At 40.0% G+C, this 249,593-nt stretch overlaps 3 protein-coding genes across 3 annotated transcripts; 1 reads left to right on the top strand and 2 right to left on the bottom strand.

Annotated features, from left to right (window-relative positions):
- Positions 1-708: 708 nt before the first annotated feature.
- Positions 709-64,380, bottom strand: grb2b (growth factor receptor-bound protein 2b). The gene is made up of 6 exons (XM_041778258.1): positions 64,208-64,380; positions 60,393-60,651; positions 19,779-19,876; positions 8,925-9,047; positions 6,823-6,991; positions 709-2,812 (listed from the first exon to the last, which is right to left on the bottom strand). The coding sequence occupies exons 2-6, from the start codon at positions 60,468-60,470 to the stop codon at positions 2,627-2,629; spliced, it is 654 nt and encodes a 217-aa protein (XP_041634192.1). The 5' UTR covers positions 60,471-60,651; positions 64,208-64,380; the 3' UTR covers positions 709-2,626.
- Positions 64,381-67,883: 3,503 nt separating this feature from the next.
- Positions 67,884-72,363, top strand: mchr1b (melanin-concentrating hormone receptor 1b). Its single transcript, XM_041778494.1, has 2 exons — positions 67,884-67,944; positions 71,330-72,363. The coding sequence occupies exons 1-2, from the start codon at positions 67,884-67,886 to the stop codon at positions 72,361-72,363; spliced, it is 1,095 nt and encodes a 364-aa protein (XP_041634428.1).
- A 39,326-nt stretch (positions 72,364-111,689) lies between these two features.
- usp43b (ubiquitin specific peptidase 43b) lies at positions 111,690-247,401 on the bottom strand. Its single transcript, XM_041778623.1, has 16 exons — positions 246,512-247,401; positions 227,298-227,444; positions 185,839-185,942; positions 169,406-169,498; positions 162,725-162,860; positions 161,051-161,195; positions 153,695-153,857; positions 148,443-148,554; positions 134,316-134,419; positions 129,281-129,358; positions 129,053-129,182; positions 125,130-125,472; positions 118,171-118,329; positions 117,291-117,464; positions 115,969-117,066; positions 111,690-113,160 (listed from the first exon to the last, which is right to left on the bottom strand). The coding sequence occupies exons 1-16, from the start codon at positions 247,139-247,141 to the stop codon at positions 113,150-113,152; spliced, it is 3,627 nt and encodes a 1,208-aa protein (XP_041634557.1). The 5' UTR covers positions 247,142-247,401; the 3' UTR covers positions 111,690-113,149.
- Between the last annotated feature and the right edge of the window lie 2,192 nt (positions 247,402-249,593).

Raw genomic sequence — 249,593 nt, 5'->3', positions numbered from 1 at the left:
GTTAGGCACCTAAACCCTAAAGATTAGGTTCAGGGTAAGGGGTAGTGGGCTAAAAGTAAAAAAAAAAAAAAAACACACCACAGACTAAGGAAAACCCAAAGAAAGGTTACGGTTAGGCACCTGAACCCTAAAGGTTAGGGCCAGGGTTAAGGGAAGGGGAGAAAATTAGAAATAACGCCACAAACTAAGGAAAAACCTAACAAGGGTTAGTACATCATGTCCCACCTCTCAGTCGAGGTCACCTCATTGTAGAGATCTGCAACAAATGAGCCCAAATACCCTCCATAGAGGTCTGCAGCCAGATCCACTAAGACAAACAAATGGCAGAAGTTAAAAAATAGTGGAGATCCTAAAAGAGAGAAGCTGGATTATTATGACTCCCACTTCGATGTTGCTAGGAGAGCAGGCTATGAATGGACCATCGGATTTTGTTTTCAGGCATTGAAGGACTGGGTTGGCTTTTTGTTTTCACATGTTGTGGGTCAATAGATACTCAAGATACCCAAGTTCATGTGCAAAAATACTGTAAAGTGGGATTTCCATGACGTCCCGTTTAATTCCATTTCAAGTTAATGAGCTAAAGTCTCCACTACAAAACACACAACAAAAAAATGATTCTCGTTTTTTAATAATTGCATTTTATTAATTGAAAAAACAAAAAAACAAATGCAAATAAAAAAGAGCAAAAACAAAACAGTATCATTAGGTAAGACAAGGCAAGAGACACTTAAATAAGAAGAGTTCCATGTTGGTGAGGATAAAGGTGAAGGCGGGTGGATGTAGGGAGGTTGGTTGGGTGGGTGGGGGGGCATTGTTGGATGGGACAGGTTGGATTATGTACACTGTTTCTCACTGCAGGACTGGCAGGCCCCGTTAAAGGGAGGGGGGCTCAAAGTAGCAGGTCGGAGACACTGAAACACCAGAGAGAAAGGCACTATCCAGAGAGAACAAGAAAACACAAACTGGAAAAAAAAAAAAAAAAAAACACAAACACGGTAAACAAACACACACGCACATCGACTGACTGGACCAGAAATCAAAATGTCTGACAAAAAAAAAGTGCTTGACCACACGCCACGTTGGACACAAACAGAAGGAAAACAAAAACTCAACATTATTAACGCTGATCTCTCGACTTTTAGCATAAAAGACAATCTCTCAGTTTTCTGAACTGTTAATCTGTGCCAGCTGCTGATCTGCACCGGTGATTACACAACGTGATTATCCAAACTCAGCCTCTTTGCTACGTGCAGGTATAACAAGGAGGAGAGCGTCTGCGTATGCATGCATGTAATGACTGTTTGTGAATATGCATGTTAACTACCTGTACATGTCCTCATACATCATTCTCTTTATAAATGAATATTGACAACATTACTTTTTTTTTCAGCATGTCTGTTTTTAAAAATCCCTTGCATGGTTTATGTAGTTCAGTTCTCCGACCTTGCTTCCCTCATGTTAATGTCTGGACTCAGTCAGCTACATTCACTGCCCCAGGAAAATGGCTGCAATAAATACATTGGCTTTGAAAAGGTGGCTGACCTTTACGCAGGGCTTCTTAATACAACAGCTCTTGCAGCATTCATGGCTCGACTTGCTGGTCAATTTTATCTTCTTTAGTTTCTTCTCAGAGAACTAACTACTCTCCTTGCATTGTAGACAAGAGAAACCTCTTCAAATGGAACTTATGACCCCTTAAATTTCATGCTGTGTTTATCTGAGAGCCCTCAGATAGATTCAGAAGAAAAAAAAATAACTCGACTGACAATTCAGCACATTCTAGAGCTACTAGGTCTTATCCAGACTAACAAAAGATTGAACATAATTTACAAATGGAAAAAAATACAATTTGTGATGAGAGGTAAAACAGACAAACACATACAAATATATAATATATATTCTTAAAAATGGATTCTCTCTATAGTTGATTTATTTATACAGCCAACGGCTGAAGTACACTGCTCACGTGCCAATGATCTCAGACATGGAAACTTGCTTTTCGGTAGATTGCATCATTTTTTCTCTTCTTTTTTGTACATTTTTTAAAACCATTTCTTCTTTTTTTTATATTTTAACATTTTTTTCTTTAAAACAGAGTTAGGATTTATCGGTAGGCATTTCATTTAGGTGATTAAAACAACATGCGGCAAAGAAAGAGAAAGAAACACAAAAGAAAGGCAGAATGTTAAGAAGTTAAGGAGACGACAGAAGCAGCTGTGGGAGCGGTAGAATCATTTGGTTATCTTCACGGTTGGTGCACTACTCTTTAGTTTCTCTGCATTTAGATTTCCCTCAAAGACGGTTCAATCCTCGCCAAGGCGTTCACTGGGGAGGTGAACGTTCTCAGCGCAAGTAAAAGTTGATTTTGCTCAGCTGCCACCCACACAGCGACGCCTACGACAGCACTACTCCTGTTTTATCTCTTTCGGTTGTTTGCCTTCTTCCTGTCTGCTCCTGTTATTGCGGGATGGCGAGGAGGGTTGGAGGGGCGTATTTTTTTTTTTTTTTGGAGGGTTGGATGAGGGGCTGATGAGATCAAGAACGATGATGATGATGATGATGGTGGTGGTGGTGGTGGTGATGGTTGCTGTTGTGGTGGTTGTTGTTGTTTAAATGGTCTGACTGTTTACATGTTCCGATTGACAGGCGTGACGTAGTTGCGGGGGAACATGCCCGTTTGGCCGTGGCAGCCTCCTTTCCACCAGTTGGGGTCAGAGTTATCCAAAACTTGGATGAAGTCGCCGCGTCGGAAACCCAGCTCTCCTTCCTCCTGGGGGTCGAAGTCAAAGAGCGCCTGCACGTATGTGGGATGCTGTGAAGACAGAACAAGAGAGACATTAGCAAGGATGCTATTCGATTAAGACAGAATATAAACACTTCATCATTCATAGGAACAAGGTTTTTAGAACACTTTTTGATATCACACACTCACTGACTGCTTCATTAGCTATACCTGTCTAACTTCTCATTAATGAAAACATCTAATTGGCCAATCACATGGCAGTAACCAAGACATTGAGGCATGTAGACATGGTCAAGACAATCAGCTGAAGTTTAAATCAAGCATCAGAATGAGGGAGAAAATGATTTACAAGAATTTCCTGCCATGGTTGTTTGTGGTCTGGCAGCAGATATTGAGACTAAGCAGATCAGGCAACTTTTTTCCAATCCTCTCCAGTCTAATTTTGGTGTGCCTGTTTATACTGTAGTTGGTGTTGGATTATATTGATTGTTTTTAGGATAAGTGGTGGGCAGTAAACTGGTATCAATACCGCAAAAAGTAGAATTTCTGCCATTGTTTTGTAGATTTATGCAACATTTTTCTCACCGGTGTTGAGGTGCACACGGTGCACAGACAACACTTTTAGAGCAGCGAAATTTTTGACAGATAGCAGTTCAGTCTGAGTCAGTCATCAGCATGTTTTGCTTTAACACTAAAGAGCAGCCAGATAACGAGCCAAATATCACCCATTTACATCGGTGCGATTAATGTAAAGCACAGTGATAAGGAAAAAATATATGTGTAATATATATATGTATATATGTATATGTAATATATATGTAAAATATGTGTTCTCTCCTTCTGAAGATTCATATCTCTATTAACTGCAACATGAAGCGAGTCTGTGCTTTGCAGAGCATCTCTGTCTGGGTCTTCATAATGGTTTGCCTTTAGCTCAGCGCTGCCAAAGATCTTAGGTGGGGTGCAAGTCTTGGTCTGGTCTGAAGCTGCCATAAATAGATTTGCAAATGCTAACTAAAACCATGATAAAACAGTTAAGTAGTTTATACAAAGGACTTCTGATAAGAAAAGCATGCTTGGGCCTTTTTTAGGGTTTTATCAGTGAAACTATTCAAATCTATGTTGATTTTGATGGCAGTGTGTCACTTTCTCTTCTCTGTTGGGTCCTGGGGAGGCTCAACTCTTCTTATGTACATGTAGGGGGGGCTCCAAGGAAAAATGTTTGGTAAACACTGTTTTAAACTGATGATTTGCTTGTTTGAGGTACATGATGATTCAAAGCTGTGGGCTGTGGGGATAAACGAGGTCAGAGATGCAGCTGCCGACTATGTCACGTAAATTAGCTGGTACCGCTGCTAAAGCCGAGTTAAACCAATGATTAACATAGAACCTCTGACAATTCCTTCACGTTAAAAATGTATAGTAGTGCTTTTATTGTAAAGGCCTATATCTGGAAATGTTTCCAGTAGCAGCTTGACACACCTCAGCAAACAAGTCTTGTTGACGGCAAAGGTTAGAGCTGAATGACTTTTCTTGTTGCCCTTTCTATCAAATGAAGACAATTTGAAAAAGTGTTGTTTCTTTAATGAGAGAATCTGCAACAACAGAACTTCTGTTTCATGTGACTGTATTTGTTTGACAGCTGAATTTAACCTTGTTTTTAGTTTGTTTCATTAAGTACATGCTACCTTGTTGCTTCAATTGTAAGGAGGTCAGTTCTAGTTTTGTTTTTAAACATTAATTTTAATTTGTCAGAAATAAAAAAAAAAAAACTCAAATAAACATCGTTAAAGCTGAGGTATGTAGAGGAGCATCTTTGAACATGCACATCAAACCCACAAGGGTTGCTACAAAGGTGTTGGTGATATTTTCTTGGCACACTTTGTGCCCCTTAATTCCATCTAAGCGTGGTTTAAACCAGTGTTTCCCAACCATTTTTCCCTGGACGCGCCCCCCCTGCATGTATCTAAGAAAAGCGGAGCCCCCCCCAGGACTCAAGAGCGAAGAAAAAGTGTCACACTGCCGCCAAAAATCAACATAGATTTGAATAGTTTCACTGATAGAACCCTAAAAAGGCCTATGCATGCTTTTCTTATAAAAAGACCTTCGTTTAAACTACTTAATAACTGCTTTATCAGGGTTTTAGTCAATATGTTCAAATCTAATTTTGGCAGCCTCACAGCAAGCAAAGCCTCCGGCCCCCCCAAGATCTTTGGCACCTCCCTGGGGGGTCCCAGGCCCCAGGTTGGGAGCCAATGGTTTAATAGCTACAGCTTACCTAAATACTGTTACCATTTTCCTGATGGCTACTGCCATTTTCACATCAGATCATCTCAAACTGGTTCCTTGAATGTGGTATTAAGCTTGCTGTATTTAAGAGACCTGCATAGTCCCCAGATCTAAATCCAACTGAGCACCTTTGGGATTTAGTGGAAGGGGAGATTGATATCATGGATGTGCAGCCGACAATTCTGCATAAACTATGTGATGCTATCAGGTCAATACGGAACAAAATCCCTGAGGAATGTTTCCAGGAACTTGTTGAATCCACGCTATGAAGAATAAAGGCAGTTGAGAAGAATAAAATGGGACCAATGCAGTACTGGCAAAGTGTACTTAATAAAGTGGTCAATGAGTGTGCTAACTTAGATTAGAGGCTTACTTTCTTGTCAGTAAATCTGCAATCTAAATACTCCAGGGAATATGTTTCACATATACCATAAACCTCCTGTTATTCATTTCAATACTGGCTCTTTCTGCTTCACTTGCTATCTGACACAGACATTTTTACTCTCTTTATCTCTCCTACTCTTTATCTGTCTTACCTGCATGCTCTCCTCTCTTTTCACATTCTGGATGGATTCACACTTTCCCTCTTCTGTCCCTGCAGCTGCAGCTTCACTATACCTCTCTCTCCTTGACGTCTGAACTCGCACAAATATCCTTTAACTTGTACAAGAAATCTGAACGATTCTTACTGAAAGAGAAGTATTTTTACACAAATAATACCAGCTCCACATTCTCACTGTTACTGTCTTATTAACAGCCTTTAGAATTGTGCTGTAATGCTGAGATCTGCAGTGATGCAATAGCATTGATAATATAAAGGCGATGATGTAAATGGGTGTAAAGGATCTAGAGAGACATTTCTGACATTTTGCATCATCCTACTGGCCAACAGTCTGATTTGAACTGAGAGAAGACCATGTGGATTTTCATCACAGTCCCTTTTAATCACAGAAAAAACATCAATATGCATTTTCTTGTGGTTTTATGGTTGGAGTGCACTTAAAGTTAAATTTATGTATATTCAAATTAATTCTCAGAAGAGTACAGATGATTTCACACATAACCCCACTTTGCAAAACCCACAAAACCAGAGTGAGGCCCCTTCCTTCCACCCACATGAATCACACCTACTGTACACAACATGTTTTTTTTTTTTTTTTTTGCTTTTTATATGTTTTTAACTATGAGGAATCATTAAACTCAACAAAAGCGGTGAAAAAAACAGACAGCATACACTTAATGTTTCCCAAATCTTTAAAATCTTTCAGCAGACGTCGTGGTTGTGGTTCGTTCACATCTGTGCAGATTGATGATAACTAAAAGGCTCCTTCTGCCTCAGTAGCATTTAAAATTTCCCCTCAAGTGACCTATATTCATGGTTTAGAGTTTCACACAGAATGGCAGTGATGACAGGGTGATAGTAAAGCCTTCGGCTTTGAATGCTTCTAAAATAATGTGAAATCAGCCAAGGATCTATCTGTGAGAACATAAATAATGACTCAAAAGTCAGTACTTTTCTACTGAATTAAAGCCGATTACTGCTAACTTCCTTCTGATGTCTGTCATCAGTTCATGCTTTCTGCCACTCACAGGGTGATACTGCAGACTCCTGCCTACTGTGACATCACATGCATGCCCTCTATTGTACAATTTTTAATCATATTGTAATGTACTTTATTATATTGCAGGTTATCTGAATCAGAACGCATGTTATTATGAAAAAGTTGTTGGGATTTTAGTTTGGGGGCCTGAATCTGGGAGTCTTTTCTCTTAGGTGTGTCGGTTCTTACCTGGGGGACTTGCTCGATGTCTCGCAGGAAGATCTGCTGATTGCGAGAGACTGAGGTGGAGCGGTGATAGTCCACGAGCTCATTGAGAGAGTTAAACTTCACCACCCATAGGAAATACTTTCCGGCTCCGTCACGAAGAACTTTGAAGTGCTGAACGTCGTTCCCAAACCTGGACAGAGTCACGAAGAGAAAAGGTGTGAGAATGCCATCGCTAGCTTAAGCTCAACAGAACCTGTCTTATGATAATTTTTTTTTTTACATATTTTTACCATCATTACTGAGGTTATAGACATATCACAGAAAAGAAGCTTAAGATGATTAATAGTCAGGACTGTCGTGAATTTATCTTATTCACTGTTTTGTTAGACAAAGGTTAAATACAGGACAAGTTCAGTCTAAACCGCACAAAAACACTGGCAATCTTTTGGAAATATTACCAACAATTCTGTGCAATTTAAACATTGTGCAGGAGTTTAGCTGCATTTTCTGACAACTCATATCAAGAGTTTTCCCAATATTTAGTGCTTAGATGTCTTTCTTTTTTGCTGTGGTATGCCAGGTGTCATCATAGAGATGGTTATAATTACCATAACAAGGTTTAAAGATTCAGGTAACATATAGGGATGCACTATTCATGTTAAAAGTCTGATTATGGTCATTTTAACTTAAGAAACAACCTTTTAGACAGTGTTTTGGAACAAAATCGATTGTGAGAATTGGTCAGTTACCTATTGAAATTCATTAAAAAGTACCATCATCATATCATTCATTAGAGATGCAAAGTTAGATGATTAACATCTCTAAAGTCTGTATTCCTTTGTTAAGTGATGTCCAAGGACAATAAAACAACCCAAAAACAGTCAGTATTGAGCACTTTTATTCAAGAGAGGTCATAGACAGCATGTAGTTGGTCTACATTAAGTAGCTAGCATTAGCAGCGCTAGCATCACCCGTCTTCACTCCTCACTGTAGGTACATTCCTGTGCTTAATATTGTCACTAAGTTTTATGGACATATGCGAGAAAACCTGGCATAAAGAGCATTACAGCAGCCTGATAGTAGCCATTAAGTGGAATTACAGTGGCTACTAGTTGCGGGTGGCTGTTTTACCGTTTCGACAGGGCATTAGACCAGGGCCATGGGCCTGAAATTATGAAATAACAATAATAATAATTCACTCAACCAACTAGTAATTCTGGTGCCGAATATGAAGTTATCTGATTTGATCCAGCTTAATCAACGCATGCCTAAACTTAAGTCACCAAACACTGACTCTTTCTTGTTGTTTGTTATCTAATGATGGAGAGAAAACAGCGTTTAGTTGTGCAACAGTGCCTGGTGTCAGTGCTGCAATACAACAAGTTATTGGTTAAGAAAAATAGGAAAGTAAACTTTTACGATCAGATAAAAGTCAGATGAACATACAACCTTTTAAAATTAATGTCTACTGGAGCGTTCCAATATCACAGCACATCTCCAGTATTATGAAAGCCCTAACTGCAATGCTGTGGAAAATATCACTTTCAGCTATTTATGTTCTTTCTCTAAAATAAAAGACAACAAAGACATGTTTCTAAAGAAAGCTTATTTTGTGGGCAGATCTAATAACCAAAGATGAAAACTCAGACAATAAACCCACTTACCAAGTGTATGAGGCATGTGTGTGTCAGGCTGAGTGTTAGTCATCTTATACTGACTGTCAGTTTGTTATCTGCAGACTGATTCATTTGACTGAGATAAATCAGGACAGTCCAGACAGTAATTAAGATCACTGTCTGTACTGTAACTTTACATGTAAACTGCTGCGGGCTGAAACTTTTGGGAGAGTCGGTAAGAGGAAATGAGTCCTGTGCGTGTCAGCTTAAACAGGAAGAGCAGAGATAGCAGCAGCAGAAACAGCAGAGGGCAGCAGTGAGACTTTACAGGAATAAGGAAGAGGCTGCGATGACTCAGACACAGTGAGTATGGAAACTTATGAACCTGCTCAGCTGTGGGGGAGCTGTGCTCTGATATAAGGATAATGTTAAACTGTATTTATAGACAACAGTGTGAGGCTGAATCATGCTTTGCTCTGAGTGGTGGATTGGTGCACTGCTGCTTACTTCACAGAGAGGGAGAAGTCTCCTGGTGCACTCTCGCTCTCTCTGATGAGGAAGGCTCCGTCGTGCCTCTGTTTGTTGAGCATCTCCTCTGCTTTGGCCCGAGGAATCTTCCCGAAGAACCACCTGCAGGAGGCAGAAAACAAGTATGAGTTAGCAAAAGCCTGGAGGTCCCAAGGCAACCTTTTTCTATCAGCACAGGCTGGATTCATCAAGTCCACGGCCCAATCCTCATCTTCATGCTCACGGATATCGAGGCTTCTCCTGTTTAATGCACAAAGGATCATTCTTTTTTTCTGCAGCGGAATAGAGGCAGACTTTAATGTACCCTTTTAATAAGCCCCTTTATCTAAAAGCACTCCTGTGGAACAGACCTTTACTTTGTCATGCGAAACAAAGTTTCTATCCCCATCTTCCTCAAAAAATTCTCCACGAAGCTACCCAAGTAAGCAAAATTTTATGCAAGTTAATGCAGCAGGCCACTTGCTTCTGTTTTTCAAAGTGGATAAGAAAAGAATATTACAGTATCTGCAGTGTTAGCCACAGAGTGACGCTGTACTTGGGTGATATTGATGCCCATATGCAGATTATTTACAAATAAAAAAGAGGAAAATTAGAGATAAATGTACTCTGGTGGCTGTAAAAATCCCTGGGTTTCCTACTCCAGTATAGCCTAAGAGTGAGGAATGCTGATCCAGCTTTTTTGGCAATACTACACCAATACAAAACCAAAAACAACATTTATGTTAAGGTCTGCACATTATTATCAGAATGATATTGGAATCAACAGATATAAAAGTGTCTGCCAATAATTACAGTTGATAATTTACCACTGGAGTATTTCACTATAAATATCAGCAAAATGAACCACTGTACCATCAACATTTTGAATGAAGCCCCAAACGTAACACTAACCCCTAAAATACACCAGATACGTCTATAAGAGCTTCCACCAGCTCCGCTGCTCTGCATCTCTCCTCTGGCAGAGCTCCGGCAGTCCGGAGCCCTCTGTAGCAGATAGGTTGGACCCCAATTTCTGCCAGACGCCGAAGCCCTGCGCATAAACTCAGCACAGAGCAGATCAAACAGGCAGGAAGTGTCACCGAAACCAAATTAAAATATCCAGTTAAATTTCAAAATAAAATATTCTGTTGACACCAGACTTATGCCAGACTGTTTTTCCTTTCACTACATTGACAAAAAGTCTTAATGGGGAAGAGCAGAGCCCGCAATCAACATGTCAGAGGAGCATAAATAAGCGAATTTGTTTATAAAGCGTTACTGACCTGCAGAAAAATCTATATGAAAGGAAAAAACAGACAGAAATCAAGTTCATCCTACTCCTGCATTTCAGAACAATGGCTTCACATGTGTTTAGTATGTTTTATGGCACTTCAGTAGTTTCAACTGGCACAGCCAGGTGTGATTCTGTAACTACTGCAAAACTACTCAGTCTCACAAGTCTAGCAGTCCAGTGGTGCTGCTCCATGCTGCACTGCAAATGCAGTCAAGTGGGAGTTAACGGATGGCGGGGGACGCAGTCAAACTGCAGCGCAGCCGTGCTGGAGCGGAGATGTATCTGGTGTATTTTAGGGGTAAGAGTAAACAACTGCCAGCCTGTCTACTTCCCGCTCCTTTCTCAGTTCTGTTCGACTCAGCCTCTCTTTGCACTGGAGACATTTGTTTTTTATCAATGAAAAAGGTGTGAATCGGTATTGGCCAAAATGAGTGTGGAAATAATGAACGGGCAAAACAGACAAAATCAAATATCGTGCATCCTTATTGATGTTAGACATTGTATAAGTCCCTTTAAAAATAAACAAAATTAAATCACATTGACAAAAAATCCTTTACCCCTTAATCCTTTTTGACTTTTTGTCTCACTGTGAAGCATGCTGCTTCATATTTAAAGCTGATATAGTTCCATGTCTTGCAAAAGTACTGCTACTCTAAGTGTTGTCTGATCTATGATGATTTTGATTTGTAGTTGTGAAGACTATGCCTTTTTAAGTGTTTTTATATTTTCAGAATAACAAGATAGACAAAACATAGTAAAGAATTTATACAGGTTAAAGCTTTTCTGACTCTGTTTAGTTTCTAGAATTATAATTATAATGTAATTCATCACACAAAATGAAACAATGAATGCATAATACAAGCAAAGGATAGATTCTATTACTATAATAGACCTATGTCGTTTCCAGGGCAACACTCTGTCACACTTCAATGTCTCATTTCCCCTTCGACCACATGAAGTCACACAGTCATGCGCAACAACACAGACATCAGCGGTGTCTTCGTGGGTTTAATGGTCAGGCTTTAGTGTAGAGATTGGGATCAGGCTTATCAAGAGCTCGACAGCAGACTTATGTGACTACTCATACAGGAGCGGAAGTAAAAAAACAGAAACAGACATGCACCTTGTCTTTATTTGCTAATTTCTGAAGTTTGGATGGTTGTTTTTAACAATACAGCTTTTTCATCATGTTGTTTTTATGTATCATTGCCCTCTGATCACCTGCATTGCTAAAAGGCTTCGTTTTTCATTTACACTGTTAATTATGCTGAGGAGCCTTCCTTCCACCTTACACTTCCACAGAGACATTTTATTCACACCCTGTAACATTTTAGGGTTTCTATTCAGCTAAACTGGGGGACGGTGGGCTGAGGGAGGAAGTGGCTGAGGACAGTGTGTGAACATGCAAACATCACACCTCTTCTTCAGCCTTCAGCCAGCAAAGGTGAGGAGACCGTGATAACGACTAATCCAGGGGTCCAGTGCTGACAGTCAATGGGCTCCATCATACCAAGAATTCAAAGCTGTCAAAACAGCACATTCAAAACTTGAACAATTTAGTCGAGGAAAAATGAAATAATAAGAATATTTGTTTTGATACCAAAGCAACAAAAAGACAAGACTGACAGCATCTGCCAGATATCGCTGTGTTTAATTCACTTTTGTGTTTCCCTGCATAAAACAGCCTGACATGCAGTGCTTTTATTATTAATGGGTGTGGGGCTTTGTATTGATAAACCTTTGATGGCTGTAAACTGAATTGTTTGCCTCCATGTTGACACATATTGGATTGTAACATTTAAAACATAGATATGGATATTATTGATGGCCCCCTATTTCCACTTTGTAAAACAAGCCAACAAGCTCTGATGAATGGGAGAAAGAAAATCAAGAAAATATTCTGTAAGGCTCTACCAGCACCTTGCTGATCTCCCTTGTTCCTTGATTATATTTGGCCGGGCACACACTACAAGATAATCATGCTGATTTTCAGCCTGATTCCTCCCCTTCCACCCAAAGTTAGCAAGACCCGATTAGTGGATGGTTCTAAAGATTTTCTTGCCAGAGTATCCTGTAGTGTTTGGTTTGTTAAGAGTGGCTTTCCGTCTTCAATGTGCGAGGAAGATGATGTCAAAAATGCTCAGATTTCACAATCATAAATCCTGTTGTGTGGGGGCGACACAGAGAACAACTGTGCAGGCATGAATAGAACTATTAACCCTTTATTAAAATGCTTTCTCGGGTCAAATTCAGATTACAAGGTGAAGCTGAGGCAGATCTAAAGCCTCTAGACTAACAGCTAAAACCTTCTGGCTTGCAGTCATATCAATCACATCTCTGATCAATCAAAACTTGTGTTTGTATTAACACTAAAACTGGCTAGTTACTGGCTAGTACCAACTGTACTTTGTGTGCCCATAAGGAAAATTAAGTCTTGTGACCATTTTTAACCAGGATGTAATCATATCTATTAGTGCTATAAAAGTCTGCAGTTTAACTGAGATGTACAACATTATTGGTATGACATCGGTATCAGCACAAATAAGATTAAAAATTGAATTTATCAGTACTGGCAGATATGAACAATTCTGCTGATATTTACAACATCTCTAAAAATCTATCAGCTTTAAATACTGGCCATGCAAACTAATACATTAGTGGAGTTTTAAACTGGACCAACAGACCTATATCAGCTGAAGTCTTTTTCTTCATTCATCATCATTCCTTGCACAAATTGTGTTTCAAGGATTGAAATTTGTGGATTTGTTCATCCTCAAACTCCAGATTATGTGTTAAGGACTTAAGTTTTAGGGAAAAAAGGTACTGATGTTCACACCAGGAAGTGAGGACAAAGTTAAACAAGGAAGTAGATTAATAATTATCTAATTATAAGGACAAAGCCTTCACACGAAAATAAGCATTTGTTCCGTCTAATGCTAAACTGACTCTGTTTATCATTCCTAATCCAAAAGCGAGACAAGATGTTACTTCAAATGCTGTTTAAAGGGCATGAATGTATTTTTAGCAGCATAGATGTTACTAATATATGAATATGAGAAACTCGTGACAGAGGGGATAAGTGAGAGCCATAAAGATAGATTGAGAGAGGGAGAGACAAAGGGAGCAAACGCTTTTTACTGGTGTAAATAATTAAAAAGTACAGTCAGCCAAAAGATGACATCTTGGCTCCTTTACACGAAGGTGAAAATCAATAATGAAATGGCTAACTCTTGATCCACTTAGTGTCTGTGGCAGCAGAACAAGCAGGCGTGCTGAATTCTGTTCCCCGTTTGATAAAAGTGATGGCAGAGGGATGAATGGAGCTGATGAAAAGACACGACGATGACTGGCATTACTGTGCTGAGCACACAAACGCAGGCTACACCTCGGCCAGTGAGGGGCTCCAACATTCATGGCACTGTTATTTATAAAAGTCCCACAAAGCTGTGTTAGCCACATCAACAATAAGACTTTACTGTGGGGGAAGATGTGTTAACGAAGAGGAAGGACTGTGACTCTTTGTGTTCTGTTGTAGAGCACAGCTGTGGTTTCATGTCTGCTGTACTGTTTGGCTGCATGCTGCTTTCAGGTGGCACTTCATTGTCACCACAATGGGGGGACTCAAACAAACACCAGCAGCTTCATCGTCCAGTCTCTGCTCTTTTGGTTCTCTATTGACCTGTTTAGTTAAATGTTAAAAAAGATCACGATTCTTTCTGTTACATCTAGTCTATACAATACAATACAATAACTTTATTTATCCCCGCAGGGAAATTCAATTGTCTGGAGTCGCTCTCATCTGTTTACGGTAGAATTATAAAGTCTAATTGCTGATGGAATGAAAGATTTTCTAAATCTTTCTGTCCTGCAGCGCAGGGATAGGAGCCGTCCACCACCGTTGTTTCTTTGGTCATTTCGGGAGATATGAAGTGGAAGGGGTAACTGGATTTTTACCAGTATCTGATATGCTGATATTTCCAAACATATTTCAGCCAATGCATACACATGTTCTACTTGTTGCAAAGATCACCAAGTGTCTCTAGTGCACACAGAGGCTGAAAGCTAAGAGCAGGTAAGATGACAGTTTGGTAGCTGATTCACATTTGAGGTTTCATACAAAACGTTCAGGGCTCACAGAGGGCGTCCTTGAGTGTGTGGCACCCTAGACCTGAGGTTCTTAAACTTTTCAGCCAATGACCCCCAAAATAAGGGTGCCAGAGATTGGGGACCCCACTCTACCTTGGGGTGTGCTGAAGCATAGCTGAACAAAGCCATGCATATTCATAAAAGTCATATGTAGACTTGCATTTTAAGGATTTTTTTTAAACATTACTTTGATTAGAGAAGAAATCTCACCAAGTAACAGCGTTTTTATTTTAAATCTAATTCATTGTATGCATATATTTTTACAAAAATGGCCAAAGAATAATATATGAAATCATTTAGAAATAGGCTTGAGTTTTTGGAAGGCATCTTCTGACCCCCTCTCCTTGACCCCAGGAGGAGCACCACTGTCCCAGATCAGTGGTTCCCAACCTTTTTTCCTTTGAGCGCCCCCTTACTTATATCGTAGAAGAGCTGAGACCCCCTAGGGCTAGGGCTGAATGATTCGGGAAAATAATCTAATTGCAAATTTTTCCCTCAGTATTGCAATTGCAAATGATATGTGAATATTTCTTAAGTTCCTTATATTACTTTTTTTTTTTTACCAACAAACACAAGCAATAAATCATTCTATATTACAACCAACACAATATTAGATAAAATTTGACCTGAATAATTTTGAAAAATATCCAATTGTGATGATTTTGACTCATACTGCAAATTGGATAAAAACTGATGTATTGAAGGGAATTATAATTTTTATGTCATTCTCCTATTTCATAAGAAACTTTTACAAAAAAGTAGGATTATTGTAGACTATTCTAAAAAAATGTCTGTGACATTGCAATGCCATTGCCTGGTTGACATGTAATGCATAACATCTCTGCAAGAAAGTTTTAAACAGGTATTTTGACAAAAAATCCAGGTTAAAGAAATACTGCACCTTCTGCAATTTGAAAATAGCAGCAGGCCAAATTACGATTTAATCTAATTTCGATTAATTGTCCACCCCTACCCAGGACCCCATGAAAAGGTAATACACGGATATAAAAAAACAAATGTAATAGTTTTATTGTTCCAATGTAAACAAAATAACCCCACACAAAGGCCTGTTACTAAGCTACTCATAAGTGTTTTATGATGATTTTAGTTAGTATAAGCAAATCTTATTTTGACATCCTGAAAGCAGATGAAGCCTCACACCTCACCTGAAAACTCTGCCACCGCCCAAGGGGGTCCCAGACTCCAGGTTGGGAACCACTGCCCTAGACAACCAACTAAACCTGATGGCACAGTTGTACATCTTGCTAATATTTAGTGCTGATATATATTTACACTGCCAATACCTTCTTCTCATATATCAGCTGTAAATATTGGAAGAAATTCTATCTACCGATACTGATATCATGCATCCGTACTATTTTATATTGCTGAATAAAAAAAAAAAAAAAAACGCAAATTTTCCAAAGTCTTTTTGTAAGCTTTTCATCAAAAACTTGATTTTTCTTCCTCTTGTCCTTCCTCTCTCAAACCCAAACACAGTTTCAGCAGACGGCTCAACGTGAGTCTGGTTTTTCTTGAGATTTGTACCTGGTCAAGGGTTTTTTTCCTGACCACTGTACTTTACTAAATGATGCTTAGCGCTAGGCTCTTGGTGGATTAGTGTCAGGGTTGAACCATGTAGGGTTTTGCAATCTAATATGCTGATATTCCCAAACTCATTTAAACCAGTGCCAACCAGTGTATACATGGTTCTGATGAAGAATCCATAAACTTAATGCTTCCCCAAACAGGGTACATGAGTAGATTCTGCTGATATGTACGGCAGGTATCCTGGCTGGAAATATCAGCAGAAATTCTGAATCTGCAGCTACAGAAAATTAACATCTAAGTGATTATCTGGCAGTACAGACATACTGAAAATATCTTGAATCCCTCTTCAATGAGTGCTGGATCTTTGCTGGGTCTTTTGCACAATACAAAGCATTGATTCAATGTCAAGCACACTTTGTCGGCCTGTGTGTGAAATGTGTTTTATAAATAAAGTGTGACTTGATTACTGTTTTACTGTTTTATTTTCTTTAAAGGTAAAAGGTTTAAACAAAAGAAAAAGCCCAGTGTTATTCAAAATGTTTATGTTGTTTTATCTCTCTGTGTGTAAAATCATTAGACTTTGCAATGTTTTATATAAAACTTTTTTAACACCCCAGGGCCTTCATTATAGAGATAATCAAAGGAGGTTCAGAGTTGCATATGCATAATGTGCAGATAAATATTGATTCTCCATGGCCATAAAAGGCTCCACACTCTTGACTATTGCTGCTACCAACACTGTGACCTCCCTCCTGAAAAAAACAGGAACATCTGATAGCAGCCCTGCAATGATGCAGTAAGGTCAATATTCAATTAAATGTAAGAGGCCTGGAGGACGCTAATAAAGAGAGAGCTAATCTGGCACTGAACGCAGCTCCAAAGGTAATGTCCTCCAAGGATCCTGTCTAGTGTTCTCTAAAGTGGTTTCAACCCACACACACTTCAGCATCACGTACAATCAAGTCTCAGAAGAGTGAGCAGGACACTACAGACCTCTTCAACCTGAGCCGCAGCTGACAGTTCAAATCCCTCAGAATAGATACAGAGGTGAGGGGGAATCGGAACAGATGAAACTCGAGGAACAGCGCCGAGCCATGAAATAAAACTGATGTTATGTTGTTTTTCTTCCTGCTATCAAGAGTGCAATTCTTCAAATAAAAAAGAAAATCATACAGGACAAATGAAGCGTATTTTCATATATATATATCAATTAAAATTTCACTAAAAAAATGTCCTTTTTTATCCACTGAAAATTTTCGGCCGAAAATGGCCCAAATGTGCATTTTCAGTTTTCTGCTGAAAGACTTTTATCACTGAAACAACAAGGCCGAAACACGATGTTGTGATGACGGAAGCAAAAACCGCGGCCAACACGCGCTTGGATCAGTGGTTCTCAGATAGAGGTACGTATACGTGAAGGCACTCCAGGGGGTACGCGAGATTTTAAAATACATGCCGGCTATTTAAGAAAAATAGCGCCTTTCTTTGCACGTCAGGAGTGACACGTTTTTGCAAGTATATTACTACATTCTAAAATCACATTCATGCTGCGAATGCCTGTGGTGTGTTTTCTCTGTCCTCTGACAAAAAATGATATTTTTTGAAGCCGAAGATAAAATGAGGTTTGTCCCTCTCTGTCCTTCACTCCGTGCATAACGCGGCACTTTTATGCACAGCCAGGACGTCAGTGCCGTTTTTTTTTTCACGGTTTCATTCACTGTGCCAGCCAAGTTTGTAAGAGGAGGGACTGACTTTTCATTCATTTTATGTCAAATATGATCAACAAGAGTTATAATATTGCACAGCTGAGGCTCGTGGTGAGAGGAGTTAACTCTCTCCACAGCGCACAGACTGGCTCACCTGTTTCTGTTCCAGACTGTTCAGAGGAGTCATTTAGCTGGTTGATCTGGAGCTTTTATAAGTCGTATGTCTGAGGTCAGAGGAGACTGTGTTGTTAAATATTTCACTAAAGTCCCGTTAGTTTAGAAACAGCTCCAGTTGTGTGAGTTTCGCTCCAACGAGCGCACATAGTGGTGGTGGTTCAGATTTTTAAGGTAGACAGAGGAACAAAAACCTCCTCATCTCCAACACCACCTGATGTTTGATATCTCCTCATATCTGTCTGTATCAGTGCTTGTGTTTTTGCCTCTTTTTTTTAGCCTGGTAGAGAGGAAGACAGGCAGCAGGCAGCCCGACATGTCCACATGAGCGCAAATGCGCTACTTAAATATCCGCAGTAATGTCGCGCTGCGAAATGATGTTGCAGGTGAGGATGCTTGCTTTGACTCACTACAGGTTCTAAATGTAAATATTTTGTGTAAATAATTTGCATAAAAAACTTGCGTATAGAGTGTAAGGACCTTAAGTTTCTAAACTGGAGTTAATATTTTGTATGCTCTTAAATTTAATCACCCTAAAACCCCCTGAGTCTCCCCCATGGCAGGATGGTTTGACCCACACTGGCACATGCCTGTCAATCACTGTATTCACAATCACTCCATTCATAAAAAGGTTTCTGATTTATTTTTTGTGAAGAAATGCTGATTTATAACTAAGTTCATGATTTCAGTTTGGGAAGAGAGAAGTCTTTTTTATAATTTGGTTATTATTTACAGGTTTTTAGTTCTTTCTAACTGTGTTTTTATTTCCAAATTGTTCCAGAGAGATCACTGCAGCCGAGCAGAGTTAAGCCTTTCCAGTCACTCTTTTCATTTGCTACATTAATTTGAATTCCCACATTTAGAGATGAGAAGATGTGCCATGACTTTAGTCATGCATTTTTAATATTTAAAATGTATGAAAAAAAATCTAATATTTGTAATTTGAAAGTGTTTATCAGTTACAAAGTTTGATTAATCAGACGGCTGTCACAGTACACTTTAATGTCTTTCTTTTTGGCCAAAAAGCTTTGCGCTGTTTAGGGGGTACTTGGCTGAAAAAATACTTTACAGGGGGTACATGACTGAAAAAAGGTTGAGAACCACTGATTTAATATATACATGATTGCAGTCAAGTTAAACATTTTATTTTGTAATTTATTTATTTTATATTGTGTATTGTTGAAATGAAGTGCTTAATAAATATTTTACATAATTTTGTAATTGATTTATTCTTTGAAGCATTAATATTAATTTTTGCCATTACAATTGATTTTAGTGAGGTTAGTACACAGTCATAGCCATAAGTGCAATGGTACTAATAATTGGCATAATAATTTTTTTCGGTGTTTCAGTTTTCGGCCTTGGTTTCCTCATTTTCGGGTTTCGGTTTCGGCCAAGAATTTTGCACCCCTAGAAAAAAATGCAAGAACAGTGCTTAAAACCATCAGTCAGAGAGGTGGAGGCAGCGTGATGGTCTGGGGTGTTTTGGAGGTGGAAGGAGCGGAGATTTGTGAAGATTGGAAGGGAACTTGGGAAAGGAAATCTATCACAAGATTTTGCAATGCCATGCCATACCCTGTGGACAGCACTTGCTTGGGGCCAATTTCATCCTACAACAGGATAATGAACCAAAACACACCTCCAAAAGTCTACAAAATATTTAAAGAACAAGCAGCCAACCAGAATTCTGACTGTAATGGAGTGGCCAGCACATTCTTCAAATTAGAACCCTATTGAGCTGTTGTGAGGGCAGCTGCTGTATTTCCTATTCAGACTAATTTCATGAGTTTTTCCATGGAAAACAGGAAAAATTCCAAGTGACCCCAAACTTTTGAGCGACTAAAATCAAAATGCTGGTAGTTCATTTATTTCAGGAATTATCTCAAGAACCCCTGCGGCTTCTACCAGGGCCAAATCTAAGAAACAGCATGAAGTAAACACACATGCTATTACGTAAGAAAAAAATGAAATCCAAATACTTACGGATGGGCCTTCATCTCTATGTAATTCTTGGGGATGAAACCGTCTTTTCCATTTAGCTCTGCCTTGTACCAGTTCTGATCACACTCTTCATTTAATACCTGGTGTAGAGAGAGAAAGAAAAGAAAGAGAGGAATTTTGTTTAGGTTGGTGCCACTTAAAATATAAACAATGGAAAGCAACTGCCTAAATTTAGCCTTAAGCCATTTCCTTTAATTTCCTGTGACTGAGGACGGCGCATGCTCTGCATGTTAGATAAGTGCTCAGTAAATATTGTGACACAGCAGAGATGAGCTGCAGGCAAATACATTTTAACATTTAAAACACTTTTATGAGGTTGAGTGTAATGAGTACAGAGTAAATGTGAATGTGCCACTGAGGTGTTCCACTAAATAATGCAGGTCACATGGCAGGCAGATGGGTGGGTGTTTATGCCTCACAGAACATGATGCACCACCTGCAACAATAAATGTCAGATAGGGTCACCAAGACACCAGAATTCTGATGGTATTTTAATTCATGATTTTACTGATGCTTGTTGGATAAGAGACCAACAAAAAGGACATCCTAGAGTCTAAGAACTGTTTCATTTAGTTATTTTTTCATTTAAAAACTGCACATGAGAAGGAAACACTGAGCAGATATCAACATTTGACATACTGTGAAAAGTAAAAACTAGCAAAAGTAATATTTCTACTTGTTTGGACAACTAAAATGCTCTTAATATCAGTGTTAATCAGGCTCATTCTTGCATGCTTACAGTTGATAAAATTGGCAACATTTCAGAAACATTTCCAGTGCTTGGTCTGTCACCTTTATAACTTAAGGTTGTCAAAATATTCAGTACTTAATTAGATCAAAAAGTAAAACATTGTAGATTTTGCTTTAAAATATGGCTTTAGACCCATTCTTTTTAAACTTTGGTACTTTCTGACACCATGAATAATTCAAGCAAAAGAGACAGCATCATTTTGAGGTATCACGGATATCTAAAGTATCTGAGTACCTAAGACTTTGGAAACCAAAGAGCATATTGGAGATAGATCCAGAAAGAAATTAACCTTCATGCTGCAGCAGCTGGTTCATTTTGAAATTAAGATACCCACGAGTGTTGTTCCATTCATTATTCATTTAAATGTTGGATTTAAAAATAGTCCTCTCCAGCAAATGCCATGGCTCTTAAAACTTGCAGATTATTTGAAAATTAATGAGGAAAAGTGTTTCACAATATCCTTCTTACATTACAGAGAAATTCTGTTGCACTTCTTTGTTTCGCCATCTTTACGTGTATTTCTGAGGAAGAACTGAGCAACAGCCTTCAGTTATGTCATCTCCATTTAAATATAGTTGTATAAAGAAGTCAAAGCTTCTTTGAGCTTCTCAGAGGAAAAGGATGCAACAAAAGTTTCAGAGTACAAGCTGTCACTTCTTGGAGGAGCTTAAAGTAAAGCATGGGGACAAGCATTAGTCTTGCCCGTCTGATGCTGGATCCTGTACTGAGGAATGACTCAGTTTAACTCTGAAATTTTACATGAGTCAACTCTGCTAAAGGCAATTTATTTTACTGTCTTTGATCACTGCTCATCTGAATAATTCATAGAAAGAAAGAAAAAAAAGAATTTTGGCTGAGGCAGACCGGCAATCCTTAATGGAGCATCACCGGGGAGATAACATCAAACAAAAACACTGCTCGGACGCCTCCATGCATATTAGATTCTAACATTTCTCTCCATCCCTCTACTTTCCGGATCACAACTCTGTCTTCCTCACCACTTAATGCATAATTTCCCACAGACCCAGCCCACAACAGCTGTCCAATTGGCCCCCATGTAGTGTGACTGACCTGGGTCTACTTGCTCCAGTGAGCCTGCAGAATGCCAGCTGTCACTGACCTTCCCCAGCTGCTAACCCCACACAAGACCGGCATTACAGGATCAGGGAGTGGCCTTGGACCGCAAACATGAGGTGGTTATAATCAGGAGTGGGGGAGTAGCCGCGAATACATGTGCATGTGTGTAACAAAGTGGACTTAGAGACACTGCTGGCCATGGGAGGAACCATACAGGGTGACTGTGTTTATGCCAGTCAATGTGGCGTTTTTCTGTGCCAAGACACAAACAAAGGGCCCCAGCCTTCAGGCTGCATGTTGACACACCAAACTGACCTTTATGAGCCCCTGCCTACAAAAGCAGACTGACCCAGCTGAGTGCCCACATGCAGCTCTACTCACATTTACACCAGCATCATAACCTTGAGGTGTACAGAGTCTACAGTAATGCTAGCAGCTATGTGCAAGTAGTTCCACCGGTGGCTGGGCTGAACGTCAGCATGCAGCATACTCAAAACTGTTTCTTTAATGATGATCAGCAGTTTTGGCATAGATCAGCGTGGTCAGAACAGTTGGTAAACTCTATTTACCACAGTGTTTCCAACAAATAGACAATACTCAGACGGATGTCCCATGCATATTCAACATCCTTATTTATCTATCTATGATAGATGTAATGCTACAGAAATAAAGAGAGAGAGAGAAGGACCTCTTCTGGTACGCCACTCTAGTAAAAGCAGACACTATAGTAGGACATCTCAGCATAAAACTAAAGCTTCTTATGCTCAGTTTATATGTTGTTCTGCAGCTGCTTGCTGGCAATGCTGTCTGACACTCTTGCTTTAGGATCATTACCTTCTTCAATAAGCCTCAACACTTACAGATCACCTGTTGTCATGACAGAATGTCAAGTCATGCATTTTAGAACGTGGGTAATGTCATTTCAGACTCTTCATAAAATAAACTGCTCAGTCAGGGCCTAGTTTAGTTCAGTGGTAGAACAAGCGCCCCATATACAGAGGCTGCAGTCCTGGGTACTGGTGGCGTGATTTGGTCCTGATCCTAGCCCTGTTTGGTTCATATCTTCCCCACTTCTTTCCCTCCATTAACACTGTTGGTTTTCGGTCCTCTCTGCAAATTAACATCCAAATTCCTGTGCCAAATTCATCACTCAGTGCTTCAGTTATATCAAACTGTTTGACCAGCATTGTGTGCCTGAAATGCTAAAAATATTAAAGGAGTAATCAGTTCTAATTGCCAGTAGTAATTCTGCTGCTGTCTAAGGGATCTGTCTTGAACCAAGTAATGGCTTGCATCCCTATTAAAACTTACTAGAAGAGAGAAAAAAAAACCACAATATAAATGAGGTGAGGGGGAACAATCCGCTGTGACAGAACACAGAATCGTCAACACCATTCCCCCAACACCTACACCACTGTTAAATGTGTCAACTAAAACTATGACTAAAACGTTCATCGACAGGCTTTGTTTCCATGACAAAAACCAGACTAAGACTAACAAAAATAGATCTGTGGTGACTAAAACTGACAAAAACCAAGTTTAGTTTTTGTCAAAATGACTAAAACTACACTATAATGTAATGTAGTTTTTGTCAGACATTCAAATCCATGATATTTCTCCACTGGTAGTAAATCTGTCAAAGCAAAACAATGCATCTGTAGCTATTCTGCCTCTCAGATGTAGAAAGCAGGGATCCCATGTTTGGCAGGGTACATAGAACACACTACCATGACTTGGTACCAGATTTAGGCAAGAAAATGAATGCTAGGACTTACCGTAAAGACTAATTCTGCCTCATTCCTTAAACTTTGAAATGTGTTAATTTGTCCAACCTCAAACTTCAAAGATTTTTGAGGACTGAAGGTTTAAGACAGAAATACATTCAAATATCAGTACTGATATAAGTATCAGCTAAAATTTTATGGTAAATATAAAAATAATATAAATCCAATAATATGCATTCCCAATTTGTATCATACTCGCAAAATTTTGGTTAGGTTCACATCTCCCCTAGATTACACTCAATACCACCTCTTGGAGTGGATTTGGCACATTCCCTGAGCATAGTACACTTTAGGGCTGAATGATTTGCAAAAATAATCTAATTGCAATTTTTCCCCCTATATTGTGATTGTGATTTAATATGCGATTATTGTAAGGTTCCTCATCTTATGTATTTTTCAACAACTTTAAGCAATACATAATTCTATATCATAACCTATATTCAGTCAGGAACACTCATCATACATTTGACCATTTTATTGCAAAATACAGTTTTACTTGAAGAAGAATCTGCTCAAAAGAAGCTCACTGGGTTTGTCAAGCAAATACATTTATGACAATGGATACTGAAAACAATGAAATAATTTTTGAAGCATCTAATCCATAGTAGCCTGAATGTGAGGGTGCAACAAGCTTTACCTTATAAAGGAGGCAGCTGGGGTGGAGGAGGTTAGGCTTTGCCAAGAGCAAGAGAGCTGTGATGGCTGTGGGTGCAGGGAGGCAATAATTGGGATCCGTTGGCTATAAAAAAAATATCTGATTGCAGTTATTTTTGCTCATATTGCAAATTTGTTATCCATTGCTTTACTGAACGGGAATATAATTTTTATGTCTCTTGTTTTGATTAAGAGAAACATACATTAAACACAAAAAGGAAGATTTTTGCAAACCATTCTGTGCATAAAATCTCTGCTGCTGCAAAAAATGAAAGTATTGAACTGGAATTTTGACACCTTCTAAGTTAAAGAAATACTGCAACTTCTGCAATTTGTAAATAACAGCAGGCCGTATTGCGATTTAATCCAATTTGTGATTAATTGCCCAGCACTAGTACACTTGTGTTCATACTGATATCATAAGACAGACTCTGGGGGCAAGTGTACTCTGATCCAGTCTTGAGTCCCTAAAGTGAGCCACACTAAGCCCATCTTAGCGATGGCAAACAGTGAGGCATGTTCTTTTAGAGCCACATGATCTTTTAAATGTTAAAGATAGATTTTCTAAACTTATTAGAAAGTAACTGCAAGTGGAGATTTGAAAAAAGGAGTTCTTGTTCAACACATTGTATGTAAAAATATTCTTTTTATAATATAAAAGCCTGGTGAAAATGCCTGTTTTCTACAAGCTTTTGAAGTGACACTTGACCTAAATGTAAAATGGTCTGTGTGGTGGCTAAAAACTGAGAGTGGCAGACGATGAGAAAAAGCAGAAATAAAATATTCGCTTGGCTTGCAGTTTTGTTAAACCATACAGAGGAGAGACAACCACAGCATTGTGACTGACTGAGCTCTGTGTCTGTGTTCAAAGCAGGGCCAACATTGTGCTTTCCCCCTCTCTCTTTCTTTCTCCTGCTCTCTCTCTGAAGATTTTTTTTTGTCTTTTTAATCTGATTGAGCCACAATAGTTGTAGGAGTTTTCCATTTGAGAGGCTCAGGTCCGGGCCGGGGATTATCTCCCCCACAGCTGCCACAGTAGACTCCCTCTTCCCCCGTCCTCCCCCTCTGTCACACACTAAAATATTATTTTAACTCCACCCACGGACCCATGTGTGACACTGAGCACGGGTAGCCGTCATTCATAAGAGCCATGTCCTTAACATCTAATCCAGTGCGTGTCTGTAAAACCATTATACAATATCATGTTTAAATCCATCTGATAAACAGGGATGATGAACTCCAGTGTTATTCATCATTGTTGAGGATATGGGGTTTTTACAGTACTGATTTATTTAAGAGGATATGGAGAAAGTTTAGCGGCAAACTAGTGTTTAATGGAGAAATGAAAACTTAAAACAGCCTCAAAACTGTAGAAGTGTATCAGCTATACATTTAATAAAAACACTCATGCTCATTCCTTAGTTTTTGTTCAACCATGTTCACAGATTGTCCGTTTAATTTAGCAGTGTTTCAAGTAATGACCAGAAGATTAAACTGTAATTCCTCATTTTCTTTTCGAGCCGGCAAAAACTGATTGTCACAAAGAAAATCCTTTGTTTAACCCAAAGTATGTGCATACAAAAGATGAGTTGTTATTACATAAGGTTCACAAAGAAGAAACCTTTCATTGTCTGACAAAAGATGAAGGTAGAGAGTGAAAGTGACCGTGGGGGCAGAGAAAACCAGATGCTAAATAAACCTCACGTCTGCACAGTCAACACGAGATTGCAGTAAATCAGGAGCAGGGATTACCCCGTAGTGTGAGTTAATCTGAGCATGTAGCCTGATAGAAAGATAGACAAGCCAAAGCTTCATCACAACCTTGGAACCCAGAGCTTGTTTGGTCTGCTGCTGAGTTTAATGAAACTGATAGAGCCCCTTCTGCCGTCTGTTTACAGCGACTGTGACACTGCCAAAAACAGTTTGGTATTCAAATCAGATTACACAAATAATCAGTTACAACTGTGTGGCATGTAAGTGCAAAGTTAGACTGATGAAAAAAGCCAGCTTAGAGGAAACTACTACAACTCGTGACAACAGATAGTCCATCAGTTCCAAAGCATTGCTCTCAAAAAGTTCACATGAAAAAGCTGAATTTAGAAAATAAAATGGAATTATAAAGTGCTGGTTTCCCCTCTCTTCTTCTAGTGTATTATAAATTAGTATATAAAGAATGTTGGTTTTAATACATCCATGGGAAGAATTACCATATAACTTGATTAAACCTCATTTTTTGGTTGTCATCTTTTTTTTATTTCAAAGTTCAGCATCGCTACTCTTCGCTAACTCATTTTCTCCCCCATGTTTCTGAGTTTTCCTGACTTATCTTTGGGTCCCTGAAGCTGTAGGCTGCCCAAACATCCACTGTCTTCACCGGCAGTGCCACATCTTAGGCTACGTTCACACTGCAGTTAAAAGTGATCTGAATCTGATTTTTTGAGACAGTGTGAACAGCGCAAGTCACATTGAATCTGACCTTTTCGCATCAATTCAGGTCACTTTCGTATGTGGTTCTAATTTTTTTTGTACCTAAATGGTTTAGATTATATTTAGGAAAAACCTCGCTGCAGACTGATCGGTGCATCTCATTTGATTGACAAATAGCCCAACAGGCAGAAGCTACGTTTCTGTCAAACAGAATGCTAGCTAGCAAGCTGGCAAGAAGTCTGGCTTAGTGGGTGGGGTGTTAGGTTGATCCAATGTTTGGTTGAGCGCGATTTCAATATGGAAGCCGGCATGGCTTGGCAGTTTGAGTCCGCCTATTGTAAGCAGATCTGCTGTCACACAGGATTTGTCCAATTCTTTCTACAGTCTATTGGTGTAACATCCAACAATGCCATAGTTTTTGCTCATACTTGACCATGAAATCATATCAGAGATTGTTCGAATCGGCCTGAGGCCCTTCACCACGTCTCTCCCCCACTCTTATCCCTGTTTCCGACTCTATCCACTATCCTCCTCTATCAAATAAAGGCACAAAAATGCCCAAAATAAACATAAGAAAAAAAATCTTCTGATAAAACATCTCTTCAGTACTTCAGCGGTTAGGTGTGCTGAATGCCAAAATTAAACTGATAAGCATCTGTAACTGATATGTGGTCATGCCCATATAATTTGAGACTTTGAGGCATCTAATTTTGATGCCTCCTGGGCGACTTCCTGTGGAGGTCTTCCAGGCATGTCCAACTGAGAAGAGACCTCGAAACAGACCCAGAACTCACTGGAGGGATTATATATCCCATCTGGCCTGGGAGCACCTTGGAATCCCTCAGGAGGAACAGGAAAATTTGCAGGGAGAGGAACTTCTTGGTTGACGTGCTTCGCCTGCTGCCATCACGACCCGACCTCGGATAAGCGGAGGAAGATGGATGGCAAGAGTTTGTCAAAAAGGGCCAGTTTCAGCCAATATGGATGTGAAACTAATGCATCTGTGCATCCCTATCAAATATTTTATTCTCTACCATGGAAAATTCAGTTTCTCCATTCAACATTATGACATCTAGGGCTATTCATCTGAATGCAGGGAAACAAGTGTGGTGCTTCGTATTGACAAGTATCTGATGGCAGGGGGTTAAACAGTGCTGCTTCTGTGTTACAAGTTGGAGCATAATCAAGAAAAATTAATATAAGAAACCCTGGTTCCTCTTTCTTTTTCCGTATTGATGCAAGTGATAGGAAAGGAAAACAGAAACAGGGTGTCAGGGCACATTGCTTTATCAGTCACATACAGTTATGACACTACTATAGGAAACTACTGAATTAAGCTGCACCTTGCAAGATCAACTTAACCTTGCACGATCACTTGCTGTTAGGACAAGCTGTTGATTAAGTCTTATTATAATAATGAAAACCTTATGCCTAAATGTACACAGTAAATTACAGTGTTATTTTTTCAGCCAAAGATCATTTTAATGAAAGAGTGCAAGAGTGATTTCATTTGAGTTTCACCTGCAGAGGACCTCTTTATCCATTATGCTGTCATTTCTTGGAGCCTCTTCAAATGCTTGGATCTCCTAAAAAGGTTACGTAACATTTTAAGTTACGCTCTTACTGATATGGTTTCTTGTTTTAGTTGAATTCAGACAGGATTATGCAAACAACTGTTTCCTGTGCCATAATGTGGCCACCCACTGCTGCTCACTCCTTTTCCCTACATCCCACATAATATAATATTAACATCATAAACCTGCAGATCAGGCGCAGCACACACTGAAAAATCAATTTTACTGACAAAATACGGGACCACAGTGAAAAAGGAAGAGTATGAATAATCTCCCTTGTTTATGTGCAGGAACAAATGGAGCAATATGAGAAAACTGACTACAAAAAATTCAATCAAATGTTACAAATCAAGCAATTCTAAATGCTTCAGCAAATCTACGTGCTTGTTTGTGTGCCAACTGTTTTTTGTGTCCTGCAGGACTGGAATCTGATGTCTGGTATTTTTACATCCTGGCAGTAGGAGTGACCCCTGTGGTGGCACCAGATCTCACACGGGGGATGAACTGAATCACCTCTGAGCGGTGCAGTATCTAGGACAGTGTGCATCAAGGTCTATGAGATCAAGCCTCATGAAAAGGCAAGGATGTGTATTAGTGTAATAAGTTTTTCTAATGCTGCACTACACTGACAGATACAGAGATAAATGGAAAATCCTGTGGGTGTGAAAGGGTGGGCTGTGCGACATTAAGACCCAGACAGATCCACTTTTGCTTTGTTTGTCATAACAGCTCTAAAATCTGTCAAAATGAGTTTGACCTCTTTTGCACCCAGCAGGGAGGCTGCAGGCTTGGATCAGCGAGACAGTAAGAGTGATACAGAAAGAAAACAGTGAAAGAGATTACATTGGATTCCAGGAAATTAATGCTGGTAACACTCTTGTAATTAAAATAATGCTTGAGGATGTTACAACACGGGGAGAATCGCTCATAGAGCAGAAACTGTAGTGCTAAACACGCATGACACCACAGACCCAGGGGTATAAACTGAATTTAAACACCAAGATGAAGAGGAGGCTTAACTGTGGCTACACTTCTCTGACTTGAGAGGATAAAGGAACAACACCACCTCTGTTGTAGGCGTTAACACCCTCCATGTTGATTTTTATGTTTCCTGGATCTATAATATGCTCTTATCAAAATAGCTAGAGTACATAACCTGAGCAATATGTTTATATAAGAAGGCGGAAAGGGGAAACAAGGCAGAAAGCTGAGGTGCGAAAGCAAATTAGTGAAGCTAGAGCAAAAACTATATCTTGATATTTTTCAGCTGGTAGACGATAAAATAAACTGTTTCTTTCCTGTTAATGAATAACAAATGGTTGTCACAATAGGTTGTTTGTAGTCATGTGATCCCAATAACAAATGATCACCATATGGGGGGAGGAAGTAAGGGACAGCTGTGAGGAATGAAGACAGTTTATTAAAGCTCTAAATGGGCATGTGTGCTGCAATATTGTCAGAATAGTTCTACATACATTGAGAACGATCCCTACACTTCACAAAAACGTGATTTTCCCCCCAATGTACCGCAGGCAAGAAGCCCAAACACTAATGCTAAAATAATAAATGAATAAAGAAATACACAGTCTTGGCTTCAAGCATCTAGTGTCATCTAGCCAGATGAGGGTACTGAGCTGAGAGTCTAGCTGCACCCTTGCACAAAACGGCTCTTAAATGTGAACCCCTGTGGCTAGCTTCTGCTTGGGTGCTTTCAGACAGACATGGTTCAGAGTGGGAGGACGTTAATCCATGTTACTCAGGCAGAAGTAAACAAAGCATTAGAATAACGGCAGATAAAACTGATTATTTGCAAGCATTTGTTCTGTTACTTCTGAATTCTATCGATACCCGGATTGCAACCAAACATTCTGCCTCCTCAGCAGACCACTTTTTCTCCATTTTCCTCTCATATTCACAACCGTGAATATGACACGCCAACTGATGATGATCTATTTTCTTAGTTCCAGCTGAGTTAGACAAGACAGTTTGAGTCAGAGTTAGACAAGATAAACTGTGTGTAAGCACTGATAGCTTATTTAGTACAGCAGGAGTTAGTTTAAACATTTTTGAATAGACCTGAATGTGTTGCAATTATGACTTTCAGTTGTATAAAGGACATATTATCCACCACCAAACCACCAAAGAAGTGTAAAATCTTGTCTTGTCTCTTGAGATAAATGTCTCGTCACACCCCTACTACTGAACCAAGCCAAAGTGCTTTGTAGGAACAGACCTCACAGGAGAGTTGTCCAACTATGATATAATAATAATAATAATAATAATAATAATGATAATAATAATAATAATAATAATAATAATATCTTGAATTTATATAGCACCTTTCAAGAAACCCAAGGACGCTTTACAGGAACACACAGACATGGACAAACTATGCGAGGGGTAGGATGAGTGTAAGGGGTGGTTTAGTGAAGACTGTAGGCTGTGGTGAACAGGTGGTGCTTGAGACGTTTTCTGAAAATGTCCAGAGATGGAGCGCTATGAATGTCTGCAGGAAGAGTGTTCCAGAGGGTGGGAGTTGCAGTACTGAAGGCTCTGTCTCCATAGGTTCAGAGTTTCGGATATAGTTTCAAACAGATGCCTGCATGATTCGCAGCGCTCATTTTGTGTCTGCAGACTTCAGGGAATTTCATAAACTTCTCCGGTTGACCCGACAGCTTTACAGAACACCGTCAGGCTTCACGATTCAAGTCCTGTTTGGGTGCCCCCCCCCCCCCCCCCCCGCTCTCTCTTTCTTTCTCTGTCTCTCTCTCTTCTGCATGCACGCGTTACACATTGAAATATAAATTATCTAAAATTCAGTGCACTGACGTCTTGATTGCATTGTATTTTTCAAAATGTTTCTCATCCCGAATGATTTGATAAGACTTACATTGACTTGGAATTGACATCAATTAAACAGAAACACCTTATTGCCACAGACAGTGACAGAGACGAAGTAGGTTAAAGTTCATCATCATATTGTCAGGATTCAACAGGTCATAGAAGTAGCTTTATCCCTTAAAATGTGTTCTCCATGTCTGTGGATGGTCTCAAAAGGTCATATTTTTATGGTGGATGAACTCACAAAAAAATGTGCAAAAAAAGCTTCATTTTTACAATGAGATGTGACCTTGCACCTAAATAGGTGCATTTACAGGAGGGAAAAAAGTAAAAAAGGTGATTATATTTGAATTTGATGGGGGGAAAAAGGGGGAAAATGCTCAGCAAATACAGCTAGGTGGCCCACCCAAGTCGATCAGTGGGAAATAATGGAATTCATTCAACACTGCACTCACTATACACACACAACAGCTAGATGAATATAACTATATTTTAATGCAAAATAAACTTATGACAGCCATGGCAGAGACAACAGGAAATCAAACAGGTAAAGGCCAAAGAAGACCGAGAAACAAGTCATTTCCTGAAAAGATAACAAACCCAAACCCACACAGCCAATCCAGATGAGTGTTAAAGTCTAATGAGCAGTCAAAGCGTGATAACTGATGTGGAAGGATAACTCTGGCGTAGCTCCACTCCCCCACTTTCAGCATCGATATGACTCAGGCTGCTCACTGGAGGATCATCTCTACATGAAGATACTGTTTGTCATGGCTTGAAGTCTCAGTGCCATTTATTTGGCAGATCCCTTAATGATCACTGAGTGGAGGAAAAGCAACCAAATGTGTCGTGCAGTAAACAGATGTGACAGCTCTGACAAGTGTGTGCATTCAAGAACAACGGTTGCAGCTACACAACAATAAGAATGCTTCTGTCTGAGGCCAACCCCAGTTATACATGCCAATGTTAAGAAACACACAGAACTACATGAGTAGCACCCTTCCAAATATGTTAACGTCAACTCTGGTATAACTGGGGCTTGGTGTTAAAACTACTGCTAAAAACACTGCACAGCAGACATTACAACAACAGGAACAAGTCTCACATATGAAATAAACACTGGACTATACGCCCACCTCCCACTGCAAATTATTGATTGAGCTGGGAGTTAAAAAAGGGATGCTTAAAAACATTTAACAGAGTGGGCAGCAGAGTGAAGGTGTTAACTAGCCTCCATCATCCTGTAAGGATGATAAAATTGACAAAAATTAGCAACATGACGTCAGTTATATGGGCGTTAAAGGGCAGCTCAGCTAGCAGCCCTCTCACTGAACATCCTGTATTTGCTAAACAAGGTCTGATGGTACTGATTTTTATTCTGAAGCTGCTTTACTTTTTAAAGGTTTTAATGAGCTCGTCAGTTTGATTTCAACAGCCAGAGGCATTTAGTTGATTGTGCCTCACTTAGAGGTGGGGAATAAGACCAGATTATGAAATCGTGGTTCTTTTATTGCTTTGCGGTAAGGGGTCTGCACAGTTCACGTAAGTGCTACAACCCTACACCCCCAAATACAAACCTTTGATGCAACACTCCACCCCTGTCTGTGCAGAACTGAAAGCGCTGCAGATGACGGGAAAGTAGAAAAGACTTGTGGCTCGTATGTTAACTGAATCTGTGGTTTCAAGTTCCATTTCCCTCCTGATTAGTTGTCTCTACCTACTGAAAACTACATACTTTCTAATATGGCTATTTCATAAAGGCATTTATCAGCATGATAAATGGGGACTATTATTGTGGAAATCTTTATCATTGATAAAACCCTTTGAGACCAATGTTGTAGTATACCACATGAGGAGGCACAGGTTATAAAAAGTTAAATAACTTTTAAACCATAGATCATAGCCACTGACTTTTTTGCCTTCTAAAAGCTTGACTTTTTGCTTGTAATTTGATGACACCATCCATGCCTTCATAACCTTTACAGAGGCTTCTCAAGCCAGCCTGGAATTTGGGTGACTTTCCAGAGTCTTTAAAGATTAAATCCATGCCAGTAACTCTTATATTAAACATCTTTAACCATTTTTAATCAATTTTTCGAATGTATCTACCGCTAGTAGGGATGTTACTATAACTGGTATCACTATAAACCGTGGTAAAATTCGAGACGGTTAGTATTACCGTTTCAAATTTTAATTGCCGTTAAAACCTTGTTTGATTACCACACTTTGAAAACACATGGTGATACTGCTCAATTCCTGGAGAAGCCGCAGCGCTCTGTGGCAGTAATGCAACTTCGTGGATGCCAGCTGATGTTAAACACCATAGAAGAAGAAGGAGCAGTGCTTTCTGAGACTCTGGTATGCGTGCGCAGTTTGAAAACATGGCGAGAGAGAGCGCAAGAGAGAGAGCGAGAGAGAGAGAGAGAGAGAGAGATTGTACACAAAGGTACATGAAACAGTGAAAGTGTTCTTTCTGTACCAGTTTTTCTTAGATCTGTAAGACTAGATCTAGTCTTGAGCACTGAATGTAAAGAAAAGTATTCTTGGATCTTATCTACAATTTGCACAAAGTGCAGCTACCTCTTATAGCCATAAAGTGCCATCATTAATGCACATTTGTATGTTTGATGTTAATATTTTATGTTCTGCCAACAAAGTACATTGTGTGTGTTATTTTATTTTATTTTAAAAAAACTTGGTTAAAAGATTTCAGTGTGTGTATAAGTACTTTTTGAACATTTGAGCACATTTCAATAATATCGTGATAATAATGATAACAGTGATAATTTTGGTCACATAACCATTATATGAAATTTTCATATTGTTAGATCCCTAACCGCTAGCAGCTTTTGCTGTCTGCCATACTGTTCTTTTTGTATCCCACAATGCATCAAGACCGGGCTGTTACAACCAATGGCAGGCTGTTCTGTCGTCACGTCATACGTTCTCAAACTGCACATGTATATCCAAGAGGAGATGGCCTAAATAGCTTAGAATGGAGAGAAAAAGACACAGGGAGGCCTTGATGTAGCCCTCTGTGTCTCTGCAGACGGGAACTTCTTCAACTACAGGCTGAAATAAAGCTACACAAAGATGGCCAAGGACTTTTTGTAAGTATTTCACTATTTTGATGACTTTTTGTCGCAGAATGATCATGTTTTTCACTTTTTGGTCTCCAAAAGATGGAAAACGTTTCTGGAAAGAAAATGTCTTAGTCAAAATTTTGAAAATTACTGCAGCTCACATATTCTTAAGCCCAATTTTTCCTGAAAAAAAGAATCTTTAGAGGTTGGCTGTGCACCAGAGGGTTGGTGTTTTAGAAGCTTTATGAGACAATAAGTCCAGTCAAGACAAAATGGTTAAAAATAGCTTAGGGCTCTGAGGGTTATCCAATCTTTGGCAGAATGAAAACCAACCAGCAGCAAGTTACAATTTGTAAGTTACAGTGTTTACAGCAGCACCTTTTAAACTTATTTTGTACTTGAAACAAGCCAATCATCCGATTAAAACCTACCTTCAAGCAGTTGCTTTAGCTCAGATAGTGATGCTAATCACTGTTGTGTTGGGCTCAAGACAAATTGAGTCAATCCATTCCAGCAAACAGCATGTGTCAACCCCAGATGGACTTGAAGTGACAATCTGCAAAGTTTTTCCTGATTGCTGTGCTTTCCTTCACTTTCAATGTAAACACTGACACATACTCTGTCATAAGAAGGAGGTGTGCTGTTTGGTTGGCGAGATATAGGTCCGCCATGCTCCGCACTTAAAAGTCTGAGCAAAACAAGCAGAAGACCAAGGGACTCTTTCCAAGCTGTAGTCTGTCATGCATCACTCTGTTTTTCCTGCCACCGTGGCCGGCAGGTTGAGTTACTGCAGTCATCGTGCCTCGTGTGTGCAGCACAACCACACGTGTTTAAACGGGTAGTGGTGGTATTGCAAAAATCTGTGTTTCAACATGAGTAATACCAATTCACCATCAATATCTATCTTCACCAATGATCGACTTAGGCAGCTAGAAAATAAAGCACAGCTAAAAATTGTAGTTTGACTTCTAGCCCTCCCAGAGGTCCTGTATCTCTTCAAAGAGCATTTCTGGGACCCGAATATAAAAACTGTCAACAGACTGTATCTCTGATCAAAGCTGAGTTAAGAAAAAGAAGAAAGTGAAAGTAAACTTTGGTTTAAATACAGCTGTCAGTGACTTTATGGCACACCAGCAGGGAGTGGTGTGGAGATGAGAAGGAGTGAGACCTAATTACAGCTCAGTGACTCAACACTCTGAGGAAGAGCGGTGAGAAAAGATGCAGACGGAGCAGGAGAAGGAGAGCAAAGAAACAAGGCACAAAGCATGACGGAAGCCAGGGTCGAGAGAGATGAATAGCAAAAGCATGAGAGAGCGGCAGAGGGAGCAAAGGAAGAAGACAGAGGAGCACTTTGAAGAATCACACTCCTTGTGATCAGCTTAGGAAAACTCCTCGGGGCAAATTACACTAAATGAGGGCATTTCTTTTTTCAGGGCAGCCAAACTAGCTATGTTTTATTCTGTGGAGTGCGCTTTCCTCCATCTGCTGTAGCAGGCTAGCTAGATGTCTTTATGTGTGATATATCAACAGTTAACTGAAAGGGAAGCTTGTTTTTTTATTTCCTTAGAGGCCACATCTAACCTGCTCTCAAACAGTCTTCTTCCTCTTTGTTATTTCTCTGAGGATTTCAGGATGGACGTAGAAGATAAACTGAGAATATCAGTGCAGTCACACAAAAGGAAAAGCTTTGGCATCATGCGTTCTGAAAGTGAAATCCTTTGTCAAATTGGTGGTTTATGCACACGTGGGAAAGACGCATGACATTGAGTTAGTCAAAATGACCTCTATTTCGGATGTTTGTGTCCAGCGGTGGTGATGAAAAAGACCCGAGCCGTCCTAATTCCTGCTTTAGAAGGCTGACCTAATGAGCCACACATCTTGCTTCTGCTGGATTACAGAATTAGAGTTTGCCCATGGTGCCTGCTGCCTTAAGGCAAATGAACACGAGTCATCTTTTAATGATAAGAAAGAGAAAAGCACTCAGAGGCTCCATCATAACAGCTCTTAAAGTGCTGATCTGTTTATAGGGAAACTGTTAGAGTAGATAGTAACAAATAAGAAGACAGTTTAAAAACATTGTCATGATTAAAACCAGACTAGTGCTGACTGAATTATTGAGGAATCACTATAAGAAACAACTTGATTGGTACAAGGATGTTGACTATGGTTTCATATCGCAGGGGCAGGGGTGTCCAAACTATGACCCAGAGGCCAAATTCAGCCTGCAGTCCATTTTTGATTGGCCCTTAGCAAATTCTTGATATAACATCAAACACGGCCCACATTTGAACATGAACATTGTGCTTTACTGTATTGAACTTTGTAGTTTCAGCACATGCTGGTGCCACCATGTTAATTCTGTAAACAAACATTTTGACAAACAATTATGATTTCTTTGTAACTAAATTAGGGCAAAACAGTAAATAGTGAACACATTTTCAATGAAAAAAAAATAAATAAATAAAAAAAATCTTGATTTACACCTCCATGATGGATTACAGTAGCTGATAGCATTACCAGTTCCATTTTAGGGGCAGAAGCGGTGGTAGCCAGGGCTTAACAGGCCCCCTAAATTCTGATTGACCTCCCCAAAATCCTGAAAATGATTTGCTTTGTCCATTGTTAACTAGCCATTTAGACATACTTAGTAACTTTGCACATCTTAATCTACATTGGTTTTATGGTTTTAAATAACCTCAAAGGGATGAACATGAAATTGGTCCCACCATCCTTGTACATTTCTGCATGTGGCCCCCAGGGAAGAAGTACAGACACCCCTGCTCTAGGGCATAATGGTCTGAAACCCCCATACAATCCTCCCATACAATCTCCCCTCTCCTCTCCTCTTTAATGTGCCCTTGAAATTTCAAGTGGATTTTTTTCCACAAGAGCCTTACAATTCCAACATCTCTCTCATACTTTCCATGAAATAGATTGGAGTTCATCTATCAGGCAACTTCGTCCATCCGACTTTAAAAAATCTTTTCCAAGTGTACAACATGCCATGATTAAATTGATACGGCACATCAGCAGCTACTGACATCAATTAGTGCCTCATTATTTGCTGATGAGCCACAGTCTGTCAGCAGGGCTGATATCAGCAGATAATGATGTATGCCTGATGCATCAGTGTGCCCCTACTCATCATCATTACATCATTATACATTAGTCTCATGATCACCAGTGTTGTAGGTTTCATAAAACTTGGGACAAAGATTTCTGGGGCGCTACAGGCGAACTGCACCGCTTTAAAGTCAACATGTGGCTCCTTTCCCACATGTCATTTCCAACTCACTTCATCCTTGATTTCCTACTCCATCCACTATCCTATCTAATGCTTACATGCTTCAAACGATCCATATTCTATGGAATGTACTGGATAAATAAGCAAAAAGACTCCCTATAAAATTCATATATCATACCATAATTGCAATTGCACTACTGCCAGTATAATTACAGTGATGTTATGATCAAATCATGCAGCACTTGTACACCCCTACTGCTTTTTTAATCAGGCTGAAAAATAGACCTGTTGGACAAACCCAACTGTTTCTGTGGTCAAACAAATGAAATGCAGGCTCTCACTATGAGTCTTACACCAAAATAAGTAATAAAGAAACTTGGCATTGGTATCCGGACTCGACTAAAATGTTAATTTAAACATAGAGGCTGGTATCAGCCTTCATTTTCACAATCGGTACATCTCTCATTGTTGTGAAAACTAGGGCTGGAAAGTAAATTGCAGATGTTATGCATTACATATCATGCAATCATTCAAGTGCCATGTTTAAGAATAGTCTAGAAAAAAATCATACTTTCTTCATTTTTATAGGATTTTCTTATTGAATATGATACTTTAAAATTATCACTCCCTTCAATACAAGAATCCATGCCCAATTTGCAAGAGTCAAATTCATCACAATTATTTATTATATATTATTATTATTATTTTTTCCAAACATTTAGCCTTTGTTTAATCTAATACTGTTTTGGTTATAATATAGAATGATTATTTGTTTGTGTTTGTCGGAAAATACATGAGATGAGGAACTTCGGAAATAACTGCATAACAAATCGCAATTACAAAACTGGGTAAAAGAATTGCAATGAGATTATTTCCCCTGTAAAAAGTCTATGTAAGTTCAAAAGTCTGCTATCGTGACAATCCTAATTCAAACTTCTCTCTGCAAGAAGTCCCATTCAATCACAGCAAGCTTTTCGAATTTAAAGCACAGAAATGGAATGAGAAGGGAACATGATTAGACACACAGCAGTATGTCAGCAGCAGACACGTTGATGACACACTCATGCATCTATATACCAGCTGTTCTTTGCCTAAGGTCCCCAGGTCGTCTCTAACAAGCTATGACTGGGAAAGGCCACATAAACAGAGAACGAGATTGTCAGTTTAGGAGAGTGTGTTCCAACTTCAGCGTCAGCAGCAGGCATGAGTGCTGCCGACATATTAAACCATGCTCTGTTGGGCAGCTATTGGGCCACAGCAAGTGATGTCAACCTGCTGGGTCCCTGCTGTATGTTGACTTGGAGCAGATGCTTCAAATACACATAAAAGCACAACTCGGAAAAGAGATACCGGCAGGAAGCGTTCATGCAAACACACTTTCTTCCATTACTATGCTAAAGCAATATTTGCAGTTTCAACATGTCTCTATTGGCCGTGTGAACAACAGCGAGCGTGTACTGGCCTTACTGGAAGAAAAGGTTGCTTTTGCTGCTATTTTAAAGTGGACCACATGTTTACCTCCAAGCTCTCGTCTTTTTTGCCAGCAAGTGTTATTTTAATAAAGATCTTTTCACTAATACAGGCTTTTAAACAAAAAACACTCTGCTGTGAGCACGAGCTGTTCCTGTGGTTAAAAATACTCACTATGGCGACCTACTTCATCCTAGTTTTGGGTCTTTTAAACTAATATCAATGTGTTGAACATGTACAGGGTTGTGAAAAAGTATCTGCACCTTCCTGATTTTTTTTTGCATTCTTGTCACACTTGAAAAGCAACACGAAAGAAATTTAAGAACAGATGAGAAACAAAGTCATTGACATCTATTAGTCTGGAAAGGGTTACCAAGCCATTTTAAGGCTTCAGATCTCCAGCAGACCACGCTGAGAGCCATAACCCACAAATGTAGAAAACTTCTAACAGTGGTGACCCTTCCCAGGAGAAGCTCGCCTACAAAAACTACACCAAGAGAGCATCAACGATTCTTCCAGGAGGGCCAAAAGAACCCAATACATCATCTAAAGCACTGGTTCCCAACCTGGGGTCCAGGACGCCCCAGTGGGGCACCAAAGATCTTAGGGAGGGGCGAGGCTTTGTCTGCTCTGAGGCTGCCAAAATTAGATTTGCAAGTATTGAATAAAACCATGATAAAGCAGTTAAGTAGTTTATACAAAGGTCTTTTGCTTGGAAAAGCATGCATAGGCCTCTTTTTAGGGTTTTATCAGTAAAACAGTTAAAATCTATTTTGATTTTTGGTATCAGTGTGCCAGTTTTTCTTCTCTCTTGGGGGGGGGGGGGGCATGTACTGATCTAAAGCCCCGGAAGAGTTCAAAGGCCAAACCAATGCTGACCAAAAACAACACAAAGGCCCGTCTCACATTTGACAAAAAACTTCAGGAACTGGACCACTTGCCCTAATTGATGGAACCATGAGTTCTGCTCTCTACCAGAAAATCCTGAAGGAGTATGTCCAGCCAACAGTCCAGGACCTCAAGCTCAAGCACACTTGAGTTATGCAGCAGGGGAGAATGATCCCAAACACACCAGCGGGTCCACCTCTGACTGGCTTTCAAAAAAACAAAATGAAGGTTTTGGAGTGGTCTAGTCAAAGTATGATCTTAAATCTGATTGATGCTGTGGCATGATCTTAAACAGGCTGTTTATGCTGGAAAACCCTACAATGTGGCCGAATTAAAACAATTCTGCAAAGAAGAGTGGGCCAAAATTCCTCTACAGTGATCCAAAAGACTCATTAGCTTCATCACAAATGCTTACTTGCAGTTGTTGCCACCAAAAAAACCCACAAACAACTGCATTTTGTCTTTACTCAGGCTAACATTGTCTATTTTTGAAATTTTATTGATGATCTGAAACATTTAAGACTGGCAAATTCGCAAGAAAAAAAATAAGAAATCAAAAGGGAGCAATTACTTTTTCACAGCACTGCATATGATGGGATGTACATCAGCTATATTTCACAGTAAGGTCTCCAGAAAACTTTTCAGCATTAGTAAGGTCAAAATGGTAAAAGAAACAAGTGAGAAAGAACTGAGTGTGTACTGTACTCATTGGAGCTTTCTCTCCAGAGATTTAGCGCTTAATTAGAAAATTGTCTGCTCTTATGCAAATGTAAAGTGAACACACACAGTCTCTGTTGGACTCAGATCCTACGAGGCCTCTGGCACTGTACGTGGGGTAATTTCAGCTGTAACAAAAACTGCACAACGAGCAACACAGCAGCGATTTATTGACCCTTCAGTTCCACATAAGTCAACTGCACGGCCAAGAAATCTGCAGAAAACCGCTGCCAACTTGAACTTTAAGCGTTTGGAACCGAACAGAAAAATCAAACAGTCGGATTTGGATCTGGGATTTGAGATCAGACTCTAATGACGGCTTATGAGTCTTACAAGTGAGGTTTGGATTTCCAAGACATTCAGGCATCACAAGGCAGCACTGATAGTCTCTGCCTTTTTGTCTCTTTAGTGTTAAAATGGACAGTGAGGGGAAATCAATATTCTGAGCAGTTATTGGCAGTGAGGGAAGGATTAATCAGTGGATGGGTGTGTGGCCTTTTGTTTAAAGTCTCTCAAAGTTTCAATTAGAATATTGGAAATTACAGTATAACAGTCAAGAGTATTATTTTGCATTTCCAAAGTATCTGAGTGAAAACAAATGGCATTTCTCTGATTCTGCTAGGAACAAAGAATTGGTGTGACACACAGTCAGCACAGTAAAGACTGGATGTCCTATGGATTAAAGGGATCAGATGAGGACACAGAGGCGCTGCTGTCTAAATATTAGTTTCAGTTGGTCACCAAGAGCTGGGTTACAAAACTCTTTACTGTCCAAAGCACTGCACAGTTTAACAGCAAGCAGAAATGTGTTACATTAGCTGAGATGCCCCGGTTTGTACTCAAAGGCCATTAAATGCAGTGTCAAAGATTCTAGTGTTAGCTGATTCAATCTAAGTAAGAATCTAAGATACCTCCAGAAACCACAAATTGCATGCACATAACTCCTTCAGCCAAAAACCCTAAAACCAGAACCATTTTCATCAAAATCACCCCTGGACAAAGCTAATGCTGAATGACTGCCATGTGGCTATGTCTTTGTTTGGTTTGTTGGGTCAGTCTTATAATTACTACAATAAATTTCAAGAGTGAAACCTGACCCAAGTCAAACCCCAAATCAAGATATTTTGGAAGAATTCAAACATCAGAACGTAATATGTGGATAGAAACTAATCTATCATGGTTTGTAGACACTTTTAAGCCCTATTAAACACTGAGTTTAAATTCTACAGTATATAAAAAGTTGTTCTTTGTGGGGATGAAAAAAAACAAACAAACATTGAGATGTGTCTTCCTGTGTGACGATTTCTGTTGTGTTCAGCATCGTCCACAGCATGCAGTTTCTGTGCTCCTTTAGTACTTTCTGTTCAAACCACGTTGAGTTTGTAATCCTGCGGTACAATAGCAAGTTTTCAACCTATAACTGGGTAGCTTGTAGTTGTGAAGCACAGATCCACAATCAATGAGTCGCTCTGCCAACCTTTTCTAGTCGCTGGGGGTACTTTTTAACAGCAGGAACCAGTGCTGCATGATGAACTGCAATGCAATGGCAATGTCAGGCATATTTGCATAAAACTGTATTCAGTAGTACTTTACAAAAATCCCTGCAGAGAAGCCTTTATTTTTACTACACTTTTATTTTTGGACAATATTAAGTTATTCTAAAAGCTTATGCTACTTAATATTTGTATGTTTACAGTTGAGAATTGCATACTTTATAACTATCATTATTCTCTACATTGTCCTTGATAACCAAGCAAGTAGACTCATGATACTCTTTATTTAACATATTGTTATTGCTATCACAAACTGTCCAGTATAATCGCAATCGCACATAATTACCAAATGGTGTAGCACTAGCAGGAACCAAGAACCTTTTGAGGAGCTTTGTGCTTTCTGACCACAGGAACCAGGGTCTAAATTTAGTAGTGGAGTAACCCCAGAACTTAACGGGTCTACTCCTTGAATAGTCACTGCTCAGAATAGGGCTGGGCGGTTATGGCAAAAATCAAAACCACGATTAATTGAAGTCTTTATCTCAATTATGATTAAAGAATGATTATTCCACCCCCAACCTCCTACTCTGTTTGTTCTGAAATTTTTTTTGTAGAAGTCAAATTTTCCAAGAAAAGTAGAAAACAAACAACTTGTATTTCTTGTTAAGAAAATAAATATTTTTCATACTATTGTATAAAAAGTAGAAAATAAATTAGCTGCTCACACTGGATAGTCAGCTCCGTGTTTGAGTTTTAGTGGACGGGATGGGAATGAGCGCATGACTAGTACTTCTTCTCTTAGGTTTATAGCAGGCTACATGCCTTGCAACACCTGGCTACTTATCATGTGACTACACAGCCAGTAGTTTGTTTAAAGGAGGTGGTATATTAGTAAAAAGAGAATTTCAATGGAAAAATGGAAATAATTGACACAGCAGGTTTATGTCGGTTATAGGCTCTAAATGTCGGTTTCGATTATTTTTCGATTAATTGTCCAGCTCTAGCTCAGAGGGTAGTAATTTCCAAAGGGTCAGGAACTAGGAGGGTTGGGGCTGTAGTGCTCAACCTCTCTAACTGACTCAGTCTAAGACTCTCCGATGACCACCCAGATCGTTAGCATTCTAACTGTCGTCAAAGACTTACATTTCTCTCTGGCTCCAGTCAGTTAAGAACTGTAAAGCCTTTCAGAGGAGATACGACACTTCAACAGCCCTAACAGAATCCAGCTGCACCCTTTGGACCAAGCTTTGGATAAACATGATCTGGATGACTGAGCACACACTGACATTTGATAAGATCATAGTTATATATAATAGAGACTGTCTGTCCCCCAACCCAGACCCCTCATTTCAATATATCAATACATAAATACGATCTAATCAAAGAAATCTGACAATACATTGTTAAATATTACATCTATTAGATCTTTTGCCACTTAATCTTTATAGGTTATTATGTGAGACCAGATAATCATATAGATTTACTGTATCTTCCTGAAACCTGGCTGTGTCAGGATGCCTGATTTGTATAATCTTTCAGGGATTTGGGCCTTTGGTGGAAAAGCAGACCAAACTGGCCTCAAAAACCATTTAGTTCCTTGATGGAAGTTCCTGGAACTATGGGTGCACTCACACCAGGCAATCTGTACTCATCTCGTACCGTGCTAAAACCATAAAGATCGTTAAATGTGCCTTGTTGAAATAATTTATTCCATCATAATAACCTTCTCCTTTGCTTTGATTACAAATAGTAAATAAACCAAGGGCGAAAATGTGTATTAGAGATATTTTAATTCGTAAATAGTCTATTGGAAATCAGTATTTTCTCAAATTATCTCCCTTTTCCCAAAGCCTCTCTTGTATATTTGAGATCCACATCACATTATGTCAAATCCCTGTGCTCATCCTCCTTCATTTGCACTTGTGCTGTGCTTTGGCCCACTTTGTCATTTGGTGCCGGGACCAGGGAAGCATGCCATGCCTAAGCACGGAGGGGTGCTCTCACACTGGTGAAATATACTGGACTTTAGGCTTGAACACTCCCATACATGGTACAGAATTACTTTACTTCCTAGTGTAAGTGTGCCCCACAAGTTGCTGGGACTTTTGGTGAACAAGCAATTTTGGTGTCATTTATTGAGGAGTATTTAAAATCAAACTAGGACTCCTACAAGTTTATTTCCTTGACAGTATACCACTATTTTCTTTATAGTCATGTTTATCACCTCTTAAGGGAAAAGGGTGGAAAAACTGACACCCCTACCTGGTCCACATCCCTGTGCATCACAGCAGCTTTTGATCAGTAAAGTCATTCTAAATTAATTTTTTAGTGGGGGTGAATTTGTAATGGCTGCATTCGTGGTCATGACAAAGCATTTCTTAGCATTTTTACTCAGTCACATTGGTTGCCACACTATCAAAGAAGGCACAATCAACTTAATAGACAACAAAAAGATCTATTAAAAGTGTGGAATTAACTGGATTTTATGATAATTTCTAAAAGTTTTCTAATGTTTAATATTACATTATGTTAAAAAGAAATCCAAAAGCAGTATCACTGCTATTCTGGATCTTGTAATAAGACTAGGTTAAGTATATGCTGACTGCAACTACCTGGGATGCATATTGAAATGGTGGAAAGGGGAGGGGAGTAGCTTCGCCGAACAACAGACAAGTATACTGACAGTACAGTCAGTCAGTCAGTCAGGCAGGCAGGCACATACAGACCCATGTGTAAGGCTGATACTCATGGTCAGCCAAAGAGCAGTAAAATACCTCAACCTCCATCCTTCTCGATTACAATACAAGTAAAGAGGCACATGAGATTCAAAAAAGGGAATTTCTTGGTGCTGCATCTGATATTGCAGTTATCCTTCTGTGAGTAAATCTGACGCTGAACTTTCATGGTTGCACACGTGGGGCTGCTGAAGTTCGCAGTGGAGACACAGGAAGTCACTGAGGGTTGAAAGACACACTAAACAGGAAGTGAAAACAGCTACACTGCCACATAAAGCACACAGACACATGCATGAGGACACACTAATCTTGGGACAGACAGCTTTACCGCAGATTGTCAGCCCAGTTTGACTCTGATCTCGAGAGGGTCTGTGGGAGCATAGTATATGCTACAACCCTATTTGTCTACAGAAAAGGTCTATTCATATATTTTTTAATTAGGCCTATACATTGCAACTGAAACTGGGTCAGTGTTACGCTGTAATGTGATGCAAAATACCCTAAAAACATAGATTCCTTAAGTAGAAAATCACTGAAGAAGAGAAAATACTGAACTAATTAAGCCTGACAAGCATAAAAAATGGTTAGGTCATTTGGGAAAATACTGTATAAACTTATGAAAATGCTGTTGTGCTGCTGCAAGTTGATACCAGGATACTTTTCAATTCTATGTGTATGATATCTAAGTTTAAACACCGGATACTCTGACAGCATCAGTACTGAGTGTTTTCCTGGTCCACAAAGGCCTCCGCTCTACTTGTGATCTATCATCCCATTCATTTCCTGGGCTGACTTCATTTCAGATTTATATAGCACACTACTTCATAAGTGTCTCCTACATTGTATTGACAGAGAAGCTTGCCTTAAACAGAGTTTAAATCTAAAAATCTCTGAATGTGTGGTTTGCAGAAGCAGCGTGGGGGGAAAAGGCAGATCTTTGGTCTTGCTACGTGGGCAGAGTTCAAAGCTCTGTTGATGAGAGTTAATTCTGTAAGCTAGCAGCACGGCTGTTAATCTTTATTTATTTAAGGAGGAAATGAGAACAAGTGTACAGTGCTCAGGGCAATGGCCAGGCTCAAACATGGCCTCCTCTTTGCTGCCTGCTTTCCCTTTAGATCTGCTTTCTAACACAGAAAAATAAAGAATATGACAAGGCTAAGCTTTGGAAATAGTTGACTAGATTGACATCGCTGTTAGTGAGAGGATGTGTAGCAGTATCAGGTTGATGTAATAAATTTACTGATGTGAAGAGACAGCTGTTAATATGACGCATGATCACTAACTTCTCGTTGATTTCAGTGTCAAACTCCTCTGTTGAAATGCAGTGACCATATCCACATTAACCTGAAACTAGCAGTGGGCTATACGGACCAAAACCATGTCTCAACAATTTTTCCAGCTGTAAGGCCATACATGATGTATATACATGTTGGTATTTTTTTCTGCAAAGAAATAAATGACTGCCACAACACCTGAGTTTTGATATCATTCTACCAAAAATCAAACAATACTGAAATTATTTTTCAACCACGGTCATGAGAATTAGAAATCCTCAGGTAAATTTCATTTTGTGGTTGAGGTATATAAAAGGAAAAGGCTCAGATATGCAAATTAAGGAGCAGAAGCTGAACAGTGTGGATGGAAAGCCCGGGCCATGGTTTAGACACCCCTGCTATAAATGCTCCTAGAATAAAATCCAACATATAACATTTTCATTCCTCAATTTATTCAGAATTTCTTGTGTTCAAAAAGACTACTACTGTTGGTGGTTCGTACTGTAAATAACTATTTTACTAACCCTGCAAAGCAGATGGATACGCCTGTTTTTGTGTTCATCACTGGTTAATCCATCTTGCAAAGCTCCCATCTGAACCGTTTGGGCCCGGTTAGAAAGTGACGGAACCAATCAGCGATGAGGGGCAGTACTTTTGGGTGTGGCGGAGTCGTCACGTAAGTAAGCAGCAATAAGAGGCTGCTGCAGTTATGGCAGAAGACATTAGCCTGGATGCTGCTAAAGCGCCAGTTTCATCAGAACTTGATGACATTTCTTCGTTAAAAGAAGAACAAAGAACAGCAGTGAGTTGTTTTCTTGTCAAAAACAACAAAGTCGTGTACTGACATGTCTATAGTCGTCATGGTTCACATTATGCAGTCCTCTATGGAGCTTACTCAATAGGGGTGCAGCTCGCTAGCAGCCACATCACGTGTTTTGTTGCTCTGATTGGCCCGCAAAGATGTGACTGACAGAATGTTCATCCAATCACTCTCCAATTTTTTTCAAAGGCTCTGCCCTTTCCCAAATGCAGGTTTTTCAGATGGATGTGTTTCACACATCCATCTGGCATGTCAGGTTACTATTTTACTGAGCATAAATGTATTTTAAAACAATCATTTTAAAATTTTATAAATGCAGTATTGTTTTCTGCCTTTTATCTACTAAAAATAGATCAACAACTCATAAAAATTCCACACTGCCCAGCCCTACCTGTAACCATTAAGAAAAATGGACGTCTCCTATCTATAAATTACTTTTCAATGATCCAAAGTAAAAAATAATCTAATATATACACTGGAAATCAAAATTAGAGAACAATTTATGAACACGTGATTTATTCCAAAAAAACGTAATCTTCATTGCTCAATATTTGAAGGATTTTTTGGTTGTGGCAATACCATGCAACTGGAACATTGTTTTAAAACAGAGAAAGGAACTTCAACAAAAAATAATTATTTGGGGAAAACACAGTGATCAAAATTAAAGAACAGCAATGCCCATAGCACAAAGAAAGATTACAGCAAAATCTTTTGAAGGTTACGGCAGTCAAAAGTTAGTAGGAAGTGTACAGGCCTTTGCTTTGAATGACTTGAGCTCATCTACAGCCACAGGACGTCACCAGTCTCTCACACTGCTCTGGTGTGATTTTGGTCCTCTCTTCTTCCAGTCTCTTTCACAGTTCAGTGACTGTTGTGGATTTATTGGCCATAACTTTGTCGCCAAGGATTTTCCAGAGGTTTTCTCTTGGGTTGAGATTAGGACTCTGGGCTGGCCATTTCAATATTTCAATGTTTTCAGTTTCAAGGAACTGCTTTACACATTTTGCTGTTTGACCGGGGGGAACTGTCCTGCATGAAAATTACTGGCTGATTAGGTGATGAATGCAGGGAAGGAACCATATGTTGTCAAAGAAGGTTCTGATAAACATTTGCATTCACTCAGCTGTGTAGCTGTATAAGAGGCCCAACTCCTGCTGTAGAAAACATTCCCCAAACCATGACACTTCCACCTCCACCTTTCACTGACGTCTTTATTCACTTTGGGTTCAGTCTTTCCCCAGTTTGATGATGAACATAATGTTTTCCACTGGACCCAAATAAATTAAACCTGCTTTCATCATTGAAGTGAACTTTGGACCAGTTTTCTTCTGTCCAAACATGTTCCTCAGCAAAGGTTGGTCTAGCCATTTGATTCTTTCTGCTAATGAGAGGTTTGGTCACTGCAGAGTGGGCTTTCAGTCCAAATGCTCTTTAACATCAAGACACTGTATGATGAGACAGTCTTACCCTGTTCAGTGATGAACTCTAGCTGCAGTGTTAAACCAACTGTCCATTGAGGATCTCCATATTATCCTGTCCTCTCTTTTAGTTGTCTTTCTTGGACGACCAGCCTTCTTGGTGGAATTAAATGAGTTTGTGACTTTCTAAAGATGTAATATTCTTGAAATCACAGATTTGGAACAGCAAACTTCTCTTGCTATGGCTGACAGGGTCATCCCTTTGGCCTTAATCTGGACAACCTGTTGCCGGAGGGTTTCGGTCACTTTAGAATGGCTCACTATCTTGTGAAGTCAGTGAACACTGGAAGTTAGGCTTCCAGTTAAACAGGGTTTGCCAGATAAGTAACGAAATTTGCACCTGGTGCCAGACTATCACTGATTACTGGGAGGTATCTCAAAGTGTTCTCTAATTTTGATTTCCAGTGTACATATATATATATATATATATATATATATATATATATATATATATATATATATATATATACACATACACATATATACACACACACACACACATACATATATATATATATATATATACACACACAAAAATCAGTTAAACAGATCTCTTCAATGGCGGGAAAGTTATCCAGACTCAGATCACAGTTTAAAAATGGGCTCAAAAACTGAACCTCTTATAGTTAGATTTAAAGACAGTCTTGAGCTGCAGACTATTTCCCCTTTTTGTCCATGCATGATGGGAAATCATTGTGAAACCATACGAGTCTGTGTTATGCAAATTTACCATGAACCCACGCACTCACATTTGTTCTGGAAGATATTTTACGTTCATGCCCCACGCTCCAATGATATCTTTTTTCCTGAATCTATCTCTGCTCTCTGATCAGATAAAGGAAGAGTTTGTTAAAACAGTTCAACAACCTGGAGCTGTCTGTAAAGATAAAACTGGAAGGTGGTTGTTACAGCTCTGTGTGCCAGTCACTGATAAGGAGCTAAAGCATTATGTGGAGTAAAAGCAGAAACATCTCATTAAAAGATCAGATGTGCTGCAGCAAACATTTAACGGCTCTATCGGCAAACTGCTACCTAGCAGCTGTGTTTCATTTATAAAGAGGTTCTGTTACAGCTGGACCCTTTGCTTCATCAGCTCTCCAAAGACAGACTTTCATGACGGTGTATGAGTCAAGACTGCAAAATAAGAGGGGAGCAGGTCTGTTCATCCAGCTGTGTGAGTCACAGTGACACAGCTGGATGACGGTTGTTCAATTTGATTACTACATGTGTTAGTGCCATTTGACAATTTGAGCTTCCTCTCATCTCAGAAATGATTCAAACTACTGTGTAACATTGCACAATGAGAAGAAGAGAAGCAGAATCATTTACCGCCATCCAAAGCCAAAGCTTTTGGAAGAGGAATGACAGCATAAGATAGAGAAGTTTTCTAAAGAAAGAAAGAGACTGTTGTAAATAGACGGCAAGAAGAGGGCCTTGATTGATGTAAATGTGAGATTAGTTGTTCAACAACTCAAATAAAAGCTGGGAAAAATGCAAGCATTTAAATAATTGGTAAATTTTAATTGATAATTTCAAAGTAACTTCACATTTTATAAGATCGGTTATAACCTTTATTTCTACATGGTAAATATCAATATTGATCACAAATGCTACAGTTCACAACTTAAACTCTAAAAATCTATCAACTTCCTGACACTAAGGTCATTTTCACACCTGATAGTCCAAGGGACCCGGTTCATGTTGGAACTGAAATTGCAACATTGCTGAACTTTCCTATGGTTTGGTTTGCATTTATATTACCCTTGGTCAAACGAACCAAACCGCACGTTTGTGGCAATGTCATCCCAAACATAAGAGACATAGAAGAAGACGAAGCTGAAAGTCCATTTCCTTCCTTCTGCCGATCTTTTTTTTTTTTTTACATAAACAATAAAAAAAACAGAATTTATGCCGTCTTGGGGTTTCTGCTTTTGCATTGGGGCGTTACGAGCAGCCAGCAAGGTGGTGAGCTGTCTAGCATGACATTCTTTACATAAAAGAATAAGTCAGCACTGAAGAGAAAGGCGAGCCAACATGTGAGCAAGAGACTACGACTTGTTGCTATGGCTACACAGATGCCAAGCGAGGTACTGACATGTATTTATCAAATTACATATAGAAATCTGCAAATCATTATGCGTTATGCCACTTCATGCCTTTGGTCCACCAAAGCTGTGCTTTCACACCTCAAATGAACCGTACCAGGGTTCTTGGAAGTGAACAGAGACCCCCCGTTTTCAAGCAGACCAGAGTCCGCTTGTTTGGTCCACACCAGAGTTCGTTTGAGCTTTCACACCTCTCCAAACGAACCCAACTATCCGAGAAAATGGACCAGTGTTTATTTAAAGTGGACGTAACAGCTCTGGTGTGAATGTGCCCTGAGGAAAGCAGCTTTTATCAGTGAGTCCTCATCGAAAGATAAGACCTAAAAGTGCATGCATTTACAGATCTGTCTACTATGGCTACATTTATGGTTGTCTGATGTCGGCAGCCAGGTTCTCTTGTTTATTTGTGCAATATAGATGTTTGCTCTCACAAGAATAATAACTCAGAATTGTGTATCTAGGACTTCTATTCTTATGGCTATGGTATGAAACTAGGGATGCACGTGATTAGCTGGTGGCTAAACAGCCAAATTCTGATCCCTTTGTAGTTGAAACCAGAATTACCATTTGGTAAAGTAATTATAAACACTGTTGTCAGTTTAGGCCCACAATCCTGGTCAAATACTCTTCAAACTGTAACGAAATATGATTTAGAAAATCAGAAAAGCTGTCCAGAGGCTGTCAGGTGGTACTTACAGATATCCAAAGTATTAATTGGGGATATTCAGCTAAAGACTATAGCCGTTAACTTGCAAAGAAGATAGAAGGCTGGCAGTGCTAGCACTGCTAACGTAAACCAAACTATGCAAACCATTACAGATTATCGTTGCAGTGTAAAGTTGGTTTACAGAAGGTATTTATTTTACTTTAGGCTAGTCAGCTTATTTGCTATATTTTGCATTAATTGGAAGGGAAATTATACGGCAAGGAACATCACAAATTATAGATTTTCTAAGGTTTATTTTAGGACATTTTCTGCTTTTATCAATAAAGGAGGAGGACAGTGGACAGAATCAGAAACAGGGAGGAGAAAGTGGAAAAGGAGCCACAAGCCGGACTTGAACCTGGGGTGCCAACGTATATGGAGCAGGACCTGCCATCTGCACCTCATGATTATAGACTGAAGTATAGTACTGTCCAAAAATGTAAAATTCTACCAGTTTGAGGAGAACACTTGTAACAATAGAAGTCTGAAAGGCCCAGAAGAATAATCAGATAAACCTGAAAATATAGTTCAGCATGTGCTATGGGCCACTTTTAAAAGCAAGCTGAGAGTTAAATAAAGCTCCACACTTGCATGTGTTTAAAATATTCAGCTGCATTTAAACAAGCCGACAGACTTAAGAGCCGTAACTACTAGCAAGCAACAAAAACCTGGGTATTATGCATCAGGGAGGAGGAAAGTTCCTTATACAGCTATTTAAAAAAACAACAGAAAGTTAATCGAAGTGTTGTACAATAAGAGAGTACAAATGAAACATCCCAATAAAACAAGACTAATATAAAAACAACAGGGCATCAATAAAATTGATAGATTACACCCAGTAGAAAAGGTGGGGATAAAAAGCTATCATGGTGATAGAGGGAGAGGAAAGTTAAGCAATAGTCAGTTACCAAAGTTCCATGCCCAAGGCTATGTTGTTAACTGATGAATGAACTGGTTAATGATGAAATAATGTGCAGGATCAAGTTTTATTTATGCTGACTGCTAGCTGTGACGCAAACTGCCCCTCAAGGATAATAAAGACATTCTTGATTCTTACAGATAACTTCTGACTAATGCTAACAATGATCACATTCCCGAAACATGAAAGTTAAGTAAAACAGCGTTTTATGCCCCAAAACCAGCGCTTAACTGCTCGAATTGGAGACTCTTTGAAAGACGCTGCTTTTCTTCTGACACAAGAAAGAAAATTGCGCTCTGTTAGTTCAGCCAGACCTCACAGCTTGGCTCAGGTAGAGTGTATTAATTACAGCACTGCTAGATGATACTAGCTATGCAGTCTACTGCATGTAGCAGGAAGGAATACTAATTCTGCTGCAACACCAAACCACAACTACTTGTTCTTTATTAATACGTAATCAGCGAAGGTTTTAAAAAGAAATCAAAATCAATGCTGTGATATTATGAATTAGTGCAGGAGAGGAAACATTAAGTGTTCTGTATGTGAGGGCTACAGACACCATCTCTAAGTGATACTGCAAATGGTGAGAGGTTAAGGATGCTTCATACAAGCAGAGCCTTAACAGGGGCTTTCTCTCTCATGAGAGGGAGCCTTTGTCCTGAGAGCAGAGCTGCTTAGTATTAGTATCAGAGAACAGATAGCACTGCTGATGGGAGCAAAGGAGCCTCTATGAACACAGCCCACCTCTCAAACTTGTTCATTTAGATGCACTAATGCGTGTGTCTGACATGCTGAAGCATCAACATGAGTTGTCAGGCTGATTATGCTTTTTCTTTAGCGTTTTCCTTTTTTCTCTTCTGTGTAACGTCAAGTAACAGAGGGCTTTTGCTTAGTATTGATGATTAAACTACAGTTATGTAAGAAAATATCCAACTGGTCAGAAAGGCAGAGTGCAAAGTGCAAAGTGAGATAGTGAAGAAACAAAGCCTAACAGATGTGGGTGTATTTACTCTGGTTCACTCAGCATTTCTTTACACAGATTCACATATATTGTTAAAATAAGAGGTTTTCAGAGGCTGCAAAGGCAGTGGGCATACTGAGCTATCACCAGTCTAGACTAAGGCATATTTTAACTTTTAAGTAAGTAAGCTCAGCCATACTGCAGACAAGCACTGGGTTGCACCAGTTATGCATGAGTTCAAACATAGCCAGGTTTGACAGGGTAAGTGTCTTTGCATTAAAAGGTGTTGCACCAGTTGAGATAGTTTCAACATCGGCCTAATTAACAACACCTTACACCTAACAATATAACACCTGCCTCCTAATTGGGTTAAACTCCTCCTTAAAGTGCTGATATTATGGTTTATTGTATTGAAGGGAGGTATAACTTGAAGGATGAGGAGGTGCAGGGGGTTTTAGCAGATGTTTGGTGTTATCAGTTTTCTCTGTGACAGATTAAATCTCTCAGAAATGTACAATGCCTTTGCTTTAACTTCTTTTGTTTTACATTAGCAACGATACTTTTATCAATTTAAAAATAACAGCATACGATTTGATTACCTCAAGTTGATAATGCACTGAGTCTAGACTTTAGTTATCACTAAATCAAAATGCATTGTCGGGTTTTGCATGAACTTTCCAGCTGTTCGAGGTTTAACAGCAGTTAACAGAGGTCACTTTTAACCATAAGTATACAGAAATAAACCAGGTAGCACTGTAACAAACACTAAATTATGATAAATGCCTTTTGATGATTGGCCAAAATTAAGCAAGAATGTCACATCTATGATAGAATTTTGATTGGGTTCGACATTAGGATGTTAAGATTGTGGCTGTCTGATTAATTGTGATTAATGCAATCATTTAAGGTCCATAATTGGTGCATTGGTTTCTTAAACTGTGATTAATTACATAGTTTTTATCACTTTCACATCTTGGTTAAGCAGTGTCAGCGTCTCCCTGCAGCCTCAGTGATGTAAGTGTACTACAGCTCCTTAATTTCTCATTTCACTAAAAAAAAAAACCACTCAGACAGCTCAGTGGACAAGTCAAAAGTCATGTGCATCTTGTGTTATTAAACAATTACCTTTTTAATTTTCACTTTTTTCCTTTATAATCAATAACAGGTTCTTTTTTCCGTGGTTAAAATCATGTAATAGCCTTCAATCTACCTATAAAAGCCATTCTGAATCCAAACAGGAAGTCAATTTCCTTTATTTTAAGAAAAAAATGACACAAAACCAGATATGATTTAAATGCTAAGTAGTCTAATTTTGCAATGCATAAAAGGGATGCAATTATTTACAATTAACAACAGAAATTCTGAGCTAAATCGCAATTTCAATAACTTGACAGCTACAGTTAAGATGACAGTTAAGATAACAAAATCTAATTTCATCATATGGTTTAGTGTGGACTTCACATCAAAACCTGTGCATAGCTGGTGTCACAAGCAGACCACAACCCTTTTTTACTTTTAACATAATAGAACATTTAAAAAAAAATCAGAATAGTTGAATGAAAATAACATAACTGTCATTAAAAACATCAGCCACACCTAACAGAAAAATAACAGCTGGACCACTCAATCCTAAATCATTGCTAACAGAAACCAAAATGATGTTTTTCTGTAGTTTTAAAGCAGCATACTGGGTAAAAAGTCTAGCTTCCATCCACCTGTGCACCAGTATGTCTCAGTGAATGACGAGAGCTTGTTTCATCCTGTTTAGCATGAGTTACCTGAGGGGGAACATGCAGACTTGAGACTAATGTATGAGTTCTGAGGAGGAATAAAAAGAGGAATAGATGAAAGAAACTAAGAGAGGGGGATAGTATCTGACAAGGAAGGCGATTCATACGGTATTAAAAAAAAAAAAAAAAGTGAACTGGTCCTTTGGGCAGAGCAGGGCAGCAAATGGTTCACATGAATTGTGGACAGTCCTGGGGGCGACATTTATGCAGGCTTTCCTTTTCAATTTGTGCTTCATTCATTGTCCAGAAATAACTTGACAAGAATTTTCCTGCAGCTTTTAAGGCCGTGTGCTCACAGTTACGCTACCAAAAACCTGGATTAAATATGCAAAGCCTGGCCACAGAATAGATATACATTATAACTTTGCATATAGATGCACAAGGGGAAGTTGATTTATCATTAAATACAATGTTGTTATAAGTCTGACCAATTTATGATGCTTTATTGCTTCATTGTTTGGTGCTAACCAGATGTTAGACAAAAACATAAATAGTTTGTCATATTTAATCACAATACTTTGTGATAAAAACTAAGCACCTGGGTACTATAATAGGATCAGAGCTGGTAAATAAGCTCATTGTCAGCCATCAAACACTGAATCTTTAAATCAGCTTTAAAGGTCTCATTTTATGCTAAAATACACTTTTTCAGGCTTTTCTAACAAAAATATGTGCCCCTGGCCTCTCCACAATCCCCCCTAAAATCAGACCTCCCCCCTTTCTCCACCTTTCAGAAAATGTGTGCTGAAACAAGCCGTTCTCAGATTTTCTCTTCATGATGTCATGTGGGGAGTTAGCCCCCACCCCACCCCCAGAGCCACATCCATTAAGCCAAATCCTTTTCATGATAAGGGTGGAGTCAGGGGCGGAGTCAGACAGCTCACTAACATTTAAAGGCACAGACACAGAAACAGCTCATTCTGAGCAGGGCTGACACAGAGGGTTTTTTAGGCATGCAAAAATCCAATACTGGAGTGACTTTTCAGCAACAAACTTCACAGGCATGTTTTGGGGACCTCTGAGACCAATATACACCTGCCTTAATGAGGTAAAATATGTGACCTTTAATATATGTATACATACAACAAAACAACAACGATGACTTTGTAATGACTATATTATCAAAATAACATGATCTGGTGTGTTTTGGCCAGACTTCCGAAAAGGGGGAAAAGTTTACATGGAATGAGATTGTGAATGAGAAGAATGAACTATAGAAATCTGTTAAGTCATTGATATAAAAAGACCACATTTAATGTCAACTTCTTCTTTCTTTGTGAGCAGGTTTCAGCAGAGTGAAAACTGTAAACCAGATAAAAAAATGCCTTTTAAGGGGAATTGAGAGCAACATTGCTCTGAAGGAAAGAGGAACTTGAGTAGTTAAATATACACTTTTATAACCGAGCTGCAACAAGGAGAACTTCTGAGGTACAGGACATTTGACATCACCATGTAAAATTAGGTTTAGTCTGAAGCACATCTCATCTTTAAAGATGTCACTTGGGAAAAAGTCATCTTAAGTATTTGCTGTTAACATTTTGTCTGGAGCTCTGCCATCTTTTAAAAGTTTGAGATTTTCAACCCGACAGCTTGCTGAAGAACTTGCAGGCTGAGAACGACACTTTTCCTCCTCATATGCAAATTTAATAAGAACTCATATTAAGCTCAGTGTTTCTTAAGCTGACTTCCTCTCCGTCCCTCCTCTTGGGCCCTCCTGCTGAGATAAGGCGTCTTTTGAAAAAACTCAAATCTCTTATTCGGGGAAAAAATAACATCCCTCATGTTCTGATAAAACGGCTGACTTATCCAAGACAGACTTTTATATAACGTATACTCAGTATATTATATTACAATATAAGGTGCTTGCACATGTTGACACAAAGTGTTAAGATTAAGGCCATGTTTACATGATTATGATTTTAGACCAAAATGGTAATTTTTTTGTAGTGCTGGAGCCATTTGTTCTCATGACAGGTGCATTTTTGGTGCCTGATATCAGGAATAAGAGTGCAAACTTTCGAAAACAACATCATCTCCATCATCCAGTATTTCCCCTGAAAACAGAGACTTAACGCACATGCCTAATGTAGTTCCAGTCAGTAACCATGCATGAGTAGGTGGTTTACAATGACAACTGCTGATTCCAGAGTTCTGTTTGTGCAGCTCACTCCCAGTTGACATCTTCTTTGAATCTACTCCCTTTATAGCTTAGAGTCACTCTGCGTGGCATGTGCATTAGTAATTTTTGCACGTTTACACCTCACTGTTCTGTGGGAGGAAGAGTTTGTGCAAATGCATGAGTTACAGAATTAAAAGTCATCCCACCAACTACTGATCTTAGCATGTATATAACCACATTTTTAGTTGATTTTGTGGATTTGTTTGAGTTTAATTTATCTAATAGGACAGCGTGCAGTGTCATTAATTATTTATAAAAATAAAAAGATAGCTGCACCAGATTTAGCGTGACGCTAATTTCCATCTGTAGTCCTCACATTAAAGACAGACATGTACAAAGTGTTATTAAGCAGAGTAAAATATGTAAGATTGTGTGCCGATGGTTGCAGTGAAAACGTTGTTTGAATTAAAAGGGAAAGAATGGCTTATGTTTGCATATCATTAGCATATCGATATCTGCAGACATAAACTGAAATTGTGGCAGATGTGAATGTTTCTGATGACATTCATAACTGATATATAAGCTGTTAATACCAGCCTATATCTACTGTAAATATCGATCATATATAGGCTGTTAATACCAGCGTATATCTGCTGTAAATATCGATCATATATAGGTTGTTATAACCAGCTTCTATCTGCTGTAAATATCGATCATATATAGGCTGTTAATACAGGCCTATACATGCTGTAAATATCGATCATATATAGGCTGTTAATACCAGGGTATATCTGCTGTAAATATCGATCATATATAGGCTGTTAAAACCAGCGTATATCTGCTGTAAATATCGATCATATATAGGCTGTTAATACCAGTGTATATTCTGCTGTAAATATCGATCATATATAGGCTGTTAAAACCAGCGTATATCTGCTGTAAATATTGATCATATATAGGCTGTTTATACCAGCGTATATCTGCTGTAAATATCGATCATATATAGGCTGTTAATATCGGTCTATATCTGCTGTAAATATCCATCATATATTGGCTGTTAAAACCAGCGTATATCTGCTGTAAATATCGATCATATATAGGCTGTTAATACCAGCTTCTATCTGCTGTAAATATCGATCATATATAGGCTGTTAATACTGGCGTATATCTGCTGTAAATATTGATCATATATAGGCTGTTAATACTGGCCTATATCTGCTGTAAATATCAATCATATATAGGTTGTTAATACAGGCTAAAATCTGCTGTAAATATCGATCATATTAAAAAAAAATGGAGTTTTGGCCTGGACCAACAGACCCTTGTAAGCTGAACAGTTTTTCTTTGTACATGCTCATACCTTATATAAAAGAGTGTTGCAAGGATGTAAGTTTTTGGTCGGAACTAGGGATTAATCGCTAAAATGGTTAAATTAGTTTATTAAATTAGCTGGATTGGGTTTACGAGTCAGCTAAATGAACTACCCACCATTTTTTGGTAAACACAGGCTTGAAATCCTGGTCTGTATTGCTCTTTTAAACAGTAAAGAACCTCCTGCAACTAGAGGCTGCTGTAGCTTCAGTTAATGGCCACTGCCTTCCTGTCTGGCACTTCATTGGATGTAAACATGAGAAGCTTAGCGGTGGCTTACCAGTTGGCGTGTAGTAGGAACAGTGCAGTATGACAGTTTTTTAAAGTAGTAAATGGAAATAAATTGATATGTAGGCTGTCGAGGGATGAACTCACATAAAACTTCCACCAGAAGTGAAAAGAGGCCACATATCAAATCATGATGTTAATCTGCAAAGAGGAATGAAGGCTGGCAGCGCTAGCCTGTAATGTTAGCCACGCTGTAGAGGGTTTATCAGAATAACATCACACCCGCTGACACTATGACCCTGTGAGGAATCTGACTGTTTTCTAAGGATTTCCTTCTCTTTAGACTAGTTGGTTAAACAGAATTTAAATGAGCGTTTAGCCTAATATGAAAACAGACGCTTAGAAACATCCTTAGTCTGAACTACATCCATTTATCAGTGTTGATATGTGTATCTGCTAGGTTGAATTTGCAAATATCAGCATATTGAATACTGACATAACACTGATGACATGCATCCCTAGTTTCTGTGCCAATGTGGCCTAAAAGACTTGGGAAGGAAACATTTTCTAAATGTATTTGTAAATAGCTCAGTGCTGGTCCAGCAATTTTCTTGTAGCATTTAGTTGTTCTGCTATCTATTAACTGGTTAGCTATATTCTGATAGAAGAAATCAATTATTAAAACTATAAAACTGAGATAAAGAGTCCATTCCACTTTCTTCGATTGAAGGCTTTGTTGTAAAACTCTTTATTTTCCAAAATTAAACCAAATGGAAAGAAATCTCTCTATTTTAAAGGCATTTTCTACATAAAAATGATCTGATTGGTGGATAACTTTCCTTTGCTTGACTTTTCAGTAAGGTGACTAATACTATTTCTCTGCACTGGATTTCCCCCTTGTTCTAATCTGCATGAAAAGTTCCAGTCATAGGTGTAACACCATCAATTTTAATGCTGAGCATGTTAATTAAGGAAGTAAAATATGGTTTTAGTTTAAATGATGCACGCATTCAGTAACACTACTATCTACCTGCATGTCTTGTAAACCAAATGTTGCCCATAGAAACAGTCTGCTGTTGTGATCATTAACAGGGTGACAGGTTACACTGAACATAGACAAAGCTGTGCACTCTTTTAGAATTGTATTTTCACAAAGAGCCTATTCACTCTGTTATCAGCCAGCAGCTCAAGAGCACAGTTTCTGAGAACCATCTTAACTTAAGGCATCTTTTTGTGCATAATAAGATCAGACCTGAAAGCCTTGGGAAAGAAAATGATGATCTCTAAGTCACATATGATCAGGGGATGTTAAAACCTCTTTAACTAGCAACAAACAGTTTGCAGAAAATGAAGATATGATGGTTTGTATCATTTGTCTGCACTGTTGCTTCTTTCTATCATGACTACAAACAGAGGGATTATGATGATTGCATTTAAATCCAAAGAGAATCGCTTCCCAGAAAAAAAAAAAAATTGCAGTATGTACTTCCTAATATCTTGGCCATCTCATCAAGGTCGTGACTGACACAAATGCTTTTCAGGCAAGCAGAAAGCACAAGGCTTTAAATAAGCCTCTCATGCCCGGGGATCTGGGTTTCACTGAGAGCACTTCGGAGAGTTCATAATGGAACAAAAAACCCACATCTTTAGCCTCTTCAATCATTGGGACCTTCTGCAGTCATTGTTGTACAACCAGCAGCAGCACACCCCTTAAACATTTTGTTTTTCTGCTGCTCCATGTAATTACCATGTGCACTCCAATATGATGCAGTCTTCTTTGGAGTATGAAGGCTACTAAGTCTGTTTAAAATGCTTAAAGCCAAACAGAAACATCTAGAAACATCTAAAGTAGATAAAAGGGGAGCATACTGATGTCAGAACAGGCTATAGGTATCACCCTAACTCTATTTGGGGTAGGAATTTAATCCTTCCTCAAAAACTCTCTCTTTCTCTCTCCTGTTGCTGCCACTCTGATTTAATACAGGATAGATTATGATTAACTACACAGGAAATAAACCCTGGCATTGCATAATTATGAGTAATGCTGACAAGCCTCGACCTTAAATGATCCAACAGTCGTCTCTTACCTTAAGGACTTCTCCACGCTTGAAACTAAGCTCATCATCAGCAGTGGCTTTGAAATCGTATTTGGCAATGGCCTCCATGTTTGTTGTTGTTAGAGTGCTGATAAACTGCTTGGTTGTAGTTGTGTCTAAGGGGCTGAATAAAAAATAAAAAGTCGTATCCAGGCTTCTGTGGCCAGATGCTCTTCTCCCGAGTCTCTCCTCCCGTCTGTGACCCGCTCCTTTAGGGCTTAGACCTCACATAAAGGTTACAGTGAGGTACCTGCAAACAGAAAAAAAACAGTGCTTGATCAGATTTAAATGTATTTTAAGCTACAACCGCACAGCCAGAAGAGCATGGGTAGTTACTCAGTCAGACATCCATGCTTTTCTCTTCAGAGACATTAAGATTCTACACAAAAAAATACATCACAGTAACATGGATACAACTAGGAATAATACATAATGGATCTGTCAGTAAGCCCTTTTTTCAAAATTAATCCCTGTATTCAAATGACAGTTTAATTAATAGTTTTGAGATCACACACTTTCATTTGTAAGATCATACAGAGTGAAAACTGCAATTAATGAAGTTTCAACCTCAATAGCAATTTTGGCGTTGCTTTGTTGTGTCATGTGTGCTAAATCTGAGCATTTGGTGTTCAATTTTGGCACCTATTAAACATCAACACTACCTTTCAATCATAGTAAACTTATTTTCATTCACTTACTGTTATCTTATCATTACTTTTACATATTTACATATCTGTTTTCCTGTATTGCATCCTTTAAAAGTGCTCAGAATGTGGATGCACATAAATCTAAAGATCCCACATTAATCATGTTTCATCATGTTCTCAATATCAATCAAAATACTCATGATTTTTATTTTTGCCATAATAGAGCGGCCTTATTACAGCTGTAATTAGTCATAACATCATATTAAATCCATGCATTCTCTGTCATGTGATCGCTTGTAATTGAAAAGTACCAAATACTTTAAAGGTTACATCCGTTTCATAAGAAAGCAGTGTAGGAAAGGAATAACTGCATCACAAATTACATGCGAACTTAAAAGCTACATCTGCTTCAAACGAAAGTTGTGTAGGAAAGGAATAACTGCATCAGAAGTTGCATGCATCTCCTGCACACTGCCCAACTTGCACAGAAATTGCACGCCTTCCAAACTGCAACAGTGTGCAGGAGTTTGCCTGCAACTGTTAATAATCACAGACAAGAAGAGACAAACTGATATAATAACTAGGACCAAAGAGAAAACCTTGTTGAATGAGAATATAGAACAATGGGAGAAATGGGAAGAGCCAGGGTTAATTAGAGTACACGGGCTTTCAGCAGCGCCTTAAAAATGTAGACGGACTAGACAGATATTTTGGAGGGGGAGATTGTTCCATACCTTGGGAGCAATCACCACAAAAGCTCAATCCCCTCAGTTTTTGCATTTTTAACTCTAAAAGCAGCTGGTTAGTTGACCTCAGTGGTTGGGCAGGAGTGTGATAATGCAAGAGGTCTGCAAGATATAATAGTGTTGATCCATTTAAAACTTCAAAAACAATCATTAAAATCTTAAAATCAATCCTAAATTTAACAGGAAGCTAATGAAGAGACACTAGGATAGGAGTTGGGTTGAAATGCTTTCTTTTTCACGCTGCAGCATTTTGCACAAGCTGTAGACAGCACAGAGAGGATAATTTCATGCCAGCACACAAAGAATTACAATAGCCTAGCCTGGAGGTTGCACAGGCATGGATTCACTTTTGCCAACAGTCTGAGCTAGAAAAAAAGACTGTTTTAATCATGGAGGTGATCAAAAATAAGAAAAATTTTAAACAGATGTGCAGTTCTGGGCTGTTAACGGGCCAGGGGTAGCTGCAACATCAGTTAGGTTTGGCCGTCCAAATATAATAAACTGCACATAGAACTGTTTTTTAGATTAAAAAAAATTCTAGACCATCCACATTTTAATGTCTTTGAGACAATACAGTGATGATCACAATTAATCTTAAAATTGCAATATAGCCTCCGGCAATTTTTATTTTCAAATCACAGAAAATGCAATATTTCTGTAACTTTAATGTTGGTAGAACTGTGGTTTTCAACCTTTTTTGCCCAAGGAACACCTGAGATCAAGCCAAAATCGCAAGGCACACCATATCTCTTTGTTATAGTAACTCAAGTTGTTGTAGTAATACCGTATGGCTGTACAAATTTCCTCGGCACGCCAAGACTTGCCCCAAGGCACATCAATTTGCCTCACCACACAATTTGAGAACCACTGGTGTAAGAAACACTACTTTAAAACCCTTTCCCATTGCAGCAGAGATATTCTGTTCTACAAAGCATGCAAAAATTCCAGCGTCAGTTTTGATGGAAAACAGGAAACCCTTATCTCCTTGAGTTTATTTATATTTATCAAAATGAGAATGATATTAAAGATCATTCCTTTCAGTGATAAGGAACTCAAAAAATAATCACATATCAAATCTGAATCTCAAAATTGGCAAAAAAACTTTGCAATTACATTACATTTTTACAACATATACATTTGAATATCATCTGCATAGCAATGAAATATGATTTTGTTTTTGAAGGAGTGAACCCAAAGGCAACAGTTACAATATAAAAGAGGACAGGTCCCGAAGTGGAGCCTAGATCATCTCTAAGTATAAAACTCCGGTATTGTGACAACTCTTTTAGTCAGTCTATAAAAGGACACCCATTTAAACAGGGGTTAATGCCTGCTACACTAGCCAAGATTTATAAAAGGACAAAGACAAAAGATGCAAAGTTCACTACAATCAAAAGCAATTGTTCTGGACGCGTTTGACAGCCAGCCACCAGGCCCAAACACAGATAAGTCAGAGCCTTATTAAGCAGAGCTGACAGAGATACCCAGACTAAAACGACAGTTGCTGAGTTAAATGGATAAAGCTACGTTATCTCATTAGGTTGTTTGCTGATATATGCCACCGTGTAGATCTGAGGGGTTCACACTAAGAGCTCTAAAGTCATTAAATCTGACAGTAGGATTGACATACAACAGCAACAATAGTTGCTAGTCTGTTTTATTTACATAACTGAGGCTAGATCAGATGATGCAGGGAAAATTTTCTAGAAAAGTCGTTTGGCATTAACGAAGGGGTAAGTGCCAAACTGACCGCAGTCATTGTTTACAGTCATATAACTGTCAACAAGTCAATCCATGGCCGCTGTAACGTTACTTCACACAATAAAGCACATCATCGATGAAAAAAGCAACGTTTGTGCGGTGTTAGTAATGAAAAGGGAAGCTGGATTTTATAGGGGTAGCTGCAACAAATGTTCTCTACGTGTCTTCTTTCAATGTTTAACAGCCACATGTCGACTAGAAGAGAAACTAATTTGTAATTCTGACAGCCAAACCACATTTCCAACGATTTCCGCGAGTTTCAGAGCATCGAATCCGTTCCAGCTAACAGCCTTCGCCCAGCATTCTAAAGCGCTCGAGCTAGCATACCCGGCTAACGGTCGGACAACAATAACTGCGCTGCTGTGGGATTTTCAAACTTAACACCGTTAATTTACCACAAAGGCCAACTCCACAACAGCACTCCTCATAGAAAGTCCCTATTTCTTAATAAAGACCACAATTATCAGCGTCCGGGGCCTGTGAGCTAGCTTCACGTTGGCAAAAATGAAAAGGAAGAAAACACCTTTTTTTCGTAGCGCAAGCTGTTGTTGCTAGCTCAGTGGCACAGTTAGCACAGCTAAAACTTGACTAGCCTGCGACGCGAATAGAAAACACTACTTTCACATACAGAGAAGGGGTGAAAAAAACTCACCACTCGAGATATTCCGTGTCGAAGCTGCCGCAATAAGAAACAAAAACCCTGTCGCGTATTTATCCACTCCCTGTTTCCTCTGAAGAGGCAGCAAACTGTGTGATGTCGCTTACACCCCGTCCTACAAGCCCAAATGTAGCTGCTAGCATAAGGTTTACGACGCTGGTTTCCGTTTCCTCGCTCAGAGCTGGGAGGGTCTGCCTGCTGATGTGAGTGGAGCTCCTCCCTGGCAGTCTGCTCCTCTGCTCCGCCAAGCCCTTCACACAACTGCTTTTGTAGCAACGACTGGTTTTAATTATCTCTTATTATTATTTTAGGTCGCCAAAGCTATTAAGCTGGTGTTTGGGTTTAATGAGTGACCGTGTCAAGTGGTGGCTTTCTGCCGAATGCGTCTGTGGTTGTCAGGTTGTCGTAGTTTCAGCATCTGCTGAAAATTGCAGTAACGATTGATTTCTATCATTTTATGATAATGTTAAAAAAAACTTGTCTTTAATGAAAATAAGGTATTCATGAAGACACTTTTCAAAATCAGCTAACGCTGAGAGTCACCAGTTAACACGGTAACGTGTAAACCAAAACACCAGCCCTTAATTCTCTTAGGTTGGGGTTGTCCAAACTGTGTTACGGGGCCAATTTAGCCCGTGGTCTTTTTTTCGTTTTGCTTTAAAAAAAAAATATATTGTTTGCCCCACATCTGAACACAAATCAGCCTGTTTAGCTTCAGGACTTGGTAGCACCACTATGTTAATTCTGTAAACAAACATTTTGACAGGAATTCATCAACATGTTTTTTCATGACTAAATTGAGACAATAGGGCAAATCAGGGGCGTCAAAACTGTTGCCAGAGGTCAAATGCAGCATGTGGTCCATTTTAGTCTTAAAAATAAAATACGTTTGACTGCTTTGTACTTCAAGCTTCAGCACTGATGATGCTATGTTTATTCTATAAACAACATTTGACATGTTTTTTTCAGGACTAAATTGAGACAACAGGATAAAAAATAATTATAGCCACAGGCAAAACAATGATTCCTGGATTCATAACACCATAATGAATGCAAACAGAAGGACTACGGCAGCCAATGGCAGCACGGGTGGGGCACATTTGCTCTTCTATTTGCTCTGTCTCAAGGACTGATGTCCAAAACGTATCATTTCAATCATCTACAAACACCAACACTCCTTTCAAGTTTATTCAGTTTGCTTTTGTTCTGTGACTGAATGTGGAGATAAGCCGTCTACATGTCCCCTCTCTGCTGCACTGATCAGCACATTCACTGACAAAGCACATTTTAAACTCCATCAGTTTTAATATACTAAAGGTCAGCTATATTAAAGTGGCTTAGTTGGCCTAATGTTTTCTGAATGCGGCCCTCAGGGAAAAAGTTTGGACACCAGTGCCTTAGGCCACCCATACACTACTCATACTTACATGGATGATACTATAACACATTTCATGACTTATCATTATAACCAGGTTTCTGTATGTATACTATTTTGTGCATTCAAATTTGGGTTTAAATATTCAGTCTGTTTGTTTTCATATTTATCCTAATCTTCACTCACCTAATCAAGTGTTTATATGCATTACTAACATCTTTTATCATTATTCTTTCTTATTCTTTTCAGGACTGTCAGATAAGAGGGATGAATTACACCTTATCTACTTAATTATTGCTGCCAAGCTTTTATTAAAAGCCTCTTTTTAAGATGGTCCTAGTCAGAACAGGCAGCTGCAGTCACTAAAACAGTGTTACTCAACCCTGCTCAACCAAAGAGACAAATTGTTGAAAAATACCTTTGCAAGAGCCACAATCTAAGTGGTGAAAAGTGGCAAAAACAGCTTGAAGTAGCAATGAAAATAAGTCAAAAGTGGCAAAAATGGTCAAAAATGCAGCAAATATGAGTGAAAAGGGGTGAAAATCGGGAGAAAAAGTGAAAAATTGTCAAAAATTTATTTATTTATAAAGTTTATTTGATAGGGACAGTGCAAATTACATAGTAAAACTTCAGCCTGTTACAAACAAGCTAAAAGTAACTGATGTTTCACATATAGAGATTATATCTATTGCTAGTTTCCATCTCCTATTTGTAGATATGGGTGAAAAGGGGAGAAAAAGTGAAAAAATGGTCAAAAAGCAGCAAATATGGGTGAAAAGGGGTGAAAATGGGGAGAAAAAGTGCAAAAATGGTCAGAAAGCAGCAAAAATGGGTGAGAAGTGACGAAAAAATGAGTTACGGGTGGCAAAAAATGGTCCAAAAGTGGAAAAAAATGAGTGAAAAGTGGCTGAAATAGGCTAAAGGCAGTCAACAGGGGCAAAATAGGGCAAGAAAATAGGAAACAAGTGGTACGTAATGGCAAAAGGTACCTTAAACAGCCAAAATGTAGCAAAAAATGGTGAAAAGGGCAAAAATAAGTGTCAAAAAGAAGAGGTAAAAATTTTGAGGAAAAGGAATCAAGTGGTATTCAATGCAAAATGTACCTTATTTGCATGAAAAGTGGCAAAAAATGATTAAAAAAAGGACAAAAATGGGATAAAAGTGGCAAAAGTGGGGAAATAGTGTCAAAAAGAAGTTGCGAAAATGGGTAAAATATAGGAAAACAGGAGTATTTAATGGCAAAAGTTAGCTTAAATTGGCAAAAAAGTGGCAAAAACATGGTTAAAAAGTGCAAAAATTTGATAAAAGTGGAAAAAATGGGGAAAAGGTGGCAAAATAAGTTGCAAAATGGCAAAATATACACAAATACAATACCAAAAGCATGATTGTAATTGGTCTAAAAGACATGAATTTACACATAAAACCAGCTAATATGTAATGAAAAATTAATCATAATTATACATATATCAGGTAAAAATTCTGCAACCATATACATCTGACTCCAAGTGACCAAAAAACCCTATATTCATTAAAAATTTAAGAAAAGTATATGGCTATATCTTACAAACAAGACAGACAAAAGCGTGCAGAATGTAAAACGACTCAAATTAACCAAGTTATATTCCACAGACTAGTCCCCGTGTTGTTAGGTATCCTGAGGTATATTTGCTGTTACCTTTGACCCACTAGAGTTCCCATTATAGGCCAAATATTTGGTCAAATTGTCTTTGTTTTCATTTTTCACAACATCTGCTTTCAATTCTGAAGGGAGAGGTGTTAAAATGTTGACCATGCTGCCACCTAGCGGAAGAAGCTGACGCTTGGGAAAACGGCGTCATTGATGAACACTGATGAACACAGCTGCAGGCTACAACAGAGAGCAGATGATTGTCAGGAGGGGTGGGAGCCTCAATACTTACCTTATATGGCTGAACAGGAAGGTGTAATAGATTTTAAGAATGAAGAAAATATTATTTGTGCTTTTTAGGCTGGGTTAGCATCTTTAATCGAGTTCAGACACTGATTCCCCAATGAAGGAATGACGAGTTACGTCAACTCACGAGGGCTCGTGCCGGTTTATTGAAAAGTAGTCGCGCGCGCTTGAAAGTAGTCCTCTGGATATCAAAAACACGCGCGAGATGTTGCATTGCCACCGGAAGATTTATGGACTAAGACTTTAAACGCTTTTTCTGAGCTTTTTTTTTCAAACTACACTTCTTCTGGGCTTTATATAGATCTAAAAGTGACACTTTTATTATTATTATTATTATTATTAAAGTTCTGAGGAGGGTCAACATGGACTACATTTCAAATTCATCTTTTTCCTTCTTCACTTCACCTGAGAGTCTAAAAGAAGGTATGTTGTTTCCTCTTTGTCTTTTAAAGTTTAAATACTTTTATTTCATACCCATTCATTCACTAAATGAACAGATAGAGGAGCTACAGTTGCAGTCAAGGCACCACTTAACAATGAAACTGAAAAATGAGTTCTTTTGTGAGAAATAGGTGTACAATTCTGCACATTTTCCAGTTGTTGGAGTCTGATTATTCATGATAAATGATTATTTCTGGTTGAAGAGGTAGCCTGTGAATTTTAGCCTGGGAATCCAACAGATTCACACTGTGAAGGAGGATATAGCTGGCTTTATTTCAGTTGATTTAAGCTATTTAGATGGTGTGATACTGTGCTTGTTTTGCTTCCATGATATATTTGAAGATAAATCTTAAAATTGCTATAGATGTGGTTATTTTTGCATGCGTTGGATTGACGTACATATTACTGTAGACGATCTGCCTGATATATTTACAATTCTGATTGATTTTGACATGGAACATAGATAGATGCACATAAAAATCAGCCATTAAAATACCAAAATACATTTTTTAAACAGACTTACACTTAGAAATCTCAAATTAAACATATCACTGAGAAGTGATGAAAATCCAGTGTGCAGGAGAAAAAGTTCACTGCAGAACTGCTGACATTTTGACCACTATTTGCTGTCATTTCAGTCCACTTTTTATGCCACAGTTCCTGTCAAAAGCAGCTGAGAGTGTTTAACAGCTCAGCTCTGGGACCTGTCATACCGATAGCCGCTGTCTCATTCATTCATCTCTCTGCTCAGCTGAATTTTCATGTTTCGTCTTTGTGCATTCAACAGAGTGATGAGAGTTAAAACAGATCATTGCATTTAAAGCATTCCAGGACACATCATACTGAGGAAATAGACATTAAAATATGCATTGTATTAAAATATAAGATGAGAAGAAACATTGAAAATAAAAAAGTACGTGTACAATGGCTGTTGTCCTTGAAGCAGCCTTGGTTAGTCCCCGCCTTTATCTGTAGTCCTGTCTCTCTAATAAAGGCACACAATCCCCCCAGAAAATCTCTGCTTTTCTCCGCCCTCATTGTTATGAAGCTCTGCAGTCCCTGACAACAGTCTTACTTTCCCTGCAGACTCAAAGTCACCTGCTGGTCTTGCCTAAGTGGAGTGACTATCAATCCAACCTAGACCGACTTCCTGTGGTCAGATGGAGCCTGCTTTGGGAGGTCTCCTCCTATTGTTACAAACTCTCTACATCTTGAGCTGTAGCTGTAGTTTGCAGAGTATTTTTTACATGCCAGATAGACTGTTTTATACATCCAGTGCATGGGTGTATTCCACATTCATCTTGGAAAACTCCCATACAAAGTAAAGACCTGTACATTTCTTCCAGACTGGAGCTTTAGATGGATCTTCCTGACGACAGACTGGTAAATTCATCTGCTTTGCAAGATTATGCTTTTGATCAGCATGCCAAATTTCTAACCCATTCTCGTTTCTTTCATTTATAAAAACATAGCCAAACTGAAGCTTTTTGTGTCTCAAGCTAAGCTAGAAAGGCTCCTTCATGCTTTTGCTTTTGTTTGTATCTTCCTGGCTTCACTACTGTAATTCCTTTTTTACCTGCCTGAATAAATCCTCCCTCATTTGTTTACAAATCGTCCAAATTCTGCTGCAAAACTGCTGACAAGGTTCAGCAAGACAACACACTTTTCTCCCATTTTGTATGCCTCAGGCTGGCACCCAATCGACTTCTGAATTGACTGCAAGATTCCTGTTTTGTACATAAAACCCTGCATTTGCAGGCACCTGAATATCTCTGACCTGCTCCATGCCACTGTCCCCGACGGGCCCTTCAGGTCTGCTGACCAGGACCAATCCAATTCAAATTTATTCAAAAAGCACATTTAAAAACAAGAACATGCTGACCAAAGTGCTGCACAGTAAAATGAAAAAAAAACAAAAAAACCCCAATAAAACACAAACAATAAAACACAGATGCAGGACCAAAGTTAAAACTGGAGGACATAAATGGATCAATAAAAACAGAAAAGATTAAAAAATTCTTAAGCAGAGCCGAAAGCCAGGGAGGTAAAATTACTTTTTCAAGTTTGATTTAAAGACAGGCAGCGAGGGGGACAGACGAACATGACAAGGGAGGGCACTCCAGAGCTTTGGTAACCAATCAGCATCTAGGGCACAGGTGTCAAACTCAAGGCCCAGGGGCCAAATCCGGCCCGTGGAAAAGTGAAATCCGGCCCGCAAGATGATCTGATATTTCTGTTCTAACTGGCCCATCAGTCTGGGGTCTGCAGATTTCCTCAAGTATAAACTTATGTGAACTTATACTTGATGATTTAAGATATCCTTGTAAAGTCACAAAATCTGAAAAAGTAAGGAGTAATGAAATTTCAACTTAGCATCTCACAGTTAGGACTCAAACTTAGGATTTTGACTTTTAATTTCAAACTTTAAGATTCATAGTTCTAATTTTTAAGTGATATTTTAAACTTCTTAAAAAATAATTTTGTATTTAACTTCATATTTTCAACTCCAAACTTTGACTTCATAATCATGTAGTTGACCTTTTGCACTCATAATTAAAAATTTTGAATCATATTTTGACTTTTAATTTCATGATTACAAATTTTGTTTCATATTTTGACCTTTTAAACTCATGATTTTGCCTCTTTTTCTATTTGCCATTTTAAAAAACATAATTTTTTAATTTCAATTTTATGCTTTGACCTTTTGGAACTAATACATTTACTTTTCTCAGATTGTGAGCCTTTAAACTTATCTTTTTAACTTTTTAAATGTCAAAATCATTCATTTATTTTTTATATTTTATTACTGGTGAAACGAGGTTGACAGTTTATGGTTAAAAAGGGGACACTGTTAGGCTCTCAGGTTAGTCCTGAATCCAGAATCCGGCCCCTGCTGTGATTGAGTTTGACACCCCTGGTCTAGGAGCGGTACTTTCAGGCACGGCGGAGTCATGACATAAGCAAGCAGCAACAAGAGGCTGGTGCAATTATGCGTGAAACGCGAAACCCTTTAGCAATCATGTCACTGTCTGACAAGATAATAAATGCGTCTGGGAAGGGACGCTAAAGATGACTTATCAGAGCCCTTTTCCACTGTCTGCTACAGTCCCATGAGGTCTAAATGAAATGTCTGCTGTGCTTTGGTCAAATATAATATGGATCAAACACCATAGGAGGTTTTATGTCTCTGTATGAACCAACAGCCTTGCTCAGAATGCTTGGTTTTGATGAATACAAATCAGCTCCTTCTAGCCCCACCCCTCTCTCGCCATATAAATTGAAACAGAAAACATAGATAAGACAGGCAGGATCACAAGCAGCAGGATTCTCTGTGTGCTAACAAATCATGTGTTTTTGTGTATTTCAGAACGTGAGCAACAATACAACAATGTGCTCATGCCCAGCATCTTCGGCGTCATCTGTTTCTTTGGGATCTTTGGAAACTCTATCGTCATCTACACCATTGTAAAGAAAACCAAGTTGTGCTCTCAGCAAACAGTACCAGACATTTTCATCTTCAGCTTATCTATTGCAGACCTCCTCTTCCTCCTCGGCATGCCCTTCCTCATCCACCAGCTTGTAGGAAACGGCTCCTGGTGCTTCGGGGCCACCATGTGCACCGTCATCACAGCGTTGGACTCCAACAGCCAGATCGTCAGCACCTACATCCTCACCGTGATGACTCTAGATCGCTATCTGGCGACCGTGCATCCCATCCGGTTCAAGCACGTGCGGACGCCGTGCGTGGCCGGGGCGGCTGTGGCTCTGGTGTGGATCTTCTCTCTGGTGTCCATCACTCCAGTCTGGATGTATACGGGACTCATGCCCCTCAAAGATGGCTCGGTCGGCTGTGCTCTCCTCCTGCCGAATCCGGCCACCAATACATACTGGTTCACTCTGTACCAGTTCTTCCTGGCCTTCGCTCTCCCTTGGGTGGTCATCTGTGGGGTCTTTTTTAAGATTCTGCAGAACATGTCGGCTACAGTCGCCCCTCTGCCTCCACGCAGCCTAAGGGTAAGGACAAGGAAGGTGACCCGCATGGCAGTGGCGATATGCCTGGCTTTTTTCACCTGCTGGGCCCCCTATTATATCCTACAGCTGGCCCACCTTGGAGTACAGAGACCCACGTTTGCCTTCATGTACGCCTACAACATTGCAATCAGCCTTGGCTATGCGAACAGCTGCATCAACCCGTTTATTTACATCATGTTGAGTGAAACATTCAAAAGAAAGTTCATCATTGCAATCAAGCCGTCTCACAGAGTTTTCAGAGTCGCCCCCGCTCTAGCCGATGGCAGCATGAGTCTGAGGGTGGCTCCAGACAATGCCCACCAGTCTCACCTGCAGTCACCCAGACAACTTCTTCAAAACATGCTTCCTGTCACTGTAGCTGTGCACTGAGACAAACAAACAAACACCCATCCAAGGCTGATGACAGTCATCCCCTTGCTGCTCTCATTCCTGCAGGAAAAAACATCATGAGCATCCCTGCAGCGTTGTACCCAATTAAAATGTGACTCTACAACACTGTTGAGAAAATTTTGGCACCACTGGTAATGTAATCAGTGACCTTTGGGTGTGAGCCATTTGCACATTAGTGGCTCTAAATGAGAAAAGTGGAAGAACAGTCAACAAAATACATCTTGCAAATGACATTTCACACTAAGCGAGAGATGGAACATCTGACTGAGTCAGAAAAAATAGACACACTTGTTCACAAGAGAACATAATGAGTGACTAAGAGCTCACAGATGAGAAATATTTGTTCTCTCTAAATGAAGTAGAGTAGATGTTTTGGCTGACGTAATTAAGAGCCTCAAACACATGTTGGAGGCTACTGTGTAAAAACAACAGGAGTTTCATGGTTCTGCACTTCAAGATAAGCAGTTCGATGACCTAAAAACATTCCTCAAAATCTTTTTAACATTATTTTACACTATTGGCTTTAATGCCAAGGTCAGACTACATGTTATCGTAAGCTTATTTAAGTCAAATCCAGGAGTCATGGGGTTTCAGGTCCAAAAATCCATCATTTTATCCTTTGTTGTCTCACAGTAAATGACAATCAATCCTGGTTCAAGTAGAGATAGCCCGCTGGCAGACAATAGCGCTTGCTCAAATCGTCTCTCCCTCTCTCAAAATCTGCCACTTATGTCCATGCTCAACTTCCCCTGTGCGCTCACTAAAGTTGTTCACAGTGTGACAAATGTGCCACAAAGTCAACTAATCAGTACTCGAGGGGTGTTAAGCTCTGATTGGCTGCTTCGGCTCCAATTAGGGTTGCAGCATCTTGGAGGTATGTCCTTGTTGCTTACTACTGCATGTCTTCTGAGCTTCAAAATGTTGAACTCCCCCCCTTTCGATTGTCTAATTGGTTAACTTTGTGGCACATTTGTAACACTGTGCACAACTTTGGTGAGCACTCAGGGGAAGTTGAGTTAGACATAATGGGCAGATTTTGAGACAGGGAGAGGCTTTTTTGAGCAAGCACGCTAGGCCTGTATGCCTTTTCCTCTACACTTGCCTGTTGTTTGACTTCAGACAGGGGAGCCTGGATCATGAAAGCTTTCTTGAATTGCTTTGTCTGGACCCTCCCCTGGGACCAGTTTGCCCTGGGAAACCCTACCCAACGTTGCTCCTAGGTTCACTGGGACAAACAAACCCATCCACCATGATAAGTGGGCGATTCTTGAAGGGGCAAGGTTGCCCCTGTCTCCGATTCTGTCTGTGATTTTCATGGACAGGATCTCAAGGTCCAGCCAGGGGAGGATGGTTCTCAGAATTTAGTCTCTGCTGTTTGCAGATGATGTGCTTCTGTTGGCTTCTTCAGCCAGGGACCTCCAGAAGGCACTGGAACGGTCTGCAGCAAAGTGTGAAGTCTGAGGCCACAGCCCTCTGACAGAAGATGGTGATTTGCTTCCTCTGGGTGGGAGTGAGCCTTTGCCCCAAGTGAAGGAGTTCAAGTATCACAGGGTCTTGGTCAGGAGTGAAGGCAGAATGGTAAGTAGGCAGATTGGTGCAGATTCCGCTTATCCTGTTTGGGGATGTGGGGCGGCTGGAGCCTATCCCAGCTGTCATTGGGCGAGAGGCGGGGTACACCCTGGACTGGTCGCCAGTCAATCGCAGGGCTGACATTTAGAGACAGACAAGCAGGCACGCTCACATTCACACTTCCCACGGCCTATTTAGAGTCCCCAATTAACCTAATTAGCATGTTTTGGTGGTGAGAGGAAGCACCCGGAGAGAACCCACACATGCACGGGGAGAACATGCAAACTCCGCACACAAAGGCCCTGACCGGGAAGCGAACCCAGGACCTGCACCGCTGTGCAGCCCATTGGTGCAGAAAGGAGCCAGTTGAGGTGGTGTGAGCATCTCCTGGTGGCCTCCCTGTGGAGGTCTTCCGGGCAAGTCAAACTGGGAAGAGACACGGGGCAGACCCAGATCTCTCTAGAGGGATTATAATCCCATCTGGCCTGGGAATGCCTCGAAATCCCTTGGGAGGAACTGGAAAACTGTGGGGAACTGGGGAAATATTTATCGGCCTTCGTAATCACAAATTGGGATTTTTTTTTTTAACAAATTGTCCATTCTGGGTTATTGTTTTTTCATCATCAGGGGTGTGGCTGGCGTAACAGCAGCTGTAATGTTGAAGGACAGCTGTATGTCAGGACACTGTCTGTTTCTCAGTTTATCTGAAGTTAGTTTGAGACAGTGCTTTCAATATTACAGCTGCCATGGATTGGACTCAACAGCCCCTTTCAATAAACAAATGGCTGCTGCCACTCAGGATTCTCCCAGCATTTTCTTCAGTCAATGCACACAACGTCCCAGCAGACAGCATCCCTGATTTGTCTTTTACCTCCTGTGACTTGTTCCATCCTGTCAGTGATGATAACAAATGAGCACAAAGGGGGCTCTGCATGGGTAGAATTTAGAAACATAAACAAAATGGCAAAGTAAAAGAAAAGTTGAAGAAGATTGATGAAGTTGGTGTTGTGAGATGGAACCATGAGACAGAGGGAAAGTTTGTTGATGTCTTACAACAATGTCCTTGCCTTTAAGATAAAATGTGGAGAGAGAATACAACAGAAGACTAAAAAAGAAGATAAATTCAGGAATGATATGATACAACACAATATGATATAGTACAATACGATACGATAGGATACAGTATGATACATTATGATACGATATGTGCTGATACATCACAGTAGGATATAGTATGTTATGATACAATAGAGGAAGATATGACAGTAAAACACAACACAGTACTAAAGGAATGAAGATACATTACAATAAGACACAACATGATTTATGATACCATATGTTACGATACATAACAGTAGGATACAGAATGAAATGCTGTGATAAAGCATATTGTAATAGGATACAACAGTGGTTCCCAACCTTTTTATCCATTGAGCCCCCCCTTCACATGTCTCAGAGGAGCTGGGGCCCGCCGCGACCCACATGAAAAAGGAAGTGACTTATTGCTGGTAAAATTACACATCATTTGGAATTGTTTTAATCATTTAAAGCCAAAAACGGGGTGCAGGTGGCAGAATGGATAAGGCGCGTGTCCCATGCACGCGGGCGGCCTGGGCTCGAATCCGGCCCGGGGCCCTCCACCACATGCCTCTCCCCGCTCTCCTCCCCGCCTCCGACCCTATCCACCATCCTCTCCTCTATCAAATAAAGGCACAAAATGCCCAAAAATAAACCTTAAAAAAAAACAGCCAAAAACACAAGTGATATAACCAAAAGACTTTTGGATGAACCATTCATGTTTTTATCATGATTTTAGATCAACTGCATGGCCATAATTTTTAACAACCTCAGAGCAAACAGATATGATATGACACAGTACGATCCAATGCCATATGACAACATATGATGCATTACTGTGCCATCCGATGCGATAAGGTATGATCTGATGCAATACGGTCCGATATGATGCAATGCGATACAGTTCGATCCGATGCAATAAGGTATGATCTGATATGATAATGTACGGTCCGATGCGATACGGTACGATCCGATGCGAATCATTATGGTACACTTTATTTTTCCAATTGGGAAATCTGTCTTGGGCTCCAAGTGCTGCGCACATTTAACTGCAACACAATAACAGATACGTTTTTAAATTAGAATAGCAGCAACCGAGGGTCGAACATTCACTGAAACCCTGTATGTAACTGTCATTCAAGGCCACCCACATTTGCTGAGGCCGACACAGTGCATGAATTAAGAAGCCGTCAGAACCAATATGGTTTAACAGTAAAGTCAGTGCATTTGTCCACAATTTTTCTCTGGGTTTTGTCTTGACCAGCATCTCTTACTTCTAGTTTTAACACATTGGTGATGAGGAATCTTACATGGCTACCATGGTAATAGACAAAACGGTTGTGTAGCCTTGACCTTGGCATTATGTTGAAGTCTGTAAATGGTGTCAGTGTGTTGTCTTTATGGTTGTCAGTTCAGTTATGTAATAGTTGAAATGGTGCTCCACAAGGCTCCATGTTGGGTCCACTACTTTTTCCATTTCATCAATTATTCCCATGAATAGGACCATGTTCTGCTCTATGCTGATGATACTCTTATTCACCTATCAAACGACTTTATCATGAATCTCGGGTTCTCTACAATCAAATTTTAATATTGTCCATAATGGGTTTTATAATGATCAGCTGTAATGAATAAGAAGAAATCTATCTGCTTGATGTTAAGTACAGCTCATGGTGTTTGGCTTCAACATGTTATTGTGCTAACCGTACATCTCTGCAACATACTGAAGCACTCATGGAGCTAACAAAGAAGCCACTAGATTGGTTTTACTTTTGAAATTAAATGCTGGGTCTTTTTGTGCATATTCAACCCATCAGAAATGTAATAGTGGCATTATACTCTCTATGTGTTGCTCTGATGCTTGTACAGAAGATATTTTCTGTCTTTAACTGAACTTATTTCTGCTTCAATGCATCTGCAGTGAAAATGTGCACTCTGACTTGACTGATGTTTCTTGCTGCATGTTTTAATGGTTATATTTTTAAGTGTAGAAAAACAGAAAATGCTAAAAATGTAGACTTGTCTCATTTGTGGGTCAGTCAAGTTTAATGTTTTGTCTTTTACATTAATGACAGTGTTGTTCCAAATCTTAGAAAACCAATGTTTTTTTGCCGTGTTATGTCGAAAAGAAATTCGTTCATAGCCTTAATGAGAAATTTCAATGAAGTGTTCAGTTCCACCTAGTTGAATCCATTCGAGGCAAATACAAGGTCACACCTGGAAAAGCAGTTTTCAAAGGCTTCAAAGGTGTTTTTTTTTCCACACTGAGAAGAGAGCACAAGTGTTTATTAACCCCTTAAAGCCTGTTGTATCATATTTGATACATACTTTTACGATACTGTTATCTGATCAATATCATCATAAATTACTAAAAAATGATAAAAATGCCCTCAGGTGGATTATCAGTTACCAAAAACACCTAATGTATCAAATGAGATACAAATATATATATGTTAAATTTTATGGGAATTTGGATCTAAGTTGAATTAGATGGCATCTGTATGAGGAGGGCAGACTCTCTAACCATACAACATTGAGAAAGCATGCCTATTATTCCTCCATCATCTCTAGTGAGGGGGTATGTGTCATGAATTAAAACATATTAACTTTGCTAGCTTTGTGTCGAGTTGTTGCTTTTTAAGATTTATGTGGAATTTGTAATTACCATGGAAATGAAATAAAAGACGTCATTATTTTTCATGTGGATTCATTGTGTTTAAATTAAAAGGACTATATTTGTTATGAAATAGTGACTAGGTTTGCTGAAAGCTTTAATAGACTATTAAGACTCAACTTTGAAATATTCTTTCAAAGCAGCGCGTAGGTGGAGAATTAAAGAGCATAATAATAATAACAGAAAATTGTACTTCTCTTGCATCTATTGAGCGATCACGTCTACTGGGGTTGTGCCTTTATGACAGCAGGCTGCAGAAACAGACGCTGCTTTAATTAGAAAACATGAAGGTCAGACTTTAGATCATTTGTTTTTCTTCTTTTTAATTTGAAGCAAAAATATGTGAGAAAACATACTGGTGAGCAGGCCCACCTACAGAAACTAGGACCTGATTTCAGGTACACTCACACTACTGGTATCATGCTAAAGCCATTTAGTTTAAATTAAGACTTCATGATTGCTGGGATCGAGGATGGCAAAGTTACATACACTCACTGGCCACTTTATTAGGTACACTTGTTCAATTGCTTGATAACCCAAATAGCTAATCGGCCAATCACATGGCAGCAAATATGGGGAAGAAAGGGGTGCGCCAAAGGGTGTAATGGTGTGGGGGATATTTTCTTGGCCCTGTAGTACCAGCTGAGCATCATTTAAACACTACTGCCTACGTGAGTATTGTTGCTGTCTGACTGACCTTATGACCCCAGTGAACCCATCTTCTCATGGCTATTTCCAGCAGGATAAAGCACCATGTCTTAAAGCTCAAATCATCTCACATTGGTTTCTTGAAGTACTGGGTTCTTTTTGCCATGTTGGCACAAGTTTGTTTGCATGCTGAGTATGAAAATGATCACTTTTGGAAAGAAAGAGAAAGAGACAGAGCCCTCCGTCATTTGCATATTAACTTACAAAGATTCTAAAGAGGATATCTTGTTCAATCAAAGCTCATTGAGGCATGATGCATTGACAGGAAAAATAAGATAAAACAGCACCGACTGCAAGGTAAAGGAGAGGTTTTGTTCTATCAAATTTGGGTGGTGGAGACCTTGATCGGAGCTCATCTTAAATTTATCTTTTTAACTTATAGAAATCATTCACCTGGCTGGTTGACTGACTTTAATTTTCCTCAGACAAACTGAGAATTCAGTCAGTGTGAGACGAAAGGGCAGCTGCTGTGTCCTCACCTTTGAACTGAACTCATTACACTGAGGATAATTGCTGCCGTTGCTCATGCAGAGATTGCCGTAATGGCTCCAGGTGTTAAAAGGGGTCCATACTGCTGCCTCTTCATCATATGATTCGTCACAACCAAAGGGAAGATGAACCATCACTAGTTGAAATGTAAGAGTCTACAAGTGATTGTGAAGATATTTTAAAGTATGCATGTCAAACCAACACATGAACATTATTTTCTCAGTTTCATCTCACCCAGTAGCAGCAGATCGCTGTCCACCTCTGGGTCTGCTCTGATGGTTCCGCCTTTTTGCAGGAAGTTTGTTACTCCTGGGCTCCTTGGCCGTGTAAACGGACAGCCAAAATGCTACAAAACTTTTGCGTTTTCACTCGAAAATGTTGTCATGTAAACGGGGCCTTACACTCGCTAGTTTAAAACAACTGGATAGAGCATCACAACAAATCTAACCAGCACAGAATTGTCACTCCTGCCGGGAACGTGCAGCTTCCCCATGCATGCGCCTCCATGCATCTCATTAATTAGAGCCCCCCGCTACAGAAGACAATGCGAAACTAATTTACAAAATTTCTTTCAGTGTATGTTCAAGCGGCAGAGAAATAGAACTCATGACTGTTTTAGACAGAGAATATAACTAGTAAGTTTTGAGAAGGTTCAACTAAATAAAACAGAGGATTATTTTTTTTATATACAATATTTACTCTGTGCAGCTACACTGGCACAGAGTCCTGACCTCAACAGATATTGAAGCCAGGCCTTCTCGTCCAACATCAGTGCCTGGCCTCATAAATGCTCTGCAGAATGAATTCCCACAGAAACACTCAAAAAAGCCTTCCAAGAAGAGTAGATGCTGTTATAGCTGCAAAGGGGGGTCAACTCTATATTAAAGTGCTAGAATTTGAAGACAGTGTTATTACAGCCCCTATCGGTGTTATGGTGCAGCAGCTAAATACTTTTGTTTACACAGAGTATCACTGGGACTGTCATGTTGTTGAACACTGAGTCTGACACTAATAAGCTGTATCACTGTCAGTGGAAAACATGTGCAGCAGAAGAGTCTTTTGTTTTGGTCCTCAGGCAGAGAAACTGGCTCTGTTGAAGTGCCTGAAGCAGAGAGTTGACACAGAAGTCCACAGCTTTAATCAAGACTGGACTGACCAGTGTGTGTTTAAGACGCTTAAGGACATGTTTACCTGTGGGTATCAGGTTTACGAGGGCAGTTTTGGTAAACTGGTGACCCCAGGCAAAGACTGCAACGAGCCCTCTCATATTTAGCCAAAGGCGATCATGGTGAGTGAACAAATATTTAAGCATTTCTTTTCAGGTAACAAAGCCAGAGAAAAAAGGACATATCTTCTTACAAGAGCATCATTGCATAAGCTCACAGCACTGTAACATTTAAGCATGTCTGTAGTCTAGGTGTAACTTAAAGTCCTGATTCCAAAAAAGCTGGGACGCTGTGTAAAATGTAAATTAAAACAGAATGCAATGATTGTCAAGTCTCTCAAACACATATTTTATTCACAATAGAACATTAACAACATATCAGATTATGACACTGGGATATTTTACCATTTCATTAGCTCATTTTGAATTTAATGTTAGCAACGCATCTCAAAAAAATAGGGACAGGGCCACAAAAGGCTGGAAAAGTAAGTGGCACAAATGAAAGACAGCTGAATAAAAGATTCAAAATGACAAAGTGACGCAAAACTTCCACTAAAATTCCAAGAAAGCTGGGGCACTGTGTAAAATTTAAATAGTAAAAGAATACAATGATTTCAAATCTCATAATTCCATAAATCCCATATTTTACTACAAATAGAACAAAAACAGCATATCAGATGTTAAAACTGAAACACCTTACTGTTAGCACATTTTGAATCTGATGGCAGCAATACATGGCAGCAGGGCTTGACATTTACACTGGCCAACTAGCCAAATGCAGGTGGATTTCAGCTGTGGCAGGTACCAGATTGATTTCAGCTAGCCACTTTGGCCAGTGGAATTTGTCACTGTCACAACCTCAGCATTCTCTGGTGGTGGGAATTAGATGAAACCAGCTGCATTTCTTATTTTTAAAAATAAAATTAATTAAAAGTCAGTATTTTAATAATAGTATAAACTAAGTATCCATTAAAAAAGGAAATGGAGTATGTGTTTTATCTCAGACAAGACATACCCAGTTTGGCATGTAACACATAATTTCCAGTCAACACAATTGTGGCCAGTGGAAATGTTCAGTGGCTAAAAACTTTTCAAAATCAAGTTGCCACGGTGGCCAGTCAGCAAAAAAGTCAATGTCAAGCCCTGCATGTCAAAAAGGTTGGGACAAGGCAACAGAGAGCTTGGAAAAGTAAAAGGTACTTATTTAAAAAAGGCAGGAGGAGCATTTTGCAGCTAATTAGGTTAATTGACAACAGGTCAGTAACATGACTGGGTATAAAAAGAGCATTTTAGTGAGGCAGAATCTCCCAGAAGTAAAGATGGGCAGCAAAGAAGGCCAAGGACTGTAGAGCGGACAACAAAGGGACAATGAGGCCTTAGGCTCTTTTTACCTACGCCTAATGGTAAAAATGCTGATGTTTGATAATTTTGATAGGTGAAAGTTTTTTTGGGCCTAAAGAGGGGGTATTTATGCCTTTTTTCAAGGCTTTACACCATCACTCTGATACCCATGTCGTAGCTTCACATGGTTTACAGCTCAAAAAACTCCTCATGTTTCTCACACTGGCATCCTGAAAAACCGGTAAATGAACGGTCCAACTGAGTAAAATATGGTGAATTTTGATATATATTCATACGAGTTAGACCTGGAGTCTGACCCTGATAGTTGGGAGAGAGAGGGGGAAGAAAACCAGCAGCAGCGAAGGACAGACGTATCTGTTTGGTAAGTGTTTACTGTGTTACTAAATGGCTTTCATAATGGTGGACTAATCCCTCGTCGCATTAAGCGGTGTATTTATTCATCTCTGTTCATCTTGTGGGGGCGGTCTGTTCCACTTTGCCAGCAGCACGGACGAACCAGTCAAGAGATCCTATTGCGATGACCTCATCAGTTTGCTTCATCGAAACCTCGTCTCGGGAAGATCTCGGAGAGATTCCCAATGAACTGTTTTCATCAGTTTACACTCTAATTCCAAGTTTACTGCCACATATGTTTATCTTGTGGTTTGAAAATTTGAATACGTGAAGTATGGACAACCAACGTTGTGACTTTATATTTATTTATTTATATTTAAAAGTATAATACCCCCTCTTTAAAGGTCAAATATTATGCAAAAAACTCTTTTTCAGGCTTTTAAAACAAAAATATGTGCCCCTGACAAGCCCCCCCCAAATCAGAAAAATCTCCCCCCTTCGACCTTTCAGAAAATGTTTGCTGAAACAAACCATTGTCAGAGTTTCCCCGCATGATATCATGTGGGGAGTTAGCCCCGCCCCCAGGCTTGGTTGCCCCTCCCCTCTTGGAAGAAAGTCCCGCCCTCCTCTCCTCATCCTCCAGCTGACAGGAGCATCAGAAGAGCCACATCCATTAAACCACATCCTTTTCCTGTTCCTGTGAGGGGCGGAGTCAGACAGCTCAGTAACATTTAAAGCTACAGACACAGAAACAGCTCGTTCTGAGCAGGGCTGAAACAGAGGGGTTTTTAGTCATGCAAAAATCCAACACTGGAATGTTCTTTCAGCAACAAACTTCACAGGCATGTTTTGGGGACCTCTGAGACCAATATCAGCGTGTCTTATAATAGTAAATATGTGACTTTTAAAGAAGAAACAAAAAGTAACAGCATGTGTAAAACTAGTCGTAAGATATGAAGCAATAAACCCAAATGTTTAACGAGAGTCACACAACAACTGGGTCATAAAGACGAGTGCTTGTCCCTTGGAGCAGCACTCCTGGTTGTATATTTGCTCATTAAGGTTGATTACTGTGAAACTCATCAAACATTAAGTCATTTCTGGTAAAACTGTTTCATTCTTAAATGCTTTGGTGTTGCTTTAATAGCTGTGGGAATTTGAACAAGAAAGACTCCCTGAATACCACGTCATATTGTTTTCTCCTCACGTTTTATGAGTTTAATAATTCTTCAGGAGGCTTTATGAGGAAACTGATGCCTGATGTGACACATGAGCCACCGGTTGGGGATTACTGCTTTGCTGTAATGTCACATACAGTATTATGGCTGCCATTAGTCGTGTTTCCATCCACCAGTCTTTAAGTACACCTTCAAATTGAACATTATAGAAACCTGACGGGAAAACTGAAGAGAAAAAACGCTTAGAGGAGGAGGAAAAGTTGGATTATCAATAAGGAAAGTGTAACTCATTTAGCCAATGAGCACGCACCCAGGGTTGTAACAACATAGCATTTATAAATAGGGCTGTAAGAGTTAATGCATTAATCATGATTAACTAACATCCATAATAAGTGCATTCATTTTATTTTAAACCTAATTAATTAAATGGGTTATTGTCCATTTGAGCTACTGTAATGTATTATAAACCATGAATTTTAATATTGATTTCCCCCTAGTGTTTTACCCAAGACCACACGATCCAGACCAAGACTTGCCCGAGACAGAGACAAGACCAAGACTTTTGGGGTCAAGACCGAGTCAAGACCCAGACCAAGACAAGATCAAGACCATACAAATAAATGTTTAAAAACCATGACAAGGTTGAACAGTTAAAGACCATTCTCTCTTTAACCCTTTTAAAGCCAAGTGTATCAAAGCTGATACATGATTTTGTGAGACCTCTTTTTAATCAGCATGATGAATAATTTACTTAAAAACCTTTTGTATACAATTTGATAAAGTATAAAAAGCCCTCAAGTGGATTATTAGTTGCCAAAAATGCCCCAGGTATCATATGAGATACTAAAAAAATATAAATTAGCATTATATTGTAATTTTTCTTTCAGTGGAGTTTGTTGGAATATTAAATAAACATCTAATTTCCCCCCGAAGAGAGATTTTTGGCTTTTATTTGAGGTATCAGGCTTTAAAGAGGTAATTTTTTTGTTTTCTTTTAAATAGATTTGACAGATAAAAACAAGGTGTGTGCAACTCTTTCAAAGCATAACATGCAAAAATCTCAAGTTTTAACAGATTTGTTTGACTAACTTCTTTTAAAATATAAATACTTCTATGTATTTAAAAACCACTGACAAGTCTGGAATTATTTTAAATATCTGAAAATAGATGTTTGTCTGAATTTGTCAGGTGAATGAGGCCTAAAGTAAGAGTTCAGAGGTATTTCTGACTAGAAATAAGACAGACTGATGTCAGAGTTTTTGCAGGTGAAACTATTTGTTGTTTTAGAGAGTGTTTTTCATTATTATTACATTAATGAAGTTGAAGAAAAGCAGATCAGTACTGGTCTTAACCGGTCTTGATGTAAAATCCTGAGTCTGGCCAGTCCAAGACAGAGACAAGACCAAGTAAAAATGCTCTTGAGTCCAAGACAAGACCAAGACATTCAAAATGCAGTCTTGAGACTGGTCTCAAGACCAAGTCAAGTACTACAACACTATTGACCCCCTCTTGCAGCTTTAACAGCCTCAATTCTTCCTGGAAGTCTTTTGACAACATTTTGGAGAGTTTCTGAAAGATTTTGTGCATTCATTTTGGAGTGTATTTATGAGGTCAGGCACTGATGTTGGACGAGAAGTCTTGGCTCGCAAACTCTGCTCTAGATCAGTCAAGTTCTTCCACTCTGAACTCATCCAACCATGTTTTTATAGTCTGTGCTTTGTGCACTGGGGCACAGTCATGTTGGAATAGAAAACAGCCTTCCCCACAGTGTTGGCACACAGTTGGAAGCATAGCAGAATGTCATACTGAAGCACTTAGGGGGCTTCCACACCTATGTCATTTGGTCCGGACTTTCTGACTTTTCTGTTTGGTCCGAACCAAAATGATAGGAATGAAACCTCCCCTGGACTGTGGTCCGGACCAAACAGCCGGACCTTAGTCCGACCAAAAGAGGTGGTCTCGGTCCGGACCAAACGGAACCACAGTCCGGTTCATGCCCAGTGTGAAAGCATTATTTTAAAAGATTCGGACCCTCGTATCAATGACAGTAAATTACGACATGACTACCAGCAAAGGAAATCCATCACCATATCAAAATGAGCCGCAGAAAAGCCCACAACAATCTCACGGACTGAACTTAACCAGCAGCCTGGACAGGGTGGGCTAACAGTAGCTGCTTTACGTTATGTGAGGAGTAGTAGAGTCCGTTATTATGTTAAATGGGGATTGTCCAAGCATGGAAAATTTGATAAAATTGTAGATAAAGTTGTACCTCCCTACTGACAGCTCATCTTTTCAAGAGTTTTACAGCACATACCTTCTCTCCCGAATCAGTGTTGCAATGGCTCACAGGATTGCACTTTCTTCTCCTTTCCTGACGACAACAATAAAGTTGTTGTCTAATGATAAAACTCAAAAGACAAACTCAAACCAGCCTTATTCACAGCTCTTCAAGCTGTTGCTTTTTGTAGTAGAAAACCAACAATAACATGATGGTGGGAATGACGATTTCCTTCATTATTTACGACGTTCAAGCCTCACGTTATTCAACGTGTTGATGTCAGATGCCCGCTGGCGGAATGGCCAATCAATGTAAACTACAGAGACATCACATAGTTGATGACTATATCACATAGGTTCATCATGTGAAGTCTGTTAGTCTGTTTGCAATAAAGACAGTGTGAAACCCAAACAGACCGAACCAAATGTGTACAACGTAACAAAAACACAGACCTTGGTCCGGACTTTCAGGTGTGAAAACACCCTAAGACTGGCCCTCACCGGAGATAGTCCAAACCCTGAAAATGGCTCCATACCATTATCCTTCCTCCACCAGACTTCACAGTTGCAACAATGCAGTCAGGCAGGTATCATCCAAACCCAGACTCACTAAACAAACAGGGAAGTCTGATTTTTCACTCCACAGATCAAGTTTTTCCATGTTTCATGATAGGCCGTATAGGATATCCTTTATAGGCCAACAACTCTTATCCAGGTCTCTCACCAGTCGAAGCTCAATGGGAGAAGGCAAAGGGAAAGACACAGTTGAAGAAAACTCAAATGAAATCTTGCCCAGAGTTCACCAGAAAGCATGTGGGAGACTCCATGGTCAAGTGAAAGAAAAATCTTTAGTACCTTTTGGCCACTGGACAAGACGCCAAACACTGCACATCACCACAAACACACCATACTCTCTGTGGAGCATGGCGGCGGCAGCATCATGCTGTGGGGGTGCTTCGAGGCAGCTATCCCCGGAAGGGTTGTAGAGGTAGAAGGTAAAATGATGACCATGATTGATTTCAAAAATCAATAAAAGGGTAAAACATCCAAGGGGGTGAGTATTTTTATAGGTGCTGTACATATCAAAGAATGTTCTTCCAGCTTCCACCAGAACGTTTAGATGTTTGACAGTGAAACGGTGTTCCTTTAATTCTGCACACATATCAGGGATAATGAGAAATAGTTCACTAAATAGGATTGGTGTTATGTTTGTCCTCATCAACTGTTTAATGAGCTTGCAATGAGATTTTAGAAATTAAGCTTTTAAATAGATATTTTGCCATTGCTAAGCAGTGATTACACTGTTTAAATCTTCACATCAGACCAGCTTTTTGCCTTTTCTGAGTTTAATAGTCCTCTGTGTGCCGGATGAGGAGCTGTGGGGTCCAGATGAAGCCTTAGGGCCAGCAGTTGATGATCGCTGCTGTTGGATTTTAGCTCATCAGAAAGTGATGATCAAACTCTCCATTGTTCCGCCATCTGTTTGGGGACTAACAAATTAAATCTGAACTGACTAGTTAGAAAAGATAGTCTCCCTGCGTCTGTGAAGAAGAGCGAGGATGGATTGCTGCTGTCAGAAATCAACGGCTCGCATCTTAATAAAGAGCACAAGGTTAGAGGATGAATATGAAACACTGGTGACATGAATTCTTCATTAGAGAGATCAAGCTGCATACCGAGACTAGTTCATTAAGAACTAACGAGACTCAAATCAACAAAAAGAGAACTTCTGATTCACATCTTGAGAGAAAACCGGAGTGTTTGCTTAGCAGGACTCGTCTGCTGTTGCTTGTCCACGCTGCTGTCTGTCGGTGTCACCTGGACTAAATCATGTTTTCAGCCGTCTATAATTTCACACCATGTCATTTAGAACAAAAGGTTTTCAGGCTCTGTCATTTTTCAGACCCGCTGAGATAAAGATACGCCTCGTCTCCCGGCCAAACATGAAAGCAGCATCTCGTCACCTCTCTCTGTGTGTGTGTGTGTGTTTTTTTGTTTTTTTTGGCGGCACTTTCTCCAACATTTTTCACCCCTCAGTAATCCTTTTGTCCTCGGTGTCCCTCGCTGTCGAGTTTTTCTCTTCCTCTTGGGTATTTTTGGAAAATTCTGTTTATTCATTTTGTAATTATAAATGACAATTAGGTAAGCAGAACATAGCACTATACAACAAAATACACCAGTACATAATTCACCAGTGCCACGACGGGATACACCATATTCTCAGCAATTTAAAATACAATACAGTTACACACATATACATATATCTCTCCCCTCCTCCCCACACCCACATCCCCCTCCCATCGAGCAATACCAGGAGAATTGAGGCTAAGGTTGAAAGACTGGCTATTACACAGAGTATTGGCTCGATTCCATGAAGGCTATCCAAGGGTCCCAGGTCTTATGAATAAGTCCCAGGCTACCCCTGATGGTAAAGGTTATTTTTTCTAAAGGAGCACATGAATTAACCTCGTTAATCCATCTGATAACACTGGGGGAATCTCCATGATTCCATTTGGATGTGATACATTTTTTGGCAGCTGTTACAGCTAGACTCACAAAACTTTATTTTCTCTCAGAGGGGAGGTTCAGGTCAGACAAATCACCCAACATCACAATCCTCGCTGAAAGGGAAATAGCTTGCAGTAATACTTTCTGAGGAATATTTTCCACCTCTTGCCACCACTGTCAAAGGCCTCGTCCAGGTGGAGACGAATTCAGGCGTACACGCAAAAGTTTTATGTCAGATCGGAGTTTCATCCACACGGAAACGGTGTTTCGGGTGACTGTAAAAGATACTTTTTGAAAACGGGTCCCAGAATGCATAAATCTGTAAATGACTACCTTTTCGTCTCTGTGTGGATGGCTATACGCATCTTTCTTGAAACAATTACGTCACACATAGCGTATCTCCCTTAAGGCACCTGCGGGCGTCCGACCAAAACATTAATGGCAGACTAAACGGTTGTGTTTGTGCTGCAGAAGCTACTGAGCTTGTTATGGCTTTTACAGCAAAATCTGATGCTCCTTTACCACCACTGTGAAACGCATACACCATACGTTCTTAAATCCAACGCTGAGAACAACCAGAAGGACAACTAGAAGAAAGTTTGTGTCAGTTTTCTGTGATCTTCCTACAATATATCGTTTTCGTCTCCGTGTGGACGGAGCCGAAGCCTTGAGCGTGACCACATCATATGTACAAGTGTGCCAGTCTCTGTTTTACATTGAGGGCAGAGAGGAGATGAGCTGGTTCTGATATGGCTCAGTCTTTCGGGTATGAAATATGCTCTATGTATAACTTTATAGTTACACAATTTGTGTCTAGTATTGATATAAATCCTCTGTGATTGTTCGTTAATCTGGTACCAGTGCGCATCCGTCAACTGAATGGCTAGATCCCCCTCCCATTTGTCCTTCAGTCCTGTAGTACTGGCCTTGGAAAGTTTCAATAACAGTAAACTGTATATTTGAGATACGTGTTTTCTAAGATTGCCTTCTAATAACTAGAAAAGCACTCCGAGAGCGCAGACCTCCGCCATTAGCCCTATCTCCCAATAATGAAGAATCCTTTAAAAACATTCCTGGATCCAGATGGTGATCTGGATCACTCCCAAAATCTAATTAGCTGATTACTCCCTCCCCGGTGGGGTGGAAACACGGTGAGGCAAAGCATTGGCTTCGCTACAGGTGGACTGTCATGGCAGCAGAAGCACCCATGGTCTCACCTGACAACTGGAAGACATGGCAGAGGGTGAATATTCCTCTATTCCTCCCAGCATTGTGAGTATTCTCGCTATAATTCGCTGTCTTCCTGTTATGCTCTGACTTGTCTCTGCGACCGGGCGTGCGTCTTTCAAACTCTATAAATTCCAAAACTTTGAATAGAAACACACCCAAAAATGCTGCTGGGATTGAAGTTACTCATATCTGCCATCTCCTGGTGTAAAGTGGTAACAGCGCAGACCTCCGCCATAAGCCCTATCTCCCAATAGTACAGAATCCTTTAAAAAATTCCTGGATCCAGATGGTGATCCGGATCAGTCCCAAAATCTAATCAGTTCTTTCTTATGCCATTGCTGTACAGTCACAAATGTACAGTCATGGACAAAAGTATTGGCACCCCTGGAATGCTTCCAGAAAATACACCATTTCTCCCAGAAGTTGTTGCAATGACAAATGTTTTTGGTATACAAATGTTTATTTCATTTATGTGCATTGGAACAAAACAAGAAAAGCAGAAGAAAAAAGTCAAAATTGATATAACTTTACACAAAACTCAAAAATGGTCCGGCCAAATTATTGGCACCCTTTTAAAACTGTGGTCAACACACAGCGCCCCAGCTTTTTGGAGCTTGTGTTGTAGTTTTGCGTCACTTTGTTGTCATTTTGTATCTTTTAACCTTGTTTGAGTCTTTTAATTTCTCTTAATATGACGGACTCATCAACTCACCTTGTTACTCGATCTGTTTGTTGCAGTTTTGTGGTCATTTTCCATCACACGGGGTTGTTTTATGTCTCTGTAGTCATTTTGTATTTCATTTTAATAACTTGGATTATTTTGCCTCTCGTTGGTTGTGTTCGCATTGCTTAAACTGCATCTATGCTTTGTGTCTCTTTTTAATTGTCAAGCATCTTGTTTTGTGTCTCTGGTAGTTTTGCAACACTTTACATCCATTCATGGTGTTTTTGAAGCATGTCATGGTCATTTTTTATCACTTAGAGGCTGTTGGATTCCTCTGTTGCCAGTTTCTTTCTCTGTAAAGCTGTTTTAAATCTCTCTATTGGGTTCAGAGTCACTTTGAAATACTTTGTTTTTTTGTTTATCCTTTATTCAGCATTTTCATTCAGTTTCAGAAGCTTCTGTTTGTTGGTCCTAGTGAGAGCTGTTTTCAGTCTCTCTTTCAAGGTTTTTAGGCTTTTAGTTGTCTTTTTATGTCTTTGGAGCTGTTTTGCTTCTTTCCATGGTCATTTTGCAACACATGGTAGCTGTTAAATGTCTCTGCTTGTTTCTTGTTGCTCTGGAGACGATCTGTAATTGTTGTGCCATGTTGGTATTTGATATTTCAGCGATTTATTCAACCTCTTTGCATCTCTCCCCTGCCTCTTTTGCATCTGCTTCCTGTCTTTCGACTGATTTCAAAACTAGAAAATATTAGCGGCTTCTTCAAAAAGACTGTTCTACACTCAGTCTGCTGAAACACCTTGACACCATCGCCTCCAGCTTTCGCTCATCATTTCCACTTTTGTTAAGACTTCTGACGCACCGTGGACATGAAAGTCAAGTTCAGCTCCAGGATATTTTATGATTTGAAGCGTGCTGTAGACACTGACATGGACCAAAAAGAGTAAGCTTAGAAAAGTTTAGCTTCAAGGGCACTTCAGTGCAGGTAGTTTTCTCTTTGAGCTTACATTTGTTTTTACCTTGATGAAAACAGATATGTGGGTGCTGTGCCTGTTTTCTAAAAGATGTTGTAAAAGGATAATTGCCTTTACACACACTTTAGGCTGTGGTTTTTAAAAGTAAAATTCAGGGCTTAAAAAGCCATACAACTTGACAGAGAAATGCACAGTGGAACAACAACTGATTTATCTTTATAATGTTGGTGGGCGCTCCGTCAAAATTTAAAAAATGCAGCCCCTGCTCCACAGTCAACCTAGCATTTTGTAATTCAGCAGGTATATTCATCTAGCCCCAACCTACAAAAAAGCCTCTTGGATCGATATTGCCAAATCAACAGGAAGTCCACCTTTCCTTCAAGGACTTCTCCACGGGTATTCATCAGATTGACATGAAATTAGGTGTACTGCTAGAAGAGACCAATGTGAAAAAAAGTTCTAAAGCCTTCGTACAAAACTGAAAATACTTGGCTGATGCAACTCTTCAAAATCTGATCACTCACAAACAGTGAAGAAACTTGCTTTTATCCATATAAGCTGAGAAATTTCCTGCAAGGTTGGAAAAATCAATCTCAAAATGAGCAGGAGTGTCCAAACTATGGCCTGGGGTCCAAATGCGGCCTGCAGTCTAATTTTGATTGGCCAGCAGCGAATTCTAGAAATAAAATGAAATATGGCCCACATTTGCTTGACTGTACGTGGAATGTATTGCTGCCACGGAAATGCACCAAAAGAGAGAGGAAGATCACAGAAAACCGACAAACTTTCTCCTAGTTGCCCTTCTGGTTGTTCTCCGTGTTGGATTTAAGAACATATGGTGTATACGTTTGGCGGTGGTAGTAGCTTCTGCAGCACAAACACCAGACCCGCACAGGCGTCTAAAGAGAGCTATGCTATGTGTGATGTAATCGTTTCAAGAAAGGTGCAGTTGGCCGTCCACACGGAGATGAAACGGTAGTTGTTTACAGATTTATGCACTCTGGGACCCGTTTTCAAAAAGTATTTATAGTCACCTGAAACGCCATTTCTGTGTGGATGAACCACCGATACGACAAAAAAACTTTTGCATATACACCTTAAATCGTCTCCATGTGGACGGGGCCTAAATTAAGAAAACTCTGTACAAGGTAAACATATTATAACTAATATTAATATCTTGTTTTCTAATTCCCTGATAGGTTAAGGCAGCAAATAGCAGTACCCATAATATTAGGCAGGGCAGAGCCAGTGGTAGCTAAAAAGAGCCCCCTAAATTCTTATTGGCATCCGCAAAAACCTGGAAATTATTGACTATTTGCATTGTTAGCCATTAAATCCTCCACCCCAGCTCCTCCTTTAGTCTGCTTCTGACTTAATCAATGTCATATACCTCGCCTTGCATATAAGAAAGCGGCTTCAACATCCTATGTATTTCTGTTTGTGGCCCTCGGTGGAAAAACATTTGATACCCCTGGTTTATAGCGTCCCAATATTGTTCTCACACTATTTTAGAAATCTTACAGGTCTGGGACTACAGCTGTTGCCAGCACACTGTTCGCCAGAAAACAGAAGTCTTTCCCAATTTTCTTAAAACACCCAAACAGCTAACCTTGTGAAGCAGATGGATACGCCTGTTTCCTTGTTTTTCACTGGCAAATCCATCTTGCAAAGCTCCCATCTGAACCGTTTTGGCCCGGTTAGAAAGTGACAGGACCAATCAGCGATGAGGGGCAGTACTTTCAGGCGCAGCGGAGCTGTGATGTATGCAAGCAGCAACAAGAGGCCGGTGCAATTATGAGATGTGACAGACAGAACGTTCATCCAATCACACTCTGAGTTTCTCTCAAATCCTCAGCCCTTTCCCAAACACTTAGTATTGATGGTTTTCCAGATGGATGTGTGAAACAAATTCATCTGGCATGTCAGGTTACCAAACAGCACCATGAAGACCAAGGAACACACCAGACAGGTCAGAGATAAAGTTGTGGAGAAGTTTAAAGCAGGGTTAGGTTATAAAAAATATCCCAAGATTTCAAGATTTGAACATTTCACGGAGTACTGTTCAATCCATCATCGGAAAATGAAAGAGCATGGCACAACAACAAACCGATTGAAGGACAGCCGTCCACCTTAACTTACAGGCCGGGCAAGGAGAGCATTGATCAGAGAAGCAACAAAGAGGCCCGTGGGAACTCTAGAGGAGCTGCAGAGATCCACAGCTCAGATGGAAGAACCTGTCCACAGTCGTGCCCTCCACAAATCTGGCTTTTATGGAAGAGTAGCAAGAAGAAAGTGTGTGGGGGACACCAAACATGTGGAAGAAGGTGCTTTGGCCAGATGAGACCAAAACTGAACTTTCTGGCCGAAATGCTATGTGTGGAGGAAAACTAACACTGCACATCACCCTGAACACACCATCCCCACTGTGAAACATGGGGGTGGCAGCATCATGCTGTGGGGATGCTTTTCTTCAGTTGATGGCAAGATGGATGGAGCCAAATATCGGGCAATCCTGGAGGAAAACCTGTAAGAATCAGCAAAAGACTTCAGACTGGGGCGGAGGCTCACCTTCCAGCAGGACAACGAGCCTAAACATACAGCCAGAGCTACAATGGAATGGTTTAGATCAGTGATTCTCAAATGGTGTGGCAGGGCACACTAGTGTGCCTTGAGGCAAGTCTAGGTGTGCCTTGGGAACTTGTACAACCATACGTTATTACTACAACTTTATGGCAATCAGCCTACTGTAACCAGGCATGCCCACAGCTCTGTCTGGAAAAAACCCATAGAATGGGCCCTCTCCAGCTGTGATTTAAAGATGACATCAGTGTAAGTGAGCTGGATCAGTAGCATTGGTGATAGTATCCTGGCTAACAGTTACCTCATTTAGAGCTGAAAAGCATGGCAAGCTAATTTTGGGTTGGTTAAATTGATTTTATTGACAGCTTGAACCATTTTGCAGCTTTTTTTGCAATTTTGTCACTTCTTTTTACCACTTTTAACCCATTTTTGCCCCTTTTTTGGAACGCCATGCCACATTTAATGCATTTTTACAACCTTTTTGACAAAAATAGATCTATGATGACTAAAACTGACAAAAACCAAGTTTAGTTTTCATCAAGATGACTAAAACTAGACTAAAATGTCATGTAGTTTTCGTCGGACATTCAAAATCCGTGATATTTCTCCAGTGTGGGTAAATCTGTCAAAAAAAAATGCATCTGTAGATACTCTGCCTCTCAGCTGTAGAAAGCAGGGACCCCAGGTGTGGCAGGGTGCTCTCCCCAATCTGCTGGAGCTGGTTTTGTGGACTAATTAAAAGTTTTGATTGATTCTTTAATGTTTTCCTTTGTTTTGCTTACTCTTAGTTGTGTTTTGTAACTGAAAAAGCAGTCATTATCCAAACTGTTTGGCCAGAAAACTTTAAAAAAGAGATTTTTACCCTCTTTGACACTTTACTGCAAGGTTAATGGCTGAGTTAAAACAAAAACAACATTTTGGTGACTCAGGCTCGGTCAGAGCTATTTAAACAACTAATTATAGTGGTAACTGTGATGGCACTTGGCCTCTGTGCAGGCGGGTAATTGCTTATGCATTTTAGCTTCTTTGGAGGATCTAACAAACTCAATTTTGACTTATCATGGACATTGAAATTAGAGGAAAGTCAAACTGACTGTAAAGGGGAATTAAAGTAAGAATGACATGGGGAGCATATTATGGGGGTGATTTTAGCCAATTGAAATAACCGAGTAACTGAAGTCAAAATAATCGCGGTCGATTTAAAGCAAGCAGCACAAACATGAATGAGATACAGCAACAGAACAGCAAAATATTTACATGCAGCTTTAATCCTGTTCACCAGGCTTTACAATGCAAGTAGTGTAAGATATAAATGTAAATGTACTTTATTTATATAGCCCTTTACAACATCCCACAGGTGATAAACGTGCTTTAAAAACATCAAATGGCATTTAAACACAGCACAAGAAAGTCCATAAAAAAACAGCATTTATAAAAATAGACCAGAAGGATTAAACTGTCCCCGCACTACGAGCTATGAAAAACCACCCGAAATCATTTGTCTTGAGTATATTAAGTATAAGAATGTAAAAGCAAATGTATAATACTATTATTATGATATATTATCAATGCAATTATTTTGTATTGCTAAGAAAATAAATAAATTCACCTCAAAACTGATTTTTAAAAATTTTTTAAAATTTTTTTTAACCAAAACCCACATTTCCTCTCTGCAAGTTACATTTGAATTAGGGCTGTCAAATGATTCAAATTGTTAATAATTTTTTAACTGATTCATCTCAGAATTTCTGTGATTAATCACAGTTAATTGCACCCTTTCTACCACTTTTTAAAATTCCGTTATTTTATTTCTGTTACCTTCTTTTTTAGGCAGATTGAACAAAAAAAAAAAAAAAAATAGACTTAACCACAGAAAAAGGAAGTTGCTATGGATTAAAATGACATCAGTAAAAGGATGTACATGACTTCTGATTTGTCCAATGAGCTGTCTGTGAGGTTTGTAAAGTGAAATTAGACATAGAAAAACTGGGCTGAGAATGACAAAAAAGCATGCAATTAATCACAATCAAAAAGTATCGTAGCACGAACTGTGGACCTTAATTTAATGTGATCACCTCGGCTAATCTACACAGCCTTAATTTGAATACATCATTATAGGCCTGTGATCAAAAATTTTAGTGCGGCGCAGATGGCCTGGTAGGTCGGTCCCAGTTCAAATCTGGCCTGCAGCTCCTCTCCCACATGTCTCTCCTCCACTCTCTCTCTACGCTATCTGCTGTCCTCCTCTCTATATAAAGGTATAAAAGCCCAAAAATATACTTTATAATCTATTCTGCTACCCTACCAAAATCTGCTACATTGCGTGTTTTCTGCGTGCGCAGACAGGCAGAACTCTGAACAGCATATTGACATCTTTATTATTATTGTTGGCATCAACAAGCACAAGCATAAGGTGAGCATATTTTGGAGCCAAGTCTCAGAAACTCCATTTATAAAATCTCACTTAAGATCTCAAGGGGCAGCGTACTTTGTTGGATGAATAGCCCCAATCACATAATGGTCCCACTGCAAAATCTACTGAAATCACACCACTACTCACCTCACTGGTATGGTAATATAGGGGGACACATATTTCTATCGAAATTGACATCGGCAATTCTAAAATACACAACCCCCAAGGCTCAGTTGGCAACAGATGGCAACAGATGCTCAACTGCATGATGCAGCGCACCCCCCCTTACTCCAGAACAACTTAGAGGTGGTACTCACTCCAATAACATGGATCACGATGTCTGTCTACTGTCAGCAATTCATTGTACCGCGTGTTTAATGACAATAAAGTTAATTTATTCAAGATTAAAAGGAAAGACACTGAATTTTTTAGCACCAGAAGGTCAGGAGTTGGACAGGAGTCCTGCAAGCTGTGCAGTAAACAAGGTAAAACACTTAAGCAACACCGATCTTCATCCGCACATGACACCAGGCTGATTAGCAGTTAGCAACAACAGCAGAAGTAATGCTTACAGATTCAAAACTATACCTTCCTGTTATCTTCTATGATTAGAACAATCTGCTGTAATTAATTCTATGTAGGATGTGTTTGTAATCTCAAATCAGCGTGCATTGCAATGTTCATTTAAACGCGGGGCAGTGGGAAATACCTAGCCCTGACATTATGATGACATTTTATCCACCTCTGCAGAACAGTCATTTTACCTATCAAACCTTAAACATATCACTTTGTAACCCTACGATGCCTCACTGAAGCAACAATACCAATCGACCAATCATGTCCAATGGAAATCGTTCCTGATCAATAGAAGCATCTCTCCTAAAAAGTATTGCTGATTGTTCTCATGCTGACCACGTCAACCTCCATCCTCACTGCTGCTCTCAGAGGAAGACTCCTCAGGGTAATTTACCCTCTGATTATCTAAATGGAAATTACATGAGATTACATTCAAACGCCAACACGTCTCTGCATAGACAAATCAAATTAAACGTAGAATTCTGTGCACGTTTTCAGTCCGCTGCAGGATCTACAGTGTGGCTGATTACAACCTCTCTCATGGTGCTCTGTAAGGTAAATTAATTGTAGGAATCATAAATGGTCACGTGAAATCAGAGGTGTCTAGATCTCATGTCCTGCAGAGGGCTGTAGATTTCCATCCTTTTCATTACTGTTTGTTAAATTGAGGAGGGTCAGTAATAAAAAGCCAGTGAATAATAGGAAACACAATGAGAAACGTGCCTTCAAGACTGACGAGAGCGACATGTGCTTTGGAGATAGATATTAGAATAGAAAGTTCAGCCTGTCATTCTGATGTTCACATGCCTGATCATTTTAGTCCGCAGTTAAAATCTGCATTAAATCACTCTGAATTCTATTATTAGCCCTGTCAAAGTGGGAAAACTTAAGTGACAAACATATTCAGCCTCGCCTTCATACAAAATAGCAATGCAGTAATAAATAAACTACTTTGTTAGTTTCAATTTTTCTGCTGCAAAAACAAGTGGTAGTGATTGTTGAGCATTTCTGCATTTCATCAGGACCGCTTTTAGATCTTTCTCTACCAGTCCTGCTTTCCCTCCAGCTGCTGAGTTTCTATTATCATAATAAAGAACCCACACAGTGCATACTTCAACTAACAGAAAAAAATATTGTTACAAGGTCAGCTCAGGGGGTCTGTGTTTGTGTTGCAAAACAGCCCACAAAAGGAACTAAATGTTTGCGCAGAATAGAGCTGAATATCCACTAATATCTCCAGTGTCTAGCTGCATAAATCTGCATTCAGATCAGCTGCAGGGGGGTTGTATAAGTTATCCTGATATCCTAGAGGTTATTGTGTGGACAGCTCCTTGAAAACTGTAAGACTGAAGGTGATGTGACATGTTACAGATGCTGTGTTAGCGACTGTGGAGCTTCCAACATGTTTCTCCTGTATTCAGTTCAGTCCTTTATGTTCAATCTTCAATTTAAAAAAGTGTTTTGAGAACACATTATATGGCCTCCGTATTTATGGGGTTTCGGATGTGGGCTGCGAAAATTTTTGAGACTTAAAAGTGGGTCCTGAGCTGGAAAACGATGGGAACCACTGCTCTAGTGGGTGGCTGGGCTCAGCCAACCATCGAAAGGGGCCAGTTGAGGTGGTTCGAGCATCTGATCAGTTTCCTCCTGGTTGCCTCCTCATGGAGGTACTCCGGGTATGTCTGGCTGAGAGGAACTCAGGGGAAGACCCAGAATGTGCTGGAGAGAGTATGTATCCTGTCTGGTCTTAACCTGACACGCCAGATGGATTTGTTTCACACATCCATCCAGGAAAGCTTTAATAGGAAACATTTGAGAAAAGGCAAAAGCTTTGAAAAAAACTCGGAGTGTGATTGGATGAACATTCTGTCCGTCACATCTCTACGGGCCAATCAGATCAACAAAGCACGTGACGTAGCTGCTATCGAGGTGCATGTGCGCTGCCACCGAGGAATAACGCGAAACATGGCAACTATAAACATGTCAGTACATAACTTTTGTGGTTTTTGGAAAGAAAACAACTCACTGCTGTTCTTTGTTCTTCTTTTAAAGAAGAAATGTCGTCAATTCTGATAACACTGGCGCTTTAGCAGCATCCACGCTAAGCTCTTCTGCCATAATTGCATCGGCCTCTTGTTGCTGCTTGTTTATGTCACGACTCTGCTGTGCCTGAAAGTACTGCCCCTCGTTGCTGATTGGTCCTGTCACTTTCTAACCGGGCCCAAACGGTTCAGATGGAAGCTTTGCCAGATGGATTCGCCAGTGAAAAACAAGGAAACGGGCAAATCCATCTGCTTTGCAAGGTTAGTCTGGTTTGGGAATGCCTCAGGATCCCCAGCAGGAGTTGGACAGTGTCGCTGGGGAAAGGGACTTCTTAGTGGACTTGTTAAGCCTGTTACCCCCAAGGATCTGTCCTGACTGCAGTTAACATGATTAAGATGTAGATAGTTTTTTAACAGCACTTTCAGCTGAAATAAAGTTGTTTAATTCTTATTCCCTACTGATATCTGTAACTCATCCTCTCTACAACTCAGCAGCTGGACTGGCAGACTTGTGCCTTTGCAGTGAGATATGGATGTCTGTGGAAATGCTAACTATTTTAAATGCTAATATTTTAAGCGAACCATACCAAGCCGTACTCAATCAAACCAGACCACCTGGTGGAAACGCGGCATTATTCAACCTTCTTACCTGTGGAATATTCCAGGTGTTTATTGGGCGTTCTACAACTTTCCCAGTATTTCCATGACCCTGTACCAACTTTTTTGGAGCTGCAGGCATCAAATGGAATGAGTCTTTCTGACATTACATGTGAGTCAATCATTATAGCAATCTGGAGTCCCCCAGTATTTGATTCTCGGACCACTTTTGGGAGCCTGTCCATGCATATCTGCAGATCATGATAAATCACACAAAAACATTTCATACCAAACTCATTGATACCACAGGTTAGTTTGCATTGCTTTTGATTCCTTGACCATTATTATTCTCAGTGTAAATTGGTTCCAGTTAAGCAAGCCTTCCATTACAACCCCAGAATTTTCACTTGCATGATTCTTCTTCAGTATATAGTGAAATAAAAATAATTTAAACCTATCCTAGTTCTCATCTTCTGCAGTCTATGTACTGGTGCATACAATGCCAGACTAATTTTACCCCTATATGGACTGAATTTATGGTTAGTGGACCATCTTATGTGCCGCAACTGGGTACACTGAACCAATTACTCAAGATACATTCTGCAAAGAAACTGCTGGTTATCTGCAACATGTAATCTAAACGGAGAGAAGAATCCATCTCACTTTTAGTGTAGTGGACACGTGATGTAGAATACAGCAGCATGGAAATTAGAAAGATGACAGCGTAGATAATGTTGGCACTGCATATAGAAAAGCTCACAAATCCACAACAAACAGACTGTTCATGAAGAATGTGATTTAAGAGAACATCAACTGTTTGAGAATGAATAATTTATTACATGGAAATGTTTAAAATTCAGACGTTTCCACTGAACACAGAGTTAATTTATCCCCATGGTGGTGTTGGCCTGTGGAAAGCATGGGAGTAAATGAGGGGTTTAAAATGAATCTCATCTTGCAGCTGTCAGGTTTTTTTTTACCTGTTTGACTCTCTGCTGCTGCCAGCCGTCACCTTCAGTTCATCTCCTGCAGCATATAATCACCACCAACACCAGCAGGGACTGGACTTCAATGAGACGAGTTTTCAGCTTGGATAAGGAAGTTCATAGTCACGTCTGCAGTATAAACAGGACACACAGGATCAAAAATTCTGTCAGTAAAAGAAGGAAAATGTGACGATGCATCAGCATCAGTCAGGAAAGATGCAAATATGTTTGAGATTGTACCTCTGCGAGAGAGAGAAAGTCGTACTCCATGGTGACTGTTCTGACAGCGTCTAGATTAAAAAGCGTCTTGTGGCCTGTCACTTGGAGAGCAGAGCTACTTGGCAGTAAACAAGATATGAAGTAATCACTGAGGCCTCTGTTGATGCCGATGACAGACCATTAGGACGCCTGTCACACTTTTACAACCCACCTTCAATCGTCATGCTGCATATGTACACCTGTTGCACATGTGATTCAAAGTTTTTAATTTCACTTTTTTGGTATTTCAAATTTAAAACGAATTTTGGTAACACATTATTTAAGTGGGCCCTAATAACCGAGTATTTCTATAGTAATAAGTGTAATGTGCTAGTAATTACTCAAGAACAAGGTGGTATTAACCTTGTAAGAAGTTGGCATTTGACAAAAAATAACTTGAAAATATGATATTTTGTGGCAATTCTCTGGTAAATAGCTGGTATTTTACCCTGACCCCTACCCCTGTCCTTGTAACCTTGTGGCAATTCTCTGTTAATTAGGTGGTATTTTACCACAACCCTAACCCTAGTAATACTGTGGTAATTAGCTAGTATTTTACCACAACCATACCCTCTGACCCTAGTAATACTGTGGTAATTCTCCTGTAAGTAGCTGGTATTTTACCCTGACCTGAACCCCCTGTCCTCGTAACATTGTGGCAGTTATCTGGTAATCAGTTGGTATTTTACTCTAACCCTTACCCCCAAACTCTAACCTTGTGACAAGACTGTGTTTACATGGTTGTGGGCATCCCGGTTTCTGTCGGGTCTTTTGAGTATCCTGGTTTCTCTCCATGCCTACATCTTCAGTAGCCGGGATACTCATGACATTGTGAACACAGTCATTGTGGTTATTATCTGGTAATATGGAGGTATTTTACCCTAACTCTTACCACCTAACCACCCACCCTAACCCTTGTAATATTGTGGCAATTATCTGGTATTTAGGTGGTATTTTACCCTACCCCTCGACCCCTAGCCCCCCAGTTCTAACCCTTGAATTATTGTGTCAATTCTCTGAAAATTAAGGAGTATTTTACCCAAACTCTTCTCCCCTAACACTAACACTTAACCCATGTAATACTCAAGCAATTCTCTGGCAGTTAAGTGGTATTTTACCCAGCCCCTACCCCCTAAACCTTGTAATATTGTGGCAATTATCTGTTATTAGGTAGTATTTTACCCTTACTCTTACCCTCTAAACCTTGTAATTTGGTGGCAATTTTCTGGTAATAATGTGGGATTCAACCCTAACTCCTACCCCCTCACCTAGCCACCTAAACCTTGTAATATTGTGGCAATTATCTGGTAATATAGTGGTATTTAACCCTAACTTTTACTCTCTAATGCCCCAACCTCAACCCTTGTAATATTTTGGAAATTATCTGGTATTTAACCCTAACTCTTACACCCTAACCACCTTATCCATGTAATATTGTGGCATGTATGTGAATATTTTTTAAAAGTCAATTTATCTCTGCATCTCTATTTCTCACTGAATGTTATTTATTTATTTTTGTTTATTTTAAGGCTTTTTAATGACTCCATTCTGGTGAAAGCTGAGGCTGGAGGCAGTGTGTTTTCAGGTTGTCCATCTGTCCATCCCGGCTGTTCTCGGTGATTTTGCAAGAACGCTTTGAGGGATGTTGCTAAAATGTTCACCCAGACTCAGAGTGTTTTCTACGGTGACATTAATGCTGTTGGATTTAGCGTTCATGCAGTGTATTTTGTGCTGTTGACTGGAAGAGAAAAGTGTGGTAAGGAAAGAAGCACAAGCAACAGGGATGTTCTCAGCCTTCACAGGACTGTCAGACAAACAGATTCAAGAATTTAGAGCTTCACAAGGAGTGGACTGAAGCTGGAGTCAGCAGATCAAGAACCACTACACAGACGGGTCCAGAACATGGACTACAAGTGTGCTGTTCTTAGTGTTGAGCCAATCCTGAACCAGAGACAGCGTCTCAAGGAGGGGAAGAACTTGACCGTTGCTCATATTACTCTGCACTCTGGGCTTTTTCAGTAGGAAAAAAAAGCTGCAGGAAGAGCTCTGATTTGCTATGCCAATACTGTCTTTTACAACATTTAACAGCTTTTCACTATTGAAAGACTTCCTTGTAACCTTTATGTGGTTTCCATGTAGTTTCATGTATAATTGATCCCCCAGAAACCAGACTGAGACAAATCCACAGTCTCACCAGTACACCAATCAATAAAATATTTCATTTACAAGAGAAAAACTCACAAAAACATGGATTTGAAAAGTAAAAGTCAGCTCTGTAAGTTGTGGATGAGAGGAAATGTACAGTATGAGCTCTGTGAAGGAAGACCAAAGGCAGAGAAACCAAAAGTAAAAGTGAGGATGGACCGGGTCTCTCCTCAGGGCCTCCAGAGTCTGGCTGCTTCTCTTGATGTTAGCATGAGGAAACACAGGGTCTGGGCGTGTCTTGTCTTGGGGATTACTCGTCTCAGCGTGCAGCGGTGGAGTCAGAGAGCTAGCATCAGTACAGAGAGGTCGTCACAAAAGGTTTTCACACAAACACAGAACTCTTGAACATTTTTCTTACAAAAGGACTATTTTTCACTCTAACTTTACCCAGACTCTTTCAGCCAGCTTCCTGTTAAAATTTCTGTGTGAAGTTGGGGTGAGCTGATGTGTGAACGCAGCATGAAATATTCAGGAAAATTTGCAGTGAGATAGCAGCGAGGGAGTTACATTTATATCACGCTAACTTTAGGATTGTTGCACACATCATTCCTTTCCACTCACTCATTCACTATAAATGGTTCCACATTGGTTTAGGGCATCGTCATTTATGCTGCTTTGTTTTCCATTTCATGCTTTTAATGTCCTGTGAGTCTTACAGAAGGGGAAAGTCTCCTGCTGTGAGGTGAAAGTGTAAACAAGCTTCAATTAACCCTCAGAGCTCTCAGCTATTGGCTTTAAGAATATGTGTGTTGCAGCAATGTCACTTGAATTTTAAAAAAAGTTATGGGACTATAAAACCAAATCAGAAATTAAAACTCATAATCATTCTGTGACAGTCTTCAAAATATTCACATATTACTTTTGGAATTTGACTCTTTATTTAAAGCAGTTCCTGTTTAAAGGAAAAAATCACGGCCTCTCTGTGTCTCTTTCTCACTGTTATGAGTCATTCAGGCTCTCTTCTTCAGTTTCTTCGCCTGTGCACATGTGCTGTTCAGCAAAGCATGACAGGACAAAGGAACAGTCTGCCATTGGTTGTCACAGCCCAGTCACAATGCATTCTGGGATACAAACAGACAATATGGCAGCAGGCTAACCAGCTAACTGCAGGACCAATCGAAAAACTGGCTATTAATTGGATAAATAAAGTCAAAAAATCAGAGTTACTGGTGTGTAGTTAATCTTCAGAGACCCTTGAAAGTCATCCAGTTTCCAGGCCGCCTGAAAAGATTCTGTAAAGCCGGGTATACACTGCGTGATTTCAGCCAACCATACAACAGTCGTCGTATGCTGGGATGGAGGAATGCAGGAGATGAAGGATGCAGGAGCTGGACCTGGACTCTGATGAGATTGCTTGGAGGTGGCGAGGAAGGATGCAGGACCTGGACTCTGATGAGATTGCTAGGAGGTGGCGAGGAAGGATGCAGGACCTGGACTCTGATGAGATTGCTAGGAGGTGGCGAGGAAGGATGCAGGACCTGGACTCTGATGAGATTGCTTGGAGGTGGTGATGAAGGATGCAGGACCTGGACTCTGATGAGACTGCTTGGAGGTGGTGATGAAGGATGCAGGACCTGGACTCTGATGAGACTGCTTGGAGGTGGTGATGAAGGATGCAGGACCTGGACTCTGATGAGACTGCTTAGAGGTGGTGATGAAGGATGCAGGACCTGGACTCTGATGAGACTGCTTGGAGGTGGCGAGGAAAGATGCAGGATAGCAACAAGGAGCTGAATCTAGACACCAATGAGATGCAATGGAGGTGGCTGGGGTGGAGGAGGGTTGCACAAAAAGACACTGACCGCAGAGGAAGGGAGAACAGATTTTAAAATATGTTGGTATGATTAGATTGAGAGAGGTGATGGCAGAATGGGAGAGGTTTAAAACTTATGAGAGTAGATGCAGGGAGAGGGAGTCACATGAATGAGGAATTAATGAACAAACATTTCCAGACTTGTACAATAAATATCTAACTTGTATCAAGTCTCTCCTGATTAAAATGCTATTCTAAATGATCTGAGGTAAAGCAACAGTATTTAAAGTTTCTGACATTGCAGCAGTTAGCTGAACAGATCACCTTTTTCTGGCCTCCCCTCTCCCCGAAACTCCTCTGGCGTCCCCCAGGGCAGGACTGCATCAAACTTTGAAAACGTCTGGTTTAGAAGTGTTCAAAGATTTTTAAAGTCCAAAGTTTCAGTTCTCAAAGTCCCTTCTAAGCCGTTTTACTCCTTCTTTTATTAACACTATTTAAAAGAAAGCCAGTCTAAAGTTTTCAAAAAGGCTGACTGATAAGGAACGACAAGGCTGATCCTGGAGGAAGTTAATGAATCTATTATAATTAAAAAATCAATGAGAAAGAGGAGGTGAAAGAGGATCTTGATGCAGACTTTGTAAAAGTTTCTGCCTTTTCTTTGAATAAGCTTTAACGAATTCTTTGGGGGATGAGTCTGAGGAACACCTACCAGAGATTGGGGGGATTATTGGAGGAGGCTTTTATGTTTTCGTCAGGGAACCAATCAACTCGTCAACACAACACACAATCACGCTTTTCTTTACAACACAAAGGCTACGAATCACGCCACAGGTCCACTTTGAAAAACTGATGAAATCTCTGTTTGATGGAAAACAAGCCTTCATTAGAGCTCCTCTCTCCCACAATTGGAGCTGATGCGATGCTCGTCTTCAGCTGTGAGGAAACACACCTGTTGAATCCTAAGAGGAACTAACTGTCTGATGTGAGTTGGGGGGTGAGGATGATGAAGGGCACGGGCTCTTAAATCATTCAACTCGGCTCAATCTGTTTCGTGAGAAAAGCTGCTTTAATTTTCACTCCATAAAACTTGCAGTACATGAAGCAGACGTTATTGACGGTTCAGTACAGAGCTCTGTGTCAGAGGTTTATACACATAAGACGCTCACAGGAGGGGTACACCTAGATAGGGACCATTTAAGAGGGGTAGCCTCTGTAAGTCTGCGACAGCGGGTGGTCTTTCTATGATTAAAATATTCATGACTCACTGAAATGGGGATTGATCTTGAGCCGACATGGAGGAGCAGCTTGTTGATTTGTGTTTTTCCAGTGTAGGCTTCTAACAGGTTTTAACAGACGACGTCACATAACCTCAATTTTAGCATCTTTACACTAGCTTCCCGTTAGTTTTAGAGTTGATTTTAAGATTTTAATCATTACTTTTAAGGCATTACAGGGTCTGTTAACCCCTATGTGCCAGGTGGAAACTAGGGATGTCCGTCAGTAAAACAGTTACATTTGTTTATCAAATTAGGCGGGATTTACAAGTTGGTTAAACTAATTAGCTATCAATTTTTATAAACACAGGCTTGAAATTCCAATCAATAATTCTCTTTTAAACTGTAATGAACCTCCCGCCACTAGAGGCCACTGTAGTTTTAGTAAATTGGCCGCTGCCTTCCTGTCTGACCCTTCACCAGATGTAAATATGAGAAGCTCAGCCGTGGTTTAGCGGTTAGCATGTAGCAGGAACAGCTATGACAGTTTTTAAAGTAGTAAATGGAAGTAAAGTGGTATGTAGGCTGTCGAGGGTTTAACTCAGTTGTAACTATACTCATCCGAAGTGGAAAGAGGCCACGCATCAAAGCATGATATTAATCTGCAAAGAGGACCAAAGGCTGGTGGGGCTAGCTGCTAATGTTAGCCACGCTGCAAAGAGTATATCAGGCTAACATCACACCTGCTGACACAGGGACCCTGTGAGGAATTTGTCTGTTTTCTAAGGATTTTCTCCTCTTTAAACTAGTCTGTTCAATGGAATTTAAATGAGCATGTAGCCAAATGGGGAAACAGACGCTTAGGAACATCCTTAGTGGGAACCTCCTGGTCGTTCCAAAGTCGAGACTCGAAACCAAAGCCGACCCATCAGGGCTCCCCGACTTTGGAACGACCTACCTGAGGAAATAAGGCATGCAGAATCAATCACTTGTTTTAAATCACTTCTTAAAACTCATTTTTACAGACTTGCTTTTGTGTGATGTCATCTTCTTACTTGGTTTTAATGATTTAATTTGATTTCAATCTTATAAGATATTTCTTTCTATTTTTACTGTTTTTTTTAAACCTCATCCCTTCAATGCTTCTGTCTCTTTTATTGTTTTCTTTCATTCTTTCTACTGTTGCTCTTAAATTTACCAGTTCTAATGCCTTATTTTTATAGAGCTTTATCTGACATGGATTCTTCCCCCTTCATTGCTATTTTACCATTTTTACTGGCTCTTGTTCTGCTTCTCTTATCACATCTTATCATATCTGTTTTTTATTTCTCTCTCTGTTTTTACCTCTTTATGTCTCTTTTACTTACTCACTTTTTCTTACATTTTGGTCCTCTTGGTCTCAACCCGTGTAGCTGGTTTAGAAATAAACCAAGTCTACCATTCTCATCTGAATGATGTCCTACTCTCACTGCAGAGACAAACAATGTTCAACCAGCTATGATAGAAAAATTGTTTTACAAATTGAACCTGTAAAAATAATGGGAAAAAAGATTGCTTTTGTTTTTAGTCAGGCAGCGACTGTGAACTGGTGGTTTTAGCTGAGTGTGTCCATGCCTGTATTAAAAAACACATCTAAGGAATGTATTTTTAAATTGATGTCTGTAAGTCACCAGTCACTAATCAAAGGTGTGTTTCGTCGGCGGATTGCGGTGCAGCCATTGTATGTGGAAACTGGAGGTATAGCAACATCTCCGAATGCCACCATGTTTGTAGTTTACCTCCCACACATCAGGTAGTTTTACACAGCTAGGGCTCTCTAGTGTTCTCTCTAGTAGCAGCTGGTAGGATGCACATTGCATATAGGAAAGTATATTAACAGGAATGCTCAGGACATGGCAAGATGCACACATGAATGCAAGCTAAACAGGAAGTAAATCTGCAGCCTGAAACTCCAAAATCAAACTGACAAGAAGAGGAGTGGGACCAAAACTGCTACCACCAATAACAGTTATGATTTACTTAAAACAAAACACAAATCTTGAAAATTGAGTCTTGATAACCGGACCTTTAGCTGTCAGAGACTTCTGAGACGTGGCTACCCCTCTCCAAGATGGCGCCCATACGGATGTTAGCATCCTGAAGGCAGCATTTACATGCATAAATCCCTGACTCAGTGTGACGTGTCCATTTGAACCTTCACTTGTATTAATTTTTTACATTTACCTGAAACACAGTTTTTAATCTTAAATTACATACTTACACATCAGGTACAAAATGTCGACTTTAAAAAAGTTAATAATAAAATATAATCTAGCCATATTTCCTCACAGAAACATCCTTCATTGTTCATTTTGGTAAAGAATGTTAATGTTAACGTCACCATGTGAAAACAGTTAGCATGTGTGCAAACAATGTGGGGTTTACATTCCCTAATAATCCTCAGTGACACATTTACATTGCATAAGTAAACAAAGAGTGTGCGTACACAGACATTAATGTGACTCATGGCTGTGGGTTAAACAGTCAGCAGGAGCGTGACGTGCAGCTCGGCGGTGTCTGTGTGGTTTTAGATTACAGTGAAAGTAAAGGAGCGTGAGCCGGACTCATCAGAGCATAAATGTAGGAGTCCTTTATCAATCCTAAATGAGAATACCGCTGCTTCATCTTTCTTTATCAGTAAGGTCCGTGTTTTATCAGCAACTATACAGACTGTTCTTCGGCAAAAGAGACGTGAATTCACATTCTCAGAGGAGGAGGTGGAATTGCAAAAATCCCTCTTTTATTGCTCTGTAAGCGTCAGGGGAGGTTAATGGATGTATTTTTTATTGTCTGACAAGCCCACCTGCTGCTTCCTTGTTCAAGTCTGAGCTCATTGACTAAAAAGAACGCCATAGGAAAGACGTTTCATAAGAAAGAAAGGATTTTCAGTGATTTTTCTCGACCCAAGCCTGTTATTACTGTAAAATATTTCTGAGTGCATACACGGATCCACAAATGTGTGAGGAGATCGAAACATGAGCAAAAAGATCCACAGATACTGAACGCATCTTTATAAGTGGTATGGATGCTTTTGTTATTCTAGACCATGGTAGATTTGTCCGGCGCATTTCTTCTGACTGGCACATGTACTATGTGAACAAAAGTATTCGGACACACCTGTTTCAATCAGACTCATTTCCACAGGCGTATAAAATCATTACCTAGCCATGCTGTCTCCATTTGCAAACATTTGTGATCCTAAATGGGTAGTTCTGAAGATGCAGTTTCATGTTTGTGAAATTTCATCCCTGCTTGATCCACTGTAAGTCAGCTGTCAGTGATATTATAAGAAAGTGGAAGCATTTAGGAACAACAGCAGCTCAGCCAGGAAGTACAGGACTGCGTAAAACCAAAGAGCGGGGTCAACGACTGCATGAAAGTCCCCAACGTTCTCCTGATTCCATAGCTGACGACTTCTGAACTTCCACTGGCGTTAATGCAAGCACAAATCTGTGCAGCAGGAGCTTCATGAGTGGGCTTCCATGGCCGAGCAGCTGCATGGAAGCCTGACATCGGTGGAGGAGGCATAATCTTGTTAAAGCCTTCCAAGAAGAGTGGAGGCTGTTACAGCTGCAAAAGGAGGGCACCTATGTGCTCGCTGTTTCCTACAGTGATAAAAAGCATAACAAACTAAAAGTTTGCAAACTTCCCTTTTTCACTGCATTATTTGTCTTTACTCAGTGCCAAGGAATCTGAGTGAAGTAGAAATCGTGAGTGAGTAGAAATCGGATTGGCCACCCCAAAATCCTAAACTGGGACCAGCTATATCAGTGGTCTCAAATGGCTGAGCCTCAGGACCCAACATCAACCCCTCACTAAGAAACTGCGACTCAAATTTCTCTGTTTTGACTAATTAAATTTATTTAAAAAGGACATAATTTACCCTTTTAAGACAAGTTTATACTGGTCTCAGAGGTCCCCAAAACATGCCTGTGAAGTTTGTAGCTGTAAAAACACTCTGGTGTTGGATTTTTGCATGTCTAATAACCCCTCTGTTTCAGCCTGCTCAGAACGAGCTGCTTCTGTGACTGTGACTTTAAATGTTACTGAGCTGTCTGACTCCGCCCACTGACCACGCCCCTCTCAGGAAATAGATGTGGATTAATGGATGTGGCCCTCCTGATCATCCTCTCAGCAAGATCACGAGAGAAGGGCGGGACTTTCCTGAAGATGGAAAGGGCATACTGAACCTGGGGGCGGGGCTAACTCCCCTCATGACATCATCCGGGGACAATCTGAGAAAAGCTTGTTTTAGCACAAATTTTCTGAAAGGTGCAGAAAGAGAGGGGGGAGGGAATGGATTTTTCTGATTCTTGGGGGATTGTGGACAGGTCAGGGGTACATATTTTTGTCAGAAAAGCCTGAAAAAATTTGATTTTTGCACAAAATGGCCCCTTTAATGAAAATTGTATAGTTTGGACCGCATACAGTGCAAAGAAATGTCACAAATCAAAGAGACAGGACAAAACCAGAGGAGTTTTATGGACTTTAGGGTGTAATTTTTGCTTCCAGGACACATTCCTAACCCACTGAAAAGGGCTCTGCCACTCACCAGTTGAGAACCACTGGGCTTAATGCTCTGTAAGAGGAGAGACTAAGCAGCTGGCACTTGGAGTGCTGGCAGCACTCACCGCCTCTGAGTGATTCTCATCAGCGTTTATTGTTGCTAGTGGCCTCCTGCTTCCCTCAGTAGTTCTTCCTCATGTCTCTGAATGCACTGTCTTCTTCAAAACCAGCTCAAAGTAATTTTCTGATCACACAAGGATCAGCATGTTTAATTACTGACCCGCTCTTCTATTTAAGAAACATCTCCAAACTGAAACCCATCGTGTCTCAAGCAGAGTTAGTAGTGCTTATTCATGCAGGTCCCTTTTACCTGCCTGGATAAATTCTCTCTCAGCTTTTTACAAATCATCCTAAATGCTGCAGCAAGACTGCTGACTGTGTCCAGCAGGATAATGCAGATCTCTCCGATTTAACATTCCTTACTCTGGCTCCTAGAGCTTTTCACTTCTGAACATCTAAAACACTGATTTGTACATTTTTCTGTTTGGTTTCATTGTTTGATGCCTTGTTGATGTTGATTTGTCGATACTCAGTGTGCCAAATACTGCTGGCTCGTACCATCCTGCTCTAATTCTGGGGTTTTTGTGACCAGCTCTTTGTGGGTTTGTACTTTGGTCATTACTTGTGATGAGGACAACGTACACCACATTCCAAATTATTATGCAAATTGGATTTTAGCGTCATAGACATTAATTTTTTTTTTTGGGGGGGGGGGGGGTTCAGTCAAATTCATGGATGGTTTTGTGTCTCAGGGTTCTTTGGATCACTGAAATCAATCTCAGACACATGTGAGCATTAGTTTGCTAGGTGAGACCAATTAAAGGAAAACTACTTAAAAAGACGTTCCACATTATTAAGCAGGCCACAGGTTTCAGCTATATGGGAGAGAAAAAGGATCTCTGCTGCAGAAAAGCCTCAAATAGTGCAATGGTATGAAAACATAAGATATTTCAGGAAAACTTTGAAATTTGTGGCTTATTCAGAGCACAGAAGGGTTTGTGCAGATAAAGGCATAATGAGGAAGGTTTCTGCCAGACAAATTCATGGGATTCAGAGAGCAGCTGCTAAAATGCCATTACAAAGCAGCAAACAGGTACTTGAAGCTGCTGGTGCCTCTGGAGTCCCACCAACCTCAAGGTGTAGGATCCTCCAGAAGCTTGCGGTCGTGCATAAACCTACTATTCAGCCACCCCTAACCAGTGCTCACAAGCAGAAACGGTTGCAGTACGCCTATAAATACATGAAGACTCATTTTCAAACAGTCTTGTTTACTGATGAACGCCGTGCAACCCTGGATGGTCCAGATGGATGGAGTAGTGGATGGTTGGTTGATGACCAACATGTCCCAACAAGGCTGTGCCGTCAGCAAGGAGTCATGGGGAGAGAGCTGGTAGGCCCCTTTAGGGTCCCTGAAGATGTGAAAATGACCTCGGCAAAGTATAAAGAGTTTCTGACCGACCACTTTCTTCCATGGTAAAAAAGGAGAACCATGCATTCTGTAGAAAAATTATCTTCATGCATGACAATGCACCATCTCATGCTGCAAAGAATACCTCTGAGTCATTGGCTGCTATGGGCATAAAAGGAGAGAAACTCATGGTGTGACCCCCATCCTCCCCTGACCTCATCCCTGCTGAGAACCTTTGGAGCATCCTCAAGCTAAAGATCTATGAGGGTGGGAGGCAGCTCACATCAAAACAGCAGCTCTGGGAGGATATTCTGACATCTTACAAAGAACTTCAAGAAGAAACTCTCCAAAAACTCACAAGTTCAATGGATGCAAGAATAGTGAAGGTGATATCAAAGAAGGGCTCCTATGTTAACATGGAACTTGGTCTGTTAAGATGTTTTTGATTGAAATAGCTTTGATTTCAGTGAATATGACCTCCTAATGCTGCAAATTCAACAAATGACCATTTTCAGTTCTTTACAACCTATAAAAAGTTTTGAAACTCTGTTGTACATAATAACAGTGAGGGTTTTATTTAATAGTTATTACTGTACAATAAAACTTGAATTATGCTCTAATGGTTGAAAATTATCAGAGAAAATAATAATTTGAATAATAATTTGAAACCCGGTGTAACTGACGGGCAGAGGTCTTCTCACATGAATGATTGGTTGTTTCACTGCTTATTTTATCAGTAAAAGCAGCTCAGCTCTGCCTCTAACACGGCACCTGTCTAGATCTTTGCTGGTGTTGTTCTTACCCTCAGATGTTGGAAAATAGCCATCTACTAAATGACACTGAAACCTTGTTTTTTCTGTCACCCTGTTTTGCACTTTTAAAAGAAATTTTTTTTTTTTTTACTGAAGGTTAAAACAGTTGCAGGATGCTTGAGATCAGACGGGGCAAATAGATGTTATTCTTTCTTGTGTCTGAGTGCATATACTTCAGACAACTCCTGTATAAATCACTGCCACATGAGAAAAAGTCTAGCTACAACACAAGCTAATGCTACTTTATTCTGCCTTTAATATGATTTATGTAGCCTTGATGAAGACTGAGACAAGCAGCAGGAAGCCAGACTCATCTCAGCTCATCATGCACTTTGATCTTTGACTTCATTTGTGCGCAAGTGGGATTTTTTTACTGTGCATTTGTGGATTCATGTATGCATTTGTCAACCTCTTACTCACGTATAAATGGTTTTTCAACAATAGCAGCGTCATGCTCCAGAGCTTTTTCAGATTACAATTTCAGGATAAAAGACCAAATCTTTCAAAGATAAAAGGATTCTTTGCAGAATTTTCAAAGTATTACACTGCGAATGACAATAAGCTTGTTTTCTCTGATGCTGCAGAAAAAGGTGCACTGCTATCACAATATGATTGTAAATGTTAAAGTAGATGATGCATGATTCAACAGCCGAATTTCTTACAGGTGGTTCAATTTTTTTGCTTGTTTTTTTTTTTTTTTTTACAGATTTTAACTCTGTAAACTCCAATGATCTCAAAAACTTTGTTTTTGTATTTTTAAACTTTCTGAAGAGATGCTCTGAAAGTAAATTGGTTTTAAAAAATGCATTATCTCTGCCAACCCCTCTGCTATTTGCCAGTATCGATCATAGCTCAAATATAAAACCAGTTTGTACACAAATGTTTTTGCTTTAAAAACAAAAAAACAGAATCATATTACAGCAGTGTTTCTCCTCCGTCTATTCAACTCTGCATAGATTTAGTTTAAGACACACACAGGTAAGAACTGATAACAGTACTACGAAGGAGGGCAGAGGAGGTCAGCCTTCTGTCCAGCGGTGAATCCTACTGGAAGCTTCTGGAACCACCCCGGGAGGTCCTTGAATTCAGCAGTCATTCTGGGCTGTCACAGAGGCACTTCAATGACAAAACAAACATTAATTATAAAGCAGCAGTCTCTGGAGTAGATTAATTTCACTGACAGCAATAAAAGAGGACTTCAACTCTGAGCAGTGGAGAATAAAGAGCATTGTTTAAAGCTGTCTGTGTATGTTAGAGTAAACTGACAGCAGCTATTAATCTTGGTTTTTATTTCAATCGTTCCCTAGATGTGTTTGGAATCCTTAAATGCCTTGACAGCTCTATTATTCTGTTCTTCTTCTTCTTCACCTCTGGAGATCTTCAACCAAGTCTGACATCTGCTGCTTTTATCTGCTGGGGGTCTAAAAAATCAAAAACAAGACTTTCAACCCAAACATCAGTGCTGGTTAAAGTCAAGGCAGGGGGCATCAACTACAGATAAACTCAACTAAAATAAAGAGTCAGTTCTAATTCACAAATTCTTTTTGATTTTTTTTTTTTATTATCTTCCAAACTCTTTGTAATTTCTAGCTTCTAACAGGGGCATCAGCCCCTATCTATAGCCAGCCACAAGGGGGCGGCTTTGTCATGAGTGGTGAAGAAAATGGAGAAAAGAAGTCCTTAATTCTGATTCCAGGGAGGGAAAACTGCTCAGTCAAAGATCCTGAAGCAGGAAGTTGACACACCAAAATGAACCTTACTCAAGAATGGATGGATAAATATGAGGTCACTTCCATAGTGTGGTTCGATTCAGTTTGGTACGGCACGGTACGTGTTTACAAGGCCGGCCATAAGGGGGGATGAAGGGGGGAGCTTTCCGGGGCCCAGCCAAACCAGGGGTCCATGAAGGTAAGCAAAATTATGGTCCATTGTAAAGTTAAACTGTGATAACCATAATTTATTTTTAACCTAAAACATGGATTTTATCGATGCTGTAGTAACCTTTTTTAAAATGTAAACCCTTTAATTATAACAGAAATACCTTTCTATTCATGTTAACAATGTAGACGGACACACTGAACTATTAGGAAAGTAATGTTAAACACCATAGCTAGGCCATGATGAGTGCAAACATCAGGATGCCAAAAATTAACATAGAAGAAACTGAGAAACTGTTTTTAGAAATATACTGAATGATTGTGAAAAGAGACAAAAAAATGAGTGAAGAGTAGCAAGAACAGGCTAAAATAGTACTGAATAGGTTAAAAGTAAAAAAAACTTGACAAAAAGTGACTAAAATGGGCTGAAAGTGGCAAAGAAGGGGAAAAAAAAGCAGCAAAAATGGGTTAAATGTAGGTTGCAAAAAGGTATTGCAGAAAGGGCAAAAAATGTTTAAAGTGACAGAAATGGGTGAAAAGACCAAAAATGGGATAAAAGAGGCTAAAAAGGTTTAAAAAATTACTAAAAATGGGTAAAAGGCAACAAAAACCGGCAAAAAAAGGCAAAAGGCAGCTAAAGTGGGCCAAAAGTTGCAAATTGGTGTTGCAGAAATGAACAAAATGGGTGATGAATAAATGTGCTAGAAATGAGTGAAAAAGGGCAAAAACTGGATAAAAGTGGCAAAATAACTTGACAAAATGGTGGGTAATGGATAGAAAGTGGCAAAAATGGAAAAAAATGACTACAGGCAGCTAAGGTTGGCAAAAAGTTGCAAAAAGATGTTGCAGAAAGAAGAAAAGTGTTTAAAAAAGAGACAGAAATGGGTGATAAAGGACAAAACTGGGATAATAATAGCTAAAAAGGTCAAAAAGTTGGAATCATAAAAAAATTAAGTTGCAAAAACAGGCAAAAAAAATTGCTAAAGGTGGTTGAAAAATTTGGTACAAATGAGTGAAAAAGAGCAGTAAACTGGAGAAATTTGCTATGGACAGCATAAGTAGGCAAAAAAGATGTTGCAAAAAGATGCTGCAGAAAGAAGAAAAGTGGTTGAAAAAGTGACAGAAATGGGTGAAAAGGGCAAAAACGGGACAAAAGAGGCTATTAACACTAAACAAATATGCAAGAATGGGTGAAAAGCAGCAAAAAGTGTCAAAAATAGACTAAACAGGCAAAAAGAGGCAAAAAAAGGGGAAAAGGCAGCTAAGGTAAGCACAAATTGTAGAAAGATGTTGCAGAAATGGGTGAAAGTGAAAATATGAGCAAAAAGTGGGTTAAAAATGTGGTAGAAGTGAATGAAATGCGGCAAAAAGCAGCAAAAATTGACAAAAAAGATGTGGAAATAATGGACGGAAAAAAGGGTGAAAGTAGCAAAAAAAGTACCGCAAATAAATCATTCAAATATCAGAACCAAATAAGAGCTTGCCACACTTTTTTCAGTTCCAAAATGAAGTAACTATTAGCCAGGAAGCTAGCACAATGCTACTGATCAACACACATGCACTGATTCAGAAAAACTATTTATTGTGCAGCAACTGAAAGGATTGTTTCAATAAAAATGAAACATTGTTTCCCTCAGTTGCAGTAACGTGGGCTTGCAGGCTTTTAGGGTGTTGCAGAGCAACTTGTCTTGTTGCAAACCTTTGGCCAAAATTTGGCTTAATTTCTACGGATGATACTATTTGGGCTAAGTAAGTCGGCAGTGGTCTCCTATACTCCACGTTGAAACTAAGCAACGAAATCTGGGTTAGAAAAACACTGGCTGACTAAAAACTGCAGTTCTTTATGTTGCTGCACAGGGATGACACCAAAATCAATGTAAATGTGAATTAACTAGTAAATGACTAAATGTTAATATTAAAGTAGCTAATCAAAATGGTTTTAACCTGAGAAATAGTCTGACCCCTCTATGCTGCTGAATTAAACCGTAGTCAAACTCTTTGGAGCTAAGACTCTTCTCTTAGACTAGGAGGACCGGTCTGTTCTTACCCAGGGAGGTGGTACTGTATCGTGTCCGCTGCAGAGTGGCGTAGCCCGGTTTGTCCGACAGCAGGATTCGGTGAGGGGGAGGAGCCGTGATGTCCCCGTTCCTCTGTAGGGACGCACACCTGCGAAACGTCAGGTCCAGTTTGGTCTGGATGTTAGAGGAGCTGTGCGCTCGCTTTATGTCCACAGGGTCGTGATGCCCCACCTTCCCGTTGACCAGCTGGACCTTACAGTTGTGAATATCACACGCCTTCCTGTCCTCTGCTGCTCCCATGGTCAGGGTCCCGTTAGACAGAGACAGTTTGGCTAGGTTGCTGCACGCTACCCGCCCCAGGTGTCCGTGTCCGTTCAGACGTGTCGGGTCGTGCGTTTTGATCGGTGACCCCGGAACGTCCTTCCTCATGAATCCCTGTTTAAAAAACGATAAGAGGCTCTCATGGCTGCGTCCTTCGTGCCCTCTCTGTCCCCGTCTGTCCTCAGGCTGAAGGACAGTCTGCAGCAGGTCTTTCTGTCTCAACGTCCCCCCTGTGTGGACTTTGGTCCTTCTTAATGTGGAGTCTCTGCTCGGGGGGGCGCTGTGGCTCATGTGACCCATCAGAAGAGCTCCCCTGTGGAGCTGCAGCTCTAGGGTCCGGCCCTGGTCCGTCCTGGCTCTCTTACACGTCCTGTGTCTCAGAGATCCGTCGTCCCGTCCTCTCAGACCGTTGATGCTCCTCTCGCTCAATCTGCTCTGACCCTCGGGTATTTTAGGGGAGTAACACGTGTCAGAGCTGAGTCTGTCCGTGCAGCTCAGACTGCTACCGCTCGGCGAGCTGCAGTCCTGTCTCGCTTCAAATCCCCGTACCTGGGTAGTCCTCTGAGGAGGCGTGGCCACTAGGGTTATGATTGGCTCTTTTGTGCATCGTGGCCGCCGTCCAGACTCCAGGTACTCTACCAGCTCTCCAGGCGGTCTCTGAAAGGAGGGCTTGACTCGATCCTTGGAGCCAAAAGACCAGCGCAGCGGCAGGACTTTACTCAGAGACTCCTTCGGTTTAGTTGGTGATCTCATGCTTAGGCTCCGCCCCTGAGAGCCACGGACAAACTGCTTGGATTCAAATCCATCTGCAGGAAAACAGAAAATACGTCACTAAAAGCCAGCTCCAAATGTTTGATAATTGGTTTTCATTTTAGGATATGGAGCTCCTAATCTTGCCTTAGTCTTCATCATAACATTGCTAACTAACAAGAATAAGCTAATTAGCATTCAGCTATACTATATAAAAAAGTACTTCAGGTTTCTGCCCATCAAAGTTGTGCCAAATCAAGCTTAAACTCCAGACACTGACTCGTTTCATGTGTTTTCGATGGCTCATCTCCAAACACAGGGAGCTCAGGAGACTCTGGAGCCTGTGGAGGACCTGGGGCTCCAGGAGCAGGTCCTCCTGACCCCACACTGCCACGCTTGCTGCCCCCTGTCAGCCGGACCAGCCAATGGTCCGAGGCTGAGGAGCTGGTGGAGCCTGAAAAATACAAAAAGAGGATAATGAGTAACAAAATGAACTAATAAGTTGGAATTTTTATTTCAGATTTGAGCCTTTAACCTTATTATTTTTACTTCGTAATGATTTATCATCAGTGGGTTCTTTCATATTTTATTACTGGTGAAAATGAGGTTGACAGTAAAGCTTAAATGTTGACCTGTTAGGCTTTCAGGCTAAACCTAAATCCAGAATCCGGCCCCTGCTGTGATTGAGTTTCACACCTCTGCTATAAAGGATCCCCAGCATTAACAGAATGGTCTGATGTATGCATGACGGATTTGTCATGCAAAGTCCCATTGCTCTTGAGAATCAAGCGTGATGCATTTGAAGACTGTAGGAAAGGATGGTTTAAATTTAGCAACCCACATAGATCAGATTTTGCTGTGCTGTAATCCCCCTATTTCTCTGCTACACGTGATGGGATGAATCCAGGAGTATGGATTCTTTTATAATATTAGAATGCAGCCAATCACAGGCCAGCATTTCTCTTCATTATGACTGATTAAACTGAAAATGTTTTCTGTTGCAGCTGTGAAAAATGAAGGAAAAATGACACAACTGTGGGTAAAATGTCGAATAATCCTCCCACATTCCTTCAGTTATTTTGTCTAAAGGATGAAAGTTGGACTGAAGCGACTGTCCTCAAGACAACAATTTTCTTCAGAGGATTTCAAAAAGGACAAACCAGTGAGCGATGAGCTGGCAGACCAAGGAGGGATGGTGTGTCGTCTTTGATAAAACAGGATGTAGGCTCCTCGTGTGCACACCTCCGCCTCTGGAACCGGTTCGGCGCTGCTGTCATCATAGCTGTACCACTGACCATCCACCGAGTTCCTGCAGAACGCTGCAGAGATGACAACAATGGAGAAAAATGAATTCAATCACCTGCAGAGAGGACAGGAAGCTACTGTTTAGAAAAGCTTTGATTCTCTCCATCTGCTCTCTATTTGAGCTTTTAATGAACTAAAACTTTCTCCTGATTTTCCGTCATTTATGACTGAAGAACAAATGAAAATAATCATGAGGGATGATCCATCTTTGTTTTTGCAGCTGTGAAACGGATCAACATTTTCTCACCAAGATTATTTTCTTTGGTTCTTGTGCAAATTATTTTTGTAATGATTTAATTTCCGTTTTTTATTTTTCAGCTCTTTTTCCATTAAACTTAACAGAAATGGCTTTTTGGAAAGGTGCTTCATTAGTTTTTTACTGTTTCACAGACAGCTTTATGTGATATAATTGGAAAGTGGAAGGAACAACAGCAATTCATCACAAAGCGGCAGATTACTTAAAATCAGAGCGATGAGGCCGCCAAGGGTCAGCAAAATCATGGTATAATATGAAATTAAGTTGTGATAACCATGTTTTACTTTTAACCTGAATAACAACTAGGCCTATCAAAGCAACAAAAAAAAGGAATTCTCTTTATTTATGCTGCAGTAAAAATTTAACCTTTTTCTTAAAACACAACTACCTTTTAATTGGTACTGTTAACAATTTAGAAAATAATGTCAGATTTCAAAGTTAAGCCATGAAATGCACAAACATGCAGATGCCAAAACATAAACTGGGCTTTTCAGCTTTCATGGAAGATAATTACATGACTAAAAAAATACACAAAAAATAAGGCCAAAAATGGCAAACATGGTCTAGGACTGGCAAAAAGGAACAGAAATTGCCAAAAAAAAAAAAAGCTGAAATAGGAGGCAAACAAAGTGGCATACATGGACAAAAATGGCAAAAGAAATGGCTGAACAGGGGTAAAATTTTGGAAAGTTTGGCCAAAAATGTGTTAAACATGGTGCAAAATTGGTGCAAAATTGAAAACTAACTGCAAAATTGGATACAAATGACAAAAGGCAGTGGGAAAACTCACGTAAAGGGGTAAATATAGGTTCAAATTTGCATAAAGCAACTAAACTAGCAGACAAAGTGGAAAAATTGGCTCAAAATAAAAAAAATGGAAAATCTGGAAAAAAATTGACAAAGTTTGGCCAAAAATGTATTAAAAGTGGTAAAAACAAGTGGGAAAAATGAACAACAAAGCAAAAATGGGATGCGAGACAATAAGCCATGGAAAAAATTGAAGGACAGTAGTGGGTTAAGACTGGCAAAAAGGGGAAAATGGCTTAAAAGTGGAAAAAAGGACAGAACAGGGGTAAAATTTGGCAAAGTTTTGCCAAAAATGTGTTAAACAAGGCAGAAAAGTTGTTGAAATAGACAGATAACTGCAAAAATAACAGACAAAGTGCAAAAAATGGCTCAAAGGTAGAAAAAAATGGTTACAAGTGGAAAAAATTGACAAAGTTTGGCCAAAAATGTGTTAAACATAGTGCAAAATTGGGGAAATAGACAAATAACCGAAAAAATGACCAGAAAAAGCAGCAATTGTAGATTAAAACTGGCAAACACGGACAGAAATGGCCAAAAGTGGAAAAGCTGGGTTTAAAGCAGTAAAAAGCAATAAAATGGCCAAAAAAAGCAGCAACAGTAGGTCAAAACTGGCAGACAATGTAGAAAAAACACGTGGAAAAATTTGACAAAGTTTGGCCAAAAATGTGTTAAAAGTGTAAAAAGGAGTGGGAAAAATGGACAAAAAAAACTAAAAATGGGATAAAAGTGACAAAAGGCTGTAGGAAAAAAAATGACATATAGTGGTAAAAATGGGTTAAAAATTGGCAAAAAGCAACCAAAGTGGCAGCCATAATTGGTTAAAACTGGCAAACACGGTTTAAAGGCAGGACCAAAGAATAATTCCAACACCAGAACCCAGTAATAGTTTGACACTTCAGCTCCAAAATGAAGGAACCGTCAGCCAGGACGCTAGCGCCAATGCTACTGATCAACACACATGCACTGATGTCATCAATAAATCACAACCGAGGAGGGACCTTTCTTCTGCGTTTCCCAGTTTCCCAGACGATTCTGTGGGCCGCTCTGCAGAGTGGGGTCAACGAAACTGCTAGCACATGGTGCATACAAGTCACCAAAGCTCTGTTGATTCCACCACAGAAGAGTTCTGAACTTCCTCTGGCATTAATGTTGGCATACAAACTGCAGGAGCTTCGTGAATGGGAGCAGCTGCATGCAAGTCTCACATCACCAAGTCTGATAGCAAGCATCAGCTGGAGAGGTTTAAGACCGACTGTGGAGCAGTGGAAACATGTTCTGTGGAGCGACCAATCATGCTTCCCTGCAGTCAGACGATGCTGGGAGAACGTTTCCTGCCTGACCGTGAAGTTTGGAGGAGGAATAATAGTACGGGGCCGTTTGTCAGGGTTTAGGCTAGGCTTGGATCTGTATCTTCAGTGAAGGCTAATCTTAATATTTATGTTTTTCCCTCATTGAGTGATGTGTTAAAATGTCTGAGTTTGATACGTGCAGGTGTTGCAGATGTTTAAAACCCACTGAGTCCTTGTGTTTAACAATAGTGATCTCAGCACTAATCAGAATAATCAGGATGACGATTTTTCTCATAGCTGAGCGGCCATAATTGGAGGGACTGATAGTAAAAAGTGATTTAACCCCATAGAGAGTGAGGAACAGTAGAGTCACGATACAGACGCGCTTAAGGCTGCCATCAAAGCGGCATGAAAGCCCCCAGACCTTAACGCCCTGATAGAAAAATCACACAAAAGGAGCCTGAAACAGGTATTGAGCGAAAAGATGAATAAACTATTCAGAAAGTTGACATTTCTGTATTATAAATCCTTTTTTGAATGTTCTTAGGAAATGTTTTAATATTTTCAGACACTATATTTGAGATTTTCATGAGCTGTCAGCTGCAATCATAAGAATTCAAACATTAAAAAGACTTAGGCTCATGTAAAACAGATCTGGATTTAATAAAAGTTTCACTTTGTGACTCAAATTAAGGAAAAAGATGCACCTTCATTGAAAGTATAAGAGGGCTGACGCTCAAATTTTTCCCCACAAGGCTGCCGTGTTTTTGTCAGTCTCAGCTGCAGGCTAACATCGGGCACTGAGCAATTGTGTAAATGATTCTCTCATGAAGACCTTCAATCAAAGCCTTGTTCTCTGAACACTCGACCTTCTGCCCTTTTTTAAAATCCTCTCATTCAGTTCAGGGATGGCAGGAGCAGAATAGCTGATTATTCTGTAGGCGGATTATTTTAATGAGCCCGTGTGTTTGTGTGAATATGACCAGAGCGGCTCAGGTGAGCAGCTTGGGTTGGAAAGACGAACCGCCCTCACTGTGCTGAAAACAACAAAGTTACCTCGCCAACAAACTCCTCAGGCTGTGTTTCAGATTCAGTCTGAGGGCGAACAACTTTTAAAACTTTTAAGCTTTATTGATGCATTTTCAAAGATTTAAGGCCAGAAAATACTGCTTATATAAATATGGTTTGAAAGCCAAAAAAGACCTGCTGTTCAGTTAATGGATTCTCCCATGTTTGTCAACTGGAGGGGACCTGGACCCAGCTGTTTTCAGCCGCTGGAAATGTGTGCCTGGAAAAAAATGGTGGCAAAAAGTCTCTGATGTACAGAAGCCCTAAGCAGACACGCATCCATGGATTTGACTCCATTCTGCAGTAATGAAAAATAAAGTCTGTCTGCTTTCTGAAGATCTCATCTTCTTTTTCTTATCTTTGGAAAACAAAACTGTATTTTTTAACGTGTTTATTTCTCATCACCTTTAGAAAACAATCAAATGTAAATATTATCATAGAAACGGAGCAAAATAAAATGCATGCATGCAAATCTGAAGCTGCTGTAATGATGTGCTCTTTAAACATGCTTGTTTTGTCTCTGCAGAGCCACACACTTTGCTCCACTGTACATTTGAGTGGTTAAAAATGAAGGCTTGTGATTCCTCTATAAGAATATGGTGGTGGGTCCTGAGGCTAGATGAGTTGGGAACCACTGATTTTACTCAGTCATGTGCTCTTTTATTTTGTTTGTTTTTTTGTTACACAGCAGTGACTGATTGGTTAAAATGTTATTTTCTAATATTCATCTCTGTAAAGGCATTTTGTGGCCCAGCAAACTCTACTAAAGCAGCAAAGTCCTCAAATACACTGATAAATTCAGTGCCACGAGTTAACCCAACACCAGTTAAACCATGACACCGATTGTAAAGATCTGACAAAATAAAAGATAAAAATGTGACATGAGTTAAAATTTCTGGCTGTTTTGTCACTCTGGAGACTTCAGATAAAAACATTTATTCAATTATTATATAAACATTTAAAATGTGTATTTAATTTCTATGATTTTAAGTTATTATAAGACTTCACACAGCCCGCCTACACTACCTCTGGCTCCGCCCACACTTTAGGAGGCACTGAATCTTTTACACTCCTGGTTTGCTTCCCAGTCAGGGCCTATCTGTGTGGAGTTTGCATGTTCTCCCTCGTGCATGCATGGGTTCTCCAGGTACTCCGGCTTCCTCCCACCACTAAAAAACATGCTCATTAGGTTAATTGGTGACTCTAAATTGGCCGTAGGTGTAAATGTGAGCGTGTCTGGTTGTCTGTCTCGATATATCAGCCCTGTGATTGACTGGCGACCTCTTGCCCAATGACAAATGGGATAGGCTTCAACACCCCCTGCGACCCCCAACGGGATAAGCGGTATAGAAGATGGATGGATGGATGAATCTTTTGCAAGTGGCATCACAAAGCAATTAAGCTCCTGCCTGGACACCAAAAGGTGCAAATTACTAACTGAAAATTCTGTGATGCATGAATACTTCTGTCAATAAACTCCCTGAAATAATCTGTGTAGTACACATTTTGTACATGGAAAGTTAAGATAGGTTGAAATGTCAGTACCTGTACCTAACAGGTAAAAATCAGCTGTAAATTTCAAATGAGCGTTTAAGACGGTGCGTCTACTGTGACACACGTGTCATTGCTCTGATTAGTCTGTAATGAATGTGACGATAAAATGTTCATTATACCCTGTGAGTATTTTTCTAAAGGCTCTTCCCTCCCTAAACACCATAGATGTGGTGTTGTTCAGATGGATTTGAACTACAAATCATTGCACAGACATGTGAAGCAGTCTATCTGCCGTTAAAACTAGGGATAAACAAAAAAGACCATTGCTGGTTGCACTTGTTTTTTCAAAAACAAAACAAAAAAACAACAACAACAACAACAACAAAAAAATGCCCAAAAGTAAGCATCTAGGACTTCAGTTTCTGTTGTTGTGGTATCAAAAAGACTTACCTTGGCTTGATTTTTATTAGGATTGTATCAAAGTTTATAATTCTGTTACTGTGATAACCACTTCTTCTTCTTCTTTTTTTTTTTTTTTTTTGCAGAATAACCCATATATACAGTGCTGTGCATGGCTTTTAGGCATGTTTGGGCCAAAATTGGGCAGAAAGGGGCAAATAAGCATGGTCTAGGGCAGTGTTACTAACCCTGTCTAACCCTGTTCAACCAAAGTGCAAAGTTATTAAAAAATGCCTTAGCAAGAGAAATGACCTAAATGGTGAAAAGTGGCAAAAATGGGTTAAATTGGCAATAAAAATATGTGAAAGGTGTCAAAAATGGGGGAAAATCACAACAAAAATTGAGCAACTGGTGGTCAAAAAGTGGCAAAATTTGAGTGAAAAGTGACTAAAAAGGGGCAAAAAAGCTGTTAAAAGGTGGGATAATAGGGAAAAAGTGGCATTTAACAGCAGAAGGCAGGTGAAAAATGGCAAAAATGGGGAAATTAAAAAAAAAAAGCAGCATAAAAGTGGCTAAAACTAATGAAAATGGCAAAAACAGAACAAAAGTGGCTAAAATGGGAATAAATGTCTGAAAGGAGTGGTAAAAATGGGCTGAAAGCAGCAGAAATTGATTAAAAGGGGCAAAAAATGTAAAAAAAAAAAAAAGGACATAAAATTGCAAATAAGGACAACGGAAATATATAGAGAAAAAATAAAGGTTGACAGTTAAGCCTACTGTATAACTGTGGGAAATAAACTGATTAATGTGACTTGCAACGGATAATTTTTGAGGTCAAAGTTTCTATTTTTAAGGTTTTTCTGGGGAATAATATTTCAAATTAAGACATAAAAGAGCCACAAATCATCACAAAAGAGCCACATGTGGCTCAAGAGCTACGCGGTGAGTGTCACTGGTATTGGTTCCCAACCTGGGGTTTGGGAACCCCTTGGTGGGTCGTGAGGCTCTGTCTGCTTTGAGGCTAAACTAGATTCACCTGTACGAACCAAAATCATGATAAAACACTTAGGAATAGTTGATGCAAAGGTCTCTTGATAAGGGGCTATTTTACATAGATCTGAACAATGAAAACTCTTAAATTTGTTATTATTTTTCTTACATCCATGTATCACTGTTTGTTTTGGGGGTCTTCAGCTGCTCTACAATAAAAGTAAGGGGGGCTTATAGGAAAAAAGGTTGGGAACCACTGGTGTAGGGTACCGTCTAGGTGGGTAGGAGGGTTGCCACAAGCCCTCAGTCATGCTGTGGATGCCCTGATGGCCCAAAAACTGCTGGAGGTCTCCAGGCGTTTTAGCAGGAATAAAAAGGCCTGGACAAAAGAGATGCAGCTGAGCTTCACCTTGGCTGCCCTTGCAACCCCAGGTTGTCGCACATTGGGCACCATGTTGAATGCTTTGTGCCCTACATGCCTAAAACTCACGCACATGACTGTGATTCAGACCTGTGTAATGTCCGCCGTGCATCCCTCCGTGGTGATTGCACACAGCGTACAAATCGTACAGGAAGTCAGGAGGAGCCAGGTCAGGTCGTCTGGGCTGCTTCCATCCCGGCTGCAGAGGGGGCTGATGGGTAGCGTGGCCACGGTTGACCATGTGGGGCGTCATGTCCAGGCTGGTCAGGGGAAAATGAACGAAGGTGGTGAGCTTGTTCCTGCGCTCGCCCACCTGTCTGAAGCGCTTCAGGTGGAGGATGAGGATGTCGGGCAGCGTCCACAGACTCATCTTCACTACACCCTGCTGCAGCTGCTTACAGTGGGGACACTTCCAGGCGTCGTCCGGGGCCAGCTGGGAAAAAAGACAGGTAAAGAAGGCATATCAGTGCTTCAGAACCTCCAGATTATCTTTAGTGCTTGCTCCACTAAATCATACTGTTAAAAATCCTGTCTCCTTAGGACTCCATCATCTTAATTTTGGCCTGAAGGATGATGTGAAACCGTTACCTTGGTTACTACTCTTGCACATTTTCCTGTCTCCTTCTGAAAACCATCTTAACATTTTCTTCATATTCAACAAGGTCCATGAATAAAACTTTCAGCAAAATGTTTGAAGATATCTCTTTTTAAAAGATGAATTTCATCATCATGCTGTTTTTAGATTCTATGACAAGGGCTGAAGTGCTAAAACTGGGATATTTATGATCTGGTATCGTCAAACAAAGATTTTTAGGAAAAACACCAATCATAAAAATGTTTAAATATTTGGAAAAAGTAAAAAATGTAAACAAACCAATCACACATTCAATATAAAATCTCTAGGCCTAATCTTGTGGACTTTGATGTCGATAAATAAAGTCAAGAAAACGCGCAAAACTCCCAGGATTTTTATTTTTCAATGCAGTATATCTCTTATTGTTTAGAGCTTGTTTATGTCTCTGAAGAGTATATATTTTGTATATTTTTTGTAATTTGTCTCCTTATTTTCCTGCTCTTATCTTTAATATTCCATAAGCATGACTCAGGGAAAATATAAATGAATTCCTGTCTATCTGTTCTGTCCTGTAGCTGTGCAAAATAAAAACTTTTTGCTGCATTTATCCTTATATTTATGTTAGCCAAAGTCTGACAGTCTTTTAAAAACAGGGACAAATTTAGTGCTCAGGAGGATCTTATCATCCTAATGCCTGCAGCTCCACCTTGTGGTGAAACGTGCTCACAGCAGAGGCCAATGTTCATTAAACTGAGATAAATACAAAAACACAAATTAAAAAAAAAAAGGAGGATAAAAATTTCTTCTGTAACCCTCATGAAGAAACACGTTTCTTAAAGTTGATGGGTTTGCTTTAAGTTTCAAAAGGAGCACCAATATTACACTGTTATTGTTTCATAAAAAGATAAGCCTACAAACAATGTCATCTAAGGAAAATACCCAAGCTTTAAAAACCAAACTGAAAAAAATCTTGACAATTAAGTTAAAGGATGCACATTAATGTATTTTTGGAAATATGCTGATATTTACACATTCATATTAAAGAACCAGACATCTCTACTGATATGTAAATGTAGTTCAGACCTATAACTTGAGTCCTTGAAACACTGAAAGTTTAAGGAATGAGGATTAACAAAGGAAAAACACTTCAGCTGACAAAGCCAAGTGGTTCATCCTACAGCTCAACAACCTTGCTCATAGATACAATAATATTTACAGACAATAAAGGCCAATTTTTATGGTCAGTACAGGCAGAAATTAACAACCAATATCGGCCGATATTAAAGCCCATATAGGCAAAAATTTACAGCCAATACAGGCAAAAATGTACAGCCAAAATAGACTGATATGTACACCAGATATAGGCTGATTATTATGTGGATATAGACCCATATTTCAGGCCAATATATACTAATATTTACTCCATTATGATAAAATATATCTAAAGCCAAAATACGCTTATATTTACAGCTGATATAGGCTGATATTTACAGCTAATAAAGACTGAAATTTACAGCCTATATAGGCTGATATTTACAGCTGATACGCACTGATATTTACAGCCAATATAGGCTGACATTAACAGCCAATAAAGGCTGATATTTACAGCTGATATAGGCTGATATTTGCAGCTGATATAGGCTGATATTTACAGCTGATAAAAGCTGATATTCACAGCTGATAAGGCTGATATGTACAGCTGATAAAGGCTGATATGTACAGCTGATATAGACTGATATTTACAGCTGATATAGACTGATATTTACAGCTGATATGGACTGATATTTACAGCTGATATAGACTGATATTCACAGCTGATATAGACTGATATTTACAGCTGATATAGGCTGATATTTACAGCTGATATAGGCTGATATTTACAGCTGATATAGACTGATATTTACAGCTGATATAGACTGATATTTACAGCTGATATAGACTGACTTTTACAGCTGATATAGGCTGATATTTACACCTGATATAGACTGATATTTATGGCTGATATTTACAGCTGATATAGACTGATATGTACAGCTGATATAGACTGATATTTACAGCTGATATAGGCTGATATTCACAGCTGATATAGACTGATATTTACAGCTGATATAGGCTGATATTCACAGCTGATATAGACTGATATTTACAGCTGATATAGGCTGATATTCACAGCTGATATAGACTGATATTCACAGCTGATATAGACTGATATTTACAGCTGATATAGGCTGATATTTACAGCTGATATAGGCTGATATTTACAGCTGATATAGACTGATATTTACAGCTGATATAGACTGATATTTACAGCTGATATAGACTGACTTTTACAGCTGATATAGGCTGATATTTACACCTGATATAGACTGATATTTATGGCTGATATTTACAGCTGATATAGACTGATATGTACAGCTGATATAGACTGATATTTACAGCTGATATAGGCTGATATTCACAGCTGATATAGACTGATATTTACAGCTGATATAGGCTGATATTCACAGCTGATATAGACTGATATTTACAGCTCATAAAGGCAGTTACTTTCTGCCAATATAGGATGATAATTATAGTCAATACATTCATGTTTATATCTGGCAATATCATTTAAGTTCATATCTATATAATCATTTTTACTTACATTTTTACTGAATTATATAATTTACATATGAAAATGAATATATTTTGCATGGTTTCTACTCACATATCTAAAACAGAATGTTTCATATATAGTTATTATATTTGGAGGATGGTAAAAACTGTTTTTAACAGAACTTTGGTGCTTTGATACTCAAAACAAGTTTACAAAAACACGATAATGATTATCTTCATGACACTTATCAGAGCAATGTATTCATTATAAAAAGAAAAGGAGAGCCGGAAGCAAATTTTTAACCAAAACCTTCAACAGTCAAAAGACAGAGCAGAGATGGCCTATTCAGACCTACGGGTTGGTTACACTGAGTATCTGAAGTCCATTTGTCATCACATAAAGATGCACAGATCATATTTAAACAGACTAGGAACACTGGAAGTGATACACGCACAAATATTTGGCTGCAGTTTGGACATATTTATGAAATTTAGAAAGCGTGAAGGAGTTAAAACAAATAAAAGTACTAGGTGTCTACGACTTCTATTTTGGTTGCTGTGGTATCACAGAAAAGGTGCAGATATAAAAAAAACAAACTGTAATATAGAGAGGGTATGTTTGAGAAGCTTTTAAGCATGGGATTCATGTATAAAAGCTCCAACGCACTTGTAAAGTACCACTTTTAAAGGACCTTCTGCTTTCTAGTTTCTGTTTGTTTGACCTTCTGATGAAGAATTGATGCCAAAATGTGTTTGTGTGCATGCCATGAAAATAAAGACATTTTAATGTTTGAATAGAGAGTTTTGAAGTATTTTTCTGTGTTTTTAATGAGAGCAGACTGACCTGCTCCTCTTTGGTGTACAGCTGGAAACACTCATCCAGCGTGCAGCTGTACGCCTGCACATGCTGCTGCTGCTGATTCCTCACGCTGTCTGCATCCTTCACCACCTCCTCATGAATGTTTCCAAACAGGCTGAAGTGAAAACACGGAGAGCAGAGTTAAAGTAGGGTTAATGGATGTAAACACAAAGGGTTAATCGGTGTAGGCCTGTTATGGAAAAGCAAACGGACCAGTCTTTGATTCTGTGCTCCCACTCGATGATGAGCTTCACATGTGGAGGTCCTCCTGAGCCGCACATCTTCAGAGCTCTAGGAGACAGAGAGGCCAAACGTCATGCAAAGAAGAGCAAAGAGCATCTGTACAAATCTGATCCCCTCATCATCCATAAGGCCAAACATGATTAACTTTAAAAGTTTGTTTCCTGGACTTGCAGCCTCATTATGAACGCATTTATTCTCTTGCAGTGATGCTTTTTGACCACTAGATGTCAGCACTATTACAGTGCATAATGAAGCAGCTCAAACAGACACAAGACATGCCTGTCAGGGAGAGACTGCATGAGATTTAAACACCATCGTAGATCTTAAGGTAAACTTTTCAGACAAACTTTGATTTACAATATAAGAATAAGCGGTTATAAGTAGCCAGACTAACCTTGAAAGAAGACATGCACAGAGAAGGATACGCGGAAATATTTTAGGATTTATTTATTGTATTTAAGGATTTGTTGCCAAATTGTGCAATTCTTTTGTGCTGTTTTATAACATCATAATCGCTCTTATCTCAATAATTTATAGTACTGAAAAGTCTGAAACTTAAAAAACTGCAGACTTTTAATGAGACAGGTGTATTAGAGAGGGATGACTCCAACAAAGGTGCAAATGTAGACATTATCCAGGTGTTTCACCGCATTTTTTCGTGATTTGAAAACAAGAAATCAGCCAAAAATGCATGCTGCGAAGTGGATCCACAGGTCGGCTAATGCTGATGTTACTCAAAGTCAATCTATCTTCTCATTTAGATGCAAGACTTGTTGATGTTGTATGAACAGAATGAGAGAGGAAGGGGTAAATCTATGGCAAAAATTACATTCAAGATTATTCTGATTGCTATTGAGATGAAAACTGATGAACATGATTAAATGGGGTTTTACAGCATCTCCATGAATTCCACATCTCAAAAAATATATAGATTAAAAAAAAATCTTAAAAAATAATAATAATATAATAATTTATATATATATATATATATATATATATACACACACATCATCAGCCGATCATCAGTCAACATCAGGGCCTCACAAGAGTATAGAAAGACCAGGAGGACTGAGGACTAAACGACTCCAGCTTCTGTCTGCATGCTCAGATACCAGCAACGCCACACTGTTTTGCTCAGTGACCTCATCGCCCCATCCATGAGTCCAGGCTGAGGTTGATCTCAGTGGACTGACACAGACGGAAGCATCCACGGCATCCTCAAATGCATGAATTAGTTTTTATGCAGAAAAGAAATTCCGCAAAATATCATGGATCAGGTTTAGCCTGAAAATCATGGATTTTATTTTAAATTGACCATGCCTAGATTCAGGTCAGACTCCACAAAACCAAGGTGGATCCATATGACTCGAAACATTTTCCATTTCTGTTATCATTTTTCATTTTTGGGGCGTTTCGGCCTTCATTTGACAGAAAAGCTGATGAAAGACAGGACATTTAGGGAGCGATAGTGGGGGAAGACATTCATCAAACATGCACCAGGATTGGGAACTCGATCCTGCTACCAGTGCATTTAGGACTGTCATATTTTACTATCAGTAAAATACGCTCTTATACGGTTTGATTTAGGCTCACTGTAGAGCAGCATATTCCTGAATTATATTTAACTTTCATCAGTTTCCAGGATACAGCGTGTGGCACATTGTGTGTCAAGACTTAAAGCACCATTCAACCAATGAATGAGCGGTTCTTAGAAATCACGCTAATGGAAGTCCTCTGAAAACCTCAGAAAGCTCCTTTGAAACAGAAAATCACCTCTGCAAGAAAAAGCCATCAGACATGAGTGCATTTATGAAAAAGGATAAAAGGTGGAAAGGTGTGCACATTTCAGGTAACACTGTCAAATAAACCTGTCTGACCTTTTCAGTTTGAATGGAAGAAATGAAACAAGGTAAGAAAGTAAACTTCACCCTTCTTTTCTTTTATTCCTTACTTTTAAAGGGATAAATGGACATCTCCAATTTTTCTAATACTGAGGCAGCTTTTCTTCACATGGAACAAATAACTGAGCCTAAGAAAGTTCTGGTTTAAAATATCTAAGGACAGTCTGTTTCCCCCTTGTCATTCTGGGTGGGCCTGTTGCACAGGTAGGTGGGAGAAGGCCCCTACAGCCCACCCATACCGCCTCATCTGCTCCAGCCTAAAAACATCTGCACAAAGTCAGCACCATTTATCAAAGAAAAGTGAAAGGGACATTTTGACACCCACATTAATTTGTGTCTTGTATTCACATCAGACAGTCCTGGCTGCCTCTGTCTCTCAGGAGAGTCTTTATTAGATAAGAGCAAATTTAAATTAGATTAAAAATGATTACATTAAATCAGAACCAGCCTGTGGGAACATTGGGTTGTTTCAGTGTTGAAAGTTTTGACCGTAATCAGAGTAATTTTACGACAAAAATCACACACATTACACTAATCTAATCATCTTCAGATCTAATAATAGAAGAAGGCTGCGTGCAGAGAGCTTCTTCTAACAATAACAGCTACGTTATTAACCTGCAGAGACGTATTTCATCAGGAGACATGACAGATGCACAAGGACTATAAAAGTATTCACCCCCTCAGATGTTTTATCATTTTATTGATTTTATAAATGGGGATCACCTGAGTGCAGTGAATGTGTCTCAGTGACTGTAGTTTAAAGACACCTGTGTTTGCAGGTCCAGTCACTGGTTTATCAGTATTCCTGGCTACCATTACACCATAGAGACAAAAGAACACTCCAAGCAACTAAAAGAAAAGGTTATAGAAAAGTCTAAGTCAGGGGATGGATACAAAAAAAATCCAAAGGCTCTGATCATGGATTCAGTTGAATCCATGATCAAGAAATGGAAGGAATATGTCACATGTGTAAATCTGCCTAGATCAGGCCATCCTCACAAACTGACTGAGTGTGCAAGAAGGAGACTAGTGAGAGAGGCCACCAAGACACCTATGACTACTCTGAAGGAGTTCCAAGCTTCAGCAGCTGAGATGGGAGAGACTCTGCAGACAACAACTGTTGGCTGGGTTCTTCACCAGTCAAACTTTTACCAATAAGCATGGGGGAGACTCCATGGCAAAGTGAAAGTAAGATGGGACCAAAGCGGAGCTTTTTGACCATCAGACAAGAAGACATCAAACACTGACATCACCACAAACACACATCCGCACTGTGAAGCATGGTGGCAGCATCATGCCGTGGGGATGCTTCTGGGCAGCTGACCCTTGAAGCAGTGTTAATTTCATCGAACAAAACTATGACTAAAACTATTAGTTGACAGCCTTTATTTCCAAGACAAAAACTAGACTAAGAATAACAAAAATGGATCTTTGATGACCAAAACTGACAAAAAGTAAGTTTAGTTTTCATCCAGATGACTAAAACTAGACTAAAATGTAATGTTGTTTCCTCAGACATTCAAAATCCATGACATTTCTCCACTGGTAGTAAATCTGTCAAAAAACAATGCAGCTGTATCTTTCTGCCTCTCAGCTGTAGAAAGCAGGGACCCCAGGTTTGGCTGAGTGATAGAACACACTACCATGATCTGGTATCAGATTTAGGCAAGAAAATAAATGCTTGGACTAAAAGTAAAGACTAAAATGTGAGGACTTTTAAGGACTAAAACTAGACTAAAATGTTATGAGTTTTCTTCGACTAAAGACTAAAACTAAAAAGGGTAGAAATGACTAAAATGTGACTAAAACTAAAAGACATTTCATCTAAAGACTAAGACCAACATTAAAAATAGCTGCCAAAATTAACACTGTCTGGGAGGCTTGTAAAGGTAGAGGGTAAAATGAATGCTGCAAAATATATTTATGTTTCGGCAAGACAATGAGCCGAGGCATTCAGAGAAAGTTACACAGAAATGGTTTAAAGGCACTAAGGTGGTGTTCTGGAGTGGCCGAGTCAAAGCCCAGACCTCAATCTAATAGAGAATTTGTGGCTGGATTTGAAAACGGCTGTTGCCCTGGCTCCTCTGAGTAGCCAAAAAGTGTCCCAAAAATGCATGACAACAGATAAGACAAAGACTTGAGGTAAACAGAGGTTTATGAAAATGTTTCATTACCTTTTGATAGAGTGCCATTTCTTTTTCTTGCTTGTAAATGTAAGGATTTTATCACTGGACAGTAAAAAATAAATTAAAAAAAAAAAAAAAAAGGAAAGTGCTGATGCCCAATCTCCATGCAATCTGACAGAGCTTGAGCAGTTCTGCAAAGAAGAATGGAGTGAAATTTCAGAGTCCAGATGTCTGAGCCTGATTGAGACCTAAACACACAGACTTAGAGCTGTGACTGCAGCCAAAGGTGCAGTGACTAAATACTGACCTGAAGGGGTTAAATTTTACGTAGTTATTTTACATTACATATTTTTATTTAATGGATATTACTTGGAAGAAATCTGTTTTTTACTTTGACATTAAAGATTTTATTTATTTTTGTCAAAAAAGCCAAATTACATTGACCATGATTGATTTATAAAAGCAATAAAAAAGTAAAACATCCAAGGGGGTGAATACTATTTATAGCCACTGAATATATAAAATAAAAATATGTTATGCTCTTATGTTAAACTGTTCTTGTCTACCAAGAGAAGCTTCCAGTGTGGGTCTTTCCTTTGTTTTAATAAAGAAATGTGGTCCAGTTCTGATAAAACCGCTGCTATACTATAGCTACATCTGAGCTAACAGCTACACAGGCGGCAGCCATTGCTACCCTCATCCAGTGCGACTAAACCCTGCCATAGCAACTGCCTCTTTCTCCTCCCTGATTGGTCAGCTCTGTTCTCAGATCCTGCAGAGCCATTTCGAACTGGAGCTTTGCAGGATGGATTAGCCTGATGACAGACATGGAATCTGGCCAGTGCATCTACTTTGCAAAGTTCAAGTTTATCTATCATTTTACACAGGAGGGAATAATCAATCAAAAGATATAAAGCTGCAGAACTCACTGATCCTGCGTCATCAGCGACCTGTCAGAATAAAGTCAAAGAGCCTCACCTGTCCACAGCAGGATGGTAGAGCGGCCGCCCGTCCTGAGGTGACAGATAGCTGTAAAACGCTGATCCTCCCACCACTCGGATGTTGAACAGCACTCTGGTGTTCTGGAGGAAACACAGAAAATGACTGTCATCATTTTAGAGCAAGTCTGGACTCATCTCTATGCCCTCACACATGAGTACAACAAAGCAGTCCATCACAAAAGTTGCTCTTTGTAGCTTCCTGGATGCATTCATCATTTCTGGTTTTGCATAAGTTTGATGAGTTGGCTTCACGACGGCGAAACGAGAACACATAGCTCAGGATTTCTGAAAAAGCAGCAACATTTCTCACTACTTTTCCTGCCATCAGTCAAAATAACAGCTCTGTTCGGAGGATTCAGACCATAAAAATGTAGCAGGAATTGTTTTATGAATCCAATATGTGTGTGCTAAGGAAGATTCATTAATGCTGATATGTTTCAGATGGGCTGTGGCGTCCTTTCTGATCAGAGAGATGATCAGACAGAAAACCACACTTTTTGGCACAAGGTTTACCTATTCTCTGACTTTTTCACTTTCATTTTCTGTCTCAAAAACTAAACAAAGATCTGTTTTCCCATCATTCATCTCTGCAGACAGGCTTAGTGGTTACTATTCTACAGCAGAAATGATCTTAAACCTGTATTCCAACTGGGGAAGGTCTTTCTTTGGTTCACATTAAAGGTAAAATTTTGTCTGAATTGTTCATCTTTTCTGTGGTGCCAGAGCTACAGAAACTTCTGTAAGACTCCAGCCTTGGCGAATGAGCCATCACTGATGATATAATTGTGCATTTACAGCCAAAACTTTTTAAGACTTAATGAAATCTTCATGGGTTGACTTTTTTAGAGTTCAGCTACTGCATACAGGCTGGAGTCATGTTTCTGATCCTGGAAAGTATTACAAAAAGGCAGAGCCGGGTGTGTTTGTATAAATATTGACATGTTTTCTTGCTCTTAGGGTTATATTTAAGAAGTCTGCCGCGTCAGCAGCAAAAAGACAGAGAACAAAGTGGGCCACCATGAAATATAGGCCAAAGCCTGCAGCTGACTTTATGAGTTTACAGCAACAGAATTTCAGCCAGACAGCTCACATTTTTACAGCTTTGAAACACTTACTGCAGCAGCAGGACAGGATTGGTGTTGAGTGTCCATACCCATCAGTTCTGATACATTTATTTAATATGCAGGAATCTGAGCAGGGATGATACTGTGGGGTTTAAAACCCCCATAAGAGCCTGCAGGTGGATACTGGTGGGGCTGGAAGTTTAAACACAGCACTGGTATGATACAGCATGCAAAAGCAGAGCATAAGGAGATGAGGCAAGTCTTTCTGCTTGACTAGACCACCCTACTGGGAGGACATGAGATAGGAAACTGTGAGAATGATTGAGAACAAAATCAGTGCAGCTCAAGATATCTGCCTGATCTAAACCAGGCCATACCGCATTAAAAGTCTGTGAACATTTATACAGCATCAAAATTCCGCATTATTATGATCAAAACATGGTATAGACCATTCATCCCACAAACCTTCTACTGAAAGAAGTGCCATAATGAGCCAGTACAAGAACAACAGCACAGAAAGACCAGAGGTCGAACCCGGGTTGTATGTTTAGACTCTTTATAGCTATGTTAGCTTCCCTAGCTGTGTAGTTCACATTATTATTTAAGCCAAAGTTGCTTAGGCAATGTAAACTTTAGCTAATGTAGCTACATAAAGAATGTAGCTGCATAGCCTGAATAGCCGCTTTGTGAGCTTATCTTGAAATAGGTTAGCTACGTAGCCAATGTAGCTTATGCGAGTGCAATTAGCTGTGTAGCTATTAGATAAAAAGCTACACTGGCTACATAGCTTACACAGCTTATGCTGCTAGTGGAGCTATGTAATTTACGTTTGGGCATCCTGACCCCTTCCTAAGCAACTACCCTAACATTAAAGAGTAGTTTAATCAGATTTCAGTTTGAAGGTTTTAGCATCTATTTCCATACTGAAATAGACCTGACTTAACAGTCTCTGAGTTTAGCTGTCCTGGATTTGGCATAGCTACACAGACAACATATCTACATAGCTTACATAGCTACTTCATGAACTTAACTTGAGCTATGTAGCTAATTTAGCTTATGCTGCTGAGGGGAGCTACATAAGCTATGTCAAGTACATAGCTATTAGCTACAAAGCAACATTAGCTACATAGTTTATCCTAGCCCTTTCCTAAACCTTTATCCTAACATCAAAGAGAAGTTTATTCAGATTTTACTCTGATGGTTTTAGCATCTATTTCCATTCTGAAATAGATCGCGTCCTAACTTAATGGTCTCTGAGTTTGGCTGTCCTGGATTTGACATAGCAACATAGAAAACATAGCTACGTAGCTGCTTTGTGCGGTTAGCTTGAGCTATGTTAGCTACGTAGCTAATTTAGCTTGTACAGCTGACGAGAGCTACGTAAGCAACGTTAGCTACATTGTTGTGTAAGCTACAAATCTAACATGACCATGCTTTTTAACAGCTTTTCTCCCACATCATTTGAAATTTATCCCGCAATTGATCCATGGTCTAAAACTGGTAAAAAAAAAAAAAAAAAAAAAAAAAAAAATCCTGGATAATCTTTTTTTATATTTCTTCCTGTTAGCCAGGACTTATTCCTGTAAATAAAAGTTATTTAGGCCATATTTTTCCAGCAAATTTGAAATTGAGAGATCCTGATTTGAGTGTATACCCAGGGATTCAAATGTTTTTATCTTCTAATATGGTCAACACAAGCACATTTGACAGATTTTTAATACTTTAGAAGAGAAGATGAGAATGTTTGACTTGTAGACTGTAGACTTGTAGACTTTCTATTGCCATTCGACTGCTGAGTCCTAATAGCTTGCAGAGATCAGGATTTGCATGTTTTGTAACCTCAAAGCAACAAATCTGGTTTTGTTTTGTGGAAATCCCATCTAATTCCTCAGAAAACAACAGAAATCAACTCATAATGGGGAAAACTGGGTTTTATCTTGAGCTAAATATTTAAAATCTCAAGAAAACAAATGAAAATGTCTTACTTGTTAATAAAAACATGAATCCATGTCCAAGGGCTTCTGTAGAAATCAGACAGTCTGATGTTATTTTCATTGGACAGGAAGTAGAATAAGTGGATAAAGAAAGTTCCAACATGTTCTGTTGTGTTTTTATTCCCCTCATTTTAAGCATACTTTTATTACTCTGAGACTTGGTGGGGGTCTTTAGGAATAAAGACGCACTTTTATAGAAATGAAAGCGATCCTGTCTTGTTCTGCTGAAATCTGGTGTGTAGCTTCTGGCTGAGCTCAAACACAAACACTCGCTCTGAGGAGAGTTTGATCCAGCAGGAGCTCTCTGATGACGAGGATCGCACCAAAGCACACAGCAATATTGATATGCTGAACACATGAACCCAGAGGAATCCATAACCCTGAGGGGAAGTTACACAATCTATCTGAATGGCTGCCTCATGTATGTGATATAGAAGACTATTTTCAGTCTCACCAGTGCCAGTCAGCTGCTGAAACACTCGGGCAACAATTACTGTGAGTCCATTAACATTTCCCTCCCATGCTTTCACTGCGACATTCAGAGCACCGAAACAAAGACTGTATTATCTTTTTCTGTTGTGTTTCAGCTTCATGTGTTTATGCACGCTGCAGATATCAAACTCCCCGTGGTGCTGAGGTGTCCTGTGCTTCTTCACCGCCTGTTTCTGCTGCATAAGAAAATCCCTGTAATGCGAGATGACAAGTGTAAACACAAAATATGTTGTCTTTTCATTACACTCTTGCTGGGACGCACTGTGACTTCCAGTGAAAGGCTCATGTTTACGCATTAAGACCACCCAAAGAGTCGTACCCAGTCCAATTTCTCAGAGCTGTGTTTTTCCTCAAACATTGTGTCAAAGCCAACGGATAGAACTCCAAAAACTCGAATATATTTCTTCAAATATTCCAGTGGCAATGCTGAAAAAGAGGCAACTCACAGGTCTACACCAAGAGATAGTTCAGGCTAAAGAGATAGTGTGCTAACCCAAGACAGATTCAGCCACACTGAATTTTATCATGATCATCATGATAAACCCTTACCCAAACATCAAAGAGAATACAAATCAGATTTTAGTTTGAGACTTTTAGCATCTATTTCCATTCTGAAATAGACTTTGTCCCCACTAAACACTCTGAGTTTGGCTGTCCTGGATTTTATAAAGCTACACAGAAAATGTAGCTATATAGCGTATACGTAGTTGCTTTGTCAGCTATGTTAGCTATGTAGCAAGTGTAGCTAATGCAGCTTATGGGCGCTGTGTAAGCTATCTTCATTTTCTATGTAGCTATTAGCTACGAAGCTACTCTAGCTACATAGCTTAGTCAGCTAATGGAGCCATGTAAGCTACGTTTGCTGCATTAGAATGTTTTCATGAAAGGAAAATCTTTTTCCTGTAAACATTCAGAAATAGACTGTCCCCATGAATGTCCTGGATTTGACATAGCTACATAGAGAACATAGCTACATAGCTTACACAGCTAATATGTCAGGTTAGCTTGAGCTAGTTAGCTATGAAGCTAATGTAGCTAATGCAGCTGATGGGATCTATCTAAGCTACGTTCATTTTCTACATAGCTATTAGCTAGGAAGCTACATTAGCTACATAGCAGCTAATGAAGGTATTTGAGGTACGTTTGCTGCATTAAAATGTTTTCATGGAGGGAAAAGTTTTTTTTTCTTGTAAACAGATTTTGCTTTATTTAACATTATGTAATCAGGTTTTTAACTGTTGGTATCCTAGCCCTTTCCCCCACCCTTACCCTAACATCAGAGAAAGTTTCATCAGACTTTAGTTTAACGTTTTTAGCATTTATTTCCATTCTGAACATGATTATGTCCCAACTAAACCCTCTGAGTTTGGCTGCCCTGGACTGCATAGCTACATAGAAAACTTAGCTACATAGGTAATGCAGCTACTTTGTCAGGTTAGCTTGAGCTATGTCAGCTATGTAGCTGATGTAGCTAGTGCAGTCTGTAGGAGCTATGCAAGCTACAACCATTTCCATGTAGCTATAAGCTATGAAGCTACATTAACTACATAACTAATGCAGCCAATGGAGCTATGTAAGCTACGTTTGTTGCATTAGAATGTTTTCATGGAGAAAAAGCTTTAATCCTGTTAACAGATTTTGTTTTATTAAATATTCTGTAATCAAGTTTTGCATGTCAGGTTTTCAACTGTAAGTATCCTACCCTAACATCAAAGAGAAGTTTAATCAGACTTTAGTTTGAAGGTTTTAGCATCTATTCAGAAATAGACCAAGGCCTGGCTTAACAGTCTCGAGGTTTAGCAGTCTTGGATTTGACAAAGCTACATAGAGAAAGTAGCCATGTAGCTTACATATCTGTTTTGTGAGCTTAGCTTGAGCTATGTTAGCCATGCAGCTAATAAAACTAATGCAGCTGATGGGAGCTTTGTAAGCTACGCTATGTAGTTATATTAGCTACAAAGCTACATCACTTACACAGCTTACTGACCTACATGAGCCACATGAGCTACATTTGCTATGTCAGAATGTTTTAATGGAGGAAGAGCTGTTTTCCTGTAAGCAGACCATTTACTCAGCTTCAAATTTTCTGTAATCAATTTTTGCAGGTCAGTTTTTTAACTTTTAACTTTTGGTATCCAAACCTTAACCCCTTAACCAAACCCTCATACAACCCTAACTCCAAAAAAGTTGTGACACTGAATAAAATTTCAATAAAAATAGAATGCAATGATCCACAAATCTCATAAACCCATATTTTATTCACAACAGAACTTAAACACCAAAACATATCAGATGTTGAAACAGATATATTTTACCATCTCATGAAAATTATTAGCTTATTTTGAATTTTACGGCTGCAACACATGTCAAAAAGTAGGGACGGGGCAACAAAAGGCAGAAAAAGTAAGTTGCACTAATGACAAAAAGCTGAAGGAGCATTATGCAACTTAGTAGGTTCATTTGCAACAGATCAGTAACATGACTGGGTATAAGGGGTGCATTTTACAGAGGCAGAGTCTCTCAGAAGTAAAGATGACTGAGGTTCACCAATCTGTGAAAAAACTGCATCTAGTTTGAAATAATTTCTGAAAAATGTTCTGCAAAGACTTTAAATAACCCACCATCTACAGTCAATAATATCATCAAATGATTCAGAGGATATGGAGGAGGCCAATACAGGATTATATTCACTTCCAGAAATCACTGTCCATCAACACAGCAGGCTGTGCCAACCACAAATGAAGTTAAAGCTAAATTATGCAAAAAAAAGAGGTCATATGTGGATAGGATCCAGAAATGCCGCTGCCTCCTCAGAGCCAAAGCTCATTTAAAATCGACCGAAGCAAAATGGAAAACTGTTCTGTGGTCAGATGAATCAACATTTGAAATTCCTTTTAGAAGCCACAGGCGCTGTCTCCTGTGGACTAAAGAGGTGAGAACCATCCAGCTTGTTCTCCTGGCTCAGTTCTGAAGCCTGCATCTCTGATGGTATCAGTTTGCATTAGTGCCTATGGCAAGGACAGCATGGACAGGAACTATCAGTGCTGAAAAGTAGATTGTCACATTGTTTTGTCACATTTTACTCATTGTTTGTCTCATGGTTTATTTATTTTTTGCATAGAATTATTCTTACGTTGCTTTAGTCTTTTGACAGACTGTTGTCATTTCCTGTCTGTTTTTTTGTTAAGTCCTATGAGCTGCATTCTTTTATGTATGACAAGTGCTTTAGAAATAAAACTAAGTCAAGTCGAGGAGATGGAGAGTGTGGCTGCTGAATCAGCTAAGGTCAAGGACAGTGGAAATTTTTTACACTCGTTCGGCCACTGAGAGAGACATATTGACGAAGAAATGCATGTAAGAATGCCTGCAAGTAGATCAGACTAACATCATCGTCAGCCGTCATTTACCTCACACCAGAGCTCACACGATATGTCTGCAGACATTACTCAGAGACTGGCAGTCGCCCAGGCTATGTGGTTTTGACTTGTCATTACATTCTGAGGAGGAGGATATCAGCTATGCGTTTAGTCCTCTGCATGTGTTCAGGGCAGAAGGACGCAGCTCTGAAGCAGAAGCATAAATCAGACTTTGGGATTACTCATACAGTACAAGGACCAGCTCTCCTGTATCCTGCTGCAGCACTTGTCCCTTCTCCCCTGTCTGCTGACGGCCTCCAGTCTCAGGGCTCCAGTCCCAGCCAGACCGGAGCTCAGACACGTCAGCATGTTGCAGTTTGACAGTGAGTTTACATGAGATGCTGTCTCTTAGAGTGAAGAAAACACAAACATGATGGAAGCCCTTCACTCTAACGTTACTCTCTTTGTGGATGACTTTGAGTCCTTTTTGTCAGATACAGCTCTCTAACACAGCCAGGGTCAAAACAGTGTCAAACACAGTGCCTTTCCAGAAAAATAAAATGCTTCAAACATTTTATACCTGTCTGTAGCGCTGTAAAGCCAAGCTTTCTTGCTAGTGCCTTCAGCTAGCTTTCCTTAAAGGGCCAGTGCACACTAAAATCTTTGGAGGCTCATTCAACTATGATTGCAAATTACACTATATTGACAAAAGTATTTGAATTGTGAAATTTCATCCCTGCCAGATATTCCACAGTCAAATGTAAGTGACATTTCAAGAAAGCGGGAGCACATGAAACCACAGAGCGGGGTCATCGCCCGCTAAGGTGAATGGTGCATGAAGTCGACTTCTGGACCTCCACTGGCATTAATGTAAGAACTAAAACTGTGCAGGAGCTTCATGGACTGGTTTCAATGGCTGAGCAGCGGCATGGTGTAAAGCACACTGACACAGGACTGTGGTGCAGTAGAAATGGAGAGGTCAATCATGCTTTTGGCAGTCAAACGCGTGAGTCTGGGTTTGGCGGATGACGAGAGAACGTTACCTGCCTGACCGTGAAGTTTGGTGGAGGAGGGATAAAGGTATGGGGCTGTTTTTCATGGTTTGGTTTAGGCTCCTTATCTCTAGGAAAGGACAATCTTAATGCTTCAGCATACCAAGACATTCTGGACAATGCTACGCTTCCAACTTTGTGGCAACAGTTTGAGGAAGGCCCTTCTCTAGTCCAACGTGACTGTGCCCCACAAAGGACTATAAAGACATGGTTTGATGAGTTTGGTGTGGAAAAACTTGACATGCCTGCACAGAGACCTGACATCAACCCCATCCAGAAACTTTGGGATGAACTGGAATGGAGACTGCAATCCAGGCCTTCTCGTCCAGCATCAGTGCCTGACCTCATAAATGCTCTACGAATGAATCGGCACAATAGCACTCCAAAATGTTTCAGGGATGAAGAGAAAACACAGCGAGCAGGATGGGGGTATGTCCTGGTTTTGTAAACACAGAGTGAGTGCAGTAAGTGTTGGAAAGAAGATGATCAGGTCAGTATTTGGTATCTTCTCCACAAAGAACACGAGCAGACTCACGTGTTTGTGTTGTTTCTGTCATGGGAAAGTCCTCTGTCTTGTTTTTAACCACCGTTAATGACTTGGTGTGTTCAGTGAGGCTGGTGTGAAGGGGGGAGGATGTTTGTGGCATTGTTTGTGCCTGACAGGGCAAAAGATCTCCAATTACTGCCCATGCAAAGAACAGAGTTTCATTATGTTGTTACTGTAAGGGCCCTGTGTCTCTGCATGAAGAGGGAGTTACATTTTTCACTGGATGCAGCGTCCAGGCCCTATATTCTCCCTGTTCAACACATTTACCGCTCTTCTGACTGTTACTATAAGAGCTGTAGATTCATGTGCAGCCATCACGGAGCTCTAGTGTGTTTTATTGTCGAGCATCAGTCAGAAAATGCTTGAATTAAGATGTCAAGTGATGTCAAAAGCGAGAAAAATGGCTTTGAATGCAGCCGTGTCTTTTGTTTTTGAATTGCATCATTGCTGAAGCTAAAATTAGCTGCCCGCTGAAGAATCCACTTGTGAGTGTAATTCACTGATTCAGGAAAAAAAACTACAGATTCAGATGAAGAGCAAACATCTGCTGAGAGCGTCGCTGCTTTCTTGGCAGCGGCAGGCTACAGCAAACTGATTATACTGTACGAGCCCGGGTTTAATTAAACGGCTGACAGCATGAGGCACAAAGGAGACTTCAGATCTCCAGCTGAGTTACTGAAAATGTTGCACCTGAATCCTCTCCTCCTCTCGTTCTGTCTTGGCATTTCTTAAAGAGCACTGAGTCATCCGCAGAAAGCTGGTTAACAGTTTTCATGCTCTGTGTGGGGCTTTGCTGCAGCTTCATTACAGGAGGAGTGTTTGGTTAAAGGACGCCACAACACTGAAGATGACATGCACAACAAAAACTAAAGAACAGGAGTCTCTGAGAGTGAAGAACAAGCCCGATTACAAAAAACCTGGGACACTGTAAGAAATGTAAAGAAAACATGATTGTCAAATCTCATTAACCCATGCAAAGGGCCACGCTTGCCTCTTTTAACAGCAGTCTGTAAATGTCTGGGAAGTGAGGAGACCAGTTGCTGGAGTTTTGGGAGAGGAATGTTGTCCCATTCTTGTTTGATGCAGGATTCTAGTAGCTCAACAGTCCTGTTTTGTTTCATGATGCTCCAAGTGTTTTCTATTGGTGAAAGGTCTGGACTGCAGACAGGCCGGTTCAGCACCCAGACTCTTCTATTGTGAAGCCATGCTGTTGTGATAGATGTGGTATGTGAATTCGGCTGAAATAGTCAAGGCCTTCCCTGAAAGAGTTGCTCTAAAGCAGGGGTTCTCAACATTGGGGTCGGGACCCCATTGGGGGTTGTGAGACACTGAAATGGGGTCTCCAGATGCCTTAAAAAACTAAGAATATTTTTTAAAATTATAATTTTGCCACTTCACACCAATTTTGCCAAATTTTAACACATTTTTGCCACTTAAAACCCATTTTTTTCTCAATTAACTTCAAACTTCTAAACCAAATCTTGACACTCTCTGCCTATTGTTTGCTCTGTTGTCCCATTATTGCCACTGTTAACCCCTCTTCCACTTTTTAAGCCAAATTTCACAATTTAATATGCCCATTTTTGCCAGTTTAACACATTTCTGCCTATTTCTGCCTCAGCTAACCCCTTTCTTGCCTGTTTATATTAATTTTTCATCCCATTTCACCAAATTTCCACCTATATTTGGCACTTTAACGCCATTTCAGCAACTTTTCAATCCCCTTTTTCCTCTTAATTTGCCTGTTTTTGCCACTTTAACCCATTTTTGCAGTTTTTCGGTTATTTTTTCCACTTTCATCTAACTTTTCGCATTTCTAACCCATATCTGCAATTTTTAAAATATCCAATTTCACCACCTTTTCCAATAGTTTTTTTGCCATTATAACCCATTTTAGCCATTTTTAACATATTTTAATTCTGTTTTTTACTACATTTATTGCAAGAATTGGAGATTAAATTAGTTGAAATATCGATCAAACATTTAAATTGACCCAATTTCACAGTAAAACAGGATCAAATAAAAGGTATTGATGCATGTTCAATAAGGACTTCAGGACTTTTGCCACCATTTTTTTTAGTCACCTAGTCGCGACCCACTGAAAACTGCTTCACGACCAACTTTTGGGTCCTGACCCCCCAGTTGAGAACCACCGCTCTAAAGCCTCTCTCTTCTTTTCAGCATTGACAGTTCCTTTCCAGATGTGTATGGTGCCCATGCCATAGGCACTAATGCAACCACATACCATCTTCTCTTCAGTCCATAGGACACGGTGGTTTCCAAAATAAATTTCATCTGACCACAGAACAGTTTTCCGTTTTAACTCAGTCCATTTTAAATGAGCTTTGGCACAGAGAAAACATCAGCGTTTCTGGATCCTGTTCACATATGGCTTCTTCTCTCCATGATCGAGCTTTAACTGTCATTTTTGAACGGTACGGCCAACTGTGCAGTCAGACAGTGATTTCTGGAAGTGTTTCTGGGCCCATGCAGTGATTCCCAGTACAGAATCATGCCAGTTTTTAATGCATTACCGCCTTAGGGCCCACAGATTACAAACTATAATACTGACCTTCAGCCTTGTTCCTTGCTCACAGAGATTTCTCCGGATTCTCTGAATCTTTTGAAGAATTTATGAACTGTAGATGATGGGGTATTCAAAGTATTTACAATTTTATACTGAGGAACATTTTTCTGAAATTGTTCCACCATTGTTAGATTCAATTTTTCACAGATTGATGAACCTCTGTTTATCTTTACTTCTGAGAGACTCTGCCTCTCTAAAATGCTCCTTTTATACCCAGTTTTTTTACTGACCTGTTGACAGTTAATCTAATTAGTTGCAAAATGCTCCTTTAGCTGTTTTGCAATAGTGCAACTTAATTTTCAGTCCATTGTTACCCTGTACCAACTTTTTTGAGATGTGTTGAGATTCAAAATGAGCTAATATTTTTCACGAAATGTTAAAAAGTCTCATTTAAACATCTGATATGTTGATTTGACCATCACTGCTTTTCTTTACATTTTCACAGTGTCCCAACTTTTTTGGAATTATGGTTGTCCATAATAACAGGACAGGGGTGTGACTAAGCTACTCATGGTTTTAGTATTTCTATCATTGTGTCTGACTTCAACCATCAAATAAATCAATATGGCGATCTCCTCATGGTCTCCTTGCTGCAGATGTTACGGAACAAATATGGCCGCATGAGCTGCAACAACCCTGAGCCTGGGAAAGGCTATTAAATACTATAAAATACTGATGCTAAAAAAAATAAAATAAATGAAAATAAAATGTGTGGAGTGTGGGGCTGCTATATTAGGCTCAATTATGGTTTCATCCTCAGCACATTCAAGGGGGAACTCTTTATTTGTTGGACTTAAGTCTGTCAAACTATCTCCACAAAAGTAAGAAATAAAAGCCAAATATTTACTCTTTTATAGAGAGTAAAGAGAGCTGGAGACGGTGCAGTAGCAGACCAATAACTTTAAAGATGAGCAGACGAGGGCAGCTTTCCCTGGACAAATATCAGCCTGAACCAGAGCCACTAAAGTGATGCCTGAAGACAAATGCTAAAAGAAAAGACAAGTACACTTTAACAATCTTTTATGGGAGTTTCCATCCAAATAAAAACCAATGCAAAGAAAGGCAAGAGAAGAAACACACGCATGTCACACACTGGTTAACTCCTCTCTGGTCCAGAAGAAGCGGATTCCTCCCTGCCTCCTGCAGCACACTCAGCTCCCCCACCTGTACCACACATCGTCCATGTGTGGGCACGCTCTGCTCCGTCCCGCGCCAATAAACCTGTCGTAGAACAGGTGCAGCAGCCAGCGCAGCAGGAGGGAGCCGTGTCCTCTCTCTGCCTCCAGCCGGTGCTCAAAAACAAGCCCGCCCACACGACAAGGCCATTAAACCCAAGTTTTACAAGCATCAAGGAACAATTACTGCTGATTTATCACACTCAGCTATACGGCAGCTCAAGCCCAGGAGTTTTAGGTAGTAGATGAAGTAAATAAAGCATAAAATACTAAATAATATAAAGACGTTATTTATTCCCTGACTCTAGTTGATGTTGCAGTGGCTGCAGAATTTATAGCAGCTGGACTTTTAATTTAATGAGCACAGACTTTTTGCCTTATTGAGCATGAAATCATCCATTTACCAGGCACAACATTTTAATCACAAGTGCCCAACAAAACTAGCCACATCTACACACCAGTAACCTCAAACATCAGAGTCAGAAAGTTCCAGTTCTTATATATATCAGTCCAGTCAATGCATGACCACTGTTTTATCAAAGACAAGATTTATCTGATATACAGGTGCATCCTCCTTAACTCAATAGTACAAACTATTGTAGTGTTACTCAACCCTGCTCAACCAAAGAGCCAAATTATTGAAAAATACCTTTGCAAGAGCCACAATCTAAATGGTGAAAAATGGCAAAAAAGCGTTTAAGTGGCATTAAGTTAGTAAAAGGTGGCAATAATGGTCAAAAAGCAGCAAAAAGTGGCAAAAATGGGGTACAATGGGCTCCAAATTATATAAAAATGGGCAGAAAGTTGCAAAAATGAGGAAAACCGTGGCAAAAAAAAAGAAATATGTGGCAAAAAAGGTCAGAAAACTGCAAAGAGTGGCAAAAATGGGTGAAAGGGGGCAAAATAGGCTTAAAATGGCAAAAACTAGATGAAAAGTAGAAAAAAATGGGTAAAAGTGGTTAAAAAAAATAAGAAATAGGCGGCAAAAATTGCCTAAAAGTGGCAAAAAAAAGTGGCAAAAATGAGGCAAAATAGGCTCAAAATGGAAAAAAATGCAAAATGTTGCAAAAATGGGGAAAAAAGTGGCAAAAAAATAAGTAACAGGTGGCAAAAAAGAGGCATAAATGGGGTAAAATAGGCCTACAATGGCAAAAACTGGGAGAAAAGTTGCAAAAATAAGAATTAGGTTGCAAAAATGGTCAAAAAGCAGCAAAAAAGTGGCAAAATTGGGGCAAAATAGGCTTGAGATGAAAAAAAAAGGTTGAAAAGTTGCAAAAATAGGGAAAAAAAGTGGCAAAAAAGTAACAAAAAGCAGGAAATATGGAGCAAAATAAGTAAAAAGGGACCAAAAAAAGCAAAAAGTAGCAAAGAGTGGCAAAGGTGGGAAGGAAGTAGGAGCTAATGACAAAAGGCAGCTTAAAGTGGCAAAAAAAAAAAGGAAAAATAGCAATTAGCAAAAAGCAGGATAACAGGGGCAAAAACAGGATAAAAATGGCAAAAATTTGCAAAAGTGGAAAAAAAGAATTGGCAAAAATGGCTAAAAGCATCAAAAATGGATCAAAAGTGGCAAATATGGGAAGAAACTTGCAAATAAGGGCAATGGAAATATACAGACAAAAAAAAAAAACCCAATAAATTTTGACAATTAAAGCCCACAGCTGCCTTCCATCTACATCGAGGAGATACTATCAAAGCCGATGCTGTCATGGAAAAAAGCTGTACCATATTTGGTGATGCTTCATTAATGAGCCATTGAACACTTCAGTCTCCAGATAAACAATAAAACATTATTTCCTTCCATGCATCCATTAAGAAACGACCATTATATGGTTTCTACCTGCGCCTGAGCTCCGTTGATCATCAGGTAATACAACTTGCTGAGGATGCTCTGCTGCAGCTGGTCCCAGGAAATAGACCGATCCTCCCTCATCAGGAATGGAGGTCCAAACCTTGATGAGAAATAAAAAAGCAGCTTTAATGACAGCTCACATCACACACTTTCAGCTCCTCCACATAAACCCTGTCTGACTCACGTGTCTCTTTATCCCATTGTCATGTAAATAATCATGTATTAACACTATCAGCATTAGAGGAGGATTCTCATTACAGGGTATCTATGAAAGGACAGAGAGATAATAAGGAGTGAAAATAGCTGCTGAGGAGAGGGACGAGGGACAAACCCCCCCCCCCATCCCTCCACTGAAATGATAGCTCAAGTCATCATAACACATTTAATTGAGGGCAGCCCTCTATTGTATGCTTCAGATTTATTAGAATGAAAACATGTCGAAGCATGTGCATACGGAGGCAAACACAGCAGACACAGGCATTGTTAAAATGACTGCAGGGTGATTTCAAAGAGTAGATTAACCATTAGAAGCATTATTAATGAAATATAAGCTTTGTTGCACTGGTATTTTTCTCTTTAACTTTGTTACATATTTGTTTGATTCACTTAAAGACAGCTGAAAAATAAAGCAACTCCTCATGTGATTTTCTTATAACATGATAGGAAAATACCATGGAGAGCCCTCAAAGTAAATTAGACTGGATTACTGTTCAAATTGTAGTAATTGCCATGCTGTGGTGGCTGCAAAACCGCTGCACAGAAGAGACAACATGCACAACAAAGTAGGAAGGAAAATATTTTCCACATATTCGTTTTTGTGTGCAAAATCAAAGCTTTTTGGAGCTTGTTTTCCTGAGACATGAATAGAGAATTAGGAGAAAAAGTCTAGTCTAAAGGTATATTTGCAGAGAGATCCATGCTATACATCCTGGAGTGATGGCACTCATGTTTATTTATCATGTGCTGCAGACTCAGTGATGAATTTCAACATATTGTGCAAAATTTCAAGAGAATAAGTAGTTAAATTTAAGACAAAAATGTTCATACACACACACAAATAGGAAACTTCATTAAATGAAAATCTCTTTCATTTTCAGTGGATTTCGGTCACCCCCACAGTGTGTTTATTTCACCTCTGGACATGCATATTTCATTTTCCCTGTCCTTTATTTAACCAGGAGGAAAAACACTGAAGTGGGCAGCAGGATCATTCCACTGAAGAATAAACACATGAGCGGAGTCTGAAACCACACACTAACATACTGCCTCCTGTAGCTACGTATTAAAGGTCACATATTATGCAAAATACACTTTTCAGCCTTTTTCAGGCCTGTCCATAATCTCCCCAAGAATCAGAAAAATCCATTCCCTCCCCCCAGAAAGTCCCCCCTTCTCCCTCCCTTCCCACAGAAACAGCTTGTTCTAAACAGGTCTGAAACAGAGGGGATTTTAGACATGCAAAAATCCAATACTGGAGTGTTTGTTCAGCAACAGACTTTACAGGCATGTTTTGGGGACCTCTGAGACCGATTTAAACTTGTCTTAAAGGGGTAAAATATGTCCCCTTTAATGCACATCCTCTCTCCTCATGACTCCAGTCAGTCACATTTACATTCTGAGCTACAGTTAACAAGCTCGCACCAAGCAGGCTCCACTTTTTTGGTTATTAGAAAATATGCAGTACACGTACATGTGCATGTCAAAAAAATTAAAATATCATAATGTTTCAATTTTGATTATTACAGCCCAGGCTGGCCGCACACTGCAACATTGGAGTTTGTAACTGGGGCCAATATCAGCTGATACTGATGCATCAGTGCATCCCTAATGATTTTGCTTAAGTTGGAGAAACTGATGCTGCACATAAATGATTCCCAGTTTCATTTTTGCAGAAGGGAATCTTGGTTATTAATTGATCACTGCATCAGGAAGCATCAGTATCCCGTTGGTATCAGGATTGCAGAAAGCAAAAACCCAGGTATAAGGCCTGTGTCTGAGTGAAATAGCTGAGTCAGAGCATCACCACTTCTCTAGGTCAGATATTCATTTCATAATCAGTCTAATAAACCTACATTTAAACACTGAGCAGTATAAGTCCTGTACTTGCTCCTATGTTCTGGTATATCACAGCTCTTACAAAACAGCCGAGCTGAAAGCTTTCACACTTCGTCCTTTAAAAAGCATCACAGGTTCATTTCTGAAAATCGGTAACCGGAGCGAGAAAAACATAAGTGACTCCAAAGTCATTTTCCTGGCACAGCCGAGTCGTCCAGCTGTCATCTGATGAGAGCGAGAGAGGTGGGTGGTTTGATGGACGACCGAGAGGCATTTGAAGGAGAAACTGACACCCGGCTGGGATTGGACTTTCCCACAGCCGAGTTGGCGAGCTCCTCCGTATTGATCTCTCTGCACGTTCGTCAGGGAGATGAATGTTTGATCTCTATATCATGCCAGGTGTCCGAGTTCTCAGTCCATTGATCTGAAACTCATCCCGCAGCGAGATACCGGTCCTTTCTCTAACACGAGCTAACATGACCTTGATGCGCTCTACAGAGCCCGAGTGGGTTTAATGTGGACTCAGCTACTGTAAGTAAAGCTCACGTCTGCTGAAGGGCTGCTTTTTTATTTATCCAACAAGAACACAATGATTATTCCATTACACTTTTTCCGCTTTACAGTCAGAGAAGGTTTCACGAAGTTACTGCTGCTGTTCAATCACACCTGAACCTGTGAGACCGATCTGGCATGTTCTACAACCACTATACTGCAACGACAATATAAATATGAAGATTAAAGCTGCAACTGCACAGTTTCTGAGTAGATCTACTGAGTTAAAGCAGTCTGTAGTACTCATAATGCTGTATGTAACCATGCTATGTCTAGGCTAAAGATGCATACGAATACTGGATGTGCATTTCTGCCATTTGCAAAGATTTATGTTGCATCAAAAAATAACAACGACAAAGAGAATTTGATTTATTATGCTTACCTAATTTGAATATCTCCCAAAGTTTTCAAAGACATTAGAACTTTTTAGAATTGGATGGCACAGTAAAATTGCACAAACTCAAACGCAAATTACTCAGTCCTGCAGACCTCTTAGCATCTAGCTTCATCTTAAATCTTATAATGAGCTAGATGAGCCCCTTTAACATTCATTTTGTCACAAACATGCTTTAACTGTAATGATGATGTACTATCAACTGAATAAATCTTGTGAAAACGGACCATACATGAGAAATGAAACGCCCATCCAAGCTTTAAAAGGAGGCTGTTTTAATTTCTGACTGCTGCCATTAATAAAAAAAAAATTGCCTGAATATTTCCTTCCTGTAAGGACACAAAAGTAGCTTAAGAATAAAGAATGTTTGTATTTTAGCATTTAGAACATTTAAACCATTTTAAACACAGCCTTTTCGGTGGAGTTTCTCTATGCAGAAATAACTTTTTGCCCCCCATCGAGAGTTCTCTGCTGCTGCGTGACGTCATCTGCAAAAAACCTACTAGAGGCCACTCAAAGGCAATGCCGAGAGGGCGAAGATCGCCTAGTGCAGCGTTACTCAACCCTGCTCAACCAAAGAGCCAAATTGTTTAAAAAAACATATCTTTGCAAGAGCCGCAATCTAAGTGGTGAAAAGTGGCAATAAAAATAAGTTAGAGGTGGCAAAAATGGTCAAAAGGGGCCAAAAAATGGTAAAAATGGGCAAAAAGGGGAAAAAATAGGCATAAAATGACAAACACTAGGTGAAAATTGGCATAAATATGGAGAAAAGTGGCAAAAGGCAAAATGGTCAAAAAGAAACAAATACGTAGCAAGAAAATAGTTGACAGTGACTTAAATTGGCAACAAGCAGCAAAAAGGTGGCAGAAATGGGCAAAAGGCAGCTTAAATGGGTTAAAAGTGGCAAAAAAAAACCATTGCATGTTGCAAAAATCAGGATATACATGGCGAAAATGGGAAAATAGTAGCAAAAAGAAGTGGCATCATGGTCAAAAAGCAGCAAAATATGTAGCAAAAAATGAGTGAATAGTGACTAAAATGGGTAAAAAGCAGCAAGAAGGTGGCAAAAAAGGGCAAAAGATGTTTAAATGGGCAAAAATTGTTGGAAAACTAGAAAACCACTTGGAAAGTGCAGACCTCCGCCATTAGCCCTATCTCCCAATAGTACAGAAATTCCTGGATCCAGACGGTGATTCGGATCACTCCCAAAATCTAATCAGTTCTTCCTTACCACATTTCTGACATTCCCTGAAAATTTTATCAAAATCTGTCCATAACTTTTTGAGTTATGTTGCTAACTAACTCACAAACTAACTAACTAACAAACCCTGCCGATCACATAACCTCCTCGGCGGAGGTAAAAATTGGAAAAAGAAAAATCAGGATACACGTTGCAAAAATGGAAAAAAGTTACAAAAATAGTTGGCAAAATGGGCAAAAAGCAGCAAATATGTAGCAAAGAATTAGTCAAAAGTGACTTAAATTGACAAAAAACAGCAAAAAGGTGGCAAAAATGGGATAAAAGTAGCTTAAATGGGTGAAAAGTGGCAAAAAAGGGGAAAAAAATTGCAAATAGCAAAAAGCAGGATATACGTGACAAAAACGGAAAAAAGCAGCAAAAAGAAGTAGCAAAAGGAGGTAAAAGCAGCAAAATTTATAAGAAGTGGCAAAAAAAATGAAAAAAAGGGGCCAGAAGTGCAAAAAAGGGCAATGGAAATATACAGACAAATAAAGATGTTCAAGACAAAAAGTCCAGGTGAGATGAAATGTTAAAAAAGTCAGGATCAAATAACAGAAAAAAATCAAAGCCTACAGTGGTTCGGTTATGCCCCATGTACCTTGGTGGCCTGGGTTCAAGTGCAGCCTACAGCTCTGTCTCTCTCGTCCCTGTTCCTAATTCTATCCACAGTCCTCTGCTCTGGAAATAAAGGCATAAAAAGCCCAAAATTGTGTTAAAAAAAAAAAGCTTGGTTACTAAAATAAGGGGTAATGTGTTGAGTGGAGCCAACATTTGCAGCGTTTGTATGATGAATCACAGTTTGCTCTTTATTTCGGTTATGAAATATGCAAAAAGGCATCATCCTCTTGATGCTTCAGTCACTGAGTATCATTTTATTCTAACAGCTCCATGCAGACCAACACCAAACGGTCTCTCCTGGTCTGGTTTTGTTTCCGAGCTATTATTAGTCAAGCTCAGTTTGAGTGCAGGGCTTCGAAAAGGGTCAATAGACATAATTACCTCACAGTCTGCTGGCCGCCCCCCGCTGCGTTGCACACCAACAGCAGAATCTTCACAGGGACGCCCTGGTTGAGAAACTCTGTCGACAGCGCGCCGGATGAGGGCAACCTCTGACCTTCAGGGCCGGTGGAGTAGGGAGAGGATGGGAGGCTGTGATGGTAACCTGACAGAGGAGTTAGAAGACAAAGACAATCGGAGAGAGAGGATAAATCTACACAGAGAGATGGGCTGAAAGTTTCTTTATGGTAAAAAATCCTGTTCTGATGTCTGATCTTTTACTCTAGTGTGGTTTGAAGCACGCCCTCCACCACCTCTGATGTTAGTTTGAGAGAAAGAAGACTTGTACTCTGAGAGATGCTACACAGATAGGTGTTAAGTAACTGCAGTCCCACGTTCTCCTTTTAAAAGTAAGACGAACTGATTTCACGTACTAAAAACCCGATCATCAAACAGAACACCTCTAACAAGCAGCGAGGAGGAGAACTGAGAGATATATAAAGTGGCGAGACGGCAGCTTTCTATTTGGGGAACAGTGATTCAGAGGGGAGAACAGATGGACCAATGGCTGCCTGCACTCTCAGCAGGAGGTATTATCTGATGCAGCGACTGCTCCACATCCTTTCCTGGTGGGGTGCCAGCCAGCACCACTTCTCTCCCCGTCCCCCATCGCCTCTCCGAGGAGTGTGACTGACTGAGAGAGCAAAAAGCTGCGATTATGAGATCCCCGTGAAACATGACGTCAGCACAACTCTGGGTTTAACGCGCAGGTTGGTCCTTGGGAGTTCACCGTCATAAATCAGACAGTGAATAAGACTAACAGAAACAGATGACAGTGTATCGATTAGCCCAAAGGCTGTGCCTTCCTCAAACATCATTTAAAGCTGTTACCTACACGTGACGCCTGATTCATCACTGACAAAGCAAACGCCACCACTGAGCATCAGCAGAAAAAGCCATTTCTGGCACCTTCTCACGGTAATAATCAGATGTGAGGAGGCCCCATGCAGCCAAGTGAGTCACATATTTAGTGTCAGAATCTGAATATTAATAGCCCTTATTGTTATTTCATGCAGCGTGTTGTAGTACAATGATGTGTGAGTAACTGGAAGTTACATTTGCACATTTTTCTACTCCTAATTAGAATTAAAGAGACAATATATAGAATTTCTACAGACAGCCGCCATCACGATTCACAGCTTTCAGTCATGTGACCATGCAGAAGCCTGGAGGGTGCATGCTTACATCACCTGACCTGCAGAAAAAGGGAGATATCGATTTGAGCAAGAGAGTACCGAATACTGATCTGACACCAGTGTGAGCTTTCTGGACTGACTGTGCAGACTAGCAAATTATTTTAGACCTATATTTGACTCAGAACAAATAAAACCATAATATACAGCATCTCCGTGAGCCTAAAGTTGTTGTTCTGCTGATTATTAAGGTTTACTGCTAATTATTAAAATAACAATAATACAGGAGGCTGCATCACAGGCTCTCCACCCTCACAAAGGGTAAACAATATGGCAGTTAACATTTAGCACGGCTAAACAAAGCAAAATATAAAGCTAAACTAACATTACGGATCAATGCATAAAATCTCATTTGAACTGCAAGTTTTTGTCACTTAAGACCCTCAAAAAGCACATGAGACACTTTTTGAACTACTAAAATCCAGAACTTAGCTTTGGAAGGTCAGAACAGGTATGGTAGCACGGGCCAGTCTGGCACTTCGCTGTGTCAACCTTGGTCTTGATGGTCCTGATAGGCCCCAGTAACGCATGCCAGGTGCCTGTAGAAGTGTAGCTTCCACTTCCATATCCAGCAGCTGACCCTGCCCATCCCTGCTCTCCTGAGCACATCAGCGTTAGACACATGGTCTTGCAAACGATACCCAAAAATGTACCAAAGAGAGGTTGTCAGAAAGGAGTCTAGTTGGCGCGTAAACGCACGTAGTAACGTAAATAAAAAGAATCAGAAATGGACCAAGACAGCAGTGTTAATTTTGACAGCTATTCTTAATTTCAGTCTCAGTCTTTTTCATTACGTCTTTTAGTTTTAGGCACATTTTAGTCACTTCTACCCTTTATAGTTTTAGTCTAGTTTATTCGACAAAAGCTACAAAACATTTAAGTCTAGTTTTAGTCCATAAAAAGTCTTTACATTTTAGTCTTTACTTTTAATCCAAGCATTTATTCTCTTTCCTAAGTCTGGTTCCAAGTCATGGTAGTGTGTTGTGTGCACTCTGCCAAACCTGGGGTCCCTGCTCTCTACAGCTGAGAGGAAAGAGAGATACAGATGCATTGTTTTTTGACAGATTTACCCACAGTGGAGAAATATCCTGGATTTTGCATGTCTAAAATTGCAAAACTAAATGACATTTTTGTCTAGTTTTAGTCATCCTGACAAAAACTAACCTTACATTTTGTCAGTTTTAGTCATCACAGATCTATTTTTGTTAGTCTTAGTCTAGTTTTTGTCATGGAAAAAAGGATGATCCAGCACACATGCACTGATATCAATGATAAATTTACAACTTAGGGCCGATTCTCTGGGTTTTTCAGGGGCTCAGTTAATCCTGTGGGCAGACCTGGGTACAGTACTTTTCAGAAAGTCCTAGTACTAACGCACGGTTCTGCTAATTCACAAGGCACACCTAGACCTGCCTCTAGACACCACCATTTAAGAATCACTGAACTAGAGGACGATGTAAGAAAAGTTTGGACATGCTAGTCTTGTTGAGTTGTGGTTGATGCTCGTAATCAGGTCTTAGGTTTTACGATCAGCTGCGACAGTGCAGTAAGGCCAAAATGTGGCTGAATTTTTGTAGCCCTCAGCCTCACCATCAGCAGATTAATGGATTGATGCCAAGGCAGGTGAACTGCTCTGCAACTTCCACGCTCTCACCATCCACTGACACAGATTCAGCATCCAAGGCATCCCTAAATGCCTGTATCCTTGTTTTGGCCCAGGAGACGTGCACTCCCAATGCTTCAGCCTCCTCACTCAGCAAGTAAAGACCCCCCCACAAGGACATCTGCATTCTCTGCAACTATCACAGCATCAACAGAAAAGTCAGGATCAAATAACAGAAAAAAAGTCAAATAATACCCCAAAAACTATATTAAAAAAAAAACATTCAATGTAAAGGTCTGTGAGAAAAAGGATGGTCTACTGTAAAGCCAGCCTCCTATGACCCCAGATTCAGAGCCTGAGAATTTTATAAAGGTATTTGAGAGTTGAAGCCTCATGGGAATAATCCAGGCAGTATATAGAGGGCAGGACCTATACAAAATTAATCCAAGTCTACATTGGAGCTGCCTCGCCTCTAACATGAAACCTCTGATTGCTGAGTCCTGACCCTGAGAGTGAGCGTAATGATAAGTATGCACAGCTCCTTATTTATTAATGTGACTTTAATCAAGCATGCGATAAAACCTGCTTAAATCACACGCCGTCACTTAAATGAGAAGTGTCCTCCGGCGGCAGCGGGGACGATTTATGGGAAGAAAAATCTCTTTTTAAACGCTGGCTGAAACGTGTTCATAAAGCAGCAGAAACACACGGAGGTCACCTCTGCTGAGATTTATAGGTGCATGCTGGGAGGACACCTACGTCTGCCATCGCTCGTTAAATCAGTCTTTTACAGCTCGCTGTCAGAATCGGCTGTTTCTACACTCTTTTTTTACGGCTACCTCCTGATTTTTGTACCTTGTTTACAGGATGAATAATGGAGGGAATGTGGGACGTGGTTGTAGAGTGATGTGTCACCGCAGTATGGAAAAAACGTATAAAAATAGGTAACAAAAGTTCTCTTATTCTGGCTGACATACCTGTGGATTCCCACCTCTCCTCATCAAACAGCCTCGGACTGATTCTAAGAAACCGCGGGAGTCTATGCACTCATCATTCCTCTGCTCTCTGAGGCTTCTTTTACTGTCACGCAGACATGCAGGATAAGCCAGACTAAACACGAGCAGACGACGTGAAAGCCCATAATTAAACACCTCTGCCCCTACAGAGATCTACTGTGGCTACAGAACCCCCGATCCCATTATCTCTATCTAGGTTCAAGGACTCTGAAAAGAGGGTTTTAACCAAATACATGCAGGTTTTTTATCTTAAATATCAGCTTTCAAAGATAATTTTGAGATGACTGCATTGTGCTTTAAACTAATAAACGGAAACCCTCTGAGCTCTAAGCTATTTTTTTAACATTTCATCTCACCTGGACTTTTTGTCTTGAACATCTTGTAAAACATTAACCCTGTGGTGCCCAGTCAAGTTCTAAGTGTCCTTTTCTTTAGGAAAACCTGGGCTTTAGGAATATGTGTGCTTCAATATCAGTGGAATATAAAAAAAAACAGTTATGCGACTATATAGACCAAAAATGAAACATTTTTCCTTCATCTTGTAAAAGAAAATATTCAAAGTATCGTATAAGTTAAATAACTTTTGGACTGTAAATCATCGGCCCTTAATTGCTTTTCCCCTGACAGCCCTCTGTTGTGCCTTCCTAATGCTTTTCTAGAGAGCCTGGAACTTTGCAGACTTTCTGGGGTCTTTAAAGATTAAATACACATCAGTAACACTGATATTGGATGTCTTTTAATCAATTTTTTGATCATTCCTGCAGTTAGATGGTTAGCCCCCCAACATATTGTCTGCTTATATCTCAGAATGCATTGCAACAGGGCTGTGACAACCAACGGCAGGCTGGTGCAAGTGCACAGGCTTTGAAACTGAAGAAGAGAGCCTGAATGACTCATAATAGAAAAAAAGACACAGAGAGGCTGTGATGTGTCTCTCAGAGACTGCAATTTACAAAAGCGCAAGTCTTTTTTTTGTAAAAATGTGAATATGTTGAAGACTCTTTGTCAAAGAGTTTTTTTTTTTAAATTCTTAAGCCCAAAAGAGATGGGAGAGCAAATCAGTGCAAAAAACCCTTAGTCATCCATGTTTACTGTGTTTAACAGATACAAATAGTTTTCTTTTGTCTTTATAGTCTGATAACTTTTTAAAAATTCAAGTGAGATTACTGCAGCACACATATTCTTAATGTCCTGAAGAAAAGGATGTTTAGCGCTTGACTGTGGACCACAGGGCTGATGTTTGACAAGCTTTGTAGGACAAAAAGTCCAGACGACACACAATGGTTCAAAAATAGCTTAGGGCTCAGAGGGTTAAGTCGTGAATTATCCACTCTTTTCTTTGCCATTTATTTTGACTGGAAGTTTTTTAGGTGAGCTGTTTCAACTACACTACACCCGTAGCGGCTCCAAAAATGATGGTATGGTTCTTCTCCGACCAAGGACAAATACTTTGGGTCAGTGTTAATTTCGTCGACTAAAACTGTGACTAAAAATGTTCATCAACAGCCATTTTTCCATGACAAAAACTAGACTAACAAAAATAGATATGTGATAACTAAAACTGACAAAAAGTAAGTTTAGTTTTTGTCAAGATGACTAAAACCAGACTATAATATAATGTAGTTTTTGTCGGACATTCAAAATCTGTGATATTTCTCCACTGTGGGTAAATCTGTCAAGAAACAATGCAGCTGTATCTATTCTGCCTCTCAGCTGTAGAAAGCAGGGATGTGCAGAGAACACACTACCATGACTCGGTACAAAATTTAGGGAAGAAAATAAATGCTTGGACTAAAATTAAAGTCTAAAATGTAAAGAACTTTATATGGACTAAAACTAGACTAAAACTAAAAAGGACAGAAATGACTAAAATGTGACTTAAACTAAAATGCATTTCATTTAAAGACTACAATTAAAAATAGCTGCCAAAATCAACATGGCTTTGGGTTGAAGCTTTGCAAGATGGATTCACCTGATGACAGACTTGGAGTTTGGCCAGTTAATCTGCTTTTCACTCCTGCTTTAAGGGAACACCTGAAACACTTAAAAATGCTGTGACACTGTTGCTAAACTATCGTGTGAACAGTGGGGGGATGTAAAGTGAACCTCTTCAGAAGCTTCCTTGTGTTTTGAAGACAGAATCCAAGTTTCCTCCACTGGCATCAAATACCTGAGATTTTAAATTAAGATATAATAAGGTATTAAACCTTAAAGTCTTGTTCTGAAGTGAAGTAGCCTCCTCTGTTTGTGATTCGAGATTGCACTGACAGAAATGAATAAGCACATTATCACTGTGGGGAGTTTTTGGTGCCAGGGACGAGACTTGAATGTGAGATCACCCGCCAAAGAATATTTGGAAATAGAAAACTGGCATCCTGGGTGAAGCATTCATTTCTGAGTTCTTTTATCTTTGCTGTAAACAGAAAACAAGCTCGGACTCATATTCTGTAGAAATTAGATCATACTTCTGCCATTTCCATGATCTGTTTGTTATTGCTGCTGATAAAGAACAGCTTTCCAACAACGCATGACCCTGCTAGAAGAGGATCAGAGTATTAGAGTACATCTTTTACAGCAGCTGATTGAAGCATTTACTAAACAACAAAGCATTCACAGAGCTAAACGTATAGAGACTTAAAAACATGATCTTCTCCTCTTCAGTGAAATCTTGGGGCTTCACTGATTTCAGTTAGTCATGTTTTAAGATAAAACCTCCTTCTAGCATGAGGCATTTTCATGCATTCACTCCTAAATCTGCACACGTGACAACTGCTACCCACATTTCCTAGATCTAGCACTGTTCCTTTAAAGAAAGAGGGAAACAGGACAATCTGCAGAGCAGAGGAAAGTGTTGAGCGGTGATGTAGAGTCTCCATATCAACCCTCCTGACAGAGACGGTGAGATCCTAGGAGGGGGAACTGGGCCTGTACCGGCATGCAGACAGTCAGTGGGGCCTCCCTTTAGTCAGTGCAGCTTTGCGCTTTTATTGAGCGAGATAAATTAAAGCACTAAAAGTCACATTTTTAAGGTACAACCGCGGTGTCGACACACTGTCGGGGCTACGATTAACAGCCCTGTGAGCAGAACCTATTTGTTTACACCACAAAACAAGAAACAAGGGGACACTTCTGAGGAGACGTTTTACATCGGCAGCTGAAAAACACGTGAAGTAATGACATAAATCTGATCCGGCAAGAAAAACTCCACATGTGGGATGTAATTCAGGGAGCTCTGAGGAGTTATATACTCCTTAATGTGCTCCCAAAGGGCCTCCCGCTGTAAGCTGCATTCCCTGAGGGTTTCATTAAGCAAAGTACATTCATAAAATTGGATTGTTTGCTTACTGATCTGTGCGTAAAATCACATTAAAGCAGTGGAAGTAATAATGCTGCAAAGCACTCCAGTTCAACTCAAAGCTTTACAGAGTTTGAGTAAAAATAGCAGCTTACTTTGATTTTAGTTGACATATTTATTTATGCAGAATACCTGAGATCCGTGCAGAGCCTCCTCTGATGTAAAGGGGCGGAGCCTGGAAGGCGTAGATGACATCGTTCTCTGAGATGCTGGTCAGATCGTCTTCATCAAAGAAGGAGCGATGGAAGCCGGTGGAGTAGACCTCTGTCAGGATCACCTGCAGACAAACAAACGCACAAATAAAAACGTGTTATTCTAGTTTTCATGATTCCTGCATGCACATATGAGGACATCACATCCTAGCTTTCCTACAAAATAGTAATGATTTATATGATTAGAATTTTTTAAGTATTTGTCTGAAATTTCCATAGAAGTGTGAGTTTTTTATTTGAAATACTAGGAGAATTTGCTATGGAATTTTCATTAAATTTCATGGATGTTTTTGGGAATATATCTCGTAAATTTTTTAAGTATTCTCATGGAAATTTTTGGGATTCATTGGAAGATTTTTGCAGTGAAGTTTTTTTTTTTTTTTAAATGATTTTCATGGGGAGTTTGGAAATTTTCATGCATCTTCCGTGTAAATTTGGTAAACATACTTGCAATTTTGGGGGGAATTCTGCTTTGAATTTTTTAAGGCATTCTCTAGGAAAAACTAGGAAAATTATTTTATAATTGTAGTAGTTTAATCAGGAAGGGGAGTGACAGTTAAACTTTCTAGAATTGTCTGGAAATTTCAGAGAATTTTTTAGGATTTTTGGAATTTTTTTGGGGGAATTTTCTGTGAGATTTTAGGGATGTTTTTTTAAGTTTTCAGGAATTGAAAGGGGACTATATGATTAGAATTTTTGAAATAATTGTCTGGAAGGTCTATTGAAGTGTGAGTTTCTTTTGAAGATTTTAACAGTGAAGATTTTTATATCATTTTCATGGGAATTTGGGAAAGTTTGTGTATGTTTGGGGAAATTTCATGCATTTTTCATGAAATTTGGTTAACATATTTGCAGTTTTGGGGTGAATTTTGCTTTGAAGGGTATCCTCAAGAAAACTTGGGAAATTAATTTTATAATTTAAATTTTTTATTCTAATCTTATAATCATCATTTTTTGGATTGTTGAAATCTTTTGGGGGGGATTTTCTTTGAGATTTTTTTTTTAAGTTTTCAGGAATTGACAGGGAACTTTTGGTAAAATTTGATCAAAATTTAGGCTTTATGTTAAAGTGTCACTGAAACATTTGAGGAAAACATTATTATTAGGCAGTTTATTTGAAATTGTAGGGACTTTGAGCTGATATTAGACATTATTTTTGGTCAAAGGACAAGGCTGAGATTTAAACTTATGAGGTATTACTGAACCTAAAAAAGTGAGATAAACTAAAAATGCATTTTAAACAAAAGCTCTGGAGGTTAAGGAAGACATAAATAATTGTAACTATTAAAAAATTACTTGATCAGCAAGAATATAGTGCCTATAAAAAGTGTTCACCCCTCTTGAATTTCTTTACCCTTTTATTGACTTCATTAATCAATCGTGTTTGATATAATTTCGGCTTTTATAGACTAAAAAAATACAAAAAAACCCTTTCAATGTCAAAGTGAAAATAGATTTCTATGGAGTAATGTCAATTAAACAAAAATATGAAATATAAAAAAGTTACTGCATAAATATTCCCCCCTTCAAGCCAGTATTCTCAGAGTAATGTACCATTCTCTCTCCTCTCTGCAGCTGCAGTCTTTTATGTTACCTGGTCTGGAGAAATTTTGCCCTCGTCAGCCACCATCCTCCTCAGGCAGGCCACGGAGCCGAACAGAGGCACGGCCAGCCCGACCCGCAGGTACCTCTGTCCTTTGGTGCTGAAGACCAGGATCACACAGAGCGGCCTGCAGACATGAACAGACACAGCGCCGGTGATGGAGGGGCAGGAGGGACAAAACAAGACTCTCATGAATAAATCAAAACATTTTAGCATTAATAATAGATCATTAGGACTCAGTTTTATGTGTGCCAAATAATGGAGTCTCTGTTGCATTTTTAAAACAGGGACCGTTTGGCTCTGACCTCTCTGGAGGAGCGCTGACATGAGCCGGGTGTAAAGGACATTATGGCTCCTCTGACTAAAAGTCCACTGAGGAGGAACACGAAGGAAAGAAGTCTAGCAGGTACCTGTGGGAGTCTGCAGCCAGGACACTGTAGCCGCTGGCACACACACATTATATTACTTTTTTTTTACTGTTTTCTAACACCTCGATGTAATAAAAGTAATTTCAGAAGAGAGATAAACTTTAATGATGCCTCGCAGGGATACTAAAGTGTCACAGCAGCAAAAGAGAGCAGCAGAAACCTTTGCATAGCGCAGACAAGTAACCTTAAAAAAGAAGAATTAATCTTAGGGGGTAAAGAAGAAGAATTAAATTCATACTTGTATAAAGGGCAGAACATTTTCCCTGGAATATAAATGGGATAAAATCACCGCTAAACAAGAAACCAGCAAGCCAGGAATTGAAAAAGTAGGTCAGGTCTTGTCATGCAATTAAATTCTGAGTGATTGAAATGAAAAGTTACTGAAGCAGACGTCTGAGGACGCCATTTTTATTAGATTACTGCCACTCTGAAGCTAATTCAGGTGTTATAGAAACACATATTTCACACCAATGCATTTAGGGATGCAGTCATGGTCAAGACGATGAGCTGATGTTCAAACTGAACATCAGAGGGCAGAAGGGAGGTGATTTAACTGACTACTGACATGATGCGCCATGTTGGTGGTCTTATACGTAACTTAGTGTGTTACTTAGGTGTTCCGACAAGAACACCTGTAGCTCAGGTTCCTCCCATTTCTCTGGATCTTTGCTGAGATGTTTCTACACCTTGACTGGAGTCCACCTGTGTTAAATTCAACTGATTTGGACGTGATCTGAAAAGGCTCACCCCTCCCTATAGAAGGCCTCCCAGCTGACAATGATATCGGAGCAAAAACCAAGCCATGAGGCCAAAGGACCTGCCTGCAGAGCTTAGAGAGAGGATTGTTGACAGGCTACAAATATATATCTGCTGCACTGAAGGTTCCCAAGAGCACAGCAGCCTCCAGAATTCTCAAATGGAAGAGGTATGGCACAACCAGGACTCTTAGAAGAGCTCCAGAGATCCTGTGTGGAGATGGGACAACAACCATCGCTGCAGCTCTCCACTGATCTGGACTTCATGGCAGAGTGGCTAGACCAGGGGTGTCAAACTCAATCACAGCAGGGGCCAGAATCTGAATTCAGGTCTAAGAGGGCCAAACAGAGTCAACGTTTAACCTGAAATTGTTAACCTCATTTCAAAAGTAGAACAAAACTTTGCTCTGAGGATGAATGATTGTGAGATTAATAAAGTCAAACTGATACGTTTAAAGGCTCAAAAGGCAAAAGGCAAACTTATTAGTTCAAAAGGTCAGAACACAAAATTAAAAGACAAAATAATGATTTTTAAAGGCCAATATATGAGATTAAAAGCAAACATTATTAGTTTAAAAAGCTGAAATATGGGTGAACATTTAAAATAATTAGTTTAAAAGGTTAAAAAATTGACTTGAAATTCAAAATCATGAGTTTTAAAGGTTGAAATATGAGTGAACATTTAAAATAATTAGTTTAAAAGGTTAAAAAAATTTACTTTAAATTAAAAATACTTAGTTTACATGGTTGAAATATGAGAACATTTTCAAAATCATAAGCTTAAAGGTAAAAATGTCAAAAGAAAATTCAAAATTATGAGTCTCAAAGGTCATAATATGAGAAATAATGAAAATCATGAGTTTAAAAGGTCAAAATATGAGAACAATATCAAAATCATGAGTTTAAAGGGTAATAATATGAGGAAAAACATCAAAATCATGAGTTAAAAAGGTTTAAATATTGGAATTTTTTGTGAAATGTAAAAAGAAAATTCAAAATTATGAATTTAAAAGGTCTAAATATGAGAAAAAATACAAAAATTGTGAGTTTAAGGTCAAAATATGAGAAAAAAAATCATGAATTTAAAAGATGAAAATACGAGAAAAATAACAAAATCATGAGTTTAAAAGGTCAAAATATGAGAAAAAAATTAAAATAATGAGTTTGAAAGATTAAAATATATGTAAAAAAATATAAATCATGAGCTTAAAAGATTAAAATATGAGAAAAAAACAAATAAAAATGTTAAGTTTAAAAGTTCAAACTATGGGAAAAATGAAAATCATGAGTTTAAAGGTCAAAATGTGAGAGAAAATATCTGAATGAAAAAAATGAATGAATGAATGAAAAAATATCTAAATGTCTGATGAAACTGAAATTAATCTGTGGCCTCAACTCTAACGAGGCACTGCTCATCACCTGCCTAACACTAGCACAACAGTGAAGTATAATGGTGGCAGCATCATGCTGTGGGGGTGTCTCCCCTTGCAGAGGAGAGCAGGAGGTCTGTACTTTTACTGTAAGAACTGTAGACAACAGTTTTATTGTTATTGTATTAAATTCTACTATTTCATAGTACCAGTACAGAGGTAAGCATTATCATCCTGGCCACTTGCTTGTTGTTAGTTTAGCTGAAAATTTGCTGCTGTTTTTACTGCATGATTCATCCGAGTGTTGCAGGAATTGACCATGGACCCTGGCAAGAAAAAGTCCGGGATGGATGACGGATTGGCCAAAGTCCACGTTTGTCATTAGGGGGATCAATCTTGCAAAACTTTAATCAGACACTGACCAGACCAATCAGAGTCATTTGAGGAGAAAGAGGCATGGCTTAGTAATGCTGCAAGGTGGCAAACAACGGTGGCTTGTACAAAGATTAGCATGGATGCATTTCAACATTAAAAGAGAAGCAGAGAACCAGACTGAAGCTGGAGTTTTTTGTGCATATGTAAAAGACTAATGGCTAAAGATTAAGGAGAAGGCCAGTCAGATTTGAGGAGGACCCCTGGCACTGTTAAACACAGCCCTGCCTCTTATTTCTGACATGGACTTCATTAATATTCTTCAAGCATATCAAATCAGTGTTTTGGCCGGAGCCATGAAGTCATTTATCAACATGCAGCATTGATAAATGACTTAGTGGCTCCCTCATCAACTCTGAAGATTGAACTTGCTGCTTCTGGATTTTGTTTGGCAAAAGAATAAATACCACGGACTCTGTTTGCATCTGAAAGGAAATATTCGGACTCCTGGTTCTCTGATTTCAGCGGAGAAAAGACGACTTCAGTAACTGGCAGCTCTGATCAAACTGCGGCTCGTGGAGGTGTCTCAAATTTATGTTAATTTAATTTATCATAGTGTGTTTCTGACAAAACACAGAAACGGCTAATCAAGACTCTGGCCTACATAGAAACCATTTTTTCACCAAAAAATTTACTTTAAATAAACCCCATAAACAGCTGCCTTACTCTTACTCTTACTCTGAATGAGAGTGTGAAAGGTGACAGAAGCGTTCATGTTTACATTCAGAGAGAGCAGAGCGCTGCCAAAGGACAGAGTCCAGTGTTTGGACTGCTGGGCAAAGAAAAACTTGGTTTAGTCACAAAAAGAAACTTGTTTTAAAGGCTTATAGACAAGTGTTGGCTGGGAGAGCTGAACCCTTCACACAAAGAAATACAATTTAAAAATGTTTTAAAGACAATCCATCTGTTTCCCCTTCTGTTTATCCCCTCTGAGGTGTTTTTTCTCCGACACACAGTAAAAGGATGACGTGACTAAATATTCAGGCCTTGGCGTGGCGTCAGAACAAAGCTCTTAAAAACAGTTTCCAAAATTAGACGGGATGTTGGCTGAACCATTCTGACCTATTACAGAGTTAAAACTAAAATAAGCAGGCAGGAGAAACCCTGGAAAACCATTACAGTGATCACACACCTCGCTGGTTTAATCTCACAGAAAAGAGCTCAACATGCTGCTGAGTAGACGGTAAATGTAAGACATACCAGCTCTGCCAAATGCTTAGGCTTCAGTTTAAGTGTTGATGTTATTGAGGATATTCTTCTCTTTACGTACAATTAAAAATACCACTGACCCAGTCATTCTGCAGTTTTACTGGCATTGCTCATAATAAATAAGACTTTCTAGATAGACATGTTTTATATCTGACCTGAATAATAATCATTCTTACAAAGAAACAAAAAATGAATTCTATTTTTGCTGTAGTACAATATAGCCTGATTAAAATGTCAACCCCTTTTCCTGACCCGAATTACCTTTTTTATGCTAATTACAACAATGTGAATGGGCAAATTGTTTATAATATTAGGAAAGTTATGGCAGAGTTCACAGCTAAGCCATGATCAACACAAATGCCAGGATGCCAGAGAATAAAGTAGAGGGAAATGAAACAACTTTAAGGAAACATATTGAAAAAATTGGGAGGAAAAAATAAAATGCAAAAATGAGTTAAAATAGGCAAAAATAAGTCAAGAAAGGCAAAAAAATGGTGAAAAGCGGTTAAAAAGTGGCAAAAAAAATGGTTTAAAGAGGCAATATAGGTCAAGAAAGGCAAAATAGGGCTGAAAACCAGTGGGAAAAAGGGGAAAGGGGCAAAAAATGGGTTTAATGAGGCAAAATGGGTCGAGAAATAAAAAAGGGGCAGAAAATGGGAGTGAAAGTGCTGAGATGCGGCTAACCAGTGGCAAAAAAGGGTTTAAAACGGCAAAATAGGTACAGAGAGGAAAAACTGGTCAGGAAAATAGGTGGGAAAGTGGTCAGAAAGTTGCAAAAAGGGGTTATAGAGAGGAAAAATTGATCAAGAAAGTAAAAAAGGGACAGAAGACAGGTGGGAAAATGGGGAAAAGTGGTTAAAAAGTGGCAAAAAATTTATTTAAATAGGGCAGAAAATGAGTGGAAAAATGGGCGAAAGTGGCAAAAATGGGTTTAATGAGGCTAAATGGGTCAAGGAATAAAGAAAGGGCAGAAATTGGGAGGGAAAGACCTGAGATGTGGCAAAAAGGGGTTTTAAATGGCAAAATAGGTCAAGAGAGGAAAATGGGGCAGAATCTAAATGGGAAAGTGGTCAGAAAGTTGTGAAAACGGGTTAAAGAGAGGAAAAATTGGTCAAGAAAGTCATAAAGGGACATAAAACAAGTGGGAACATTGGGAAAAAGTGGCAAAAACAGGTTTAGAAAGGCAACATAGGTCAAGAAAGGAAAAAAATGGCACAAAATTGTTCAGAAAGTGGTAAGAAAGTGGCAAAAAGGCATTCTATAGAGGAAAAATTGGTCAAGAAAGTCAAAAATGAACAGAAAATGGAGAAAGTGGTTAAAAAGTGGTTTAAAAAGTGTCAACAATGGGTTTAGTGTAGCAAAATGGGTCAACAAATGAAAAGAGGGGCAGAAAATGGGTGGAAAAATGGTGAAAAGCTGTTTAAAAGTGACAAAATGGGTCAAAAGAGCCAATATGGGTCAAGAAAGGCAAAAAGGGGCAGAGAATGGGTGGGGAAAAATGGTGAAAAGCAGTTAAAAAGTTGCAAAATATGTTTAAAATGACAAAAAGGGGCAGAAAACAGGTGGGAAAATGGTGAAAAGCAGTTAAAACCGGTAAAAAATAGGTTGAAAGGGGTAAAATGTGTGAAGAAAGGCAAAAAGGGACAGAAAACAGGTGAAAAAATGGTGAAAAGCAGTTAAAACCGGTAAAAAATAGGTTGAAAGGGGTAAAATGTGTGAAGAAAGGCAAAAAGGGACAGAAAACAGGTGAAAAAATTGTGAAAAGCAGTTAAAAAGATGCAAAATAGGTTTAAAGAGGCAAAAAGGGGGTGAAAACAGGTGGGAAAATAGTGAAAAGCAGTAAAAAAGTAAAAGTAAAAGTGGCCAGGAATGGTTTGTTGAGGCAAAAATGGGTCAAGTAAGGCAACAAGGGGTAGAAAATGGGTGGAATTGATGAAAAGCAGTTAAAAACAGGAAAAATGGGTTTAAAAAGGCAAAATGGGTCATGAACGCTGAAAGGGGTGGAAAAATGTTGAAAAGTTGTTAAAAAGTGGCAAAAATGGGAGTGAAAAAATTGTGGAGAAAGCCCAATAACAGCTTTACCTACTTTTCAGCTCAAACATGGAGTCACTGTCAGCACAGATGCTAGCACCACCGCTACTGATCCAACACACACGCTTTAATATGCCAATAAATCACAACTGTAGAGGGCCCATTCTCTGGGGTTTTCAGGGGCCCAGTCTAGTCTGTGGGCGGGGCTAAGTGTATGACATCATGTAATGCTATGAGCAGCCTACCTAGTCTCCAGTTCAACTCTGGTTCAAATAAAAGTCGGATAAAACTCATGGCTCAGGCAGCTATTTGAGGAAAAAAGGGTCATTATGTGCTTTTTAGACAAGGCACAAATTCAAGTTTTAAAGTGTTGCTACCACTTCTTTAGAGCTGTTTCATTTTCCCTCAGAAAGGATCATTGATCTGAAATGGATTAAAAAAGCTCACCTGGTCTGTCGGAGAGGGATGGGGAGGGAGATGCAGAGGAAAGGGTCGAAGGTGTTGCTCTGCTTCAGACAGTGAGGGCAAGTCAGGGACGATCTGAGGAAAGAGAGAGAGAGAGAGAAGCATTAGCTTTAAAAATCAGCTGAGCCGACCTCACCAGAATTCCAAATGAACCCCGGAGTCGTTCCTGATGAGGTCTGACAGGAGAGGAGACGTCTTAATCTCGTTACTCCAAAGTCAAAAATGAACGCGGTGTTCCTGAACGCCTTGATCTGATGGTGAGAACAGAGACCACGGGTGATGTAACCGGTGAGAAGAAGGGAGACGGGGGGTCGGGCGAGGGGTGTTAGTAGTAGAAGAGGTCCCCTGGGGTGAGCGTGCCTATAAACGGGGACTAGCGGAGCAGGTTTCCATCTTCTTGCATCACTTTTACGGTGCTATGAACGCTCCTGTGACACCTTGAAGAAGGAGGATCCTTCGTGATTTTTCTCTCTATGTCAATGTATAAGACCAGTGTGAAGGAAAATGTCTGCGTGCATTCAGCAGTGATTTTCTGTTACAACACTCTTCCAGTGAACGTCTTTTCTTCCTGATTAAACTTGTTTCAATGAGTCCCGCTTGGCCTCTCTGATCACTGGGAGAGATTCTGTAAACTGTCCTGCAATTTAATTAAACCCTGTGTCTAGAGTTTAGAGGTAATCTATGCAGGATTTTCAGGATGAGACGTTTAGTAAATAGACTTTAATGAAGGGAATCTTTAGGTGCTTTTTAATCAAGTTTTTTATTGCCTGAAAGAGCATCAGTGTGCAGAAAACAGAAGCACGTTTACCCTCCTCATCTAACTGCAGCCACTACTCAGGGACCCAAGTTAACAAAATATGCTCTTTAGACCCCACGCTCTTTAGAAAATATAAATCTTCATAGTTTTAACAATTAGTAGTCATGAAAAAGTGCAGAATCTTTATTTTGTAATGCAACTGTTTGGGCATGGATGAATCTCTGAAAAACTGCAGGAAAACTCCTGCACACTATTAAAACTGAAATGCTGACATTGTTTTTGTGCAGTTTAGGCAGTATGGAGGAGATTGCCTGCAATTGTTTGTATTTGAAGAGAGAAATGACCCAACACTGAGCGCCTAGATATCTACTTTCTAATGCTACTGATCATTTAAATACCAGGGAGTGCATCATTACTAAAACATGCATCAAAAAGCTCTAAATTCTGATTTTGATATCCAATCATAAGAAATTAATTCATAAACAATGTGTCAGGAGACTCTGAATCAAAAAACATGATAAAAGAGCAGGATGGGGAATCATGGGAGTGAATCTGTGCTACACACTAGGCATTTCCAAGTTGAATTCGCCCACCTCAGTTGCTTCTTGTTTTCAATTGAAGAGTCTATTCAACAAAAAAATACACTGCATAAAGAGTATTTTGAAAATAGTCAACCAATGTTTTTGTTTCAGGGATGAATTTCACACATAATGAAAAAGAAAAGCTAACCAGACACACGTCTGATAGACTGTTTTATTTGGGGGCAACACCCCATACATGTTGTCTGTGCAGGACAGAACCGTTTTTGGGTGAATAATCTGTCATATTTACTACGGGCCAATCAGAGATTCAAAACATATGATGCAATAGGCTTGTGCAGCCGTGGGGAGTCGACTGCATAATGCAAGTTTCATAGGCAGCTCCAATCATCGTTCACATTCAGTGGAGCCAGCTGGGGAATCAAACAAATGCAAAAGTTAGTTGGGAGAAGAGCAAAACTCATTTTTGCTCTTTTTTTAAAGCTACAATATGTGTAGCTTTGGCACTAAAATGTCTATATACATTTATTTTATAAATCAGTCATGGTCCATATAATTTGGCTTTGTTGACAAATAAAAAACCCTCTTTAATGTCAAAGTGAAAACATGTTCCTTTAAAGTAATTTCAATTAAATAAAAATTATGCAATGAAAAATAAGCAACTGCCTAAATATTCAACTCCTTTAAAGTGACTGACCTAATCCAAGAGAGGTCCAACCTGTTGGTGCTTAGTAGTCTCACAATCTAAAGGTCCACTGGTGAATCAGTATTCCTAGCTACCATTACACCATGAAGACAAAAGAACACTCCCACAAACTCAGAGAATAGGTTACTGAAACTATAAGTCAGGGGATGGATACAAAAACATTTCCAAGGCTCTGAACAGAAGACATTGTAACACTGTAACAACAAGGTGAATGGTCAATTTTCAAAGTCAGAGAAATCCTTAATTTTTAAAGTTGTACTGGACCATTCTTTGTCAGCCATGACAAAAATGACACAATTACCTATGCCATAGAAATACTGATGCTAGTTAAAGGCTGCTGCAAAATGTAAAGTAAACTGTTACTGTTCTGCTGCTGTATCATTCAGGTTTATTGCTCCTGTATCACAACTAATCTCTGACACTTGTTGTAATTCAGTTGCCCGAGATAATCCCGTTGCTGTGTTATCTCCCTCAAAAGAGAAGTCAGATTAGTGTTTTTGGCTATGCTAATATCAGAAATCCCATTCTGCCTTGAGTTTGATTGCCAAGTTCAGTTTTAGTTATTTGCCTTGAAGTACGCCATGCAGTCCCCTTGTGCTGGTTGACAAAATCTAAAACAAGGCTTTTTTTCTGTTTTTTATGACTAATGTACAGTAAAAGTCTGTCTTAAGTCACTATTAGCAGTGAGAAGACTGAGCACTCTGTGTCTCCTGCATTCAAAAACATTCAGGCTATCTGTGATGCTGGTACAGTCACAGATACACCAGCATGATGCTTGAGGCAGCTGCTCATTCATGTGAGGCCAGTCTAAGGTGAATTTTTTCTAGCTATCAGCAGCACTTTGTCTGTTAACAGCACACACGACAGTAAAGGTGTCTAAAGCAACATTTGGTCCTGTCATAATCAGAGTAGGAGCGTGTTTGTAACATGGATCTGCGAGATGACAGATGTGGAATCTGACCAATCCATTGCATTTGCAAAGCTAAAGAAAAGCTGTTAAAAAGTGATGAAACCTTTCTAGTTTGCTCCATGATTAACTCACCCAGCATCCTGGGATAGCTGGCACTGCAAAGAAGGGAGAACATGCAGCTTTTATCAGCTTTTCTCTGTCATTAGGTGAAATTCATCCATGAAATAAAAATGGCAGATTAATGCTGTTATGTCAGGTGAGCTTGGGTGACAGAGCAGAGCTGATGTCTGAGAATAATCATGATCTATCACAAGTTTGCAGCACAAAACATGAATGAGAATGACAGCTTCCAGTAGGAGTTAATACACCTTAATGGAGCAGACTCTGACATAAAATCCTCTATATTAACTAAAGCAGTGTCTGCCATTGTGGATGAGACATTAAAACTGCATATTTTTTCACTTTAAAACAATCAGAAACTGAAAATACATCCAAAATAATCATGTCTAAATGAATGCAGACATTTCAGAGTGAAACTTCTATGTACTGCATCATTAAATGAACTCTTCAAATGTGTTCTTCTTACATGGAGGCACCTGACAGAGGCTGTGGGGGAGCCTGTGGGGGAGGCTGGGGGAGAGAATAAAGCTCTATTCAAGCGAGCCCAGCTGACTCTGCCTCTGAGTGGCTCTCTCCCTCTTGGCAGAGCAGAACGGCCACCCCACGGATGTCTTATTCTCGCCAGGAAACAGCGAGGCTAACCGCACACCATGCATACAAATCACACTCGGGCTGCACTAAAACATAGATGTACCCTGCGCCGCTCTGAAACACTTAAAAAAGAGAGAAATGAGTGAAGGAGGAGGTGATATTAGGCTGATGCTCTAATGGAGGAAGTGTGTTGAAAGGTGTGTGTCCCTCACGCTGGAGAACTCACTACCCACACGCCGCCGGAGCATCGAGTTTCCCCTGTGATACATCACACAGGTATCTTTATCTCATTGATTTCCTGTCCTGAGAGACACAATTAAAAAAACAAAACGTCTAAACAGATTAAAATCAAATAGATTGGCAGATAATCATCCACCATGCCTGGCAGATCTGCTCCGTCTGAGGATGAATGCAGGTTTATTCAGCGTGCTACTGCTCTGGAAAGGAAAAGGCATTAAACATAATGTGGACCTCATAATTCACTAATAGGAATAATTATACACACATAATAAACAGATCCATTATATGGCTCATAAACTCCATAGTATCAGTTACACAATCCAGACCTTTAAATCATAATAACCAGAAGAGGGATCAAAACAAAGAGAGCACAGTCATGAGTTCTGCCTTCCTCCGTAGTATCTGTAAGGTTGATTTAAAATATCTTAGTGTGCACAATATTTTACTTTATTTATGGAAAAATCAAAACAACATGAAAACAATGTAAATGAATCATGTCCTGGGATAAGCAGCTGTAGATCCGGATATTTTTCCCATGAAAAGACGAAGCAGATCAGTGAAAAGTCGGCTGAAAACATCACGACAAAAAATACAGTTGACGCCAAGGATAACGGTGATGAAAGCAATCTTTTCCTTGGTGAAGAACTAAGCCAATCAACATTGAGGCCTCAGTGGTGCTTCCTGTTTCCCGCTGCTATTGCGCCATTTCTCATGTTGACAGATCTAGAGCTAAGTTGTTGATTTCCATAATTTTATAACATGTAGTTTTACTTTAAGAACATTAACCCTTTATCTACTGACCCAGTGCCGCCACTGTGTTTTATACGTCCGGATTATTATTACCATAACTCTGTCAAAGTTTGTCTGATCAGAAAAATTCTAATGGTGTTGGAAAGCTGAAAATTCTGGGCATGGGCACATATATGGTTCATTACGGTACTTGCAACCATATGGCGTGGGCATTCATACCAAAACACCATAGCAAAACACCATAAGTATCGCGAGACTGCTACACGGATTCTCAACACTGTAACTCCTCGGAAGCTTGCTCAATCTAAAAAATTCCAACACAGACAGAGAGCTGAGAATCTGTGCTTTCCAGCAATATATAATGTGTGGTATATATATTACGGTAAAGTCAAACAGCACCACAAAAACAGCAGCTTTGGCAGAAGACGAATGAGAAAGGAGAGTGGAAGGAGAGGAAGAGAGTAAAAGGAAAGCGAGCAAGAGTGGTGTTTTGTTTTCAAAAAATAGCGTTAGATAGTGGCATGTGTGTGTGTCTGTCATGTGCAATAACAATATGTTACTTGAGAATCTTGAGAATGCATTTTCCACCTTTATTTGCACTAATTTTTGCCTATGTATATAGCTATCTTTTGCACTGTGAGTTGCCCACCCAGAGTCCTAGACTCAAAAAAATGACTGGTGATTGTTCTAAACATGTATAGGTTCACATTTCAAATGTCAAATCAAAACTTCATGAGCAGTAACAAAATTTCTTCTCATGAAAGCCATGAAAAACAAATCCTTTTTTGTGTTTTACTTCTTTTAAACTGCTGACAATTCCATATAATGTGCAATAATCATTAACCAGATGCTGAAAAGTCAAGTTCAAGTACTCCTGGGAAAAGGGACCAAAGCTCTCAGACTTGGGGCATTTCCTGACTATTTTACAAAACATGTCCAAATCACCATTTTTAGATCCAGTAGGTAAAGGGTTAAGTACATGAAGTTTGTCAGAATAAATGCATATCAGTTCCATATTGATTATTGGTCACATGCACTGCTAATAATCAGTATTTATAGCCACCCTGAAAACCCATTACTACTCGAGCCATACTTTAGCTACATCCAAGCTAGTTGCAACACAGGCAGCAGCCATTGTATAAACTGGGTGGCAGTACTACTAAACCCTGTCTGCAAGTACCAAAAACTCATGCCGAAGCAGGCTGAGAGAAGAGGGAACACATCTTCTCCTTCATGAAAAAGCTTGCCATTTGGTTCTTGCCTCAGGTTCAATAAAGAAATGTGGTCCAGTTCTGATAAAACTGCCGCTATACCATTGCTACATCTGAGCTAAACCCCACAGAAATAGTTATCAGGGTGTCTTATCAATATAAACTTTAAAACTAAAATGTCAAATTTTGCCCCAAAACATCTGCATTCTATAAAAATGACTACTAAGGGTGTGATGAGATCTTGCGAGACTGAAATAACAAGAGATTTCTCGTAGAGGAGAAAAATGTCTCACAATGCATAGATGCAGAAGCAGCATGCACTAGTAGTCCAATTGAACTGAAGATTGCCCATGCAACAGCCTTGACACTCTCAATTAAGTTGTGTAAGCGAGTAAAGAAAGAGGGAAAAAGTCATCCTCCATGACCTGTTGGAGTTGCCTTTTTGCAGCAATGAAACCTGAAGTAATGAGGATGTGACACGCTAATAACATGCATGGACGTTTGAAAAGAAATGCTGTTAAAATGCATGTTTGAGTAGAGAAGACGTAAACTACATGTGAGCAGCAGTGATGGTCAGTGGAAGAGAATTAAAAATAAAACTTCAAACTTAAAAAAAAATACAAACAAGTGAGTACAAATTGACTTAGCCTTATAGAATACAAATGAAATTCCTGTTGATACTTACAGCCAATATAACTGCAGTATATCTGCCATAAATATCAGCATATGTGCAAGTATATCAGATACAGGTGGCTAGGTTTAGGTGGTGCCACACACTCAGGACACACTCTGTTATTACTATAAAAATATGTATATGTTGGTTTTGGCTAAAATGAGTTTGGAAGTACCCGCATATTGGATATTGGCAAAAATCTAATATCCTGCATCCTTTGTTATTATTAGTATATTCTTCTTCTATGTTCCAGGGTGCAAACAGAAGCCCACACCCTCTTCAGAGACGAGGTCAATAAAATATAAAGTATAGATTCTGACTGAGAAAAAAGAAAGGCTAAAGATAGCCTCAGTTATTCTTAGTAATACCGTAAACATAAAAACCTGAGTGTCATAGAGACTAAATGAAAGTGAGGCGGTTTGTAATGTGAAACACTCGGCCACCCGTCGCTGAGCTCCACTGTAATAAAAACCTTTGACTGACAGATATTTTCATTGCAGTCTGCACCCACTGCAGCCTGTGACTCACACAGATCAGCGTCTTTGATCTAATTCAACATTTACTCACTTGATCAAAGAGCGTGAAGAGCAGGAGACGTCTAAATCAGAGCTATGGGGACGACTTCGCTCTGACAGAGGTACGGGATGGAGGTTTATGTGCACGTGTTTAAATTATGGGGGTGTTTATTAATGATTCTATCACATTTCTCTGACTTAACACCATCTATTCTTAAACATACATGCCAGTAACTGCTGTACTTCAAATATCTGTAAACATCTAGGTGTCTTACTTTGTTTTCTTCTGTTATCTCTGAGAGATTTCTGTAGAGCTGTGATTGTGATTCGCCCCAGCATGTGATGACAGAGAGCATAAATTACGATCAAATCACTCTCAGCTCGGCTTGTATTTGACTTGTTTGAACGTGTTTAAATGGCCGTGATGATTGCGTGGAGACAAACGGGGCTATTACACGGATGATTCTGCGCTCTGTCAACCCCGGAGGTTAGATCACATCAGACGCTGCTGAGGGCTGAACAGGCAGCCGTGAGGCCGAGGGACCTGGAGGTAAGAAGAGGTACAGGAGTCATGAGATATTTATTCAAACACACATCTCTTCTACGCAAGCTCCACACAGTCCCATTCAGAGTAAAATGTTTTATGTGGATCAGAAGGATGAGAGATTATTTACAAGGATGTAAACACTTATGCTGATCATATATGGTCCCCTGCAGTCAGTTAGTTGCTTTTTATTCTGAGAGTAAAAAATAAACCAGTGGTGAAAAAATGCAGTGCTCTGCAGTGATGGTATTATTTGCGGTTTTCTTCACCAACACCATCAAACTTTAACCTGTACTGATTCTTGTTTTGCAGAATAGTAAGCTTTAATCACATGGACAGTCTCTACAATCTCTCTCTCCTACTCATGTGATTTAATTTGTTTAAAATTGAGTTGCATTAAAAATTTAAACATGTCTCTAAAAAACTACAGAAATACTTGTACACTGCATGATCTCATGTGATTTACTGAAATAAAGTTTCTTCCTTAAATCTATTTTTATTGTACTTTTTCTACTTACTTATTGTTGTTTTTTTCAGTACACTTTCAGTAAAATAAAATCAAAGGGAACCTCAGTGCTTCTGACTCTACCTTGACCTCACAGCTAACATAGCTACAAAGCTAACACCGCTACGTAGCTAATGTAGCTTACCAGCAATTTCCACATACGAAGGCTGCGCTGCCATCCGCCGGGAAATTGCTCAGTTGAGCTCCAGGGCATCCCTGCAGTCCCACTCTGCTCCACTTTGTTGGACATACGCTGCTAGTCTATCTTCAGTGCTGGAGCAGATCGCTCCAATCAGCGTGCAGAGTGTACAGTCAACTTCAAAACAGAGCACACTGCACAGCCTCCCAGGGGCGTAGCTAGGGACTTAGGGCACCCTAGAAAAAATATTACACATGTCCCACCTTAACTGGCTAGCCAAGCAACAAATGTTGCCTCATTTGCCTTTTGTGCCTGTTTTTACTAAATTTACCAGCATTTTTTTGCAGTGTTGGACCACACCATTTGGACATCTTAGGGGAGGAGCAGGGGCCCCAAGTATTGTATTTTACTCAAAGGTTTCAGTCTGTTAACCACTTCATTTAGTCATCTTTTCAAGTGACTGATTCAATAATTACTAGTATGAGTAGGAGTATTAGGGCTACACGAAGAGAAAAAAACCCCAAAAGAATAAAAAAAAAAAATTTGATATCACGAGAAAAAAGTCTTAATATTACGAGAATAAAGTCATAATATTATGAGAATAAAGTCATAATATTATGAGAATAAATTCATGATACTATGAGAAGAAAAGTCGTAATATTATGAGAAAAAAGCCGTAATATTAGGAGAATAAAGTCGTAATATCACAAGAAAAAGTCATAATATTACGAGAATAAAGTCGTAAAATTACGAGAAAAAAATATTACAAGAAAGCAGCCCGCCGTTAAAATGAGCAATGTTAAGCATCTTGTGAAGCTATACTTTAGTATTGGTCTCACAAATAAGGAAATACTTCATCTTTTGGCACATCAGCATCAAATTATTATAAGAATCAGGACAATATTCCGTTGTAGATCCATGGCACCGCAGCAGACTGTCTTTCTTATAATATATTATTCTCGTAATATTACTATTTTTTTTCTCGCAATATAACGAGTTTTTTCTCATAATATTACAAGTTTTTTCTCGTAATTTACGACTTTATTCTTGTAATATTACAACTTTTTTCTCATAATATTACAACTTTTTTCTCGTAATGTTACAACTTTTTTCTCGTAATATTAGAACTTTTTTCTCGTAATATCATATTATGGCTTTATTCTCGTAATGTTAAAAAAACATTACGAGCTTACGAGCTTACGAGCTACACCCCTGCAGCCTCCCCATAGTAATCGTCACTATCAACATCACGTCTCATCCTGCTGCAGGAGCAAGAGGTCACTGGGAGGTCAGTTGGTCACAAAGCCACAATGGCACTATTAACGAGGGAAAGTTCACTTTTGAGGTAAAAACTCCCCAGAATTTTACATGAAAAAGATAAATCCTTTCAGCAAACATTGATCTTTTAACTTGATAATGTACTCATCCATAAAAGAAGCAATAAAATCCTGAAATATTGTTGAAATAAATGGCAAATCAACCCCAACGAGGCAAAATATTCCACTGTTGACATACTATTCATGCATGAACTTGCGGTTCCTTCATGATCTCTGATTCTTGTGTCCATCTAATCAGGACGTAGCACTGCAGCGCAGCGCTACAGACACGCTTCCAGTGAGCGAGGTCCCCCGCCTTTGGTAGAAGCAAAACTGTAATGCTGTGGAGCGCGGCGCAGCCATTGTATATGGAAACTGCAGGTTAAGCTAATCTAACAGAACAGCTATGTAAGCTACGTAGGTATGCTATTTACGTAGCTAAACTGGCTTTGGCCACCAGCTAACTTAGCTACTTTAGCTTATGTAGTAATGTTAATCATGTAGCTAGCATAGCTATGTTACCTCCAACCAAATCTAATGTAGCTAAAGTGAGCCATCGTTCATGAAACTACTTCTAAAACAAGTCTAAACATTATTTAACCCCTGATTAGAACTCTGACCTTTCTCTGTTTCATTTATGAAATGTTTTGAAGTCTGAAATGTTTGCATTTTGGTTATTTTATTAATATAGCTCCTAGACTTTGTTTAGGAATAAAACTGAACCTAAAAAATCCTGAACTGGAAATACAACATACGGCAAGATGACGGCACTTCCTCTCGAACAAACTTGTCCTCTTTTCAGTCCATACATAATTTCCTTTACTACCTTCCTGTGGCTTGGTATCTCTGCAGTTATAAGAATAGATAACAGCTTTCCAACAGCTTTTCAACCCTGTTTTGTCAAGAAAGGGTATGGAGATTTCCACTGCTGAAATAGCCTCAGACTTCACTCTTCCTGCAGCATTTTGTCGCTGCATAAAGTTTGTGCTCAGTAAACCTCGTCATGTTTCCCCCTTTAACATCTCACCCTCTATCCCTGGATAACACAACACTTGAGTGGGTGAGAGGAACAAATTTCAGCTGGCAGGCTGCTGCTTCCTGGATCGACACACCCAGAGTGTCACAGCTGAAACATTTGACAGTGAGGGGAGTAATTAAGAGATGAGCTCTGACAGATGTATTACCGGCAGTCACACTGAGCTGACAGTTTTCCGAGGATTTGGCAGATGGAAGATGGTTCAGACAAACAAGATGTAAGAAGATAGGTCCACAGGGACAACTTTCAGAGACAGAATTAATCATAAATCACGTTTGGTGCTGAATCTCAGACGCAGATGAACGAACGGTGTGGTCAGTTGGTAATGGATGGAGTCCAGCTGGTGTAGATGAGCCAAAATCTACATCTGACTAATGTATAAGAACAGAGAAAAGGGGCATATGGACATCGGTTAGCCTGAAATTTATTGGATATTAGGGCTGTAACAATTCCAGATTTTACCCTGATTGGACACCAAAAACATAGATATTCTAGGCACACAGTGTTGGTTAGATTCTTGCTTTTAGAGAGAGAATGTACTGTCTGAGTGCAAGAAAGCTTCAAACAACACAGACTTTAACCATTAATTAAAATACATATACTACATACAGTGAATCAAGTACAAATTTTCTAAGCTACTGTGTTGCTATCCTGTCATATTACAAGCTTTATCCACCTCCAGGGACACTGGAGGTCCCCAGCCTCTGGCACAGTTATTCTAAGGACACCCAGGCTGAAAAGTTTAAGAACCTCTGGCACAGGACAAGGGAGCACTGGGCCAAGATACCAGCATCCTGTAGCCTGGTCACCACAGACTTGAATAGGTTTGCCCCTTTGCCTTCTACATCAGGCACAGTTTCTTTTTTTTTTTACCATGCATAATCCCCATGCACGCCAGGGATCTTATTTTTTATGCTGATATAGTAAGTGGCAGTCATTGGTTTGCAAATCCACCATTAAGAGGAAAGAAGAAGAGACAACCATGGCATGTACTAAAGTCAACATTTGTTGATGCTCTGTGTGAACAATGGACTCCATGCTGCAGGCTAATATAGATGTTTTTATGATATCTAAGATGCCAAGAATGACCATCTTCCTACTGCCATGTCTACTGTGTAGCTCAGAGGATGAAACAGGTCCATGCTGCATGGATACTACAGATTTTCAGACAAGGTTGCATTAATATCTGTGTCATACTTTCCATAAGTACACAAGAATCCTAACACCTTAGACCAGGCTTGTGATCAGATCGCCCAAATAGAACTGGACTATTTGGTTTATTATATCCAGGCCCTGATGCAAAGCCTCCCTAAACATCCGATTACATTTTATACTAATCCAAAATTTCATTTTCTCATCACTCTATAAGGAAGACCATCTTTGGTGCCTCCGCCATGTTCAAGACTGTCTGGATGCGGACCGTTTATCTCTGACGTCTGCTCTTATAGACCGTTCATCTAAAATGCCCTATATCTCAGAATGGAAATATGATAAAACTTTCCAAGTAAAATCTGATTAAACTTCTGTTTAGTTAGGGTAAAGACACTAAAAGTTAAAACCCGACCTGCAAAACCTGATTATGAAATGTTAAATGAAGCTGAGTTGTCCTCCATGAAGACATTCTAAGCAGACAGCATAGCTTACCTCGCTCTGTTAGCTGCGTAAGCTACATAGATAACAGTTAAACATAGATAATGTAGCTACATGGCTCAACCTAAGCTTACAAAACAGCTATGTATGCTATATATCTGAGTTGTGTTTGCTACGTTTGCTTAAGCTCAAGTTACCTAAGCTAACAAAGCTATAGATAATCAGATTCATAGCTGAAGTAGCTAACATTGTTCAAGCTAAGCTCACAAAGCAGCCATGTATGCTATGAGTCTATATTATCTACATAGCTAAATTATGTTTAGCTACGTTTGCTAAAGCTCAAGTTGCTCAAGCTAAGCTCACAAAACAGCTACGTAAGCTACATATCCAAGTTATGTTTAGCTACATTTGCTAAAGCTCAAGTTCGTAGCTGACGTAGCTAACATCGCTCAAGCTAAGCTCACAAAGCTGCTATGTATGTTATGTATGTTCACTATCTACATAGCTAAGTTATGTTTAGCTATGTTCGCTAAAGCTCAAGTTGCTTAAGCTAACTTAGGTATAGATGATGAAGCTACATAGGTGATGAAGCTAACATTGCTAAAGCTAAGCTCACAAAGCAGCTATGTATGTTATGTATGTACACTATCTACAAAGCTAAGTTATGTTTAGCTATGTTTGCTAAAGCTACAAGTTGCTGAAGATAACTTATCTATAGCTAATGGAACTACATAGCCGATGTAGCCAACATTGCTGAAGCTAATTTCACAAAGTTATCTTTAGCTATGTACCCTAAATCTGAAGCTTCCAAAGCTAACTTGGCTATAGATAATGGAGCTACATAGCTAACTTAGCTAACAAGCTAAAGATAAGCTCACAAAGCAGTTATGTAAGCTTTGTATCTACATTATCTACATGGCTTATTTTTGTGTAGCTATGTTTGCTTGAACTCACATAGCTAAAGTTAACTTAGCTACATTGGCTCATATAGTATTGGTAATTATGTACCTAGTATAGCTATGCTAGCTTTATGAATCTAATGCAAGCCATGATAAGCAATTAGCATGTCTTAAGAGCAGCACAGAAAGGCATTGTTCTGACTAGAAAACAAAAATAAAGTATTTGGGATGTTGAGGGTTATACTCATGTTTAACTAATGATGAGTAACCACGTTAACAGTATCAATCTGCAAAGAGTAACCAAGGCTGGTGGAGCTAACTGCTAACTTTGGCCACACTCTACTCAGCACACCAGCCTGACATCACAGACCAAAAATAAAGACATAAAATGTTACATTGTGACAATGGGAAACTGAAACTTACAGGGCAGAGAATGAAATATTTAATGGATGCAGCCTGGACAGTGAGTTTTGGATGCAGTATCTAACACATGCATGCTGTTAGGACATGGTGCAATGGCTTAGTCTGGTTTCATGAATGATTTTTACATGCCCAAATGCTTAAAACAATTATAACTAGGATATTCAAGTCAATGTTAACACATTCAATTTAAGTAATCCATTTAAGATGTTAAAAAACTGCAAAAGCATGCACTAGACTGCCTTTATCACGTCCTAAAATAGGGGATAATATAAGTATGAATACCCTACAGAATTCTCAGTAATCACAAAAATGCAGACAAAATCCTGCACCATCCAAACTGCACAAACACATTGGCAACATTCGGAGCAAAAACTGGGACCAGTATGAATGAGAAAGAAAGACTGAAACACATTAAATCCACCTCCATTGGATGATGCAAACATGGAGAAAGGGGCCTGGAAGTGTAAGAAAGACGGCAGAAAGACCTTTTCAGTCCACAAAAAAACATCGCAACACAAAGCTGTGCGTAATTGACTCGAAGTCTGAGTGAGGCAGCTCTCCCAGTGGGCTGCAGCTGACAGATGCATTTATTATGTAAAAAAATAACCGCCTCTTTATTTCCTGGATGACTGATTGATGGGAGTCATGAGGAGATCCAGCTGCATCACACAGAAATGGTGATAATGCACGCGGCTAAAAAGACTGGTTTTCTTGGCTTTCTTCACCCACGTGGAGCCAAAGAGATGGTTTATAAAGGAAATTTCTCCCTGTGATCCAAAACATGCCAGACTAATTCAGCAGGCATCACAGCAGTCAGAATTCACCAACACTGGCACAGCTGAAAACCTTTTATTTCTTTTTTTTGTGCACAAAATGAAGGAATTCTCAATAAGCTCTGGTAATAAAGAGACCAAGAGACTCAGAGGTAATGGTAGCAGGATGGTTTTCATCTACTTTTACTTTATTTCTACCCATACCTGCTTGGTAATAACACTTTAGGAGCCATGTAGATTTACTGTTCTTCTCTACAGGCGTCTGTGTCTCTGAGGAAGTCTCCATTACATCAGCTGTATGCAGCAAAGACACTATAATCTGATCAATGAGGCCTAAATACCACATAAGAACAGGCAGGCTGTGTGATGTTGACTTGTCTCTGTGCAGGATTTTACATTCTTCTATTTTAGTCACTTATCCATGTGAGGATAAGGAAAAAAACAGGAGCGTAGAGGCTGGCTATAACGTAAATACAGTGGCCTTTGTCTTGATGGCTGATCTGACATTTGGACCATCTGACATCATTCAAAGCTGCTGTACAGTAAACAAAGGTCCCATGAGTCTTCATATGGCATTGCACTCACTGCTTGGGGTTCCAAATTATTATGCAAATTGGATTCTAGTATCATAAAAATTAATTTTTGTTTTGTTTTTCAGTTAAACGCGTGGATGGTTTTGTGTCTCGGGGCTCTTTGGATCACTGAAATCAATCTCAGACACCTGTGATCATTAGTTTGCCAGGTGAGACCAATTAAAGGAAAACTACTTAAGAAGGGCAAGCCACAGGTTTCAAGCAATATGGGAAAGAAAAGGATCTCTGCTTCTGAAAAGCATCAAATACAGCAGTGCCTGGGACAAGGCAATGACAACATTAGATATTTCAGGAGAACTTGATCATGAGGAAAGTTTCTGCCTGACAAATTCATCGGATTAAGAGAGCAGCTGCTAAAATGCCATTACAAAGCAGCAAACAGGTATTTGAAGCTGCTGGTGCCTCTGGAGTCCCACAAACCTCAAAGTGTAGGATCCTCCAGAGGCTTGCAGTCGTGCATAAACCTACTATTCAGCCACCTCTAATCAATGCTCACAAGCAGAAACGGTTGCAGTGGGCCTAGAAATACATGAAGACTCATTTTCAAACAGTTTTGTTTACTGATGAGTGCCGTGCAACCCTGGATGGTCCAGATGGATGGAGTAGTGGATGGTTGATGGATGGCCACCATGTCCCAACAAGGCTGTGATGTCAGCAAGGAGGGGGCGGAGTCATGTTTTGGGCTGGAATCATAGGGAGAGAAATAGTAGGCCCCTTTAGGGTCCCTGAAGGTGTGAAAATGACCTCGGCAAAGTATATAGAGTTTCTGACTGACCACTTTCTTCCATGGTACAAAAAGAAGAACCGTGCCTTCTGTAGCAAAATTATCTTCATGCATGACAATACACCATCTCATGCTGTGAAAAATACCTCTGTGTCATTGGCTGCTGTGGGCAAAAAAGGAGAGAAACTCATGGTGTGACCCCCATCCTCCCCTGACCTCAACCCTACTGAGAACCTTTGGAGCATCCTCAAGCTAAAGATCTATGAGGGTGGGAGGCAGTTCACATCATAACAGCAGCTATGGGAGGATATTCTGACATCCTGCAAAGAAATTCAAGCAGAAACTCTCCAAAAACTCACAAGTTCAATGGATGCAAGAATAGTGAAGGTGATATCAAAGAAGGGCTCCTATGTTAACATGGAACTTTGCCTGTTAAGATGTTTTTGATTGAAATAGCTTTGATTTCAGTGAATATGACCTCCTAATGCTGCAAATTCAACAAATGACCATTTTCAGTTCTTTATGACCTATAAAATATTTTGAAACTCTGTTGTGCATAATAATGTGGAACAGTGCATTTTGAGGGGTTTATTTTTGAAAATTGAGAGAACTGAGTCTCTTCATAGAACGGCTCTTTTCTATCATGGAGGGATTTCACAAAACGAGAGAGAAAAGTTGTTAAAAAGTGGCAGTACCTTGCCAGTTTGCACTGTGAGCGATCCTAGAATGCTTGCAGCACAAACCGGGAACCAGGGATCACCATTATGGTGTCATTTGTTATTGTTATGATTATGAACCCCTTGGCAGTGTAATGTGTTTAATCAGGCTGATAATCCTATTGTATAAAGAGAGGAGACTCACTTGTACTGTGCTTGGAAATGTTCCTGGACAAAGCTGTGCTGGTCTCGGTGGTTCGTGGATTGAGACAAATCAGGGGACGGGACTTCCTCGGCTCCACCTGGACCCTGCAGCAAAGAGCAAAGAGGAGGTTAACAAAAGAGCAGTGAAATCCATGCCTACGTAGAGAGAGAGAGGGAGAGAGGGTAAAAATGCATGTATAAAATATCCAGAGATGCCCACAGAATACAGATTTAGCTCCTTCGTCATTTTCCTCGTTAATAAAGTGAGATTCAGCGGTGGAGGGAAGCACTGACCTAAACCTAACCTCCTGGGAATAAACTAAAATCTGGAATCTTTTATCTTCTCACCTAAAACAAAAATGAAAGTGGCCTTGGATGAAGATAAAAGAGAAGAGAAAAAAACAAAAAGATAACAAGAGGCTGATCACTGAAATACTTGCAAGGTCACACAACAAAAGTGTGTGTTTGGGGGATAAAACACACTCAGGGAGAGTCTCAGAGAGGCTGCAGAGCCAGAGTGACACACAAATAATGGAATAACCTTCTGCATCACTTTAAAAACACAGGACATGGGTGCTATGTGGACTGCATAACACATTAAATGCAATTTTTTCTAAATGTGATAATCTACGGTGAAAAAAATGTGCTGTCTTACAATATAATGACAACAAACGTCTGAGATAACCTCTGTGAAATAGACAAACATTTCTAATGTCTTATAAGTGGCATGATGGACAAACTAAGAGGGGATAATTTAATTCCTGAGTGAGTCAGTATCTAACTGCTGAACTCTGAAGGAACTGCATTTTTTGCACTTCTGCATAAGCTTCTTTTTGCACTATTGGAGGTTACAACTTGAAAAGAACAGAATCTATATATAGCATATTTATTTTTTGTGTTAAAGAGTTGCAATCATTTTGTTCTCACCTGCATGCCGCACATTGGAAACAGGAGGGGAGAGATGGAGCTGCATGCCAAGATCACTTACAGCAGCATGCATGTAAATAAATGCATTAAGCTCACAGACAACACAGTATAAAACATTTTTAATAAAACTGAGGTCTGAAATTTTGCTACAGAAATAAACAAATAAAAAATGCTGGTTTCAAAAAGTTTTGCTCGTTTTTACGTTATCCTGACAGTTTAAGCCTTTTGCAAAAGGGTGAAGAGGCTTATACCTTGGCAAAACACCAAAAGAGGTGAATGATATTAACAGCAACTGTTATAATAACAGGATTAGGGTCACACTGCTTAATCGGCTGGATGATTTAATCGAGTATTATAGCCTAAAAAAAAAAATCATTAATCGGTAAAAAATCAGCCGATAGATACTGATGCTAACACTTGTATTTTCACTGATAAAGTGCAGGGAATAAGACTTGGTTGTACCTAGACATGAGGTCTGTATTCTACTTTTTATCCAGTAGAGCAGGGCTATTCAGTTAGTATAAAATGAGGGCCAGTTAAGCAAGGTTCCTAAAGAAGGACCAGAGAGATGTTGCACAACATGCCAACCCATGCCGCTGCTAGTTAACTTTGCAAAGCAGATGGATACGCCCGTTTCCTTGTTTCTCACTGGGTGCTTGCATGCCTATAGTCGCCAACTAATACTTAAAAAATGACCCACACATTTTGTAAACAACGTGCATGTATTATATTTGCACAAAGACTTGTCACATTTATCTCCTGACTTGTCCCAGGATTCCTACCTCATGGTGTTGCAAGTTATCCCCATTGATTCAAATCTTCTTATTCCTGCCTAAAACGTGCTGCTCTCCTCCGCTGTCTCAGTGCTCACATTTCAACACCTGTGTCCATGTTCTTGCTGAGCATCACTAGCAGTTAACCTGACATGCCAGATGGATTTGTTTCACACATCCGTCCAGAAAACCTTCGATACTAAGCATTTGGGAAAGGGCAGAGGCTTTGAAAATGCTCGGAGGGTGATTGGATGAACGTTCTGTCTGTCACATCTTTACGGGCCAATCAGAGCAACAAAACACATGACTTAGCCACGACCGAGGTGTGCGTGTGTAGCTACCAAGGAGTAATGCGAACCATGGCGACTGTAGACATGTCGGTACATGACTTTTGTCGTTTTTGAAAAGAAAACAACTCACTGATGTTCTTTGTTCTTCTTTTAACGAAGAAATGTTGTCAAGTACTGATAACACTGGCGCTTTAGCAGCATACATGCTAATCTCTTCCACCATAATTGCACCTTGTTACTGCTTGCTTATGTCATGATTCCTCAGTGCCTGAAAGTACTGCCCCTTGTAGCTGATTGGTCCTGTCACTTACTAACCAGGCTCAAACGGTTCAGATGGGAGTTTTTGCAAGATGGATTCGCCTGTGAGAAACAAGGAAACGGGCGTATCCATCTGCTTTGCAAGGTTAGCGTTTTATGATAAGTTGTAAAATAAACAATAACTCTATAAATTTCCTGTTTCAGTTCAACCTGCTTGTCCATGAGTCATGACGTGACTCATGTCTGTTTCTGTTGGCAAGCTAAAGTTGGGATAACCTTGCCTAAATTTAGTTCTCTTAGCCTAGTCAGTAACGAAACGATGAACGTAATGGTGCAACATCTCAGGCAGCTGCCAGATCACAGATTCCTAAATATGATGCTCCTCACACCCCCAAAAATTAATTGGCTGATATATATAGATCTGTTTGCCACATTTGCCTCCACTGGCAGCGGTATGTGGCTCCTCCCTGTTTGACTCTCAGACCATCTAGGAGGCTGTCTCGATAAGTTCTAAGCATGCTATTGGCTAATCCCACTCATACTGCCACATTCAAACTGCCAAATCTTTGCTGCTCCCTCTGCAAAACTCTTGTTACAACCCTCCTCCACCCCAGCTACTCCTTTATGCTATATCTGACTTAATCAATACGATTCTGTTCTCACTGATGCCGGCTCTGCTCTGGGATTTTTTGCCGCTTCTCTCCCTGCCTCAGGCTTTCCTTGTAGGCATGGGAAAGGCAGGAACATGTGCTGTTCAGCAATAAGTGCAGATCAATAACTGCCAATGAAGAAAAATATTTATCTTTGAAAATGATGTGTATTTTTTGACAGTTAGGATCAGCGATAAGGTGACGTCTGTACTTCGACAGATTGCAGATGCATTCTTTTTCTCTACAATCTAACATCGTCCCATTGCACGCCCCTATATCTAATGTTGACTGGAGTCAAAATCCTTTTAGCTTGAGCATACTTGGCCAATAAAGCCAATTCTGATTCTGACATCTTTGCAGGCATCTAAATTTCCTCAAACACTCTATCAGGTATCGTGTTTTCCTTTAAAGGTCATAAAGAGAAATACAAGCAGCCTTTCAGCCTTTTTGCTCTGCTCCCACGTTATCAGTCCTACATCAGTCTGCATAAAAGTCAGCTACTTGAGAGTGCATTAAGTCATTTTATCATTTCAGCTGTGCTTTTACACCAGGCTGCTCGGGCCAAACAGAAATGCATCCTGGGAGATTTCTCTGTTGACACATGCTCCCTCTCTCTGTTTACTATTCTCTGATTTCCAGCTCGCTCTCATACTGGCTGCTACTGTTCGCAGGCTGGCAGCTCGACCGTGACCTCCGCTTACAAACACAGCTGAAAGGAGGTTAAGAGTTTCTAAATGGGAGAGGGAAGTGGAGGGCGGGAGCGTTGGTGTATGTGTGCCCGAGGACGCCGTGTGAGACGGGGACACGCTGAGAGTCCTTTACAGTTCACCTCCACTTTAAATCCAGACTCTATTCTCCTAAAGCATTTGAGCTTTGCAGAGGCAGAGTGTGAAACCTGAACCGTCCTGCTGCTCCGGGCTTCAGCAGACACACACAACGACAAATCCTGACCCCCTCTGTCGCTCCTTCCTCTCTGCTCGGATGTCAGGAGATTTCTGTCCCTGAGTCACTTTCTCCTACAACGTCAGGACTGCCAACCCAGCTGGTCTTCCTGCCACTGGTTCTGCTATATTCTAATCCAATATTTGGTTTCACTAAGAGGTTTCTGCTCATAAATGTAGGTTTTCCAACCCCAGGAACAAAAGCCACAAATGACATTAGACATAAACAGACAAAGAATAATCACATAGTGTTGTAGAGTATCTTAAAAGCAGATACAGGGCGTACAATTGCTGCAAGCTTCAGATAAGCTTTATAACAGTGACGACTGACTTCTTTTAGTAGCTGCTACTGCTGAAGTCCAAGCTAGCATGCTTCCTACAGGGGCACCTACAAAAAAATTTAGAATATTCCTGTAATTTAATTCAAGAAGTCAAACTTCCATATGCTTTAGATTCATCTCATACAAAGTGAAATATTCCAAGACGTTTTTCATTTTAATGTTGATGATTATGGATTACTGCTCACAAAAACATCCACTATCTCAAAATATTTGATATCACAAACATCAGTGCAAAAAGGATTTATAATACAGACATGTTGATCTTATGGAAAATTACGCTCATTTATGCAGTCAGTTCCAGTTGGAGCTTCTTCTGCACAAATTACTGCATCTATGCAACGTGGCATGGTGGCGATCAGTCCATGGCACTGCTGTATAGTTGAGTCTGGGGTCTCTCATCTTCCTCTTTACAGTTCCTCAGAGAATCTCTCTGGGGTTCAGGTCAGGCCATTTGGCAGGCCAATGATGCACAGTAATACCATGGTCAGAGAAGTTTCGGGTAGTTCAGTTGGGACATGCAAGAAACATGCATGATTGCGGTTTTAATATTTTCTCTTTATTAGCAGTTATTAATTTTGCTTTCATTGCTGTTATTTATATTTGGCAGAGTGACTTTTGGGATCCCTTAGCATACTTTCCAGCCTTTCCTGTGGCTACAAGTAATGCCTGAAACAGGGAGGGAAACAGCAAGAAATCCAAGAGCAGAGCAAGCATCTGTGACAACAGAAGCAGAATAAAGGAGGAGCTGGGGTGGAGGAGGGAGGAAGTGCAACAGCAGAGCTTGGCCAGACTGGAGCAGCTTAAAGGGGACATATTATGCAAAAATCACTTTTCAGGCTTTTTTTAACACAAATATGTGTTCCTGGCCCGTCCACAATCCCCTCAAGTACCAGAAAAATACATTTCCTCTCCCCTCTCTTTCTCAACCTTTCAGAAAATGTGTGCTGAAACAAGCCATTCTCAGATTTTACATCTAGTGACCTCACCAGGGGCCCTTAGCACCCGCCCCCAGGTTTGGTTGGCCCTCCCCCACTTGGAGGAAAGTTCCGCCCTCCTCTACTGACCCTCTCAGCTACCGGCTGAGATGCTGGATAGCTCAGTGGGTTACCCTGCTGACTGCGGTCTAAGAGATTGATGGTTCAAAACCCAGTCTAAACTTTGGAAAAAAAAGTGTCTGTATTATCAGGAGTGCTGCATCCATTTCCTGAGAGGGGTGTGGTCAGGGGCGGAGTCAGACAGCTTATAACCATTTAAAGCCACACAAACAGCTCATTCTGGGAAGGGCTGAAACAGAGGGGTTTTTAGACATGCAAAAATCCACACTTTATGCTCGATTTTTGGCCTCACTGTGGACTCTAAGAGCTCTAAAATCTCCCGGTAGATGGCTGAGAGCGTTGACTCTTGACTTGATAAAGCCAAGTGGGCAACAGCAGCAGATGACATGGTACCTCAACCCATCACTGACTGCAGAAACTGAAAAACCCCGGACTTCACTGAAGGATTCTGGAGCTTCCTCCAGACTCTGGGACCTTGATTTCCAAATAAAATTCAAAATTTACTTTCCTCTGAAAACAGGACTTTGGACTACCAAGCAACAGTCCAGTTCTTTTGCTCCTGAGCCCAGGTGAGGCCTTGATGTTGTCATTTTTGGTTCAGGAGTGGCTTCACACTGGGAACACAACCCTTGTAGTCCATTTCCTGACTCCAGTCTCAGTCCTCTCCTTGTGAAGCTCCTCTAAGTTCTCGAATCGTCTTTGTTTAGCAAACTTCTGAAGGCTGAGCTCATCCCTGTTGCTTGTGCTCCTTTTCACATCCAGTCAACTTTCCATGAATCTGCTCTGATACAGACTCTGAGAACAGCCTGACCTTTCAGCAGAGACCTTCTGTGGCTTACCCTCTTTGTAGAGGATTGTCTTCTGAACATCTGTTAAGTCAGCAGTCTCCTTTGTGATTGTAGTTTTGTGTACTGAACCAGAGTGAGAGAATGAAGGCTCAGGAAACCTTGGACAAACTAAGAGGGGATAACCTGTAAATTGGACTTTGATAAAGGTTTGACTTTCCGAAGTAAACACCAGAAAAAAAAAACTTTAAAATGATATTCTCCTTTTTCAGATGCCCCTGTATATGCCAAAAACAACATTCTAATTGCCATGGTGTTGAAAACATAGTAATAACTTTAATATTTTAACCCTAAATAAGGGTTATAATTGAGCTATTTCTTCTATGTTTCAGAGAATTACACCTAAAATAAATGGAGCATTCTGATTTAAGTATATGAGATTAAACTCAACATATTTCCCAGTTGTGGGAGCGATCTACTACACAGACCTGCCTCTAAACAGGCTTTCTGTTTTCTCCTCTTTATTGCCCGTCTGTTTCATAACATTTTTATCAGTTTGAAGTTGGCTTATTTTTCTGACACCCAATTTCAAAGATAGCATCTCTATTTCAGACCGGCTCATGACGCCTTCAGAGAGGGACCCCAGTCGTGTCTATGTTCGCTTAACGACCTGTAAACCGTTTTCTATTTGACCAGCAGCGATCACAGCTGACTCCGGGGGGATTTCCTATCTGCGGCCGTGATCATCGAGGTGTCTGAGTCCTTATCGTGTAACCTGTCCCACTTTCCAGCTGTGCTTAAAGGTCTTCATCAGCTGCTGTTGACACCCAGCTGAGGCCTGGCAGTCTCTGACACGGCAGAGCCGGTATGGATTTCTGAGAAGTGATAAGAGCGGCTGTGTTTGCTCTCTGTGGCCTCACTGTAGCTTTTTTATCTCTGCACAAAGATAGCAAAGGAATTCATTACCAAGTATGTGGAGAAAAAGAGGGAGTGATAGAGAACGGGGCCGGATGTCAGTGATTAAACACAGAGGACGGGTTGCACACACAACTCCTGTTAACTTCATTCCTAACATTAAATACATATTTAGGTTGAACCAGACAGCTTGGCTGGGTTCCCTCAGTCTGGACCGTTTAGTAGAACCTGGCTAAACCACTATAGATTTTTTTGCAGATGACATCATATAGCAGCGGAAAACTCTAGATGGGGGGCAAGGAGTGGTTTCTGCACAAAGAAACACTATCATAAAGTCCATGTTTCCAAACGGCTCCTCATTTGGTACCAGTTTGGTGTTTTAAACATGGATTAAATAACAACAGAGGATGGAGGAAAGAAAACTGGTACTCAAACGGGAGATTGCTACCATGGCTAATATTAAAGAGCTGTTTGTTTGTGAATGGCACATCATTACTTGGTTACTTAACCCACAAGGTTTATTTGGTTGATAGTGTGTCGCTGTTTCAATAACAAGTTTGTTTGTGAAAAAATGAAGAGCCTAGCTAGCCTCTTAGCTCAGGACAAGACTCCTCTAGACTCTTGTCTCCCTTCATCTGACTAGACTACGCTAGTCTCTTGGTGGCCTGCAGGATCGCTGAGCATGGATTGCCTCCACACCAGGTATATCTATTAAACTGCAGTAGAAGTAACTTTTTTCCACAGTGTAGGGACCATACATAATGACCGTAGACATTTTCTGATGATAAATGCAACGCAGGTCCATTTAGAGCTGTAATGTACTAACCTACTCTGCTCCAAATCATTCCTGATGGCTGTCCCTCACTTCCTGACCCCCAGTGGACATTGGGGATCATGCAACTGCACAGAACCTATTCCACAAAGTGTAGGCGTTAGTCAGGAGGTGAGTCCCAGAGCAGGTAACCTACAAGAGGTCATTATAAAGAATAAAACCCTTAGTGTAATTTCAAAATGAAAAAAACAAAAAAACAAAACAGAAATAGCAGGACAGCTGTGTTAATTTTAGTGCACATGTAAGAAAAACTCACAAAAATTCAAAACATCCATCCATTTTCTTTCGCTTATCCAAGGTCCGGTTGAGATTTATAATCCCTCCTGGGTCTACTCCAGGGTCTCCTTCCAGTTAGACACGCCCAGTAGACCTTAAGGCCCATTTATACTCCCTTTACGTACAAAAATGTATACATCCTTTTCAAACGATGTTACCGTCACTGCTCACATACTTCCTTGCGTCCCCTACTTCAGCATGGATGTTAACCAATACATCCACGGGGGGGGGGGGGGGCAGCCCAGAGTCAAAAGTTTATGACAACAACAAACTCACAAACATGGTGACTGTGGAGGAGGTATTGATAATGTACCTCTTGCATAAAAGACTAAAACGTTTCTAACCAACTCGCACAACTTTTCCTCAAAAAGTTCCGCTGTTGTTATTTCTTCTTCATGTCTCACCAGAGCTACGTATCGGGTAGTGACAGCAACACTGCCCTCACGGTTTCCGGTGGTACTGCTCTGTTTGGTCCGTATCTGTAAGCTTTATGGAAACGTGCAGAAATAGGGACGAAATGAACGCAGAGCACGGCAGAGCATGGACAGAAGGCTCCGTCCGTATCCGGGTCCGTATTTAACGTTGAGCATAAATGGGCCTTTACAGGAAGGCAATCAGGAGGCATCCTGACCAGATACCTGAACCACCCCAACTGGCTCATTTCGAGGTGAAGGAGCAGCGGCTCTACTTCGAGATGTCAGAGCTCCTCCTTCCCCTATCTTTAAGGCTGAGCCCAGGCACACTCCTGAGGAATCTCATTTTGACAGCTTGAACTCGCAATCTTCTTTTTGTGGTCATCACCCAGAGATCATGACCAAAGGTGAAGGTTGGAACAGTAAATTGAGAGTTTTGCCTTCTGGCTTAGCTCCCTCTTCACCACAACGGTGTGGTGCAACATCTGCAATACCGCCGATGCTGCACGAATCCGCCTGTCGATCTCACAGCCTATTCTGCCCTCACTTGTGAACAAGACCATGAGATACTTGAACTCCTTCACTGGGGCCAAAGAAGGGAGCAATCCACCGTTTTCCATAGAGAACTATGGCCTCGGACTTGGAGGTGCTGACCCTTACGCTGACCAATTCGCACAAACAGCCCCAGGGCCTGCAGAAGGTCCCCGGCTGAAGAAGCTGAAAAGCAGACATGGAATTTAAAATATGCACTGACGTAAGACAGATCAAAGAATAACTGAACTTCAGTGTGTCAGCTGAGATGCATCTACCCTGGAATTAATAAAAAGCCTTAGAGTGTCATGAACAGTGCTGGAGATAAGGGGGTTAAGACACACCCACTCCCCTTCTTCCTTATCAGCCACAACATCATTCAGTCTGGTCAATCAGAGGACACAATTTCTCATGTTATCGACCTTGTTTTGAAAATGCAGTTTTACTGATTTCAGTAGAAGCTTAAGGGAAAGTAATTTTCCAGAGAGGGCTGGCACCTCTCTAGAAAGGAGGGCCAATCACCCTTCTCATACAGGACACAATGAGTGCTGCATCTCTCACTATTACAAATCTGACAGACAGCATCCAAAAGCTTCAGAGTTAAACCTGCAGCTTCCTTATTAATTTCGTCCACATAATCCATAACTGATAGAAGCCCAGCCTTAACTATTCTCTTCCTAAAGAACAACAGAAAACTTCTGTACAGGAAGCCAATTTTCTCTCACAACTTGGAAGCTAGAGTATTGTTGGCTGCTTGCAATAGCTTCCAGTTTTACCACAGCTGATATGCATGCATTTTGGAGTTCAAAGCATCAAGTGGAAATTTCTGGTAAGCGATAAAATGTTTCCTCTCTGCAAGTCCATTGTTGTTCTCAGTCCAGCAAACAACCAGAGAGGCGCCTGCAAATATCTGCAGATTTATAAAGGCTAAACTGTGGTTGTTGATGTTTTCAGCATCACGTTTTGGCTGAAGGACTCCATCTTCTTTTAGCTTCATAGAGTATTTTCACACTGGCAACCAGTTTTACTTGCCACAACCAGAACACTTCCAACACTAAAACCCGTGTCCCTCGCCATCAGATTGTGTATTTACACAAAGAACCTTGCTGTAGAGATTTCTTTGTGTGCTATGCAGACAGACACTATTGAACACTATTGATATGTCAGTGCAGCAATGAGAAACTTGAGAAGAAAACAAAGGTGCTGACAGGAAGGTCTGTACTGCTGCTGCTGCATTCAGTCCTGCTTAACAATGAAGAAGGGATTTCAGAGTGTTGGTGGAAAACTGTTCTTTTTAGGACAGTTTGCATCCGGAAACTCTAAATCCAAGGAGTGCTGGAAAGCTGTCATTCAGGAAGCTGCAATGTTGTGCATTAAAATGAATCTGCACTGTTATGTGTTTGAATCATTGCAGTTTCTTGTATCTAAGAAGGTAACAGAGAAACATAAGCACAAAAATGTGCAACAGCTTCCATTTGATATACGTAGAGCTCAGTGACAGTCCAGTTCTGCTTCATCCATCAGCCTGCATGGCAGGAGAGAAGCAAGGAGAAAATTAAAACTCAAATCCCTCACCCCGGCACCTTAGCGTGCCGTAATTGATTTCTGGGATTTAGATAAATGACAAAGATAAAACACGCATCTTAGAGGAGCGCTGGAGCCTGGATGTTTGCTCAGCACTGTCAGCGGGAGGCCACAGTTCATAGACTGAGATTTTTAAGCTGACTACGAGAGAAAGAAAGAGGCCGGAGTGATGGAGACAGCAGTATATGATAAGCACAATGTCATGCAGCTGTTTATGAAGATCAAACAGCATGAGAGTCCAAATTTTATCCGAACAGCTGCTGAGGGCAAATGAATGAGTTTATTAATTAAATATGTTGACAATCTGGAGATAAATAGGGATCCATCTATCCTAAATGCAAAGCTCTGTTTGCAACCTTCCTCCACCCCAGCTCCTCCTTTATGCTTTATCTAACTTAATCAGTGTCATCCTGTTGTCACTGATGCCTGCTCTGCTCTGGGTTTCTCTTCTTGCTTCAGGATTTACTAGTAGGTGCAAGAAGAGCAGAAGCCATAAAATCTACAAATCTCAATTTCCCACGATTTTGGAGCGCTGTTTAAAATGTAAACAAAAATAATATAATGATAATCAAGTCCCCTAAAACTATATTTCATTCGCAATAGGACATAAAAACATATAGGATGCTGAGACTGAGACATTTTACCATTTCATGAAAAATATTTTGAATTTGATAGTGGCAAGACATCTCAATAAGGTAAGAACAGGGCCATGTTTACCATTGTGTAACATTCCCGCTTCTTTAACAACAGTCTGTAAACGTCTGGGAAGTGAAGAAACCAATGCTGGAGTTGAGGGAAAAGGAATGTTGTCCCACTCTTGTCTGATGTTGGATTCTAGCTGGTTTAACAGTCATGGGTCTTGACTGGTCTTGACTGCAGGCCAGCCAGTCCAGCACCTGGATTTGTGAAGCCATGCTGTTGTGATAGATGTGGTATGTGGTTTAGCATTGTCTTGCTGAAATAGTCCAGAAATAGTCTCTGAAAGAGACGTTGTCTGGATGGGAGCATATGTTGCTCTAAAACCTCTCGCTACTTTTCAGCATTGATAGTTTCTTTCCAGATGTGTAAGCTGCCCACGCCATAGGCACTAATGCAACCCCATACCATCAGATATGCAGGCTTTAGAACTGAGCCAGGATAATGAGCTGGATGGCCCCTCTCCTCTTCAGTCTGCAGAACATGGTTTCATCAATGCTTTCCCAAAAGAATCTCAAATTTTGATTTATCTGACCACAGAACAGTTTTCGATTTTGCCTCAGTCCGTTTTAAAGGAGCTTTGGCCCAGAGAAGCCTGAGGCAGCAGCAGAAAAAAAACAGTAGAGCAGGCATCAGTGACAACAGGATGACATTGATTAAGTCGTATAAAGCATAGAGGAGGAGCAGTGAATCATAGCCAGGCTAGAGAAGTTTAAATATGGCAGCATGAGTGCATCAGCCTAGTGAATCAGCTGGCCGTCAGCTGATGACGGCTTGTGTGAGATCAGGTGATTTCAAATATTCGACTTGAATCGACTCCGTAGCCTGCCTGAACTAACACTTAATGCTCAATTTGTGGATGTTTTTAATATAGTGGACTCATAAGGCATGAAGATCCCAAGTACCAGTACTAGCTTTTTGCCTTGTCCCTTGCTCACAGATATTTCTCCAGCTTTTCTGAATCTTTTGATGATATCATGGACTGCAGGTGGTGGGATATTCAAAGTCTCTGCAATTTTACATTGAGGAATATTTTTCTACAATTGATCCAAAATTTTGAGATGCAGTTTGTTGCAGATTGGTGAACCTCTACCTATCTTAACTACAAAGAGACTCTGCCTCTCTAAAATGCTCCTTTTATACCCAGTCATGTTACTCACATGCTGCCAATTAACCTAATTTGTTATAAAATGCTCCTCCAGCTGTTTTTCATAAGTACCACTTACTTTTCCAGCCTTCTGTTGCCATGTCCCTACTTTCTTGTGCTAATATTTTTCATGAAAGAAAACAACTTAGTTTCTTTTATGTTCTACTGTAAGTAAAATATGGTTTTATGAGATTTGCATTCCATTTTTCTCTACCTTTCAAACAGCGCCCCAGCTTTTTTGGAACTGGGGTTGTAGAAATGGGACTGAGCCTTAGAGCCACATGAAACTGGTCACAACTGGAAAAGTAAACCCAGGTTACTCTGTGTTCACATGGAAGAGTCAGAGTTAGCAGCTCTGATCGATTCTACATGCGAACAGAGATGCAAACAGAGGAGCAGCTCCACTGAAGTCTTGTTAAATCAAAGACTCCTGGTCATCTGGCTGAAAGCCTGAAATCACACGTATTAACGGTGCACTTTGTCCCATCAGGGAGGCTTTCAATAATTCACCCCAAAAAATGTAGCTGGGAGTGATTCAGCTGTGTGTGAAGAAACTCACGCACTAAAAAACCCAGGAAATCTGACCCCCATCTTCACAGACCACCTTTCTCATCCTGATGGGTTTGCTGGGACAGTGGGGGGGGGGGTTGTAAGTGGGGGCTGGGAGGGGGGGCGAGCGTGCACAGTAATGGCCCTGATGTGAATAATTTAAACAAGCCGTAGAAACTCAGAGATGGACAGAGAAAGCACTACAGAGGGGTGATTGAGAAGAAGAGCACCTGAATCCCGGCGGTGATTGTGGAGAGACGGCATGTAAACAGGCTGCAACATCTGGATTTAGTTCTTACAGAATATTTAACAATATCATAATGGCAAAATTCTCTTCCTAGGCCTCCAGTCTCTCTTGTTTTCTTGTTCTTAATTACCTAAATCTCTTGCATATTGTCTGAATTGCACAAATACACAAGAAAATGATGCATTTGTGCAGTTCAGACATCATCTAAGAGTTTGCCTGCTCTGTCTCTAATGCACCCATTCCGTTTTTAAGCACTTTAAAAAGCTTTGGTACTTTTAAGATACTCTTGAGCTTTAATACTGCAGAGATTGTATTGTTTTAAAACTGTGCTGTGAAAAACTATCGTACACTTTGACCGCCGTAGAATCAACAGACAAATGGAGATAGAGTAAGAGAAAAAAAGTGACTTATTGACTTTCTGAAGTGCTCAGAAAGTGAAAGCAGCCACAGAGCTGACACACAGAGCTGTGATAAATAATGGACAGTCTCCTTTAACACTCCCCTCCTGTAGCGTGCGTACTTCTCTATAAATAGTCCCAATGATACCGAGGATAGAGCTTTTCTCTTCAGTCCATTATTCCCCCTGGGTGGGGTGGGTTAGTACGGACATGCAAAGAGCCCAGACATCACTGCATGGACTCACAGTGACCTAAGCGTTTGTAGCTGAGTATGTGTGGTGGCATACAGCAGGGTTGGGAATTAGCACCCACCAAATGCAGTTTTACTTAACCTAGCATCCCTGATGGGTTAAGAAAGTTTATCTGGATGAATGTGCTATATGGATCCTGATCTTCTGCTTGTTCTACGTTGACTTCCTAGCAAAGCCAAGCGGTCCCAGGCCTCCTCTTTCACATGTCAGAGCGAGTGTCAGTGTTGACAATTACAGGCTATGTGCTGGAATGGCTTGACTGTGATGTTTAGGCATGCTACAGCATGAATTCGCCAAACAGACAAGGCCGACAGACCTAGCCGCCATCACTACTGGAATGAAAAATTAAACTCTTGACCCAATCCCGTCCAACCTGATCAAAAACTGTCTCCCAGCCATCTCCCCTCTCTGGCAGCCTTTACCCCCATCCTCAAAAATCCTGAACTCAACCCTGATAGCATGTGCAACTTCCGGCCCATTTCGAACATCCCCTTTCTGCCCAAAATTCTGAAACGTGTGACTGCATAACAACCCAAATCCCACCTCTCATGTAACAACCTCTATGAACCCTTTCAATCTGGCTTCAGACCCCAATCCTGGACCTTCCAGATGCATTTGGCACCATTAATCACTCTATCCTGCTCTCCCTTTTGGAACATCCACTCAACATCACTGCTAACATCACATTGCTGCTAACCTTGCAAAGCAGACGGATATGCCCGTTTCCGTGTTTCTCACTGGCGAATCCATCTTGCAAAGCTCCCATCTGAACTGTTTGGGCTCAGTTAGAAAGTGACAGGACCAATCAGGAGTAAGAGGCAGTACTTCCGGCCACTGGGGAATTGTGACATGATGACATTTGTTTGTTAAAAGAAGAACAAAGAACAGCAGTGAGTTGTTTTCCTTGCAGAAACAATTTTTTTTGCCCTTCTCCTGACCAGATTCGGCAACAGTCTAATCGTCATGTGTTTTGTTGCTCTGATTGGCCTGTAAAGACATGACAGGCAGAACGTTCATCCAATCAATCTCCAAGTTTTTTTCAAAGGCTCTGCCCTTTCCCAAACACTGTCTATGGGAGGTTTTCCAGCAAACTAGAGAGGCGAATCATACCTCACGAACAAACAACAGTTCATCCATATGAACAACTGATGGTTCGGTGCTTCTATTCATCATCTACTTGCCCCCCCTTGGTAATATCATCCGCCACTAACCCTGGACTTCACTTTCACTACTACGCTGATGACACCCAGCTTTATATCTCTACCACCTCCATCACCACAGACACGCTCCACTCTAACAAACTGCCTCTCCAAAATAAAAACATGGATGAATAACAATTTTCTTTTCCTAAATCAGGGGTTCTCAACCTTTTCAGCCCGTGACCCCTAAGATGAAGGTGCCAAAAAGGAGACTGGGGACCCCCACTGTACCTGAACACAGCCGTGCACAATTTTAGGGGGATAAACGGGAGAGCTTTCTGGTGCCCAGCCAAACTGGGGGTCCATGGAGGTCAGGTCAAAACCATGGTCCATTGTAAAGTTAAGCTGTGATAACCATATTCTATATCTAACCTGATAAAATAACCACTCTTATCAAAGAAACTAATTCTTATTTTCATCATTTGTGTAGTTAAAAGCCTTCTAAAAAATGTATATGCTTTTTGTTAAAAAATGGGTTAAAAATGGAAAAAAGTGGTTAAAAAGGTGGTGAAGTTGGATTTTAAAAGTAGCAGAAATGGGTTAGAAAATTAGATCGAAATGGCTTAAAAAGGCAAAAATGTGTCAAAGCGGCAAAAATGGGCATAAATAGTGGTTAGAAGAGTTAAAATGTGGCAGAAATGGTTTTAATTTGGCAAAAATTTGAGGAAATTTGGTGAAATGGGATTAAAAATTGATTCAAACTGGCAAAAAATGGTTTACTGGGAAAGAAAAAAAATAGGCACATACTGGCAGAAATTGATTAAACTAGCACAATTGGGCATATCAAAGAGTGAAATGGGGTTAAAATGGGGAAAAAATAGATGTAAAAAGTAGTTAAAAGGGGTAAATCGTACCAACAATCGTACCTGGGTCAACAGCGGCAATATTAAGCTTAAGTGGCAAGAATTGGTTTAGAAGTGGCAAAAATAGGCAGAAAAAAGAGGTGGAAAGTTTAAAACTGACAAAAGTAGGTATTAAATGGTAAAAATGTGTGAAAAATAATGAAAGGGGGTAAGAAATTTGACAAAACTGGTTTAAAGTGGCAACAGTGTAATTTAAAAAAAAGTTCTTCCTTTTTTTAGGGCCTCTGGGGACCCCTTCTCAGTGTCTCACGACCCCCAAGGGGGTCCTGACCCCATGGTTGAGAACCACTGCCCTAAATTATAATGTCTGAACTCATGATCATAAGCCCCAAATCCCTTTACACCCTATAAAAAATGTGATAAATCACCCTGCATAATACACGTAAACATTAAACTATGACATTAGATTGTTTGAGTTAATTTTAGGGCTATCAGCATTAATTGCGATTAATCAAGGACCAACTTCCAGTTTGGATCTAATTGGCGCATGCTGTCAAATCTCGAGAAGCAGATCAGGAGCCGTTTCTGGCATGTCCTGGCAGCAAATCACAGAGTGAGCTGCAGAAATCCAGAGGGTTGCATGTCATGGACAGACCAGGAAACTTAGGATAAAATAGTCCTGAAAATACGAAACTAAGACAGTAAAAACAAACTTTTCCCTGCTCATGAGTGAGCAATAAAGCATGTCTGTATTTTATTTAATGGTTGAAACATTCCCCTTGATAAAATAGCCTTGAATATTTTATGCCTTGAGTTTATATAGTGATGGGTTGCTGTGTTATGCTGCTGGTAATAGAAAGTGACTGGTGGATTTTTGAACCCAAAAGAAAAGCTCATTTCCTGCTCTCAGTCAGTGTCTTTCCCGAGGACACTTTGACATGTAGACTGAAGGAGCTGGGGATCAAACTACCAATCTTATGATTGCTGGAGGCCAATCAAGAAGGAGCAGACGTGCAGTATGAAACCAACATGAAAGTCTTTTTTAAAGAAGATAGGGTTGATCAACTCCATCATATGCCATGGAAATGTTCAGTATGGTTCCCATATTAAGAGACAAAAGTGTCATAAACAGTGAACATGAAAAACTATGACGTCTCTCCTGGTGGCTCGTCAGACTGTCCATTAGATCCAGCTCTATCAAGGTGAGAGGGGAGAGACGTGGAGGCAGTCTGTACGCTGTCTTTCTCCATCCTTAGAGGACCAGACGACGAGGGAGAGAGAGCACCGGCCTCAAAATGAATTTTATCACCACAAGATTGAACTGGAATGGCTTTCAAGAAGAGAAATGAAATGAGACAGAGGGAAAAAAGTGAGACAGTGACAGAGATGGAATGAGGAGCTGATCGGGAGACGGGCTCTGCTCTCGTGGCCTAAAAAGTCTTCATGCTCCGTCGACAGACTTGAACAGACTTGTGAGGAAGGGAAGTGGAAAGGCGCAGCTTTAACATCCTTTTGTTTTGGGTGTGATGTTGATGAGTCATGTTTTAAAAGCTTTAGTGAGTATGACCCAAGCTCTTTGTTTAATACTTAAATAATCTGACCAAAGGTTGAGTCATAAACGCAGGACACCGACTGAGGCTGCAAAAACAGAGGATGACTAAACATGATGAAAGCTCAGGCTTTAAACATGATAAGAATACAATTAGCCTGACAAATATGGGTTATCTTCACTTTCTGCTTTAGAAATCACAGGAAGCATCTGTTACAGCTGTGCTGACACCAGTCAAACACTGCTCAGGCCTCAAGCTTATTTGTAGGATGGTTTTCCTTTATTGGCTGCCGTTACAGAGGTTTTTTAGAGGACCTCAATTAACTGCAGAGGTTTCCTCCTCTACAAAATAAACTGACCAGTGAACACAGTGGAATCCAAAGGTTCCTAATGTGAAACCATCCTAAGGGACGAGGTGACACTGCTGTCTCTCTCCTCAGCTCTCTGTCAGTCTACAACAGATACTAATGTTTACATGTGCATCTCTATGCGATGATAAAGGCGCTTTAGAAAGTATATCTGCTGACCTGTGGTCAAAGGAGTTAGACGTTGCTGACCAGTTTGCAGGAAAGAGTGCAACTTCAGCAGCAATCAAGCTAAATCCTGCACCTTCCTGCACGAGTGCGCAGAGATGTCAACACGTATTAAATCGCCAGATTCTTGTCAATACACAGCCCTATATAGGACCATAATATACATAAACACTGAATTGTGATGTTAGAATGTCTGAGTTGATTTTAAGGCTATTAGCATTAATTGCAATTAATCAAGGACCACATACCAGATGCTCTGTGCATAGACCAGTTTGTAGGAAGGAGCACAACTTCAGCAGCAATCAAGAAAATCCTGCACCTTCCTGCACGTGTGTGCAGAGATGTAGATGCATTTCTTAGTTCTTAAGTTCTTGAGAATCAAAAGTGATTCTTAGTGCCAAAAATGCTGAAAGCTGCATCGTAAATTAGTGCCTGACACAGAGGGGTTTTTTCAGGGAGAAACAAAGTGCTTAGTACATTTTCGACACGGCGTACAGTCGTGCCAAGATATTTTCTTGGCCCATTCTTTACGCAAAACTCTTTAAATTACAAGGATAAAACGTTCCCATCTACAGCCACAATGTCGCGGATCTCTCTGAGCTCGTAAAAACCACAGGAGCAACTTTCACAGAAATCACTGGAGGCTAATGCCACTTCTATAGCCAAGAACCTCATATGACCCAACATCAAAAATCCCAAACTAAAAAATATTACGAGGCTGATTAAGAATAATAAGACACCAGAAACTTAAATGGATTATTATAGAGAAATATGGTTAGCAAAATGAAATGTAAAATATAATACAAAAATCCCAAAAGTATCTACACAGGTGCATAAAAAAGACTACAGATGTGAATGTTTACTGGTGTTCAGTGAGTCTGTAGAGAGAGGGCCAGAGTACTGCTCATGATGCTCCCAGCGGAGGGAAAGAAACTGTACTTGTTGCATAAGGTTTGGTCCTGATAGACCACAGCCTCCTACCAGAGGAGGCCTGGTGTTAGAAAGGTCGGCTGCAATTTTACCTGCCTGCCTTAGCGTCCTGGAGGCGTGGCCAGATGGAAGAAGCAGAGCAAGCTGCAGCCTGTTTCTGTCCCTCGCCATGGCTGCAGCGTACCGGACTGTGATGGATGAAGGGAGGATGGACTTGATCATTGCAGGGTAGAAATGAACCATCATCCTATTTGGCAGGTTGAATTTCTTCAACAGGAAGTACATCCTCTGCTGGGCTTTTTTTTTTTTACAGGGAGCTGATGTCCACAGAGTCCACAGTAGAAACTGGGGAGTCACTGCAGGTTACGGGGGGCTGGGATTTTATTATTGTGTCATGCATAAACAACATGCCCAGCCCAACAGGCTTACAAGACACCACTATTAATACAAAAAGAAGCCAAAAGTAGACACCTGGTAGAATAATACTAATAAAACAAACCATACAGGCTTTTGAGCTCCAGCTTGGTCTGATGGTCCACCTCCCACCTGTATGTAGACTCGTCCCCCACTAGGGATGAGTCCATTGAGGATCACGTTATCTCATCTCAAAGCAGATCGCCCTCCTCTGCAGTCTCACTTTCTCCCTGACTTTGCCATACCTCCTTCGGTGGATTGATATGAATGGAGTTAATCCTCTACAGAATGCAGTCCTGGACTACAATCAAGAGTTTGAAAATGATTCCAACTGCACCATTTGAAACTCCCTGCCATCATATTTCTACCTAAAAACCTGACATCTTCTCTTAGAGAGGAAACTGGTTGGTCACTATTATTTTAAAATCTGAGAGCAAACTTCCTTGAAATCCTGTTGAAATTCTCCTGGTACCTTTGACTTTATGTAACGTCTCTTAAGAGGATTTATCCCGCCTCTGTCAGAGCAGCGGGAGAGTCTGAGGGTGAAATTAATTCTAATGAAGGTGGGTCGGCCCCCTGAGCTGATGAGCTTTATTATTATTAACCTCCTGCCACTGCAGATGATGTGACGGCTGTGTTGACATAGAGGAGGATAAAGTGACTGCACACATCAGTCAGCTGACACACACCAGCCTCTGATAAGTGCAAGTTAACAAGAGTTTTCATTGAGCCACAACAGCTGGATTTGAAAAATGAAGCCAAAAGTGAAAAGGATGCAGTTCCTGAAGTGTCCACTAGAGGCTGGCTTAAAAAATCAAGTCTTACCCATGAGGACTCATATTAAAACCTCATTTTTTACAATAGAAAGAAACATTTTAACAGCCTAGTTTAAGGTAATCTGAGTCATTATTTAAGGTGCAGTGACTCTGGGAGACAGATAACGCCCCCCCTGTCGCTATTATGAGTCACTCAGGCTCTCTTCTTAATTTTCTAAGTCTGTGCACATGCACTGTTCAGCAAAACCTGACGTGACGACAGAACAGCTTCCCAATGGTTGTCACAGCCCAGACACAAAGCATTCTGGGATACAAACTGACAATATGGTGGCAGGCTAACTGGTTTAGCCTGCTAACTGCAGGAACAATTGAAAAAGTGGATCATGAATGGATAAAAAGATGTCCAATATCGGAGTTACTGTTTTAGATTGAATCTTTAAAGACGGCAAAAAGTCAGCCAAATTCTCAGCTCACTAGAAAATGTTCTGTTAGACCTACAAAGGCGTGGATAGCTTCATTAGAAAGGCACAGCAGAGGGTTTTCAGTGGGAAAAACAAGTAAGTGCCTATGATTTATGATTCAAAAGTTACCATCAAATAGCAATTTACCAAGAGTGTGCCTGTTCCGGGCCATGAGTGCTCTGGGGGTTAAAGGCCTTTCTGCAGGCATTTTTGTAAACCTTTAAGTACTTAATATGAAAATATTTGCCGCCTTTTTGCCAACTGTGTAATTGCACAGCCTGACATTGTGGTTGCAGTTGTGGTTAGACTATCTTTGCGGCACGAGTTGAAATGCTGCTAATTTTCTATGCTGTAAAGGCAGTGTGCAGTTATTCAACCATCCATTCTGTTTCTGTTAAATGAAACCAAAAAATTAGACGTTTTCTCATTTAGACATTTTGCTCAACAAAAACGAAAAAAACACGAATTATTAAAAAGGGGGTCCAATTTTAGTTGTTTAAATTCTATTTTTTTCTTGTTTTAATGAAATATTTGATGAAAATGAAATCATATGACCCATTGGGAAAGGTGCACATTTCAAAATAAAAGCCCTAATATCAATATTTAAGCCTATATATCCATCCACTAACCTTGCAAAGCAGATCATTTTGCCTGTTTCTGTGTTTCTCATTGGTGAATCCATCTTGCAAAGCTCCCGCATGAACCATTTCAGCCCGGTTAGAAAGTGACAGGACCAATCAGCGACGAGGGGCAGTACTGTCGGGCGCGGCGGAGTCATGACGTAAGCAAGCAGCAGGAAGAGCCCGGTGCAATTATGGAGGAAGAGATTAGCGTGGATGCTGCTAAAGCGCCAGTTTTATCAGAACTTGACGACATTTCTTTGTTAAAAGCAGAACAATGAACAGCAGTGGGTTGTTTTCTTTTCAAAAACGACAAAAGTCGAGTACTTACATGTCTATAGTCGCCATGGTTCATGTCATGCAGCTCTCTGAGGAGTTTATTCCTCGGTTGCGGCGACGTCACATGTTTTGTTGCTCTGATTGGCCCATAAAGATGTGACAGACAGATTTTTCATCCAATCAAATCAAAAAATAATGTCAACAACAAAAGTACTGGTGATTTAATGGACTACATCAATATTAGGAAGAAAATAAATTAATCTAAATAAATATAAATGCTTGAGGTATTTAACCATATAACAGCAGGAGTCAGATTTTTAATTTATGATTGTATTGTTTGGTGGAAAGTTTTTTTTTATTTATTAGCGTGTATACACAATAAGTAAGTGAGTAAATAACTAAATAAGTAATAAGGGCAAAAACAAACAAGTGGTCTAATAGCTTAACATTGGCTTGGGCGGCTTATATATTGACATGAGGGCTTTCTTAATGTATCGTATTGTTTCCTTTTCCTCAAGCATTTCATGAAAACAATAAGATAAAATAACAGAATAAAAAAAAAAAAAAAATTGGACTCCTTTTTTAAAAAAAAATTGTAATAGCTGTTTTTTCCATTTTTGAGACCAAAATTAAAAATTAGAAAACAGCTCCTTTTCCTGTTTTTTCCCCATTGTCTTTCAAAAACAAACAAAAAAAATGGAATATTAAGAGTTTCTCTTGATTTTTGAGTCTGGTTTCAACCAGGAATTAGATCTGCCAGAAAATACTGTGACCCTGTCTGAGTCAGGGTACCACAGTATGATTTATTTTGAAAGGGCATTTGACCATATGGGAATCAAGAAAACAGACAGCTTGGTTAGGGTAGCAAAGCATAATTATTCTTATTTTTAAAAGTTCACATTAACATCCGGGTCACGTGACCGTCCCCTTTGGCTTCTTTACTGCCTTATTGTAAAACAACAAAACAAAAAGACATTTCATAAAATTCAACCTTTTATCAAAATTCGTTTCCTTGTTTTATGTTTTAAATCAAAAACCAAAACAGGAAAAATGACGCCCTTTCCTTGTTTTATGGTTTCTGTCCAGAAACAAAAAACGACTGAAGCTCCACTTGATTTCCGTACGGTCAAACGCCCTTTCAAAATAAATTTTACTTAGACAATCTGACCATGTAGGATGTCTATTTTTGTTGCTTTGGTCTCAAACGAGTATAAAAATAGTTTGATTTTCACCAGCCTCATATCAAAGTTAAAGAGTGTCCTGACATCTCTTTAGTTCTTCTAAGGATTGGAAAGATAATTGCATTTCTATAAATCCCATTCATCTTCTCAGGCTGATTCAATTTGAGTCAAGATTACACAATAAAATTCGACTTAGCGTGACAGGCACACCTCTCTGCTTAAATTATTTCTATCAACAACTGTTTAAATCATTCCTCTCAGCCTCGTCTCAGCCAAATGAATGGCCCCCCTCCCTGGAAAGCCTCCACTCAGCAAATCTCACACACTTAAATTGTCCTTCGGTCAGACGCAGCACGGTCGGGGGGGAATTTCTTTACATTTGATACAGAATCAAGCTGTTGATTGCACTTTGAGAGAGTGCTAAGAGCCTAAACCTTCTCTTTCAGGCAGACAAAGAGGCCAACAATGACTCTTCAGGCTCTGTTTATACTCTGCCAGACTTATATTTAACTTTTTATGTAATTAGACCCAAGAAACCCCACATAAACAGATGCTAATTTTGTTTCCTTTTATTTTAAAGCACCGCGCGACTAAATGAGAAGATATTTTCTGAGCCAGGCTCCCTGCAGAGCGAGAGTGCTGTTTATAAAAAAATGTCCTTTAGCTGTTCTTTGATGCATCGTGTTGTCTCGAGCCGTCAGACACTCGCAGCTTAATTGTGTCTGTGGCACAGCGAGCGACCCCGGCAAACAAAACCAGCTCGTTTTTTATTTTAGGAGGCGCGGGTGTCATTAGATCTCCATGACTGACGGAGAGATGCAGACTATTTTTAGAAGAAAGACGTTAAAGTTCATTTTAGGCCCGGTTCTGCACACCGGGGACACTCATGCAGCATCCATTTGGGGTTTTAGAGTCTGAACAAATGAGCCAGGTCTGGGTGAAGGTGGGAGAGGACGTCAAAGACACATTCGGTCATGTTCAAACCCTTTCACTCCAAGCTGCTTTTCCAGCTGGGCGGCCTGAGCCACAGGAAGCCATTTCAGCTTGGCGGGGCAGGCAGAATCAAAAGCAGAGAGGAGAGGAAACACACAAAAACAGAGAGCAGAAAACACTCAGGAATCACAACAGAACCATCCGCAGCGAGCCCTGACAGCAGCACCGACCACACACGCGGCTGCTCCGCTCGGCTGTGGCTTTAGAGATGCATTTATGGACGAGAAGAAGTAAAAAAAGGAAGTCTGAGAGCTCGGTGCAGCGTCTGGGTCACTGTCTGGATGCAACGTCTAATTTCAGAACACAACAGCCGGCGTGGAGCAAATCGAATCTGCAGGAAGAGGACGTAGACGAGGACACAAAGAGAGGCCGCGCTGTGATTGTTGTGCTGTTAATGAGTAGGAGGAAGAGGACAGGGTTCATCAGCTGTTATTAAAGTCAGTCATGTAGCACTGAGAACATACAGTACAGGAGGAGATTCATCTCCTATAGTAAGAGAGAACAGAGAAAAATATCTCTGCGGTGGTTTCCTACCTCTCAGAAAACTTTGCCAACTAAGTTATGAAAAACCCTTTCAGATAAATATTGTTAAAGTCTGCAAAACTCTGAGTCACAGGAGTTGTTTAGACAATGCATTACTGCAGATTAGCAATCCAGTTTGGGGCATTTACATACCAAGTGATGTCCCTTTAGTATGTCTGACATAACATGCATCAACAATAGAACTTCCTGATCCTCTAATTCTAACAACAGCCCATACATCACCTCTGTGGCTCTCTTACCAAGGCTTGGTAGCCCACATGCTGCATGCAGTGGAGCAAAAAATTATCCACAAGCTAAGAGGCTAGCTGTGCCTCTTTAACAGCTTTTCTCCCTAATATTGTCATAAATGTTCTTTTAAAGGACATGCTAATTTACTATTTAGCAAATACATCGTGTGGGAAAATGGGTATTTGTAAAAAGGCTCAAACTACAGAAACACCTCGACCATGAAATTGTCAAAACTGCTTTTCTTTTGCCGTGTGTCAAATATTATCTGACATTGATCCCAGGCTTCTAAATCAAACTAACTATGCATAATATTATGGATGATTTTGTAATATCACAAAATACTGTATCGTTATCTAAAGAGACAATATCATATTATAACATAATGTAAGGTTTCAAACTGTATAATGTCATAATGTAACATAATGACCAGAACATAACTTAACATAACAATTTAAATTCTATCCATATAAATAGTATCATGTCGTATCTTGTTGTAAGGTAAGGTTTGAAATTGTATCTCATTGTTTAAAAGTATTTTGCTATTTTGTAATGTAACGTAACAAACCGTCACGAAAAAAAACGTAATGTCACAAAAAGTATATATTATTGTATCTTAAGGTTAAATTTTGAATTGTAACTTTTTGCTTTGAATTGCATGACTGTGGCCCTCTGCCCCACTTCTCTCCCAACCCTCTCTCCCATTTCCGACTCTATCCACTGTCCTCCTCTATAGAACAAAGGTGAAAAGCCCAAAATTCAAATCTTAAAAAAAAAAATCTTTGGGTATCATACATGACATAACAATTCAAAGTGTATCGTTATACAGAGCATCCTTTCAGAACTGAATGCTTTAATCTTTATGCATTGAATGGTATTGTATTGTAACGCAACGTAATGTAATGTAATGTAACGTAACACATCATCACGGAATGTTTTGAATTGCGTCTTGATGTTTCTTATTGGATACTATTTTACTTTACTGTTATGTAGCGTGTAATTTAGTTTATTCTCTTGTGATAAAAGGCAACACAATGTAACATAAAGTAAAAAACTAACGTAACTGCTTTGAAGTGTATCTTTGTGTATTGTGCTGTATCGGTTGTTTTGTAACATAACTAAACTTAATAAAATGTAACATAATGTTTCAAATTTGTATCTTTATGTATCATAACATAATGTATCTTATCATACCGTAACACAGCACTTGGAATCCATGTACATTCTAATGTAGCATTTTATAACCTAATGTAATATTTTGAATTATATTTTTATGCATCACATAGCATAGTATTGTTACATCTTGCACAAAACATAACAATGCATACTGTAATGTAACATAATGTAATGTTTCCATAATGTTTATATCTTTCAATATAGTATAGTCATGTTGTATTGTAATGTAATTTCACAAAATACCACATAACGTTATGTTTCACATTGTATCTTCATGTTTTTTCACTGTAACATTACATTGTGTATTATAATATTACATAACATGTTTCAAATTTAATTTGTTTGTATTGTATTGTAACATATTGTATTGTTACCTACTGTACTGCTACATGACCTAACACCAAGTAACATAATGTAACGAAACATAAGGTTATGTTCACATAATGGTATAAATCTTTCAATATATATAGTCATGTTGTATTGTAATGTAATGTCACATGATACCACATAATGTTATGTTTCAAATTGTAACTTCATGTTTTCTACTGCAACATTACATTATGTATCATGATATAATGTAACAAAATGTTTCAAATTTACCTTGTATGTACTGTATTGTGTCATATTGTATCGTAACATACTGCACTGTTTCATAACGTAACACAAAGTAACATAACGTAACGTACCATAATGCTTCGAACTGTATCTTCCTTTATTGCTCTGTATTGTAAATTTATGTTTAAAATTGTATCTTTATGTATCATGAAAAAGCTTCGAGACCGACCAACTGCTAATCCAGCTGATAGATCAAAATAAGAAAATGCTCTGTAACATCGGTGAGTTCACCAGTTTCACTTATAAATTATTCATCTTGGCATAAAAAAATGTCAATGATGTATTGATGAAAAAGACACCCACAATAACTTTTTAAAATAACAGAAAAATAGATATCTGCACCTCCTTCTGACTCATATGCAGGCCTTTTATTCCCTGAGCCTACAGTGTGTCATCTCTACTGTCATGCTATTGTAGCAGAAACCTTTACAATCACATCCAGTCCCTTGTGTGAAGAACAAACCTGCCACAGAGCCTTTCACATGCATTTTCCTGCTTGTTGTGAAGAAGATTAATGAACTGCTCTTCAGTCTTTTGTAAACTCCCGCTCTCTGAGAGCTTGGCCTTGTTCCAGAATCAATACCTTTGTATGGAACGACTCTCTTATTCATGAAAAACTTCCACAATCTTCTTATTCTGTCTCACAGAATCAACAGAAATTCCTCTCTCTTTATTCTCTGATCTGACTGTCACTACTGCTTACCGTTCCCCCACCTAAAGCCACTCTCACCTCCTATTCTCTGAACCAGGGCTGCACAACAAGTGTCTCTTTCTTCCTGTGACTTACAAAGAGACATTCAGAGAGCGAGCAAGGGAGAGTGTTTCCTAAGCAATAAACGACAAATAAACTGGCAGAGAATGTCCCCTACATGAGTCAAAGTCTTGTGGAGTGAACGGTAGACATTAGAGCGCTGGTCGTGTACGTCTTTTGTGTTCAGGATTGTGAACTGTCAGCCTCCATTACGACACAAAAACTTCAGCTCTAACTTCTCTGACAGTGGGAGAGAAAGCCGGAGGAGACTGGGGGACAGAGAGGGGGAGGAACCTCCTCTTTCTCTCTAACTGTTTTCTTCTCTTCTGTCTCTCCTGTGCGAAGGGCTAACTAATAACGCATGCTTTAGAACAACAGTGTTAGTAGAAAGAGGATGGAGCTGTGCCGGCTTCTCGGCTGTGAGAGGAGACGTGTGTGGACTGGTAAACAGGATGGCCGGGCTTTGACCCGAGATGACTCTGCCGGTTTAACCACCAACAAACAAACAAACAACCACCAACAACCTCCAACGACCAAACGAACACCGAACAGCTCCAGAAGCACTGACATTCTAAAGGAAAAGAGTTGCAAAAGGAGTAAACAGAACTGGAAAAAACTGAGGTCACAAGTTTTTCTTTCTGCAATATGAATTGGAAGTTTTTAATCAATCAAAAAGGAAATTAAACAGTTACCACAAGTCTACATTACCGGCTTCATCAGTGTGAATAAACAGGCCTTCACTGTGTTCAGCAGCTGTGACTGTCACACCTAGAGCTTAAAAGAATAAATGATCAGCACATCTGTGCCATTAATAGATACGGTGCTGCCGATAGTGGGAAAATTCTCACTTAAGATTGGCCTCATGTATCTGAGCGTCTGCCTCGAGCATCATGCCGATGTATCTGTGACAGCAGCAGCATCACCAATAGCCTAAACATATTTTCCATGCAGGGATAAACACAGAACAACGCTAAGTTATCTGCCTTCTGATGGTGATTTCAGACAGACTTTTACAGAGGAGCAGTCATAAAAACTGAAAAATGTGCTGCACAATTAATCTATTCCCAATCCCAATGTCAGGCTGTGCAACTGAATAACAGTATAAAAGGCTGAAATTATTCTTGTATTATGTAGTACTTGAAAGGTTAACAAAAATGCCTGCAGAAAGGCATGCCTGAATTGATATTTTTGAGAAGAAAGAAAGTATTTTGAAAGTCAGCTGGAGGCAAAAAGCTGTCTTAGTATCATAAAGAAGTCAGGTATAGTATATCTGGGGGCTGGAAAGCTTACTGGGTTACATCACTGACTTTGGTATGGGAGATTGAAGGTTCGAATCCCCCTCGGTACATGGCCAATATCCAGGCTGGGCCCTTGGGCAAAGTCCTTAGCACCAGGAACAACTTCCTGGCAGATGTAAGTTGCTTTGGATAGCGTCTTAGCGTCTGCTAAATGATATTGTAACATTCTAAGATTTTACTTGAATCTAGCAACAGAAACAGAAACCACCATAACCAAAGGAATCAGTATTATTCCAAGAGAAAGAGGCAGGTATGGTTACGTTGAAGAGACTGCAAGTCTCAAAACAATGGTTGCCAGTGAAGACAAAAGCATGGATGCAGCTATAGTAGTGGTTTGTTCAGAATCAGATATATCTCCATTACAAGAGCAAAGAACCACACTGAAGTTTTTCTCTTCTCCTGACCGGTGTTAGGTAGTTTACTTCCCAAACAGAACTTGGGAGTCAGCCATTGTTTTTGTAGTCCACCTACTTGCACAAAGCAATCAGCTGGAGCCATAATGTGCATGTGCAGATGTCCCAGTTTTCAGTTTCATATTACAATGGAACAGTGGCGTTTACAAAAGTTTACACTCTGAACTTCACCTCCAGGTCCCTAAAGTGCCATTTTCATGTAAACAGCCAAAACACAAAAAAGGTTTATCATAACAAAGCACTGACTTTACTCTCTGATTTCCCACTCCTGTATTGCAAACAGGACTGGAAGCATTTCAGGTACTAGTTGGGGTATCAAAACAACTCTAAAAACAAACAATCAGTACCCTGAACTATTTTAAGCCTCTAAAGCAGTGTGATTTAGACACTTGCCTTTGAGCTGCCCCTCTGCTACCTTCAGTGAGGCCCGCTGCACCCTCACACAGCTCCTCTGTGAGGGGTGGAGCGTGATAGCAGCCTGCATACCACAGCTCTACTGTACATTCTCACAGGGCTACAGTATGTAAGAGAAACGCACCATGATTCACGGGGAGGCAGAGTTACTGGAATAATTCCCCTCCTGTTCCTGATACCGAGCAGAGGCCGATCAGACCGCGTGTTTCCTCACTGATAACAGCAGAATCATGAAAAGCTCGGTGACTGCAGAGAGCTCACACCGGCTGATAGCACACAGCCTGGACAAACATAAGACACCGTGGCCACAGGAGATTTTCTGCGCAGGACGGAGCCCAGCTTTCCCCTCGCTCTCTTACTCACTGCAGAAGGACAAATAAACATTAATATGCAGAATATGAAGTTTACAGCTCCTTGTTCTGATTAAATGATCCCTAATTAAACATGCTGAGAGATTTTTAGAGGAGCATAAAATGACACCGAGATTAACAAGGACATGGATGAGTCACGGAATGAAGCAGGAATACTGGAGATGAATTTTCAAAGCAAACCTGCAGGATTGTTACAACACAACTGATACAGAAAGATTGAAACTTTAATAGGATTCTAGTAAAACTCAAATATCCACAAACAATTTAATACTACAGCAGCAACAATATTAATCCAGGGCAGCAAGTATGGGGTGTTTTCCCATTACAGCTGTTGTTTTCAATTACCAAAACCACAAGCAAACTGCTGCATGCCAACTTGAAACTGTGCAAATACATTCATAACATTTTGGTAAATAAGTACTGTACATTTACAACGGTGATTCTTCAGCCTTAGTTCACTGGCTCCCAGTTTAAAATTCTACTTTTTTTGTTTTGTTTTTTTAATTAATTGTCTGGATTGTTGAAGTTAAAGTCAAAGAGAACTTGCTATGAAATTTTCAAGAATTTTCATATAAAACTTACTTTTGAGCATGTGCATGGAACTTTTTTTTTTTTTTTTTTTTAGGGGATTATTGCTTTGAATTTTCAGAAATTTTTCTGTTAATGTGGGAAATTTATTTAAATTTTGGGGGAATTTTATTTGAATTATTTGGGGAAAATTCTCTTTGAAATTTTTACATATGCTCACAGAAACCTGGGAAATAAATAGAGTTGTTTCGATTGCAATACCAGTATCAGAAATACGTCTGATACTGCTTAACCCCTTAAAGCCTGAAAACACAAATAATAGCCTAAAAATTCTATTTTTTTGGAACTGAAATGCTCATTTAACTTTCTACTGAAATTTTAGAATATCCAAATTTCCATAAAATTTTACAATTTTATTTTAGTAGTATGTATGTATTTTTTAGTTGTTTTTTTTTTAATTATTATTATTTATTTGTTTGTGTGTGTGTGTAATTGATCTTACCTTTTTATCATCAGTACTTTCACTGTGTTCTGTGGTATCCCATGACAAATTCTTATGTCTTGGGCCAACTGTCTTTCTCTGAGAATCCTTTCTAGTTTTTTGATCACAAAAAAAAAAAATATCCTTTGTATCTCATTTCATTCATTAGGTGTTTTTGTTAACTGATAATCCACTTGAGGGCATTTTTATCATTTATCAGACTGTATTCAGGAGTTTTTTTGAGTAATTTATTGAGCATATTGATTAGATAGAGGTATCATAAAAGTATGTGTCAAATATGCGACAACAGGTGTTACAGGGTTAACTTGCCTTGAACTCACATGACTTTTGGGGACTTTAATGATTAAGTCCATTTTAATCCAATTACGAACATTTATTACTGCTAGCCTGAATGCTAACAGTCATATTGTTTATCCTTTGTGAGGGTCTGTCAGCCAATAGCAGGCTGTTCCGTAATCACGTGATGCTACCTGGATAGAGCATAATGGTGGGAGATAGAGAGAGTCTGTGATGCAGCCCCCTGTGTTATTATTATTTTAATAATAAGCAGTAAAACTCAATAATCAGCAGAAAACCAACGTTAGGGTCACAGAGATGCTGTACATTATGATTCTTTTAGTTGAGCCATGTTCTGAGTCAAATATAGGTCTAAAATAATTTGCTAGTCTGCACAGTCAGTCCAGAAAGTTCACACTGGTGTTGGATTACTACTTGGTATCAGATGATACCCATCACTTTATCAGTATTGAGAAGACAAAAATGGTATCGGAACATCCCTAGACACAAATAAATAATGATAACAAAAATAATAATAATAATGTAAATATCATTTCTCTTATCTGTCTCAATCTTGTTGTCTTGTATGCTGATGATATCATTGTTTACTTAGTCTTTAAAGAGTCTTTATTTTTAAATATTGGACTAAAGGCTCTCTCTGACAGGCCTTATCTGTTGGTTTACTGGGTCCAGTGAAGCGCAGATATTGGAATTGTAAAGTCCAGGCAGTCGACCAAAATCGGCTTTTGGACTGAGCAACAAATGTCGCCAACACACCGCCACTGCTTGCATGGTAATGACAATGAAGTCGTCATGGATACAAGCCTCACAGTCCTGGTTTGGTTCCCACCAGCCTACTTTTAATTTTAAATGATGCCATTCTAGTTTTATAATGTGTTTTTAAAACACACAGCACTCTGTCCTCTAATGTGTAATTTTGACTGAAGTAATCATAAGAAACCAAACAGTCAGTGTTTGCATTTTAGAACTGAAGGCTGCCATGATAAGGCACATAAATGAATTTGTCAGGGTAAGATCAGAATCCCAATTCTTTATCGGGGCTTTTTAATTTGCCTTTGCCTGTACAGGACAGCTGAAAAGGGGGAGGAAGTATTAGGAGAGAGACTGAAGACAAGCATTAGACATCACCAGGATCGGGACACCTGCTCAAGTGAGCTAAACCTGCGCCTTCAATCCTGATTTAATCACAAGACTTTTTGCAACTGATTTTAAAGACTTTTGGCAAGGAACGGACAGAAAAAAATAGTTTCCCCATTATATCTTTAATTGTACAAATACTGTGCTCACAAGTTGAGGTAATTGCATACGTCTACAGCAAACAAGATAGAGATATTTCCCATTTAACCCTATTTTTTTTAGCATCAAACATTTGTTTTCTTGCTTCTGGTCAATATCTGTACACCAACCATCACAAATGTTGTTTGCCCTTTGCCAGTTTGCCCAAGCCCATTCCACATTACAGAGGCAGGGTTCTCTAAAGGACTAGCCCTTGACTTTCTTGGAATCAAAAGGGGAGTAAAAAAATCCCAAACCCTACATATAATTTGCAGGGACTGTTTTATTTGTATGTCTCGCGAACAGTATGATGCAGCCATGTTTAGCAAAGTTGTCTCTCCTGGACTTTTTGTCTTAAAAAGCTTGTAAAACATTGACCCTATGGTGCAGGGTGTAGTTCCTGTCTGCAGTGACACAGGGGGACGCATGTTTGGCAAAGTGTGACGTGACGACAGAACAGCCTGCCATTGGTTGTCACAACCCATGTGACATTTATTTTCGGAGCCCAAGATTGTGGCTAATACTTAGCTGGCTGGAGATACAATCAAAAATTGATTGAAAATGGATAAAAACAACGTTCATAGCGGAGTTACTGGTTGTGATTAGGGCTGAACGATTTTGAAAAATAATCTAACTGCAATTTTTTTCCCCAATATTGCAATTGCGATAATTCCTTAACTTATTCCTTAACAAGGGCTGAACAGTTCTTTAAAAGTATAGTAATTCTGAGGATCTTTACTTGTATTGTGAATTGGATATGAATTATTGTGCTGAAGGGTTTTTGTCATTCTCGTATTTAATAAGAAGAAAGTACAAAAATAAAGATGGTAGGGTTTTTGTCAACTATTTAAAAAAAAATGGCACTTGAATGATTGCATGATGTGTCACTGGTATTATGACTCAAATTTCTGGTCAAAGGAATATTGCACCTTTTGGGTTTTGAAAACTGCAGCATGCCATATCGCGATTCAATCTAATCTATGTTTAATTGCCCAGCCCTAGTTGCGATTTAATCTGTAAAGACCCTACAAAGTCACCCTAGTTCCAGGCTCACTAGAAAAGGTTCCATAAAGGATAAGAAGGCATTGATATGCACAGTTTTAAAATCTGCCAATAAGAAGAAAGAAGAAGAGATAACCGTATCAACCACTTAAGTCGATATTTGTTTATGCTCGATGAGGACAATGAAGTCCATGGTGCAGGCTATTCAAGATGTTACAATGTTTTTTAAGATGCCAACAGAGATCCTCTTTCTATGTTCACACCTACTGTGCATCTCTGAGAGTGAAATGGACCCATGCTACACAGATATCATGGTTTTTAAAGAGGCAGGACATGGTAAGACTGACTGTACCACTCATTTCTCTGGCCTGGTTGTGTTCAAATCCCCTGTGTACCATGCCTGAGTCCACATGAATCAAGCCCAAGATCATCTCTACAAGCAGACTTGTGTGGTACAACTGCATTCACACTGATCAAACAGAACTGAACTTATGACACTTCAGGGCCCAGATTTGGGCCCAGGTCTCCATTTGAAACTAGCCTAACTCTCTAATTACTGGCCAACCAAACAGACAGAGATGTTGAGCTGAGGTGGGTCTTAAGCCTCCGGACAAGCAGCTTTGACTGGCTTTTAGTCATATCAGCCACATTTATAGTTATGAATAATCAGAGCTCTCTTAAAACCAAAACAGACCATTTTTTAACAAAGGTGTGGAAGGGACATCCATTGCTTTTGCAGCCAGCCTCTAGTGGACACTGTAGGAAGTGCAGCTTTCTGTACTGGCTTTCGATACAGGACTTTAGCACTTGGTTTTGGCAGATTAAAGCTGACAAACTTTCGCCTCCTTGACACCCACATGTCATCCTCACTATTGTGTTGGCTCCTGCTCATACTGACTGGAATTATTACTGATTGCTGGCTATCAAACATGCTGACCGTGGAGGTTTTCTGCTGTCAGGGGCTGAGTTTTGTTCAGCCAAGTTAAAATGTGCTGCCCACTGAAAAGATGAAAGAAAGGAGAGCCAGTTAGAACTCCTTATACCTTAAATTTGACAACTTTAATGCCAGAATATTGACACACTCCTATGATGACCCTCAGCTGAACCAACATGATGAGAATAGCCCAACGATGTCAGAACAACGCTCTGGAAAAACCGTCATGGGAACAGAATCATTGTACCACATTAAAGTGAAGCTTAATAAAGAGCATCAACCACACAGCTGGGGTAATTAAGTTCCCATTAATGTAAAATGTGGGGGCAGACTTAAATCTCTTCAGGGAAAATGCTGAAGGAACAAATGATGGGACAACTGTTATTACAAAAGATGCTTGGGCAACTAGATTGGAAAAGTTAGAATGTTGAAGTTACACTGTGCTGAAAGCAGGCATATGTGCGCTCCGTGGAAATGGACTGGAAGTGATTCTTCCTGTTCTGACTGTTAGATTTGGAATGACCTTTTTAAGTTGGAAAAGTTACGCACTGTAACTTTAAAAGATTGTGGGCCACTCACTGGAGACTATTAGGAACAGCACTCAATTAAAACATGCCAACAACACTGTCTCTGACCCTGAATCATGACCTCAACAGCTGAATTATTATCATGAAACTGGAGAAAAAAGGTCCCATATTTAAAAAGGTCAGACTGAAGCTCTCTTTTGTTCGGCAGTCAGTCCTAAAATTAAATATGGAGCTCTTACCAAAATTAGAAGTATGATGAATGCCCTCAATACTGAGTTCTGTGTTCAAAATATTATGGAAAATTAACCGTATATCTTTGTATTTTGTCTATGCTGCACATTTAAGTGCTGTGACAAAAAAACAGGACCTTATCTGACAATAAAGAATGATAAATTAAGCCCTAAATGCTGAAACTGCCAGAGCGCAAAGTCCATAATTATGTCAACATGTCTTGAAAGTGTTTTTGACCACCAACCTACCCGGCTCTTTAGATGTAACCGAGGTGTGGTGACCTTTTCCTCAGGGTGCTCCAGGCTCATCACAGCAGACCTTATCTGCAGCTCTCCAGTCCTAACCTGCTGTCATGTCATCTGAGGAGCCAAGCGAACTCAGATGCACTCAAGACCCTGATTTACCCCTAAAAACCTGTCCTGATCACTCACTCTGATCCTAAATTATAGAGCAACTCAGCTCAAATCAAAATTTAGATTAAATAGCAGTATGGCATGCTGCAATTAACAAATTGCAGAAGTTGCACTATTTTCTTACTTGAAATGTTTCAAAATACCAGTTTAATAAATTCTGCAGACATTTTCTGCACATTATGCAAACATTAAAGTGTCATTTTTTAAAATGGTTTACAAAAATCCTCCTTTACGTGTTTGAGTTTGTTTTTCTTCATCAAAATGAGTGACATAAAAATGCTAATGTACTTAAAGCAAATGACATCACATTTGCAATATGAGCAAAAGTAGAAAGCTCATTCTATCTTAAACTGATGAAGCCTAGCGTTACTTCATGAAAGTCATACCCCAGCTGTGATCAGCTGGTAGCCAGCTTCACCACCTCCACCCCAGCCGCCTCTTTTATAGCTTAAAGCTTGTTGCATCCTCATATTCAGATTCATGCTACTATGGATTAATTGCTTCTGAAATAATTTCATTGTTTTCAATGCATATGGTCTTATTTATGGAATTATTTATTGCTTGAATTTGTCGAAAAATACACAAGATTGACCTAACAATCGCATATTAAATCGCATTTGCAATATCAGGGAAAAAAATTGCGATTAGATTGTTTTTGCAAATCATTCAGCCCTTGGCAGGAGTGTGCCAAAGGACTATAAATCATACTATAATTTTTTGGCAGTAGTTAATATCTACTGGGACCGAATGCCAAATGTCACTTTTATGAACAGCCAGCAACACAATGTCAAACATACACAAAAAATAACATTAAAGAACTACCATAAATGCCTTCCTTAAATAAAGCCCAGAAAGATTTATCCTCTCATATGAGCAGCCTTGGGCACAAGCCATCAGATGCGGCAAAACTCTGGCACAAATCGAGTGTTCATTCAGGCAAGCGCTTCCATATAACTGTGATCAGCTGATCTCATGCAAGCCCTCATCAGCTGACAGCCAGCTGATTCACTCCAAGCACGCCATTGGCTAATCGCACTCACGCCGCCATGTTTAAACTGCTCTAGCCTGGCTATGCTTCACTGTTCCCTGCTTTTTGCAACGCTCCTCCACCCCAGCTCCTCCTTTATGCTTTGTCTGACTTAATGAACGCCACTCCGTTGTCACGGATGCCTGCTCTGCTCTGGGTTTATTGCTGCTTCTCTCCCTGCCTCAGGCTTTCCTTGTAGGCATAGGAAAGGCAGGAATATGTGCTGTTCTAGGTAGGTTCATGGAAGGGCAAGAAGATCCAATAACAGACACACCGCCAAATATAAATAAAAGCAATGAAAGCAAATTAATAACTGCAAATAAACAGAATTTATAAACTACAAATCTTGTGTTTTTCTTGGCAAAGGGGTCCTGAATAAAATGGATTACAGTGCATATGGATGATGTGGGTTTAAGGGGTTAGTGGTTCTGAGAGTAAACAATCTTTAACTGTGTATTGTCTTGGTATCTAATTTTTATTAGAAGAAACTTCAGACTTCGGAGAAGTTTCCCTCTAAATACTCACCTTTTTGAAAGGATTGAACACAGGATTTAGAGTCTGTAAACAGATGATTTAACCATTTTCTAAAGCCAGAGAAAAGGAGCTGGTTTTAGATCCCCAGGCTTTCACTCTCACTGCTATACTATGCTGACGATGCACTCCTGCTCCTATCAAAATAGCCTTTCTTGCATGTTGGTTATTCTGATTCCATCAATAAAGGTATGTTTATGCATCCTCTGGAGTCTAAGGCTGCCCAATCTCAAGACATTTAAACAACAATGATGAAACAACAGAATAAAACTCTGCAGTTTGAGCCCCAGGAAACGAAAAACACTGAGTTTGAGGATATTTAATTGCAATGACTCACCAACAGAGCCAGTAGCACTTCTCCTAAATTATGCCACTGGTTATCCATCTGACGAAGAAAAAATAAAAATGGTGCTCTCTTGTTCAAAAGAAAAAACATGTATTTAATAAAACATGAAAATTCTGACTTAATGGCTCACAGCAGGGAGCTTAAAGTTCAATTCAAGGAGAATCAGGATGCACGGCCGATCCCGAGAGAGGACGTGCTGAGAGAAAATCATTCACTGAATCGTTACACGTGTACACTGCTTGTTCACATGCTGCACTGCATGGGGCAGGACTGCACCTCTCAATTCACCAACCAGGTACTACAACGTAAAACCAGATCAAAGTTTGGGACCTGGAGAAGTTAGATATGACCGTGCTGTGCCTAGAATTATCAATAATGTTGGTTATATCCTTATAGGGTAGATTTGTTAACACACAGAGTGAACCTGCTGTAAAAACTCAGAGCTTAGTGTAGGGAATGTGTCTACTTTCTAGTCAGTAATATTCATTACATTAAAAATGCCATATTTGGGGGCGCAGAAGGCCTGTTTCTGATTCTATCCATTGTCCTTCTCTATCAGTAAAGGCACAAACAAGGCCACAAATAAAGCTTGAAAAATGGTGTATTTGGCCTGATATCAGCACAAATCAATGGATGAGCTGGTTTTAAAATAACAACAGCTGGTATCCAATGTATATCAATCAAGAGGTGAAAACCAGAGCCCCAACAAACAGTATGTGGAGTAAATAATTATCTTCTGCATCTCAAGTCTCCAGAAATAAATATTTTCTAACCATACTGAATCAATTAAATGAATAAATGAGGAGCTGCTGCAGGAGTTACACTCCTCGTCTGTTCAGATCAGCCATGAAAAGCGCTCCCAAACTTTTTACAAAAGTATTCAACTGCCTGACCATTCCACCAACAGGGACTGTAATAGCACTGCACTCAAATCCATGTACTTTAATATGGAGTAGGACCCCCTTTTGCAGCTATAACAGCCTGGCAGCAATCTCTGTTCCAGTTTATCCCAAAGGTGCTGGATGGGGTTTAGGTTATGGCTCTGTGTGAGCCAGTCAAGTTCTTCCACACCGACCCCATCAAACCATGTCTTTATAGTCCTTGCTTGGTGGAATAGAAAATAACCTTCCCCAAATTGTTGCCACAATTTGGGGCATAGCATTGTCCAAAATGTCTTGGTATGCTGAAGCATTAAGAATTGCCTTCACTGGAGAAAAAGGGTCTAACCAAAACTAGGGTTGGGTATTGTTGGGGTTTTTTTTCTCTGTCTGCTCTCAAACTTAAAAACTTCCATACACAGATATTTCTGCAGCAGAACCAAAATGATATGTACCATCGGTAAGCTACTTCTTTTACACTATAATAGCAACATGCTGTAGCACACTAAGACAAATCAATAATTACATTAAATACATTGAATAAAAGCCATCTTGGTACTGAAATATTTTTAAAAAATACCAGTTGGATCAGAAAGATACGTAAAATAAGCAGTTGTGACTTCTTAATGTAAAGAATTATTGCAGTGGAACTACATCACCTATATAAATTTAGTTAATAGAAATAAATGACAGACGTTCATGCTCTGCTGAAATAAGCCTTTCATTCTGACTGGCAGGGGTCACGTTGGGGTGATATGGTACCAAAAAGACATACCAGACATGTTGGCACCAGTGTCACGCTGGTACCGGATTTCGCTACTCTTACCTAGCCCAAACCCTGAAAAACAGCTTTATACCGTTATCCCTCCTCCACCAAACTGTACAGTTGGCACATTGCAGTCAGGCAGGTAACATGTACGCCACATCCGCCAAACCTGGACTCACCCAACTGACTGTCAAACAGAGAAGCATGATCGGCCACTCCACAGAACACGTTTCCACTGCTCCAGAGACCAGTGTCGTGGTGCTTTACACCACTCCATCCAACACTCGGCACTGGACTTGGTGATGTGAGGCTTCCATGCAGCTGCTCAGCCATTGAAACTCATTCATTAAGCTCCCTCTGCACAGTTTTTGAGCTTGCATTAACGCCAGTGGAAGTTCAGAACTCTTCAGCTATGGAATCAGCAGAGCGACTTTTATCCACCATGTGCCTTAGCAGTCTTTGCCCCACCCTGTGATTTAAAATGGTCTTGATCTGCTGTTATTCCTAAACACTTCCACAGTCCCTTTACCACAGTCTTCGTCCAGCATGCACTTGATGCCAGTGTACCCCCCTGATCTCTCCTGCTTCACCTGGATTAGGCTTGATGCACTGCCTTGATGCACCATTTCCTCTTTGTTACTTTCAGCCAACTTAAAGTTACTTACTTCCTTTTGTAAATAAGCTGTGACTTTGGAAAACAGGCTGGGTATTTCAATGGTTTTGCATTTCTGCACAGATGTGACTACTTTCAAGACTTTAAAATGCAAGAACTCATTTTTGTTCTCTTAAGACTTTTCAGTGTTGTTGCTGTTGTTCCTAAATGCTTCCACTTTCTAATTATATCACTTACAGCAGGGGTGTCAAACTCAAGGCCCAGGGGCCAAATCTGGCCCGTGGTACAGTTACACCTTGCCCACCAGATCCTATCATATTTTTATTGTAACTGGACCACTGGTTTGAGGTCCGCAGATTTCCTCCAGGTTAAAAATGTAAACTAAATCATGATCATTTAAAATATCCTTGTTAAGTCATTAGAAAAAGTAAAAAGTTCAAATAATTAGATAAGAAGTCAGGAATATGGTAAAATACATTTATGTTTTCATTTAATATTCTTAATTTTGCATCTCACAGTTCTGCTTTTGACTTTTTATTTCATATTTTGACATTTTCAATTCACAATTTCGACTTTTTACCTTATTTTTTGACCTTTTAGATCCTCAGTATTGAATTCTAAGTTATATTTTGACCTTTTGAACTCATGATTATAATTTTTTTTCTAACTTTTGACCTTTTTAGCTCCTTACTTTGACTTTTGTCTCATAATTTCACTTTTTAGATCCTCAATTTAAGATTTTAAGTCACATTTGACCTTTAAAACTCAAAATTTAAATGTTTTTCACAAGCTTTGACATTTTAAACCGATGATTTTGAACCTCTCATATTTTGACTGTTAAGAATTATGATTTCAACTTTCTATCTCATATATTTACTATTTAAAAACATTATTTTGACTTCAAATGCTATGTTTTAAATCTTTTGAGCTAATAAGTTTGAATTTTTATCTCAGATTTTGAGCTTTTAAACTTATCATGTTTACCAATCTCAAAATCCTTTATCATCAGTGCTAAGGTTTTTTTTCCCCCATAATTCATTGCTGGTGAAAATTTGGTTGAAAGTTTATGGTTAAATGTGGCCCTGCTCAGCCCTCAGATTAGACCTAAATTCAGAATTCGACCCCTTAACTTTATACACCTGTGGCAATGGGTCTGATTGAAACTTGAGTAAAATTTGTATTCCCCTGAGGCAGTCATTTTTACTTATTATGGTGGAGAAAACTAAGGCTAAAATTAAGTATTTAAACCTTGAAATTAGACAAATACTCTCTTTGATTTGAGATTTTGCAGAGTGAGCAAAACTGAGACAATATTTGCCATCAATACTGTTCTGCACACCCCTGCACCGCTGCACACAGCTCATACAGTCCTGATTTATTGAAGACCTTGAGAACAACAAAAGTGGGAACAGAGGATAAGATGTACTGCTCTGAAAGCTAAGCTTATTTTCCAACTTAAAATAAAACTCATGTTCAGTATTTAAGGGTTGACATTCATAAAATGATGGTCTTTATCAAAGAGTGGGTGCTCCAGTTCATGAGTTATGTGTTTAATAATGTGCAGTTGTGTAATAGCTGTGCATCAATTATGTATTCAGCATGAACCAATGTTATAAAATGTGACTGTGGGGAAGACACGACCTCACACTACAATGGGTTTAAAATCCTCAACAATGGCATCACGCAGCAGGGAGAAATCTTCATTCAAATCTCTAGAAAGCTAAAAACACAAGATGTAAGCAAGAGCAATTTACCATCTTGCAAGATGTTGAATAAGCCAGCAGCATTCAGACAGACAGAAGTTTTAAACTCCTTGCTTTAGCGATGATTTGCAGTCAGAAAAAAACAGCAAAAGGTGAAAATGCTTCATCTGTAAAAGGTTGCTCTTTTCCTAGACAAGAAGGGAGATTTTACCTGTGGCTCACAAACACAGCAAAACAGGTGGCTTCCTTTTTTTCTGCACTGCTCTCTCTTATCAGCTGCAGCAGTCCTGCTTAGAGAGTCCTGCCGTCCATCCAGCTGATTTAATCCTCGTTTTTAAACATATAAAGACTCCAGAAAAGGCTCAAAAAAGATGGTACAGACCAAAGCCCCACACTTGATTTTATCCAGGGGAGTGATCTCTTATCAGGTGTTAGACAGAGCTTTAGCAGTGACTGCTGTGTCCGGATCTAGCATGGTTCTTACCTCCCCGAGAGCTTTGATCTTGTTGTTGTTGTTGTGGGCGGCCATGTTGACGTCTTCATGGACGCGGTCAAGTAGCCACAGCAGGAACTCCAGGGCGTCATGTTGGGAATTCCCACGAAACTGTGATCCATACTTTGAGACTATTGTCTGCAGAGAAAAAGAAGGTAAAATATGTCATTATTTTTGTGAAAAAGTATGATTTTATTTTGAAAATCCAACTGGAATGAGACATAAATTTCTTGTCAACATACAATGAGCATTTGTAAGCCTGGTTAATGCTTCGTTTTTGCATCTACTCCAGATTTGACACTGTTTTGCGTACCATATTCTTGTGCATTGGCGTTTCTATGCTGCTCTGCAATACTCTGCCCAAATGCTACTTGGTGGTGGAATTTTTTTAAGATACACAGTCATGTGCCAAAGTTTTAGGCACGTAGGGCGCGAGGTTTGATGTGCCACAACCTGGGGCTGGAGAGGGGGAGGACGCCCAGAATCAAGCTTGACACATGTCAACACACGTGTGGGAAGCCAAGGTCAAGCTCAACTGCAATTCTTTTGTCTTGACCTTTTCACCCTTCTCAATACACCCTCCAGTTTTCAAGCCCTTGAGACATCCACAGCACAGCAAGGGGCTAATGGAAACCTTAATACCTGCCCGAAAGGTTCTCTAGGCCAGTGGTAATTAGCTGGTCTAGCCTCAGGACCCATCATCGACTCCTCAACTGAGAAATTGCGACCCATATTTCAGACATTTTTTGACCAATTGGGTTTATTTGATGAAAATACACAGTTTGTACCTGGTACAGTACAACACACATGACAAATCAAAGGGACAGGAAAAAACATGCAAGTTTTAAGTGAGTTACATGGACTTTTGGGGCAACTTTTACTTCCAGAGACTCATTCACGACCCACTGAAAAGGGCTCGTTGACCCAGTTTGGGTCTGGACCCACCAGTTGAGAACCACTGCCCTAGGCCTTACTTACTCACCACATTCAACCCTTACTCTGCCTTAAAGATGGGGACTTTATTTCAACAGATTATTTTCCCATGCCCCTGGTAGTATGCAAGGACATCCAGAGCATGACCAGGGTTGTGCCAGTCCTCCTTCCTGCCTGATGTTGCCCTCAGGTGGGCTTACCCGTCACATCTACGCCTTACTTAAGCCTCATTTTTTGGCCCAAACACACCTAAAACTACTGCACAGTCAAATATTTTTGAGCTTTTTAAGCCTTTATCGATAGTGGAGGAAAGTGGACAGAATCAGAAACAGAGTGGGCGCGCAGATGGTCGAGTGGTTTGGGGCGCTACCCATGTGCGCGGGCGGCCTGGGTTTGAATCCGGCCTGAGGCCATTTACCGTATGTCTCTCCCCACTCTCTTCCCTGTTTCCGAGTCTATCCGCTGTCCTTCCTCTGTCAAGTGAAGGCATGAAAAGGCTCAAAAATAAATCTTAAAGAAATAAATAAATTTTTAAAAAAACAAAACAAAAAAGAAAAGAAACAGAGAAGAGAGAGTGGGGGAGAGACATGGTGGTCCCAGGTTGCCAGCGTACATTGGGCCTGACTTAACCACTAGACCATCTGTGTGCCCTGGTGAAGACAAAGATCTTTATGTGCACAGATGTGCACAGGAACTTCCCCTTTAGCCGTAGAGACCGACAAGTTCAATGCCACTCCAGAGGGGGATTGCGTGATTGTTGTGTGCTTTGGGGGAAGTGAGAACAAGACTCATCTTCTGTTTTACTGCCCACTTTTCACTGATTTAGGGGATGTACTTTTTAGGAAAATGTCTCTGATTAATGCCGACTATTTTGAGTGGATGATTATGAAAAACTAGAGTTTTATTTCTGAAGAGGAACCATTTTAGTTGCAGATTTGATCTGCAAAACCAGGGAGAAAAGGCAGAATGTATCGTTTATTACTGAGCTGGGAGAAGATTGTGCAACTTTGTAATTGCTTGTAATAGACTGTGTTTCTTTTTAGAACACTGCAATGGTATTTCTGGTGTTTTATAATCCCATGAGGGTTGGGCACTTTTGTGCATGACACATAAATATAGTACACTGCTCAAAAAATTAAAGGGAACACATAATCATCACAATGTAACTCCAAGTCAATCACGCTTCCGTCTCTTCATCCTTTCTGACTGATTTTCTGTTACTTTTGAGTTTTTCCAGTTCCCTGAAAGCATGAGGCGGTATCTGCAACCCACAGAAGTTGCTCAGGTAGAGCAGCTCATCCAGGATGGCACATCCATACACACTGTGTCAAGATGGTTTGCTGTGTCTCTCACAGCACACCGTCAACAGAGTCGAGGAGATACCAGGAGACAGGCCAGAACACCAGGAGATGTGGAGGAGGCAGGAGGGCAACATCCCAGCAGCAGGATCACTATCTGCTCCTTTGTGCAAGGAAGAACAGGAGGAGCACTGCCAGAGCCCTACAAAATGATGGCCAGCAGGCCACTAATGTGCATGTTTCTGCTCAAACTGTCAGAAACAGACTCCATAAGGGTGGTATGAGGGCCTGAAGTCCACAAGTGGGGCCTGTGCTCACAGCCCAGCAGCTGATTGGCCAGAGAACACCAGAGTTGGCAGATTCACCATTGGCGCCCTGTGCTCTTCACAGATGAGAGCAGGTTCACACTGAGCACATGTGACAGACAGGAGAGAGTCTGGAGACACAGAGGAGAATGTTCTGCAGCCTGGAACATCCTCCAGCATGACCGGTTTGGTGGTGGGTCAGTGATGGTCTGGGGCTCAGACCTCCATGTGCTAGCCGGAGGTACCCTGACTGCCATTAGGTACCAGGATGAGGTCCTCAGACCCATTTTGAGACAGTATGCTCATGCAGTGGGTCCTGGGTTCCTTCTAATGCGTGACAATGCTAGGCCTCATGTGACCAGACTGTGTCAGCAGTTCCTGCATAATAAAAGGCATTGATACTATGGACTGGAATGCCTGTTCCCCAGACCTGAAAACAGTCAAGCACCTCTGGGACATCAGGTCTCGTTCCATCCACCGCCTCTATGTCGCCACAGACCGTCCAGTGGTTGACTGTTGTCATGATCCAGGTCTGGGAGGAGATCCCTTTAGGACAGTGGTTCTCAACATTGGGGTCGGGACCCCAATGGGGGTCGCGAGACACTGAGAAGGGGGTCTCCAGATGCCTTAAAAAACTAAAAATATATTTTTTTAATTACATATTTGCCACTTTACACCAATTTTAACCTGTTTTCAACCCTTTTCAACCCTTTTCACATAATTTTTTGCCAATTTTGAAACATTTTTGTCTCTTAAAACCCATTTTTGTTGATTTTAAACCCTTTTAACCACTTTTTTCTGCCTGGTTTTGCTTCTTTTAGACCAGTTCTTGCCACTTTCTGCCCCTGTTGACCCCTTATCCCCTCTATTAACACTTCCTACCACTTTTTACACAAAATCTCACCTGTTGTAACAACATTTTATTATTGTTATGCCATTACTGCCAATTTCTGTCTCAGTTAACCCATTTTTACCATTTTAACCCCATTTTGGCCACTTTCAAAATCCAGTTTCACTATATTCCACATTTTACTATATTCCACGCGTTTTACTACGGCACAAAACCCCCCCAAAAAATTTGCTGTTATTCAGGTTAAATATAAAATATGGAAATCACATCTTAACTTTACAATGGACCATGATTTTGCTGACCTCCATGGTCCCCAAGGCCCATGAAAGCTCTCCCCTTTTTCCCCCTTATGGGCAGTCTTGCCTGCACATGACTATTCTTGAATTTGCATGGCTGTGTTTATCCATCTTCAGGTACAGTGGGGGTCCCCGGTCTCTGGCACCTTTATTTTGGGGTCACGGGCTGAAAAGTTTGAGAACCCCCTACTTTAGGAGACCATCCGGTGTCTCATCAGGAGCATTCCCAGATGTTGTAGGTGGAGGCCACACACTCTACTGAGCCTCATTTTGAGTTGTCTTGAGGAATTTCACAGTTGGATCCATCTGTGATCTGATTTTTCCACTTTGATTTAGAGTTTGATTCTGAATCCAGTCCTCCATGGGTTAATGATTTTGGATTCCATTGATGGTTCTTCTGTTATTTAGTTCTAAATGCACCCCACTATGGAATAAATTCAAATTTTCAACTGGATTATTTCATTCAGCGTGATCTGGGATGTGTTATTTAAGTGTTACCTTTATTTTTTTAGCAGTGTACAATCCATCAACCAAAAGCACAAGACTCTTCATTGTTCCTGATGCTCGTATTCAGGGCAGATGTTTGACGATGAGGTGTGACGATGCAAAATCTAAAGCTCTCTGAAAGCTAAGCCTCTCTCTCTCACCGGTAGAATGTGGGACTCTTTATTACCAGAATTGTACTTATAAAGCTGAGGGCCAGAGAAGACCAGTCATGTATCTACGGCATTGTTTTAATTCAGTCTGGTGTACTTGGAAGGACAAAATTTGCCACACTTTGTTACGGTGCTTAACTTTGTGCCATTATCTAATGCAGCCTTGCTGTGCCCCCGCTAATAATTCCCCCTCTGTGTATTTCAAACAGGAATCAGATAAAAGTTAGAAGTCTTTTATAAACCCTACCTTGCCATGTTAAGTTACCCTTTCTAAAGTCTAAAAATCTCACACAATAACTCGTTCAGTTGTTTTTGACAGTTCTAAACGTGTTCGCTGGACGACTCTTCCTCTGGCTTCTCCACAGAACTCTGATCAGATAAATCCTTGAATTGCAAATGTGCTCGAGCCCTCTTCAGTTCAAATTTTGGATTTGAAAACAGGCCTTTGTTTAATACTTTAGAGGCCGTTTCAGCGTTTTTACATTGGTTTCAAGATTTCTGACATTAGCAGAGAGGTGTGAATAACATCCACCCTTCAAAGTAGGCTACTTAAGCTTACACACAGAATAATGTGACTTCAGATGCGAATGGCACCCGAGTCAATTAGGCGGGAATTAGCTGCATGAAGCGCAGCTGGCAGGCGAGAGCAGCACCGGCAGTGATGAGAGATTACAGCAGAGGGAACAGCAGACTGTAATCATTGCTTCATAATCCACTAATGTGTGATATGCCTCTTCTAGCCATCTCGCCATAATGTGACGGAGGATGTCTAATGATGAAGTCGGAGGCCTGTCAGCAGAGAGCTGCCAGTTCAATTAAGAGAAGATGGGCGGATAGCGGAGTATAACGCAGACTTTGTGGCTTTAGCAACAGGAAATATTCAAGTATTCTTTCAAAACAGTAGAAGAGCATAGCTGTTGAGCGAGATCAGGGTAATAAGTCACTGGAAGCAGAGGCATGGCTGCAACTTCAAAGCAGCAACTGAGACACGCTTTCTGACAAGAGCAAAAAAAGTGAACATAAAAATTCATAAACAGGCTTGGCGGAGCAATAAGGTCCTCTAATCTTCTCCTCTCATCTCATCTTGAAAGTGAGAGAGCCGCTTCCTTCGCCTCGTCGATCTCAAAGTTTGAAAGTGATGAGCGCTGTCATTTGACACAGAAACTTTAGGATGAGGCAGTCACGAGAGAGATTCATAAATGCACAGACGAACAAGTGAGGAGGAACAAGTGGAATAAGAGCTAAAAATGCATGCTCTTTTTCACCTTTACTTCCTGATCTCTTAGATGCAGAATCATCCAACCATGCAGCCGGCGTTATAATGCACGACCTTACAAACGTGGAACAGAAGATGCTCATAATCATGAATGGCTGCTCTGCAGAAACGCTCTGACATTATCCGTGAGAACAGTGGACATTTACGAGCCTGAAGCTGTTGTGCAGCTCAGTAATAACAGTAATTACCATCAGCCTTCAGAAGGTGGCAATTGTCTCTGTGATATAATTGAGGTTGAGGAAAGAGCGGTGTTTATTACTGCTCTCTGTGTCATAATAGCTACTGGCCGGTTTGTAATGTGTGTAATCATGTACGAAGGCAGTGAGACCAAATAAAAAACAGCTACGCTCATTATCAGTGGCTCTTCAGCGGTCTAGCCTCGGGATTGACAGCCACCTGAGAGAGAAATAAGGCCCCAAATTTACCAACAATTGAAACTACTCTGAATTCAATATGACTTTATTTACATTTCATTTTAGCCGTTACCAATATATAAATGTGGGTCAGACTTAAAATTTCAGTCCTTAAAACACACTTTAAGGTAGTGGTTCTCAACTGTTGGGCTGGGACCCAAAAGTGGGTCGCAGAGCTGTTTCCAGTGGGTCGTAAATATATGCCTGGAATAAAAGGGGAGGACAATTTCCATCAAGAAAAACACAAAAAAAACAAAGAAGACCTCAGTCTCAACTACAACTCCTGGCTAGCTTTAAAGCTAACAACACTGCCTGATCAACAGGAGACTACTGAATGCTACCTACTGAGGTAGCATGGCCACGGTGTGTACTGACGCAGCGGCCCGGCACTCCATCACTAGCAGCAAAACAAAGCCCTGCACTCAAACCAGAACTGACATTCTGAGACTGCTTCTTTGACCACTGCAAAGGAAGCGTGCCCACAGCGTTTACATCTTTCCCGACGGAGATTATCCAGAGAATGGGGCGCTCGGAGACTGAAAGGTGGAGGATGCTGAGGAGGTATGACACCTACAGCCAGGTGGGGAGGAGGCAGAAGCAGGGCAGACGAGCCGTGCTGCAGGCTAGGCTAAGAGAGGCCCCACACAAACCTTCTGTACTAAGCATCTTTCTCGAAAACACCCGCTCCCTCACCAACAAGATGGACGACATAAGGCTGCAGATTTCTAATACCGCTTGGACGACTGTGTCTTGATAATAAAAGAGACCTGGCTGCATAAAAACATTCTGGAATTGGCCGTGGAGCTAGTATGACGCACCATATGCAGAGCGGACCGAATACCTAACTTTGGTAAGACTAGAGGGGGTTATTGGCTTTCTCCTCCCTCCCTCTCCTTAAAGACATTTACCAGAGCCGTCTCCACAAGCAGGCCTCCAAATCCTGATGGACCACTCGCACCCTGAATACTGTCGGTTCAGTATCACCCACACAAACCTGCTGTACCGAGCACTTTCTCGCCAACAAGACGGACGACATGGGGCTATGGATTTCTAAACACCACTTGGACAACTGTGTTTGCTGCTACAGTGCAGACTGCCAAACAAAATTTCGTTGTATCTTTACTATGCAATGACAATAAACTATCTCAGTGGTTCTCAAATGGTGTGCCGTGGCACACTGGTGCGCCTTGAGACAAGTCTAGGTGTGCCTTGGAAATTTGTCTGACTTTACATAAGTACGACAACTATGCAACAACTAAAGAGACTATAACCAATGTCCTTACTGCATGCAAGCGTTACACGTTGCATTGCATCATATAGCATTGCATGCTCACTGTCCATCTGTTATCTGTTAAATATGCAAATGTAGATTTACATGTAAAAATATGACATCTCATGCTTTTACTTAGAAAATTGGAGGTATGGTGCCTCTAACAGCTGTGAGCCACATAGTTTGTCTCCATGTTAGCACAAGTCAGACCATAAAAATTCATAAATGCGTATGGAGAATATCCTTGCAGCACACTTTGTAAAACAAGCCAACAAGTTTCGGTGAGAAAAGTGTAAGAAAGTTAATAATATCCTCAGGTAGGACACTCTTGGTGTCTTGTCATCCTTTGTGCAACCTCTTCCCTTGTTACTTGACCATCTTAATAGGAGCAACAGAGAGAAAATAGGAACAGGGTGACTGGGGATAAACCTAGGGAGCTGCAGTGCATCACTTGCAGTGTCAGGATGCTACTAAAGGAAACTGTAATCAAACTGATGTAGCTGGCACTTGCTCACATTGCATGCAGTTGGGACTGGGACATGTTGCTACTTGCTAAACATGCAAAAGAGGTTATTTTGCAAGGACATTAATATGGTGTGCCTTGAGACGTCAGCTTGCTTTTGGTGTGCCTTGAGCAAAAAAAGTTTGTAAACTATTGAACTATCTATCTATTTAGAGGCAATGGACAGAATGTTCATGAAGCTGGGGATATTTGGGGCTTTTTCTTCCATTTTTGCAAAATAGTAATCCATAGTTGGAAAAGACGTGGTCCAGTTCAGATTAAACTGCTGCTTTCCTACAGCTACATCTCAGCTAACAGCTATCGCGGCAGAAGCCATTGGATACACCCCCACCCATAACAATCACAAACCGGAGCCGAAGCAGGCTGGGAGAAGAGCGAGAACAACCATTTCATCATGAAAAGCTTTCAATGTTGTTCTCTGCCCTTGTTTTAATGAAGACAAACAAAAATGTAGCTGTGGCTAAGTCCGAGCTAATCTCTCTACCAGCAGCCATTGTATATGTCCTCTCACTGTTTTAACTACAAAAAAGAGAAAATCTTTTAGTGTTGTTTTAATTCTTTAATTCACGCAGAAAAAGTTCTTGTAGAAGTGGCACTACGCTAAAGCTACAGCCAAGCTAAATACAGCACTGGAGGCAGCCATTGCAACTGACTTTGAGTACAACTAAGCCCCACCATACTAACAGCATCATTCTCTCCAAATGATGCAGACTGGTCCGAACAGTGTTCGGTTCAGTCCAAATGTCTGGCAAATCCACCTGCTTAGCAAGGCTACATTGGAGCTTGTTGGTGGATAAAACTCATGCCAAGGTCAGTCAGGAGAAAAGCATCTCCTCTGCCAAGAGGAGCTTCAGAGTGGCTCTCTGCTCTTGTTCAAATAAAGAAATGTGGTCTAGTTCTGATAAAACTGCTGCTGTACTACAGCTACATCTGAGCACACTGATGGCAGCCATTGCTATGGACTTAAACTGCAACTAAACCCCGCCCATATCATCTGCTCTGCAAGGTAAGAACAATCGTCCTCCATAAAGTTTGAGGTTTTTCTCTTTCCAAACACCACCGTTTGGATGTTACCCAGATGGATGTGAAATATATCCCATGCCATGAAAATGCATCCATCTAGCACGACAGCATAGACTCTGTGGACTGATATGTGAGAGTGGAAACTTTTATTAAGGTGGCGTTTTTGTTTGCTGATTCACTGGGAGTTCAGCTGCTACATGCATGTGACTAACTTTGTATTTTCCCCTTCTCCTCTCTTGTATTGCAGACTCCTGCTGATCGTTGTTACAGACAGCCTAATGCTTGACTCCAGCTGATTCAGTCATGACTAAATTATCATTGTTGTAGTTGTTAAGGCAAATGTTAGTCATTTTCTACCACTACCGACTTTACAATAAGTCTGTAATTAGTTGTTTTTGTTCTATCTTATTTCTTTGCCTCTCTTAGAAAGACAGTTAGCAATCAGTGAGCTCGACTTTACTGCAGGTCTCAGTCTGTTGAAGGTTAGCTCTCCTAGGTGCTTAGTCATTGTCAGATAAAGTAATAGCAGGTCTTCTACACACCATAATAAAGACTCTTCTCTACATGCAAAGTCTCCAAGAGTCACCTCTATTGTCATGTGGAGCTGCATTAACTCGCTGAAGCTAGTCTGAGTTTTTTTTTTAACCCTGGCTGATGCAGACATCACCTGTGGTAAAACCAGCCCTGGTGGGAATCACTGCTCTGCCTTGAGTCCTCTGACAGACAGACAGACTGCAGCCGGCCCCACAGATAATCATTAAAGATCAACATGGAGTCTGCAAATATTGACACATGCTTGTGAGAAAGCCTCTTTGCCGTCACTGCATTTATCAGGCTTCCAGAAAGATTCCAGCGATACACAGTTTAGGGAGGATGACATTCCTGTTGGTTATGAATCCTCCTCACCCTCACTCCCTTCTCTCTCGGGCCTCTCATGTTGTAGAAACCGATAAATTGGCTGTTGGGTAACTGTTTGAGTTTCAGGATTCGGCCCCTCTGTGCAAACACTCAGCCTGCAGGGGGGAACGCAAAAAAACACATCAGATCAAACGCACATCTGCCTCTCAGGTGGGAAGAAAGTTGAGGGTTTAAGTGTGACGTCGGAGACACATCTGTGAGAGAGGAACCTCGGGACGCTTTAGCAATGTGAAATATCACAAAGCAGCGATATTAAATCTGTAGTGAACATTTACTAAAGCTGCCTCTCTGCCGTCTGACAGGCCAGGTGGGTCTGGTATGTGGCAGAGAGCCAGGTATTCAGAAGGACTTTGTTTTGGGGTTTCTGCGGATGCTTTGAGGAGGCCGCTGTCGAATCATAACCTTCAAAGACTTTCAATAAAAACAGAATAAGTCTGGCGAGATGTACAGGAGCAGCATTTTATATACAAAATAATATACAAAATGCTTAGTTACCTTTCAATACCACATCTTCAAATAATAAAATCTCTATTATATTAAAAATCGATGTTATGGAATAAATCCTCCCAGTGTTGGCTCGGGCTGAGGTACTGCAGGTAGGTAGCAAGAGGTCTTTAAAGGTCACATATTCTACCCCTTTAAGACAAGTTTATATTGGTCTTAGAGGTCCCTGAAACATGCCTGTGAAGTTTGTTGCTGAAAAAACACTCCAGTACTTGATTTTTGTATGTCTAAAAACCCCTCTGATTCAGCCCTGCTCAGAACGAGCTGCTTTTGTGTCTGTGGCTTTAAATGTTAATTAGCTGTTTGACTCCGCCCCTGACTCCACCCCTCTCAGGAAATGGATGTGGCTCTCCTTATCCTCTTCTCAGCTGCCAGGAGAGAAGGGTGAAACTTCTCCCACGGAGGGCGGGCCAACGAAACCTGGGGGTGGGGCTAACTCCCCACATGACATCATGAAGGGAAAATCTGAGAGCGGCTTGTTTCAGCACACATTTTCTGAAAAGTGTGTGTTGGGGGGGGTGTTCTGATTCTTGGGGAGATTTTTCCATAATATGTGACCTTTAACAACAACAACAAATAGAAATATTTTACACATTTTAAATGCTCAAATATAAGTCCCAAAAGTAACAAAACAAAGCCAGAAGTTTCAACCTGTGTCATGGTATAATCAGTATTGGATTATCTGGTGACACTCTGTGTTGATTTTAGGACTCCATGGGTACTTTCAGAGACAATGATTCTGCAAGGACAGTGTCTGCTGGGTCACAATATTTGTTAACATGGATGAAAATGAAAGAACATTTTGGGGATTTTGCAGATGCCTGAAAATAAAAAACAAAATAAACAGCAGTGGGTCATTAAATATACTTTGTCAACCCATAAAAACCAAGGGACTGCATTTTAATCCTGTTTTTTAAATAAGGTTATGAAGGTAAATGCTTTAAGTCTCATGTTGTACAAGGGTTTTTTGGTGGGTCCCAGGATTTCAGGTCTCAAATTGGGCCGCAGCACACTGAAGTTTGGGAAAAGCCGCCATAGAACAGTGGTTCTCAACCGACCGGGCTTAAGGACTTACTAATACCTCCTTGTGACAAATCCCGACCCAAATTATTTAAAATGTTAAACCACTTTTAACGCAAAATGTTCTAACCATAAATTTAACAAAGAGACAGAACAAAATAAACCTGCTTTAAAAAGCACATAAGAACAGAAGGACAAGTATGCAAATATTTTATTTAGCAATTTTTCCCCCAAGACAGCAAAGAAATTTAGCAGTTTCTCATGGCAAAAACACAGCTTACTTATCCAGGAATGGGACAAAAATAAGTTAAAATCTTGGGAAAAAAGACTGGATCTGGCATACCCCTTTGTAAATGGTGGGTAACTTTAGAACCGTAAGTCGTAGACACTAACTTGTTTTTTCATATGAAAGCTCCCCTTTCTTATTAAGTCCTCCATGCATTTGTAGCTCTTGCAGAACATTTTTTAGTGAGCCTGAAACTTCTATGACGTTTTGGGGTCTTTAGAGATTAAAGCCACAATGTTAGATCCGATAATAAGCATCTGTTAATCATTTTTAATCTATTTTCCATCATGTGCTTTGGCTTTCTTCAGTGGGTAGCGCCATATTTGTTGACGTGCAATGCATTGTGGGAGGATCTGATGACCATAGGCAAGCTGTTCAAAGCTCAAATGAATCAAACTGCAAAAAAACACATGGACTTTTTTCAAAGAAAAGGCTTGGTCACTAATGTTTACTGTGTGTTATCAATAAAAATCTTTGAGTTTCAAATTCCGATTTGTTTTTTCTTTTGTCTTTAGGTTCCTATAACTTTTTGAAAAATTCTAGTGACATTACTGTAGTAGATATATTCTTAAAGCCAAGGTTGTCCTGAAAAAAAAGGATGTATAGACCTTGACGTTGCACCACAAGGTTGATGTTTTACAAGCTTTTTAATACAAAAAGTCCAGGAGAGACAAAATTGTTTAAAACAATGGCTGCATATGTGAGGTCTAAGGGTTAAACGCCATAAACTTTTGCTGCTTTTTTTTCCTGGCACACATCCATCAACCACTGGAAACAGCCTCATAACTCACTTTTGGGTCCAGACCCACCAGTTGCTAGAGTCTTCACTCATATCTTAACCTGGATATCAAGAGCACTGTTGTAATAGAAGTGCTGCCAATGTGTTTGTAAAATATAGACAGTGTGCAGGAATTCTGATCATTAGAAATCATGAAATTTCCCATTCATGCATCACACACTCACATTAACCCCTTGGTAGGAGAGAAATGCTTCCTTCTGCTTCCTAGGCTACCTTACAAGTTAGCCTTAAATCACACTAAATCAAAATTACCGTCTCCATCAGTGTGTAAACGGCCAATCTGCACATGTGCATTATGGTATAACATCAAGGCTGAAATAAATGCTTGAATCAATGAATCAGGCAGCTGAAACTGAACCTTAATGTTCTTAAAATTGGTACCTTAGAGGCCAACAACTCCTCATAATTAGCTCATGAAAACAAAAGTTCCATTAAGCATTTACATAAAGGCTGATGCTTCACTGAGGATTTATTAATGTATTTTTCTGTCTGAAGTTGGTGCAAATGGGAGCTAATTTCACCTGTCAGACAAAAAGCCTTAGAGCTCTCTAAATCTTTTATGATGCCTTCAACACCAGGCAGCTGTGAGCTACTCAACAGGCCTGAGCTACATGACCTCTGGTCCTCCTACGGTCACAAACCTCAGCTGAGAGGAGCAGAACATGTGCGTTTGTCTGCTTTAACAGGAAACATTTCATCACAAACAAGAGGGAGTGTTAGGACTGTTTCTCTTTATCTACCTTTGAATCTTGGCGAGATGTTTCCACGCCGCTCCCTTTGATTGTTGTCCTGAAAACATCTGATATCTAAGTCCCTAGAGATAGCAGAGGGAGTTCACTGTTTACACACGGAGGTGAATTGTCCTCTGATGTCAGAGTCAGGACGGGAAGCTCAAAGACTGTGGCGATGTGGGACTGCAGGATTTCAACCTGGGGTCACATCAGGCCACACTGTCATGTACAACATACTATATAACCCATTAGCTACGAACAGCTAATGCTACTGTAATACCACATCTGGCTGTGCTACATCTGACTGTATATGGGTCAGGATATTCCTGCAGCCTTGTGCTTATAACTTTTCTGGTCAGTATTTAGCACTTCCCAAAGCCTATCCATAATGGAGTTCTTTTTTTCAAGATGCTGCAAGATTTTCAAATCTTTTAATTCTTGAATAGCATGAGTGCTACACCAGTGTGGTCTGAAACCATGACTGCGAGTAGGAAGGAAGCAGTCTTTAAGAGAGGGGTCAACAACTCCATTTGCACAAGGGTCGGATTTTTTTTAACAGGCGCTCTGGAGGCCAAACATTAAAATTAACTACAATAAAAATCAATATTTTGGTTTGATTAACATATTCTTATAAAAAATATTATGTCCTTCAAAACTTTATGGAACTTTTAGCCTTCTGAGATCAGCCCCATCACCTGTACTGCAGCCAGCCACAAGGGTGCAACTGAAATATTCAGCTACATATTTCTGGACCCCCCCCCCCCCCATGATGTCCATTACTGAGTTTGACTTACGTGTCATGATTGGCCAAAATCACATGAAGGAAACGGAGCTTCAGTGTAGATTCTCAGAAGGGGAAACCGCACTCTTAGAGAAACTTGTGTGGAAAATTGATGTGGAAAAACCCCAGCTTTATTCAAGACTGTTAAATATACGTTTACCATGCCAACTTAAAAAGACCTTACTTGTGTGCATCTTGTTTGATAAGTTGCTGGCTTGAAGGTTTTATTTGAACTGTAAGGAAAAAAGTCCCAGGACTAGGTTCAAGTCATTCCTGTTTCTTATTTGATCTACAGTCCTCCTCTATCAGTTAGTGGACATGCCAAAATTTCTTACAATTAAACAAAGAAAAAAACAAAATAATAATCTTTGGCCATAAACAAGAGCGAGAAAAAGTCAGCGCTCATTTAGTGTGGCTGTCACTAAAACCAACACCTCAGGCCAAAAACCTGGGTGTAGTTCTTAACTCTGATCTGAATTTTTACAGTCATATTAAAACAGTCACAAAATCAGCTTACTATCACCTCAAAAATACTGCAAGAATTAAAGAATTTCTGACTAAACAAGACACTGAAAGACTTATGCATACCTTTATTTTTAGTAGGCTTGACTACTGCAACAGCGTCCTCGCAGGCATAAGCAAAAAAATCTATGAGACAGTTACAGCTTGCTCAACATGCTGCTGCTAGAGTACTAACCAACACATAAAAAAATTGAGCATGTAACACCAGTTCTTAATTCTCTACATTGGCTTCCTGTACCACAAAGGATAGATTTTAAAATTTTACTACTTGTTTTTAAATCTTTAAACGGCCTTGGGCCTAAATACTTCCTAGACCTTCTTGTACCGTACGAAGTGCCCAGAGTTCTCAGATTGTCTGGGACAGGTCTCCTGACTGTACCCAGGACAAGAACCAAACAGGCTGAGGCAGCTTTTAACTACTACACACAACGCCTCTGGAACCAACTGGCCGAGCGCTTGAGATGTGCCAAAACAATTAACACATTCAAATCAGGGCTGAAAACATTCCTGTTTACAGTGGCGTCTGAATGAAAAATCAAGTATTTTAATGAAGCAATCTGCCAGATCTGCAGGACTCTATTTGTAATGTTCTTTGCTTTTGTGCAGCTGTAAAGCACTTTGAATTGCCTTGTGTCTAAAAGGTGCTATATAAATAAATTTGCCTTGCCTTGCCTATGGCAAGAAAGGCATTAAAAATACAGCGAGTAACAAATGTATTAGTCCACCTGTCATATTTGTCTCAGACCACAAGCATCATGAAGTGCTTTAATGCAGACTCTTTCATTTTCAGTGCGCTCTCCACGTTTTGCCATTTTGATCAGGAATGAGGAATTTCAAACTGAATTCACCTTTTTATGCCCAAATTTGAGCCGGCTCACTGGGCTTCTCTGAGAAGTCAGAAATGAATCAAGCATAACATTCAAGCACTAAAACTCATTTTTCTGTTCAGGAATGCAAGTAAATAACTATAATTTGACATATTAATCAAGAAATATTAATGTGCTTTACTATTTTTTTCAGTTTTTTGTACATCAGTAAATTTCAAAATTCATGGATAACAATAATAATTATTTTTAGCATTAAAAATATCATTTGGGTTAAAGAGCTTCTACATATTGGTGTATTAACCATTGCAGAAACATAAAAAATGATTTTGGTAATTACCAATGCTGTTAATTTAGGGCTGCTGTGGCATAAACCTTACTTTGGGTGGTGGTCTAATAAGTTTGTTTAGCACTGTGTATATCTTTAAAAATATTGCACGCTTTATTTAATTACCCTTCTCAAATTTTCTGAATTTAACAATCTTCCTAGGGCCGGATGGGAAGCTGTGGGGGGCCTGATGTGGCACACTGCCACACAGCTTAAAGAACAACTGCAAGGGCTACTATGGCAGGAAGCTACATTACAATTTATACAGGAGAATATCAATAATTTGTTAAACCAACTCTTAATACTGGTGCTGACAACTTTTCACAACACCTCACCAAATCATTATGCAAATTTGATTTTAGTGTCACAAACATTAATTTTTTGTTTTTCAGTTAAAGTCATGGATGGTTTTGTGTCTCAGGGCTCTTTGGATCACTAAAATCAATCTTAGACACCTGTGATGATTAGTTTGCCAGGCGAGTCCAGTTAAAGGAAAACGACTTAAGCAAGGACATTCCACATCATTCAGCAGGCCACACCTCAAAGTGTAGGATCCTCCAGAGGCTTGCAGTCGTGTATAAACCTACTATTCAGCCACCCCTAACCACTGCTCACAAGCATAAACAGTTGCAGTGGGCCCAGAAATACATGAAAACTCATTTTCAAACAGTCTTGTTAACTGAATCGTCCAGATGGAGGAGTAATGGATGGTTGGTGGAAGGCCACCATGTCCCAACAAGGCTGCGACATCAGCAAGGAGGAGGCGGAGTCATGGGGCGAGTTTCTGACTGACCACTTTCTTCCATGGTACAAAAAGAAGAACCGTGCCTCCCGTAGCTAAAATTTCTTTATGCATGACAATGCACCATCTCATGCTGCAAAGAATTCCTCTGTATCATTGGCTGCTGTTGGCATAAAAGGAGAGAAACTCATGGTGTGGCCCCCACCCTCCCCTGACCTCAACCCTACTGAGAACCTTTGGAGCATCCTCAAGCTAAAGATCTATGAGGGTGGGAGGCAGTTCACATCAAAACAGCAGCTCTGGGAGGATATTCTGACATCCTGCAGAGAAATTCAATCAGAAACTCTCCAAAAACTCACAAGTTCAATGGATGCAAGAATAGTGAAGGTGATATTAAAGAAGGGCTCCTATGTTAACATGGAATATGTATTTTTTCAGATGTTGATTATCCAACAATCAGTGATCACCAAGACTTGCCTGCATTCTCTATGTTTATACAAGCTGCAAATCTAGAACTCAACAGTGAACTAGAACAAACTACAGTTAATTTGCAGATCATTATAAAGTCTCCTGCTGGAGGAAAAAAACGTCCATCCCTGATCTCGAGTCTTCCACCTGCCTCCCCTGCACACGCTCAGAGCGGCAGCATCATTATCACCTGGCAGAATAACAGTGGAGTCAGAGTAAAGTGTCTTGAAGGCCTGTCAGTGTACGTGGGCAGAGTGAGGGCTGTTTTACTGCTGGCAATCATAACAAACAAGGTGAGACTTGTGACACCTGTATTTTGTCAGAGCATCATATTCAGGCTGATCTGTGCTCCTCATAACAGTGTTTAGGTGGGAAAACATGTCATTATATTTGACTGGATAGTGAGATAACTGCATACTGAAGGTGGCTGGAGGAGTGTTTATGAAGTCAGTCAACAGCAGTCAAAGATATATTCATAAGTAGGTATCCTACTGAATAGAAAGAAGTGTTCAGCAGCCCTTGTAGCTCTGAATACAAAGCTTCATATTTTCTATTTAAACCGAAACATTTAAATAATAAATTGAATTGATAAATGTTTTATTTTTATTCTTTGAATTCTATGTACAGCACATTAAATTGCTGATCTGAGTCCTTATCAATACCACTATCAATACTTTCTATAGTTTTTTGGAATGACAAAATAAAAGCAAGTATTTAAACTACAAGTGGTCTTAGCTGAGTAGTGCTTGAGTTAAAAAGCTATGATTCTGTCTAAAATTTCTTACATTTTTGAATTTAATGAAAAAGGGGGCATCTGGACTTGAGATGGAACAAAAGATGTGATAAAGCAAGGACACAGAGACATGCCTTTCAAAATAAAAGCACATCATAGACTTTTGGTCACATCTCTAGGCACACATTCACAACCCACGGAAAATGATTTTACCACAGACTACAGGGTCCTGAGTCACCAGTCGAGAGGCAAGGATCTATTTCAAATGTTACGTCTGACTTCTATACATGTCCCCATCTGCAATGCCGCATCCTTGCACATGCTCAGATAACCCTGACCAGATAAAACCGACCTCTTCAACTCAGCCTATGATATTGGTGAATTGTCTCACTGATATAAAGCATCCAAGGATTTCTTAAAAGTGCTACATTAAGGCTGCATTAATTCAAGTGATTGGCATTTCTATTATTATACAAGTTAATAAAACTCCTTGCATGTAATTTAGTATTTGGTCCATGTGGATTTCACTTACAAATGACTTTGTTTTTAGTTTCCTTACATATGAGAATGCCTAAATACATTATTTGTACCACTATTCAGAAAAAAACATTTCCAGATATGATTTTTGGTCCTGGAGTTCAGTCCTATGACTGTGTTTTTGGACATAATGAGCCACTGTGATGTACCTCTCCTATGTTTTTGGATTGTCAGTCGTCACTGCTGTGTACCTGTGCATGTTTCTAAATGGTCGTGGATCACTGTCATGCTCTCATGCATGTTTTTGGAATGTTGAAGATCACTCTCATGTCTATGTGCATGCATTAATAGGAAGGTATCATTGTTATGTTCCTTCCTGTGTTTTTTGGACTAGAGTGAGCCACTGTACCTCTCCTGGGGTTTTGACTGTCGTGGATCACTGTTGTGTACCTGTGCATGTTTCTGGACTGTCGTGGATCACTGTCGTGTACCTGTGCATGTTTCTGGACTGTCGTGGATCACTGTCGTGTACCTGTGCATGTTTCAGGACTGTCCTGGATCACTGTCGTGTACCTGTGCACTTTCCTGGACTGTCGTGGTTCACTGTCATGTACCTGTGCATGTTTCTGGACTGTCCTAGATCACTGTCATGTACCTGTGCATGTTTCTGGACTGTCCTAGATCACTGTCGTGTACCTATGCATGTTTCTGGACTGTCCTAGATCACTGTCTTGTACCTGTGCATGTTTCTGGACTGTCCTGGATCACTGTCGTGTACCTATGCATGTGTCTGGACTGTCCTAGATCACTGTCTTGTACCTGTGCATGTTTCTGGACTGTCCTAGATCACTGTCGTGTACCTATGCATGTGTCTGGACTGTCCTAGATCACTGTCTTGTACCTGAGCATGTTTCTGGACCGTCGTGGATCACTGTCGTGTAACTGTGCATGTTTCCGGACTGTCGTGGATCACTGTTGTGTACCTGTGCATGTTTCTGGACTGTCCTGGATCACTGTCATGTACCTGTGCATGTTTCTGGACTGTCGTGGATCACTGTCGTGTACCTGTGCATGTGTCTGGACTGTTGTGGATCACTGTCGTGTACCTGTGCATGTTTCTGGACTGTCCTGGATCACTGTCATGTACCTGTGCATGTGTCTGGACTGTCCTGGATCACTGTTGTGTACCTTTTGCGTGTTTTTGGACTCTAATGTGTGACTTTGTGTACCTTAAAGTCCACGGACAGCTGTGGGGTGTACTCCAGAGTCCACAGAGCCCTCACAAGTGCAGCCAGCTGCTCCGTGACTTCTCCCTTCGCAAACCTCATCACCTCCTCGGTCCTCACCACTCCGTTCAGCCTGGTGTGACACAGATCCAGCTTGTACCGCTCCAGACCCAGATACTCCGCCAGCAGGTCGGTGTTGCTCAAACACTGCACCACGGCGTTCATGAAGCACGTGTTCCCGTGGTTTTTCAAGCCCAGCACACCTGGGACTTTCTCTCCAAACTGGTACAGGAGTTTCTCTCTGCCCGTGCACAGAGAAGAGGACGTGCTCGATGGGTTTTTCACTACTCGATCCCACGTTAGCGGTACGTCCTCTTTCATGATCCCCGAGCTCGCGCTCAAGGTGCAAGGTGCGCCATTCCGGAACCCACCGTCGTCGTCCTCCGCGTCGTGCGCGTCAGCGTCTCCAAAGTGAGTAAAAGTGCCCAAAGTTTTGATGATTCTGTTCATAAAAGTCCCCACAGAGCGCAGAGATTTCTTCCTGAAAAGCTTCCCAGATTTGGGCTTCTTCTCCCGGCGCTTCTCCTCCTTCGATGTCGGCATTTCCTCCTTGCCTCTGCTCTGTTTCTCCATGACAGCTCCTCTACTCCCTCTTCCTCACACTGATGATGGTTGTGTCACTGCTCCGCCGGTGTCCGCTGTCCGGACAGCAGAGGATGAAAGCGCGGAGAGGTGACACCATCGCGGAGCCTGGAGGCACAACGGCACGCTGTTGTTGGGCTCCGCGCTGACCGTAAACCTTCCTCGTCCATCCCAGCACTTACTGAAGGCGTTCATTCTCACTCCGAGCTGCGGCTCATGTCGACGTGCCCGGCACAGCTCGAGCCGCTCCGCCGTCCAGCTGCAGCACTGAGCGCTCCCTCCCATCGCAGCCAACTTCTGCTGGAAGAGGCTGATTGTGTCCGCCCCCTCCCACCGGCCGGCACGCGGAGAGATAACGGAGCAGTGTTGAGCTCAGTCAGCCTCACAGACACACTGGTGGTCTGTTTATCCTCTAACGGTGCTGGAATAAACACTCACAGCCTCATCATGTCATTAAACTGAGAGTTAAAGCTCTGGAATTAAAGATCTACAAAATCTGACATAAAACTGGACTCACCATGTTAGATTTATCCATCAGAGTAAAATTAAGCTGTGCCTTTAATAAAAGATGACAGTAAAAGTTGTTTAGTGAGCGATAAGTAGCACAGAATCCCACAAATCCTCCTGAGACCCCTTCTACAACCCAGCTATAAATGTTAGATTTTTATAAATGTTGGTCCAGAATTTCGATAAATTCTGGTCATTTGATCAGGATGTCTTTTGGAGTTTTGGGATTTTAGTTGAAAATTTGGGAAGAGAATTTCCCTCAATTATTTTTTTCTGAATTCTCATGGAATTTCAGGGAGTTTTTTGGATGTTTGGGGGTAATTTTCTATTGATTTAGGATGAATTTATTTATATGTTTGGAGAATTTGATTAGAAATGTTAAGCAATATTTGCTTTGAAAATTAGGGGAATTTGCCTGAAATATTATTGGGCATTTAATGGAATTTTTGGTGAAAATTTCATGTTTATCCTTCGGCTTTTGGAGTGGGTAAATCTGGCACAACTTCACCAACTCCCAAAGGTGCATGGAGGATGAGGAGGGTCTCAAAGAGACCAGAAATCTCCAGCAACATTTGTAGTTAAAAGAACAACTTTATTAGACCGACACGTTTCAGCATGTAGCCTTCATCAGCGTCATGTTTATCCTTTGGCTTTTTCCAGAAGGATTACCTGAAATGTTTGAGTATTTTTAAAGGAATTTTAGGAGTTTAAGTTGATTGGAAACTTGGGTAGGGAATTTCCTTCAAAATTTTCCTGAATTTTCATGGAATTTTAGGGACTTTTTTTAATGTTTCAGGGCTTATTTTTTTAGGAAACTGTCCACAGAACTCAGGTGCAATTGATGTGTACATTTTGGGGAAATTGATCAGAAATTTTAAGTGAAATTAGCTTTGAAATTTGGGGTAATTTGCTTGAAAGTTTGCAGGAATTTTCATGAAATTTTGGGGGAAATTTTCATGGGATTTTTGTAATTTTTCATGAAATTCTGGAAATGTCTTGAAAATAAAAATTAATATAATATTTTAGTCAAAACTACTTTCTGTTTAAAGACATCCTATGGATTTAGGATGGAATTTATTTGTATTTTTGGAGAATTTGATTAGAAATGTTAAGCGATATTTGCTTTGAAAATTAGGGGAATTAGCCTGAAATATTATTGGGAATTTAATGGAATTTTTGGTGAAATTTCATGTTTAACCTTTGGCTTTTTCCAGAAGATTACCTAAAATGTTTGGGGTATATTTGGAGTTTAACAGGGAGGATTTGGGAGGATTTGAAATCTGATTGGAAGCTTGTGAGGCAATTTCCTCCAAAATTTTCTTGAATTTTCATGGAATTTTAGGATCTTTTTTTTATGTTTTAGGGCTTTTTTTTTTTTTTTTTTTTTTTTTTTTTGTAGGAAATTGTCCACAGAACTCAGGTGCAATTTATATGTACATTTTGGGGAAACTGATCAGAAATTTTAAGTGAAATTAGCTTTGAAATTTGGGGTAATTTGCTTGAAAAATTGCAGGAATTTTCATGAATTTTTTGGCAAAATTTCCATGGGATTTTTGTAATTTTACATGAATTTCTGGTGATGTCTTGAAAATAAATATTCATATCATTATTTGGTTAAAACTACTTCTATTCCTGTTTAAAGACAGTGCTTAGGTTTTTTCTTATCAGGTCCTACTGATCCTAAAGAAGTGAGAAAAACTAATAACACATTGAAAATAAAAGCTCGGGTCTCAGGAGGTTTTAAGAAACACCTTTAATGCCTATTTTTCCATTTAAAAGCTGCTTGTATCCTATGTGAATCAATGAGGATGGTTTCATTTGCCTTTATTTTTCCATTCCTGTCATTTAAATACTATTAACACATTCTTATGAGTTTCCACTGGGACTTGTACTTTGTGTTACATGAGCGCCCTCTGCTGGGCTCCCTGCAGACTTT

Source organism: Cheilinus undulatus, linkage group 21 (genome assembly GCF_018320785.1).
Source record: "Cheilinus undulatus linkage group 21, ASM1832078v1, whole genome shotgun sequence".
Lineage (NCBI taxonomy): Eukaryota > Metazoa > Chordata > Actinopteri > Labriformes > Labridae > Cheilinus > Cheilinus undulatus.
This window is presented reverse-complemented; position numbering and strand designations above follow the sequence as displayed.

Bases quoted from the DNA above. Each gene is read 5' to 3' on its own strand.
- grb2b (XM_041778258.1), bottom strand. From the start codon at position 60,470: ATGGAGGCCATTGCCAAATACGATTTCAAAGCCACTGCTGATGATGAG. The intron at 19,877-60,392 runs GTAAGAGACGAC...TCTCTACACCAG, and splicing joins AGCGTGGAGAAGTCCTTAAG to GTATTAAATGAAGAGTGTGA. The intron at 2,813-6,822 runs GTAAGAACCGAC...CTGTCTTCACAG, and splicing joins ACATCGAGCAAGTCCCCCAG to CATCCCACATACGTGCAGGC.
- mchr1b (XM_041778494.1), top strand. From the start codon at position 67,884: ATGGACTACATTTCAAATTCATCTTTTTCCTTCTTCACTTCACCTGAG. The intron at 67,945-71,329 runs GTATGTTGTTTC...TGTGTATTTCAG, and splicing joins ACCTGAGAGTCTAAAAGAAG to AACGTGAGCAACAATACAAC.
- usp43b (XM_041778623.1), bottom strand. From the start codon at position 247,141: ATGGAGAAACAGAGCAGAGGCAAGGAGGAAATGCCGACATCGAAGGAG. The intron at 161,196-162,724 runs GTAACATAAAAG...GTTTGTCTGCAG, and splicing joins GCAAAATTTCTCCAGACCAG to GTGATCCTGACAGAGGTCTA. The intron at 129,359-134,315 runs GTGAGGCTCTTT...TCTGTCTCCTAG, and splicing joins TACCATCCTGCTGTGGACAG to AGCTCTGAAGATGTGCGGCT.